The 286,253-nt window shown below is 51.1% G+C and overlaps 2 protein-coding genes across 2 annotated transcripts; both read right to left on the reverse strand.

The window, feature by feature from the left end:
* Positions 1-8,726: 8,726 nt before the first annotated feature.
* LOC148219313 (olfactory receptor 14C36-like) lies at positions 8,727-26,000 on the reverse strand. The gene is made up of 3 exons (XM_088157721.1): positions 25,942-26,000; positions 15,319-15,407; positions 8,727-9,695 (listed from the first exon to the last, which is right to left on the reverse strand). Exons 1-3 carry the CDS (start codon positions 25,998-26,000, stop codon positions 8,740-8,742), a joined length of 1,104 nt encoding a protein of 367 aa, XP_088013847.1. The 3' UTR covers positions 8,727-8,739.
* An 840-nt stretch (positions 26,001-26,840) lies between these two features.
* LOC148219314 (Fc receptor-like protein 4) lies at positions 26,841-120,071 on the reverse strand. Its single transcript, XM_088157722.1, has 9 exons — positions 120,000-120,071; positions 99,320-99,497; positions 98,230-98,397; positions 92,587-92,664; positions 29,609-29,839; positions 29,022-29,276; positions 28,650-28,922; positions 27,938-28,207; positions 26,841-26,878 (listed from the first exon to the last, which is right to left on the reverse strand). The coding sequence occupies exons 1-9, from the start codon at positions 120,069-120,071 to the stop codon at positions 26,841-26,843; spliced, it is 1,563 nt and encodes a 520-aa protein (XP_088013848.1).
* Positions 120,072-286,253: the final 166,182 nt, after the last annotated feature.

A 286,253-nucleotide genomic window follows, 5' to 3' on the forward strand; every position in this document is an offset into this window, starting at 1 on the left:
AGAGATGGCCAAGGGCTGGGCAGGGCTGGCAGGGCCAGAGGCACCCAGGCCTTTGTGCCCTGGGCTCGGGCAGGGCCTCTGCAGCCCCACAGAAGGAACTTTCCTGGCAGGGGCTGCTCTTTGCTTCTGCCTCGGCCCTCCCTCAGGAGGCTGGCAGGGCTTGCAGCTTGATGACATTTGTCCTTGCTGCCCCTGCCATCCCACTGCCCCAGGAACAGCCCCGAGCCACCCGTGAGGGACAGGCCCTGCTGGGCCAGGCCTGGGCTCAGGCCTTGGCCTTTCTGCTTCCTCCACCCAGCCCAGGCCTTGCTCAGCATTGCAGTTCCCTGCTCACAGCCTCGGGCTCCTGCAATCCTGCCCTCAAGGATTTGCTCTCACCGGTCCCTGGGGAGCCTTTGGCACTCCCTGCCCTCAGTGGGGCCAGTGATGCTCCAAGGGACTTGGAGTTTTGCTTCTGATTCCTTGAGCAGCTTCTCCAACCTTGTCTCAGTGCCTCAGTGTCCTGGACTCAGCCCCAAATCCACCATGGGGCTGATCAAATACAGAAAGCCCTTAGGAACTCTTTGTCTTCCTTCAATTGTCTTCAAGTCTCCAGGCCTTGTGCAGCTGATTGCAGTCAGTTTGGAGTTCTGTTAAGGAGGAAGATTTCAAAGTGCACCTCATTACTTTTCTTCTTTAGTCAAGTGAGTATTTTTTTAGTTTTCATTTCAGAGAAGAGGGGATAAAAGCATTCCCCAGGTGATGCTGATGATGAATGTCTCCTTAGGAGGTCTGGGCATGCAGAAGAATGAGCCCCTTGCAGGCTGACCCTGTTTGGACAACCTGCTCCTCACCCCCAACCTCACCATGTCTGACATTGCCCACCTGGGACTGACATCCCTGTGCCCTGCACCAGAACCTTGTCCCCTGAGCTCTGCAGATGGGTGTCCCTGCCCATTGCACCATGTCCCACCTGCTCTCCTCAGGGCTCTGCCTGCACACAGGCCCAGGAAAAGTTTTCCTGTTTGTAAGGAAAGAATGGAAAAGCCTAAGCAGATTTCCCAAACAACAAACGCCTCTCAGGAACGACATGCTCAGTCCAGGCTACCTGCAATGTTGTCACCTTTCTACAAGGGACTGTGTGATCAGAAATGATCTCTTCAAGCAGAATTCTCAGAGTCTTTCACCTGAATTCTCTGTCTGTGTCTTTTCTCTGGATCTCTGTTGCAGATGGAAGCTGCTGCTGCCATTCTTACCTTTCAATCTCTCTTTTGAATGCAGACAGTCCAGGTGTGTTAGGCAGGTGTTGCTCAGTTTATTCAAAGCTTTTGCATCCTCATGGAACTAAGGAGACAATTGTGACAGTTTGGATCCTCACAGAAACAAGGCTCCATTGTGACACTGAGGGGAATCATGGAACCCAGCAGACCATGGTGACACATCAATATCACATGGAACCAATGGTCCATGGTGACAATGCAGATCCAAGGAGACCATGGTGACACTGTGGGACCTCATGGATCCAAGGGGCCACTGTGACACTGAAGAAATTCATGGAACCCAGGGTTCTGTGTCACAGCGGTTTCTCATTGGAACAAAGGAACCACTGTTGACAGCACAGAAACTCCTGGAACCAAGGGGCTGTGGTGACACAGCAGGGCCACATGGAACCAAGGAGACCTGTGACATTTAGGAACCTTGTGGAACCAAGGGTCCATTATGACACTGCAGAAACAAGGAGACCATTGTGACACTATGGAAGCTCATGGAACCAAGCAGCCATTGTGATACTCGAAGGCCTCATTGAGCCAGGGAGACCATTGTGACACTCCAGAATCTCATGGTACTAAAGGTTTATTGTGACACAGCAGGGTGCCATGGAACCAATTGTCCATTGTGGCAGTGCAGATCCCATGGGGCCATGGTGACTCCACACAAGCTCATGGAGCCAAGGCTCCATTGTAACAGTCCAGAACCAAGGAGACCATTGTGACACTACAGAACCTCATGGGACCAAGATTCCATTGTGTGCTGGGTTCAACTGGGAAGAAGAAACTCAGAGAGAAGTTCTCTTTATGGGGGTTTCCTCTGTGGGTTGATTGGGACCATTGAGGGCTGGTTTAGTTATTGACAGCCTCAACAGCCAATTAGACAAAGTTAGTTTGCTCCGTGAACACACATTTTGAAGGAGGTTACCCAGGAGAAAAACTCTCTTTGATTTCCAGTGACTGGTCAGGTAACACCAGCTCTGCCCGGGCTCCCTCCCCTAAGGGTGGGACCCGGGAGGCCACCTGGCCTCCGTTTGTGAACCAAGGGACCCGATGGCTGGGGGGAGGAAAGGCTCATTGATAAGACCTCAGCCCAGCTTCCTCCTTCATGGGACCGCAGTCTGGGGGGGCCCTGGCTCCTGCTGCTGACTTGGAGCAGATTCAGGGGGGCCAGGCCCAGCCAGCCCCCGCACAACCTGGGGGGGAGGCAGCTGGGCCCTGTCTGGGGAGCAGGGGTGACCATGGGCAGTGTGGGTGCTGCAGTTAAACCCCAGAAAAGCTGATTAAAATTTCAGCCGCCCCTCACCCCTCAGGCCTAGGCCTGGCCCAACTCTTGCAGTTTTTGTGTCAAACTTTAACTCTTTGTGCTCAGATAAGATTTGCAAAATCTCCAGCTTTCCTTTGAATATGAGAGGGGAAAAAGGAGATACCCTGAAGTCAGTGAAGGAAGACCTAAGTTTTTTAGATGGAAGGAGAATGAGAAGATACTGTGAAAGTTGGCTGAAAATCCTTTTGTGAAGTTGTAGGGATGGACTGATATCGCACTGACAATTCCTATAAACCATGGAGTAAAAAAGACGTGGTGGTTTGTAGTGTTCAATTTGATACATCATTTGACTAAAGTACTTGTGTTGAGAATCTTTGCCCCAAGGAAAGAAGGGGATCTCGGCTGTCCGAGGATGAAGCATGAACAGAGAGAAAAGAGATGAAGAGAATCTTTGCTTTGGAACATTTCATTCTTAAAAGTAATGCCCCATGAATCCGACATGGCCCACAAGCACAGCTCTGGGAAGGCTGTGGAGTTGGGAGGAGTGTCACGTTGCAGGTTCTCAGGTGGATGCAAATCATGAAAATGAAAGCACGAGAGGATTATTTTCTTCCATCTTGTGGAAAAAAATCCCTATGGCTTGACAAGAGGAAGCTTCTATCTCTGAAGTCAACTGAAAAAAGGACTATTTAAGTTCAGAACTGACTGAAGTAGTTTTTTTGTATTTTGTTTTGTTGTTATGAGGGTTGGGAAAGGGAAGGAAGGAGTGGTGTGAAAATCTTATTCTGAATTTGTTTGTTTTTTTCTCTTCTTTGTGTAGTTAATAAATTTCTTTTTATACCCTTTTAAGTTTTAAGCCTGCCTTGCTTCTGGTCCTGGTTCTGTCTCACAACAGAAAATGAGTATATTTAAATTGCCAAATCAAAACCATGACACCCTCTCAAGGCTTTTGCTGTTTACATCAGACTCTGTCCCTCAGAGTGTGCTCAAAGAAACTTGTCAAAGACTCAAAGTCAGATTCAAACTCCAAATTTCTTGAAGTTTTAATGGGTGCCACTGAAGGACACGACTCAGGAGAAAGTGTATCCAGTTTCCTGGAGGCACTGATGACAGGTGGGGACAAACAAGGGAAAGGTGTCTCTGATGCTGAGCACACCTGGATGTGTTTCAGGAATGCAAAGGGCCAAGGGCTGAGCCCCAGCCCCTGGCAAGGCAGATCCTGTCCCTCCCTCATTGCTCAGGGCTCTTCCCGGGCCACTGGGCTCTGGGCATGTGCAATGCCAAGGGCAGCACCATGGGGCGGCCCCTGCCAGGCTGCTGAGCAGGGACAAGGAGGCAATGAGGCCCCAGCACAGCAAGGCTCACTTGTCCCCTGCTGGCCTCAGGCCCAGGGCCAGCCTGCATGGCCCAAGTGCTGCAGGAGTTGGCTGTGTCAGGGCCTTTCAGCTGCTGCCCATCCCTGTGCCCTCTGCAGCCCAGGCTGTCCTACGGTGTCCATGCCCTGCGCCTCTGTCCCTGCAGGCTGTCGTCATCCCCCGGCTGCCCCACCTCGCTGGCCCCTTCCTTTGCTGACAGCTCTGCCTCCTGCCTGCCTCTGCCTGCACACACAGAGCCTTGGGCTTCATAACAAAGGGATTCATTCAAGTTTTACTGAGCCTGTAAACTTTCATTAGAGGAACAAGGCATTGAGGAGCTGCTTTGCCAGCAGGGACTGCTGGAAGAGAAGAAGACATCTGGCTTGAAGGTGCAGTGATAATAGAAATAAGGACTGAATTGGGAACTCGGAGTGTGTTTTATGGAAATGGGTAAATTGTAATACACATGTATTGACTGAATATAAGCAACACACTTGTAGAATAATGTGTCCACGTAAGGTTAGGTTTCATCCCACATTGGACCTGAGGCCTGAAAAAAATGATTCCCTCTTTAAGACGAAATTAACGTTAAGGAGTCATATTCTTATATTTGGAGATTTGGTGACAGCAGGGCCTCATAGAACCAAGGTGTCAACTGTGACACTATGGAACCTGATGGTACAAAGGGAACTTTTGGTACTGTGGGAGCTCATGGAACCAAAATCAATTGTGACAGAGAGGGGCCCCATGGAAACTATGGTCCCTTGTGACACTGCACATCCAAGGAGACCATTGTGGCACTGAGAAACCTCATTGAACAAAAAGACCATTGTGACAGACAAAGGCCTCATGGAACCAAGGGGCCATTGTGACTCTGTGGGGCCACATAGAACCAATGGTCCATTGTTATACTGCAGATCCAAGGAGGCCATGGTGACAGTGTGGAACCTCTTGCAACCATGGGTGCATTGTGACACTGCAGGGCCTCCCAGAACCAAGGTGACCATGTTATACTACAGAACCTCATGGAACAAAGGGTCCATGGTGACACTGCAGAACTGGTGCTGAGAGTATGAAAGCTCATGGAACCAGAAGTCCATTGTGACCAAGGGTCCATTGTTACACTGTGGGGCCTCATGGAACCAAAGGTCCATTGTGACACTGCAGGGCCTCATGGAACAATGGAGAATATTATGAAATGGAATCACAAAATTAACAATGTTGGAAAAGGTCTTTGAGATCATCAAGTCCAACCTATGACCTAACAGCTCCTCATCAACTAAACCATGGCTGTCAGTGCCATGTCTAGTCTTCTTTTAAATGCCTCCAGGGACAGTGACTCCAGCACCTCCTTGGGCAAAATATTCCAGTGCCCAATCACTCTTTCAGTGAAGAATTTTTCCTGATATCAAACCTAATCTGTCCTTGACTCACCTTAAGACTGTGTCCTCTTGTTCTGTCAGTGGTTGCCTGGGAGAAGAGACCGACCCCCACCTGACTACAGCCTCTGTTCAGGTGGTTGTAGAGAGTCTCCCTGTAGACCACTGTAGCCATTTGGGCCATTGTAGCACAGCAGGGCCTCATGGAATCAAGGGGAGCACAGTGACAGTGTGGGGCTCCATGGGACAAAGGGGCCATTCTGACCCCATGGAACCAAGGAGAACTTTGTTGCACTAAAGGGAATCATGGAACAAAGGAGGCCGTTGTGACACAGCAGGGCCTCATGGAACCATGGCAACCATGATGGTACTTTGAGGCCTCGTGGAACCAAAGGATCATTGTGGCACTGCAGGGACTCATGGAATCGTGGAGACTGTTGTGACACTTTGCCGCCCCATGGAACCAAAGAGTCCATTGTGACACTACCAGGCCTCATGGAACCGAGGATTCATGGAAGAGTGCTGGACTCCATGGAAACAAAGGTTAAATGTGATGTTGTGGGACGTCATGGAATCCTGGAGGCCATGATGACGCTTTGAGGCCTCGTTGGATCAAGGGGCTCTACAGGGCCCCATCGAACCAAGGAGACCCTTCTGACACTGTGAGTCCCCATGGAACCAAGGGTCCATTGTGATACTGCGGCACCAAGGAAACCCCTGTGACACTGCAAGGGATCATGAGAGCAAGGGACCATTGTGACACTGTGGAGCCCCATGGAAACAAGAGGACAGCTTGAATCAGCTGGGCCTCATGGAACCAAGGATCCAAGATGACACAACCACTGTGACACTGCAGGGCCCCCTGGATCCAAGGGAACAGGGAACAGGTCTGATTGGCTTGGCCCTACTCATCCAGCTGCCCTTGGCATGTTGAGGTTCTCTTCTCATGTGCCCCTGAAACACTGGCGCTCATGGCTTTCTCTCAAATGGAAAAGAACCGTCCTTCTCACAGAATCATCCGTAGCCAAAATGGGATTTCCCCTCCATAATTCCCAATATCTAGGGATGGCTCCTAGACAAAAGCTGCCATTTCCAACAAATCTGGCTGCCCTTGTCTTGCTGAGGGCCAGCTCTCAGCTGCCTTCAAACCCTGGGGCTCAGTGATTTCCTGCCAATGGAAAAGACCCATTCCTCATGCACAGGCACCCATGGCCAAAATTGTTATTTTTCCTCCATGTTTCCTATCCCCAAGGGTTTCTCCCAGACAAAAACTGCCAGGACAGACTGCTTTGGCTGCCCTTGGTCTCTGCTGGTTGCTTCTATTCTACCCTGAAAAAATGGGGCTCTGTGCTTTCCTTCCTTTGGAAAAGAACCATCCTTCTTCTCCAAGTGCCCATGGCCAAAACTGGGATTCCACCACCAAAAGTCCTAGATCCAAGGATTATTCCTACACAAAAGCTGCCATTACAGACAGGTCTGACTGGCCTTGGCCTCCTGAGGACTGGCTCTCGCTTGCTTTCCAAACACTGGGGCTGCATGCTTTCCTTTCTATGGAAAAGAACTGGCCTTCTCCTCCAGGCAAAAAGGGCTGAAATTTGGAATCAACATTCAGAATATTGAATATCCAAGGATTCCTCTCAGACAAACCTGGCAGGACGGACAGGTCTATCTGGCTTTGGCCTCTGGTGACTGCAGTCCATCAGCCCCTGAAACACTGGGGCTCTGTGATGTCCTTCCTGTGGAGACCATGGTGACGCTCTGGGGCCCCATGGAACCATGGAGACCATTGTGACACTGCAGGGTACCATCAATCAAAGGGACCATTGTGACACTGTGGGAACCCCATGGAACCAAGAACATCATTGTGGCACTGCTGGGCCACATGGTCCCAAGGAGCTTTGTGGAACCAAGAGGCCATTGTTGCATTACAGGGCCTGGTGCAGCCCAAGGGCCATTGTGATCCTGCAGGGCACCGTGGATCCATGGAGACCATTGTGGCATTGCAAGGCCCCATGGAATCATGGAGAACATTGTGACACTGTGGGGAACCAAAGGGCCATTGTGACCCTGCGGGGCCTCATGGAACCAAGGGAACATGGAACAGATCTGGCTGATTTTGCTTTCCGTGGGCTGCCTGACAGGTCTGGCAGGCTTTGGAATGGTGAGGGCTGCCTCTCATCAGCCCGTGGAGCACTGGGCCCAGTGCTTTCCTGCAGCACTTGGAGGATGATCTTGCTCCCAAAGGGACGTTCCCATGGTGCCAGCTCAGGAACTGAAATGGGGAGTGGGACCAGAGAGGAGAGGGGAAACAGGGATGGGCTGTTTGCAAGTAAGGCCATGCAGATGAGCAAGAAGAAGAAAAAGCCTGGAGCAGGAAAGAGTAAAGAAAGAAAAGGTGAAGCAAAAGAAATGCTTAGGGCAGTTTTGGAGTGGCTGTCAGGCAGCCGTGACTAAGTAGCAACATCTGCAGTGGGATAGGAAACTCACAGCTCATGGGAACAAACTTTCTGGCTGACTTCAGAGGACACAACAAAGCTGAGTGGTTTCCCTGATGTCCCCCAGCCCTTGCTGGCCCCAGGGGCTGATGGCATTTGTGCTCTCTCAGCTCCATGTCCCCACAGCAGCACCATGGGGGTGCTGAGCCTGCTGTGTGCAATGCAAACAGGGGCTCCTGAGCCAGTGCTGCCGTGTGTGTGCCTGCAAGGATGCGGCTCCTGTGTGAGCTGGGGGAGAGGCCAGGGCTGCAGAGAGGGGATGTTGTTGGCAGGTGCATGAGGACGCTCTGGGACGCTGCCCTGGGGTGTCCAGTGCAGTGGGGATGGAGCAGCCCCTGCTCTGCTGCTCCTTGCCAGGGTGTCCCCCTTGCAGGGAGCTTGCAGAGCACCAGCCTGGGGCTGCTCCCGGGGCTTTTCTCTGCTCAGCATTGGCCCGGCCAAGTGTTGTGGAGAGAGCCTGGCCAAGGAGCCTGGAGCCCCCAGGCCCTGCCCTGAGGCGTCAGTGCTGCCCCAGCAGTGCCCATGGTCTGTCCCTGCTGCAGCCCCGGCACTGCCACCCCCAGGGCTGTGCCCGGCCCCCAGAGCACTCAGGCCCTGCAGCAACACGAGGGCCAGGAGGGCAGCGGGGCAGTGGCACGGGAGCAGCACTGGCAACACCAAGTGCTGCTGCTGCTGCTGGGCACAGCTGCTGTGCCAGCACTGATCTGCCCCAGCTCTGCACACAGAGAAGGGAACAAATGGGGCATCTCTGAGGAAATCTTTGCTGGAAGATCCTTTATTTCATTTAAAGCCACCACAGCACATCTCCTCTATGGCGCACTCTGTAGCCACTGCAAAGATGGGGAGAATTAAAATGAGAAATGGAACAAACAATGGGTTTTCTTGTGGACAATATGATAAAATTGAATCAAAAGAAAAATAACCCCACAACTACACCATCAAGAAGTATCAAAGATTACTTTTATTACAAGTGATTTGCAGAAATTGGTCAGCAGTTTAATGTTTCCGAAACCATCTAGTTATTATTGTCCACACTGCAGCCTTGAGCTCCTGGTTTCTCAGGCTGTAGATGAGAGGATTCAGGGCTGCAGGCACGACTGAGTATAGAACTGATAGAGACAGATCCAGGGATGGAGAAGACATGGAAAGTGGCTTAAGGTAGGTTAAAAATGAGGTGCTGATAAGCAGAGAGACCACAGCCAGGTGAGGGAGGCAGGTGGAAAAGGCTTTGTGCCGTCCCTGCTCTGAGGGGATCCTCAGCACGGCCCTGAAGATCTGCACATAGGAGAAAACAATGAACACAAAACAGCCAAAGAACAGAAAAGCACTACCCATAAGAAGCCCAAGTTCCCTGAGATAGGAATTTAAGCAGGAGAGCTTGAGGATGTGTGGGATTTCACAAAAGAACTGGCCCAGGGCATTGCCCCGGCACAGGGGCAGGGAAAATGTATTGGCTGTGTGCAGCAGTGAATAGAGAAGGGCACTGGCCCAGGCAGCTGCTGCCATGTGGGCACAAGCTCTGCTGCCCAGGAGGGTCCCGTAGTGCAGGGGTTTGCAGATGGACACGTAGCGGTCGTAGCACATGATGGTCAGGAGGGAATACTCTGCTGACATGAAGAACACAAAGAAAAACACCTGAGCAGCACATCCTGCATAGGAGATGTGTCTGGTGTCCCAGAGGGAATTGTGCATGGCTTTGGGGACAGTGGTGCAGATGGAGCCCAGGTCAATGAGGGCCAGGTTGAGCAGGAAGAAGAACATGGGGGTGTGCAGGTGGTGGCCGCAGGCTACGGCGCTGATGATGAGGCCGTTGGCCAGGAGGGCAGCCAGGGAGATGGCCAGGAAGAGGCAGAAGTGCAGGAGCTGCAGCTGCCGCGTGTCTGCCAATGGCAGCAGGAGGAAGTGGCTGATGGAGCTGCTGTTGGACAATTGCTGTCTCTGGCAATGGGGATCTGTTCATGGATAAAGGACAGTGACAAGTCAGCAGAGGCTGCTTTGAGCCAAACCTGGGCCATTCCCTGTAGACTGTCCCACTGTGACTCACCCACCCTTGTTCCTGCTCTGGGAAAACCTCCACCCAGGTCCCTGACTGAGCTCCAGTTGTGCTGTCTGAGTGTGCCAGGAGCAGCCTGGTCTGTGCCTAGGGACTCTCAAGGAGCCATCCCTGCCCTGCTCTCCTGGGTTTGTGGCTGTGTGGCACAGAGAGAAGGCTGGATATTCAGGATTTGTCTGTGGAATCCCTCTTTATGGAGAAAGACTTGGTAGCTTCTGCACTCACAAGTCTAAAGGATGGCAAGTGTTGGTTTTAGGAATTATTTTCCTTCCCACACATCATTCCTGGTTCTCTGAGATCAGAAATCCCAGCATTTCTGCTGCACTCACAGTTTGCCACTAAGGGATGTGAGAGGCAAAGGATTCCCTGGGCAAGGTAATCCTGGTCAGGGCAAGGTGGGGGACTGGATGGGCTTGTTCCCAACGGCCCTGGCTTTGCACCTTTGGCTGCAATCAGAGCACAATCACACTCCCGTGTCACTCTGGGATAAACCAGACCCTGCCCAGAGCAGAGGGATCCCTGAATGTCTCACCCTCTCTAAAGGTCTCTGAGCAAGGTCTCAGCACCCCCTTCTGCCAAGGACACTCACGGCTCCCTTGGCAAACCCAACAGCATTTCCTCAGCTGTGGCATCTCTGCACTTCCCCGAGGGACATTCAGGGAACTCCGAGAGGCTCTGGCACAGATTTGCACCCAGGAGGGCAGCTCAGAGCTTGAAAGGACACAGCAAGGAGACCCCCGGGTGTGTCCATGATGGGAGGGGGTTCAGCTCATTCCCCTTTGCCATGGATTGCTTTGCCCTCAGCCCCACAGGTCCCAGGGAAGCTTGGACACCCCATTCCCATGGACACTCCATTCCCATGGACACCCCAGCCTGGCAGGATTCCCAAGGGCAGTGCCTGGCTCAGCTGCTGCAAACCCCAGAGGCTCCCTGAGAGCAGCAGATAACAATGACAATATCAGAGGAGTGCAGAAACAAGAGAAGATGTTGTGGTGCTGTGCCTGGGAGGGCAGGGCAGAGACAGCCGGGCACTCAGGACAGTGTTCCTGTGCCCAGCTGTGCACGGCACCTCCCACACACCAACAGTGCCCTCCTGCCCCCAGCATCGCTCTGTTCAGCCCCCTCTCCTTCCCTGAGCATCCCCCTGGGCCTGGACATTTCCCTCCTGAGAGCTGCCTTGTCCCTGCCAGGCTCACAGAGCCTATCCCACCCTCTGTGCACTCACCTGGCCCTACAGAAACCTGCCTGTCTGCAGGGCCCTGCCTGGGCAGGCTCTGTCTGCAGGTGGGCAAGGGCAACTCAGGAGAGCCCTGCTGGGCCCTGCAAAGGTGATGCTGGTGCTGTCCAGAGCTGAGGTGTGGCTGAAGGCCCTTTGGGAGGCTCCCAGCAGAGACATTGACCCCCCAAAGTTACAGATCTGGAGTCTCTGTAAATGTTCAGATATTACTTTGATGATCCTGGGTGTCCCTTTCAACTCAGAATGTTCTGTGATGCTGTGATTACAATTCCTGTTCCACTTCTCTCATCCCACTGTTGTCTATAATCAAAGGTGAAAAAAACCCTTGAAACTGTGTTAGAACAGTAAAGTAAAAAACAGACTTTTATCAGAACCTTCCAGGTGTTCCAGTGTGGATGGGGCACACCTAGCCCCGATTTTAACACCTTATTAAGGTTGATTAATTAGGATATTTAACAGGAATATCCAATAGGGCATTCAGTTTCCCATGTTACACACCCTTGGGTGAACCCATTGGAAAAGATCCAAGGCTTCGTTGCCCCAATTTTGTTATGACTGCTCACATTCTGATTAGAAAAAAAATTGTTCTTGTTGGTCGTCCTCCTGATAATAAGACTATACAGTATTTCTGGAATGTATTTAGAAGGTCAGCTTATTATTCTAAAATCTAAGAGAAAGGTTAGGAAATGTACTAGAATTAATTAAGGATTATAGTATATAAGTATATAATAGTAGTTTAATAGCGTTAATTAAGAGTTTAATAGTGTCCATTAAGGATTATAATTTTAGAACTACATAACAGTAGTTTTCAGAGCTATGAATATACGAAAAATGTACAAAAAGCAAAAATATTTTTGTCATCACCCCAACTTTTTCATCCTTCTCCAAAGAAGAAATTGAAAATACTCTCAAGAAAACCTCTGATCTTTGCACCAGTCCCAGGCTTACCCTCTTTTGGGAAGTGTCCTCCGGAGCTGTGCCCAGGCTGGTCTGGAGCTGGGAGCAGCCCTGCCCCACACAGCCCCTCTCAGCAGCAGCACCTGCCCTGCTCAGGGTCTCTCCTTGCCCCCTCAGCTTCTCCCCAGTGCTGGGAGCAGCTCCCAGGGCTGGCTGAGAGCTGTCCCTGGCAGGCAGCAGAGTCCCTGCCCCAGCACAGCGCCCTGGGCTGCAGGACCCTGCTCTGCACCACAGCCCTGGGCACCCCTGGCTGCAGCCCCGGCTGCTCAGCCCTGCAGCAGAGCCTGGACACAGGAGCTGCCTGGGACTGTGCCTCGGGTGCTGCAGCAGGGAAACCCAGCCCTGCCTTAGGGCCACATCCCCTGCACTGCAGCAGCCCTGAGAGTCCTCCTGGAAGGTTCTAAAAGCTGTGGGCTGTGCACAGGAGCTGCTCCTGGGCAGAGCTGTCTCTCTGCAGCACTGCCTTTGCCAGGAGCTGCCTCTGTGCCAGGAGCCCAGCCCAGCTCAGCAGCACAGACACAGCACAAGGACTTTAATGAGCCTCTCGGGGTTTGTGCTGAGGCCCTGAACAGTCCCTGAGAGACAGCTGAAGAAACCTCTCTAGAACTCCAAGTCACAATCAAACTGCAAAGTTCTTAAAGTTTTAATGGGTCCCACTAAGGGACACAACTGAGAAAGTGTCCCCAGATACCAGTTAGAGCAGGAAATTGGAGGCAGAGATGACAGGTGAGAACAAAGAGAAGCCAAGTCTTGGTGCCCTGGGGCACAGCAGGGTCTGTGCCACCAAGGGCTCTGAGGACACACCTTGTCCTGAGCCACTGAGGCCTCCTGGCACAGCCCCAGCAAGGCTGGCCACTGTCACCCCTTGTCCTGCCCTCAGCATCCCCCCACATCCCAGTGGCCTCAGGGATCTGCTGGGACGAGTCCCTGGGGAGCCTTGGTCAGGAATGGCCCTGGGGGCTCCTTCATGCTCCCAGGGACTGCAGGTTTTTCACAGGACTTTGGGTTTTGCTTTTGCCTTGGAGTCTCTGAGACCTTTGTGCAATCATGGCCTCTAATTATTTGCTTTAATTAGTCCCTTGAGAACCTTTGTCAGTAATGATACTCAGTGGGGCTCATTAATGCTTTAAGGTACTCAGTTTTTTTATGGTACTTGGAGGTTCCCTTTTGACACCAACTCTTTTAGTAGTTTATGCAATGATGCCCCCAATTATCTACTTTAATTAGTCCCTTGAGAGCTTTGTATTCACACTCACTGGGGCTCATTAATACTTTGAGATACTCAAGGTTTTAAAGGTACTTTGGATTTTCCTTTCCTCTCTGAGTGTCTGAGAGGTTTTTGGGCAATCCTGGTGTCCAGTTCTCTCCTCCAAGGAGTCCATGAGGAGCCTGTGTTGGGGATGAACCTCAGTGGGACCCATTAATGCCTCAAGACACTTTGAGTTTTTCTTCTGACTTTGACTCCTGGAAAGGTTTGTGCAATCTCCTCTCAGGCCCTGATGTTCAAGGGCTCAGCACCAAATGCAACACGGGGCTGACTGAGATCAAGCTCATCCTGACAAACCATGGCTCTGCCTTGATTTCCCTCTGGTCTGGTGCCATTTATTAGGAATATTTTCAACTCCAGTTGTGGAGAAATATTTCCAAGAGATTCTAAGAAATACCCATTCCTATTTTGAAGGGTGTATTTCATTGCTATTCTCTTTAGAGCAGATGCGATTGCAGCATTCTGTGGTTGATGTTGATACAAGGTCTCTCCTCAGGAGGTCTGGCCTGCTCACAGAAGCTGTGCCTTGAGGTCTGACCCAGTGTGGACAACCTTGCTTCATGTTCCCCAACTCCATCTTGTCTGTCCTCACTCACCTGGAATCTGCTTAATTTGGAGAATTGGCAACATTCAGGAAAAGAGATGGTTTTCCTTTTTTTTTTTTTTATCTAAAAGTCCTGAATTTCCTCATTGAAAGCAGACACCTTTGATTAGTGTGTGCCAGCCCAAGCTTCCACCATTGAAGTTCCCCTTTCCCAAGGCAGAACCGAGCAAGAACTGTTTTAGACCTTTGGACTCTTTGGTTCTACGAGGCCTTGCTGTGCCACCATGCAGTCTTGGTTCTGTGAGGTTCTGTACTGTCACATGGACTGTTGGTTCCTCGAGGTTCCATACTCTCAGCAATGGTCTCTGTAGTTCCAGAGTGTCACAAAGGACTCTTGGTTCCATGGGCCCCACAGTGTCACCGTGGTCTCCTTGGTTCCACAAGGCCGTGCAGTATCACAATGGCTCACAGGTTCCATGAGGCCCCACAATGTCACAGTGGCCCCTTGGTGCCATGAGTTTCCCCAGTGTCACAATGGTTCCTTGGCTCCACGTGGCCCAGGTGTCTCACAATGGACTCTTGGTTCCGTGGGGCCCCGCAGTGTCACAGGGGTTTCCTTGGTTCTGTAGGGTCACAATGGACACTGCAGCGCCCCCTGCTGGCCGGGAGGACCTGGCACTGTGTGAGCACCTCCTGCTGGCCGACCCCTGAAACTGTGAGTGGGCTGGATGGTTTGTACTGGTTTGTACTGATTTGTACTGGGATGGGGTCCAGCGGGTGCTGGGACGGGGCTGGGTTTACTGGGTTGTATTGGGTTATACTGGGTTATACTGGGAGAGGGTGTCTGAGTGTCCGGGAGGACCTAGCACTGTGTGTATTGGCTGTACTGGGTTATAGTGATTTGTACTGGGATGGGGTGCTCGGATGTTACTGGTTTATACTGGGTTATACTGCCATAGTGTGCTGGGGGTTACTTGGTTATACTGGTTTGCATTGGGATGAGGTGCTGAGGTGTTAATAATTTGTACTGGGTTCTACTGGGAAAGGGAGCAGGGGTGTGTGAGTGCCCCCTGCTGGCTGGGAGGACCTGGTGGCTGACTGTGAGTTATACTGGGTTATACTGGTTTATACTGGGATGAGGTGCTGGGGGCCACTGGGTTATACTGGGATGTGTTCCTGGGGGTGACTGGGTTGTAGTGGTTTATACTGGGTTATGGTGAGATATTCTGGATTTTACTGGGTTATACTGGGGTGTACTGGGTTATACTGGGATGGAGCTTGGGGATGCTTGGCACTCCACATGGAGCAACTTCTGGGGATGCTGGCCTTACTGATTTATACTGGGATGGGACCTGGGACCTACTGGGAGTGACTTCAGGTTGTGGTGGGCTTACTTTTATACTGGGAGCTGCTGCCATGGGCTCAGGGGCTCAGGAGTGGCTCCAAGTGCTTACTGGTTTATACTGGTACCTTCCAAGTCCCCACCTGGGAACACTGGTGGGCACTTGCAGCCAGGCAGGACCTCAAGGCTGAGCTGGCCTTCACCAGGGCCTTGCTGAGCTGCAACTTCTCCAAGTTCTCGGCCTGGCAACACTGCCTGGGGCTCCTGAAGCCCACCAGGAACTATGGCAAGGGCACTGCCCCCTGGAAGGCTGAAGGAAGGTGAGGGATTCCTCAAAAAAACTCCTCCAATTTTGCAGGATCCCCAAAATTTTCCAGCCCCTCCATCACCTAAAGTGGGAGCTGGTGGGTTCTGTCGGGTTGAATGTGTAGACCTGGTGCTCCTAAATCCCCTTTGACTTCAGTGGGTAGACCTGAACTCCTGGATACCTGGGTGCCCCCACTGAGATATTGAGGTTTCCCCTGCTGTCCCCCTGAGATTTTGGGGTGCCTCCTTTGCCCACCCCAGAGCTGGAGCTGCTGCAGAATACCATCTTCACCAACCCCATGGACCAAAGCACCTGGCTGTACCCACCCTGCATCCTCTTCCGAGGTAACTCAGGGCTCCCTCCTACCCCTGATGTCCTCACCTGGAGGTTTGGGGTACCCTCTGAATGTTGGGGTGCCCCCCGACAGCCCCACAACTGCCAAGGGTCATCTGTGTCCACGTCGACTGGGAGGATGTTGGCCATCATCTTCACCTGACCTGTCAGGGTGAGTCAGGGCACTTGGGTGCCCCGAAAATGACCTGGATATCTCCAAAGATTATCTGGGTACACCTGGATACTGCCCAAAAATCACCTGGATACCCCCAGAAACCACCTGGATACACCTGGGTACTCCTTGGACACCTGGATCACCAAAAACCCCAAAACGAGTGTCTCAAACATCCTCATTGCTTTGATTGGGTAGACCTGCTGCCCCTAAACCCCATTGCCTTTAAAGGGTAGACCTGCTGTTTCTAAATTCCTATTGACTTCAATGGGTTAGACCTGGAGTCCTGTTTATCTCCATTTATCTCTACAAATCCCTCCCAGTGGCCCCACTTTTGCTTGTGCTCCCAGTCACCCCAGTGTTCCCCCTTAGCCCTTTCCAGTGCTCCCAGTTTAAACAGTAACTCTTCCCAATCAAACCCTATCAGTGGGTAGACCTGGTGTCCCTAAATCCCCTTTGACTTCAGTGGGCAGAGCTGATGTCCCAAAATTTTTGGCGCAAAAAATCCCAATTTTGGGCTTGGAATCTCCAGATTTCGGGTTGAAAATGGACATTTTTGGGCTTAACTGGAGGCACAGATCCAGCATGGACAGCAGGTGAAAGATCAGGGATTCGGGATTGGCCTCCAGGAATTCATCCAGGATATCCACAGCATGGGCACTGCGATCCTGGAGCTGAAATTCCCAGAATTCAGCCCAAGATTTCCTCCAAATTTACTCACATTTCCCTATTTTAGGGCCAAATTTCCTCAAAATCCCATTGATTTTAATGGATAAACCAGGTGTCCCTAAATCCATATTGACTTTAATGGGATACACCTGGTGTCCATAAGTCCCTAGTGATTTCATTAGTCATGTCTGATGTCAAAAAATTGTGTTTTGGGAGATTGACATTACAAGAGATGGGGCAACTGAGAGACGTTGTAAAAGATGGTTTATGGCCTCATGGTGTCAGTCTCATAGAAGGGTGAGACATTAAAGGTGTTACATCCAACACCATAATATCAGAAGCCACCTCATTCTTAGTTACAATGCTTTATGTTCATTTTTAGCCAATCAAATACTTGTGTGAAGTTTGCCAGCATCCTTTTACACCAATCATTAATTGCTTTCCTTCTCATAGCTTTGCAGTAAGGTGTAATTTTTCAACCAATCCTATAACACTTCACCAACCTACACTAATATACCTTAAACTTCTAATTAACTTTATAACAGATTCTATTGCTAAACTTGAAAATCTTTTACTATCTTACTTAACAAACTGCTTTGCTTTCATAATGCATATTTCTGTTTGCTTAAAATATATTTCTACTTAAAATAAAAACTTATATTCTTGTTTTATATCTATTTTACTTTTCATGCTCAGATTGCCCAAGATTTCTCCAAGGTCTTAGGTCAAAGCTTGTATCCATCTCAGTCTCTGAGCCTGTATGCACAAGGCCCTGAGAGCTCTCTGTGCCTGCATTTCCCACACCACCTGTCATCTCTGCCTCCAATTTCCTGCTCACACTGGAACCTGGGGGCACGTTCTCAGTCACAGCCCTCAGCGAGACACATGATTGTGTCAGAAACTTTGGGATTCGATTCTGACTGAATTCTTCAGAGGTTTCCTATAAAACAACGTTTCTGTCTTGATTTCCCTCTCATCTGATCGAGTTCATTTGGAAGTTTTTTAACTCCAGTTTGGGAGAAATATGACAAAGACCTTCTAATAAATATCCATTCCAATTTTCAAGACAGTATTTTATTAATGTTCTCTTCAGGGCAGAGATCATTGCAGCACTCTGTGATTGATACTTGTGAGAAATGGATTTGTAAAGGATTCTCAAAGCCTGACTGAAAGCTCACACAGTCTTGTAGATCTGGATGCAAACTCTGAGATAAGGTGTGCTGACTCAGAATGGCCCTGGAATAGAGAAGACATTGCTGAGAGAGAGATTGAACCAGAAACAAGTTTCAAACAATGGCCTTGCAAAAGGATCAGATATTTTTGAGAATTAGAAGTGTGAAAGATGCATTGTGGCAAGGCTACGTGGAGTAAAGCACTAGGTGATTGGTGTTAGGATTATTAGCACCACTGTGCGGCAAAAGCTGATAGGCTGAAAAACATAAAATATTGTAAACAGCAAATAAATTGGCTAAGAATAGAATGGCATAGAGATTTACATCTTTTATGTTTCACCCTTCAATGAGACTGATAATGGAATAAAATCTTTTTAAAACCCGTCTCAGTTGCCCCATCTCTGTAGAGATGGGATTTTCCAACAAAGCTGTGTCCCTGGACATGAGTCTCTGAGAGGGAGCTGAAAGAAAACTTCTCAAGAACTCAAGGTCAGACTCAAACTCCGAAGTTTCTTTAACTTTAATGGGTCCCAATGAGGGATAGGAGTGAGAAAGTGTCCCCAGGTTCCAGTTAGAGCAGAACACTGGAGGCAGTGATGACAGGTGGGGACAAACAAAGGAAAGTTGTCTCTGGTGCTGAGCAAACCTGGATGTGTTTCAGGAATGCAAAGGGCCAAGGGCTGAGCCCCAGCCCCTGGCAAGGCAGATCCTGTCCCTCCCTCATTGCTCAGGGCTCTTCCCGGCCCACTGGGCTCTGGCCATGTGCAATGCCAAGGGCAGCACCATGGGGCGGCCCCTGCCAGGCTGCTGAGCAGGGACAAGGAGGCAATGAGGCCCCAGCACAGCAAGGCTCACTTGTCCCCTGCTGGCCTCAGGCCCAGGGCCAGCCTGCATGGCCCAAGTGCTGCAGGAGTTGGCTGTGTCAGGGCCTTTCAGCTGCTGCCCATCCCTGTGCCCTCTGCAGCCCAGGCTGTCCTACGGTGTCCATGCCCTGCGCCTCTGTCCCTGCAGGCTGTCGTCATCCCCCGGCTGCCCCACCTCGCTGGCCCCTTCCTTTGCTGACAGCTCTGCCTCCTGCTTGCCTCTGCCTGCACACACAGAGTTTGAGCTTCATACCAAAAGGGTTCAATCAAGTTTTACCGTGCCTGTGAACTTTTGGCATAGGAACAAGGCATGCAGAGGCTGATTTGTCAGCAAGGATGATTGGAAGAGAAGAAGAAGACATCTGGCTCAAGGGTGCAGTGATAGAAAAAACAAAGACTGAACCTTGGAACTTGGGGTGGTGTGGGACACATACTGAGAAAGTAAGAAAATTACAGCCTGAAAAATATTCCAGGCTGCAGCTTCTCAGCTCTGTTCCCAGCCAATAAGCTCAAGGCTAGGGAGAATTACTCCCAGGGTGATAATTTAGTCAAAATAAAAAGGAATTAATAACAAGATAGAACACCTGTTGTGGTGCCTGACCAGGCCCTGGCAATGGGGTGTCTTCTCTCTGAACCAATCACCTTTTCTCTACTCTTGGAATTGCGAGTCATGCTATAAAACCAAGTGTGTTTCTGAATAAACTTGTCTCTTTCTTCCTGTCATGAAAGATGACCATGTAGCTGTGCATCTTATTTCTGCTGCACTTAAAGGGTTAAAACCCCTTTCCACAGCTACAGGGTGGGTTTTATCTAAATAGGTAAATTGTAATACACATGTAGTGACTGACTATAAGCAACACACTTGTAGAATCACATGTCCATCTAAGGTTAGGAGTTCTCTAACATTGGACCTGAGGCCTGAATGAAATGATGCCCTCTTCTACACCAAATTAGTTTTAAGGAGTCTTATTTTGATATTTTGGAGATTTGGTGACAGAGGGTCCTCACAGAACCAAGGTGTCAACTGTGACACTATGGAACCTCAAGGAACAAAGGGGCCTTTTGACACTGTGGGAGCTCATGGAACCAAAATCCATTTTGAAAGAGTGGGGCCACATGGAACCTATGGTCCCTTGTGACACTGCAGGTCCAAGGAGACCATTGTGGCACTGAGAAACCTCATGGAACCAAAAGTCCATTGTGACAGAGAAAAGCCTTAACGAGCCAAAGAGCAATTGTGACACTGTGGGGCCACATGGAACCAATGGTCCATTGTTCTACTGCAGATCCAAGGAGGCCATGGTGACACTGTGGAACCTCCTGCAACCATGGGTGCATTGTGACACTGCAGGGCCCCCCAGAACCAAGGAGTTCATTGTGACACTGCAGAACCTCACAGAACCCAGGTGACCATGTTGTACTACAGAACCTCGTGGAACAAGGGGGTCCCTGGTGACATTGCAGAACTGTTGCTGAGAGTATGAAAGCTCATGGAACCTGAAGTTCATTGTGACCAAGGGGCCATTGTGACACTGAGGATCCAAGGAGACCATTGTGACACTGAGGACCCTCATGGAACCAAGGGTCCATTGTTACACTGTGGGGACTCATGGAACCAAAGGCCTATTATGACATTGCAGGCCCTCATGGAACAATGGAGACAGCTATGAAACAGAACCCCAGAATGAGCGAGGTTGGAAAGGACCTGTGAGATAATCAAGTCCAACCTATGACCTAACATCACCTCACCAACTAAACCATGGCTCTGAGTGCCACGTCCAGTCTTTTTTTAAATGCCTCCATGGGTAGTGACTCCACCACTTCCCTGGGCAGGAGATTCCAGTGTCCAATCACTCTTTTAGTGAAGAATTTTTTTCCTGATGTCAAACATATCCTATCCATGGCTCATCTTCAGACTTCAGACTCTCTTTGTGTCAGTGGTTGCCTGGGAGAGGAAACAGACCCTCATCTCACTACACCCTCTGTTCAGGTGGTTGTAGAGAGTCTCCCTGTAGACCATTGTAGCCATTGGGGCCATTGTAGCATGGCAGGGCCTCATGGAATCAAGGGGACCACAGTGACAGTGTGAGGCTCTGTGGGACAAAGGGGCCATTCTGACACCATGGAAACAAGGAGAATTTTGTTACAGTACTTGACATCATGAAACCAAGGATGTCATTGTGACACAGCAGGGCCTAATGGAACCAAGGAGGCCATGATGACACTTTGAGGCCACGTGGAACCAAAGGACCATTGTGGTACTGCAGGGACTCATGGAATCAAGGGCACAAGAGTGACACTGAGCTCCAGGGAACCAAGAGGGCATCCTTACATTGAAGAACCAAGGATACCATAGTGACACTGTGGGGCTCCATGGAATGGAGGGGCCATTGTGACACTGTGGAGTCTCATGGAATCATGTAGGGACACATATTGAGAAATCAAGAAAATTACAGCCTGAAAAATATTCCAGGCTGCAGCTTCTCAGCTCTGTTCCCAGCCAATAAGCTGGTCCAGCTCAACGCAAGGGAGAATTATTCCCAGGGTGATAATTTGGTCAAAATAAAAAGGAATTAAAAACAAGATAGAACACCTGTTGTGGTACATGACCTGGGAATGGGGCGTCTTCTCTCTAAACCAATCACCTTTTCTCTACTCTTGGAATTGCGAGTCATGCTATAAAACCAAGTGTGTTTCTGAAGAAACTTGTCTCTTTCTTTCTATCATGAAAGACGACCATGTAGCTGTGCATCTTATTTCTGCTGCACTTAAAGAGTTAAAACCCCTTTCCACAGCTACAGGGAGGTGCTGAAGGGTCGTGCAGGGACCTAACAGGGGATCCTATCAGGACTTTTTGGGGAATTCAGAGGGTGCCCCTCCCTGCCAAGCCTGGCGACCTAGGGGCTCAGTGTGTTGGGGAATTGGGGTCGTTCAGGGTTTCTAGGGGGCATCAGGGATACTGGGGGGACCTGGAGGGAATTGAGGGTCTGGTGGAGGTTCAGGATTCCCAGAGGTGGATGGGGAATCAAAGTCACCCCTCCATTTTTCCTTTGCAGATGCCAGGAAACACCAGGAAAGGTGACTGCAGGCTTTGACCATGATTTGTGTTTTCCCCAAATCTCCAGGACCTCCCATCCTCTTCCACACATCCCCTTATTCCCACGGAGCCCCCATGGTGGAGGATCCTCAGGTGACCTACGTGGAGCTGCTTGGGCTACATGGGCAACCGTGGGAACCCAGTGACATCTGTGACATTCTACAACAAAAGTTGTGACCCTCGGGGAAGTGGGAGGCACTGGAGTGATGGGAAGGCCCCATAGTGGGGGCAGAGATTGGGCAGCACCCAGGGCCCCTGGGCTGGGGGAGACTGAGCCCACAGTGACCTCGGCTGGGGGTACTGAGAGCTGTGGGGAGAATTTGGAGGGTCTTGGTTGGACTCCAGTGGCATCCATGGATGGGATTTCAGGAATATTGATGTGGCACTGGGAGATCCTGGAGGGTTCAGGGAACTCTTGGAGGGTCATGCAGGGATGTTGGGGGATCTTTCTGGGGTCCTGGGGGAGTTTGAGAGGTGCCCCTACCTGCCAGGCTTGGAGTTTTGTTGCTCAGAGGGTCGGGGGCACGGGGGGCAATGGGGGCACTGTGGTGGTGCAGAAGTTCTGAGGGATTCAGGGGTGATTGGAGTGTCCAGGGGCAATCAGGGGTGCAGTGGGAATCGGGGGTGCAGTGGGAATTTTTGTATCCCATGGGTTGTTGGAGCTGCCAAGGTCCCAGGAAGGGTCAGGGGTCCCGGGGTCCCCATGGTCACTCCCTCCCCTTGTCCTTGCAGCTGCCAGGAAGCCCCAGGACAGGTGAGTGGGAGGCTCTGGCCAGGACTCCCCTTTTCCCCCCTGCCCCAGACGCCACCCAGAACCCCAGTTATCCCCATAGGACCCCCTGGAGGAGGGGGCAGTGATGGACCCCCATGCTGTGGGCACTGAGTGGGTAGGGGGAGAGTATGGGGGGGTACATGGGCACGTCACCCACGGGTGTCACCCCCACCCAGGTCTCCAACCCTGGAGTCTCTCTCAGGTCCCTGCCCAGCACATCCCCCAGGTGACCCACACAGAGCTGCTGGGACCCCAAGGACGACAGCAGGACCCCGGTGACATCTACGAGAACGTGCTGTGACACTGGGGGCACTGGGGGTTCCTTTCCTAGGGCACCCCCCCTTTGGCACCCCCCAGGCTCCCATGGGTGCCCACCCTGACCAGGAGGTGGCCACGAGTGGTGGGTCCCATCTGGGGCTGCACAGAGCTCCAGGTTCCAGTGCTCCCAGTGCTCCCAGTATCTCCAGGGGCTCCCCATTCCCTCCCCCAGTGCCAGGGGGCACAGGACCCTTGTCCCTCTCCTTGGGCACAAAATGCAGCTTTAGGATTAAACTGGGAGAAATGGTTTTGGTTTGTTCAGCTCTGCCTGCTCAGCTCAGACCGAGGAGGGTCCCGGTCAGGTTGAGCAGATCCTTGTGGGATTTGCAGCAGTTTTGGGGCTCTCTCAGTCCCTTGGGCACAGGGACCAAATGATCAATTGCTGCATTTCCGGACTGGTTCCCTCGCAGCTGCCCCCGCAGGGGGGGTTTCCAGCCAGCCCTGCTCTGAAAACCATCAAAGGCCCTGGCAGAGCCACTGCTGGGGCTCACACCGGGTTTTGTGCTTCTTGCAGGGCTGAGCAAACCACAGCCACGCCTTTTTCCCCCACAGAATTCTCACCTTTGCAGCAGCTCGAGAGCTGCGAGAATCAAAGCCAAGGGGGCAGGGGGAGCCTCAGGTCCTGGCTGCCACCTGGGGCTGGCCAGAGCAGGGCTGGCCAATGCCCATCCCTGTGCAGGGGCGAAGGTGAGAAGCTCCAGGAAACCTTCCGGGCAGCCACAAAATCTCCTTGTGGGCAGAGCTGGGGGCATCTGACCCCCAAAATATGTCCAATGCCGCCATAGTATCCCAAAATCCCAGGGAGAGGCAGCAGCGCTGTGTGTTTGTGCACAGGGATGGTTTAGCAGCACAGCTGAATTTTGGGAACCCTGGTGGTAATTTCAGCATCTCCTTAAGGGTCTGGAGCACCCAGAGCAGATCAGGGGCATTGGCCCAAGCAGCTCCAGTTTTACCACATTTATCCCTCTGAAGCCACTGCTCCTATCCCTGGCTGTCCCTGGAGCTGCAACTGAAGCTGCAGAGCCCTCGGGTGTGCGGTTCTGCTCTCAGACTCCTCCTCCTTCTCCTCCTCCTCCCCCCCGTGGCTGGAGCCCCCTGAGGAGGCCTGGCACTGTCAGCAAGGAGCACCTGCTTTCCTCAACATCGCAGGGGAATTCAACATTTCCAAAGATGCTGTGCCTGGGCTGCAGGAGAAAAAGGGAGTGAAAGGCTGAGGGTTTTCAGGAAGTGTGGTGTAAAGCCAGGAGAGGTGCTGTTGAGCACCTGAGACCTGCCTGGGGTTGGTGCTGCCTTCTTTCTGTTCGGCATCAGGGAGAGCAATCGCAGGAGTTTAGCAGGGTGTGTGCCTGGCCCCGGGACACTGCTACGCTACCACTGGGCACTAGGAGCCAAGCTGCTGCCTTCGTCTGTCCTGCCCGGGCACTGCCGGGGATGGTGCCGGGACCGATTGGTGCCCCTGAGTTTGCAAAAGGAGCGATTTCCTCTCGTCCCTCCCGACGAGGCCGCCATGGCCCCTGAGGGGTTCGAGCGGCACCGGGGCGCCCCCTGCTGGCTGTGAGTGCTCCCTGCAGCGCCCCCTGCTGGCTGTGATCGCTCCCTGCAGCGCTCCCTGCTGGCTGTGATCGCTCCCTGCAGCGCCCCCTGCTGGCCGTGAGTGCTCCCTGCAGCGCCCCCTGCTGGCTGTGATCGCTCCCTGCAGCGCCCCCTGCTGGCTGTGAGTGCTCCCTGCAGCGCCCCCTGCTGGCTGTGATCGCTCCCTGCAATGCCCCCTGCTGGCCGTGAGCGCTCCCTGCAGCGCCCCCTGCTGGCTGTGAGCGCTCCCTGCAGCGCCTCCTGCTGGCCGGGAGTGCTCCCTGCAGCGCCTCCTGCTGGCCGGGAGTGCTCCCTGCAGCGCCCCCTGCTGGCCGTGGTCATAACTGCACAAAGATGAACAAACTGCCCTGAGCGGGTTGGAAATTTCTTTTCTTGTGTTGCTGTTTGTTCTGTTCTGTTCTAGAACTTTCCTAGCAATGAACTGTTATTCATTTTCCTACATTTTTGCCTGGAAGCCCCATAAACTTCACACTTAAAAAAATTTGGAGGCATAGGTCCTCTTTCCAATCCAGGAGAGTTCCTGCTTTCTATGGCAGGTGTTTCTCTTTTAAATCATGACAGTTTCCAACTCCTGGGTTCCAGCGTGAATGGGGCAGGCACTTCAAGAGCAGACAAACTCAGACTCTTGGCCACCTCTTGCTCTGCTTTTTAAGCCCTTGGGCCACCAAGGGCCCTCTGCCAAGGTAGGACTCCTGGTCCCTCAGGTAATCAGGAGCTGGGTTTGGCAGAGCGTCACACTGTCCCCAGTGTGCTATGGCTGACAGACTGAATGACACACGGGGCCCTGTGCCACCAAAAGCAAGGCCTGACCCAGCCTTGCCACACACAGGTGTTCCAAAATATTTTGAGACATCAAACTTTTCCTATCCCTGACACCCCACCCTGTGCCATGGCCTGATCCTGACTGCTCTGGAAAAGGGGGAGGGTCCAGAATCCCCCCAGGCCCTTTGGGACATCATCATGTGGGGAACACAGCACAGGAGGGGTTTGAGACAGGGCAGAAGGGAATCCATAGCACTGGTTTTGAGTGGCAGCCCAAAATGGGAGAATCCCATTCCTAAAGCCCAACAGAGCTGAACAAAGAAACACCATCTCTGGCAGTTGAACCAAAAAGCTGCATTTTGGTGCCAGTAAGAGGGAAATGAGTCCTGTGTTCGCGTGGCACTGGGAGGAGAGATGTCGAGCCGTGGGTGTCCTGGGAGTGCTGAGAGGGGCATTGCAGAGGCACTGGGAGTACAGGGGTACTGGGAGAGAGAATGGGAACCACCTGGATCCACTGGGAGCAATGGAGAGGCACTGGGAGGGGAAAGAGGGAGCCCTTGGGGGTACTGGCAGCACAGTTTGGAGGGAATGGAGAAGTCTCTGAGGGTACTGGGGGCACTTGGATGTGGAATGGGGAGCCACTGGTGATAGTGGGAGGGGGGGTGGGGAAATCCTTGTGGGTTCTGGGGTCATGTGGAGCTCTGGATGCCCTGTGCTGCCTCACACTTGTGCCCACCTACCCGTGAATGTTGGGCACCCACGGGAACAGTGCAGGGGACACACATGTGTGGCTGCCCATGGGTGAGGTCCCCCAGTGCCCCCAGTGCCCCCAGAGCCCCCCAGTGCCCAGCCATGCCCCGAGTGTCACAGCGCACTCCTGTAGATGTCCCCTCATTCCCGCAGTCGCCCATGGGTTGCTGGCAGCTCCACATAGGTCACCTGGGGATCCTGGAGTGTGGTGGGACGGGGGGACGCTGCAAGAGACACGGGCTGTGGCATCTGGGCGGGGGGACACTCATGGGTGACGTGTCCCTCTGCATGTGCCCCAGCCCGGACTCACCCCCCGTCTGCTTGGTGATCATGACGTGGGTGTACAGCACCTCCCCCTCCTCTGGGAGGGCCAGGGGCTCCGGGGGCGCCCTGAGGGAATCAAGGGGATGTGTGGGAGGGAATGGGACGTCTTGGGGGTTGGGGTCAAAGACGAGAGTGTGGTTTGAGCCCCCTACTCACCTTTCCTGCTGCTTCCTGGCAGCTGCAAAGGAAAGAGGGGAGGGATAACTGTGGGGTCCCCAGGGTCCTGACCCTTCTCAGCAATCCTGAAATCCGACTACACCCTCAATATCCTCCAGGACCCCTGAGCATCCCTGATGCCCTCCAGAACCCCTGCTCTGTTCTCTGGACCCCCAGAGCCCCCTGAAGCTCAAGCCTGCCAGGTATGGGGTAGCCTCCACATTCCCCCAGGATCACTGAAAGAACCCCCAAAATCCCTGCAAGTCCCTCCAACACCACCCCAAATCCTTCAGGACCCTGACCAAAGGTCCTGAGCCATCATTGCCAAGTCAGAGGCTCTGGGTGCCACCCCATCACCCCAACAGGCAGGTGGTCCCCCAGCTCCCCAGGGTCCCCATGGTCCCCATTGTCACCCACCCATGTTGTTCCACCGATGCCAGCGCACAGCTACACCCAGGAGGAGGACCAGGAAGAGGAGGGACCCGCCAATGCCTGCGGCCACTGCTGGGGACAGAAGGGACAAATCGGGGTCACCTGTCACTCCAGGGGTCCTGCAATCCCAGTGACCCCGTGTGATCCCACCTCTGTTCCAGTGTCCAGTGGTTCCCTGTGGTGTCACCTCCAGGGCCAGCTCTGGGCTGAGTGCCTGGAACACGCGGTGCCCGTCCTGTCCCAGCTGGTTGGTGGCCATGCACTGGTAGGTGCCTGAATGTCCCACATCGATGTCCCCAAGATCCAGGAGGGGACCCCGGGCCACCTCCTGCCCATCGTGCAGCCAGGTGAAGGTGACAGGGCCTGAGCCCACCTGCACCGAGCAGTTCAGGGTCACAGAGTCACCTGCATGCACCTGGAGTGCTGGGGGACCAGGGGCGATGGTGGCATTGGCCACGGGCACTGCGGGGACACAAACAGGGCTGAGGCCGGGGACAGGTTCTGGCACCTGGTGAGGGGGGATGAGGGAGTCTGCATGGTGACTCCTGGATACAGAGGGTCTCCTTCACCCAGGACGGTGACCCCATGGTGCTGGGGGTCATCATGAGGTGTGGGAGGAGAGCATGTGATGGATGAGGAGTGGGGGATGAAGATGAGATGAGGGTGAGGGGAAGGTGGGATGAGGGATGCCGTGTCCAAGGGTGGGGATGGCTGTCACCTGGTGGGGGGCACAGAATGGCGTGGGTGGGATGTGATGGGTGCCATGAGGAACATCAACGGGGGCATCACCCCAATGCCAAGGGTCTCAGTGCCCTGGGAGGGTCACGCTCAGTAGGGTGAATGTGACATGATGTGCAGTGGGGAATGTGACAGCTGGGCTTAGGGATGCAGGGCTTGGATGTCCTGGGTGGGGATCCCTGGAGCCAGAGGGTCCCTGTTCGCTGGTCTGTGACACCAGGGCTGGCACTGTGAGCTGGGCTGGGGCTGGTGTGGGGGGGATGAGGTGGAATTTGGGATGTGTGGAATTGGGGATGCTGTGGGTGGGGCCACCCCCGGCCCAAGGGTTCCACTCACCCACGACAGTGACGTTCAGAGTGGGGCTCTCAGCCACGCTGTCCCTGTTGCTGGCCCGGCACTTGTAGTGGCCGCTGTCATTGTCCCCAACGTGCCGCAGCTCCAGGCGGGGACCGGTGCCCAGTGGTGCCTGCGAACCCTCCCGGAACCAGGAGAAGGACAGGGGACCTGTCCCCATGGCCACTGCGCAGCTCAGCACCAGGTGGTCCCCCAGTGCCACCTGTCCCCCGGGGGGCTGCACCGACAGGGACACACCAGAGAGCGGGACCCCTGTGGGGAGGACACAGGAGCGACTGGGGACATGGGACGAGTGGGGGACAGCAGGGAGCAGTGAGGGACTCATGGAGAGGGAGGATCAGAGAGGGCTGGGGGGATCCCAGTGAGGAAGAAGGGGGCACAGAGACGGAGTGAGGCTTGGAAAGGGGTGGAAGGATGGGAGATTCAGCGAGGGGACACATGGAGAGGGTTGAAGGGAGCCACAGGGAACGGTTTAGGGACCCAGACAGGGATGGAGGGACCTGTGGACAATTGAAGGGCCTCAGAGAGGGAGAGAGGAACCCAGGGATGGGTAAGGGGATCTGGGAGGGATGCAATGGGCAATGGGGGGACCCAGGGAGAGAGCTGGGAAGGAGGGGGGGCTCGCAGAGGATTGAGCAGGGATGGGAGATCTGGGAGGGCGGTGGGGGCTCCCCGTGCCCATCCCCGCACTCACTGCGCACCGTGACGCCGAGCCGGGCGCTGCTCTTCCGCACGGCCCCCCCCTCGGAGAGCACCTCGCACCTGTAATTCCCCGAGTGGGAGACCCCCACGGCGGGCACCAGGAGCTGCGGGGAGCCCTGCGGGCCCTGCAGCATCTGCCCGTCCCGGTAAAAGCTGTACAGGAGGGGGGCTCGGGGCCGCAGGGGGCTGGGGGTGCTGAGGCAGCTGAGATTGAGGGGGGACCCCTCGGTGAGCTCGGGGGGACCCTTCAGCACCGGCACGAGCTCTGGGAAGGAGATGGGGGTGGCGACTGTGACTCTGATTGCACTGAGAAGTGGCTTTGGGGGTGTCAGGATATCGGAGTTCCAGCCGTGGGAGTGCTCACCGTGCACTGTCACTGTCACCGGTGGTGACAGTGTCATTCCTGAGGCCACCAAGCCCTCGCAGCGGTAGCGGCCGCTGTTGTGCAGCTTCAGGGGGGGCAGGGACAGCTTGGCGCCCCTGGGGGACCCCCCTAGATCCTTCCCGTCCTTGTAAAATCGCACCCTGGTGGCAGGGTTGTCCTGCCAGCTCCGGCAGCGCAGTGTCACCGTGTCCCCCTCCAGCAGCGCCCGTGCTGGCACCTGCAGCACCAGCGGGTCTGTGGGACAGGAGGGTCCCGTGTCACTGAGGAGCCCGAGACAGGTCCAAAGTGGGTGCCCACGGCACCGGGGACATCTGGCTGGAGTGTCCACTGCGCAGGAGGGTCCCAGGGACACCAGGAGCAGCCCCGTGGCACAGCTGTCACCACGGGAGTCCCACCACACTGGGGTGCACTGGGGTGCACTGGGATGCACTGGGATGCACTGGGATGTCCCTGTGTGCAGGGGACAGGCTCTCGCCTGTCACACGAGGGTTGTGAGGCCACCCACGGAGTGGAGCCCACCCAGAGTTATCAGGGAGCCACCCTGAGCATTTCAGATCCCCCCTCACCATTTGACACCATGACGGGGGGGCTGAGCCCACTGCCGGGTCTCTGACACTGGTAGGTGCCACTCTCGGTGACAGGGAAGCGGTCACGTCCCTCCTGCCCCCAGCGCCGCCCGTCCTTGTACCAGGTGGTGGCACGGGCGGTCCCCGAGCCCTGGCAGGTCAGTGTCACCCGGTCCCTCAGCACCGCCGGCGTCCAGGGGGGCTCCACCAGGAGCTGGGGGGTCTGGGCACCTGCGGGGGACAGGGGACACCAGCCTGCCAGGGCCACCAAGGGGCTGGGGACAGCGGGGTGGGGGAATGGCATCCCCCGAGGACTCACCAGCGAGGCTGAGGGTCTGGGCTGGAAGGGAGAAGGGACAGGGCAAGGTGGAATTGGCTCCGTGGGGACAGGGTGTGAGGCTGTCCCCGAGCTGTCCCCGTGGGGACACGGCTTCTTGTGGGAAAATGCCCGGGCACGGTCCCCAACAGGTCTGGAGAGGCTCCCAGGGGACAGCTCTGTGTCACACGTCCGGGTGGCACGGACGCCTCGGGGACAGGGACACCACGGCCAGCCCGTGCTGGCACAGCTCACCCCCGCCAGCCCCACGGCCACATCCCCGTGGTGCTTCTCCCCTTGTCCCTGTCCCCACAGCTGCCCCAGCCCCGTGGAGCCAAACCTGACATCCCTGTCCCCAAAACTCTGTCCCCCATCCCTGTCTCCACATCCCTCTCCCACATCCCAGTTCCCCTTTTCCTGTTCCCAGGGCCACCCCAAAACCCCGGTCACACTGAGGAGCCACTGGCTCTGTCCCCCACTGGCTGTGCTGGCCTTGGGGACCTCAGGGGACCCCGCAGCCCCCCTGTGCCCCCTCCCCACCCCTATCTGCCTCACCAGGGCCCGTCCCCAGGGTCATCAGGCCCGTGCCCGGGGCACTCACCCCACAGGAGCAGAGCCACCTTCCCGGCCATCCCGGTGTCCCCGGCCATGGGCACTGGCTGTCACTCACTGCTGTGGCTGTCCCCTGTCCCCTGGCTGGCGGCTCTTCGGATGAAGGGACAGGAAGCGAGGTCAGCTCTCGTCCCCATGTGTAGGTGGCCCTCGGTGGGGGCAGGGTGGGGACAGGATGGGGGCAGGGTGGGGACCTTGTAGGACATGGAGGTGATGGTGGGACATGGTGGGACAGGATGTTGCCGGAATTTGGAGGCTGAGGCGGTGCAGGGAGCCAAGGATGGGTGTCCAGGGGACTGGAGTTCCAGGGATGGGAATGGGGGTCCCAAGGGTTGGGTGGATTCAAACTCAGGGATGAGAATCCCAGAACAACGTGGCCTTCAGGGATTTGTGATCATGGGATGGACCCCAGGGATTGGGGTGTCAGGGGAATGGGAGTCCTGGGGGAATCTTGGTCCCCAAGGGAAGGGAGGGGTCCCAGGGGCTGGAACTACCAGGATGAGGGTCCTTGGGAATGGAGATCCTGGGGAGTGGAGGTCATGGCATGGGGGTCCCAGGGAAGAGGGGACAGAAGGGATGGTGGTCCCATGGTTGGGTTCCCAGGGGAATGGGGGTGCCAGGGGTGGGCAGTGCCTGGGTAGGCCCCATGGGTCACCACTCCTACCCTGGGTGCCTCAGATTTTGGGGTGACCCAGGGCCCAACGTTGCCCCCCTGGAGTGTTTCCTGGGCAGGCATCACATGGGGGTCCTGAGCAGCTCTGCTTCTGTGCCCTCCCCACGCTTGACTTTTTCCTCTCTTTATTTCTCTGGTTTCCTTATTTTCTTCACTTTTGTGCCATTCCCCACCACTCCCAGTTCTTGGCTCAGAAATCCTGGGGAGCAGCTGGGCAGAGAATGGGTTGGGGGGAAATCCAGGCAGGGAGAAAAGGGGGTGAGGGGTCTCCAGGGAGGGGTGGGGAGGCTGTGGGGGATGGGGGTGTCCAGCTGTGCTCCCCAACACTTTCACTTTCTCTCTCCTGCAGCAGAAGGAAGAGGCTGTTTGTGCTGAGAGTCACACAGGGGGGAGTTCTGTCCTGGGGGGGCACATCCAGGGGTTCCTGTCCTGAGGGGATCCTGTTCTGGGGGTGACACGTTCTGGGCAGATTTTGTTCCAGTGGTGACACATCCCAGCAGGGGAGATCCTGTCCTGGGGGATGGTGGTTCTGGGCAGGGTTCCTGGACACATTCCCTGAGGAAGTCCCTGTCCAGGGTAGGGCACGGGGGGCCCTGCCAGCCCCCTCTGTCCTCAGTGGGCCACTGTGACCTCTGTGACCTCTGGGGTGCCCCAATTTGGGGTGTGACCCGGCCACTCTACACCCCCTCATTGGCTGCCCCCACCCATCTGGGAGCCCTCAATCCCCATTTGGGAACCCTCACAGGTGCAGCACCTCGGCCCCATGCCACAGCCCACCAAGATCATTCTGTGGGGGAAAAACCCCAGCAGGGATGAGTGGGAGGGAAGGACATGGCCTGGTGCCAGTCAGGAAGGGCACAGACACCCCAAAAACACCCAAAGCCCACCCTCATACCCAAAACCCCTGCAGGGTCTCAGTGCTGGCAACCAGGAGATGGATGAGACCCTGCACATGGAACACTTGTGATGCTCTTGGGGGGCTTCCCCCTCCCTCTCCTGCTCCCCAAAATCCCCTGCATGACATTTCTGTCCTGAGGGCTTAGGAGCTTTGGGTTTATTGGGTTTTGGGAGAAATTCTGTTCCAGACATCTCCATTTTCACTCGACCCCCGCAGGATCTGAGCCAGCAAGAGCAGCTTGGGAATGGAGCCCCAGGCAGGAAGGAGCTCCCAAACTGCTCCTCCTTGAAGCCAGTGGCCATCCAAGTGTGGGGCCCAGCCATGGCCCAGCCCAGGGCACAGGGATGGGCATTGGCCAGCCCTGCTCTGGCCAGCCCCAGGTGGCAGCCAGGACCTGAGGCTGCCCCTGCCCCCTTGGCTTTGATTCTCGCAGCTCTCGAGCTGCTGCAAAGGTGAGAATTCTGTGGGGGAAAAAGGCGTGGCTGTGGTTTGCTCAGCCCTGCAAGAAGCACAAAATCCGGTGTGAGCCCCAGCAGTGGCTCTGCCAGGGCCTTTGATGGTTTTCAGAGCAGGGCTGGCTGGAAACCCCCCCTGCGGGGGCAGCTGCGAGGGAACCAGTCCGGAAATGCAGCAATTGATCATTTGGTCCCTGTGCACAAGGCACTGAGAGAGCCCCAAAACTGCTGCAAATCCCACAAGGATCTGCTCAACCTGACCGGGACCCTCCTCGGCCCGAGCTGAGCAGGCAGAGCTGAACAAACCAAAACCATTTCTCCCAGTTTAATCCTAAAGCTGCATTTTGTGTCCAATGAGAGGGACAAGGGTCCTGTGCCCCCTGGCACTGGGGGAGGGAATGGGGAGCCCCTGGGGATACTGGGAGCACTGGGAGCACTGGAACGTGGAGCTCTGGCAGCCCCAGATGGAACCCACCACTCGTGGCCACCTCCTGGTCAGGGTGGGCACCCATGGGAGCCTGGGGGGTGCCAAAGGGGGGGTGCCCTAGGAAAGCAACATCCAGTGCCCCCAGTGCCCCCAGTGTCACAGCACGTTCTCGTAGATGTCACCGGGGTCCTGCTGTCGTCCTTGGGGTCCCAGCAGCTCTGTGTGGGTCACCTGGGGGATGTGCTGGGCGGGGACCTGAGAGAGACTCCAGGGTTGGAGACCTGGGTGGGGGTGACACCCGTGGGTGACGTGTCCCCCCCATACTCTCCCTCTGCCCACTCAGTGCCCACAGCATGGGGGTCCATCACTGCCCCCTCCTCCAGGGGGTCCTATGGGGATAACTGGGGCTCTGGGTGGAGTCTAGGGCAGGGTGGAAAAGGGGAGTCCTGGCCAGACCCTCCCAGTCACCTGTCTTGGGGCTTCCTGGCAGCTGCAAGGACAAGGGGAGGGAGTGACCATGGGGACCCCGGGACCCCTGACCCTTCCTGGGACTTCGGCAGCTCCAACAACCCATGGAATACAAAAATTCCCACTGCACCCCCGATTCCCACTGCACCCCTGTAAGGGTCGGTCCGAAGTTCCCCTCGACTTTGCCTCCCGACCGTCGCAAGGAGACCTTGAGGACCCCACCCAGACTGACTCCGAACAATGGTTTACTGGCCGGGCCAAGGTGGATGCTCATGACTGTGTGCTGGTGTATTGTGTTCACTGGACCGTGCTGTCGTGGCACCAACCAGAGACTGTGTTGCATCAACTGAGGACTGATTGTCCGTACCTGTCTCCTGCAGCACCACACAATGGTCCATAAATCTTCCCACCTTTTGGCTAGAGGCCACTCGCTTTGGAGAAGGACTATAAAAGAGCGACCCTCTGGGAAAGACCCTTTGAGATCTCTCCACTGATGAAGACCCCTGAGATCTCCCCACGGACGAGGACTCGTCTATCGGATGACCCGTGAGGACGCCCGTCTCGTCTGTTGGTAGCTATTCTCCCATCCCTTCCTTTCCTTCCCCTTTCCTTACCCTGTACCTCTCCCCTTTACCGTAACTGAATTGTTGGCATTTGATGAAATGCATTGCTGTTGTTGACTAAACTGATTTTCTGTTGTTGAATAAACTGATTTTGTCCCCTGCATTTTGCCTGTTTGCACCTTTGAGATCAAAAGAACCATCACGACCCCCGCTCTGCATTAATAGCGGATCGTGACATTAAATTGGCGTCACGGACAGGATTTTCTGGCAGACAGAAGGGATGCAAGATTGTCTGTAGTCTGTATCAGGGGAAGGAAGTCTTACTCCAGCCGCACCTAGCTGGCCACCTCGGATGGGTGAGCCTGTCTAGAAAGCAAGGGGGGTTTTTCTGATTTCCCGCAGACTGCAGACACCTTGGTGTGGAGCATCCCCAGACTCGCTTGAGGGTTCTGTCGTCAGAATTTCACAAAAGATCTACTGGTGCAAAAGGCGGGACACTGTTGTTGTTGTTGTTGTTGTTGCTGTTGTTGTTGTTTTGTTGTTTTTTATGATGTTTGACTACTTGGTGCAGTGAAGAGACATCCTGGTGTTTTGTAACTAAGGAGTGCCTCCCAAGTAGTTTGGTCTCTTCACCTACACAGGGAAGCGAAGGGGGGCACACAGCGGAAGCTGTTTCGTTGTGTGTGGTAACTTAAGCAATAGACCTCCCTGTTGTGGTTTTTACTTATCCCTTCACAAAATGACTGAGAATTCCACTGTAACAAATAAAGCTGCATTTTATGCTCTATTAGCTAAGTATAGCGCCAGACCGTCCCAAGGTGGGGAGGAATGGGCGAACAATAATTGGTTTAATCTGGAGAATGTGATTGATAGGATATATTCCTTGCAACATGAGTCAAGGTTCAAACTGGGCAAAAATAAAACCATACTCTGCTCAGTTTTGGGAGCTTGTCTTACGGCAGCCACAGAAACTCGCTTTAAGCGAGTGAGTGAAGAAAGCACAATTATAGATTCTTTGCAAAATCTTGTTCAAATTCTGCAAAATGAGAACCACTCATTGCGAGACGAAAATCATATGCTACAGGCTGCCCTAAAAAAGGAATGTGCAAAAAAATTAAAGCAGAATGAAACACACACAGAAACAGAGGAAAAGGAGATTGTTCACATTAATCAAATTTATCCCCAAAAGGAGTTAACTGTAATGAAAAATCTTGGGGAAAACTGCTGTCCAAAATTAAGACCTATGGTTAAAACACAATATACTTATCTTGGTCCTGATGATTTTGAACCAAACATATCTACAAAAGAAATCCCATATTCTGCCACTGAATTAGCAAAACTGAAAAAGGAATATGGGCGACTCCCTCATGAAACAGAAACTGAATATGTATTTCGAGTGTCTCTTACTGGGGGAGATCAGATTAAATTATCAGAAAGCGAAGCTAGTGGGTACTGGGGACATGGAGTTTTCTTAACAACCGGAGATAAAAGCTACCCATGGTCCTTGACCCAACGTGCAGCTTTCTGGGCCGGGGGGCTTAACCCCCTGGAAAGGGGAGACCCTATAGCTTTAGTTGGTACTCTCGACCAACTTTTGGAAAACATTCACAAAGCTGCTTGCTTGCAAATGATACATGAGAGAAAACTGACTACCACCTATGAATCACCTATGCAATTACCTGTAATGCCTGAAATCATGACCCCTTTAATTCGTGGTCTCCCAGAAACTCTCAAATCTACCGCAATTCTCCTTCAAAAAACTATTGCATCCATGACACCTGTAGAAAGATTAGATAGATTTCTTGGAAACTCACGTGAGCGATCTGGTTCCGTGGACTCTTTCCCTCCCTATGAAACCCCTCCTAGACGGACTCCAGAGTCTCCGGACAATAACCGTAAAATCTGGACATGGAGCGAAGTGGCAGAGGAATTGCTGAATTTCAGTAGGAAATATGGACCCGTAAAAATCCCAGAGGATAAAGTGGAGAAAACCAAGGGTGTTAGACACATCATTTCTCCTAGTAGTGATAAGCCAGAAAAGGGGAAGTTGAATACTTCTCGTCAGTACTGGTGGTCGTTGGGGTTAAAGAAACAAATTCCTAAAGATGTTATGGATGGCTTACCACTTGACAAGTTGATAAAAATTGTTGTGAATTGGCATTGCCCTAAGATCCTTACATCAAACTCTCCTACTGTTCAGCCTAGTGCACCTCCTCCTCCACCAGTCATGGTCAGTGAGTCAAACCTAACCCCTCCCCAGATTCTGGGCAGTGAGCCAAATCAATCTCCTCTACAGGTTCTGAGAGCTGAGTCAGAGTTTCCTCCTTCTCAGTCTTTGGGAATGGAACTAAAACGGCTTCAGAAGCAGGGAAACTAGAAACCCCATCTCTCGTGGGTGAGCAGAGGGATGGGGGGGGAAACTGGTTATTTCTTAGAACGCTCACCAGAAACCACAATACTGGGGACCTCCTGATAACAGCAATAGTTGGTCCTAGAAGGTCACCTGTCACTTTTGTGGTTGACACTGGAGCTCAAATTTCTGCACTAACAAGAAAAGCTGCGCAGAAATGTGGAGTTGTTCCAACGAGGAGACAATGCTTTGTCCTTAATGCCTTGGGGACCACAGAAGCTATGGATATAGCTCTGATAAAAATCCTACTACCTGGAGAAGAGAATTTGTTACTTATTAAAATTGTAATTGGGGATATTCCAAATGATTTATTAGGAATGGATGTCCTCGCTGGGAGGCAGTGGGAAGACGAGGAGGGTTGTCTCTGGTCCTTTGGCACACCACGTTTTAATATTAATCTGCTCCAAACTGCACCCTCCTTACCTTTCAGTAAAATTACTAATGTGAAACAATACCCACTTCCCACTGGTGCCAAAGAAGGAATCAAGCCAGTTATTCAGGACCTGAGAGATCAGGGAGTGATAATTGACACTCATTCTCCCTTTAACTCCCCAGTGTGGCCAGTCCGTAAACCTAACGGAAAGTGGAGGCTGACAGTAGATTTTCGCAGACTAAATGCAAACACAGATCCTCTCACAGCAGCTGTCCCAAATTTAGCTGAACTTATAACTTCAATTCAGGAGAAGGCTCATACAATCATGGCAACTATAGATGTCAAAGACATGTTCTTTATGATACCTATACAACCAGAGGACATGGACCGTTTTGCCTTCACCTGGGAAGGACAGCAATACACCTTCACTAGGCTTCCTCAAGGCTATAAACACTCCCCTACTCTAGCCCACCATGCTTTAGCACAGGAATTAGAAAAGATACCCAAACCTGACAATGTAGCTGTCTATCAATACATTGATGATATTCTGGTGGGAGGGGATGAAATAGAAGTAGTGGGGGATACCCAACAGAAAATAATCTCTCATCTGGAAAGCCTTGACTTACAAATTCCCCCAGAGAAAATTCAAAAACCCTCACAGGAAGTGAAGTTTTTAGGGATTTGGTGGAAAGGAGGCATGACATGTATTCCACCGGATACCCTAACTTCCCTGGATCAAATTAAAATGCCCGGATCCAGGAAAGAGCTTCAACAAGCTCTGGGATTATTAGTGTTTTGGAGAAAACACATCCCTGATTTTTCAATTATTGCCAGACCCCTTTATGACTTGCTGAGGAAAAAAGTAAAATGGGATTGGACCCCTTCTCAGGAGGAGGCACTACAACTTCTGATTTTCGAAGCAACTGCACATCAAGCCCTAGGCCCTATTCATCCCACAGATCCTTTCCAGGTAGAATGGGGATTTGCTACCTCGGGGCTATCAGTGCACATATGGCAACGGGGTCCAGAAGGCCCTACAAGGCCGGTTGGTTTTTATTCTCGTGGTTTTAAAGATGCCGAAAAAAGATACACCACCTGGGAAAAGGGGCTTTTTGTTGTTAGTATAGCTCTCATAGAAGTGGAAAAAATTACACGCCAACAACCAATTGTATTAAGAGGCCCCTTCAAAGTTATCAAAGCAGTCACCAGCGGGACCCCTCCCCCTGACGGGGTGGCCCAGAGATCCTCAGTCAGGAAGTGGTATGCCCAGATAGAACATTACTGTAACATCTTCTCTGTAACAGAAGGAGCTGCAAAAAGTCTGGCTATACAAGAAACAGAGAATTTGGCTAACAGCCACGATAAACCTGCCTCAGTAATTAAAGTGGCCCCTCCTTTCTCCCCTGAACAATCAGTGAATTCCTGGTTTACTGATGCCTCTGCCAAACGAGAGGGAAAAGTGTGGAAATACAGAGCAGTAGCCCTTCATACTTCATCTGGTGAACGAATTATTACTGAGGGAGAAGGCAGTGCTCAGGTTGGTGAACTGATTGCCGTTTGGAGTGTTTTCAAGCAGGAGGCACATAATACCTCTCTTGTTTGTATTTACACTGACTCCTATGCTGTGTTTAAAGGATGTACAGAGTGGCTTCCTTTCTGGCAGCAAAATGATTGGGAAGTCAACAGAATCCCAGTATGGCACAAGGAAAAATGGCAAGAAATTCTAGATATAGCAAGTCACGGGAACTTTGCTGTGGGGTGGGTGGCTTCCCATCAGACAGATGGAAATTTAGCTGGTGAATGGAATAATGCTGCTGATGAGTTAGCAAGACTAAGTCCCCTGAAAAAGGAACAAATTACAGAAGATTGGGAACATCTGTTAGAATGGTTGCATATAAAAAGACAACACACAGGTGCCAAAGATTTATACAAAGAAGCCCTTGCTCGTGGCTGGCCTGTCACCAGGGAAATGTGTAAAACATGCATATCAGCTTGTGAGCAATGCCGCAGACGACTAGAAAGGCATCCTTTGGAAGATGACCCTTTGCACTTAAGGAAAGGTAAAGGCCTATGGGATGCATGGCAGGTAGATTATATCGGCCCCTTTAAGAAGTCTGGTGGTAAACACTTCGTGCTGGTGGGAGTGGAAATAATTTCAGGGCTAGTCCAAGCTGAAGCCTTTAATAGAGCTACAGGAGAAAATACTGTTAAGGCATTGCGAGAATGGTTTGGAACATTTCCAAAGCCGCAGGAGATTCAATCTGACAATGGGTCCCACTTTACTGCTAAAGTAGTACAGGAATGGGCAAGGGAAGAAGGAATAAAGTGGACTTTTCACACCCCCTATTATCCTCAAGCCAACGGGATTGTAGAAAGGACCAACGGTCTTCTAAAGCGACTCCTAAAGCCACATGAGGGAGGTTGGGATCTTCGATTATGGCAAGCTGTAAAAGGTATAAATGACAGATGGGGGGTAAACGGGTGTCCCAAAATAACTGCTTTTTGTCTAAAAGCCCCAAGCATCATTCCTGCACTACAGGGACCTAATGATTCCAAAAATCCAGTCCATTATCCTGGGCAACCTGTTTTGGTAAACCTCCCTACTGTAGGAGAAGTACCACTAGTACTAAAAACTCCTCTAAATAAATATGCATGGGTAGCCACCAATGCTCTGGGAAAAGAGCATCGGATAAGTACCCGTTGGATTGTTCCATCATTTTGACCTCCTGCCTTTTGGTGGCAGACTCTGTTATGTTTGCTTTCACAGAAGACCACCGAGGGACATGGGGACTGGACGAACCATGATCATCTTTTTGATATTTTTCTGTATCCTACCACCACACCATGGCCAAAACTCGGCCCAGTGGCCGTGGTCTGAAGCTTCCATCAGGCATACCAGTGCTCTAGGACCCTACCCCAGAGATCGTCACCCAAGCCTTGCGACCGTAGTACTGCACGATTCTGAGGTATACCGTTCAAGTGACTGGGGTTGGGACAAAAAGGACTGGGCTAGGATACTAACAGGAATAATTGGTGAAGAGATCAAGGTAGGATGCAGAAAAGTGGAAAAATCCTTTCAGGAGAAAGCCACCACCATTACAATCACCGGGAATTACTTAAAAACAGATATAACCAGTAGTTTGCACCCTAACATCACGGCGAGTCTCTGCCCCACAACAGCATGGACATGTAAAAAACAAGCTCCCCTAATACTGTGCTGCCGCCAAAGAAAGGTTGGTAACTATACCCTGGACCCTGACACCAACAACGTTGAAGTTACAAAGCTTTGTGCAGATGAACTTACAGACTGTTGGCATAACTTTACTTTAACCAGACCAACCTATGTAACTTGCTCCTGGCAGAATAACACAACAGATGAGTCCAGCTTGAAAGGCCTGACCTATAAATTCAGAATAAATGCTATAGAAAAACCCACGCTAACCGCCGTAGTTATATACCGTGGTGTAAGTACCCCCCTAGTGTTAGATGACAAAAACAAGGTTTTCCCTCCTTTCTTGGTGACACAAGGTGATAATGTCGCAATAACTTGTAAATTAGCAACTGGATCCCTCACCGAACCTGCATACAGTCATGGCATAGGATCTCATGGCCGGACTTTATATTGCAAGCCCCAAAATCAAGACTGTTGGCTAAACCTAACTGCTGTACAATTTTCCTATAAAATCATGTGTGGGAAAAATAATACAAAATACTGGGGAGAGCTTGATGTTAATGTTGTAACACCTACTACCCAACCACCGGTTGTGCTAAGCCCTACGATTTTTCAATTTGGACCTTATGTAATTAGAAAAACTGGCCAACAACAAATATTGTTTAATCCGGCATGGTCTCTCAAACAAATCAAATTATTGATGCAAAATAATGTCTCAGAAGTCCAACCAGCTTGTTCACCCTTTCTGCAAACTTCTTTTGAGGGATGGACAACCTGGCTGCGGAAACGAAATCCTGCTAAAAAACGAATGGCAAGAGACATAACCGGTGTTGTGGGAACAGGATTGGGAATTTTGAATAGCATCGATTCGGAAGTACTAATGAATAAATTGGCTACCACAGCTGGAGATGTAACCAAATTACAACGGCCCCTACAAACAGCCTTAACAGCTTTGGGAGCCCAACAATGGTTGTTATCAAACATATTACCAAGTTGGGAAAAGGTAAACGTAAATGACCACAAATTGATAATCGATGCACTTGGTGCTACTCAAAATAACATCTCTTTGGCTCTCAGTTGTATCCAGGCCCAGTTGTGGATGCAGTCAGTTGCTGCTTTAATTATAAGAGAAGGTGAGGAAGGCACTTTTCCCACTGAAATCCGAAAAATAGTCTGGGACAGTGCCACTGATTTTGAAAAAGAATTCCAGTCCTGGTGGAACTTAGTAAATTTTACCTATGATCCCAGCACAAGCATTGCCACAGCCTTTGTACTGACGATTCGTAATGCTTCAGTGCATTCAATATTCCCCATCATTGCATTAGGGTTGAACCATGATGGAGCCATTCTCTATCCTTTTGAGCATAGGGAATGGGCCCGTCAAATCGGTGGGAGGTGGCAAACTGTCAATTTGGAAACTTGCATTGTCCGGGAACAACAAGGGTTTATCTGTGAAAGTAATGCAATCAGAGCTCAAGATATCTGCTTGGACACAGAACAGAACGTTTGTAACTTTGAAATCCATCCAAATGAGATTCCTGAAACTGTATTAGTATATATAGGCAATGGATGTGCATGCTTTAGAACCGCTTGTGATAGTGTTTTTATAGAAAATTTGGTACTGAATACTAAAAATCATTCAAACTTTTGTGTCTGCAACTTTACTAGGATTTCAGGATGTGATTTTTCCTATGTAGCCCCAGTTACTTCTCACCATCTTTTGCAGTCAAATTACACACTGATCCACCATCTATTGCCCACTCCAATTGGAATGAACCTCTCTCTGGTGAAGCAATTGTTGCTCCACCAAGATCTGATCGAAATTTTGGAGAGGATCAAGAAAAACGGACAGAAAACTCTAATAGCTGTTCATCACAATGTGGAAAAAATACATCGTGTTTTAGAAAGAGTAAAGGCAGATGCTGAACACAGGTGGTGGGATACTCTATTTGGGTGGTCACCTACTGCTACAGGTATCCTGAACAAATTGTGTCATCCCACCATTGTTCTCTTGATTTTAGTTTTAATTGGTTTTGTTTTGTCAGCAATTCTATACATCATGACTTGGAGGATAACGAAACGATTAACACAATTGGCATCTGTGACAGATATACCCAGATCGGCTACTGTTGACATCCCCAGGGTTATTGACACAAGGTTTCAGATAAAATGAAAAATGAATATTTTCCTTTTTTTTAATAAGAATTGTTTAATCAAAAACTTGCTTTAAAAATTGATTTATTTCTAATCAAAAATTGAACAAAGAATTGTTTAATCATAAACTTGCTTTATTTCTAATCAATACTGAAAAAATTTAAAGAATTGAGATCAAAAACTTGCTTTTTATTTCTAATCAAAAATTGAACAAATTGTTTGAAGACGTTAGCAATCAACAAAATTGAACATAATTGATCTGTTTTGTTTTCCCTTTTCTCCTTTTCCTTATCCTGTCCCTTATCTTTTTCCTACTCTCCTGTCTCTGTTTTTTCTGGGGTATGCTACCAACGGGGACGAGTCCTGAAGACACCACAACTGAAGACTTCACTACAACTCTACAAAAGGGCGCTCTTGACGACGATCGTGAGTCACGGGGTGGTGTAAGGGTCGGTCCGAAGTTCCCCTTGACTTTGCCTCCCGACCGTCGCAAGGAGACCTTGAGGACCCCACCCAGACTGACTCCGAACAATGGTTTACTGGCCGGGCCAAGGTGGATGCTCATGACTGTGTGCTGGTGTATTGTGTTCACTGGACCGTGCTGTCGTGGCACCAACCAGAGACTGTGTTGCATCAACTGAGGACTGATTGTCCGTACCTGTCTCCTGCAGCACCACACAATGGTCCATAAATCTTCCCACCTTTTGGCTAGAGGCCACTCGCTTTGGAGAAGGACTATAAAAGAGCGACCCTCTGGAAAAGACCTTTTGAGATCTCTCCACTGATGAAGACCCCTGAGATCTCCCCACGGACGAGGACTCGTCTATCGGATGACCCGTGAGGACGCCCGTCTCGTCTGTTGGTAGCTATTCTCCCATCCCTTCCTTTCCTTCCCCTTTCCTTACCCTGTACCTCTCCCCTTTACCGTAACTGAATTGTTGGCATTTGATGAAATGCATTGCTGTTGTTGACTAAACTGATTTTCTGTTGTTGAATAAACTGATTTTGTCCCCTGCATTTTGCCTGTTTGCACCTTTGAGATCAAAAGAACCATCACGACCCCCGCTCTGCATTAATAGCGGATCGTGACAACCCCTGATTGCCCCTGGACACTCCAATCACCCCTGAATCCCTCAGAACTTCTGCACCACCACAGTGCCCCCATTGCCCCCCGTGCCCCCGACCCTCTGAGCAACAAAACTCGAAGCCTGGCAGGTAGGGGCACCCCTCAAACTCCCCCAGGACCCCAGAAAGATCCCCCAACATCCCTGCATGACCCTCCAAGAGTTCCCAAAACCCTCCAGGAGCTCCCAGTGCCACACCAATATTCCTGAAATCCCATCCATGGATCCCCCTGGAGCCCAAACAAGACCCTCCAAATTCCCCCCACAGCTCTCAGTACCCCCAGCCGAGGTCACTGCGGGCTCAGTTTCCCCCAGCCCAGGGGCCCTGGGTGCTGCCCAATCTCTGCCCCCACTATGGGGCCTTCCCATCACTCCAGTGCCTCCCACTTCCCCGAGGGTCACAACTTTTGTTGTAGAATGTCACAGATATCACTGGGTTCCCACGGTTGCCCATGTGGCCCAAGCAGCTCCACGTTGGTTGCCTGAGGATCCTCCACCATGGGGGCTCCGTGGGAATAAGGGGATGTGTGGAAGAGGATGGGAGGTGCTGGAGATTTGGGGAAAACACAAATCATGGTCAAAGCCTGCACTCACCTTTCCTGGTGTTTCCTGGAATCTGCAAAGGAAAAATGTAGGAGTGACTTTGATTCCCCATCCACCTCCGGGAATCCTGAACCTCCACCAGACCCTCAATTCCCTCCATTCCACCCATGTGGATCCACCAGTGAAAGGCCACAATGATACCCATGAGCAGCACCAGGAACAAGAGGGACCCAACCACCCATGCAGCCTCTGCAGGAAATAGAGAGGGACACACTGGGGTCCCCGGGGTCACCCCAGAGGTTCTGCAATCCCAGTGACCTCATGAGCTCCCCTCCTGTTTCCTGTTCCATTTGTGTCACTGCCAAGGACAGAGCAGGGGGTGAACCTGGGTCATCTATGATCAAGGGATTGCAGACCCACATAGGAACCCCGAGTGACCCCACCTGTGCCTCCATGTCCCCAGGGTGTCACCTCCAGGGCCAGCTCTGGGCTGAGTGCCCGGAACACGCCGTGCCCGTCCTGTCCCAGCTGGTTGGGGGCCACGCACTGGTAGGTGCCTGAATGTCCCACATCGACGTCCCCAAGATCCAGGAGGGGACCCCGGGCCACGTCCTGCCCATCGTGCAGCCAGGTGAAGGTGACAGGGGCTGAGCCCACCTGCACTGAGCAGCGCAGGGTCACGGGGTCACCTGCATGCACCTGGAGTGCCGGGGGACCAGGGGTGATGGTGGCATTGGCCACGGGCACTGCAGGGACACAGACGGGGCTGGCACCTGGCGTGGGGGAACGGGGGGACGGGAGGTATGGGTTTGATGGGGAAATGTCGTGGATGGGGTGACCCCATGGAGAGTCTACAGAGAGCGATGAGGAGACACAGGCCAGAGGCTGGGGAACTCAAGAAAGATGTCTGGGGGTGTTTGTGGTTGAATTGTTCCCTTTTCTTTCTGTGGAATTTTTCCCATTGTTATGCTAAGTATTTGTGGCTACACCTTAGTAGCAATAGTTTTCTCTCGCAGGGGGTGGGGGATAGGGGGACACTGGAAAAGGAAAGGTGGGACAGGGGTCTGGGGGGGCTCTCGCTCTCTCGCCTGGCTCGTGGAGTGGGAGGACGGCCCGGGCTCTGATCTGGCATCTCCCCTGCCATCCCAGCGCTGAGATCCACGCTCCCTGCTATCAAACACCGCTCTGCTCCTCTCCCACCTCATCCTCCTACCTCCGGACCCTCTGCCGAGCACCACGACCGACACCGTGAGGGGGAGTCGCCTCCCCATCCCTCTCACCCCTGGGCCCCGGCCATCACCCAGCCCTCTTCAACTGTGCGGGACCTGCCCTGCCCCCAGCACCGGGAACTGAGCGCAGGGAGACGGCCTGTGGCCAAAAGGGACTGGAGCTGAGCTAGACTGTTCTGTTCTGTTGTCAGTTTTTATAGCTGTTGTTGTTTTCTGCCTTGTTAGATATCAGTAAAGAACTGTTACTCCTATCCCCACATCTCCTGCCTGAAGGCCTCTGATTTAAAACTAAAATAATTAAAAGGGAGGGGGTTGCATTCTGCATCTCAGGAAAGGGGTTCTCGCCTTTGCTTAGCAAATACCTGTCTTTCAAACCGAGACATCAATAAATACCTCTGCACAAAAAGCTGAAATAATTGCTTTAACTCGCGCCCTAAACATCACAAGAAATATATATATATTTATACAGACTCAAGATACACATTTAGAGTTATACATGCACATGGAGCCATCTGGAAAAAGAAAAGACTGTTAAACTCACAGAAGAAAAGTATCAAACACGTGCAAGAAATATTGTGGCTACTAAAAGCAGTTCAGCTCCCTGAGCAAATAGCAATTATGCACATTAAAGCACACCAAAAAATGAGCTCAAAATTGGAAAAAAGAAACGAGCTAGCAAACAAAGAGGCAAAAGATGCAGCAAAAAGTGAAATAATTAAGGATTAATGATTAAGGAAGCTTTATTTCCAAATAAACAAATCTCCCTTGAAAGTAAGCCAGTATATACCAAAAAAAATAGAAAACTAATTAAAAATCAAGAAAGAACATATAACCAAAAGAGATGAGCTGTTACTGCAGAAGGAACAATGGCCATCCCTTCTCACCTGTTATAGTCATTAGTAAAGAAAGAGCACCAAAAAACACACTGGGGAATAGATGCCCTGGTTCAGGTTCAGGTAACCCGACAGTGTGACATTTGCCTCCAAGCCAAACCCAGAAATATTCCCAAACCAATTTTTCCTGAAAAGTTTTTTGTTCCAAGAAAATAGAAGAGGTATTCGATCAAAAAAAGAAGAAAAGAAAAGGAAAATAAAACAAAACAAAATAATATAAAATAAAATCGAAATAAAATTTTAAAAACTTGTCAAAAATATTTATTGGTCTTGAAATCGGGTTCACCGGGTGGGACAGGGCTGCTAGAGGCATGCAACTCCTGGGCGTTTTGGGGCTGGGGGGTTCCCCTGGCTCCAGGGTGTTACGAGTGTGATAATTGATAAAAGATTCGTGTTAATCATAGAAGTTCTGGAGTTTATATAAACCAGAATACTTAGATAAAAACATGGGCCTAGATAAAGGGAAATACATGATTAAAACCATTCTGTTTAAATCCACCTGTTATGAATATTGTGTTTTCTAAATAAATTGTATTTGATACCAGTCTGTAAAACAAGGTTTCCACGGCTTGAAAGATTTTGCAAAATCAGATTTCCTGCCTTTGTGCAATCAATTGCAACCTATCTGCTAAGACCAGACTTCCCACTTCTGCTGTTCTTTATCGACCAAGGCCAGATGGTTACTTGACAAACCATCTGGACAGCGGTGCCATGGATGTTTCTTTGAGCACTACTGCTTACTTAGCAGAATTATGACAGCAAAAAAACCAAAATTGATTACTACAAGGAAAACCATACTATAAAAAGGAGCTGCAAACCAAGGTTCGGTGGAGCGTAGTGTGGGCGGTGACCCCTCACATTCCCCAGCGCGCTGCTTGCTCTGTCTATATCAAATAAAGCAATCTAAATTTTGCTGAATATCGAGACTTTTGTTTCTCATTTCTAACACGAGGATACTTCGTCTACCCGGCCCTGGAGCGGCTGCGGGAGGCCAGGTCTACCCGGCTCCGGGGCCGGAGGCGTCCTGGATCGGACAGGTCTGCCCCGTTCCGGCGGGACGGGCGAATTTGGGCAGGGCTGGGTAGACCTGTTGTCCCCACCGGGCTCCGATGTTCACCAGGGGCTCGCTGTTTGTGGCTGCCTCCAGCTGTGCCACGCGGGCGGTCACCGGCGCAAGGAAAGTGCAGCCCACGAGGGGAAGAGTGGCGTGGCTTTGTCCGGGTTCCCGTCCCACCCAGCTTCCTGGGACAGGCGAGCCGAGAGGTGATGCCAGAGCCGCTCCCCGGCCGAGGCGAGGCGAGGCGGGGACAGAGAGAAGCCGCGAGCGTGTCCCGCTCGGGCCCGGCTGCCGCCGGCTTCGTGAAGGGGGGCGGGCGCCCGCTCGCTCCTCCGGGGATGGCGGCGGGCGAGGCGGCGGCGCCTCGTCCCTTTTCTGCCTGGCCTTAAGCCGGGGCCCGCCCGCTCGCCGGGGGCGGCGTTTTCGGCTCTCGGCCTGGTGCCGTGGCCGGCAGCCGGGGCTGGACTGTGGCCAGGGTTGTGTTGAGCCCGCCGAGGCTTTCCCCGGCCCCTTCCCCGAGAGCCCCGAGCATGGCTCGCTCGGCCGAGGTGGCTGCGCCTCCTTTCCCTCTCCCGACCTGTTTGCCGGAGTGTCCGTGTCGGAAGGGCCGCGGGGACGTGCAGTGGGGCGTGTGGCCTCGCCTCGGCCTCGCCCGCTTGCCTGAGGGGCTCGGTGACGGGAGTCGCCCGATGAAGTTTGCGGGCCGGGGTGGCGGCACCCTGTCCCCGCCGTGTGTTGTTGAAGTCGTCCCCCTTCCTCGGCCCTAAGCCGGGGACCCGCTTAGCGGGCGGAATTTTTCAGGGTTGGCGGCGGTGGCGGTGGCCGGAACCCGGCAGAGCCCCCGGGAATGTCGTGGGCGAGGCTGGAGAGCGAGAGATGTCGATGGAGGGGTTGGGGGGAGTGAGAGGCGCGGGCCTCGCCCCCAGCCCTGGCCCGTGACCCCGTGGCTAACACGGGTTGTATGATGCACCCTGTGCTTTTTATTTGTTTGGGTCTTTTTGGTCACTGTTTGCCATCCCCCGGCCTTTCCGGAGGGAATCCGATCGCTGCGGGGTGGGCAAAAGCCGCTGGCCCGTGGCATGGTCGGTGGCAGCTTCTCCCACACTTGGTGGATGGGTTCCCTGGGGGCGGTGAAACGTGGCCTGCCACGGCCGCCCCTGCCCGTTGTGCACTTTTCTCACTAGGCAAACATCCTTCCATGTCGACTCTCCCAATCATTGTGAAGCAGAATTCACCAGGCCTTGGATTGTTCACACACTGATAGGGAGTGTGAGCTGGGTTTACACCGTTGTGAGACAGGTTAGTTTTACTCTACTGATGATGTGTTGTTGCAACAGGCTGCTCCTGCTCCTTCTAAATTACTTTCTTGAAGTGTGTCCATACTTCCTGGACCCCTTTGTTTAGAAGGACTGTTCCCCTTGAAATATCAGTACCTGATTTGGTACTCTCCAAAACTGTATCCTGAATAGACCAAAGTGTGCCCTCCGTAATTCCAGTGTAGAAGTTTTATTGATGCCTCTCCTTGTTTCACAGAATATTGAAAACTGGATTATTTCATGGTCACTGTACCCCAGGCAGCCTCTGACCACCACATCTCTCACCAGCCCTTCTCTGTTTGTGAACAGCAGGAGACAGAGCTTTCCTTGGGAGTGAGAGTGTTACCAAAAATTGGTTCAAATTAAAAACTCCTTAACACCAGCGCAGCATTAAAAAGCAGCATTCTTTATTTGGCTGGATACACAGGGGGACAGCTCCTCCCAAAGCCGTGCATGCTGAGTACAGGAAATTTCTGTTTATATTCTGTACTCTGCAAACCTATTCATTGATTGTCCTGGACTAAACAGACATATGATAACCATTTCCCCAAAATCATGAACATATTTTCCCTCCCCTTTACCCATGGGTTCTTCTGTCCTGGGGGTCTCTCTGGTGGTCCCTGGTGGTCATTAACCCCAATGTTCCAGTTCAGCCTGGCAGAGTTGGCAGGACACTGAGGCTGGGGAACTCCCAGTTCCCCTTCTCACACAACGGGCATTGTGCAGGTTCCAGAGGCCAGTGGTTTTGGAGAACAAACATTGTGTTAGCTCACCTGGGGTGGGCAATTTATCATCTGGTAACATGAGGTCACAGAGTGGGCTGTGACATCACAGAGTGGGGTATGTGAGGTCATTGAGCATCACAGGCTGTTGCTGTGACATCACAGAGCTGACTGTGACATCACAGGGCAGGCTGTGACATCACAGGAGGGGCTGTGTGACATCCCAGCAGGGCTGTGTGAGGTCACTGGGTTGGTCACTCTGCCCCAGCCCCCCCTCACAGTTGCCCCAGACAAGTCCAATGCTGTTCATGCCCAGCAGGGTCCCCTGTCCCCCGGGATCCCCCTGGTCCACCTGGAGCCACAGCCTCCCCCAAGGATGTTCCACAAATCAACCCCAGAGCCTGACACGGGGACAAGGGGCCAGGACTGTGTGACCAGGACATCAAGGCCGTGGATTATCCAGGTCACTGGGGCCTGGTTTGGGTTCCCCAGGGCAGGAAAGATGTCTGGCAGCTGGAGCAGGGTGAGGGAAGGGCCTCCAAGGTGGGGCTGGAGCCCTTTGGCTGTGAGGAGAGGCTGAGGGAGCTGGGCTTGTCCAGCCCAGAGCAGGGAAGGCTGAGGGGCTCCTCATCCCAGCAAGAACAGGATGAGTTTAAATGACTCAGGCTGGTTTCAGCATTTCCTCAACACCAAAAGCAGCTTGGCTTCCCTTTGTCCATCCATCACTGAAAGCTTTGCAAATAGAACAATCTTCAAGCTGTTTTAACTGCACTCCAGGCAGAGCAGGCTGGTACAACACCTTGATTGTGTTTATATCTATCATAGCATCATCTTTGCCTAAAATTAATTTTGTACAGAAATCCCTTCTGGATGACGGATGTGTCAGATGCTGCTGGGATGTCTCACATTGTTGAGGGAGGAGGTTCAATGTTCAATAAATTCTGTGATTTTACATTTATATTTTAGCATTGAAGAGAATCCTTCTCTTGCCTCTTAAGTCTTACCAGTTCCTGACCCCAAAGGACACAAACCTGATGAGGCAGTGGGGATCCGGGGCAGGGCACAGGCAGGGATTTGGGGTGGCTGTGAGCCCAGGGCAGGTCCCAGCCCTTGGCCTTGGTGAACCTCATCCAATTGTCCTGGGCCCATGGCTCCAGCCTGTCCAGATCCCTCTGCAGAGCTTCCTGCCCTGCAGCACAGCCACACTCCCACCCAGCTTGGGCTCACCTGGACACTGACTGAGGGTGCCCTCCATGCCCTCGTCCACATCAGCAATAAAGAGATTTCACTGCCCTGGCCCCAATCCTGAGCCCTGGGGACACCCCTGGATGTGGCTCCATTGCCCAGCACTCCTTGGGCCTGGCTTATCCAGCCAGATTTGTACCCAGGGAACAGATGCTGCAGAGGCTGTTGGATCACGTTCCTGTGAGCCCAGATTGGCATTAGTGCAGCTGTAGCTGTGCACAAGAGAGCTCTTCAGCCACTTTCTCTCCTTTCCTCCCTCTGGGCATGGAGGGAGCTCCTGACTTCAGTGTGTGACTCGTGTGTGCAAAGAGCAAATTTGGGCAGAATCAGGGCAGGGAGGGTTTGAGGCATCTTGGGATCTGTGCTGGGCACAGAACGTGTTTTCAATTGGTCTGAGACTGCCTGCTGTGGAAAGTGACTTAATATCCAGCTGAGGAATTACCTTTGTTTTTATGGAGCTGTGCCTTCCTCTGGTTTTGTTTGCTGACAATAAATGAACATCCCTCTGTGTCTCAGGCAGCTCCTTCTCCAAGGAAAGCAGGTGGGAGTTGGTGCCAAGGAGCTGAAAGCTGCAGGCACAGCCTGGGGGGTAGGGAGCTTGGATTTGCACAAGGCTGCTCTGAGTGCCAGGGCTTGGATGGAGAAATGGTGGGGTGGGGGTAGGGACAGAGTGTGACTGATTGTCAGCCATAAAGAGTCTTGATTTTCATTTCTATTCAGATTGCATGATGAGGGGTTGGGGTTCAATATCAATTCGAGATTGCTGATATCAGTGTATAAACAGGAAAATATAAACAAGGCTCAACAAAGAATTCTTTTCTCCTTGTACTGGTAACATAGTTTATTCACTTTGAATATACTTCTGAAATCAATTTAATTAACCATAGAAGAGTAAAAGACATAAATTATTCCCGGAGGCTTGGCTTTTTAAGGTGTTCTGAATGTTAATGAGCCCTGGGGCACTGAATCCCTGAACTCAAGAGCTGAAGGCTGAACAAGCCTCTGGAGAAGTCAAATTCAGCAGCAGCCTCGGAGTTGCTGAGGATGTCAGCAGCCCCCACTGGGGCCATCCCTGCCCAGAGACCGTGGGGGAATGGGCAGACAAGGAGAGTGTCCCTGGGGCTGGGGAAGCAGAACTCAGAGGCACCAGCGGGTCCAGGTGGAAATGGAATGTGGAATGTGGCTGTGAAAGCCCTGCCTGGGCTGTGCCAAGGAGGACAGAGAAGCCCTGACTCCCATCCCCCAAAAACCTCTCACAACAAGACATTTAAAAGGAATTATTATTTGTGTACTCTGAGTTAGAAGCACTGGAGAAATACCAACAAGAGATTCTCAGGAGCTCGAAACAACAGAATAGCCTTTGCTAGCAGCTTTAGAAAATCAGAGAAACTTGGACAAAAGGTTTAATATGATATTCAGTCAACAAAACAAACCACTTCTCAAAGCCTTAACTTTGAGAATTTTACTTCACAAACTCTAGGCCTCTTTAATTTTAAGTTACTCAAACGTTGCAAGAGGCCAAAAATAGAAAGGAAGGAAGGAAGGAAGGAAGGAAGGAAGGAAGGAAGGAAGGAAGGAAGGAAGGAAGGAAGGAAGGAAGGAAGGAAGGAAGGAAGGAAGGAAGGAAGGAAGGAAGGAAGGAAGGAAAGAAAAGAAAGAAAGAAAGAAAGAAAGAAAGAAAGAAAGAAAGAAAGAAAGAAAGAAAGAAAGAAAGAAAGAAAGAAAGAAAGAAAGAAAGAAAGAAAGAAAGAAAGAAAGAAAGAAAGAAAGAAAGAAAGAAAGAAAGAAAGAAAGAAAGAAAGAAAGAAAGACAAAAATGACACAGAGAAGCACATACACAGGTATCAACTCCTGGATTCCAGCAGTGTTCAGATAGAAATTCCAAGAGGAGGTAGGGTCAACCTGTGTCCTTGACCTGTGTTCAGCCTTAAATACATCCTTGGTCTTCCTGGGCCCTTCCCCCAGGTGGGACTTTCAGTCATTTGGTCACTCAGGAGCTGGGCTGGGGCTCCAGGGGTGGGTCTGGAGCATTGCCTTTGGTGTGCCAGGGACTGGCAGACACTGCTGGGCTGGGATAGAGGCTCAGGGGTTACAGGGCAGTGCAGTGCTGGGGTAACAGGGCAGGGCAAGGCTGCCCCTGCCCCTTCCTCCCCCATACATGGAATATTGTGAGCCAACAATCTCCTGCAGTCTTTCACAACAGGCAATGTTGGAGGTGGAATCCCAATTCTGGTCATGGGCCGCTGGCCAAGAAAGACAGCTCTTTTTCATAGGAAGGAAAGCACAGAGCCTCAGTGTTTGGAAGGCAGGTGAGAGCCTCACTAGGCCAAGACCAGCCAGACTTGTCAATAATGGCAGATTTTGTCTGGGAGCACTCTTTGAATGTAGGGAATTTTAGAGGTGAAATCCCAATCTCGGCCATGGGTGCCTGGAGAAGAAGGACAGTTCATTCCCATAGGAAGGGAAGCACAGAGACTTCCCCAGGGTTTTGGAGACAGATGAGAGGTGACCCTTGTGAAACCATGGCCAGCCAGACTTGTCCTGGCAATATTCCTATGGGAGCAATCCCTGGATATAAGGAAATTTGGCAGTGAAATCCCAATTCTGGCCATGGGTGCCTGGAGGAGAAAGGCAGTTCTTTTCCACAGGAAGGAAAGCAGGAAGCCCTGGTATTTCAGTAGCAGATGAGAAGAGACCCTCAACATGCCAAGGTCAGCTGGACCAGTCATGTGACTCCCTGGAGGCCAAACCAGCCAGAGCTGTTCTGTGTTCCCTTGGTTTTATGGGACCTTGATTACAAGAAGACCTTCATTATCACCATGGACCTTTGGACCATGAGGTTTGCATTGTCACAATGGTCTCCTTTGGCTCCACAGTGTCACAATGGACCACTGATGACATGAGGCCCCCAATGTCTCAATGGACCTTTGGTTCCATGTAGCCCTGCAGTGTCACAAAGGCCTCTTGGTTTCACGAGGCCCTACAGTATCACAATGGTCCTCCTGGTTCTGTGGGGACCATCAGGGTCACAATGGTCTCTCCATGGTTCCATGAGGTCTCACAGTGTCACAGTGCTTTGCTTATTCCATGGGGCTTCCTGGTGTCACAATGGACTCCATGATTCCATGGGACCCCTCAGGGTCACAATGGTCTCTCCACGGTTCCAGGAGGCTGTGAAGTGTCTGAATGGTCTCTCCATGGTTCTATGAGGCCTTGCAATGTCACAATGGACATTTGGCTCCATGGGGTCTCACAGTGTCACAATGTCATCCTTTGGTTCCATGACACCCCAAAGTGTCATAATGCTCTCCAGGGTTCCAGGAGGCCCCATGGTGTCACAATGGACCCTTGGTTTGATGGGATCTCAATGTCACAATGATCCAAACATTCCATGGAGCCACACTGCATCATAAAGGTCCCCTTGTCTCCATGAGGCCCAGGAATGTCACAGTGGTCTCCAAGACTCCATGAGACCCCTCAGTGTCACAATGGTCCCTTGGCTCCATGAGGCCCAGGAATGTCACAGTGGTCTCCAAGACTCCATGAGACCCCTCAGTGTCACAATGGTTCCATGGTCCCTGTGCTGGTGCATTCCCCCCTGCCCTTCTCAGCCCACCCTGCCAGCTGAGAAATGCTCCCTGGGGCTCAGCCATGGCAAACAGCCCCTGGGCTCAGCTCCTCTGGAGCTCAGCACAAACACTGTCTGCTCCCAGGCACTGCTGCTGCCCAGCGAGCTCCTGGTTCCTTTAGGAGCAGCCCTGGAACTGTTCTTGTTCCCTCAGGCACAACATCCCTGTTCTCACCCTTCCAAAGAAAGCTGTGGATGCCAAGTGTGGCCAGGATGAAACATTGCTGTGCCCAAAGCCCCTCTCTTGGGGCCCTACAAACAGAGCTCCACAAGGAGCCCCTTGGAGCTCTCCTGGGCCAGCACCTCCCTCTGAGCGGGGCCTCTCTGAGCCGGGAACTCTCCCGTGTGCTGCACTCGGGGCATCCCTGAACAACCACGGAGCCTGGGCTGATCCCCCACTCCTCCAGGCTCAGCCCTTCACTGCTGGGGAGATGCCAAAGCATCCACAGGGAGCATTTCCCTGCCCTCCAGGGGAATTCCTCACAGCTCCCTGGCACTGACTCTCTCTCTCTGTGTGCACACACGAGTGCCTGTGCCCTGGCAAATGTGGCAGAAATGCTGCTCTCTGAGGGGTTGGAGTGCCTTGGGTGTCTGAGTCAGTCAGGCTGTCAGTAAGGTTAAGTCATGAGGTACAAGCTAAATTAAATGCTGCTAGATGTTGTTCTTTTGCTAAGTTGTTACTTTTAACTGCTGTTACTTTTAAGGCCATAAAAGTGTGGGAAGAGGTTTCAGACCAGCTCCCATGTCCTCCTGCACCAGCAGATTCACACAGAGGAGAGGCCCTTCCGCTGCCCTGACTGTGGGAAGGGTTCCAAGCACAACTCCACCCTCATCAGGCACGGGTGCAACCACGCTGGGGAGAGGCCCTATGAGTGTCCTGAGTGTGGGAAGAGATTTACCCTGAGCTCTCACTTGACCAAACACCGGTGGAGGCACAGGTAATGGAAGCCCTGTGAGTGTCCCAACTGTGGGAAGAGCTTCATGTGCATCTCCAACCTCAACACCCATCACCCCATCAGAGGATCCATGTTGGGCAGAGCCCTGGTGACCCAAATTCCCTGTGATCCAGGTTGGGAAGACACCTGGCTGGTGCTCTCCACATCCTCCTGTATCCCCATAGGCACCTGGATGAACCCAGGGGCAGGAACATCCATCGGGCCTCTGATCAACATTGGTAATTAATTGGTAATTAATTAATACAGCCCAAAAATTCTCATCTGCTCTGTCCACTTGTTTTTTCTGGTGGCATCAAGCAAAGCTGGAGGATCTTGCTGATCCTTTCCTACCTGAGTAATGTCCTTGTTTATCCCATCCAAACACCCAGAATTGGGGTAAAAATAGAGAAATTTAGCAAAGACATCTAAAGCTGAACCATTTTACTGGGATTTGAGCATGAATTTGTTCATGCTCAGCGTTCAGGGGAATATTCAGGAGGATTTGGGTGTTTTGGGACCACCTAAGCCAAGGCCATGATCTCGTAGCTCTTCCAGCAGAAGGTGTCCATTTGAGCTCATCTTTTCTCCAGGAATTCCAGTTGTCTATCCCAGTCCCTGGCCTGGGTCTCCCCATCCGGGGTGCCCCCCTCAAAGTGTCCAAATCCCTGCTGAAGTGCCTGAGCTGCTCTGGGCTGTGGATGTTCCTGTCCCCCACCTCTTCTGGTCAGTTCCGGGTGGGGCTGGGAGGGGTTTTAGGGACTCCTGGGGGGCACTGAGAGAGGCTTTTGTGGTTCTTCGGGACATTTGTGGTGCTGGGAGGGGCTTTGGGGGCCTTCTGGAAGGGTTGTGAGCTGGGTGGGTGTTGGGGAAGATGGGAAGGGTTTTTTTTTGTTTTTTGGGGGATATTTATGTTACAGAGAGTGGTCGAGGGTTTGCTGTGGCCAGGAACTGTGTAGTGGTTTGGGGGATCCAGGAGTGGCTGTGGGGCTGGGAGGGGATTTTGGGGCAGTTGTGATTCCCCCAGCACCCTGAAAGCTGCCACCAGACACCACACCCCAAGATGCTTCTGGGATTTAGGGTTGCCATGTTGGGGTTCATCCTCCTGGTGCTGTAGGAGAAGGTGAGGGGAGGTCCTCAGGGGCCATGTGTGTCTCCCCCAGACCGTGTGTGACCCCCCCCATCCTGGTGTCACCCCCTTTTTCCTCCCCACAGGGCTCCTGCCCCAGCTCCTGCAGCCCCCTGGAGGGAATTTGGGGAGGGGGCAGAGGGGGCTGACCCCGGCCCAGCCCCTTTGTTCAGCACCAAGCTGGGCTTGGGGCTGCAGGAGGAAGAGGCTGAGGGGAAGCAGATCCTGCAGGTGGGACAGTGCTTGGGCTCAGGGCAAGGTCCTGCCCTGCACACCTGGCTCAGGTGTGACCCTGCCCCGGGAAGGGAGCGGGACATTCCCATCCCCATGGATCAGGGCTGGGAGCAGCACCTGGAGCACGGACATGGAAATACTGGGAGTGACTGGGACCACACTACTACTGGGCTACTGGGAATAACTGGGAATGATGGTTGCATGCTGGAGGTAACTGGGATATACTGGGAATGAGTGAGATCATCCTGGGAGCAACTGGAACCATACTGGGGATTCTGGGGTGACTGGGAATGAGCATGCTGTGGGCAGCTGGGATATACTGAGAGTGTCTGCAATGATACTGGAGGGGATAACACTGGGTACAACTGGAATCATGCTGGGGCCAACGGGGAGCAACTGGGAGTGACTTTGTCTATACTGAGGCCACTGAGATCATACTGGCAGTGACTGGGTGTAATTGGGATCACACTGGGTAGAACTGGGATGACACTGAGGGGGACTGGGATCATACTTGGAGTTACCAGAAACATGCTGAGGGCAGTTTGAACAATGTTGAGGGCAACTGGGATATACTGGGAACAACTTGCATTGAACTGAGGGTGACTTGGAGTGGCTGTGGGCAACTAGAATCACGCTGGAAGCAGCTATGAGGAAGTGGGAGAGACTGGGAGCATGCTGGGATCAGCTGGGATGTACTGAGAGAGACTGGGAGTCACTGGGATCATACAGGGAGTGGCTGGAACCATGGCAATGGCCTGGGCTGGGTGAAGTGGGGCCTCAGGATGCACAGGGAGCTCTGTGACCCTGATGGGCCTGATGGAACCAAGGGGACTTTGTGACATTTTGTGGCCTCATGGAATCATGGAGACCACTGTGACATTCCTGGGCATCATGGAGACAAGGGGACCTTTATGATGCAGTGTGGCTCCATGGAATGTTTGGATCATTGTGACATTGAGATCCCATCAAACCAAGGGTCCATTGTGACACCACGGGGCCTCCTGGAACCCTGGAGAGCATTATGACACATTGGGGTGTCATGGAACCAAAGGATGACACTGTGAGACCCCATGGAGCCAAATGTCCATTGTGACATTGCAAGGCCTCATAGAACCATGGAGAGACCATTCAGACACTTCACAGCCTCCTGGAACCGTGGAGAGACCATTGTGACCCTGATGGTCCCCACAGAACCAGGAGGACCATTGTGATACTGTGGGGCCTCATGAAACCAAGAGGCCTTTGTGACACTGCAGGGCTGCATGGAACCAAAGCTCCAGGGTCACACAGAGGGGCCTCCTGTAATCAATGGTCCATTGAGACACTGTGGAGCCAAAGGAACATTTGCATTGTGACACCACCACAAAGCCCCTTGGTCCAAAGGTCCCTGGTAACACTGAAGGTCTTCTGGTAATCAAGGAGCCATTGTGCCACTACAGGCCCCAATGAAACCAAGGGAACACAGAACAGCTCTGGCTGGTTTGGTCTTCCAGGGAGCCACCTGCCTGGTCAAGCTGACCTTGGCATGTTGAGGGTCTCTTCTCATCTGCTACTGAAATACCAGGGCTTCCTGCTTTCCTTCCTATGGAAAAGAACCGTCCTCCTGGGCCAGGTGCCCATGGCTAGAATTGGACTCCACCTCCAACATTGCCTATTGTGAGAGACTGGAGAACATTGTTGCTTGAAATATTTCATGTGTGAGGGAAGAAGGGGCAGCAGAAAAGAAGTTGCCCTGCCCTGTAACCCCAGCACTGCACTGCCCTGTAACGGCAGTCCCCCCTGAGCCTCTATCCCAGCCCAGCAGTGTCTGCCAGTCCCTGGCACACCAAAGGCAATGCTCCACACCCACTCCTGGAGCCCCAGCCCAGCTCCTGAGTGACCAAATGACTGAAAGTCCCACCTGGGGGAAGACCAAAGGGTATTTAAAGCTGAACACACCCTACCTCCTCTTGGAATTTCTGTCTGAATGCCACTGGAATCCAGGAGTTGGTAGCTCAGTGTGTGCTTCTCTGTATCTTCTGTCTTTCCCATTTTCTGTGCCTTCTTCTAATTTTCCCCTCTTGCAAATTTTGAGTAACTGAAAATTGAACTGGCTTAGAATTTGTGGAGTAAAATGGGACAAGTTAATACTTTGAGAAGTGTTTTTTCTTGATTGAATGTCATATTAAACGTTTTGCTGAAGTTTCTCTGATTTTCTGAAGTTGCTAGTAAAGCCTGTTTGGTTGTTTTGAGCTCCTGAGAATCTCTTGTTGGTTTTTCTACAGTGCATCCAACTCAGAATACACAAATAATTATAATTCCATTTAAATGTCTCATTGAGAGAATTGTTTGGGGGATGGGAGTCAGGGCTTCTCTGTCCTGCTTGGCACAGCCCAGGCAGGGCTTTCACAGCCACATTCCACATTCCATTTCCACCTGGACCCTCTGGTGCCTCTGAGTTCTGCTTCCCCAGCCCCAGGGACACTCTCCTTGTCTGCCCATTCCCCCACGGTCTCTGGGCAGGGATGGCCCCAGTGGGGGCTGCTGACATCCTCAGCAACTCCGAGGCTGCTGCTGAATTTGACTTCTCCAGAGGCTTGTTCAGCCTTCAACTCTTCAGTTCAGTTCAGGAATTCAGTGCCCCAGGGCTCATTAACATTCAGAACACCTTAAAAAGCCAAGCCTCCGGAAATATTTTGATGTAAGTTTTCAAATCTTTTTGGTTAATTAGAAAGATTTCAAAAGTATTCAAACTGAATGTATTCTACTTACAAAGGCAATGAGAAAATACTTTTGGTTCTGTTTAGTTTTCTTTTTACTGTTAATAAATTGATATATGCAATCTCCAATTGTCACCTAATCCTAGTACCTCCTCATGCAGTTTTAATTGATATGAAAATCGAGACTCTTTATGATTGACAATCAATCACACTCTGTCACTACCCCCACCCCACCATTTCCCCCATCCAATGCCTGGCACTCAGAGCAGCCTTGTGCAAATCTGAGCTCCCTCCCCTCCAGGCTGTGCCTGCAGCTTTCAGCTCCTTGGCACCAACTCCCACCTGCTTTCCTTGGAGAAGGAGCTGCCTGAGACACAGAGGGATATTCATTTATTGTCAGCAAACAAAACCAAGGGAAGGCACAGCTCTATAAAATACAAAAGTCATTCTTCTCCCTGTCTCTGTCCTTTACCTGATCCCCACAGCCTTTCCCGATTTTGTCATCCCTGCATTGCCAGGGACTTTGTGGGACAAGGCAGCTCTGCTGTGGGTATGAAGGGAGGTGCAAGTGCCACCACTGCAGTGGGAACCACAGCTCATCAGGTTTGTGTCCTTTGGGCTCAGAGACTGGGGAGACTCAGAGGCACAGAAAGGTTTCTCGCCAACAGACAAAAGTTGAACATGATGCAGTTTAATAACCATCACAACTCCTCCCTCACTCTCTGGGATGTCCCAGCACCATCTGACACCATCCCCAGGGGACTTCTGTACAGGAACAGTCTTAGACAAAGGCATAAGAAAAGGGAATTCTGTGATAGATATAATCACAATTAAGATGTTGACTAATATGATATTTAAACTTCTGAAAGACTGAGCAACTGCCTGCAGCTCAAAGCATGAAAGCAGTCAGTTGAGAGGCACTTGAATGACCAGAGAGAATCTGGAGGAGGAAATCTGGGAGCAATGGAAAGGACATAGATCCAGCTGGTCTAGTGAAGAGATGTCCTTAGACATGGCCATTTAAACAGGAGAGATGGAAACACCTGAAGGAAGAGGAAGAGGAGATAATAGACTGAATATTGGTGACACAAGTAGACAGGAAGATCAGGATTTCTTTTCCTGCTATCAGTAGAAGAAATCAGTAGATCCAGGAAACTCCTGTTAGTGGTGGGAAAAATTTGCCATTTGTTAAAAGTACTCAAATGACCCAGATAATCAGAATGTGCTTGTATATTATGAAATGGACAAGTATTAAAACCAGTGCCCCTTTCCAGGCAGCCATCACTTATGTGCCCATAGATAGGCAGTGCCCCTTGTAGGGCCCCAGTGCCCTGAGGGGCTGAGCTGGGATTGGATGTCTCAGAGAGCAGCTGAGGAACAGCAGAGCACCTTGCAAGCTGATGTGTCTGCTGGAATTCAATCCCCTCCCCACCCCACAGCAGCCCTGCATTTCCCTCCTCCAGTCTTGCTCTCCAGCACAGCCATGGAGGCTCTTTGGGCTCTTGGCTTTTCCTGCAGCCACCAAGGCCAGCTGAGCTCTGCTCTTGCCACAGCCAGCCCTGCCCAGCACAGGCCATGCTCAGCAATTCCTTGTGTGTGCCTGGCCTTGCTGTCAGCCCCGGCAGTGGCTCCGTGGCCCCTTTGTGCCTCGCTGCCCCAGCCATGGTGGCCCAGCCCCTGTGCAGGCCCAGCCTAGGACAGGAGTGTGATAAATGTGATTCGTGCTAATTAAATTGTAACTATATTAACAAAATTGTATTTAGATCAATAGAAGACAATTGTTACCGAGTGAGGGGGGAGATGGGTGAGACAGGGCAAAGGACATCTTCCAGATGTTGGGAGTCGAAGAAGGAGGTTGGAAGAAAGTCAAACAAGAATAGTAGAAGGACGTAGGTCTGACAAGCAGCATCTAGAAATAGAAAGTTTCAACCTTGAAATGGGACAAAATGGGATGATTCCAAGCATGGGACTCAATTAAAGTCTTGTTATGGAAAACATCTGCTCAGTCACACAGTGCACCTGTGCTACCTGCAGGTCACACCTCGGTCACTGAGGAAGATGATGAGCCTTCATCGGAAATAAGACCCTCAAAAGGATGAGAGACCCCCTAACCCATTAGTAGAGCATGCACTGTACACATAGTGATGTAGATTTTAGGAATAGAAACTAGGAGGAGTTTTCTAGAAACTTCTGTAGCCTACAGTATATAAGTGGGGTTGTTAGCCTGGATGCTTTGGTACGTGAGGAATGGGAGCCACTCCCCGTACCCCCGGTCGGAGGGGGGCCCCTCCCCGGTTGGTTTTGCTTATGCTTTATATGAACCTCAATTATACTAAATTACTTACTGCCAAATTTTGTATATTCTGAAATATATGCACTTTGATTGCATTCATCTCCAATACTTTAATTGTCATCACCTATACTTTGATTGTATTAATTTTGTTACTATTAAATATCTACTATTAAATTTAATCTTGTTACTTCATAAATTGGAAAAATAGAACATCATTCATAACAATTTGGTGCCGAAACCCGGGAACTCCAGTCCCAGTGAAGAGCGGCTGGTTTTGGGAAGGAGCTCCCCACCAGTTGTTAAGGTGGTCCCGAGGCTAGACCAGGCTCTCTTGGAGAAGGAGTTCCAAATTAAAATAAAGCATAAGCCAAAGAAGCTCGCTACAAGGAGCTGTGCCAGAAGAAGGCTCCTGTGGGAATGCCGGCAGAAAGGGAAAGGTGCCCGTAAAACGTCTTGTGCACAAGAACCCTGTGTGAAAACGGGGCTGTGTGAGCACCACGGGGTTGGGTAAAGGGGGCGGCTGTGTGCTTGTGTGTGAGTGAGGAAGGTCTGAAAGGGGAGAGCGAGTGAATACCCCGGGAGGGAGCGGGAGGGAAAGTCCCAGCCCGAGAACTGACAGGAAATGTCTTTGAGAAAGGAGCTGATGCTCAGAAAAGTGATTTAAGAAGGGAGTGAATGAGTCAGGTTCAACTATCTGTTGGGAGGATAATAGATGGAAGTTTTGGTACGTGATTAAGAAGGATTGCGGAGAGTGGCCAGAAAGAGAAGTTGGGGAGAGAATAAAAGGAAAAGAAGGAATTAGGTGTGAAACAAGTGGTTGGCAAAAGAAGTGAGATAGTGTATATTAAACGAAGGAGTTGAACTGCAGAACGAGTGAGAGAGAGCAAGGGAGATGTTGCTGCCAGAGATGGGTCAGAGGAAAAGTAAAATCTCCCACCCAGGGGTTGTGAAGTGTGAGAAAAATTCGCGAGAACCCGGTGTGCCTGGGAACCGAGAGGGGATTTCCCAGAAGGGGAGCGAGATTCCTCAGGACAGCCCCCTGGGGATATTGTTACAATACTGGGGTACAAGGGAATCCCAAAGAGAAAAAAGTAAGCAGAAAATGATACAGTACTGTATGAGTGGACAAAAGAAAAGATCCGTGCAGATAATTTATACTGGCCAGAGTTTGGATCATTTGAAGATTGGATTTGTCAGGTTTTAAATCTATATGTGAATTCAAAAGAACCTTTTAACCAGGAAGAAAGTGAATATGCTGCTTTGTGCTTCCAAAAGGGGAAGGGGGTGAATTTATATTCAAAGGCAGGAAAAAGAAGGTTATTCATTATACCCTTTGCAAACTAAAGGACAGGCAGCAAGAAGGGACCAGATAAAGCCATGGGACCCGTTAAATCACCTCCCACCCCCATACAGACAGCCTGGCCAGCCTGTCCAGCCCCTGGTCCCTGATGCACCCCCTATTCAGGACGAGCCAGTAGCACACAGAACTAGAGGCAGAAGGGCACAGGAGGAAGAAAGTGGCAAAGAGGATGAGGGAGCAGGAAGGGAGGATAGATTATACCCTCTTAGAGAGGTTCCAATGGCAAATCTGGCCCCAGGACAGGGACCTATTGGTTATGAGTGTTCCCCAGAATACTAGGGACTTTAGGGAATTTAAGAAAGAAATGGGCAGGATTCTAGAAAATCCTATTGGAGCAGCAGAGAGACTAGATCAGTTTTTAGGGCTGAATATTTACATCTGAGTGATTTTAGGAATCTTGTTTACAGTGGAAGAGAGAGAAATGATTAGACAGTCAGGAATACAGGCTTGGAATAGAGATCATCAGGGGCCAGATCAGGGAGATCAGAAATGGCCTATGGCAGATCCAAACTGGAATAATCAGGAGGCAGAACACAGGCAAAATATGAGGGATTTCAGGTGGATGATTATCCAAGGAATTCGGGGAGCAGTGCCCAGGGGACAAAATATAGGAAAAGCTCTGAGTGAGCACCAAGGGAAAGATGAGTCCCCAGCAGAATGGTTTGAGAGAATAAGAAAGGATTTGCAAATGTACTCAGGCATAGACCCCGATACACCAGCAGGGCAGGTTCTGTTAAAAACACAATTTGTAGCCAAGTCCTGGGGGACATCAGGAAGAAGCTGGAGAAATTGGAAGATTAGCAGGATAGGGGGCTTCAGGAGTTGCTAAGGGAAGCACAAAAAGTGTATGTTAGAGGAGATGAAGAAAAACAAAAAACAAAAGCCAGGACCCTAATGGCAGTAGTTAAAGAAACACAAGCAACCACAAACACAAAGAACCTAGTAGGAAGGGATAAAAAGAAAAGATCAGGACCTCCTCCAGAGGACACTAGACCTATGTGCTTTTCTTGTCACAAAAGAGGACATGTATAGAATTCTTGTCCTGTTTTCAAGAGTACAGGTCCTATCTGTTTCTATTGTCACCAAAAAGGACATGTGCTGAAAGTCTGCAAAAAGAGGCAGCAGGATGAAAAGATGTTTAGAGAGAGGATTAGGGGGGTCAGGGGCTCATTTATTTAATGAGGACCAAAACATCAAAAGAGTCCTTGATAAAATTAAAAGTAGGTCCTCAAAGTGAAGAAATCACATTTTTAGGAGATACAGGGGCTTCTAGGTGCACAGTGAGAAAACTGCCTCCAGGCTGTAGTGTTAGCTGCGAGCGTGTCCTGGTAATAGGGGTTAAAGGGGGAGTTTTTCAGGTTCCCATAATTAAAGATGTACAAATAGAATCTGATGCAAGATTTGGGTTGAATGATTTATTACTAATACCTGAGGCAGATAACAATTTATTAGGAAGGGATTTAATAATAACCCTGGGAATTCAAATAAAGCCCTGTGAAGGACAACTTAAAATTTATTCTTTAACTGAAAAAGATAATCAGGAGATTAGTGACACAGTGTGGTATTCCAGAGAAGTGGGAAAGTTAAACATTCAGCCCATAAGCATTGAAATTCAGAATCCAGAAATCCCCATTTGAGTAAAACAATATCCAATATCACTAGAGAGTCGGAGGGGATTGAAAGCAATAATTGAGAATTTGGGGCACCAGGGGATATCAGAACCTTGCATGTCAGCACATAACAGCCCCATTGTGCCGGTAAAGAAGCCTGATGGCAGTTACCGACCAGTTCAGGATCTCAGGGCAGTCAATCAAAGCACCATTACTCGTTTTCCAGTGGTGGCCAATCCATGTACTTTACTAAGCCAATTGGCCCCTCATTATACTTGGTATAATGTAGTGGATTTAACAGATGCTTTTTGGACTTGCCCTCTGGATGAGAGCAGCCAGGACTATTTTGCCTTTGAGTGGGAGGACCCAGACACAGGCAGAAGAGAACAGCTTAGGTGGATGGTAATACCCCAAGGTTTCACTGAGTCACCAAATCTTTTTGGGGAGCATTAGAAGATCTCTTGAAGTCCTTTGAGTTACCTAGAGGGATTAAGTTGTTACAGTATGGAGATGATTTGTTACTAGCTGGAGAAACTGAAGAAGACACTAGGAAGGGACTATACAGCTTTTAAATTTTTAAGGAGAAAATGGGCTAAAAATATCCAGGTCAAAGTTACAATTCGTGGAGTCAGAAGTACGTTATTTAGGTCACTGGATTAGTAGAGGAAGAAAAAAACTAGAGCCTGAAAGGGTTTCAGGAATATTGAATATGGGACCCCCAAAGTCTAAAGGAGAAATTAGACAGTTCTTGGCTCTTCTGGCTTATTGTAGGCAGTGAATAGAGGGATTTAGTGGGAAAGTAAAATTCTTATATGAAAAATTGACTACAAATCACTTAAAATGGACTGAAAAGGATCAGGAAAATTTTGAGCAAGTTAAAGAGGTCCTGCTGCAAGCTCCTGTCTTAAGACTTCCTGATTTAGATAGGCCATTTCAATTATTTGTTAATACAACCTATCAAAGAACTTATGGAGTAGTGACTCAGGATTGGGCAGGAAGCAGAAAGCCAGTGGGATATTATTCTAAGTTGCTCAATCCGTTCCAAGGGCTGGCTAACATGTTTACAAGCTCTTGTGGCAATGGCATTGTTAGTAGAAGAGGCTCGAAAAATAACTTTTGGGGCACCACTGGAAGTATACACTCCCCATAACATGAGAGGAATTCTTCCTCAAAAGGCTGAAAAATGGTCAACAGATAGTCGAATATTAAAATATGGGGGTATCTTGATAACCTCTCCAGAATTAGAGTTGAGAGTGGCAAACATACAAAGCCCAGCCTAGTTTCTGTATGGGGACCCAGGGGAAAAATTAATACATGATTGCATAGAGGTCATAGAATTACAAACAAAAATACCTCCAGATTTAAGGGAACAGGAACTGTGAACAGGGGAAAAATTATTTATTGATGGATCATCTCGTGTGGTAAATGGGAAAAGAAAATCTGGGTATGCTATAATTAGTGGGAAAAATTAGAAGTAAAAGAATCTGGTCCTCTTAGCTCATCCTGGTCAGCACAAACCTGTGGACTTTATGCATTACTCCATGCATTGTTGTTATTAAAGGATCAAGAGGCAACCATATACACGGATTTGAAGTATGCTTTTGGGATTGTGCATACCTTTGGACAGATCTGGAAAGAAACACCCAAGGAAAAGTATTAATACACTAAGGTTTAGTAAGTAAAACATTTGAAGCTTTAAAAGGTCCAAAAGAGATAGCAGTTATACATGTAAAAAGACACCAGAGGGGGAAAGACATTAAAATAAGAGGAAATAATTTGGCTGATGATGAAGCAAAAAGGGCTGCCTTAAGGGAAAACAACAGTGTAATTATGACTTTTAAAGAGACAGGAGCACAAACTGAAACACCATACTTTTCTTTAACAGAGGTAGAAGCTATAAAGAAGCCAGGGCCATCCCTGAAGGCAGGAGAATGGATTCTACCTGATGGTGGAAAAGTAGTCCCAAAACCCATAGCCCAAGAGATCCTGGACAACTTACATCTAAGAACTCACTGGGGCACAAGGGCACTTTATGACTACTTTTTAAAATTTTATGGGTGTATAGGAATATTTGAAATTGGGAAACAAATCACTCAAGGATGTCTCACATGTCAGAAAATGAACAAAAAGGTGTTGAGGAGTCCTCCCTCTGGAGGCCATGGGACAGCCTATCGGCCATTCAAAAAGATCCAAGTTGATTTCACTGAATTACCTAAAATAGGCAGGTGGAAATATCTGCTGGTTATAGTAGATCAGTTGACTCAGTGGGTAGAAGCATTTCCTGCGGCTCAAGCCACAGCTCAAACAGTAGCCAAAAGTCTGATGGAGCACATTATTCCAAGATTTGGATTAGTACAAGTTATTGATTCAGATCTGGGCACTCATTTTACCTCAAGAATAATTAACAATTTAAGCCAAGCACTAGTAATTACCTGGGAATACCATACCCCATGGCATCCTGAAAGCTCTGGACGAGTTGAAAGGATGAATCAAACTATTAAACAACAGCTAACTAAATTAGTGATAGAAACTAAATTACCAGGGACCAGATGCCTTCCCTTAGCCCTGTTAAATATAAGAACCAAGCCCTGCTCTGAAACTGGGATGTCACCATATGAGATGTTACATGGACTGCCTTACCCCCAAGGCATGACAATGGATCCCTCACTAGTCGGGGACAAAACCATTCAGGGGTATCTTACATCCATCACAAACAATTTGAGGGAATTAAGAGAGAAAGGCATTTTAGCTCAAACAACTCCTCTCGATTTTCCAGTACATTCTATCTGACCAGGACAGTAGGTGTTGATAAAATGCTGGAGAGGAGAAAGTTTAGAGCCTCAATGGGAGGGACCATTTTTCGTTCTTTTAGCCACAGAAGCAGCAGTCTGAACAGCAGAAAAAGGCTGGACTCATGCTTCACGATTAAAAGGACTGATACAAAATAAAGATTGGAAAATTATTTCAGCACTAGGAGATCTAAAAATCAAATTAAAAAGGGAATTTAAAAGTTGATTAAATTTCCATCCAGATTCAAAAACATAGAGAAATTGAAATAAATTCGTGATTAGGTGGAAAGGAGTACTTGGTGCCAAAAAGCTACAGTCTATAAGAAATTGACATAAAATCATTGTGTCTTGGGACAAAAGGGGGAGATATAATATATAACGGGAAAGATATTATTGTATGGTGTTACTGCTTGAAATATCAATTGAAGTTGTTTTGGGAAGTACATGTTTGTCATTTAGACATCCTGCATTGGCTGCCAACTGCAACCTCATTGAGTTTGGAGGCTGAACAACTCCAATGGGAAAGAATCAGACGCCTCCTTGATCAGTGGGAAAAGCCCGGGAGGATTGAAAAGCTTCTCAGGAGCTTCTGACTGCCAACATTAACTGATTTATTTGAGGAGCTGCAACTCCAGAAAAAGAGACTGGTGACACCTATTATTGAGGAGGCCCAACAACAATTAACACATTGGGAATGTAATAATCATGGCTTAGAATGCTGCCCTTGCATTTGTATTGCTTGTACCTGTTGTTTTAATTCATGCTGGAGGGTAAATAGGGCAAAAGAAAAAGAGACACAATTGAGTTGTTGAAGTTGTTTAGATTGTGTACGTGGACAGCTAACAATAGAAAGATTTTAAATGACTTTTATGCTTAACCATTGAGACAACAAAATGGGACCTTTTTTGCAGCAATTCAACTAATAGAGAACCAAGACCAACTACTCCTCGCCATATTAGCTTTTGTACAGGCTAAAGAACAAACAATCCATAATATTATAGACCAGTGTATTATAAATGACAATTGCTGTGGAGAAGAAATCTATGTGCCAAGTCATAGATTTGTTTCAGCAGCTGATTGGCATGGGAGTGTATCTATTGGTGGCAACGAATATTTAACTACCAACCCCGATTTCATAGCAGAAATAGACCAGTAAAAAGAACTGTTTAATTGAAGCAGTGTGAAAACAAATTTTGTTGCAGTTGGCATATCTCCAGAGCTTTAGTGGATTAGGAAAATAGCTGATCAATCTAGGGAAAGAGATAGGGCAGTGCTGCAGAACTACAAAGAATTGATGCCATCTTTGGAAAAGAAAAAGCTAAAATGGCTTATATGAGCTTTATGAGGCCAAGGATGCCAAAAAGAGACAAATCCCAGGATAAAAGCTTTGCTACCAAGAAGACTGACATCTCGGCCCTTGGTTGCAATCCAAGGGGCCTTGAGACAGGTAGAAAGTTAAAATTCCTGAGCATTCTTTTCATTGTGCTTACTATAATACCCCTGGCAACTGGCCAAAGCCATAAGACTGCATGGAGCAGAAAAGAACAAGCCATGAAGGAACAAATTACAGGACAACAAGCAGCACAAAAGCCAGCAGTAAAGAAACAAACCATTCCTGATCCCTGTGACAAATGCAATCATTCCATGTGGGTCAAGGATAAGATGGAATCAGTTTTTGTGGCACAGCTACATGTTAGTGCTGCCTGTTACGATCGTAGCAGCTTCTTAGAAATTTGTGTGAAAAGGCCAAAATTGTATTGGGTAAGAGGAAATTTGGGATTCAATGGGTGAACTCCTTATCCTAACAATGATCAACTTTGTTCTAGATATGAAAATTTCTTGTGTTTTGAAAAAAGATTAGAATAGAAAAGAGACAAAGAAAAAAAATTAGTTGGAAAACAAAAAGAAACAATAAAGGATAGGAAAAAGATCAGAGGGAAAGAGTTAGAGGAGCTGGATGAGCTGTATAAGCAATTAAAACAGCTCTATGGCAACTGGGATTTGCCAACTTCAAACAAAAATCTGTTTGTAGATCTGATGCAAGAAATTGCCACAGAATTGGGATTATCTAAATGTTTTGTTTCTGGAGGACTTAGAATGGCTGAAAGATGGCCATGGAGAGATGAGAGTTTAGCTCCAGAACAATTTTTAAAATGGAATCATACTCAAATTTCTAAGACATTAAAGCAGCCTGAGGGTTGGGTTCTGAGTCATCAAGTAATTGGGACAGTTTGTATAACTCGGGAAGGGAGAAAATACACTGAAGTGGTGGGATATACTCCTTGCCTATCTACTTTAGTAGTAAATTCAGACAATAACACAAAGACCTGGCGACCCAAGAGTCCTACTGGATATTGGGGAATAATGAAAGAAATGGATTGTGAGTGGAATAATCAAATTTATTTGTGCTGGCATAGCAGTCCTGGAGCTAATCCCTACCAATCTATAAAAGACTTAAAATCTTATTGGGAACAACCAGAAAACACAGAAAAGAGATGAAAGGGAGGCCTCTGATGGAATATATTGGATTTGTGGGCATACAGTGAACTACCCCGACAGTGGGAAGGAACTTGTACCTTAGGAGTTCTATGACCCTCCTTCTTTGTCATACCAAGGTCTAAGGGCAATATACTAGGAACACCACTTTATGAAACCTTAGAAAGAAAGGAGAGTTAAACCTCGACTTTCCAATGGCAGGAGGAAACCAAAAATGGAAAGATCAAGAATGGCCTGCAGAAAGAACTATAGCACATTATGAACCTGCTACTTGAGCTCAGGATGGGTCTTGGGGATATAGAACTCCAATTTACCTATTAAATTGACTGATAAGGCTCCAGGCAGTAGTGGAAGTCATCTCAAACCATAGGGTAGATGCTTTGAAGTTGTTGGCCAAACAGCATTCACAAATGTGAGTATTTGTATATCAAAAGAGAATTGCCCTAGACTATCTGCTGGCAGAAGAAGGAGGAGTTTGTGGGAGGTTTAATGAATCTGAGTGCTGTGTGGAAATAGATGATCACGGGGAGACCATCACAAAACTTGCTGATGAAATTAAAAGAGTGGCACATGTACCAGTTCAAAAATGGAATTCTATCCTGAAAGCTGATTGGTGGGATAATCTTTTTGGGGGTGTGTGGTGGAAAAAATTGGGATTCATGCTATTATGTTCTGGTTTAGGACTACTGTTTCTGCCTTGCATGATACCTTGTCTAATTAGAGTAATCCACTCAGTAATTCAAGGAATGCAACTTACAGCCATGCCCATGGATCTGAAATCAACAGCAAAAAGGAAACTGAATTTCTTGATGGTACTAAAAGCACAATCCACTCACACTCGAGGGAGAGAGATCGAAAAAATGGTGACAAATGCAAAGAGAATACCCTGGCATGAGAAATGTTAATAAAATTTGAGAAGGAGTGTGAAAAGCTGAATGCAGCATGAGAAATGTTAGAAAAATTGGAGGCTAGTATGACAGAACATAGAGAATACCAAGCAACAACTTTTTAGAGCACGAATCAATATGATCAAAAAGAGAAATGGGGAAATTGTGATAAATGTGATTTGTGCTAACTAAATTGTAACTATATTATCAAAATTGTACTTAGATCAATAGAAGACAATTGTTACAGAGTGAGGAGGGAGATGGGTGAGACAGGGCAAAGGACATCTTCCAGATGTTGGGAGTTGAAGAAGGATGTTGGAAGGGAATAGTAGAAGGACGTAGGTCTGATAAGCAGCATCTAGAAATAAAAGTCTCGACCTTGAAATTGGCCAAATTGTGATGATTCCAGGCATGGAACTTAATTTTATAGTGGGAACTTATGCTTAGTTATATAACCCAAGCTTAGTGCACCTGTGCTACCTGCAAGGTTACACAGCAGACACTGATGAAGATGATGAGCCTTCATTGGAAATAAGACCCTCAAAAGGATGAGAGACCCCGAACCATTAGCAGAGCATGCGCCAAACAACATAGTGAGGTAGATTTTTAGGAATAGAAACTAGGAGGAGTTTTCTAGAAAATTCTGTAGCCTACAGTATATAAGTGGGATTGTTAGCCTGGATGCTTTGGTACGAGAGGAACGGGAGCCACTCCCCGTATCCCCAGTTGGTTTTGCTTATGCTTTATATGAACCTCAATTATACTAAAATACTTTCTCTTAAATATGACATATCCTGAAATATATGTATTCTATACTTTGATTGTATTCATCTCAAATACTTTGATTGTATAAATTTATAAAAATTAATATAAAAAATTTGCTGCTAAATTTAATCTTGTTGTTTGATAAATTGGATAAATAGAATAACATTCATAACCCTTCCTTCCTTCCTTCCTTCCTTCCTTCCTTCCTTCCTTCCTTCCTTCCTTCCTTCCTTCCTTCCTTCCTTCCTTCCTTCCTTCCTTCCTTCCTTCCTTCCTTCCTTCCTTCCTTCCTTCCTTCTGTCAGGAAAATTAATCCACAAACACCAGAGGTTTATGTCCAAAAAGGAGACAGAGGAGTCCTTTTTGCTTTATTCGAATAAAGGGAGAGGCCATGGGACATTCCCCTGGGATCTCTCAAATTTTCGGAGGACGCAGCCTCCTTTTTATCCTATTTTCCCGGCCGCATTTCCCTCTCTCTTTCCCCATTGGCTGAGGTACTTGAGAGGCACAGACTTCCCGGAACGCCTGATACCTGAAATTCCCCTCTAATGTATAACCCTCCCTTTTAATTTTTAATTCTTATAGAATTCATAGTTTTCCTCCCGTTGCTTCTTTCATCTTTCGATATCCAATTTCATTTATCAGCAGCCCTACAGTTTGTTTGTAAAGGCAAATATCTCTTTCCATTCATCAATCAGTGGAATCCATCCCATTGTTTCTTTTATCTCTCAGTGCTAGCCTTATCTACAGGCTAATCCACAACTCATTTGTAAAGACAAATTCAACATTCCTCTCAATCCCTCCTCTTTTATTTTTAATAATTGTCTTTACAAACTTTAGCTATCATTTACTTAATTTTTTGTTCCTGAGTCTTTTTTTTTTTTTTTTTTTTTTTTTTTTTTTTTTTTTTTTGGTTTTGTAATTATTTGGAGTGACATCAATTTCTACCCTTTTGTAACCATTTCTGGATTAGTAGGCGTGGCTATTACCTGCATCCCTTTGATCACATGTTGAATAAGTTGTACTAAGCAAGGGATCGTGCATGGTAAAAAGATTAGAGTTGCTACAGCACATAAGAGGGAAAAAGTAATTGTTTAACCTATAGTCCACCAGGTAGCCAAGAAAACATGTCCCATTCCCATAAAGGTTTTTGCTACTTTTTCTCCTAAGGTCAAAACAATTATTTTCCCATTTTTGGCTCCAACCTAACTGATAATATAAAGGTAACATTATTAAGAGAAACATTCTGATTGTGTAATCTAATTTCCTAATTTAATTTTTACTTTCACGTTGTCTTTCACACCACTTGTGGCGAGTGAAGGCACAGAAACAGCTTAACATAAAGAAAACAATGACAGCAAGGGTTGGCCCCCAGTGACTGGAGATCTGAGAGGAGGGATGCCCACACAAACTATTTCAGCAGGCACTCTGTGGGTGGGCACACGAGGCTTCCCCCGATGTCGACGCACTGGCTGCTGCTCCAGTCCACTCCTGCCGAGTGTCAGTCGCGGCTTCCCGTCCTTCTCCTCCAGCTGAGATGTCCAAATCTCTGGGGCTGCAGAGACCTTGGCCCGAGTGTGATGGGTCCACCCGTGTTCAGCTGTCTTGACGGCTGTTTCTGTGGTCAGCAACACCTGGAAAGGTCCACGCCACTTCGCCACCAGTGGTGCTTCTTCCCACTCCTTAACTAGGACCCAGTCTCCCGGTTGGATGTTGTGAACAGCAAAGTTCAAAGGTAGGGTCTGTGCCAGCTGAGCTTCCTGTCGAAGAGATTTCACAGGAGACAGTATCCGAGTCACATATTGTTTCAAATACACATCACTTATCTCTATCCCCCCACTCGGCTGAGAATTACAAGGGTAAGGAATTCCAAACATCAATTCAAAGGGAGATAATTGAATATCTCCCCTGGGTCTGGCTCTTATCCTTGCTAAAGCCAGGGGCAGGAGCCGTACCCATGGCATTTTAGTTTCTATCACCAGCTTCAGGAGATGTTTCTTTATTTCTCCATTCATCCTCTCAACCTGGCCCGAACTCTGTGGGTGCCAGGGGGTATGGAGGTTCCACCGTATTCCTAAAGCAGTCATAACTCCTTGAAGAATTTTTCCTGTAAAATGAGTTTCCCTATCTGAATCTATCGTTTCCACCATCCCATATCTTGGAATTTTTTGTTCCAAAAATATTTTAACAACTGATCCTGTAGTTGCTGACACAGTTGGAAATGCTTCTGGCCACCCGGTTAATTGACATACTATTACCAGAAGATATTTAAATCTTGCCACTCGAGGCATTTCAGTAAAATCCACCTGGCATCTCTGGAAGGGACGTACTGCCCAACGCCTCCCTCCCCTGGCCAGTTTGTTTGTAACTTTGTTGTTGGTTTTAGCACAAGTCAAACAGCCTTCAGTGGCTCGCTTTGCCAGACTAAAGAGACTAACAGCAGCGTTCATTTTGAGGAAGGCTTCTGCCAGTCCTCGGGAGCCCCAATGACTCCCTTCATGAAGCTGTTTTAACAATTGTAAGGCTAGAGCTTTTGGTATCCACTGCTTACCATCCCTTGTAAACCAATTATTTTCTCTTTCTTCTGCCCCACTCTTTTTAATTATTTCAAGTTCTTCTGGTGGAAAAGAGAGTTTTTCTGGCAGCGGTGCAGTTACTGGGAGCATAGGCAGGATCTTAGAGACTTCTGGCAACAATGCAGCTTTGAGAGCTTCTTCATCAGCTAGTCGGTTTCCTATTGCCTCCTCCGACCATCCTGCCTGATGCCCCTTAATGTGGATTATCGCCACCTTTTTTTTTGGTAAATTTACTGCCTCCAATAGGCAAGAGATTAAGTTCTCGTGAGCTAATGTCGTTCCTTTGCAGCTTAATAAACCTCTTTCTTCTCATAGTTTTCCAAATGCATGTATTACCCATATGCATATTTAGAATCAGTAAAGATATTTACTGTCTTGTCCTGGTATAATTCACAGGCTCTCACAAGCGCGTACAGCTCTGCTGTCTGAGCTGATCAGGTGTGTGGTAACCTCCCCCCTTCCTTTAATTGCTTCCCATTCACGATAGAGTATCCTGTAAATCGTTTCCCTTCTACCACCTTGGAGGACCCATCAATGAACACATTCTCTCCCTCAGGCCAGGGAATATCCCGAAGATCTTCCCTAACCCGTGTCTGGAGGTCTATAACCTGGATACAATCATGGATTTCTTCTGCCCCCCCTTTTCTCCAGGGCCATTTAAATAAGAGGCTGGATTAAAAATTTCCCCACCTTTAAATTTTAAATCCTCCTGTTCCATTAAACAAGATTCATACTGTAATAATCGAGCACTCGTCATCCACTTAGAGGCTCTCTCAGTTAGCAAAGCTTTAATCTGATGTGGGACTTTAACAATGAGATACCCTCCCCTTGTCAGCTTTCGGGCCTCAGCCACCATCAGAGCTGTGGCTGCACAGCTCTGCAGACAATGGGGCCAGCCTCTGGCCACCGGGTCCAACAATTCAGAAAAATAGGCAACAGGCCCCCGCGTTCCTCCATGCTCCCGCACCAAAACTCCTCCAGCATGACCCTGCTCGACATCCACACATAGCCGAAATTCCCCCTCTGCATCTGGAAGAGCCAAGACCGGGGCCCCAACCAATTTGTCTTCCAATTTCCCAAAGCTCTTCTCTCCCTCTGGTGTCCACACCACGACACCAGGACTGCCCCGAGCCAAAAAGCCACATAAAGGTCTGGCCACCACAGAAAAACCCTCGATCCACGCTTCACAGCACCCCACCAACCCCAAAAACCGCTGCAACTCCTTTTCAGTCTGGGGCAACGGCACCTGCAAAATCCCTTTTTTGCAAGAAAACCAAGCAGCTTTACAGTAGCCTCTTCAACCACCCCTTCCTGCTCCCCCGACAAGAGCAAATCATCTACACACTGCAACAACCCGACTCCCAAGGGTGGAGTAAACTCTCTTAATATTTTCTGCAAAGCTTGCCCAAACAGAACCGGCGACTCTGTATATCCCTGAGGGAACACCGTCCATGGCAATTGCTGTTCCATCATTTTCGCTCCTTTCTCTTGTTCCCACTCAAAAGCAAAACACCGCCCACCATCTTCTGTGATTGGACACCCCCAGAAAGCATCCTTCAAATCCAGTACAGAATAATACTGATGTGAAGAAGGGATTTGATTTAGGATTGTGTATGGATCTGGAACTGTGGGATGCCTTGGTTTGACAATCTCATTTATTATTCTTAAATCCTGCACCATTCTGTAGGTTTCATCTGGTTTCTTAACCGGCAGGATAGGAGTGTTATAGGGAGACATACACGGCTCTAAAAGACCTGCTTTTAGCAGGGACTCAATAACAGGCTGTAACCCCTTCTTTCCCTCCCTTGAAAGAGGGTATTGCTTTTTAGACACCACTTGTCCTGGTTGCTTCAAAGTAATTTGGAGAGGCTCTATGTCCAGTTTCCCATATTTCCCTGGAGCTGCCCATACTTCTGGATTTATTTTAGCATAAGCCTTTTCAGACATTTTACACAAAGATATTACAGTTTCGGACTCCGTGTCACTTCTTACAATGCTAATTTGCATTCCCATTCTAGCCATTAAATCTCTTCCCAGTAAATTACAATCACAATTAGGAACAAACAAGAATTCATGCAGTTCAAATCTGTCCCCCACATCTATTAACAGCGGTTGAATAAAATGCACTCGCTCATCCTTCCCGCTTACTCCTTGAATAACCAAGGATCTTTTTGACAATTTCCCCCCCTTAGGTATAAAATTTAAGTTGGACCGAGAGGCCCCCGTGTCTACCAGAAAACACACCTCCTCTCGATCCGGACCCACCTTAAAAGTTATCAAGGGCTCTTGAGTGGTGGGTCTTTGGTATAATAGGAGCCCCTGACACCCCTAACAATCCATTTCTATTATTCTCTGGACTTCCTCCTCCTGAGGGTCCAGTTGTTTCTGCAGACACTCGTTTTTCCAATGCCCTTCTGCCCTGCAGACAGCACACTGGTTCTTCCCCAGCCGCTGTTTGGGTCGTCTGTCCCCTGCCGAGGAGGGAATCCCTCTGCCACTTCCTTGTGACCGACCCCGTCCCCTCTGTCCCTGGGGACCCCTTGGACCCTGCGGTTTATTCCTCTGGGGCTGCAAAAACTCTGCCATCATCTTTGCTTTAGCTTCTGCCTTTTCCTCATCCCTTTTTACACATATCTGCTGCGGTTTTCTAACCAATTCCTTTAGAGGCTTATTTTGCCACTTTTTATCTTTTTGTACCCCTTTCCTTATATCAGGCCAGGCCTTAGTAACAAATTGTACTTTAAGCAATGTGTTGAAGGCTGGCCCTTCAGGATCCATCCCCCCGTGCTTCCTCAAGGCATCCCTAATCCTCTCCAACCAATGAGGGCTTTCCTGTTTCTCCTGTTCTAACGACATAGCCTTAGCTATGTTGTTAGTTCTGGGAGCCGCTGACTTGATTGCCCTAATCAAATAAGCACGGCAATCACGGTGAGCCAGACTGGCCTGGTTATTTGGGTCCTACTGGGGGTCTGCCTGGGGGATGGCATCATCCACCGTAGGTGCATTGGGTCCAGCCCCCCCTGCTGCTGTTGGGTGTTCATCCTCCCACAGCTGCCGAGCTTTCTGCAAAATCATTCGTTTCTCTGATGACCCAAACAAAATTCCCAAAAGAAAATCCCAATCCTTCCATGTATAATCCGCATTTCCCAAATATTCCTCTATCTTTTCCCCCACCCCTATGGGATCATTCAAATATGGGGGTAATTCTTTTTTCAACCCTCTTATATCCTGGGTAGTGAGTGGTACAATTACAAACCCAAATCCTCCCCCTTGACCCCCCAAAGGAACTTGACGGAGTGGCATCTGGTGTACCCCTGTCTCTTGGGGGGCTTCTGATGCCCTAAACTGAGTTCCTCTTCTAGTTCTGGGGGGTGATACAACATGCTGCTCCCCTCCCCCTACACCATTATCCTTCTCAGGTGGGGCTGTAGGAATAACATTTTCCTGATCCCCTTGCTCTGAAAGTTGAGGATACAGACGACCTGCAGCTGGCAACTGGAGGACAAGACGGGGGAAGGTGCTGAAAAACATTCTAATCCTCACCACTTTCCTTTAAATACCTTCACAAAATTCGACACAAATGAATTTTATCTGTTCCATAAGTAGCCATATAAGTCCCCTTGCCAACTTATACTCTGGCCACACAAAATAACAATATTTTACCATAATTTCCATAGTTACTTCTGGGTGAATATACAATCTTTCCCAAGACCTCAGCATTCACCCCAAGGGACTCTCCGGGGGTATTATGGGATCGTCATCCCATTTGCCGGGGCCCCTTCGCTCTGGATGCCCCGTTTTACCTGTGCTACCCTCCATGGGTGCCCTCTCAGGTTTACCTGTGCTACCCTCCATGGGTGCCCTCCCAGGTTTGCTCCCCGAAGATCCCATTTTACTCACCGGTGAGATTTTCAGTGGTCCTTCCCTGCGGACTCTTCACGGACCCCCCTGGTCCGCCACTCGTCTGTCTCCTGGACAGTCTCGGGAACCCAATCAATCGCCCGGTGCCGGCCGGCACCAAGGGGAGCTGATCACCCAAACTGGGTGAGGCGCGCCTTCAGCTCCGCTCGCCGCCCGCCGCCCCGGACGGTGGAAAGATCCCGGACGAGCCCCCAAATTGTCAGGAAAATTAATCCACAAACACCAGAGGTTTATGTCCAAAAAGGAGACAGAGGAGTCCTTTTTGCTTTATTCGAATAAAGGGAGAGGCCATGGGACATTCCCCTGGGATCTCTCAAATTTTCGGAGGATGCAGCCTCCTTTTTATCCTATTTTCCCGGCCGCATTTCCCTCTCTCTTTCCCCATTGGCTGAGGTACTTGAGAGGCACAGACTTCCCGGAACGCCTGATACCTGAAATTCCCCTCTAATGTATAACCCTCCCTTTTAATTTTTAATTCTTATAGAATTCATAGTTTTCCTCCCGTTGCTTCTTTCATCTTTCGATATCCAATTTCATTTATCAGCAGCCCTACAGTTTGTTTGTAAAGGCAAATATCTCTTTCCATTCATCAATCAGTGGAATCCATCCCATTGTTTCTTTTATCTCTCAGTGCTAGCCTTATCTACAGGCTAATCCACAACTCATTTGTAAAGACAAATTCAACATTCCTCTCACTTCCTTCCTTCCTTCCTTCCTTCCTTCCTTCCTTCCTTCCTTCCTTCCTTCCTTCCTTCCTTCCTTCCTTCCTTCCTTCCTTCCTTCCTTCCTTCCTTCCTTCCTTCCTTCCTTCCTTCCTTCCTTCCTTCCTTCCTTCCTTCCTTCCTTCCTTCCTTCCTTCCTTCCTTCCTTCCTTCCTTCCTTCCTTCCTTCCTTCCTTCCTTCCTTCCTTCCTTCCCTTCTTCCCTTCTTCCCTCCTTACCCTTTCCAACCTTCCACCCTTCCACCCTTCCTTCCACCCTTCCACCCTTCCTTCTTTCATCCTCCATCACTGACCAGGATCCCCAAAAAATGCTCCCAGCTGCAAGGCTGGCACAGCTCCAGGAGCCTTTGGACACCTCTCCCCGGGATGCACAGCCTCCCCTTGTTGGGCTGTCTGTGCAGGGCAGGGCCCTGGACTCCATGATCCCACCGGGTCCCTCCCAGCTCAGCCCCTCCCGCAATTCTCACCCTTTGGCTCAGCCTTTGTGTCCTTGAGAGGAGCTGGCAGAGCTGTTGGGGCCGGGCCAGGAGCAGGGCACCCCAACATTCCCCTCTCTGGGACACAGCAGCTGTGGCAGCCCCAGCGTTCCCCTGTCTGTGACACCACAGCCCTGGCAGCCCCAACCTTCCATCCCTGGAGACGCTCCATGGCAGCTTCCAGTCAACGCAAGGCACCGGCCACGGAGCACCCCCAGCCTGGCCTGATGGGGATTCCTCTGCACACAGCTCGGGCAAGGCCCCCCTGGACACCTTCACTGTGCCACACACAAGTGTCACACACAGCTACAGAGCTCTGCCCACAGCTGCCACGAGGAGCTGAGTAAAAAATAAAACAAAAATCCAACAAATAATTCCCCAAAACTAAATGAAGCCAATAAAACAAACAAATCCAATAAGAAGATCAACAACAACAAAATCAAAAACCAATAGAAAAGGAGAACACTCCTCTAATAGACCCATTCCATCCTTCATTCGGTACCCTTCCATGCACACAGAGGCTGAGACTGCAAAAAAAAGAAGATTCCTTGAGGACATTTGCAGGAAAAGCAGGTTTAGGACAGGCTCTCAGTTCCGACTGTTCTCAGCAGATTGAAAACGGCCCCTTTGGCACCTGCAGGGCCCTTGCCAATGGCAAGTGCCACACCCTCAGCCCGTGGGGGAGAAAAGGGCTCTGAATTGCCCACCCTGGCATGTAAACCCTGTTCCCAGGCTGCTTCACACACAGGATTGTTCTGTATGAATCCAGAAAGCTGAGGGTCTGCTCTGGATCCTCCATGTCCTAAAGCTGCCAGAGAGAAGAAATTGAGGGTCGGCTCCAGTGGCACAATCCCTGCTGGCCCAGGGCACAGTGCCAGGAAGGTCTCTGCGTGCCCAGCCTTTGCTCCAGCCAAGAAAAGCTCCCGGCACAGGCTCACCTTTCGTGCTCAGCCAGAACCCCCGAGTGCCCCAGCAGCAGGAAACTGACGGCTCTGGGCGGCACCGATGCTGGCAAACGCCAGACCTGGGCACTGCCAGCGTCAACAATCTGCTGGATCTGCAGTGCTGGCACCCACAAATCACCAGATCTGAGCAGTGCTGGTGCTGGAACCGGGGAATTGCCGAGTTTTGGCTTTCTGTGCATGCAAATTGCTGGACTTGGGATGTGCTGGTGTTCGGATGGATAATGATTTGGCAGGAAAATCTCACAGGTGTGTATATGTGATAAATGCGATTCGTGCTAACTAAATTGTACTCCTATCAATAGAAAATAATTGTTACAAAGCCAAAAACAAGTAAATGAGTGAGACAAAGCAGATGGAATCTCCAGATGTTGGAAGGGAATCGTAGAATAGTGTAGGTCTGACAAGCAGGATCTAGAAATAAAAATTTCAAACTTGGAATGGGCCAAAATGGGATGAGTCCAGGCATGGGATTCAATTAGAGTCTTATTATGGAAAACATCTGCTCAGTTACACAGGGTACATGAGCTACCTGCAGGTCACACCTCAGTCATTGATGAAGACAATGAGCCTTCATCAGAAATAAGACCCTCAAAAGGATGAGAGACCCCCTAACCCATTAGTAGAGCATGCACCGTACACATAGTGATGTAGATTTTAGGAATAGAAACTAGGAGGAGTTTTCTAGAAACTTCTGTATTAATATGTATGAGCATAGAGTATATAAGTGGGATTTTGGCCTTGATTATTCGGTACGTGAGGAAGGGCGAGCCCCTCCCCGTAGCCATGGCTGGTTTTGCTTATGCTTTATACAAACCTCAATTATACTAAATTACTAACTGCCAAATTTTGTATATATTCAAATATACCTATCCAATATATTTTGATTGTATTCATTTATATACGATTGTTGCTATTAAAAAAATTGTTGCAAAATTTAACCTTGTTGTCTGATATTGTACAAACAGAGCATCATTCATGATAGATAGAAGCATTTCCAGAGTGATCTTGATGCTGAATGTCTCCTTAGGAGCTCTGGGCACAGAGAAGAATGAGCCCCTTGCTGGCTGGCCCTGTTTGGACAACCTGCTCCTCACCCCCATCATAATTGTGTCATGATATCGCCCACCTTTGACTGACAACCCAAAATAGAAAAAAAAAAAATTCTCTTTAAATTAAAAATGTTCTTAAATATTAAAATGTAATTATATTTTTCTTATTTATAATAGTACTATTCTATATTTTTATAAATTATATTTATAATAAAACTCTATACATTATTACCAACCAAAAAAATTACTGGCCAATGGTTCTAAGTAACACAATTTCCTTCATTAATTAAATAAATTCTCCTGGTTATTTATTTCTCCCTCTTTATGATAATTTGTAATATTTGATAATTTGTATTATTTCTAGTCAGTTGGTCACCTTTATTACCATCATTTTCTCAGACAGGGTCCAGGGGGGCACTTCGGGTCCAGGGAGACATTTCTGGGGCACATTCGCAGCAATTTTTGGTCTGGGGAAAGAATTTAGATGGAAGTTGAGGACGGGAGGACACTTGGAAGCGTCAAGTGAGCATTAACAGAGAACTTAGAGATCCTGAGGGAAAGTCTGGGCTTCGGCTGTTACCTGGCTGTTTCAGGGAGGCCCTTGGCGCTCAGGGAGGGGAATGTGGGGCCATTCGGGGTCCGGACGGGCACTCGGGGGCTCTAACGGGGCTCTCCGGGGCGCGGGGGGTGATGGGAGTTGTAGGCGCGGGTATAATAAGGTTTAATGGAGCCGTGGAGCATCACGGGAGTTGTAGGCGCAGCTGCAGTGTCTCTCAGTGGGGCGCAGGGCATGATGGGAGATGAAGTCATGGTTAGAATGGCGTTTTACCGGAACCACAGAGCATTGTGGGAGCTGTGGTCCCGGAAGTGGTTCTTACTGGGAGTTTGGGGTTCTGGGAAGGCACGTGGGGAACACATTTGCCTTGAGTGGCGGCTTCAGATCCTCAGGGGGGAACATATACGGGTTGGGAGAACTTGGGGGAGCCTGGGGAGCTCTAACCAGGCTCTTTAGGGCGCGGGTCAGGACAGGAGTTTTCGACTCGGGATTGGGTTACGAGGTGCTCTGAGCTCGCGGGGCATGGCAGGAGATGAATTCCCAGAAATAGCTGTAAGGGGCATCTATGGGGTTGGGAGCATTCAGGGGATCTGGGGACATTTTTGGGGAGTCTCGAATGGGCCCTGAGGGGGCAATTAGGGATCCTCCAGGGTCCGAGGGCACGTATGGGACAGATGGGGAGTGGATACCGGGGGTTCTGTGGAGCGTGGGGCATGATGGGCGTTGTAGTCCTGGTTCCAATGGGGCTCTATGGGGCCGCGGGGCATGATGGGAGTTAGAGGCAGAAAGGAAAGATGGCGCCGACTGCAGGTACCGCCCCCAAAGCACCGATCCCCGGAGCTGAACCTCCTTGGTGGGGCCTTGGGCTGGCACACACCTGAGGAGTGTGTCTGTTTGCAGTGGGGAAAAATGTGAGTTTTAGATTGCTTCAAAACCAAAAAAAAAAAAAGAAAAAAACCCTCTTTGCTTGAGTGCAGCCAGTTCTCCAAACAAAGCAGGTCCCAGGTGAGTGAGGACAGACAGGATGGGGTTGGGGAATGTGCAGCAACGTTGTCCACACTGGGTCAGACCTCAAGGCACAGCTTCTGTGAGCAGGCCAGACCTCCTGAGGAGAGACACTGCATCAATATCAACCACAAAATGCTGCAATCACATCTGCTCTAAAGAGAAGAGTAATAAAATGTGCTCTTTAAAATAGCAATGGATATTTCTAAGAAGCTCTTTAAAATATTTCTCCATAACTGGAGTAGGAAACCTTCCTAATGAGCTGATTTAGACCAGAGGGAAATCAAGGCAGAGCCATGGTTTGTTAGGAAACCTCTCAAGAGTTCAGTCAGAATTGAACTCCAAAGTTTCCTAAACTTTTAATGGTTCCCACTGAGGGACACAACAGAGAAAGTGTTCCCAGGTTCCAGTTAGACCAGACAACTGGAGAGAGTGATGAAAAGTGTGGACAAAGAGAAGCCAAGTCTTGGTGTTCTGGGGTACAGCAGGGTCTGGGCCACCAAGAGCTGTGAGGAGACACCTTGTCCTGAGCCACTGGGGCCTCCTGGCACAGCCCCAGCAAGGCTGGCCACTGTCACCCCTTGTCCTGCCCTCAGTATCCCCCCACATCCCAGTGGCCTCAGGGATCTGCTGGGACGAGTCCCTGGGGAGCCTTGGTCAGGAATGGCCCTGGGGGCTCCTTCATGCTCCCAGGGACTGCAGGTTTTTCAGAGGACTTTGGGTTTTGCTTTGCTTTGGAGTCTCTGAGAGCTTTGTGCAATCATGACCTCCAATTATCTGCTTTAATTGGTTCCTTGAGAGCCTTTGTCAGCAAGAACACTCAGTGGGGCTCATTAATGCTTCAAGTCACTCAGTTTTTTTAAGGTACTCTGAGTTTCCCTTTTGACACCAACTCTTTTAGTAGTTTATGCAATCATGGCCCCAATTACCTATTTTTATGAGTCCCTTGAGAGCTTTGTATTGACACTCAGTGAGGCTCATCAATCTTTTGAGATACTCAAGGTTGCAAAGGTTCTTTGGATTTTCCTTTCTTCTCTGACTCTCTGAGTAGTTTTTGGACAATCACAGCCTCCCATTCTCTCCTCCAAGGAGTCCATGAGGAGCCTGTGTTGGGGATGGACCTCAGTGGGACCCATTAATGCTTTGAGACACTTTGGGTTTTTCTTCTGACTTGGACTCCTGGAAAGGTTTGTGTAATCTCCTCTCCAGCCCTGAGGTTCAAGAGCTCAGCACCAAATGCACCACAGGGCTGACTGGGATCAAGCAAGTCCTGACAAACCATGGCTGTGCCTTGATTTCCCTCTGCCCTGGTCAAGTTCATTCTATTGCATTTATAGAGAAATAATTCAAAGAGATTCTTAGAAATACACATTCCTATTTTAAAGAGTGTGTTTTATTTCTATTCTCTTTATGGAAGCATTTTGTGGTTGATATTCATCCAGGGTCTCTCCTCAGGAGGGCTGGCCTGCTCACAGAAGCTGTGCCTTGAGGACTGACCCAGTGTGGACAACGTTGCTGCACATTCCCCAACCCCATCCTGTCTGTCCTCACTCACCTGGGACCTGCTTTGCTTGGAGAACTGGCTGCAATCAGGCCAACAAGAGCTTTTCCTTTTGCTATTTTTGAAGCAATCTAAAACGCCAAACTTTCCCCATTGAAAACAGTCACACTCCTCAGGTGTGTGCCAAGCTTAAGGTGCCACCCAGGATGTTCCCCTTCATCCAAGGCAGAACCCTGCAAGGAATGTTTGAGTCCTTTGGCCTCCTTGGTTCCCTGAGGCCTTGCAGTGTCACAAAGGTCCCTTGGTTCCATCAGGTTCTGTACTGTCACAATGGAGATTTGGGTCCATGGGGCCCCACAGTGTCACAATGCTCTTTTTGGTTCCATGAGGCCTTGGTTTGTCACAATGGACTTTTGGTTCCATGAGGTTCTGTACTCAACAATGGTCTCTGGAGTTCCAAAGTGTCACAGCAGACCCTTGGTTCCATGAGGTTCCTGCAGCAGGACTTCCCCTATGGCCCAGTAGAGCTCATCTCTTCTGTCCATCAGCTGGGCCATCACTCAGGGCATCTTCCCCCTCTCAGGAATTGCTGAGATAACCCAGGCCCGACATCTGTCCTGTCCTGAGTTCTCTCTGGTGCCAGGGAGGTGGAATTCCCAGCTGACCATGAACATCTGGCCTTGAGAGCAGACTGAAGGGAGATGAGCCTTGAATTTCTGAGTGACACACACTTCACTTTACAAACTAGAAAAGCTACACAGAACTTTCACCAAGCAGAAATCTTCTGCATAGTCCCTGCAAACAGGTAGGGCTTCTCCCCCACGTCTGGATGCAACTTTGTGGTTCCTTTTCTGGAAGCTGAGTGAAAGGGCTCCATGTGTACTCCCTCATCAGTTTGGTGGTAAGTTACATTGACTCCTGATCTCTGCTATTTCTTCACAAGCTGTAATATAGGAAACTTCATTGTGCACTGTGTTTGTATCTACCTGGACTTCTTTTGTTTATCCTGTGCAGTAAGTAATCCGTTTAAAGTCTCTTGATGAATTTTGAGTCGTTCCAGTAAATAATTTATTTTATACTATATCTAAGCAGGCATTCTAAGGAACTTGAGAGCAAGAGCAATTTGGAATTCAGGTCTCCTGAAAAAGAGCTACTGCCAGAAACGTGAGCATAAGGCAGGACTTGTCTAAGCTTCCACTCCATTCAAAACATATTTCAATTAAAAATAAAAAGAGAGAAGCACTTCTTTCCTATTTATTTTTTTTTCTGTTTATAGATTGGTATCAGCAATCTCCAGTTGATATTGATCCCAAGCACCTCCTAAAGCAGTATGAATAGAAATGAAAATCAAGACTCTTTATGGCTGACAATCAATCACACTCTGTCCCTACCCCCCCCCCACCATTTCCCCCATCCAAGCCCTGGCACTCAGAGCAGCCTTGTGCAAATCTGAGCACCCTCCCCTCCAGGCTGCGCCTGCAGCTTTCAGCTCCTTGGCACCAACTCCCACCTGCTTTCCTTGGAGAAGGAGCTGCCTGAGACACAGAGGGATGTTAATTTATTGTCAGCAAACAAAACCAAAGGCAGGCACAGCTCCATAAAAAACCACAAGTCCAGCCCAAGGAGTGCTGGGCAATGGAGCCACATCCAGGGGTGTCCCCAGGGCTCAGGATTCGGGCCAGGGCAGTGAAATCTCTTTATTGCTGATGTGGACGAGGGCATGGAGGGCACCCTCAGTCAGTGTCCAGGTGAGGCCAAGCTGGGTGGGAGTGTGGCTGTGCTGCAGGGCAGGAAGCTCTGCAGAGGGATCTGGACAGGCTGGAGCCATGGGCCCAGGACAATTGGATGAGGTTCACCAAGGCCAAGGGCTGGGACCTGCCCTGGGCTCACAGCCACCCCAAATCCCTGCCTGTGCCCTGCCCCTGATCCCCACAGCCTGTCCTGTTTCCTTCATCCCTGATTGCCAGGGACTTTCTGGGAAAAGGCAGCTCTGCTGTGGCTATGGAGGGAGGTGCAAGTGCCAGCACTGCAGTGGGAACCACAACTCATCAGGTTTGTGTCCTTTGGGGATCAGGAACTGGTGAGACTCAGAGGAGAGAAAGGTTTCTCTTCTCTGCCAAAAACCAAAAGTTGAACAGGATACAATTTAATAACCATCACAGCTCTTCCCTCAGCTCTGTGCAATGTCCCAGCAGTATCTTATGAGTCTACCACCTACAAGGGGTTTGTGTACAAAGCCAATTTTAGACAAAGGTGATTCTACGACAGATATTAATGCTGTTCAAGAGTTGTATCAGATGCTCTGCCTGGAGTGCGGGTTAATCACCTCAAACAGTGCCCTCTTTTCAAAGCTGTCAGTGGTAAATGGAGGAGTCAGGCTCATTTTGATGTTGAGGAAATGCTGAACCCAGCCTGACTCATTTTATTTCCTTCTGTCCTGTCTGATCTCCCCTCATTCCCCTTCCACCTTTTTTGTCTTTTGTCCCCTCCAGCCCCCCCCAGTGCAGAGCCTGGCTCTGTGTTCTCCATCAGCTCCTGGGTGGCTCTGCCAGGCTGGCATGAGGAGCCCCTCAGCCTTCCCTGCTCCGGGCTGGACAAGCCCAGCTCCCTCAGCCTCTCCTCACAGCCAAAGGGCTCCAGCCCCACCTTGGAGGCCCTTCCCTCACCCTGCTCCAGCCCCAGACATCTTTCCTGCCTGGGGAACCCAAACCAGGCACCAGTGACCTGGATAATCCACGTCCTTGATGTCCTGGTCACACAGCCCTGGCCCCTTGTCCCCGTGTCAGGCTCTGGGGTTGATTTGTGGAACATCCTTGGGGGAGGCTGTGGCTCCAGGTGGACCAGGGGGATCCCGGGGGACAGGGGACCCTGCTGGGCATGAACAGCATTGGACTTGTCTGGGGCAACTGTGAGGGGGGGCTGGGGCAGAGTGACCAACCCAGTGACCTCACACAGCCCTGCTGGGATGTCACACAGCCCCTCCTGTGATGTCACAGCCTGCCCTGTGATGTCAGACCTCTGCCCTGTGATGTCACAGTCAGCTCTGTGATGTCACAGAGACAGCCTATGATGTCATAGCTGCTCGATGACCTCACATACCCCACTCTGTGATGTCATAGCCCACTCTGTGACCTCATGTTACCAGATGATAAATTGCCCACCCCAGGTGAGCTAACACAATTCTTCTCTCCAAAACCACTGGCCTCTGGAACCTGCACAATGCCCGTTGTGTGAGAAGGGGAACTGGGAGTTCCCCAGCCTCAGTGTCCTGCCAACTCAGCCAGGCTGAACTGGAACATTGGGGTTAATGACCACCAGGGACCACCAGAGAGACCCCCAGGACAGAAGAACCCATGGGTAAAGGGGAGGGAAAATATGTTCATGATTTTGGGGAAATGATTATCATACGTGTGTTTAGTCCACGACAATCAATGAATATGTTTGCAGAGTACAGAATATAAACAGAAATTTCCTGTGCTCAGCATGCACGGCTTTGGGAGGAGCTGTCCCCCTGTGTATTCAGCCAAATAAAGAATGCTGCTTTTTAATGCTGCGCTGGTGTTAAGGAGTTTTTAATTTGAACCAATTTTTGGTAACACTCTCACTCCCAAGGAAAGCTCTGTCTCCTGCTGTTCACAAACAGAGAAGGGCTGGTGAGAGATGTGGTGGTCAGAGGCTGCCTGGGGTACAGTGACCATGAAATAATCCAGTTTTCAATATTCTGTGAAACAAGGAGAGGCATCAGTAAAACTTCTACACTGGAATTATGGAGGGCATACTTTGGTCTATTCAGGATACAGTTTTGGAGAGTACCAAATCAGGTACTGATATTTCAAGGGGAACAGTCCTTCTGAACAAAGGGGTCCAGGAAGGATGGACACACTTCAAGAAAGTAATTTAGAAGGAGCAGGAGCAGCCTGTTGCAACAACACATCATCAGTAGAGTAAAACTAACCTGTCTCACAACGGTGTAAACCCAGCTCACACTCCCTATCAGTGGGTGAACAATCCAAGGCCTGGTGAATTCTGCTTCACAATGATTGGGAGAGTCGACATGGAAGGATGTTTGCCTAGTGAGAAAAGTGCACAACGGGCAGGGGCGGCCGTGGCAGGCCACGTTTCACCGCCCCCAGGGAACCCATCCATCAAGTGTGGGAGAAGCTGCCACCGACCATGCCACGGGCCAGCGGCTTTTGCCCACCCCGCAGCGATCGGATTCCCTCCGGAAAGGCCGGGGGATGGCAAACAGTGACCAAAAATAAAAAACAAATAAAAAGCACAGGGTGCATCATACAACCCGTGTTAGCCACGGGGGTCACGGGCCAGGGCTGGGGGCGAGGCCCGCGCCTCTCACTCCCCCCAACCCCTCCATCGACATCTCTCGCTCTCCAGCCTCGCCCACGACATTCCCGAGGGCTCTGCCGGGTTCCGGCCACCGCCACCGCCGCCCACCCTGAAAAATTCCGCCCGCTAAGCGGGTCCCCGGCTTAGGGCCGAGGAAGGGGGACGACTTCAACAACACACGGCGGGGACAGGGTGCCGCCACCCCGGCCCGCAAACTTCATCGGGCGACTCCCGTCACCGAGCCCCTCAGGCAAGCGGGCGAGGCCGAGGCGAGGCCACACGCCCCCACTGCACGTCCCCGCGGCCCTTCCGACACGGACACTCCGGCAAACAGGTCGGGAGAGGGAAAGGAGGCGCAGCCACCTCGGCCGAGCGAGCCATGCTCGGGGCTCTCGGGGAAGGGGCCGGGGAAAGCCTCGGCGGCCTCAACACAACCCTGGCCACAGTCCAGCCCCGGCTGCCGGCCACGGCACCTGGCCGAGAGCCGAAAACGCCGCCCCCGGCGAGCGGGCGGGCCCCGGCTTAAGGCCCGGCAGAAAAGGGACGAGGCGCCGCCGCCTCGCCCGCCGCCATCCCCGGAGGAGCGAGCGGGCGCCCGCCCCCCTTCACGAAGCCAGCGGCAGCCGGGCCCGAGCGGGACACGCTCGCGGCTTCTCTCTGTCCCCGCCTCGCCTCGCCTCGGCCGGGGAGCGGCTCTGGCATCACCTCTCGGCTCGCCTGTCCCTGGAAGCTGGGTGGGACGGGAACCCGGACAAAGCCACGCCACTCTTCCCCTCGGGGGCTGCACTTTCCTTGCGCCGGTGACCGCCCGCGTGGCACAGCTGGAGGCAGCCACAAACAGCGAGCCCCTGGTGAACATCGGAGCCCGGTGGGGACAACAGGTCTACCCAGCCCTGCCCAAATTCGCCCGTCCCGCCGGAACGGGGCAGACCTGTCCGATCCAGGACGCCTCCGGCCCCGGAGCCGGGTAGACCTGGCCTCCCGCAGCCACTCCAGGGCCGGGCAGACGAAGTATCCTCGTGTTAGAAATGAGAAACAAAAGTCTTGATATTCAGCAAAATTTAGATTGCTTTATTTGATATAGACAGAGCAAGCAGCGCGCTGGGGAATGTGAGGGGTCACCGCCCACACTACGCTCCACCGAACCTTGGTTTGCAGCTCCTTTTTATAGTATGGTTTTCCTTGTAGTAATCAATAGTTGTTATTTTTTTTGCTGTCATAATTCTGCTAAGTAAGCAGTAGTGGTCAAAGAAACATCCATGGCACCGCTGTCCAGATGGTTTGTCAAGTAACCATCTGGCCTTGGTCGATAAAGAACAGCAGAAGTGGGAAGTCTGGTCTTAGCAGATAGGTTGCAATTGATTGCACAAAGGCAGGAAATCTGATTTTGCAAAATCTTTCAAGCCGTGGAAATCTTGTTTTACAGACTGGTATCAAATACAATTTATTTAGAAAACACAATATTCATAACAGGTGGATTTAAACAGAATGGTTTTAATGATAGATTTCCCTTTATCTAGGTCCATGTTTTTATCTAAGTATTCTGGTTTATATAAACTCCAAAACGTCTGTGATTATTTTATTTTATTTTATTTTATTTTATTTTGTTTTGTTTTGTTTTGTTTTGTTTTATTTTCCTTTTCTTTTCTTCTTTTTTTGAATGAATGCCTCTTCTATTTTCTTGGAACAAAAAACTTTTCAGGAAAAATTGGTTTGGGAATATTTCTGGGTTTGGCTTGGAGGCAAATGTCACACTGTCGGGTTACCTGAACCTGAACCAGGGCATCTATTCCCCAGTGTGTTTTTTGGTGCTCTTTCTTTACTAATGACTATAACAGGTGAGAAGGGATGGCCATTGTCCCTTCTGCAGTAACAGCTCATCTCTTTTGGTTATATGTTCTTTCTTGATTTTTAATTAGTTTTCTATTCTTTTTGGTATATACTGGCTTACTTTCAAGGGAGATTTGTTTATTTGGAATTAAAGCTTCTTTAATCATTATTTCACCTTTTGCTGCATCTTTTGCCTCTTTGTTTGCTAGCTCATTTCTTTTTTCCAATTTTGAGCTCACTTTTTGGTGTGCTTTAATGTGCATAATTGCTATTTGCTCAGGTAGCTAAACTGCTTTTAGTAGCCACAATATTTCTTGCACGTGTTTGTTACTTTTCTTCTGTGAGTTTAACAGTCTTTTCTTTTTCCAGATGGCTCCATGTGCATGTATAACTCTAAATGTGTATCTTGAGTCTCTATAAATATATATGTATTTCTTGTGATCTTTAGGGGGCGAGTTAAAGCAATTATTTCAGCTTTTTGTGCAGAGGTATTTATTGATGTCTCGGTTTGAAAGACAGGTATTTGCTAAGCAAAGGCGAGAACCCCTTTCCTGAGATGCAGAATGCAACCCCCTCCCTTTTAATTATTTCAGTTTTAAATCAGAGGCCTTCAGGCAGGACATGTGGGGATAGGAATAACAGTTCTTTACTGATATCTAACAAGGCAGAAAACAACAACAGCTATAAAAACTGACAACAGAACAGAACAGTCTAGCTCAGCTCCAGTCCCTTTTGGCCACAGGCCGTCTCCCTGCGCTCAGTTCCCGGTGCTGGGGGCAGGGCAGGTCCCGCACAGTTGAAGAGGGCTGGGTGATGGCGGGGGCCCAGGGGTGAGAGGGATGGGGAGGCGACTCCCCCTCACGGTGTCGGTCGTGGTGCTCGGCAGAGGGTCCGGAGGTAGGAGGATGAGGTGGGAGAGGAGCAGAGCGGTGTTTGATAGCAGGGAGCGTGGATCTCAGCGCTGGGATGGCAGGGGAGATGCCAGATCAGAGCCCGGGCCGTCCTCCCACTCCACGAGCCAAGCGAGAGAGCGAGAGCCCCCCCAGACCCCTGTCCCACCTTTCCTTTTCCGGTGTCCCCCTATCCCCCACCCCCTGCGAGAGAAAACTATTGCTACTAAGGTGTAGCCACAAATACTTAGCATAACAATGGGAAAAATTCCACAGAAAGAAAAGGGAACAATTCAACCACAAACACCCCCAGACATCTTTCTTGAGTTCCCCAGCCTCTGGCCTGTGTCTCCTCATCGCTCTCTGTAGACTCTCCATGAGGTCACCCCATCCACGACATTTCCCCATCAAACCCATACCTCCCGTCCCCCCGTTCCCCCACGCCAGGTGCCAGCCCTGTCTGTGTCCCCGCAGTGCCCGTGGCCAATGCCACCATCGCCCCTGGTCCCCCGGCACTCCAGGTGCATGCAGGTGACCCCGTGACCCTGCGCTGCTCAGTGCAGGTGGGCTCAGCCCCTGTCACCTTCACCTGGCTGCACGATGGGCAGGACGTGGCCCGGGGTCCCCTCCTGGATCTTGGGGACGTCGATGTGGGACATTCAGGCACCTACCAGTGCGTGGCCACCAACCAGCTGGGACAGGACGGGCACGGTGTGTTCCGGGCACTCAGCCCAGAGCTGGCCCTGGAGGTGACACCCTGGGGACATGGAGGCACAGGTGGGGTCACTCGGAGTTCCTATGTGGGTCTGCAATCCCTTGATCATAGATGACCCAGGTTCACCCCCTGCTGTGTCCTTGGCAGTGACACAAATGGAACAGGGCACAGGAGGGGAGCTCATGAGGTCACTGGGATTGCAGAACCTCTGGGGTGACCCCGGGGACCCCAGTGTGTCCCTGTCTATTTCCTGCAGAGGCTGCATGGGTGGTTGGGTCCCTCTTGTTCCTGGTGCTGCTCATGGGTATCATTGTGGCCTTTCACTGGTGGATCCACATGGGTGGAATGGAGGGAATTGAGGGTCTGGTGGAGGTTCAGGATTCCCGGAGGTGGATGGGGAATCAAAGTCACCCCTCCATTTTTCCTTTGCAGATGCCAGGAAACACCAGGAAAGGTGAGTGCAGGCTTTGACCATGATTTGTGTTTTCCACAAACCTCCAGGACCTCCCATCCTCTTCCACACATCCCCTTATTCCCACGGAGCCCCCATGGTGGAGGATCCTCAGGTGACCAATGTGGAGCTGCAGGGGCCACATGGGCAACCGTGGGAACCCCGTGACATCTGTGACATTCTACAACAAAAGTTGTGACCCTCGGGGAAGTGGGAGGCACTGGAGTGATGGGAAGGCCCCATAGTGGGGGCAGAGATTGGGCAGCACCCAGGGCCCCTGGGCTGGGGGAAACTGAGCCTGCAGTGACCTCGGCTGGGGCTACTGAGAGCTGTGGGGGGAATTTGGAGGGTCTTGGTTGGACTCCAGTGGAATCCATGGATGGGATTTCAGGAATATTGATGTGGCACTGGGAGATCCTGGAGGGTTTGGGGAACTCCTGGTGGGTCATGCAGGGATGTTGGGGGATCTTTCTGGGGTCCTGGGGGACTTTGAGGGGTGCCCCTACCTGCCAGGCTTCGAGTTTTGTTGCTTAGAGGGTCGGGGGCACGGGGGGCAATGGGGGCACTGTGGTGGTGCAGAAGTTCTGGGGGATTCAGGGGTGATTGGAATGTCCAGGGGCAATCAGGGGTGCAGTGGGAATCGGGGTTTGCAGTGGGAATTTTTGTATCCCATGGGTTGTTGGAGCTGCCAAGGTCCCAGGAAGGGTCAGGGGTCCCGGGGTCCCCATGGTCACTCCCTCCCCTTTTCCTTGCAGCTGCCAGGAAGCCCCAGGACAGGTGAGTGGGAGGGTCTGGCCAGGACTCCCCTTTTCCCCCCTGCCCCAGACTCCACCCAGAACCCCAGTTATCCCCATAGGACCCCCTGGAATAGGGGGCAGTGATAAACTCCCATGTCGTGGGCATTGAGTGGGCAGAGGGAGAGTATGGGGGGGACACGTCACCCACGGGTGTCACCCCCACCCAGGTCTCCAACCCTGGAGTCTCTCTCAGGTCCCCGCCCAGCACATCCCCCAGGTGACCCACACAGAGCTGCTGGGACCCCAAGGACGACAGCAGGACCCCGGTGACATCTACGAGAACGTGCTGTGACACTGGGGGCACTGGGGGTTCCTTTCCTAGGGCACCCCCCCTTTGGCACCCCCCAGGCTCCCATGGGTGCCCACCCTGACTGGGAGATGGCCACGAGTGGTGGGCCCCATCTGGGGCTACCAGAGCTCCACGTTCCAGTGCTCCCAGTGCTCCCAGTATCCCCAGGGGCTCCCCATTCCCTCCCCCAGTGCCAGGGGGCACAAGACCCTTGTCCCTCTCATTGGACACAAAAAGCATCTTTAGGATTAAACTGGGAGAAATGGTTTTGGTTTGTTCAGCTCTGCCTGCTCAGCTCAGGCCGAGGAGGCTCCCGGTCAGGCTGAGCAGATCCTTGTGGGATTTGCAGCAGTTTTGGGGCTCTCTCAGTGCCTTGGGCACAGGGACCAAATGATCAATTGCTGCATTTCCGGACTGGTTCCCTCGCAGCTGCCCCCGCAGGGGGGGTTTCCAGCCAGCCCTGCTCTGAAAACCATCAAAGGCCCTGGCAGAGCCACTGCTGGGGCTCACACCGGATTTTGTGCTTCTTGCAGGATTGAGCAAACCACAGCCACGCCTTTTTCCCCCACAGAATTCTCACCTTTGCAGCAGCTCGAGAGCTGCGAGAATCAAAGCAAAGGGGGCAGGGGGAGCCTCAGGTCCTGGCTGCCACCTGGGGCTGGCTAGAGCAGGGCTGGCCAATGCCCATCCCTGTGCAGTGGCGAAGGTGAGAAGCTCCAGGAAACCTTCCTGGCAGCCACAAAATCTTCTTGTGGGCAGAGCTGGGGGGCATCTGACCCCTAAAATGTGTCCATTGCTGCCATAGTAGCCCAAAATCCCAGGGAGAGGCAGCAGAGTCGTGTGTTTGTGCACAGGGATGGTTTAGCAGCACAGCTGAATTTTGGGAACCCTGGTGGTAATTACAACAGCTCCTTAAGGGTCTGGAGCACCCAGAGCAGATCAGGGGCATTGGCCCAAGCAGCTCCACTTTTACCCCATTCATCCCTCCGAAGCCACTGCTCCTATCCCTGGCTGTCCCTGGAGCTGCAACTGAAGCTGCAGAGCCCTCGGATCTGTGGTTCTGCTCTCAGACTCCTCCTCCTTCTCCTCCTCCTCCGCCCGTGGCTGCTGTGTCAGGACCAGCAGTGGCCCAGGAAGACAAGGAGCTCCAAATGTGGTGTGGAGCCCCCTGAGGAGGCCTGGCACTGTCAGCAAGGAGCACCTGCTTTCCTCAACATCGCAGGGGAATTTAACATTCCCAAAGATGCTGTGCCTGGGCTGAAGGAAAAAAAGGGAGTGAAAGGCTGAGGGTTTTCAGGAAGTGTGGTGTAAAGCCAGGAGAGGTGCTGTTGAGCACCTGAGACCTGCCTGGGGTTGGTGCTGCCTTCTTTCTGTTCGGCATCAGGGAGAGCAATCGCAGGAGTTTAGCAGGGTGTGTGCCTGGCCCCGGGACACTGCTACGCTGCCACTGGGCACTAGGAGCCAAGCTGCTGCCTTCGTCTGTCCTGCCCGGGCACTGCCGGGGATGGTGCCGGGACCGATTGGTGCCCCTGAGTTTGCAAAAGGAGCGATTTCCTCTCGTCCCTCCCGACGAGGCCGCCATGGCCCCTGAGGGGTTCGAGCGGCACCGGGGCGCCCCCTGCTGGCTGTGAGTGCTCCCTGCAGCGCCCCCTGCTGGCTATGAGTGCTCCCTGCAGCGCCCCCTGCTGGCTGTGAGTGCTCCCTGCAGCGCCCCCTGCTGGCTGTGATCGCTCCCTGCAGTGCCCCCTGCTGGCCGGGAGTGCTCCCTGCAGCGCCCCCTGCTGGCCGGGAGTGCTCCCTGCAGCGCCCCCTGCTGGCTGTGAGTGCTCCCTGCAGCGCCCCCTGCTGGCCGGGAGTGCTCCCTGCAGCGCCCCCTGCTGGCCGTGGTCATAACTGCACAAAGATGAACTGCCCTGAGCGGGTTGGAAATTTCTTTTCTTGTGTTGCTGTTTGTTCTGTTCTGTTCTAGAAATTTCCTAGCAATGAACTGTTATTCATTTTCCTACATTTTTGCCTGGAAGCCCCATAAACTTCACACTTAAAAAAATTTGGAGGCATAGGTCCTCTTTCCAATCCAGGAGAGTTCCTGCTTTCTATGGCAGGTGTTTCTCTTTTAAATCATGACAGTTTCCAACTCCTGGGTTCCAGCATGAATGGGGCAGGCACTTCAAGAGCAGACAAAGTCAGACACTTGGCCACCTCTTGCTCTGCTTTTTAAGCCCTTGGGCCACCAAGGGCCCTCTGCCAAGGTGGGACTCCTGGTCCCTCAGGTAATCAGGAGCTGGGTTTGGCAGAGCGTCACACTGTCCCCAGTGTGCTATGGCTGACAGACTGAATGACACACGGGGCCCTGTGCCACCAAAAGCAAGGCCTGACCCAGCCCTGCCACACACAGGTGTTCCAAAATATTTTGAGACATCAAACTTTTCCTATCCCTGACACCCCACCCTGTGCCATGGCCTGATCCTGGCTTCTCAGGAAAAGGGGGAGGGTCCAGAATCCCCCCAGGCCTTTTGGGACATCATCATGTGGGGAACACAGCACAGGAGGGGTTTGAGACAGGGCAGAAGGGAATCCAAAGCACTGGTTTTGAGTGGCAGCCCAAAATTGGAGAATCCCATTCCTAAAGCCCAACAGAGCTGAACAAAGAAACACCATCTCTGGCAGTTGAACCAAAAAGCTGCATTTTGGTGCCAGTAAGAGGGAAACGAGTCCTGTGTTCGCGTGGCACTGGGAGGAGAGATGTCGAGCCGTGGGTGTCCTGGGAGTGCTGAGAGGGGCATTGCAGAGGCACTGGGAGTACAGGGGTACTGGGAGAGAGAATGGGAACCACCTGGATCCACTGGGAGCAATGGAGAGGCACTGGGAGGGGAAAGAGGGAGCCCTTGGGGGTACTGGCAGCACAGTTTGGAGGGAATGGAGAAGTCTCTGAGGGTACTGGGGGCACTTGGATGTGGAATGGGGAGCCACTGGTGATAGTGGAAGGGGGGGGTGGGGAAATCCTTGTGGGTTCTGGGGTCATGTGGAGCTCTGGATGCCCTGTGCTGCCTCACACTTGTGCCCACCTACCCGTGAATGTTGGGCACCCACGGGAACAGTGCAGGGGACACACATGTGTGGCTGCCCATGGGTGAGGTCCCCCAGTGCCCCCAGTGCCCCCAGAGCCCCCCAGTGCCCAGCCATGCCCCGAGTGTCACAGCGCACTCCTGTAGATGTCCCCTCATTCCCGCAGTCGCCCATGGGTTGCTGGCAGCTCCACATAGGTCACCTGGGGATCCTGGAGTGTGGTGGGACGGGGGGACGCTGCAAGAGACACGGGCTGTGGCATCTGGGCGGGGGGACACTCATGGGTGACGTGTCCCTCTGCATGTGCCCCAGCCCGGACTCACCCCCCGTCTGCTTGGTGATCATGACGTGGGTGTACAGCACCTCCCCCTCCTCTGGGAGGGCCGGGGGCTCCGGGGGCGCCCTGAGGGAATCAAGGGGATGTGTGGGAGGGAATGGGAGGTCTTGGGGGTTGGGGTCAAAGACGAGAGTGTGGTTTGAGCCCCCTACTCACCTTTCCTGCTGCTTCCTGGCATCTGCAAAGGAAAGAGGGGAGGGATAACTGTGGGGTCCCCAGGGTCCTGACCCTTCTCAGCAATCCTGAAATCCGACTACACCCTCAATATCCTCCAGGACCCCTGAGCATCCCTGATGCCCTCCAGAACCCCTGCTCTGTTCTCTGGACCCCCAGAGCCCCCTGAAGCTCAAGCCTGCCAGGTATGGGGTAGCCTCCACATTCCCCCAGGATCACTGAAAGAACCCCCAAAATCCCTGCAAGTCCCTCCAACACCACCCCAAATCCTTCAGGACCCTGACCAAAGGTCCTGAGCCATCATTGCCAAGTCAGAGGCTCTGGGTGCCACCCCATCACCCCAACAGGCAGGTGGTCCCCAGCTCCCCAGGGTCCCCATGGTCCCCATTGTCACCCACCCATGTTGTTCCACCGATGCCAGCGCACAGCTACACCCAGGAGGAGGACCAGGAAGAGGAGGGACCCGCCAATGCCTGCGGCCACTGCTGGGGACAGAAGGGACAAATCGGGGTCACCTGTCACTACAGGGGTCCTGCAATCCCAATGACCCCGTGTGATCCCACCTCTGTTCCAGTGTCCAGTGGTTCCCTGTGGTGTCACCTCCAGGGCCAGCTCTGGGCTGAGTGCCCGGAACACGCGGTGCCCGTCCTGTCCCAGCTGGTTGGTGGCCACGCACTGGTAGGTGCCTGAATGTCCCACATCGATGTCCCCAAGATCCAGGAGGGGACCCCGGCCCACTTCCTGCCCATCGTGCAGCCAGGTGAAGGTGACAGGGGCTGAGCCCACCTGCACCGAGCAGTTCAGGGTCACAGAGTCACCTGCATGCACCTGGAGTGCCGGGGGACCAGGGGTGATGGTGGCATTGGCCACGGGCACTGCGGGGACACAGACAGGGCTGAGGCCGGGGACAGGTTCTGGCACCTGGTGAGGGGGATGAGGGAGTCTGCATGGTGACTCCTGGATACAGAGGGTCTCCTTCACCCAGGACGGTGACCCCATGGTGCTGGGGGTCATCATGAGGTGTGGGAGGAGAGCATGTGATGGATGAGGAGTGGGGGATGAAGATGAGATGAGGGTGAGGGGAAGGTGGGATGAGGGATGCCGTGTCCAAGGGTGGGGATGGCTGTCACCTGGTGGGGGGCACAGAATGGCGTGGGTGGGATGTGATGGGTGCCATGAGGAACATCAACGGGGGCATCACCCCAATGCCAAGGGTCTCAGTGCTCTGGGAGGGTCACGCTCAGTAGGGTGAATGTGACATGATGTGCAGTGGGGAATGTGACAGCTGGGCTTAGGGATGCATGGCTTGGATGTCCTGGGTGGGGATCCCTGGAGCCAGAGGGTCCCTGTTCGCTGGTCTGTGACACCAGGGCTGGCACTGTGAGCTGGGCTGGGGCTGGTGTGGGGGGGATGAGGTGGAATTTGGGATGTGTGGAATTGGGGATGCTGTGGGTGGGGTCACCCCCAGCCCAAGGGTTCCACTCACCCACGACAGTGACGTTCAGAGTGGGGCTCTCAGCCACGCTGTCCCTGTTGCTGGCCCGGCACTTGTAGTGGCCGCTGTCATTGTCCCCAACGTGCCGCAGCTCCAGGCGGGGACCGGTGCCCAGTGGTGTCTGCGAACCCTCCCGGAGCCAGGAGAAGGACAGGGGACCTGTCCCCATGGCCACTGCGCAGCTCAGCACCAGGTGGTCCCCCAGTGCCACCTGTCCCCCGGGGGGCTGCACCGACAGGGACACACCAGAGAGCGGGACCCCTGTGGGGAGGACACAGGAGGGACTGGGGACATGGGACGAGTGGGGGACAGCAGGGAGCAGTGAGGGACTCATGGAGAGGGAGGATCAGAGAGGGCTGGGGGGATCCCAGTGAGGAAAAAGGGGGCACAGAGACGGAGTGAGGCTTGGAAAGGGGTGGAAGGATGGGAGATTCAGCGAGGGGACACATGGAGAGGGTTGAAGGGAACCACAGGGAACGGTTTAGGGACCCAGACAGGGATGGAGGGACCTGTGGACAATTGAAGGGCCTCAGAGAGGGAGAGAGGAACCCAGGGATGGGTAAGGGGATCTGGGAGGGATGCAATGGGCAATGGGGGGACCCAGGGAGAGAGCTGGGAAGGAGGGGGGGCATGCAGAGGATTGAGCAGGGATGGGAGATCTGGGAGGGCGGTGGGGGCTCCCCGTGCCCATCCCCGCACTCACTGCGCACCGTGACGCCGAGCCGGGAGCTGCTCTTCCGCACGGCCCCCCCCTCGGAGAGCACCTCGCACCTGTAATTCCCCGAGTGGGAGACCCCCACGGCGGGCACCAGGAGCTGCGGGGAGCCCTGCGGGCCCTGCAGCATCTGCCCGTCCCGGTAAAAGCTGTACAGGAGGGGGGCTCGGGGCCGCAGGGGGCTGGGGGTGCTGAGGCAGCTGAGATTGAGGGGGGACCCCTCGGTGAGCTCGGGGGGACCCTTCAGCACCGGCACCGGGAAGAGCTCTGGGAAGGAGATGGGGGTGGCGACTGTGACTCTGATTGCACTGAGAAGTGGCTTTGGGGGTGTCAGGATATCGGAGTTCCAGCCGTGGGGGTGCTCACCGTGCACTGTCACTGTCACCGGTGCTGACAGTGTCAATCCTGAGGCCCCCAAGCCCCCGCAGCCGTAGCGGCCGCTGTTGTGCAGCTTCAGGGGGGACAGGGACAGCTTGGCGCCCCTGAGGGACCCCACTAGATCCTTGCTGTCCTTGTAAAATCGCACCCTGGTGACACGGTTGTCCTGCCAGCCCCGGCAGCGCAGTGTCACCGTGTCCCCCTCCAGCAGCGCCCGTGCTGGCACCTGCAGCACCAGCGGGTCTGTGGGACAGGAGGGTCCCGTGTCACTGAGGAGCCCGAGACAGGTCCAAAGTGGGTGCCCACGGCACCGGGGACATCTGGCTGGAGTGTCCACTGCGCAGGAGGGTCCCAGGGACACCAGGAGCAGCCCCGTGGCACAGCTGTCACCACGGGAGTCCCACCACACTGGGGTGCACTGGGATGCACTGGGATGCACTGGGATGTCCCTGTGTGCAGGGGACAGGCTCTCGCCTGTCACACGAGGGTTGTGAGGCCACCCACGGAGTGGAGCCCACCCAGAGTTATCAGGGAGCCACCCTGAGCATTTCAGATCCCCCCTCACCATTTGACACCATGACGGGGGGGCTGAGCCCACTGCCGGGTCTCTGACACTGGTAGGTGCCACTCTCGGTGACAGGGAAGCGGTCACGTCCCTCCTGCCCCCAGCGCCGCCCGTCCTTGTACCAGGTGGTGGCACGGGCGGTCCCCGAGCCCTGGCAGGTCAGTGTCACCCGGTCCCTCAGCACCGCCGGCGTCCAGGGGGGCTCCACCAGGAGCTGGGGGGTCTGGGCACCTGCGGGGGACAGGGGACACCAGCCTGCCAGGGCCACCAAGGGGCTGGGGACAGCGGGGTGGGGGCATGGCATCCCCCGAGGACTCACCAGCGAGGCTGAGGGTCTGGGCTGGAAGGGAGAAGGGACAGGGCAAGGTGGAATTGGCTCCGTGGGGACAGGGTGTGAGGCTGTCCCCGAGCTGTCCCCGTGGGGACACGGCTTCTTGTGGGAAAATGCCCGGGCACGGTCCCCAACAGGTCTGGAGAGGCTCCCAGGGGACAGCTCTGTGTCACACGTCCGGGTGGCACGGACGCCTCGGGGACAGGGACACCACGGCCAGCCCGTGCTGGCACAGCTCACCCCCGCCAGCCCCACGGCCACATCCCCGTGGTGCTTCTCCCCTTGTCCCTGTCCCCACAGCTGCCCCAGCCCCGTGGAGCCAAACCTGACATCCCTGTCCCCAAAACTCTGTCCCCCATCCCTGTCTCCACATCCCTCTCCCACATCCCAGTTCCCCTTTTCCTGTTCCCAGGGCCACCCCAAAACCCCGGTCACACTGAGGAGCCACTGGCTCTGTCCCCCACTGGCTGTGCTGGCCTTGGGGACCTCAGGGGACCCCGCAGCCCCCCTGTGCCCCCTCCCCACCCCTCTCTGCCTCACCAGGGCCCGTCCCCAGGGTCATCAGGCCCGTGCCCGGGGCACTCACCCCACAGGAGCAGAGCCACCTTCCCGGCCATCCCGGTGTCCCCAGCCATGGGCACTGGCTGTCACTCACTGCTGTGGCTGTCCCCTGTCCCCTGGCTGGCGGCTCTTCGGATGAAGGGACAGGAAGCGAGGTCAGCTCTCGTCCCCATGTGTAGGTGGCCCTCGGTGGGGGCAGGGTGGGACAGGATGGGGGCAGGGTGGGGACCTTGTAGGACATGGGGGTGATGGTGGGACATGGTGGGACAGGATGTTGCCGGAATTTGGAGGCTGAGGAGGTGCAGGGGGCCAAGGATGGGTGTCCAGGGGACTGGAGTTCCAGGGATGGGAATGGGGGTCCCAAGGGTTGGGTGGATTCAAACTCAGGGATGAGAATCCCAGAACAATGTGGCCTTCAGGGATTTGTGATCATGGGATGGACCCCAGGGATTGGGGTGTCAGGGGAATGGGAGTCCTGGGGGAATCTTGGTCCCCAAGGGAAGGGAGGGGTCCCAGGGGCTGGAACTACCAGGATGAGGGTCCTTGGGAATGGAGATCCTGGGGAGTGGCAGTCATGGCATGGGGGTCCCAGGGAAGAGGGGACAGAAGGAATGGTTGTCCCATGGTTGGGTTCCCAGGGGAATGGGAGTGCCAGGGATGGGCAGTGCCTGGGTAGGCCCCATGGGTCACCACTCCTACCCTGGGTGCCTCAGATTTTGGGGTGACCCAGGGCCCAACGTTGCCCCCCTGGAGTGTTTCCTGGGCAGGCATCACATGGGGATCCTGAGCAGCTCTGCTTCTGTGCCCTCCCCACGCTTGACTTTTTCCTCTCTTTATTTCTCTGGTTTCCTTATTTTCTTCACTTTTGTGCCATTCCCCACCACTCCCAGTTCTTGGCTCAGAAATCCTGGGGAGCAGCTGGGCAGAGAATGGGCTGGGGGGGAATCCAGGGAGGGAGAAAAGGGGGTGAGGGGTCTCCAGGGAGGGGTGGGGAGGCTGTGGGGGATGGGGGTGTCCAGCTGTGCCCCCCAACACTTTCACTTTCTCTCTCCTGCAGCAGAAGGATGAGGCTGTTTGTGCTGAGAGTCACACAGGGGGGAGTTCTGTCCTGGGAGGGCACATCCAGGGGTTCCTGTCCTGAGGGGATCCTGTTCTGGGGGTGACACGTTCTGGGCAGATTTTGTTCCAGTGGTGACACATCCCAGCAGGGAGATCCTGTCCTGGGGGATGGTGGTTCTGGGCAGGGTTCCTGGACACATTCCCTGAGGAAGTCCCTGTCCAGGGTAGGGCACGGGGGGCCCTGCCAGCCCCCTCTGTCCTCAGTGGGCCACTGTGACCTCTGTGACCTCTGGGGTGCCCCAATTTGGGGTGTGACCCGGCCACTCTACACCCCCTCATTGGCTGCCCCCACCCATCTGGGAGCCCTCAATCCCCATTTGGGAACCCTCACAGGTGCAGCACCTCGGCCCCATCCCACAGCCCACCAAGATCATTCTGTGGGGGAAAAACCCCAGCAGGGATGAGTGGGGAGGGAAGGACACGGCCTGGTGCCAGTCAGGAAGGGCACAGACACCCCAAAAACACCCAAAGCCCACCCTCATACCCAAAACCCCTGCAGGGTCTCAGTGCTGGCAACCAGGAGATGGATGAGACCCTGCACATGGAACACTTGTGAAGCTCTTGGGAGGCTTCCCCCTCCCTCTCCTGCTCCCCAAAATCCCCTGCATGACATTTCTGTCCTGAGGGCTTAGCAACATTGGGTTTATTGGGTTTTGGGAGAAATTCTGTTCCAGACATCTCCATTTTCACTTGACCCCCGCAGGATCTGAGCCAGCAAGAGCAGCTTGGGAATGGAGCCCCAGGCAGGAAGGAGCTCCCAAACTGCTCCTCCTTGAAGCCAGTGGCCATCCAAGTGTGGGGCCCAGCCATGGCCCAGCCCAGGGCACAGGGATGGGCATTGGCCAGCCCTGCTCTGGCCAGCCCCAGGTGGCAGCCAGGACCTGAGGCTCCCCCTGCCCCCTTGGCTTTGATTCTCGCAGCTCTCGAGCTGCTGCAAAGGTGAGAATTCTGTGGGGGAAAAAGGCGTGGCTGTGGTTTGCTCAGCCCTGCAAGAAGCACAAAACCCGGTGTAAGCCCCAGCAGTGGCTCTGCCAGGGCCTTTGATGGTTTTCAGAGCAGGGCTGGCTGGAAACCCCCCCCTGCGGGGGCAGCTGCGAGGGAACCAGTCCGGAAATGCAGCAATTGATCATTTGGTCCCTGTGCCCAAGGCACTGAGAGAGCCCCAAAACTGCTGCAAATCCCACAAGGATCTGCTCAACCTGACGGGGACCCTCCTCGGTCTGAGCTGAGCAGGCAGAGCTGAACAAACAAAAACCATTTCTCCCAGTTTAATCCCAAAGCTGCATTTTGTGTCCAATGAGAGGGACAAGGGTCCTGTGCCCCCTGGCACTGGGGGAGGGAATGGGAAGCCCCTGGGGATACTGGGAGCACTGGGAGCACGGGAACGTGGAGCTCTGGCAGCCCCAGATGGGACCCACCACTCATGGCCACCTCCTGGTCAGGGTGGGCACCCATGGGAGCCTGGGGGGTGCCAAAGGGGGGGTGCCCTAGGAAAGGAACCTCCAGTGCCCCCAGTGTCACAGCACGTTCTCGTAGATGTCACCGAGGTCCTGCTGTCGTCCTTGGGGTCCCAGCAGCTCTGTGTGGGTCACCTGGGGGATGTGCTGGGCGGGGACCTGAGAGAGCCTCCAGGGTTGGAGACCTGGGTGGGGGTGACACCCGTGGGTGACGTGCCCATGTCCCCCCCATACTCACCCCCTACCCACTCAGTGCCCACAACATGGGGGTCCATCACTGCCCCCTCCTCCAGGGGGTCCTATGGGGATAACTGGGGTTCTGGGTGGAGTCTGGGGCAGGGGGGAAAGGGGAGTCCTGGCCAGACCCTCCCACTCACCTGTGCTGGGGCTTCCTGGCAGCTGCAAGGAAAATGGGAGGGAGTGACCATGGGGACCCCGGGACCCCTGACCCTTCCTGGGACCTTGGCAGCTCCAACAACCCATGGGATACAAAAATTCCCACTGCACCCCGATTCCCACTGTACCCCTGATTGCCCCCAGACATTTCAAGCACCCCTGAATCCCCCAGAACTTCTGCACCACCACAGTGCCCCCATTGCCCCCCGTGCTCCCGACCCTCTGAGCAACAAAACTCGAAGCCTGGCAGGTAGGGGCACCCCTCAAACTCCCCCAGGACCCCAGAAAGATCCCCCAACATCCTTGCATGACCCTCCAAGAGTTCCCTGAACCCTCCAGGATCTCCCAGTGCCACACCAATATTCCTGAAAACCCACCCAGTGATCCCCCTGGAGCCCAAACAAGACCCTCCAAATTCTCCCCACAGCTCTCAGTACCCCCAGCCGAGGTCACTGCAGGCTCAGTTTCCCCCAGCCCAGGGGCCCTGGGTGCTGCCCAATCTCTGCTCCCACTATGGGGCCTTCCCATCACTCCAGTGCCTCCCACTTCCCCGAGGGTCACAACTTTTGTTGTAGAATGTCACAGATGTCACGGGGTTCCCATGGTTGCCCATGTGGCCCCTGCAGCTCCACATTGGTCACCTGAGGATCCTCCACCATGGGGGCTCCGTGGGAATAAGGGGATGTGTGGAAGAGGATGGGAGGTCCTGGAGATTTGGGGAAAACACAAATCATGGTCAGAGCCTGCAGTCACGTTTCCTGGTGTTTCCTGGCATCTGCAAAGGAAAAACGGAGGAGTGACTTTGATTCCCCATCCACCTCTGGGAATCCTGAACCTGCACCAGACCCTCAATTCCCTCCAGGTCACCCCAGTATCCCTGATGCCCCCTAGAAACTCTGGATGACCCCAATTCCCCAACACACTGAGCCCCTAGATCACCAGGCTTGGCAGGGAGGGGCACCCTATCAATTCCCCAAAAAGTTCTGATAGGATCCCCAACGTCCCTGCACGACCCTTCAGCACCTCCCTGCAGGTGTGGAAAGGGGTTTTAACTCTTTAAGTGCAGCAGAAATAAGATGCACAGCTACATGGTCATCTTTCATGACAGGAAGAAAGAGACAAGTTTCTTCAGAAACACACTTGGTTTTATAGCATGACTCGCAATTCCAAGAGTAGAGAAAAGGTGATTGGTTCAGAGACAAGACACCCCATTCCCAGGGCCTGGTCAGGCACCACAACAGGTGTTCTATCTTGTTATTAATTCTTTTTTATTTTGACCAAATTATCACCCTGGGAGAAATTCTCCCTAGCCTTGAGCTGGACCAGGTTATTAGCTGGGAACAGAGCTGAGAAGCTGCAGCCTGGAATATTTTTCAGGCTGTAATTTTCTTGCTTTCTCAATATGTGTCCCTACATGATTCCATGAGACTCCACAGTGTCACAATGGCCCCTCCATTCCATGGAGCCCCACAGTGTCACTATGGTAGCCTTGGTTCTTCAACGTAAGGATGCCCTCTTGGTTCCCTGGAGCTCAGTGTCACTCTTGTGCCCTTGATTCCATGAGTCCCTGCAGTGCCACAATGGTCCTTTGGTTCCACGTGGCCTCATCATGGTCTCCTTGGTTCCATTAGGCCCTGCTGTGCCACAATGACATCCTTGGCTCCATGATGCCCGGTACTGTAACAAAATTCTCCTTGTTTCCATGGTGTCAGAATGGCCCCTTTATCCCACCAAGCCCCAAACTGTCACTGTGGTCCCCTTGATTCCATGAGGCCCTGCCGTGCTACAATGGCCCCAATGGCTCCAATGGTCTCCAGGGAGACTCTCTACAACCACCTGAACAGAGGGTGTAGTCAGGTGGGGGTCTTTTTCCTCTCCAAGACAACCACTGACAGAACGAGAGGACACAGTCTGAAGGTGAGCCAGCGGTAGGACACGTCTGACATCAGGAAAAAAGTTCTTCACTGAAAGAGTGATTGGGCACTGGAATCTTCTGCCCAGGGAGGTGGTGGAGTCACTACCCATGGAGGCATTTAAAAAAAGACTGGACGTGGCACTCAGAGCCATGGTTTAGTTGGTGAGGTGATGTTAGGTCATAGGTTGGCCTAGATGATCTCACAGGTCCTTTCCAACCTCGCTCATTCTGTGGTTCTGTTTCATAGCTGTCTCCATTGTTCCATGAGATCCTGCAATGTCATAATAGGCCTTTGGTTCCATGAGTCCCCACAATGTAACAATGGACCCTTGGTTCCATGAGGGTCCTCAGTGTCACAATGGTCTCCTTGGATCCTCAGTGTCACAATGGCCCCTTGGTCACAATGAACTTCAGGTTCCATGAGCTTTCATACTCTCAGCAACAGTTCTGCAATGTCACCATGGACCATTTGTTCTACGAGGTTCTGTAGTATAACATGGTCACCTTGGTTCTGGGAGGCCCTGCAGTGTCACAATGCACCCATGGTTGCAGGAGGTTCCACAGTGTCACCATGGCCTCCTTGGATCTGCAGTAGAACAATGGACCATTGGCTCCATGTGGCCCCACAGTGTCACAATGACCCCTTGGTTCCATGAGGCCTTTATCTGTCACAATGGACTTTTGGTTCCATGAGGTTTCTCAGTGCCACAATGGTCTCCTTGGACCTGCAGTGTCACAAGGGACCATAGGTTCCATGTGGCTCCACTCTTTCAAAATGGATTTTGGTTCCATGAGCTCCCACAGTGTCAAAAGGCCCCTTTGTTCCTTGAGGTTCCATAGTGTCACAGTTGACACCTTGGTTCTGTGAGGCCCTGCTGTCACCAAATCTCCAAAATATCAAAATAAGACTCCTTAAAACTAATTTGGTGTTGAAGAGGGCATCATTTTATTCAGGCCTCAGGTCCAATGTTAGATAACTCCTAACCTTAGATGGACATGTGATTCTACAAGTGTGTTGCTTATAGTCAGTCACTACATGTGTATTACAATTTACCTATTTAGATAAAACCCACCCTGTAGCCGTAGAAAGGGGTTTTAACCCTTTAAGTGCAGCAGAAATAAGATGCACAGCTACATGGTCATCTTTCATGACAGGAAGAAAGAGACAAGTTTATTCAGAAGCACACTTGGTTTTATAGCATGACTCGCAACTCCAAGAGTAGAGAAAAGGTGATTGGTTCAGAGACAAGACACCCCATTCCCAGGGCCTGGTCAGGCACCACAACAGGTGTTCTATCTTGTTATTAATTCCTTTTTATTTTGACCAAATTATCACCCTGGGAGTAATTCTCCCTAGCCTTGAGCTTATTGGCTGGGAACAGAGCTGAGAAGCTGCAGCCTGGAATATTTTTCAGGCTGTAATTTTCTTGCTTTCTCAATATGTGTCCCACACCACCCCAAGTTCCAAGGTTCAGTCTTTGTTTTTTCTATCACTGCAGCCTTGAGCCAGATGTCTTCTTCTTCTCTTCCAATCATCCTTGCTGACAAATCAGCCTCTGCATGCCTTGTTCCCATGCCAAAAGTTCACAGGCACAGGAAAACTTGATTGAACCCTTTTGGTATGAAGCCCAAACTCTGTGTGTGCAGGCAGAGGCAGGCAGGAGGCAGAGCTGTCAGCAAAGGAAGGGGCCAGCGAGGTGGGGCAGCCGGGGGATGACGACAGCCTGCAGGGACAGAGGCGCAGGGCATGGACACCGTAGGACAGCCTGGGCTGCAGAGGGCACAGGGATGGGCAGCAGCTGAAAGGCCCTGACACAGCCAACTCCTGCAGCACTTGGGCCATGCAGGCTGGCCCTGGGCCTGAGGCCAGCAGGGGACAAGTGAGCCTTGCTGTGCTGGGGCCTCATTGCCTCCTTGTCCCTGCTCAGCAGCCTGGCAGGGGCCGCCCCATGGTGCTGCCCTTGGCATTGCACATGCCCAGAGCCCAGTGGCCCGGGAAGAGCCCTGAGCAATGAGGGAGGGACAGGATCTGCCTTGCCAGGGGCTGGGGCTCAGCCCTTGGCCCTTTGCATTCCTGAAACACATCCAGGATTGCTCAGCATCACAGACACCTTTCCTTTGTTTGTCCCCACCTGTCATCAGTGCCTCCATTGTTCTGCTCTAACAGCAACCTGGGGACATTTTCTGAGTCATATCCCTCAGTAGAATCCATTAAAACTTCAATAAGCTTTGGAGTTTGAATATGTCTTTGAGTTTTTGAGAAGTTTTCCTTCAGCTCCCTTTCAGGGACTGATGTTCAGCGACTCAGCACTTTTGGAAAATCCCAACTCTACAGAGACAGGAAAACTGAGAAAGTTTTTAAAAGATTTTATTCCATTATCAGTCTCCTTGAAGGGTGAAACATAAGACATGTAAAACTCAATGCCATTCCATCAGAAGCCAAGTTATTTCCTGGTTACAATACCTTAGAAATTCTTTCAGCCTATTAGCTTTTGCCACACAATGGTGCTAATAATCCTAACACCAATCACCTAGTATTCTACCCCATGTGCTCTTGCCACAATGCATCTTTCACAGTTCTAATTCTCAAAAATATCTGACCTTTTTGTAAGGCCATTGTTTGAAACTTGTTTCTAGTTCAATCTCTCTCTCAGCAATGTCTTCTCTATTCCAGGGCCATTCTGAGTCAGCACACCTTATCTCAGAGTTTGCATCCAGATGTACAAGATTGTGTGAGCTTTCAGTCAGGCTTTGAGAATCCTTTACAAATCCATTTCTCACAAATATCAATCACAGAATGCTGCAATCACCTCTGCTCTAAAGACAACAATAATAAAATACAGCCTTGAAAATGGGAATGGATATTTCTAAGAAGGTCTTTGTCATATTTCTCTATAATTGGAGTTGAAAAACTACTGAATGAACTGGACCAGACCAGAGGGAAATCAAGGCAGGACCATTGTTTGCTAAGAAACATCTCAAAAATTCAATCATAATTAATATCCAAAGTTTCTGATTCCATTCATGGGTCTTGCTGAGGGACACGACTGAGAAAGTTATATAGTTATAATTAGTTCAAGTAGAAATATGTTTTAAGCAAGCAGAAATATGCATTATGTAAACAAAGCTGTATGGTAAGTAAGATAGTAAAAGTTTGTAAAGCTTAGCAATAGAACCTGTTATAAAGTTAGTTAGAAGTTTAAGATATATCAGTGTAGGTTTGTGAAGTGTTCTAGGATTGGTTGAAAAATGAAGCATCGCAGCAAAGCCATGAGAAGGAAAGCAATTAATGATTGGTGTAAAAGGATGCTGGCAAACTTCACAGAAGTATTTGATTGGATAAAAAACGAACATAAAGCATTGTAACTAAGAATGAGGTGGCTTCTGATATTATGGTGTTGGATGTAACACCTTTAATGTCTCACCCTCCTATGAGACTGACACCATGAGGCCATAAACCATCTTTGACAACGTCTCTCAGTTGCCCCATCTCTTGTAATATCAATCTCCCAATACACAATTTTTTTTACATCAGACACGACTAATGAAATCAATAGGGACTTATGGACACCAGGTGTATCCCATTAAAGTCAGCAGGGATTTAGGGACACCTGGTTTAATCCATTCTATTTCATGGGGATTTTGGTGAAATTTGGTCCTAAAAGGGGGAAATTTGGGAGAAATCTTGGGCTGAATTCTAGGAATTTCTGCTCCAGGATTGCAGTGCCGATGCTCTGGATGTCCTGGATGAATTCCTGGAGGCCAATCCCAAATCCCTAATCCCACACCTGCGGTCCATGCTAGAGCTGTGCCTCCAGGTAAGCCCAAAAATGTCCATTTTCAGCTGAAATCTGGGAATTTTGCACCCAAAATTGGTGTTTTTAGCACCAAAAATTTTGGGACATCAGGTCTGCCCATTGATAGGACTTGAATGGGAAGAGTTGCTGTTTAAACTGGAACCACTGGGAAGGGCTAATGCGGGACACTGGGGTGACTGGGAGCACTGAAGCAAAAGTGGGACCTCTGGATGGGATTTGTAGAGATAAATGGAGATAAACAGGACTCCAGGTCTAACCCATTGAAATCAATAGGAATTTAGGGACAGCAGGTCTACCCTTTAAAGGCAATGGGGTTAAGGGGCACCAGGTCTACCCAATCAAAGCAATGAGGATGTTTGAGACACTAGTTTTCGGGGGGAGCCCAGGGGTTTTTCGTGATCCAGGTGTCCAAGGGGTACCCAGGTGTATCCAGGTGATTTCTGGGGGTACCCAGGTGATTTTTGGGGATACCCAGGTGTACCCAGGTGATTGTTGAGGGGTATCCAGGTGATTTTGGGCAGTATCCAGGTGTACCCAGATAATTTTTGGAGATATCCAGGTTATTTTTGGGGCACCCAAGTGACCTGACTCACCCTGACAGGCCAGGAGAAGATGATGGCCACCATCCTCACAGTCGATGTGGACACAGATGACCCTTGGCAGCAGCAGGGCTGTCACAGGGCACTACAACATTCAGGGGGTACCCCAAAACTCCAGGTGAGGACATCAGGGGTGGGACAGAGCCCTGAGTTACCTCAGGAGAGGATACAGATCAGGTACAGCCAGGTGCTTTGGTGCATGGGGTTGGTGAAGATGGTATTCTGCAGCAGCTCCAGCTCTGGGGTGTGCAAAGGAGGCACCCCAAAATCTCACGGGGGCAGCAGGGGAAATCCCAATATCTCAGTGGGGGCACCCAAGTATCCAGGAGTTCAGGTCTACCCATTAAAGTCAATGGGGATTTAGGAACACCAGATCTACTCATTGAAGTCAATAGGGACTTAAGAACACCAGATCTACCCATTCAATGCAACTGAACCAACCAGCTCCCAATTTAGGCAAGGGACGGGCTGGAAAATTTTGGGGATCCCACAAAATTGTGGGAGTTTTTTTGGGCAATGCCTCAGCTTCCTCCAGCCTTCCAGGGGGCAGAGCCCTTGCTGTAGTTCCTGGTGGGCTTCAGGAGCCCCAGGCAGTGTTGCCAGGCTGAGAAGTTGGAGAAGCTGCGGCTCAGCAGGGCCCTGGTGAAGGGCAGCTCGGCCTTGAGCTCCTGCCCGGCCACAAGGGCCTACCAGTGTTCCCAGGTGTGGACTGGGAAGGCACCAGTATAAACCAGTAAGCACTTGGAGCCACTCCTGAGCTCCTGAGGCCTGTGGCAGCAGCTCCCAGTATAAACCAGTAAGGCCTCATGCACCCAAACCCATTCCCAGTGTGGTCCTGGGGCTCCCAGGTTTATACTGGGAGGGCACCAGTATAAACCAGTAAGCACTGGGAGCCACCCCTGAGCCCCTGAGCCCATTGCAGCAGCTCCCAGTAGAAACCAGTAAGCACAACCTGAAGTCACTCCTAGTAAGTCCCAAGTTCCATCCCCGTATAAATCAGTAAGGCCAGCATTCCCAGAAGTTGCTCCCAGGGAAGTGCCAAGCATCCCAAAGCCCCCTCCCGGTATAACCCAGTACACCCCAGTATAACCCAGTGTCCTGGTTTTGGGCAAATTTGGGGGAAAACCTCCAGAAGGAGCCCCCAGACAGCAAACCCCACGACTCCTCCCCCCCACCCCACCGGGTTCGGGAAGAATTTCCTCGGAGAAGAGTGGGAGAAAAAACCTGTTTATTTAACAAGCAAGACACTCCCCAGCACAGGGAAAAAAGACAACACCAGCTGACAAAAAAAACTCTTTCACCGTTCTGAAGGGATGACAAACTCAGTCTCTCCGGCGAGTGGTCGCTCAGTTATCAGTCTCTGGCGCTGGGGAATGGCTGCTGCAGGTGACAGAATGCAGACTCCCGGTGTTTCTTGGGGTTTCCCAGGTCCCCGTCCGGAACAGGTTCAGATGGTATCCAGGAGAGGGAGGGGACGGGGTGGAAGAGAAAACAGTCCAGGGAAAAGGTTGGACTGCCTAGCTGAACTAACTAATAAGAAAAAAGCAAGGGCAAAGCGAAGGAAAGAAAAAGAGGCAGAAGCGAGCAAGCAGGCAAGCAAGCAGGCAAGCAAGCAAGCCGAGCTAAAACCTCTCCTAAACATAGACCATGGGGGAGGTGAGCCGGCTGATAACAAGACAAAACAAAGCTTCACTCTCAGACTCAGTCCTGGAAGCACAGGACATAATACCAAACATAATCAGGACACACGATTGGAGATACAAACACCATAACATCACCCTAGGACATTCCACCCCTTATCTCCATATCGTGAACATACTAAACAGCATGTAAAAACTTCAGCAAGTAGAAATTTCCATCTTTCACTTATTCGGACACATTTTCTTCCATCTCACTTGCTCAAACCTTCGACACTTACACATTTCCTTCTATCTCACTTGCTCAGACCTTTGACACTTACATATTTCCTTCTGTCTCATGCTGCCTCACCCCACAATCAGATCTCCCTGAGGCACACATCGTGTTGTTCCATCTCTCTGCATTACCCACCATGTACAACCTGGTCCTTGAGCAAAGACAATCCCACGAATGGGTTTGTCTGTACTCGGGGCAGAATTGATCCAAACTGCCTTCCCTAACAAACCTCTGATATGTGCCACTGGGACTTTGTCTCCATCTACTATATTCAGGGACTCAGACTGGGCAGGGCCCGCTCGGTTGGTGGAACCCCGGGTGTTAACTAACCAAGTGGCCTTTGCTAAATGCTGCTCCCAGTTTTTGAATGATCCCCCACCCAATGCTCTCAAGGTGGTTTTTAACAGTCCATTGTACCTTTCCACCTTCCCTGCAGCTGGTGCATGGTAGGGGATATGGTACACCCACTCAATGCCATGTTCCCTAGCCCAAGTGTTGATAAGGCTATTCTTGAAATGAGTCCCATTGTCTGACTCAATCCTCTCAGGGGTGCCATGCCTCCAAAGGACCTGCTTTTCCAGGCCCAGGATGGTGTTACGGGCTGTAGCGTGAGACACAGGGTAGGTCTCCAACCATCCAGTGGTGGCTTCCACCATGGTCAGTACATAGCGCTTGCCCTGGCGGGTTTGAGGCAGTGTGATGTAATCAATCTGCCAGGCCTCTCCATACTTGTACTTGGACCACCGCCCCCCATACCAGAGGGGCTTCACCCGCTTGGCTTGCTTGATGGCAGCGCACGTCTCACAGTCATGGATAACTTGAGAAATACTGTCCATGGTTAGATCCACCCCTCGGTCTCGTGCCCACTTATATGTGGCATCTCTGCCCTGATGACCTGAGGCATCATGGGCCCATCGAGCCAGGAACAACTCTCCCTTGTGTTCCCAATCAAGGTCTATCTTCGACACCCCTATCTTTGCAGCCTGATCTACCTGCTGATTGTTTTTCTGCTCTTCATTAGCCCTACTTCTGGGAACATGGGCATCTACATGGCGAACCTTCACAGGTAATTTCTCTAACCGGGTAGCGATATCTTTCCACTCTTCGGCAGCCCAAATTGGTTTTCCTCTACGCTGCCAGTTAGCCTCTTTCCATCTCTCCAACCATCCCCACAGAGCATTGGCTACCATCCATGAATCGGTATAAAGGTAAAGCTTTGGCCACTTCTCTCTTTCAGCAATGTCTAAGGCCAGTTGAACCGCTTTGAGTTCAGCAAGTTGACTGGATCCACCCTCTCCTTCAGTGGCCTCTGCTACCCGTCGCGTGGGGCTCCATACGGCTGCTTTCCACCTCCGATTCATCCCCACAATGCGACAGGAACCGTCGGTGAATAGAGCATAGCGTGTTTCCTCTGCTGGCAGTTGGTTATATGGTGGAGCTTCTTCAGCCCGTGTCACTGGTTCTTGTTCCTCATCTGTGACACCAAAACTTTCACCTTCAGGCCAATTTGTAATTACTTCCAAAATCCCAGGGCGATTCAGTTTTCCAATCCGGGTGCGCTGTGTAATGAGGGCAATCCACTTGCTCCATGTAGCACTGGTGGCATGGTGGGTTGAGGGAACCTTTCCTCTGAACATCCACCCCAGCACTGGTAGTCGGGGTGCTAGAAGGAGTTGTGCTTCTGTGCCAACCACCTCTGAGGCTGCTTGGACCCCTTCGTAGGCAGCCAAGATCTCCTTCTCTGTTGGGGTGTAGTTAGCTTCAGACCCTCTGTAGCTCCGACTCCAAAATCCTAATGGTCGGCCTTGAGTCTCACCAGGCACCTTCTGCCACAGGCTCCAGGACAGACCATGGTTCCCGGCTGCAGAGTAGAGCACGTTCTTCACATCTGGTCCCGTCCTGACTGGGCCAAGGGCTACTGCATGAGCAATTTCCTGCTTTATCTGGGCAAAAGCTTGTTGCTGCTCAGGGCCCCAATGGAAATCGTTCTTCTTGCGGGTGACCAGGTAAAGAGGGCTCACAATCTGACTGTACTCAGGAATGTGCATCCTCCAAAAACCTATGGCGCCTAAGAAAGCTTGTGTCTCCTTCTTGTTGGTTGGTGGGGACATAGCTGTGATTTTGTTGATGACATCAGTAGGAATCTGACGCCGTCCATCTTGCCACTTCACTCCCAGGAACTGGATCTCTCGAGCAGGTCCCTTAACTTTACTCTTCTTGATGGCGAAGCCGGCTTCCAGGAGGATTTGGATGATTCTCTCTCCTTTCTTGAACACTTCTGCTGCTGTGTTCCCCCACACAATGATATCATCAATATATTGTAAATGTTCTGGAGCCTCACCTTTTTCTAGTGTAGTCTGGATCAGTCCATGGCAGATAGTAGGACTGTGCTTCCACCCCTGGGGCAGTCGATTCCAGGTGTACTGCACTCCCCTCCATGTGAAAGCGAACTGAGGCCTGCACTCTGCTGCCAGAGGAATGAAGAAAAATGCATTGGCAATATCGATAGTGGCGTACCACTTTGCTGCCTTGGACTCCAGCTCGTACTGCAGTTCCAGCATGTCCGGCACGGCAGCGCTCAGTGGTGGAGTCACCTCATTCAATGCACGATAGTCTACGGTCAGTCTCCATTCTCCTTCCGATTTACGCACAGGCCAGATGGGGCTGTTGAAGGGTGAGTGGGTTTTGCTGACCACCCCTTGGCTCTCCAGCTCACGGATCATTTTATGGATGGGAACCACAGCATCTCGAGTTGTTCTGTATTGTCGGCGATGCACTATGGAAGTGGCAATTGGTACCTTTTGCTCTTCTCCTTTCAGAAGTCCTACAGTACTTGGATTCTCAGACAGTCCAGACAAGGTGTTCAATTGCTGGATGCCCTCTGTCACCACAGTTGCTATCCCAAATGCCCACCTGAATCCTTTTGGATCTTTAAAATACCCCCTTCGGAGGTAATCTATGCCCAAAATGCATGGGGCCTCTGGGCCAGTCACAATAGGATGTTTTTTCCATTCATGTCCAGTCAAGCTCACATCAGCTTCCACCAAGGTAAAGTCCTGTGATCCACCTGTCACACCAGCAATAGAAACAGATTCTGCCCCCACATATCTTGATGGGACTAATGTGCATTGGGCACCAGTATCAACCAAAGCTTTATACTTTTGTGGTTCCGATGTGCCAGGCCAACGGATCCACACAGTCCAGAAGACACGATTTTCCCTCGCCTCTCCCTGGCTAGAGGCAGGGCCCCTCTAAGCCTGTTTATCCTTCTTTCCTTGGGCATATGTCTTAGAGGTTCCTTCAAGGGGATCAGATATATCATCATCATCATACTTGGCAGCTTGGCTACGGGCAACTGGAGCTGCTCTCCTTTTGGTGGAACTTCCTCTTTGGGTCTTGCCTTCCTTCAATTCACGCACCCGTTGTGCCAGAGCAGCAGTAGATTTTCCATCCCATCTCCTCATGTTTTCTCCGCAATCACGTAGGAAGAACCACAGCTCAGCTCGTGGGGTGTACCTCCTCTCCCCATCAGGGGAACGTCTGCGTTGGATACCAGGGCCTCTAATTTGTACTGCTGAGATTTGGAGAAGGTCCTCTTTAATCTCCTCCCTGAGTCTTTTATGATTCTCCTCTATCTTGTCTTCTAATTTCTGCAGACGTGTTTCCACAGCTGCAATTCTGGCATGTGTTGGGCCATGCACAGCATCTGCATATGCTCGGAGCTTCTTTGCCATATCAAGCACGGTCTCATCCCTCTCGTCCCGCTTCATTATTGCTAAAGCAGAAGCATATTCATGGGGCCCAAGTCGTACAAGTTTTCGCCACATCACAGATGTACACGGTACCAAGTCCGGATTCCTAGTTGTTATGTCATCTGAGAAGATAATCTCTGCCACTGCCATTTCTCTCAGGCGTTGGATCCCTTGTTCTATCGTCTTCCAGTGGGTCTGCTGCATATAAAGATCATCTGCACACAGGTATCTTTGTGCTACACTATCCAGGACCCGTGCCCAGAGGCTGTGAGGGTTAGGCCCTCTCATCATTCCTTGGTCGATGACAGGATCATGTGACAGGGATCCCAAATGCCTGGCTTCAGTGCCATCCAGAATTGTAGCCTCGCCTGCAGCATCCCAAAGACGGACCAACCAACTAATTATAGACTCATCAGGTCGTCGGGTGTAATCCTTTCTTAGGCCACGGAGGTCCTTTAGGGAAAAAGACTCAATATTGGCCTCTGATCTTTTACCAGTTGCTTTGACTCCTGGTTTTATGTCAGGAGGCGTCGAGGGTCCTTCTCCTGCATCATCATCATCATCATCCACTGGTCGATCAGTCTTGTCTGTGCACTTTCCACTTCTCGTGCTGGTAGCAACAGCCATTGGTTGAGGCTTACTGACAGGTTTAGCTGCTGGCTTAGGCTCACTGTCTGGTGTAGTTGTTGGCCTCGAGCCTGGGGTGTTGGCTGCAGCCTGAGTGACTGGGATAGTGGCTGATTTATCTGCCTGTCCCCCTTCCTCTGTCTGCTGCCCTACAGTATCTAGCAGGGTACGGTAAGCATATGCCAGGGCCCAGCTCACTGCAATGATCTTCTTCTCCTTAGAATTACCATGGCACTTCTCTTTCAGGTACTTTGCCACCTCAGCTGGGTTCTGAATTTGTTCACATGGAAAATCCCAGGATGTAGGGTCAGAAAATTCCTTTAAGATTTGGCCCATATCCTCCCATTTCCCACACCATTCAGGATTCCTCACGCCTGGCTCTACTCTGGGGTCAGGGGTCTCAGCCCCTCTAGAAATCTCAGCTCTCATTCTAGAGAAACTGCAGACTGTATAGAGAAAGCTTACTATATTAAACACCAGAAAGATGGTCTCTTTAACACTCAGGGGGAACTGAACATTCTCTAATAAGGATGTAACAAATTCAGAGGAGAAGAAGGAGAACAAAGGCTGAAAAGCCTCATCCCCTGCTTCTCCTCTAACAAACTGAGTGCACAACCACAACCAAGAACCATACATTCCTGGAACAGATTCCAGCACCTTTATAAATCTCCTGCAGGCCATTAAAACCAAGCCCAGCCCGATGGATATTTTGGTCAATGCCCCTCTGCTACAGAAACTACGCATTAGGGACAATACCGGAGCTATTTCTGGATAAGCAAATAAACCCAGGGACCACAAAGGTATTAAGACTTCAAAAAACCCTAGGGACCAAAATCCCATGCAGGCCTCCACCCCAAAAGACATGAATTCCAACAACATAGCCAATAACTGCTCTATACCAACACAAAAGAATTTGAACCAAATTATTATTATTAGAACAGGGTTTTTTCCCACTTTCTCGAGCCTCGAGTTGGGCGCCAATTTATTTGTCCTGGTTTTGGGCAAATTTGGGGGAAAACCTCCAGAAGGAGCCCCCAGACAGCAAACCCCACGACTCCTCCCCCCCCCACCCCACCGGGTTCGGGAAGAATTTCCTCGGAGAAGAGTGGGAGAAAAAACCTGTTTATTTAACAAGCAAGACACTCCCCAGCACAGGGAAAAAAGACAACACCAGCTGACAAAAAACTCTTTCACCGTTCTGAAGGGATGACAAACTCAGTCTCTCTGGCGAGTGGTCGCTCAGTTATCAGTCTCTGGCGCTGGGGATGACTGCTGCAGGTGACAAAGTGTAGCCTCCCGGTGTTTCTTGGGGTTCCCAGGTCCCCGTCCGTTCAGATGGTATCCAGGAGAGGGAGGGGACGGGGTGGAAGAGAAAACAGTCCAGGGAAAAAGTTGGACTGCCTAGCTGAACTAACTAATAAGCAGAAAGCAAGGGCAAAGCGAAGGAAAGAAAAAGGCAGAAGCGAGCAAGCAGGCAAGCAAGCAGGCAAGCAAGCAAGCAAGCAAGCAAGCCGAGCTAAAACCTCTCCTAAACATAGACCATGGGGGAGGTGAGCCGGCTGATAACAAGACAAAACAAAGCTTCACTCTCAGACTCAGTCCTGGAAGCACAGGACATAATACCAAACATAATCAGGACACACGATTGGAGATAGAAACACCATAACATCACCCTAGGACAGAAGGGAAGCACCGAGTCCCAGTGGTTCAGAGACAGATGAGACACAAGCACCAGAGAGCAAGGCCAGCCACATCTGTCTGTCCTGGCAGGTTTGTCTGGGAGTAGCACTTGGATATAGAGAATTTTGAATGTGGAATGCCAATTTTGGCCATTTGTGCCTGGACAAGCAGGACGAGTCTTTTCCATAAAAAGGAAAGCATGGAGCCCCAGTGTTTGGAAGGCAGGTGAGAGCTGGCCCTCAGGAGGTAGAGCCAGCCAGTCTTGACAGGAATGGCAGCTTTTGTCTGGGAGCAATCCTTGGATATATGGAATTTGGGAGTTGGAATCCAAATTTTGGCCATGGACACCATGTCAGGATAGATGGGCTTTTCCATATGAAAGAAAAGCAGAAAGTCCAAGTGTTTTGGAAGAAGATGAGAGGCAGCCACTGTAAGCGAGGGCAGCCAGACGTCTCTCATGGCAGCTTGGGTATTTTATATCAGAACACTTTCCCATGGATCCAGTGTACTGAATGAAAGCTTGGGACCAAGGCCATTCAGCATTATTCTGGCTAGAGGTGCTTTCCAATTCTTGGATTACACTTATGACTACAAGCAAAACAAACAAAACTGTTCTATTGACTAGATTTCTGCAAGCTATATTACTGAATATTCCCAACCACAATGTACTCATTTTGCTCAAGTAAGTTTTAATTTCATTTTCATTGTTACCCAGTGTTACTTTCCAAGGAGCTTCTGGAGCCTTTTTCACTCAAGAATGGTGAATCCAGACACTCTGTTCCTTGATCATAACTTCAGTGAAGGTGGTGAGAAGCACCTGAATGGTCCTTCCCATAGTGGCTACAAAGTGTTTTGTGTAAGAGACTTAACATACACATAATCTCCAGGCTGTGTGTCATGCACAGGTCCATCCAGCCCTCTGCCCCAAGTTCCAGCCACATGTTTCTCAATTTCTCTGAGTTGCTTACTTAATGCTATCGTATAGGCAGGCAGCCTCTCTTCCCCCCTTGGGTAGACAATCCCTTTTGCACTCCATATGGTCTCCCATAAAGCATTTCAAAGGAACTTAGTTTTTTTCTGGCTCTAGGCTTGGTTTGGATCTGCAGCAATGCCAGTGGGAGAGACTGAGGCCAGGGTAAATTAGCTTCTTGTCCTAGCCTCACAATTTGCTGCTTAATTAAATGATTCATTTTTTCAACTTGGCCACTTGACTGGGGATGATATGGAGTATGGAGCTCCCAGTCTATGCCCAAATGACGACTGATTTGTTGTACTATTTTTTAAATAAAATGTGGCCCTCTATCTGAAGATATTGTGGCTGGAACTCTGAAGAGTGATATTATCTCTTGTAACAATACCCTGCTTACCTCTCAGGCTTTGGCAGTTCTGGTGGGAAAAGCCTCTGGCCACCCTTAAGAAGTGTCTGTTAACACCAGCAAATATCAATACCCCCCTTTTCTTGGGAGTTCTGAAAAGTCAATTTGCCACTGTTGCCCAAGACCATTGCATTTTCCAATTTGACCAAGCTTTGGTTTGGGGATATTCTTGGGTTTGGTCTGGAGCCAAATGTCAGACTGCTGGGTTACCTGAACGATAATAGAGTATAAATTTCTGGCAGTAATCTTTTCAATTAGATAGTTATACAGGGCATCTGTTCCCCGGTGTGTTTTCTGGTGCTCTTCCCTTACTAATGACCATAAGAGATGAGAAGGGATAACCATTCTCCCTTCTGCAGTAACAGCCCATCCCTCTTGGTTATACGTTCCTCCTTGATCCTTAATTAGTTTTCTATCCCTTCTGGTATATACTGGCTTACCTTCAAGGGAGGCCTGTCCATCTGGAATTAAAGCTCCCTCAATCATCATTTCATCTCTTGCTGCTTCTCTTGCCTCTCTGTCTGCCAGCTCGTTTCCTTCCTCCAGTTCTGAGCTCACCTTCTGGTGTGTCTTAATGTGCATAATCAGCTTGCTGAACTGCTTCCAGTAGCCGCAATATTTCCTGCACATGTTTGGTGTTTTTCCCTTGTGACTTCAACAGTCCCCTTTCTTTCCAGATGGCTCCATGAGTGTGTGTACAACCCCAAATGCATATCTTGAGTCTCTATAAATATTTATTTTCTTTCCTTTCATGATCTCTAAGGTGTGGGTAAGAGCAATTATCTCAGCTTTTTGTGTAGAGGTATCTATTGGCAAGGGTCCAGATTCTGTTCCCTCTTTGCAGGTGGTAACTGCATACCCAGCACGTCGCTTTCCACTGATGACATAGCTGCTTCCATCAGTGAACCAGGTTTCTGTGCCATCCAAAGGGGTGTCCTTCAGATCTGGGCAGCTGGAGTAGGAGGCTTCGATAGTCTCCAGGCAGTCATGGTGTAAAAAAAATCACTTTTCTTGATTTCCACTAAGAAAAGAAGCTGGGTTGATAATGTTAGTCACAATTATCTCTACATTGTCTTGTTCTACCATGATGGCTTGGTATTTCAGGAACCTTTGTGAGGAGAGCCAGTGCCTGCCTTTTACTTCCAGTACTGCAGACACTGTGTAAGACACCAATACAGTCATTGTCTGGCCCAGGGTGAATTTGTGTGCCTCTTGAATATTCAGCACCACTGCTGCAATGGCTCTGAGGCATCCCGGCCATCCCTTGGCTGTTGTGTCTAGTTGTTTGGAGAAGCAAGCAACTGCTCTCTGGTACGGACCCAGGTCCTGGGCCAGTATTCCCAGGGCAATTCCCTGCTTCTCATGGGAAAACAGAAAGAATGGTTTACTCACATCTGGCAGTCTGAGAGCCAGAGCTGACATTCGAGCATTCTTCAGCTGGTGAAAGGCCCGAGTGGCCTCTTCTGTCCCCTGGAGTCCTCTGTTCCCATTTGCAATGAGTGCATACAGAGGTTTTACAAGCAGCCCATAGCTGTGTATCCACAGCCTACACCACCCTGTCATTCCTAAGGATGTTTGCAGTTCCTTCACTGTTTGAGGTTTTGGGGTTTTGCAGATCTCTTCCTTGCAATCTTGCCCTACAGTCTGTTGTCCCACACTAATTTCATAACCCAGATAAATTACCTTTTGCTTCATTACCTGGGCCTTTTTCTTTGACACCCTGTATCCCTCAAGTCCTAGGAAGTTTAGGAGGCTTACTGTCCAGGCTGCACATGCCTCATTCATCCGGGTGGCTATGAGGAGATCATTCCATGTACTGCAGTAGCTTTCCTTCTTCTGGGGGAGCCTCCCAGCATTCCAGATCTTTGCATGTTGTTCTCCAAACAGGGTAGGAGAGTTTTTAAACACCGTCCATGTGAGCTGGGATCTGAGCCCTCTTTTAGGGTTTTCCCATTCAAATGCAAAAATTTTCTGTCTACGTTCATGGAGAGGGAAGCAAAAGAAGGCATCTTTCAAGTCTAAAATGGTAAACCAAGTTAGCTCTGGTGTTAGGCACGTTAGCAAAGTGTATGGATTTGCTACCATGGGATACAGATCTTCAGTTATTTTGTTAACAGCTCCTAGACCCTGTACTATCTGATATGACCCATCAGGTGTTCGGACCAGTAAGATGGGAGTATTGAACTCAGATTGACATTCTTTTAACAAACCTAATTACAAAGAGTTTTCAAATATTGGGCTAATTCTTTCCCTGTTCTCTCTTTTCAAGGGGTAGTGTTTAATTCTAACTGGTTGCTTTCCTTCCTTCAGTTTAATTACTATAGGAGATGCATTTTTCGCCCTCCCTGCTACATTAGAAGTCCACACTCCAAGAAATACTTGATTTATTATTTCTTCACTAACTTCTCCCTCAATTTGAACTGCTGTTAACATTAAACTTAATGCCTCTATGTACTGTTCATCATTTACCTCCAGAATAACTTCCCCAGTTTTAAGTTCAATGGTTATTTGTAATTGTTCTAACAAGTTTCTCCCCAAAAGGTGCCTTGGGGATCTGGGCAGATATAGAAATTTATGAACACCCCATTATTTTCTAAGCCTATACTTCAATGGTTTGTAAAAATTTGCTTTTCCAGGTTGGCCAGTTGCTCCTATTAATGTAACATAATCCTTCCCCACATGTGCCAAAGTTTTATTCAGAGCTGAATATGTTGCTCCCGTGTCCACTAGAAATTCCACTTTTCCCCCCCTTTTTCCCATAGCTTTAATTTTATAACCAGTGATTTTCCTGGGGTAAGATTTACTGGTCCTCCTTAGTGTTTTTTTCATATGTGCAATCACATTTCCTTTTTCTTGTTCCCCCTTTTTTTGATGGTTACCTTGTTGTTTTTTTGGACATTGATTTTTCCAGTGACCCTATTTCTTACAGATCACACACTGGTCTCTGCCCAGCCAGGATGGGCCTTGTCTGGGTGGTCTTTGTTCGCTTCTTCCTCTCTCCCTCTCACTTCGGACAGCCACAAACTTCCTCATTCCTTGTTTATATCCTTCTTCCCTATTCCTGAAGACTCCCCACACCTCGTCCAACAGAGTCTCTAAGTCCCTCCCATCCAGCTCCCAAAGCTTTTGAAGTTTTCGTGTTATGCCATCCATAGACTGCCCAGGAATAAACTGACTGGCTGCTGTGTCCCCATGTCAGACCCAGGCTCCAGGGGTGTGTGGCAGCACATTGCATCCCTTCATCAATCGAGGAATTCAGATGGTGGCCCAGAGGGCCCCTGCTTAATTTCATACAATGCTGATCAATTTATAGTTTTGGGAATGGCTTTTTCCATTCCCTTTTTGATCCACTCCCAATAGCTTTCTCAATTCTGCTGATCTGTTTGGGTCCCACTGTGGATTTTGGAGTGGGAAATAATCTTTCACATCCAGTTGTTGGATTTCATAATAATCTTCTGCCAAATCCCCTGCCATTTTTATAATTAATTGTTTCTCTGTCTCAGTCAGTACATCCAATAATAATTGCATATCGTTCCAATCTGGATTATGCTATTTTATTATAAATTGCAGACATTTAGCTGCGTTAACTGGATCACTGTGGTAATTTTTAGCAACCTTTTCCCATGCCTCCAAGTCGGTTCTGGAGAAGGGAACTTTAACCAATACCATTCCTCCCTCTGGTCCCCCTGCCTCTCGCAGAGGTGCCTGGAATATGTGTGTCTGTTAGTTGAGTTGTGATTGTTTTCTTAAAAAAGCTGAGCAGCTAATAGTTGCTATAAAGTTGTTTATAACAAAGGCACATCAGTCTCAAAAGGCAAAGGGTCACAAGCGTTCCAGTCCATGCTAAAGTTTTGGTATAAAGTCCTAAATAGGCAAAGTCCCAATCAGAAGCAGAAGCTGCTCCTGGAGGTCCTGAAGGGCTGATGTTGCTGGGGCAGCTCCTGTCTTCTTTGGGTGATGATGGTGGTGGTGAGAAGTGAGAGAGCAGGAACAAAATCAAAAGTCAAGAAGCAAAAGGTGAGTCTCTCCCCAGTGCATAGATTCTTATATACAAACTTCCCAGCAAGCTAAAGACACGAACTCGAACCTAGTTCTAGTTTCTTAGCACACCAGCTATGTATAAACTACATATATGGTCTATCTTGTTCTATCTAAAAAATGTAAACAATATTCTTACTATAGCTTTATTATGTCTAAAACTGTGTTCCTGGAGCCTCCACAGAAACACTAGTATCTAAGACTATATTTTTCAACCCTCACTAGAGCTCATGCTTCTACACTGGTCTCTGAGATCTTTACTATCTAAAAGCACTTGAAACTTATTCTTACTTACTTCCTTATTCTAAAACTTAAACTTACACCTCTACTTTATGTGTGAGTGGCTTAATATACTTGAATCCATCCAAAGGTTTTAATTCAATCCCTGCACTCTGATTTCTCTCTGAAGAATTCAGAGAGAGACTCTTGACTTACAGACTCCAACATCTGTTATCTAGTCTGGTGTGTGATCAGAGGGGGGTCAGCATCCTCTGAGTCTGCATCCTCATCCCTTTCCTGTTTTACATGGGGAGACCTGAGCAAATCGTCTGCCAGATCTTGTTCCTGGGCCACAGTCTGGTAAACCTTATCAAATTTTGTGCATCTTTGCCCTATGCTACACACTGAACAACACCACTTGAGCTTTCCTCTCTCAGTCTTATTCTCCTTCTATAAGGCCAATGCCAGGGGGTCAGATGGGGCCCTGAGCCCACAGTCCCTCTGCCATCCGGGGTGATTTTGAAGGGAGAAAAACATATCCACATATGATACCTCTGTCCACTTCCCTTCCCTCCCAGAAATAGCATGAGCTGTAATAGATGTTATAATCCAAAGTTCCACTGGGTGGCCACTTCGCTCCATTGTCCAATTTATAAAAGGCCACCAGTTCTTGCAAAATCTAACAAGATCTCTCTTGGTTTCCATGCCCCCATGTCCAGCAGCATCTTTCAATGTGCAATAATACAGACTAGTGGCCTGGCCTTAGGGATCTCTTTACTTTGTCCAGTTCCCATTATCTTCTCCTTCTTGTCCTGTGCTGTTTCCATCCAAACTTTTCCTCACACAATTTCACTGTTCTTTCTCAGTTTTCTTCCCACACACAATCCCAATTTGCAGGTATCGAATGTGACTTTCCACGCACTAATTTCAGAATTTTAGGTTCAACATCGATTTGATTAGGAAAATTTTTCAATTCACACTTGGGGCATACGCCCTGCTGGTTATTAGAGCAACAATACCAATGTCTTTCACAATCTCTACACTGTAATAAACTCCATGCCAGATGCCTTGATCCTCTGACAGCTCTAAATCTCCCACAAAGACAAATTATCCTGTTCACTCCCTCTGGAATACTCAGAGTCCTTACTGCAGGTTGTTCCCAGTCCAAGGTTACCAATCACCCTCCAGAGGTTTCATATATCCCTCCTGTTCATTCCCTCTTTCTATCCAATGACTTATTGGATCAATAAATTCCCAGGGATCAAGTGCAAACCACTGCTGAGGAGAAACTCCTTCAATTTGTCTATCCACAGATAAAACAAACACTAACCACTCTGTGTTCAAGCACAACACTCCTCCCTTCTCACTTGCACTTGCCCCACACTGACCCCGCTCCTTTGCTTTTCTCCGGCCGCCTCAGTCGCCCAGGCTGGAAATGCAGATAGAGCTCCACACTCGCTCATTCACTCACTGACACACTCAACGACTCAACGTGTCCAGACCTGGCAGTCACACAAAACAGCAGCAAAAACAAGGGTTCACTCGACCCACCTGTCTTGGTTTAATTTTGACTTTCCCGGCCAATGCACCAAATTAATGTCTTGAGTTTGAGTTGCCAATTTGAATAAACTTATTTTTCTTGTTGTGAGACAGAACCAGGAGCAAAAGAGCAAGGCAGGCCTAAAACTTGAGAGAGTATAAAAGAAAATTTATTAACTACAGAAACAAAAAGAGAGGGAAAAAAAAAATTCAGAATAAGATTTTTTTAGATCACTCCTTCCCTCCTTTTCCCAATCTTCATAACAACAAAACAAACATATAACAAATACTTTGGTGAGTGTCTAATTAGTCTTTTTCAGTTCACTCTCTGGAGAGAGAAGCCTCTTTTTGTTGAAGTTGTAGGGATTTTTCCCACAAGAAGGAAAAAAACAGTTCTCTTGTGGTTTTATCTTTCACGATTTGCATCCGCCCGGGAACCTGCAACCGTGACGCTCCTCCCACCTCTACAGCCGTCCCAAAGTTGTAGATGTGGGCCATGTCTGTCTCATGGGGTATTACTTTTAAGAATGAAATGTTCAGCCGCAAAGATTCTCTCTGTCTCCTTTTTCTCTGCTCAGGCTTCATCTTCAGAAAACCAAAATCCCCTTCTTTTCTCAGGACAGAAATTCTTAACACAGGTGCTCTTTAGTCAAATCATCTATTAAATGGAACATTTCCATCCCCCCATGTCTCTTTCCATGGTTTATAGGAATATTCAGTACATCAGTTCATTCCTACAATTTCACAAAAAGATTTTCAGCCATTTCAGCATCTTCTCATTCTCCTTCCATCTTAAAAACTTAGCTCTTACATCACTGACTTCAGAAATCTTCTTATTCCCTTTCATATTCAGAGGAAAGGCTGGAGGCTTTGCAAATCTTATCTGAGCACTAAAGAGTTAAAGTTTAACACAACTACAAGAGTTGGGCCAGGCTCAGGCCGTGCTGGGGGTGTAGCTGAGGTGTCAATCAGCCTTTCTGGGGCTGGGCTGCAGCCCCACACTGCTCATGGCCACCCGGGCAGGCCCGGCCGGCAGCGGCAAGAGTTGGCCTCCCCCCATGCCAGAGCCGCAGGCCTGTGGAGGAGGAAGCTGTGAAGGTCTCATCACACAACTTTTTCTCCCCCCGGCCATCGGGTCCCCCTCGTTGGCAAACGGGGCCCAAGCGGCCTCCCGAGCCTCCCCCCCCCCACGGGGGAGGGGGAAGCTCGGGTTGGTGTTACCTGCTCAGCCGCCGGAAGACAAAGAGGGTCAGTTCTGGATTACCTTCCTCAAAATGTGTGTGCACGGAGCAAACCAACCCCCTCTAATTGGCTGTTGCAGGTATCCCAACCCCCACAGAGGAAATTCCCTTAGGAAGAATCTCTTCTGAGTTTCTTCTTCCTAAGTCAACCTATCACAAAGACTTCCAAGGTCATCAAGTCCAACAAATGCCCTAACACCTAAACAAAACTAAGGCATTGAGTGCGATATCCAGTCTTTTTTTAACACATTCAGGGATGGTGTCTCCACCAACCCTTGGCAGATCATTCCAGTACTTTATCACCCTTTCTATAAAAAACTTTTTCCTAATAGCCAACCTATATTTCCCCTGGCACAGCTTAAGACTATGTCCTCTGGTTCTGTCAGTTGCTGCCCAGTGAAAGAAACCAACCCACACCTGAATACAATCACCTGTCAGGGAGTTGCAGAGAGTCATAAGGTCACCCCTGAGTCTACTTTTCTCCAGGATAAACATCCCCAGCTCCCTCAGCCACTCCTCACAAGACTTCTGTTCCACACCCCTCACCAGCCTTGATGCCCTTCTCTGGACACTCTCCAGCCCTTCCATGTCCTTCCTAAATTGGGGGACCCAGAACTGGACACAGCACTCGAGGTGTGGCCTCACCAGTGCTGAGCACAGGGGAAGAATCACTGCCCTGCTCCTGCTGGCCACACCATTCCTGATCCAGGCCAGGTGCCATTGGCCTTCTTGGCCACCTGGGCACTCTGCTGCCTCATGTCCAGCCTGCTGTCCATCTGTGCCCCCAGGTCCCTTTCTGCCTGGCTGCTGTCCAGCCACTCTGTCCCCAGCCTGGAGCACTGCAGGGGTTGTTGTGGCCAAAGTGCAGGACCTGGCCCTTGGTCTTGTTAAACCTCACCTTGTTGGATTTGGGCCCTGGATCCAGCCTGTCCAGGTCCCTCTGCAGAGCCCTCCTGCCCTCCAGCACATCCACACTCACACCCAGCTTGGTGCCATCTGCACATTTGCTGATGGTGCACTCAATGCCCTCATCCAGATCATCAATGCAGATATTGAAATCCACGCTGGCTGGCTCTGATCCCTCAGCCATCCTGTAGGTGCCCTGTGATGGCACTCAAGGTGATCTGTTCCATCACCTCACCAGGCACCCAGCTCAGGCTGACAGGCCTGCAGTTCCCCACATCCTCCTTCCAGCCCTTCTTGGGGATGGGCTCACATTGGCACCTCCAGTCCTCTGGCACCTCCCTGCTGAGCCAGCACTGATGAGAAATGATGGAGAGCAGCTTGGGGAGCTCATCCAGCAGCTCCCTCATCCCCCTAGGATGGATCCCATCTGTTCCCAGAGACACCTGTGAGCATCTGAGTGTCTCAGCAGGTCCCCAGCTGCTTCCTCCTGGATTACAGGGGGTCTGTTCTGCTCCCTGTCCCCATCTCCCAGGTCAGGAGAACACTTGTCCTGAGGATGACTTGTCTTATTGTTGAAAAGTGAGGTGATTAAGGGGTTGAATACTTCAGCCTTTTCCTCATCTTTGGTAACCATATCCCCCCCCCCCCCCCCCCCCAATAAGGAATGGAGATTTTCCTTATCCCTCCTTTTGCTATTAATGCATTTATAAATTCATTTTTGGTATCTTTCACAGAAGCAGCTAGGTTAACTCCTAATTTGAGCTTTCACCTCTGATTTTCTTTCTGCATGACCTAACAACTTCTTTAAACATTTCCTGAGTTGCCTGCCCCTCTGTCCAAAGATAATGCACATTATTTTCTCCCTGAGTTCCTGGTAAAAGCTCCCTGCCTAGCCAGGCCAGTTATTTTCCTCGCTAGCTCACTTCCTTCTGTGAGGAAAGTGAGAGACAGGCTGCTTCTGCTCCTTCAAGATTCCTTTCTTGAAGTGTCTCCTTTCTTCCTGGAATCCTTTAAGAGCTGTTTCCCATTAAAAAAAAAATGAGTTCAATTATCCCCAAATCTGCATTCTGAATAGGCCGAAGTCTGCTCTCTGTAGGTCCAGTGTAGAAGTTTTGTTGATGCCCCACCTGTTTTCACAGAATATCAAAAAACTGCATTATTTCATGGTCACTGTACCCCAAACAGCCTCTGAGCACCACATCTCCCACCAGCCCTTCTCTGTTTGTGAACAGCAGAACACAGAGCTTTCCTTGTGAGTGAGACGAGAAGGAATCTTGGTTTTAATCAAGGGCATATTATTTTTATTTTTCAGTTCAGAGAAGGGCCGACTGAAGCATTCCTTAAGTGATCTTGATGCTGAATGTCTCCTTAGGAGGTCTGGGCATGCAGAACAATGAGCCCCTTGCAGGCCAACCCTGTTTGGACAACCTGCTCCTCACCCCCAGCCTCACCATGTCTGACATTGCCTATCTGGGACTGACATCCTAAAACATAAAAAACCCCTATAAATTTATTATTAATATTGTAATTCAATTAAATAATAAAAATATAATTATGCTTTTATTTTTATAATACTATTATTCTTTTTTCTATTTAATTTTGTGTATTTACATGTAAAAATCTCTACATATTTAGCAACCAGAAAAATTAATGGTAATTGGTTTTAGGTAGCACAATTCACTTCATTAATTAATTAACCATTGTTGGCCATTGATTTCTTCCTGTTTATGATAATTAGTCCTATTTTAATCCCTTTCTCATCTTTTTCATAGTTTTCACAGACAGGATAAAACGGGGCCACTTTGCTGTCCATGAAGACATTTCTGGGGTACATTTTAGGATGTTTTGGGTCTGGGGAGGGAATTTAGAGAGAACTTGAGGGACTGGAGGACACTTCAGGGAGCCGGGTGGTCACTTAAGGATTCTGAAGGACACTTCGGGGTCCAGAGGAGCTCTTGGGGGTCCAGGGTGGCACTTGGGGGTCAGGGACGGGAATCTGGGGCCATTCAGGGTCCGGGCAGGCACCTGGGGGGCTCTGACAGGCTTCTCCGGGGCGCAGGGGGTGATGGGAGTTGTAGGCACAGGTATAACATTGTTCAAAGGGGCCGCAGAGCATCATGGGAGTTGTAGGTGCAGCTACAATGCCTCGTGGTGGGGCGTAGTGCATGATGGGAGATGAAGTCATGGCTGCAATAGCACTCTATGGGAACCACGGAGCATGATGGGAGCTGTAGTCCCGGAAGTGGCTCAGCCGGGGCGTTTGGGGGTCCGGGAAGGCACCTGGGGGACACTTTTGTGTCCAAGCCGAGACTTGAGGTGCTCAGGACGGAACGTGAACGGTTCGGGAGCACTTGGGGGGAGCTTGAGGAGCTCTAACCGGGCTCTTTAGGGCTCAGGGCACGGCAGGAGTTTTAGGTACAGAACTGTGTTATGAGGGACTCTGAGGCTGTGGGGGATTACAGGAGATGAATTCCCAGAAGTGACTGTAACGGGAATCTGTGGGGTTGGGAGCATTCAGGGGATCTGGGGACACTTTTAGGGGGTCCCGAATGGGTGCTGAGGAGGCACTTCTGAATCCTGGAGGGTCTGGGGGACACTGAAGGGACATGTGGGGGACGGACACCGGGGTTCTGTGGGGCGCGGGGCATGAGAGGTGTTGTAGTCCCGGCTCCAGTCGGGCTCTGTCAATCCCAGGATGTCCCAGGATGTCCCTGTATTTTTAAGTGCAGCCCACAGTCCATCCCAGTCCACCCAGATTCCCCTCAGCACTTCCCATCTTCCCAGGTTGTCCCAGTGCTCCCCAGTGTTCCCAAGGAAACTTGAACTTCTCCCGGTTGCTGTGGCAGCCAAAGCCAGCAGTGGGGTCAGTGCAGTGTCCATGGCCACAGCCCCTGGCAGTGGCCCAGGGCAGGTTGGGATGATGATCCACCCTCAGAGCTGGCCCAGGGCAGCTCTGCAGTGGTTTTGGTGGAACCTTGGGCTGGCACACACCTGAGGAGTGTGTCTGCTTGCAGTGGGGAACATTAGGAGTTTTGGATTGCTTCAAAAATTAAAAAAATTAGAAAACCCCTCTTTGCCAGAGTTCCTGAGGAGAGACCCTGGATCAACATCTATCACAGAATGCTGTAATCACCTTTGCTCTAAACAGAACAGTAATAAAATACACCCTTTATAATAGGAATGGATATTTCTAAGATGCTCTTTGAAATATTTCTCCATAACTCGAGTTGAAAACCTTCCTAATGAACTGCACCAGACCAGATGGAAATCAAGGAAGAGCCATGGTTTGTCAGGACTTGCTTGATCCCAATGAGCCCCGTGGTGCATTTGGTGCTGCCAAGGAGCTCCAAATAAGATTTTGGAAATATTGGCTCTTTCTCTGAAGCTCTGCCAGGAGCCCAGCCCAGCTCAGCAGCACAGACACAGCACAAGGACTTTAATGACCCTCTCGGGGTTGGGGCTGAGTCCCTGAACATCAGTCCCTGAGAGGGAGTTGAAGAAACCTCTCAAGAATTCAAAGTCAGATTCAAACTGCAAAGTTTCTTTTACTTTTAGTGAGTCCCACTGATAAATATGAAGGAGGTTTCCCATGGATTGAATTAGAGCAGGAAAAGAAAACTCTCAAGAATTCAAAGTCCAAAGTTTCCTGATGTTCTAATGGGATCCACTGAGAGATATGAGTGAGAAAGTGTTCCCTGGTGCAGGTTTGTTGTTTTTACATTATATTTTCAAAATGTGTGTTTATTGTTTATATTATATATTTTTCAAGTGTGGCCTTATTGATTTCATGTTGTAATTTTTGGTGGGGACTTTTTGTTTTTCCAAATGAAGCAGAGAGACAGGACTTCTGAGTTCCTTTAGAAAGTGTGATTTATTTCTTGTAATTTTCTATCCAGGTAGAAAGGGTAAGTTTTTCTTACAGATGGTCACAGCATGGCTTAGGAGTCACGAGACTTATGGTTACAAGGTCTTTTAAGGATTTATTAACCAATAAAACACTGTCAACAGAGATATTTATGTTTCTAATTCAATACTAAGATATTTTGTTTCACAGACTCATTCCACAGAGTGAACTTTCTTAGCCAATTATATCCTCACACACAAACTTACATTGCTGCACTCTACAACTTCTTGTTCCCTTTGTAAGTACCTTTATTTCTTCTAGATCTTAAATTCAAAAGCTAAACCTATCTCTACTTGTGTTTAGTTTTAAACTTTGGCTTACAGACATTGCATTTTGAATTCTAACACAGCAATGAATTGACTTTGCTCTGGGTGTTGCCTGCAGCTTCCATCAGCTCCAGCTGAGCTTTGGCTTTCCTAAACACATGAACACACGCTCAGGGCAGATTTCTGAATTCCTCCTCTGTATCTTCTCCTCACTTCCACCTCCTGGTCGTTGTGCTGTGGCTCATGCCTGTCATTTGTCCCTGAGGCAGCACAGCCCCCCTGGCCAGCACAGGCCCCACATCCCCTCATCAGACACGGCACAGCACAGGGAGTGTTTTGGGTGGGCAAATGTTCCCCACCAGAGTGTCCACTCCACACCTCAGTGTCCAGTCCCAGCACCCACATCCCGTGCCAGGGGTCACAGAGAGCCCTGCTCTGGGGTCTGCCAAGGGCTGGGTGAGGAGGGAGCCCAGGCAGGGCTGATGCTGCCCCTAGAGCAGTGCTGAAATCAGCAGGAGGAAGGAGATAAGCACAGAACAAATAGACCAAGAAACTGGGGTGAGTGTCCAGGCCTGGAAATGACTGATGGAAGAGACTGGAGAGATGCTCCAAACCCTGGGGCACCTTCTCAGACTGGCCATGCCACCAAAGCCACAGACCAAGCTCCTCAGTGCTGCACCTGCCTGTCTGAGATCCCTGCCAGGGGACTGGCACAGCAGCACACACCTGCTGGAACGTGTCCTGGCCCTGCAGAGTCACACAGCTCAGCTGACAGGAGTGGGTTTTATCTCCTGGGCACTCGCCTTAATTCTTTGGGGCTTCAGAGTGTCACAATGTTCTCCTTGTTTCTGCAGTGTCACAATGGCCCCTTGCTGCCATGAGGCCCTGCAGGGTCACAATGGCCCTTTGGTTCCCCACAGTGTCACAATGGTCTCCATGATTCCATGGGGCCTTGCAATGCCACAATGGTCTCCATGGATCCACTGTGCCCTGCAGGATCACAACGGCCCTTGGGCTGCACCAGGCCCTGGAATGCAACAATGGCCTCTTGGCTCCACACAGCCCTGCTGCTTCACACCAGCCCCTTGGCACCATGCAGCCCAGCAGTGCCACAGTGATGTCCTTGGTTCCATGAGATCCCACAATGTTAAAATGGTTCCTTGCTTCCATACAGCCCAGCAGTGCCACAACAATGTCTGTGGTTCCACAGGGTCGCCACAACGTCACAATGGCTCTTTCATTTCAGAAGGCCCCAAAGTGTCACAATGGTCTCCAGGGTTCCATGGGGCCCGACACTTTCACCATGGTCTCCACAGGAAGGAATCCATGAATCCCCTATGTTTCATGGGCTCATGAACTGCAGCCACCAGAGGCCAAGGCCAGCCAGACCTGTCTGTCCTGGCAGCTTTTGTCTGGCAGAAACTCTTGTGGATAGGAATTCTGGAGGAAAAGCACCAGTTTTGGCCATGGGTGCCTGTGCAGGGGGGACGATTCTTGTCCATAGGAAGGAAAGCACGGAGCCCCAGTGTTTGAAGACAGGGGAGACCCAGCCCTAAGGAAGCCAAGGGCAGCCAGAATGTTGGAAATGGCAGCTTTTGTTTGGGAGCAATCACGGATATTGAGAATTTTGGAGAGGGAAATCTCATTTTGGCAATGGGTTCCAGGATGAGAAGGACAGTTCTTTTCCATTGGAAAGAAAAGCTCAGGGTTTCAGGGGCACATTACAAGAGACCCTCAACCTGCCAAGGGCAGTTGGATCAGTCAAGCCAAGCCAATCAGACTTGTTCCTTGTTCCCTTGTTTCCATGAGCCCTTGCAGTGTCACAGGGGTCTCCTTGGTGCCACAGTATCCCAATGGACCCTTGGTTCCATGGGGACTCACAATGGCAGAAGGGTCTCCTTGGTTCCATGAGGCCCTGCAGAGCCCCTTGATTCAACGAGGCCTCAAAGTGTCATCATGGCCTCCACGATTCCATAAAGTCCCATAATGTCACAATGGACCTTTGTTTCCATGGGGTCCTGCACTGTTCCATGAATCCTCAGTTCCATGGGGCCCTGTAGTGTCACAATGCACTCCTTGGTTCAATGGTGCCACACAGTGACACAATCACCCCTTGGCCCCACAAGACCCCATAGTGTCACAATGGTTCCTTGCTTCCATGAGGCCTTGTAGTGTCACAATGGACTCCTTGGTTCAACGGGGCTGCAAAGTGTCACAGTGGCCCCTTGGTTCAGTGAGTCCTGTGATGTCTTAAGATTTTAGCCTTTATAGTTTTCAAATTCAGTACTGCAATAGTGCATAACTCTAAACTTCATACAAAATGTTAGTTAACTGTATTCATATATTGGTCAAACAAAACAATTCATCTAGGCCTGAAACTCAAGGACACCCTACAGCCTCAGGCTCTGAAAAGTATAAACAAAAGTGAATTCAAGGGTGAGAAAACTGAGGTAATATGGCTTCATTACCTGAAGCTGTTATTGGAGGATTAACCTCTGATATGCAAATGGACCAAAATTAAATCTTTCTGAAAAACTCATCATCAGAGTCCATCTTGAGTGTAGCCCCTGGGAGGCTTTTGACTGCCCAAGGTGAATCTATTGAAGGCCTTTAATAAATACACAGTTTATTCTCTTAACCTTGTCTAGCCTCTGTTCTAGGTAGCCACTCCAAGGCATCACCTGTAGTGTCACAATAGTCTCCACGATTCCATAAGGCCCTGCAGTGTCAAAACAGACCATTGATTCCATGAGATCCCACAGTGTCACAACAGACCATTGGTTTTACTGAGCCCCACAGTGTCACTATGGTCCCCTTGGCTCCACAAGGCTCTCAAGTGCCACAATGGCCCTTTGGTTTCACAAGGCCTCAAAGTGTCAAAATGGCCTCCATGGTTTCATGAGGCCATGCTGAGTGACAATGGACCTTTGTTTCCATGGTGCCCCATAGTGTCACAATGGTATCCTTGGTTCCATGGTGTCAGAATGGACCCTTCATCCCATGCAGACCCACAGTGTTCACTGTAGTGCCCTTGATTCCATGAGGCCCTGCCATGCTGAAATGGCCCCTTGGTTCCAGTGGGTCCCAAGTGTCAGAATAGTCTCCATTGTTCCATGAGGCCCTGCAATGTCACTGTGGTCCCCTTGGTTCCACAGGGCCCCACAGTGTAACAATGGACTCATGCTTCCATGAGGTTCCTCAGTCACAATGGTCTCCTTGAATCCACAGTGTCACAATGGCCCCTTGGCTCCATGTGGCCATGCTGTGTCACAATGGCTCATGGCTCCATGACACCACACAGTTTAATGACAGACCTTGGTTCCACAAGGCCTTGGAGTGTCACAATGGACCCACGGTTCCATGAGCTTCCGTAGTCTCACCACGGTCTCCTGGGATCCAAATTGTCACAATGGACCCACGGTTCCATGGGACCCTGCTGTGTCACAGTAAACCTTTAGTGCCATGGGGTTCTGGAGTGTCACAATGGTTTCCTGTGTTCAACAAGGCCCTGGAGTGTCACAATGGCTGCTTGGTTCCATGAGCTTCCAAGGTGTCACCATGGTCTCCTTGTTTGTGCAGTGTCATAGTGGACCCTTGGTTTTATAAGGTTCTTAAATGTCACAGGTCTCCTTGCTTCCATGAGCCCCTGCTGTGTCACAAGGGTCTCCTTGGTTCCCTGAGCACACCAAAGCTTTACATAAACATTGAGCAGCACCTGCTTAACACACCTGGGAATATCTGTCTGCATTCAAACATGGGGTTAAAGGTGAGAATGGCACCAGCAGCTTCCATCTGCAACAGAGATCCAGGGAAAGAACAGAGACATAAAATTCAGCTGAAAGACTCAGAGAATTCTGCTTACAAAGATCATTGTTGCTCACACTGGCCCTTCTGGAAATGTGACATCATTCCAGGCAGCCTGGACTGAGCATGTGGTTCCTCAGTGGGGTTTGTTGTTCAGGAAACCTGCTCAGGCTTTTCCATTCTGTCCTCACAAACAGGAAAACTTCTCCTGGGCCTGTGTGCAGGCAGAGCCCTGAGGAGAGCAGGTGGGACATGGTGCAATGGGCAGGGACACCCATCTGCAGAGCTCAGGGGACAAGGTTCTGGTGCAGGGCACAGGGACGTCAGTCCCAGGTGGGCAATGTCAGACATGGTGAGGTTGGGGGTGAGGAGCAGGTTGTCCAAAAAGGGTCAGCCTGCAAGGGGTTCATTCTTCTGCATGCCCAGACCTCTTAAGGAGACATTCAGCATCTAGATCACATGGGAAATCCTTCAAACCCGTCTCCTTCTCTAAACTGAAAAATAAAAACATGCTCGATAACAAAAAGAAAAAGTCATGAGTTGCACATCGAAATCTTCCTCCAAACTGGCTCCAAGCAGATGCACAAGGCCTGGAGATATGAAGACAATTGAAGTAAGACAAAGAGCTCCTGAGGGCTTTCTATATTTTAATGAGCCCCTCTATGGATTTGGGGCTGACTCCAGGAGCCTCAGGCACTGAGAGAAGGTTGAAGAAGCTGCTCAAGGAGTCAGAAGCAAAACTCCAAGTCCCTTGGAGCATCACTGGCCCCACTGAGGGCAGGGAGTGCCAAAGGCTCCCCAGGGAGTGGTGAGAGCAGATCCTTGAGGCCAGGATTGCAGGAGCCCGAGGCTGTGAGCAGGGAACTGCAATGCTGAGCAAGGCCTGGGCTGGTTGGAGGAAGCAGAAAGGCCAAGGCCTGAGCCCAGGCCTGGCCCAGCAGGGCCTGTCCCTCACAGGTGGCTCGGGGCTGTTCCTGGGGCAGTGGGATGGCAGGGGCAGCAAGGACAAATGTCATCAAGCTGTGTGACACTCCAGATGCTCATGGAACCAAGGGCCAGTGTGACACAGCAGGGCCTGATGGAAACAAGAGGCCATGGTGAGCCTGGGGGGCTGTAACACCCCAGGACACTGAAATGCTGGGGGTGACCAAAGGTTCTTTTACTTGAGTTTGGTACAAAGGAGGAACCCCAGCCAGATATTCTCAAGAGGTCAAATGACATAAAATTTTGCTGGCAAAGTACAGAAAATCAAGGAACTTTGGAAAAGGATTTAATAAAACATCCTAGTCAACATAAAACACTTATCATAGCAGTAACTTCATTAACTTTTCCCATTTTACCTTAGAAACATTTAAACACTTAAGATGTTGAGGTACCCCAAACTGTTCCATATAAAGAGCATTAGAAAGAGAGGAAAGAGAGAGACAAAAGGACAGAAGCTCTATAGACAGACACACACATATGGCTCCCATCTCCTAGGGTTCCAGTGTGGGTGAGACACAGACCCCAGGAGAAGGCAGGGTATGGATCATGGGCTGAGCTCCTGCTCTGTGTTTTAAGCCCCTGGGCCTTCGTGGGCCTCCCTCAGGTGGGACTTGTGATTGCTGGGGCAATCAGAGCCTGGGTCAGCACCACCCCACTGTGTGACTGACTGACAGCTCATCCCCAGGTGTCTGGGACATTGATCTCATCCAGCCTCTGACAGTGACCATGGGGACACTGCAGAACCTCATGGAATCATGGGTCAGTTGTGACAAGGACAGCAGCAGATCCAAAGACACCATGGAGACACTCTGGAACCTCGTGGAACCAAAGAGACCATTGTGACACTCTGGTATCTCATGGAATCAGGGGGACCATTGTGAAAATCAAGATCCCTATGGAACCAAGGGTCAAGGATGAAGCTGTGGGGCTCATAGAACCAAGGAGCCATTGTGACACTGAAACAGAGGGAATTAAAATTAAAATTAAAGAGTTAAGTTTAAAACTACAGGTGGATGCTTTAACTAGAAGGGCGCTGAAAAGATGCTATGAATGCTTAACATTCACTTTTGCAAGAACAGGAGGACAGAGCAAGGCTACAAGATAAGATAGAGGGCAAGAATGCACAATCAAGATGGAAGAGTGAGGCCCCTTCCAGATAAGGGGGATGTCTTAGACCACTGATCCAGAAAAATCTGGTGTATGATCTGGAAAGTGACCAAAGATTAATATGCATGCTCAAAGAAGGTGAGGTGAAAAATTCAACTGAGAGGAAGACTCTTTACTTCATCCCAAGGACCCCCAGATGACCACCAGAGTGACCAACAAGGAGCAAAGAGGCGTGGAGCTAATTTTAGTCTGAACTAGGGGGGGTTATGAAATTAACATATATTTGGTGTGTTGTGCAATCCTAGTTTGTAGAGAATAAAAAGAGAGGTGCAGGTTGCTGAAGGTGTGCACGTTTTTGGAGGAGCTATCCCCCATGCACCTCAGTGCTGAGTAAAATACATATCTGTAACTTACTTTGTGGATTATAAAGATTTTCTGTGCATCATTGGGTGACCTCACTGCCCCCCTGAGAGTTTGGATGCCCCCTTTGCTCTCCCCAGAGCTGGAGCTTGTGCAGAACGCCGTCTTCACTGACCCCACAGACCAAAGTGCTCGGGTGTACCTGTGCTGCATCCTCTCCCAAGGTAACTCAGGCCTCCCCTCCACCCCTGGGGCCCTCACCTGGAGTTTTGGGGTGTGCCCCGAATGTTGGGGTGCCCCACGACAGCCCATCCCCACAGAGGGTCATCTGTGTCCACGCTGACCAAGAGGATCAAGAGTGGCCATCATTTTCTCCCAGCCTGCCAAGTACTCACCTGAGTAACCCCAAAATCATGTGGGTGCCTCAAAAATCAGCTGGGTACACCTGGGTACCCCTGAAAATCACCTGGTTACCACCAAAAATCACCTGGATGCACCTGGATCCTCCCAAAAATCACCTGACTACCCTCACATATCACCTGGATACATATGGATCTCCCTAAAAATCAGCTGGGTACACCTGGGTATCCCTGAAAATCACCTGGTTACCCTCCAGAATCACCTGACTACATCTGGGTACACCCAGAATCACCTGGGTACCAACAAAAATCACCTGAATACACCTGGATCACCCCAAAAATCACTTGGATACACCTGGGTACCTCTTGGACACCTTGGTCACCCAGAACCCCTGGGCCCCCCCTCAGACTGGTGTCCCTAAGTCATCATTGCCCTGACAAGGTAGACTTTGTGCCCTTAAATCCACATTGACTCTACAGGGTAGATTTTGTCCCTAAATACCCATTGACTTCAATAGGGTAGGCCTGGTATCCTGTTTATCCATTATTCATCTTCACTAATCACTGCTCGTGGTCCCACTTATGCCTCAGTGTTCCCAGTAACCCCATTGCTCCCCCTTAGCCACTCTCAGTGCTCCCAGTTTAACCAGCAACCCCTGCCAATCAAGCCCTGTTAATGGCTAGACCTGGTATCCCTTAATCCCCTTGGACTTCAAAGTGCAGACCTGATGTCCCCAAATTTTTGGTGCTAAAAATCCCAGTTTTGGCCTTGGAATTCCCAGATTTTGGGCTGAACAAGGAGATTTTTGGGTTTACCTGGAGGCACAGGTCCAGCATGAGCCTCAGATGTGGGATCAGGGATTTGGGATTGGCTTCCATGAATTCATCCAGGACTTCCAGGGCATCAGCACTGCAATCCTGGAACAGAAATTCCCAGAATTCAGCCCAAGATTTCCCCCAACCTACCCAAATTTTCCCCATTTTAACCCCAAATTTCTGCAAAATCTCTACTGACTATAATGGGTTTCCCTAAATCCTTATTGAATTCAATGTGGTAGATTTGATGTCCCTAAATTCCTATTAATTTTTTATAGAGTATACCTGGTTTTGCTACATCCCCATTGATTTCGAGATGTAGACCAGATGTCCAAAAAATCCTCCTTGGGAGATTAATGTTACAAAAGATGGGGCAACCAAGAGACAATAAAAAAGATGGCTCATTGCTTTATTACATCAGTCTCATAAAAGGGTGAGACATTAAAGGTGTTACATCCAACACCATCATATCAGAAGCCACCTCATTCTTAGTTACAATGACTTATGTTAGTTTTTTAGCCAATTAAATACTTCAATGAACTTTGCTAGAGTCTTTCTACACCAATCATGAATTGCTTTGCTTCCCATGGCTTTGCCACGATGTGTCATTTTTCAACCAATTATATAACACTTCACAAACCTACAGTGATATATCTTAAGATTCTAGCGTTATAGAAGGTTCTATTGCTAAGCTTTTCACTGCTCTAATTCTCCAAGCCACCTCCAAGGTCTGAGGTCAAACCTTGGATCCATCTCAATCTCTGAGCCTGTATGCACAAGGCCCTGAGAGCTCTCTGTGCCTGCATTTCCCACACCACCTGTCATCTCTGCCTCCAATTTCCTGCTCACACTGGAACCTGGGGACACTTTCTCTGTCATGTCCCTCAGTGGGACACATGAATGGCATCAGAAACTGGAGTTCGATTATGACTGAATTCTTGAGAAGTTTCCTAAAAGCCACAGTTCTGCCTTGATTTCCCTCTGGTTCAGTGCAGTTCATTAGGAAGGTTTTCAACTCGAGTTATGGAGAAATATGCCAAAGAGCTTCTTAGAAATATCCATTCCTATTTTGAAGTGTTTATTTTGTTACTATTCTGTTTAGAACAGAGGTGATTGCAGCATTCTGTGGTTGATATTGATCCAGGGTCTCTCCTCAGGAGGTCTGGCCTGCTCACAGAAGCTGTGCCTTGAGGTCTGACCCAGTGTGCACAACCTTGCTCCACATTGCCCATCCCCATCCTGTCTGTCCTCACTCACCTGGGACCTGCTTTGCTTTGAGAACTGGCTGCACTCAGGCAAGCATGGATTTTCTTCCTTTTCTTTTTCTGTAGCAAGATAAAACTCCTGAGTTTCCCATTACAAACAGACACTGTCCTGAAGTGTGTGCCAAGCCTAAGCTGCCACCCAGGAGGCTTCTCTTCCCAAGGCAGACATATGCAAGGAATGTTTTAGTCCTTTGGACTCCCTTGGTTCCCTGAGGCCTTGTTGTGTCACCATGGACTCTTGGTTCTGTGAGGTTCTGTAGTGTCACAATGGATGTTTGGTTCCATGTGCCCCACAGTGTCACAGGGGTTTCCTTTTCCCTGTGGCACCCAGCAGCAAAACCCAATGCCAGGGCCAAATGCCTGGGAAGAAGGAGGAGAAGGGGACAGTTGGAGTAATGGTTTTTGTCTTCCCAGGGCACAGTGACATGGGCTGGGGCCCTGCTGTCCTGGAGATGGCTGAACACCAGCCTGCCCATGGAAGGGCTGAGAGACAACAACCTCTGTGCATGGAACTGCAACAGCAGAGAGCTCAGGCTGAAGGCTGGGTTTAACAGACTGTCACCAGCACAGGAACCATCAATGTGAGAGGAAAGATGTGTGCTCATGTCTTTACAAATCACTTGGTGGGTGAAGGGATGGGTGTTGAGGTCTTTGAAATGGGTCGTAACATTTCTACTGACTTTGGGCAGCAGGTTTGTTAGCGGGCCCAGCCAGCTTGGCTCCTGACACAGACAAGGGTTTTCACTGGTTTGTACTGGTTTTTACATATTTTCTGGTTTGTAGTGGTACATACGGTTTTTTGCTGGTCTATACTGGTTTGTACTGGTTTACAACTGGTTTGCACTACACTGTTGTTTACTGGTTTTACCACTTACACTGGTCCATACTGGTCCGTATTGGTTTATACAGGTTTGATGGTGCCATCAGAGCTGTCGTTTATGGGGCAGTGCCTGGGGGTGAACCCCAAATCCTACGGGGTGTGGCACCACCAGGGCTGGGTGCTGGGCCGCGCTGCAGCGCCCCCTGCTGGCCGTGAGGACCTGGTGGCCAACTGCGAGTTATACTGGGTTATACTGGTTTATATTGGGATGGGGTGCTGGGGGTCACTGGGTTATACTGGGTTATACTGGGTTATACTGGGTTATAGTGGAATGTGGTCCTGGGGGTTATACTGGGTTGTAGTGGTTTATACTGGAATATTCTGGATTTTACTGGGTTAAACTGGGGTTTATTGGGTTATACTGGGAGGGGGCTTGGGGATGCTTGGTACTCCACTGGGAGCAACTTCTGGGGATGCTGGCCTCATTGATTTATACTGGGATGGGGCCTGGGACCTACTGGGAGTGACTTCAGGTTGTGCTGGCCTTACAGGATTATACTGGGAGTTGCTGCCATGGGCTCAGTGGTGACTCCCAGTCCTTACTGGTTTATACTGGTGCCCTCCCAGTATAAACCTTGGAGCCTCAGGACCACACTAGGAGCCTCCCCAGACTACACCGGGAATGGGTTTGGGTGCATGAGGCCTTACTGGTTTATACTGGGAGCTGCTGCCACAGGCCTCAGGAGCTTGGGAGTGGTTCCAAGTGCTTACTGGTTTACACTGGTGCCTTCCCAGTCCACACCTGGGAACTCTATTAGGCCCTTGTGGCCAGGCAGGACCTCAGGGCCAAGCTGGCCTTCACCAGGGCCTTGCTGAGCCACAGCTTCTCCAACTTCTCAGCCTGGCAACACTGCCTGGGGCTGCTGATGCCCACCAGGAACTACAGCAAGGGCACTGCCCCCTGGAAGGCTGAAGGAAGCTGAGGGATTCCCCAGAAAAACCCACACAATTTTGTGGGATCCCCAAAATTTTCCAGGCCCTCCCTCACCTAAAGTGGGAGCTCGTGGTTCTGTTGGGTTGAATGGATAGATCTGGTGTTCCTAAAACTCCATTGACTTCAATGGGTAGAACTGGTTTCCCTAAATCCCCATTGACTTTAATGGGTAGACCTGAACTCCTGGATACCTGGGTGCCCCCACTGAGATATTAGGGTTTCCCCCACTTCCCCCCTGAGATTTTGGGGTGCCTCCTTTGCCCACCCCAGAGCTGGAGCTGCTGCAGAATACCATCTTCACCAACCCCATGCACCAAAGCACCTGGCTGTACCTGCACTGCATCTTCTCCTGAGGTAACTCAGGGCTCCCTCTCATCCCTGATGTCCTCACCTGGAGTTTTGGGGTAGCCCCTGAATGTTGGGGTGCCCTGTGACAGCCCCGCAGCTGCCAAGGGTCATCTGTGTCCATGTTGACTGGGAGGACAGTGGCCATCATCTTCTCCTGGCCTGTCAGGGTGACTAAGGGCACTTGGATGCACCAAAAACAACCTGGATATCCCTGAAAATTATCTGGGTACACGTGGATATTTCCCAAAATCAGCTGGATCCCCCCCAGCAATCACCTGGGTACCACCAAAAATCACCTGGATACACCTGGGTACCCCTTGGATACCTGGATCACCAAAAATCCCTGGGCCCCACGAAAACTAGTGTCTCAAACATCCTCATTGCTTTGATTGGGTAGACCTGGTGCCTGTTAACCCCATTGCCTTTAAAGGGTAGACCTGTTGTCCCTAAATTCCTATTGATTTCAATGGGTTAGACCTGGAGTCCTGTTTATCTCCATTTATCTCTACAAATCCCTCCCAGTGGTCCCACTTTTGCTTCAGTGCTCTCAGTCACCCCAGTGTGCCCCATTAGCCCTTCCCAGTGCTCCCAGTTTAAACAGTAACTCTTCCTAATCAAGCCCTATGAATGGGTAGACCTGGTGACTCTAAAAATCCGTATTGATTTCACTGGGGTAGATCTGGTGTTCTTTAATCCCCTTTTACTTCAGTGGGCAGAGCTGATGTCCCAATATTTTTGGTGCTAAAGATCCCGGGTTTGGGCTCAAAATCACAGATTTAGGGCTGAAAATGGACATTTGTAGGCTTGTCTGAAGGCACAGCTCAAGCATAGACCGCAGGTGAGGGATTAGGGATTCGGGATTGGCCTCCAGGAATTCATCCAGGACATCCAGAGCATCAGCACTACTATCCTGGAACAGAAATTCCCAGAATTCAGCCCATGATTTCCCCCAAATTGACCCAAATTTCCCCCTTTTAGGACCAAATTTCATCAAAATCCCCACTGACTTCAATGGATAAACCAGGTGTCCCTAAATCCCTATTGACTTTAATGGGATACACCTGGTGTCCATAAGCCCCTATTGATTCCATTAGTCATGTCTGATGTCAAAAAATGTGCATTGGAACATTGATATAGTAAGGGAGTGGGAACTGAGAGACTTTGTAAAAGATGGTTTATGGCCTCATGGTGTCAGTCTCATAGAAGGGTGAGACATTAAAGGTGTTACATCCAACACCATAATATCAGAAGCCACCTCATTCTTAGTTACAATGCCTTATGTTAGATTTTTATCCAATCAAATACTTGTGTGAAGTTTGCCAGCATCCTTTTACACCAATCATTAATTGCTTTCCTTCTCATGCCTTTGCAGTAATGTGTAATTTTTCAACCAATCCTATAACACTTCACCAACCTACATTGATATATCTTAAACTTCTAATTAACTTTATAACAGGTTCTATTGCTAAACTTTACAATCTTTTACTATCTTACTTAACATACTGCTTTGCTTACGTAAGGCATATTTCTGTTTGCTTAAAACGTATTTATATTTAAATTAAAAGCTCATATGCTTGTTTTATATCTATTCTACTTTTAATGCTCAGATTGCCCAAGATTTCTCCAAGGTCTTAGGTCAAAGCTTGGATCCATCTCAGTCTCTGAGCCTGTATGCACAAGGCCCTGAGAGCTCTCTGTGCCTGCATTTCCCACACCACCTGTCATCTCTGCCTCCAATTTCCTGCTCACACTGGAACCTGGGGACACTTTCTCAGTCGCAGCCCTCAGCGAGACATATGAATGGTATCAGAAACTTTGGAGTTCGATTATGACTGAATTCTTGAGAAGTTTCCTAGAAAACAACGGTTCTGCCATGATTTCCCTCTGGTCTAGTCCAGATTATTGGGACCTTTTTCAACTCCAGTTATGGAGAAATATGCCAAAGAACTGCTTAGAAATATCTATTCCTATTTTCAAGACTGTATTTTATTAAAGTTCTCTTTAGAGCAGAGGTGATTGCAGCATTCTGTGATAGATATTTGTGAGAAATGGATTTGTAAAGGATTCTCAAAGCCTGACTGAAAGCTCACTCAGTCTTGTACATCTGGATGCAAACTCTGAGATAAGGTGTGCTGACTCAGAATGGCCCTGGAATAGAGAAGACATTGCTGAGAGAGAGACTGAACTAGAAACAAGTTTCAAACAATGGACTTGCAAAAAGATCAGATATTTTTGAGAATTAGAACTGTGAAAAATGCATTGTGGCAAGACTACGTGGAGCAAATATTTGGTGGTGTTAGAATTATTAGCACCATTGTGTGGCAAAAGCTAATAGGCTGAAAAACATTTATAAAATATTGTAACCAGGAAACAAGTTGGCTTCTGATAGAATGGCATTGAGATTTATATCTTGTATATTTCACCCTTCAAGGAGTCTGATAATGGAATAAAATCTTTTTAAAACCGCTCTCAGTTGCCCCATCTCTGTAGAGCTGGGATTTTCCAACAATGCGGAATCCCTGAACATCAGTCACTGAGAGGGAGCTGAAAGAAAACTTCTCAAGAACTCAAAGACATATTCAAACTCCAAAGCTTATTGAAGTTTTAATGGATTCTACTGAGGGATATGACTCGGAAAATGTCCCCAGGTTGCTGTTAGAGCAGAACAATGGACGCACTGATGACAGGTGGGGACAAAGAAGGGAAAGGTGTCTCTGATGCTGAGCAAACCTGGATGTGTTTCAGGAATGCAAAGGGCCAAGGGCTGAGCCCCAGCCCCTGGCAAGGCAGATCCTGTCCCTCCCTCATTGCTCAGGGCTCTTCCCGGGCCACTGGGCTCTGGGCATGTGCAATGCCAAGGGCAGCACCATGGGGCGGCCCCTGCCAGGCTGCTGAGCAGGGACAAGGAGGCAATGAGGCCCCAGCACAGCAAGGCTCACTTGTCCCCTGCTGGCCTCAGGCCCAGGGCCAGCCTGCATGGCCCAAGTGCTGCAGGAGTTGGCTGTGTCAGGGCCTTTCAGCTGCTGCCATCCCTGTGCCCTCTGCAGCCCAGGCTGTCCTACGGTGTCCATGCCCTGCGCCTCTGTCCCTGCAGGCTGTCGTCATCCCCCGGCTGCCCCACCTCGCTGGCCCCTTCCTTTGCTGACAGCTCTGCCTCCTGCCTGCCTCTGCCTGCACACACAGAGCCTTGGCCTTGATACCAAAAAAGTTTAATTCAAGTTTTACTGTGCCTATGTTCCTGTGAACTTCATGCGCCTATGAACTTTCAGCAGAAAAACAAGGCATTGTGGGGCTGCTTTGCCAGCTGGGACAGTTGGAAGAAATGAAGAAGACATCTGTCTCAAGGGTGCAGTGATAGAAAAATCACGGACTATAACTGGGAAATAGGCATGACTTCTATGGAAATGGGTAAATTGTAATGCACATGTAATGACTGAAATTAAGCCACACGCTGTTAGAATCACATGTCCGCATGAGGTTAGGTGTTATCCTCTGCTGGACCTCAGGCCTGAATAAATTATGCCCTTTTTAACACCAGATTAGTTTCAAAGAGTCTTATTCTTATATATCAGAGATTTGGTAGCATTGTGGCCTCAGGGACCCAAGGAGTCCACTGTGACACTGTGGAACCTCATGGCACAAAGGCTCCATTGTGACACAATAGAATCCCATGGAACCAAGGGCCCTTTTTAACCCTGTGGGGCTGCATGAAACCAAAATCCATTTGGACACAGCGAGGCCCAATGGCACTGATGGTCCATTGTGATAGTGCAGATCCATGGAGACTATTGTGACACCACAGAAACGCCTGGAACCAAAATTCCATTGTGACAGAGAAAGGTCTCATGGAACCAAGGGGCCATTGTGACACAGCAGGGCCTGACAGAACCAAGGAGTCCATGGTGACACTGTGGAGCCTCATGGAACAAAGGGTCTGTTGTTACACTGGTGGCCCTGTGGAAGCATGGAGACCATTCTGATACTGTGGTGCTCCATGAAACAAAGGGGCCATTCTGACAGTGCCACCCCTCACGGAACCAAGGGCCCAATTGTGTCACAGTGGGGCTTTATGGAACCAAAGGTCCATTGTGACACTGCAGGGCCTTGTTTAACCAAGGGGCCATTTTAGCACAGCAGGGCCTCATGGAATCAAGGGGACCACAGTGACAGTGTGGGGCTCCATGGGATGAAGGGTCCATTCTGACACCATGGAACCAAGGAGGCCATTTTGAAGCAGTGGGGCCTCATGGAACCATGGAGACCATGATGACACTTTGAGGCCTCATCTAACCTAAAGACCATTGTGGCACTGCAGGAACTCATGGAACCAAGGGCACAAGAGTGACACTGTGAGGCTCCAAAGGACCAAGGGGGCATTCTGACACTGCAGAACCAAGGGTCCGTTGTGACACAGCAGGACCTCATGAAAGCATGGAGGCCATTTTAAAAGTTTGAGGCATTTTTAAACTAAAGGGCCATCGTGACACTTCAGAGCCCTGTGAAACCAAGGGGACCCTAGTGACACTGTGGGGCTCAATGGGACCAAGCGGCCACTGTGACACTCTGGGGTGTCACAGAACCAATCATCTGTTGTGACATTGCAGAGCCTTATGGAATCATGGAGACTACTGTGACACAACAGATCTCATTGAACAAAGGAGCCATTGTGACACTTTGCAGCCCCACGGAACTGAGGAGTCCATTGTGACACTACAGGGGCTTGCCAGGCCAAGGGGCAATTGTGGCACTGTGTGGCACGGTTACGGGGGGCAATTGTGGGGGTTTAGATAAGTCCCTGCCCTTTGCCCAGGCCTCTGGCAGCAGGCAGTGTCTTTATTGAGGTGGTCAGCACCCAAAAACTCACTCTCATTTGCAATATCTTTAATAATGGCTAATTCGGTCTATTATAGCATGAATTCTTTATTTAATAGACAGAAAACTAACAGACATAAGACTTAAACCAATACTACACAGGAATAAGGACAAAAAGAGACTTCAACCAGGTATATACAGCACGAGGTTAAAGGTACCTCTTAATATTACAGCTAGCAAAGATATAACTTAGGATTCATTGTATCTTACCATCCAATTGTTGGTGGAGTCTCACATCGAGATCCTTTCCCTCAATCCCCAGGGAACTACTGGTGGAATCTGTGTGCAAACTACAAGAAGAAGCCCTTTACACCTTCAGGGTGTGTATGTGGTGGCTTCTGCCTCTGTGATAACTCATATGTCTTTTAGTTTGTAAAACAGTGTCTCTCAGTCAAGAATATTTCTTTTATCTCTTCCCACATCTGCTCTCCAGACTAAGATGTTGATTCTGAGCTGAGGCCTTAGCCCTTTTGGCCCCAGAGATGATCCCTTGCTGGGTCTCTCAGCCCAGGTTATCTCTTTATGCACCGACTGTCTGTGGTAGGGGTGGGTGGACGTCCTGCCACAGGCACACCTGAACCAAGGAGACCCTTGTGACCCTGCAGGGCCCATGGAGCTAAGGGTTCATGTGACAGTGTGGGACCCCATGGAACCACTTTCTATATGCCTTTACTGTAATCATTATATGTACAGCTTCTATCTCTCAGCTAAGCTCTTAACCATTTGATTTTTGCTTCAAAGCGTGGAGCAGAGAAAGCTCAGATTTGCACAAGGCTGCTCTGAGTCCTGGGAATTGGATGGGGGAAATGGTGGCGTATGGGCAAGGACAAAGTGTCATTGATTGTCAGCCAGAAAGGGTCTTGATTTTCATATCTGTTCAGACTGCATTAGGAGGTGCTAGGGATCAATATAACTGGAGATTGCTGATATAAATCCATAAACTGGAAAAGAATAAATGGTAAAAAAGATATTCACTCTTTTTGCTTTTAAATAAAATATGTTTTGAATGGAGTGGAAGTCCTGCTTTATGCTCAGATTTCTAGTAGTAACTCTGTTTCAGGTGACTTGTACCCCAAATTGCTCTTGCTCTCATGTTCTTTAGAATGGCTGATTAGGTCTATTATAAATTTAATAATTCACTGAATGGACACAAGATTAACAGACAAGAGACTTTAAATAGACTAATTACTGCACAGGAGAAAGAAAAGAAGCCCAGGTAGATACAAACACAGTGCACAATAAAGTTTCCTATATTACAGCTAGTGAAGAAATAGCAGTGATCAGGAGTCAATGTAATTTACCACCAAACTGATGAGGGAGTACACAGGGAGCCCTTTCACTCAGCTTCCAGAAAAGGAACCATAAAGATGCATCCAGACTTGAGAGAGAAGCCCTACCTGTTTGCAGGGACTATGCAGAAGATTTCTGCTTGGTGAAAGTTCTGTGTGACTTTTATAGTTTGTAAAGTGAAGTGTGTGTCACTCAGAAATTCAAGGCTCATCTCCCTTCAGCTGCTCTCAAGGCCAGATGTTCATGGTCAGCTGGGAATTCCACCCCCCTGGCACCAGAGAGAACTCAGGACAGGACAGATGTCGGGCCTGGGTTATCTCAGCAATTCCTGAGAGGGGGAAGATGCCCTGAGTGATGGCCCCAGCTGATGGACAGAACAGATGAGCTCTGCTGGGCCATAGGGGAAGTCCTGCTGCAGGAGCCTCATGGAACCAAGGGTCTGCTGTGACATTGTGATGGCTCCTGGAACCAAGGAGACCATGGGGACACCAATGAACCTCATGGAACCAAGGGTCTGCTGTGACAGATCAAGTCACAAAAAATGGGGCTTCTTGGAACCCAGGAGAACATTGTGGGGCAATGGAATCTGATGGAGCCAAGTGTCAATTGTCAGAACAGAGAGGCCTCATGGAACCCAAGTGACCCTTGGGACTCCATGGAATCTCATGGAACAAACTGTCAGGTGTAACACAGCAGGGTGTCATGGAACACAGGTGCCACTGGGACATTGCCATTGCTCATGGAACCAAGTGTCCATTGTGACACAACTGGACATAATGGAACATAGGAGACCACTGTGACACAAGGGAATCTCAAGAAACCAAGGCTGCATTGTGAGACAGCAGGGTGTCAGGGAACCAAGGAAACCATTGTGAGGCAATGGAATGTCCTGGAACAACAGGTAGATTTTCAAGAGAGCAGGACCTGATGGAACCCAGGTGCCAATGGGACATTTCCAAGGCTCATGCAAGCAAGCATCCATTGTGACAGAGCCAGGCCTAATGGAGCAAAGAAGAACATGGTTACCCAATGGAATCTGATGGAACCAAGTGTACACAGTTTCACAGTGCTGCCTTATAGAGTGGTGGAGACCATTGTGTTGCAATTGAATATGCTGGAACTGTTGTGACAAATGTGGGCTTTATGAAACCAAGGAGACCACTGTGATGCAATCAAATCTCAAGGAAACAAGGGTCAATTGTGAACACATCAGATGTTCAGGAAAATAAGGAGAACGGTGTAACATAGTGGAATCTCATGGAACCAAGTCTTTATTTTGACAAAGTAGGACTGAATAGGAGACAGGTGCCATTGGGACATTGCCAGCTCTTGTGGAATCCAGTGTCCATTGGGACACAGGGCAGGTCATGGAAACATAGGGAGAGTTGTGACGCAACAGAACCAAGGGTAAATTGTGACAGAGAGGGGCCACATGGAGTGGCCTGATGGAAACCCAGTGCCACTGGGACATCTCCAGCCTTGAAGGAAGCAAGTGTCCATTTTGACACAGCACAGCCTCGTGAATCACAGGAGAGCACAGTGACACCGTGGAGTCTTGGGGAACCAAGTGTCAATTGTAAACCCATGGAAGCCAGGAGACCATTGTGACACTGTGGAATCGCAAGGAAGCAAATGTCCTCTGTGTCATGTTTCATGTTGTGGCCTCACAGAGCACTGGAGACCATTGTGACAGACTAGAAAAATGTGGAGCAAAGGCTCTTGTAAGAGTCAGTCTGGAGTTTCCCTCATTTGCCTCACGACCATCGCGAGGATAGAGGCTGTCCCAAGGACCCCCACCCACTTCTGGACAGGAGTACTGGCCTGGCCGAGGTGGATGCTGGCCAAGGGACTGTTTGCTGGTGCTCTGTGCTTGCTGTGCTGTCCACGGTACAGAGCCTTTGAACAGGTACTGCACCTACAGCTGCTTCTCGGAGCACCACTGCATGTTCTGTCTCGAGCACCTCACAATGGCCCATAAATCTCCCACCTCTTGGCCAGACTCCACTCACTTTGGAAAAGGACTATAAGAAAGCGACCCTCTGGAGAAGCCTTTGAGATCTCCCCACAGAAGACGTGTCTATTGGCTGGGACCACCAGGACACCGGAGTCTCTTGGGCCAGACCACGAGGACATCTGTCTCATCTGTCAGTAGCTATTCCCCATTCTCCCCTTTCTCTAACTAACTCAGAAAACACTTCCTAAATGCAGCAACATGTTGCATATTCATAGACCTTCATGCATTATTCAGAATCATTCTCCCCAACCTGTAAATCATTATTTTTTCCTGCCCTGGGGTTCTGGTGTTCCATAATCCAAGAATGTGAACAATTTCTTGATTATCTTTTTTCCATTCCCTGAGTTAGGTACATGAACAAAAGATTTTACATCAAAATGTTGTAGTCCAAAAAAATATATTTATCACTACTATTTATAAGTTCTGTTAATCGCAGAGCTATAAGAAACTATGTTCATACAGCAAAGTTTTCCAACAGACAGCATTTATTTTAATATTTGCAAAAAGACAATAATATAATATGTACTTATAACACACCTAGGATACAAATTTCTTTTCTGAGTCTGGAAGAATCATAGCTGGGGCACTAATCATTTTGTTCTTTTTCATTTTCTCAGCTTTTGTTCCTTTTCTCCTGTCCATACCACAACATTGAGGCTACTGAGGTTTAGAAAGTGATACAATGTTATGGGTAGAACAGAACCATCAATCCAGGTCCTGCAAAATATCCTATTACTGCTCAGAATTCTTGTACCTCCTTTTCAGTCCTGGATTACTTCTGAGATTCTCCAGACCTTCTCTGGGTCAATACACCACAAACCTACAGTCAGAATACCTCCCAAATATTTAACTATTTTTTAGAGCAATTACTCTTTTTTTTTTTTCAAATAATCAAAGATGCTTTTTTTAGCCTGAACATTCAGCCAATTTGCAGAGGCTTCTTCTACCACCTCTTGTCCTCCTGATTGCAGCAAGTCATCCACATCCTGCATTAACCCAATCCCTGGGGGTGGGGTAAATTCTTGTGATGTTTTCTGCAAGGCTTGCCCGAATAAGGCTGGTGCTTCCGTGCATCCCTGCAGAAGGACCGTCCATGTCTTTTCCATTTTCCCTTCTGAAACCTCTTGTTCCCAGTCAAGGGCAAAATACAGTTTACCATCCTGTGTGAGTGGGCATCCCCAGAAAGCATCTTTGACATCAAGGACTGAATGGTGGCAGTGTGAGGAGGGAACCTGGTTCAGGATGGTGTAAGGATGTGAGAGCCCCTGGGTGCTGGGGCCCCCTTGGGCCCTGGGGTTCATCCCTCAGGGGCTGTAGAAACTCTGCCATGGCCTTGGCCTTCCCCTTGGCCTTTTCCTCCTCCCTTCTTGCATTCCCCTGCTGTGCCCTTGTGACCAACTGCTCCAGGGGCTTCTTCTGCCCCTCCTGCAGCCCCCTCAGTGCCTGGGGGTGCTCATCCTCTGACAGCTGCTGAGCTTTCTGCAAAATCATTCCTTTCTGCAGTGACTCAAACAAAATGCTTAAAAGCTAATCTCGATCCTTGCACGTCCAATGCCCATTTCCCAGCTGTTCCTTCCTGCTGCTCCTTGTGCTGTGGCTGCCGTGGCCAGCCCGTATCCCAGAGCCGGTGCCTGTCCTGCCGCAGTGTCCAAACGCGGCCCCCCCGGCGGGCAGGGCCGGCAGCTCCACGGGGCCGGGCAGCGGCCGGGGCGTCCCGCAGCCTCCTGGGGGCCGGGGGCCACTGCCGGGCCTGCAATTGCCGGCGGCTGCTGGGCTCAGGCAGCGCCCGGCGCTGAGCCCCGGCTGCCCCACAGCCCCGGCCCGGCCCCGCAGCTCCCCACAGGCCCCCAGCCCGTGCTCCCGGTGCCGCCCCTCTGCGCCCGCTCCTGCCGCTGCCCAGCACAGAGAAACCCCCTGCAATCCTCACCTCCTTGTGTGCCTGTCCTGGCAACCGCGGATACAAACGATCTGGATCAGCTGGCAACTTCTGAGGATAAGAGCCTACTGAAAAAAATGCCCATCCTCAGTATTTTTCTCTTCCTCGTCTTTTACATCATCCTTTTTCTTGCCACATACATTCCTCCTGCTGCTTCTTGCCTGAGCCATATTCCTGCACACTGCCCTTCACCCAATCCCTTCCCAGCACACCAACAGCATCCATCCCCTGTTGTCTAAATCCCTTCTGGACTTCCCTTATTGCCCCCCTGGGGGGCCATGTCCTTGATTCTCTCTGGGACAATGTGCAAACTCCCGCAACATGCTCCCAAGGGACCCTTCAGAGATATTTTGGGATCATCATCCCTTTTGCCGGGAGCCCTTCCTGGCTTTCCCTTTCTACCCTCCATGGGTGCCCTGACATGTTTAGTCCCCGAAGATCCCACTGTAGTCACTGCTGAGATTTTCAGTGCTCTCTGGCTGCCGACTCTTCCCAGCCCCCCCGATCTGTCACTCGTCTGTCTCCCGGCCCCAGCGCCCCCCGCCAGGGGAATTTGGGGAGGTGGGAGCGGGGAGCGCCAAGGCCGGGCCCCCCCCGCGCTGTGGTGGCGGCAGCGGCTGCAGTGGGGAGCGAGTGCGGGCGGGAGCGGCCGAGAGCCCAGCGCTGCCCCAGCCCGAGCTGCCCCAGCTCCATCGCTGCCCCTGCGCTGGGATGCTGTGGGTTTGGGGGGAAGAGGGAGCCGGCAGTGGGTGCTGGGCCTGGGGGCAGCAGGAGAAGGGAAGGAGAAGCAGGGTTGGAGAACAAAATGGTAAAAGAATGCACGTGGGAGGAGAAGGTGGGATTGTGCAGGAGAAGGAAAAATAGTAGGACGAAGAGGAGTGTGAGGAAGAGTAGGGACACAGGAGGAGGAGGAGGCGGAACAGGAAGCAGCACAAGGTTCCACCCCTTTCTGTATCTGCAGCCTCTCCCCCAGCCCCAAGAGCGTTGCACTCCCCACATGCACCAGGTGACCGGGAAAAAAAATCCACTATTTCCAGTGGGGTGAATCTTGGCGTTTCTTGGGCTAAATGTCGGTGATTTGTTACTTTGGGGGGCCTGAATGTTTATATTTTGGAGGGAGTTTTGGCTGAATCTGGATATTTCGGGTAATTTTGACCTGTGTCGTGATGTTTGGAGGGGTTTTGGTTTGAATCTTGGTGTTTTGATGGTTCTTACAGACACAAGATGTCCAATGTCTTCCTGAGCTGCACTTGGGCAGGGAAGGGCTCCCCAACCCAAGGCCCTCTCCTCTTGTTTTCTCCCAAACCAGGATTTTTTGTTCCCAAGGTGTGGGCAGATGGAGGAGGAGGAAAAGCCCCAGAATTTCCTCAGGAGGAGGGGCTGCAAACCCAGCCCCGAAGGCTGCGAGGAGCAAAGACCCTCCCTGAGCCAGGAAGGCGGCCGGAGATTCAGTCAGAGCTCAGAGGTGGTGAGAAGGCTCATGGAGGGGAGAAGCCCCACAGGTGCTTGGAATGTGGGAAGGATTTCAGCTACAGCTCCAGCCTGATCCGGCACCAGAGAATGCACACTGGGGAGAGGCCCTACGAGTGTGGGGAATGTGAGAAGAGCTTTAGGACAATATCTTACCTGTTGCAGCACCAGGTGATCCACACAGGAGAACGGCCCTACACCTGCTTGGAATGTGGGAAGAGCTTTGGGTGGAGCTCCAGCCTGAGAAAACACCAGTGCATCCACACTGGGGAGAGGCCCTACGAGTGTCCCCAGTGTGGGAAGAGGTTTCAGAGCAGCTCCAATCTCCTCAGACATGAGCAGATTCACACAGAGGAGAGGCCCTTCCGCTGCCCCGCCTGCGGGAAGGGCTTCAAGCACAACTCCACCCTCACTGCCCACCGGCGCATCCACACCGGGGAGAGGCCCTACGAGTGTCCTGAGTGTGGGAAGGGCTTCTCCACGAGCTCTCACTTAACCCAGCACCAACGAAGCCACCAATAAAGGAAGGCCTGTGATTGTCCCCAGTGTGGGAAGAGCTTCGTGCTCTGCTCCAGCTCCATCCCTCATGGGAGGATCGGTGTTGGATGATCCCCAGTGACCCCCATTGGGCAGAGCCCTGGTGATCCGTGGTCCTGGTGATCCGTGTTGGGTGGGGCGAAGGGGTTGGAGAGATTTCTCTCCCTTCTCCTTGTGCTGCTGTGATGTGGTTGGTAATAAATTCCCTCGCTGTGCCCAGGCTGGGTCTGTTGTTCCCGTGCCGGTGCTCGGGGCGGGATCTCTCCTGTTCCTTCTCTCAACTCCCGGGCCTCTCCTCAGCCAATCAGAGAATGCGATGGAGAAGATTCAGCCAATCAGCGAGAGCAGCTGTGATGACTCACCGGTTGCCGGGCAGACCCGCAGCACCCAGTGTTCCCCACCTGGGCCCCACCCTCCCCGCCCAATCACGATCCCCCCGCGGGGTCCCCCCAAGTCCCTCCCCAGTCCCGCCCCACAATAAACGGGACTGCGGCAAACTGGGAAGATTTATTTGGAGCACTGGGAGCAGCTGAGCTGGGGCAGAGTGACTGCGGGGCTGGGGGGGACACACAACACTCCCAAAATCAGCGTGGGGGTGGAGCAGGGGGTTCTGGCTGGGCTCGAGGCCACGGGGAGGGGCTGAAGCCGCTGCTGGGTCAGGAGCTCTGTGGGCAGAGAAAAGGGGGTGAAACTGAGCCAGGGGTCCTCAGGGAGAGCACACACACTCCGGGACCCCCCGTCACCTTCTTGCACAGGTAGAAGCCGAGCCCCAACGCCAGGAAGACAAAGCTCAACAAGGAGATCCTGATCCCCATCAGCACCTTGCTTTGGGCGCTGTCTGGCGGCGTCTCTGGGGGTCCGCAGGGGTCAGGATCCCCCAAAACCTCTCACAGATACCCAAAGCCCCTCTAATCACATTCTCAATTGCCACCAGTCAAAGTCAGGTTTCCCTGAAACCTCCTCCAATCTCTTCCCAGCCTACCCAGGATCCACCAGATCCCCTCCTGTCCTTCTCAGGATCCCATAACCCCGTCCCATTTGCCCCCAGCACCCCCAGTCTTTTTCCCAGTCCCTTCCCAGCCCCACCAGGACTCACCAAGACCCTCCCAGTCTCTTTCCAGCACAACCAGCCTCATTCCAACTCCTGCTTTCCAATCCCTGATCTTTTCCCAGCCCCACCCAGTTCACTCAAATCCCTTCCAATTACACCCAGCACCCCCACACTCCCTCCCAGTGCCCACCAGGACCCCTGGAACCCCATCCCCCCCTCCACAGCATCCTTTAAACTCCTCAGCCCTTCCAGACCCCTGAACCCTACTCCCAGTTTTAACCAGGCTCTCTCAAACTCCCTCCCAGTTACTCCCAGCACACCCCACTCCCTCTCCCAGCCCCCTCAGTGCCTCCCCCACTCCCCCCGCACTGTGGGGTCCGGGCCGTGCCCCAGTGCCGGCTCAGGGGGTGCTCCAGGCTGACGTGCTCCACCTGGCAGCTGGAGCTGACCCCGTGCCAGGGGAGGTTTCCAGCTCCTAGTGCTGCTGGAAACCAGGTCGGTGGCCACCACATGCCCTGAGAGCTCCTGCTGGCCCTGGAACCAGCTCAGCTGGATGTCGGCAGGGTAGAAATCCATCCCAGAGCAGAGCAGGCAGCTGGGGCCGGGCTGGGAGTTGGAGGGAACCAGTGAGATGGACTCACTGAGGGGTACTGGGAGAGAGTGGGGACACACTGGGATCAGCTGGGGGAAACTGGGAGGGATGAAAGAGGGCTGGTATGGCACTGAGAGTGACTGGGAATGAAACTGGAGAGAGTGGGGGAACACTGGGAGAGAGTGGAGTGGATTAGGGCAAAAGGAGAGGGTGGTGGTCTGGGATTGGACTGGAAAAGGACTTGGAAAGATTGGGAAGGACTGGGAAGGCATTGGGAGACAGGTTGTAGGTCTGAGAGTGGGGTTAGAAGGACTGGGAGTGGACTGGGAATGGAATGGCTGTGGACTAAGGAATTGGGAGGGATTCTGGTGACACTGGGAGGGATTATGAGGCCACTGGGAGAGACTGGGATGGACTGGGAGAGCCTCACTTGGGGTGAGGGGTCAGGAGGCCCCGGGGATGGGCACAAGAAGGGCTGACATGTCTCGGGTGATTCCCAGGGAGGTTTTCAGGAGTTCCAGGGTCATTCCCAGGGCAGAGCCCGAGGGGACACGCTCTGCCCCACGCTCACCTCTGCGCTCCACGTGGAACGGGCTGGACAACTCGTAGTTGTGCTGGCAGTGCCTGTCCACCACAGCCCGTCTGTACTCCATCCATTGCAGGTCGCTGTTCCAGTACCTGGCAGCCTTCTGTCTCAATGAAGAGATGGAGCTGTCACCCCAGTGTCTGGTTGGTACCACCAGCACAGCCCACACGGCACCAGCACTGGCTGAGCTCCATGTCCAGGAGCAGCCATGGATGCCCACGGTGCGGGCAGGCAGGAGCCAGGCAGGGGCTGCTGTGACCAGCGGCGGGGCCCCGAGGGGCTGGGGGAGCCTGCGCTGAGCATCCCTGGGCGGAGGGCACATCTCCTTCAGTGGCATCATCTGGGCCTGGACCTCCTCCAATGGCATGCCCAGGAAAAGAGGGGAGCCATGGAGAGCATCTCCAGAGACACAGCCTGACCAGCAGTGTCAGCAGGCAAAACAAAGGTTTTGCTAAGCAATGGCCCTTTGATGGAGCAAAACATTTACAATCAGGGCAGTCCATTCGTGCAGATGGGGGTACACTCTGGGGGTACAGCTAAGGCCATGAGGTCACAGCAGTCTCTGGGGACACAGCAGGCTGAGGTCTCAGCAGGCTCTGGGGTCCCAGAGGTCCCAGAGCCCCGTGGTTGCACAGCACCACAGCCACCGAGCAGTCAGTCCTTGAGCACAACTGCTGCGGCAGCAGCGGCGGCGGCGGCAGTGGTGCTGACATTGGGACAGCGGTGTCAGGACAGCGGGGGCAGCAAGAGCTGCGGGACTGGCACAGGACAAGGCACCGTGGCCCTTGCTCTGCGCCTCTTCCTCCTGCTCCTCCTGGCACTGGCCCTGCCTGCCAGGGCTGCCCAGGCAGCTCCGTGGCGAGCACAGGGAGCAGGTGAGCCGGCGGCCTGGCTCCCCTTTCCCGGGACAGCGCTCCCTTCTCCCCAGGGAGCGTTGGGGATGGTTTTGCAAAGGGCTTTAGGGAGGCTTTCCTCTGTGGAGGGAGAGAGCCCAGAGGGGCCCTGGGCTGTTCCGGTTTCCCCTCCAGGGATGTTGAACAGGGCATAGAAAGAGTGTGCAGAGTGACCAGAACCACCATAGAGTTCCCAAGGCCCCTCAGCAGCTTTGGCCAAGTCCATTCACATCTGGCTCCCACAGCCTTACTTGACCCCCTTGCAGTGCCCATTCCCTAAGGCACAAGGAGATCTCAGCACACCATGGAAATGCTTCTGATTTGTGCTCCCTTCTAGATTTGGATCCTGATATGGCTTATTTAGAAAAGCTGGTGAATGACAGTATGAAGATTCTAGAGCATGGTGGAGGCAAGTTCTCATTGCACCCTTCCTGACAGAATAATCTGTGCAAGAGCTCTCTCCTGTGATGTTTCCTTTACATAATCTCAGGGTTGAGGGATTCTGGAAACCATGCCCTGCTCCCTTCTGGAGCCCTGAGTGATCCCTCAGGATCACTGTCAGTGGGAGGAAGGAGCATTCCTTCAATCCTCTTCCCATGTTCAATGCTGGTGTCTCCTTCTGTGTGCTCTGTACAGCCACGGAGAAGAGCAGAGAGGGAAGGGAAGGGAAGGGAAGGGAAGGGAAGGGAAGGGAAGGGAAGGGAAGGGAAGGGAAGGGAAGGGAAGGGAAGGGAAGGGAAGGGAAGGGAAGGGAAGGGAAGGGAAGGGCAGGGCCCATGGTTGTGCCTTGCACGGCTCCTTTGCCAGCCCCAGGCAGCCTGAGCTGCTCCTGCTGCCGCTGCCAAGCCCTGGCCCTTTCCGGGGCTGGGTTCAGAGCTGCTGGCAGCTCCAGGGAGTCCTTTCTCCCCTGACTGCCCTACAAGGGGCTCCTTCCATGCCAGTATGGGGCCACTGCAGGCAACTGCTCCCTCTGCCCCTGCTCCTGAGCACTCATTGCACTCACTGCCACTGCAGCCTGAAGGAGAAATGGAGCTACTTTCCATTAAGGTCCTCCCAGATGGAAGAACCAATACGTAGGAGAAAAGAAATCTCTGGAGCAATTGAAAAGTCTGGACCAGAAGCTGAGTGACCTGGAGAGAGGCCTTGGTGGGTGCATTTCCCTCAGCCTTCTCCTGACACTCAGCAGCCGGGGGCTTTCTCTGCACATCTGGACACGCCGTGCCTGGCACAGTGGGAAGGGATCCATGGCAGCCTCGCTGCCCCACTGCTGCTGTCACAGCCTGCAGGGCTGTTTCCCAGCCTGGCCTGGCTGCAGCTTCTCCCCAGCCTCTGCAGGAAGGCCTTTGGCATCAGCTGACATGGAGCCCAAAGTGCCCCACGGGCCATGCACACCCTGAGATCCCCTGAAATTTCCTGAAATCAGAAAGGGCAGCTTTTTGTTTGGAGAAGGGCGGGCCCTGGCCAATCCCAAAAGTTTATATGATTCCCTGATCCTTGTCCATGACTTTGACCAGTATTGGCTCTTGAAGATGGCACCTTTCCAATGGGGAATGGTTCCATCTGATCTGGTTTTCCCTTTCTCCAGAGATGAAAGGAAAGACTGTGCTGAAGGCTGAGTTTCCCGGAGGAAGCAGTGGTTCTGTGCCAGCCTCTGCTGCAGGAAGGGAGGCGATGCCAGGCACAGTCACAGGAGGTAATTGCTGTGCCTCGGGGCCTGAGCCCTGCTGAGCCTTGAGCTGCCATCTCTGCTGCTTGGCAGTGCGGGCACAGCCCGGACAAGACGGGCACAGCCCAGAGGAATTCTCCCGAGCAGGCTCAGGGCACTCGGGTACTGAGCAATCCTGCTGGGGTCCCTCCGTGGGAGACAGCACCCTAAACCTGGGAGGGGCTGCAAGGGGTGACCATGGTGGGGAAAGGGCAGAGGGGGAGAGCAGGGCTCCAGTGTGTCCTGACAGGGCCTGCCTCTGTCCCCTTGGGCTGGGGGAGCTGTTCCAGGGGAAAGAGGAATGGAGAGAGAGAGCTAAAAGGTATCCCACAGTAGTAGGGAGAGAGGGAGAGAGGACAGGAGGAAGGTTGGGAGGTGTGGCTGTGGCACTGCATGCTGCAGTTCTCCCCAGTGTTTTAGCAAGACTTTCCACTGTGGGAGTGAGAGACCCCAATGGGCCCTGGCCTGGTCCAGCAACCACCCAAGGCTGTTGTAGAGCACCTGCAAAGAGTGAGCACCGTGACCAGGAGCCAGCCCAGAGCTCCCCAGGCCCCTCTGCAGCTTTGGCCATGTCCATTCACATCTGGCTCACACAGCCTTACCCAACTCCCTTGCAGTGCCCAGGTCCATAAGGCAGAAGGGGATCTCAGCAAACCATGGAAATGATTCTCATCTGTGCTCCCTTCTAGACTGGGATCAGGACATGGATTATTTGGAATTGATGGTGAATGGTGGTTTGAAGACATTCCCAGATGCTCGAGGCAAGTTCTCAATGTCCCTTTGCTGACAGAATAAGCAGTGTCAAGGTGGCAACAGCTCCCTCATGTGCCACTTTCCTTAAGTATCTGAGGGTTGTTGAATTCTGGAATCCTTGCTCTGCTTCTTTCTGGAGCCCTGACTGGTCCCACAGGATTGCTGTCAGTGGGAGGAAGGAGCATTAAGCTGTCAATGCTCTTCCCGTGTGCAATGCCAGTGTCTCCTTCTGTGTGCTCTGTGCAGCCTCAGAGAAGATCAGAGAGGGAAAGGAAGGGAAGGGCCCAGGACTGTGCCCCAGGGCTGATCCTTGCATGGCTCCTTTGCCGGCCCCAGGCAGCCTGAGGATCTCCTGCAGTGCTGGGAGCTGTTGTGCTCTGCCTTTCTTTGCAGATGACCCTGTTGGGGAAGGTGATCTGGCTTCCCAACCCACGTTCAGGGATGAGTCTCAGGGAGATGGTGAGGGTAGGTCAAGGCCTTTCACCCTGACGGAGCTGCCAGCTCAGAGCCCAAAGCTCGGCCAGGGGGCATCGCTGCAGGTGCCAGGACAGAGCCGTGCACGTGTGTGCCCTCGCCCTGTGCAATACCCTCACTGCTCCTGAGGCTCAGGCCTGGCAGCTGTTTGAGAGTGAGGGCCCTGGCTCTGGCTCAGAAGCCCAAATGTTTCTTGAACCTAATCCATGACTTTGCCAAGGATTGCCTTCTGAAGGTGCAGCCTATCCAATGGGGAATAGTTCCATCTGATCCAGCTGTCCCTTTTTCTTTCTCAAGTGATGGACCAAAAGTCTGTGCAGAAGGAGCCACATTTCAGAGGCAGCAGTGGGCCGGTGCCAGCCTCTAGTGCAGGTGGGGAAGTGATGCCAGACACGGGCACAGGCACAGGAGGTCATTGCTGTGCCAGGCTCAGCCCTGGGCAGGGCTGTGTGGCAGCAGCTCTTCCCCCAGGGCCTGCCCTTGCACGGCCCTGCAGCAGCCAAAGCTGGAGGCGCCTCAGCTTCGAGGCCTCTGGAGCTCGTTCCCAGCTCCTGGGAAACAGGACTCATGCACCAAGGTCCCTCCCGCTGCAGCTGCTCCTGGAGCTGCCCTGAGTGCCCAGAGGCCCAAGGCACAGGAGCAGCCCCGAGCGGGAGCCCTGCTGCGAGCCCAGGGCCACAGCCAGCCCTGGCTCCCGACTGGGCAGGGGCTGCACTGGGTCCTGACAGGGCCTGACTCTGTCCCCTTGGGCTGGGGGAGCTGTCCCGGGGCAGGGAGCCTCGGGGCTGGCAGTGGCTGCTCAGGGATGGGTCGGGCCCAGGTCCCTGGAAGGAGCAACTGCCCAAGCAGCTGCGCTGGCCCTGGGCTCTCCTCCCGGCCTTCTGGGCTTTGTTGGGTGGCACAGCCTGTGCCAAGGGGTGCCAAGGTGCCTGCAGGTACCAGCTCTGCGGGAAACAAAGAATGTTCTGGCCATATCCAGCTATTTGTCTGCTCAGCAGTGGAGCACAGCACGGGCTCACGCTCCCCATTGCTCCCACAGAGGCAGCCAGCACCTCAACACGTGTTCCCGATTCCCAGAAGGGCACTGGAAAGCGTTTCTCTCTGGGAAAATGCATCTTGCTAGGGGTATTGGTGGGGCTGCTTGTTTGGTCGACTGTCCTCTTCTTTTGCTTTATCACACACTGATATTGCTGGAAGAGAAACTGCTGAGTGTTTTGTTGCTCTCCCACTCAAACAGCTTCATTTGATGGCTGCTTGTAGAAAGGAAACATTCCCAGTGAGGCTGCTGTGGAGTTGTGGATTATCAGTGGTTGTCCACATAATGGTGCTGAGGGTTCTGCTGCTGCCCAGTCTTTAATTGGCCTTTTAATTGCTGGGCCTTGTCCTGGGGAGCCCGCTGGGGCTGCAGCCAGAGCTGGCTCCCACTGAGGCTGCAGGGCCAAGAGCAGCCCCAGGAGCATCGGGCAGAGGCAAAGCAAGGTGGGGAGGAGAAAGAGCAGGGACCAGATTGCCCTTGGAAGGCAGACTCACTCTGGGGCCCGCTCCTGGCCAGGGACCCTGCCCAGAGCCATCCCCTGCTGGCCGGGGCCTTGAGGGGCAGCTGTGCAGCTGGGCCAAGGTGTGCCAGCAGCTCCAGCCGTGCTGGGGAGCCTTGCCAGCTCTGGGCCCTGCAGTGCAGGAGGGTCCCTGTGTGCCAGCGGCAGCTGGGGCCTCAGCCACTCTTCTCTCCACAGGAACGCCCCTGCAGTCTAAGAAGAGCGGTCAAAGCCCTCAGCTGGAGACACCTGGTACCTGTCACCGGCCATCCCCAAGCCAGTGTCCTTTGTCCCTGCCACGGCTGCCTTAGCAGCTTATTGCTCTGCCACCACCACCCAGAACAGGACCCTCTGACCCCAAAGGTGCTGGCCCTGGTTCCCAGTCAGGACTGAAGGTGGGCTCCTCCTGCCAGGGATGGGCTTAATTCCAGCATCACCTTTGGGCTTCAGCTCTGGTATCTGGGTGGTACCACCAGCACTGGTTGAGCTCCTTGTCTGGGAACAAGCAGCACTGAGCAGGCAGCAGTCAGGCTTGGGGCACCTTGTTTTCTTTGCTTTTCATTTTTAGAAATAGTTACTCTTCCTTTTCTTTTTTTTGTAGAAAGAAATCCCCAAATGTTTCTTCCCCTCTTCCAGAATTGTTGTGTATTTTTCCAAGTAGTTTATGAATTCTGAAAAGCTTTGAACATTTTTACATCTAGAATAAAAAATAAAATTGCATTCAATTGGTACTCTTTGCTCTAGGAAGAACAAAGACACCCCAAGACACCCAGCCTACTGCAGTGGCTCTTTTCCCACTGGAGATTTGTACCTAGTCACAACCAAATTAGGCAAAACCTTTTCCCAGCTATTTTCTCAGATTTCTGACAAGCTCATCTCTGAGTCTTCAGAGGCAAACTTTGAGCACAGTAGGAATCTCCTCAAGTCACTGTCTTTGCTTCTGAAGGAACTCCCTCAGTTCTAGAGCAGGGGGTTCTCTCAGCTTCCTGCCGCCCTCGGGTTCTCCTCGTGGCCTCCTGGGCTTTGTTGGGTGGCACAGCCTGTGCCAAGGGGTGCCAAGGTGCCTGCAGGCCCCAGCTCTGGGGCAAACAGAGAACGTCCTGGCTGTGACCAGCGAGCTGCCAGCTCAGCAGTGGAGCACAGCAGGGACTCAGGCTCCCCATTGCTCCCACAGATGCAACCAGCACCTCAACAGGTGTTCCCGATTCCCAGAAGGGCACTGGAAAGGGTTTCTGTCAGGGAACACGCTGCTGGCTAGAGTTAATGGCAGGCCTGGCTATTCCATGGCACACAGGTGATGGGGACCCCTGTAAGGCTGGCAGATGACTGGGGTCTGTCATGAGGCACACGAGTAGGGTGTGAAGTTTTCCAATAAGATATGTGGGGTTTGGGTTCTTTGTCAGTGGTGCATGTGGCTGGGGTTCCTCCTGAGGTTCTTAGGGGATTTGGGTCCCTTCTATGGTGTACAGGTGACTGGAGAGCTCTGTAAGGTTGGCAGGGGGGTTGAGTTCCTCGTGATTTACGTGGCAGTTTAGTGGTTGTTGTCAAAGCCTGCAGAGGAGCTGAGTCCATCCTAAGGTGGACAGGGGCTGGATTCTATTATGAGGCACAAAGGGATATTTTGGGTTCTCTGCTAGGTTTTGCAGGGATCCCACATGAGGCACAAAGGATATTTATGGTCTCTGCTAAGGTGTGCAGGGATCCCTCATGAGGTGTGCAGAGGGGTTAAACTAGCCGTGTTTTTTAAGGCTTCTCAGCACAGCAAAGGGACACTGTGGCTCCAGGCTGTGCAAAGTCGGCGGGAAGCTTCCTGCAAAGCCGGGGCCCGGCCCGGGCCCAGCGGGCGGGCGGAGCCCATCCCTTGGGGGCCGGGCGGGGCCTCTGGAGCGGCCGCGCCCTGGTCGGGCCGGGTCCCGCGGCCGGGCCGGGCCGGGTCAGGGCCCCGGCGGGGAAGGGCCGCGGCCCCGGGCTGCGATGGGGCTGCCGAGCTGCGCCGGAGGCACAACAAGGGCCTGGCTACACCCTGGGCCTGTGCTGCAGCCACACACACATTGACAGCCACGGCCATTGGCCCTGGGCCTGTGCTGCAGCCACACACACATTGACAGCCACGGCCATTGGCCTGGGCCTGTGCTGCAGCCACACACACATTGACAGCCACGGCCATTGGCCATTGGCAACGTGGCTGACACTTTCTGTGTTCGTTCCATACCCATGGGTACAAAGACATTATGGAAACCCTGGCACAGATAAAACCTTCTGTCCATGGATACAGAGAGATCCAAGAGCCCCTGGCACAGACAGACCCTCGTGTCCATGGATACAGAGAAATCCAAGAGCCCCTGGCACAGACAGACCCTTCTGCCCACGGGTGAGGGAGGGCAGTGGGGGTGAGTGGGCAGCGAGTCCCAAACGGGAACCAGACCCAGGTCCAGCCGTGCCAGACCCTATCAAGGCAGTGCTGAGCTGCAGCACAGGTTGTTTTCCCCACAGGCTGCAGGACATGAGAACACAACACTTGCAAACACTGACTGCAAACCACAGCTCTGGGTGCTCCCCATGAACCTCAGCCCTGGGGCCACCGTGTGCCCCAAGCTTCAGGGGATGCAGTGGGAGCCTGGCTGGGCTCTGCCCTGGGGCCATCCTGCAGTGACAGCTGCAAACAGGGAGCATTCAGCTGCCACAAACAGCCAAGCCAGGGCTGCAGGGGAGCTGGCCCAGTCCAGACCACACTGTTGTGTGCTGTGCTCTGGGGCTGGGGCTCGCTGCAGAAGGGACTGGACTGAAGTGCCAGAGGAAACAAAGAAGCTTCAGCTGAAGCCTAACTGAGCTGGGGGGATGGGCTGGGAGGAGTGGGGAGGCTCAAGGGGAGTTACAGAGCTCATCCTGCTGGAAGGATGAGGAAAAGGGAGTGGGAACTCAGCAGTGAGGAGAGCTGAGGGCTGGAGAGCAGCTCTGAATGACACTAAAATCTCATCAGGCCTCTGAGACATTGCTGCTCTTCAGCCAGTGACAGGATGAGTCCCTAAGCCTGGGGCTTGGTCTTCCTCGTGGTGAGGGGCATCGAGGAAGGCACCAGTGTGATGGAGACTGCGATGGGCTGGGAACTCACTGGGGGAAAGGAGGGAGCAGTTGTGAAGTAAAGGGCAGGTGGGGGGGAGAACTGTTCAGAGAAGGGCTGAAAAATGTCACTTGGGGTCATCCCAGATTGATTTCATTTCAGAAGGTATTGAACAAGTTTAATTTTGGGGAGGTGTCATGTTTTCCCCTGCAGGTGTACGCTCTGCAAACTTGAGCTGCGTTGCCGAAATGCTCAAGCAAGTCTCTGCTGCAGGTCACACCATTTCTCCTTTGGCTGATTCCGGCCCGGTGCTGAGCTGCAGCTGAGCCCTGGCAGAGCCCAGAGCAGCCTCAGCATCCACAGAGCCCGGCTGCAAGGAGAGAAACCAGAAACCGCCCGTCAGCTGAAGGCTCCTGTCCCCCTTGTCCCAGCTCCCGCCGTGCCCAGGCCATGCTGGCCGTGCCCAGAGCGGTGCCCAAAGCTGCCCATCATTGCTGCCTTGGGCACAGAGCAGGAGGGCAGGACTGTGCCCAGCCTGCAGCCAGCCATGGCACATCCAGCCCCTCAGCAGCTGCCCCAGCAGGATGCTCCTGTGCTCGCTGCCATCGCCCAAAAGCTCTTATCTCACCCTGCCAAGGAGACGGGGACCCGCCTCACGCCATCGCTGCTGGAAGAAAAGCTGGTCCCAAACGATGTCCTCAGCCTTCTCCAAGGACACGGCCCATCCACGCTGCAGCTGGGCCCAAGCACTTCCTGATCCACACTGGACACCACCTAGAACACTTCCTTTAGAGAAACAAATGACAAATGAATGAAAATAGATTACAGACAAAAAGGGGAGACACGAGAAAAGGTAAAAAATCTTATCTCTGTCAGGGGCTGGAGGAAGGCCCAACCTCTACATGCCAGGGAAAAATTCACCCAGGGGTGAGGGAAGCCCATGGTTTTTCCCTTTCCCCCTGCATTGCCCCCAAAAGTAATGGTGATCTCAAAGCAAGCAAGAGCAGTGGAGCAGCCCAAGCCCTTCCTTGCCTGCAAAGCAAAGCAGCCATGCACAGTTCTGCAGTCCCACCTCTGCTGCTGCCACGGGCTTTGTTTGTGTCAGGCTGGCTGCCCCAGCTCCAGCCCCAGCCCAGGGCACGGTGGGTGCTGGGGGCTGTTGCCAGGGCCAGGAGCCAACTCCCATTTTGTACCCAGCCCATCCCATCCCCCCAGCCCTGCCAAAAAGCAGCTTGGCAGCCGACGGAAGAATCCGTTTTATCCTCCCCAGCAAAGGGGGAACCTGTGCAATGCCCAAATCTGGGAGCATCCCCCTGGGTCTGGACTCATCTGCAAATTCGCTGTGGAGCCTGGCTTTGAAGAAGGTGCCAGAATCCAAGTCCATCATCTTCAGCTTTTCTGTGGCCAGGTGGAGGAAGAGGTTGTCATCCTTGATGTCTTCCTTGCTGTTCCCAGCAGCAGCAGCCCCACCTGGTACAGCTACTCCAGGGGCTCCTTCTCCTTCCCTGGGGGTGAGACCAGGCTGTCAGTGTTCTGCCCAGGGCCCCAGCTGCCAGTGAACCAGGACAAGCCAAACCAGCTCAGATGGGGGCCACCAGTGCTGGGTAGAGCAGCTCAGCTCCAGCACAAGGGCTGTGTGTTCCCATCTGATGACCCCCATGTAGTGACACATGCAGGACAGAAAAGTCTGGGGTTCTTTGCTCCTGATTGCCAGGGCATGGGTGGAGCTGTAACTTACCAGGGCCCTGCATCAAAGCGTGCCTGTGGCTCTCTCCCTTCTTCTATGGCTGATGAATATTCTGCATCCAAGGATCACTGATCAGATCTTCTAATGAGGGCCTTTCCGTGTCGAGCATGGATAAACACCTCCTGATCAGACCTTGGCATTCTGGGGAGAGAAACCAGAAACCACTGGTCAGCTGGAGAAGTCTCCAGTCTGCTTTGCCCCACACTTCCCATGCCCAGGCCATGCTGCATGTGCTCAGAGCAGCGCCTAAACCTTCCCATCAGTTCTTTGTTTTGGAGGAGAGCAGGACATGTGCCACCCCCTCAGCAGCTGCCAGAGCAGGATGCTCACGAGCCTGCTGCTGTCTCCCAGCACTGGTATTCCCCCCGTGCCCAGAGATGAGGATCCACCTTGAGAGAGCCGTTGTGGCAGTGAGAGCTGATGGTCCCAGCTGATGTTCTGGCCCCTCCTGAAAGGGTGCTCCCCACAGACCATCTGGTGCAGCAGGATGCCCAGGGACCAGATGGTAGCTGGCTTGCCATAGTACCAGCCAAACTTGGTCCATTCCGGGGGGCTGTAGGACAGGGTTCCTATGGAATACAGATACAAGGCCTGACCATGACAAGGTAAAACCCACTCAGTGCTGGGCAAAATCCATGCTTTCATCCTCCCTGCCTGCATGGCCCAAAACATGTTATGAGGCCAAGGCAAACAAGGCAAGCACAGCAGTGCAAGCCCTCTCTCATCTGCACACCAAACCGGCTGGTGCACAGGTTCTGGCCCCCCCTCTCTGCTACCCCCACCCACAAGTGTTTCTGTCGGGCTGGGTGGCCTAGCCCCAGTCCTGGGCAGAGTTGCTGGCAAAGGCTGCCAGCAAGGCTGGAAGCTGGCCCCACTTCCCCTAACTCAAAAGCAACTCAGCTGAAGGCTCAGTGCCATGACTGGCAGCAAAAGGGAGAATCCCCACTACCACACCCAGGCTGGGCCAGGAGATGTTGGGCCAGGAGATGCCGGGACCGGAACACACCGCTGTGTGGGCTTACCTGCAAAGTGAGTGTAGGCTGTGTCCTGCAGGTAGGTGCCACAGCCGAAGTCAATCAGTTTTGCCTGCCTGGTGGCCAGGTCAACCAGGACATTCTGTGGCTTGATGTCCCTGTGCAGGACCCCGCAGCTGGTGCAGTGCCGCACGGCCTCCAGCACCTGGCGGAACAGCTCCCGCGCCACCTCCTCGGACAGGAACCCCCGTGCCCGGATGAAATGATGAAGGTCCTGACACTGCTCTGGGCGCTCCAGCACCATCACGATGTTGTTGGGGAGCTCAAGCCACTCCAGCAGCTGGATGACACCAGGGAAGCCGGTGGACACCTTGTCCAGCAGCACGATCTCCAGGGGTGCGCTGGTGCCGTCGGGCTGCGGGAAGACCACGATGTCGTCAGCGGGGCTGATGCCGTGCCAGGGCTCGGGAAGCCCTCATGCAGCCCGGGATGCTCTGCTGGCCCCACGCCCCCTCTCCCTCCAGGGTCCTGGCGGCTTCCACTCTGCCGGCCCTCGGCTCATCCCCGCCCGGCACGTCCCGGCTTCTCCCGCTGGTCCCGCTCACTCACCAGTTCGCCCCAGTGCCGGACGCGGTTCCGAGGCACCCTTTTGATGGCCACCTGCAAGCGAAGGCCAACAGCGGGCTGAGCTCGCCGCCCGCTCTGCCGAGCCCCATCCTCCTCCTCCTGCGCCCCCTCCTCCTGTGCCCGCCGCCGGCCCCGCCACTCACCGGGGCGCCGTCCGAGAGCCGCGTCGCCGCCCAGACGCTGCCGAAGCCGCCGCGCCCCAGCAGCGAACCCACCCGGTACCGCTGCTTCAGGCCCTGCTGCTCCTTCCCTGCCGGCGAGACGCGGCTGTCAGCGCTCGGCCCGGGGCCAGGAACGGCCCCCGAGCGCCCCTCAGCCGCCCCGGGCCGGGCAGCCCCAGGCGTTCGCTCTTTGGAACGGGACAGCGGCGGCTCGGGGCCGGCGGCCGCGCTGCCGAGCGGCGGAGCTCGGGCCGGGGGAGCCGCAGCGCAGGCGGCGGGAGCGGCCGCGCCGCGTGTGTCCTCCACGGGCCCCGGGAGGAGCCGGGGCCGGGGCCGGGGCCGGGGCTGGATCCCACGTTGGGGCCGGGGCCGGGGCCGGGCTCGGGTCAGGGCCAGGTGGAGCCAAAGGGAGGCGATGCCGCCCCAGCCCCAGGCACTGATGCCCGCCCAGCAGCGCCACCGGCAGCACGCCCAGAGCCAGGCGAAGGCGAGAGCACGGCGTGACGCCCGGGGCCGGCGACGGGGACGGGGACGGGGCCGGGGACGGGGACGGGGCCGGGGACGGGGTAGCCCCGCCCGGGGGCGGGCCAGGGGCATGGCCCGGCCTGGAACGGGGAGAGTGAGACTGAGGGAGGAGGGGGACACAGGGAAAGGGAGAGAGAGAGAGAGGGTGCGGGACTGCGGCAGAGGGTGTGGGACAGCGGGAGAGGTACAGGGGAAACAGAGAGTTGATAAAATTTGTTTCTTTTGCTGCTGCCGCTGCTGCCGCTGCTGCCGCTGCTGCTGCTGCCGCTGCAACTGAAGCCCTGGGGCCGTTTGTCCCCGTGTCCGTTTTTCTGTTCCCTGCTCACGCCCGTGCCAAGCCCCGTGTGCCCCAGGGGCACCCCCTGAACCTTCTCTTCCCATGGAAAAATCGTCTTTCAAGTGCAGGCATCCACGGCCAAAATTGGGAGTCTGCCTCCAAAATTCCCTCTCTGTGCAAGGATAGCTCCCAGACAAAAGCTCCCAGGACTGTGTAGGCTCCCTTGGCTTCCCGAGGGCCAGCTCTCATTGCCTTTGAAACACTGGGGCTCCCTGCTTTCCTTCCTATGGAAAAGAACTGTCCTTCTTGTCCTGATGCCCATGGATAGAACTGGGATTTGGCTTCGCAAATTCCATCTATGCAAGTGTTATAAATGAGAAATAAACGTCCCGATGTTCAGCAAAATTTAGATTGCTTTTTTTTGATATAGACAGAGCAAGCAGCGCGCTGGGGAACGTGAGGGGTCACCGCCCACTCCACGCTCCACTGAAGCTTGGTTTGCAGCCTCTTCTTATACTGTGGTTTCTCATTGTAATCAATAATTTTTGGATTTTTGTTGTCATAAGCAGTGGTGGTTGAATAAACATCCTTACACAAATTCACAAAGCCTTTAGTGATAATCAGTCACAGATTGCCATCTGGTCCTTGCAGATAACCACCAGAGAAGTTCTGGAAGTCTGGTCCTTGACATAGGCAGTATTGATCAGATAAAGGCAGGAAGGCCTATTGTGAAGGGTGATTTTGTAAGCTGGTAGCTGATACAACTTATTTGGAAAACAGAACATATTATAATGTAACATAATACAACATAATATAACATAACAAGGTGATTTTAAACAGAATGATTTTATCATACCATTTCCTTTATCTAGTGTCCATGCTTCACTTCAGAGCTTAGTATTCTGGTTTATACAAACCCCAATGCTTTTGTGATTAACACGAATCTTTTATCAATTATCACAATTTCCCCACTTCTCTTTTTTTATCCCATTGATTCGTGTTTTGGCTTCAAATTTTGTCAGTACCTCTTGTACTAGATTTAATTCATCTACTGCCATTAATTTGGTTGCCTTCTCAGGGTCTATTGGTATTGTAGCAACTTGTATTCCTTGAACGACCGACTGGATTAGTCGAATGAAGCATGGAACAAGACAAGGGATGATCAGTAGTCCTAATAATGCACATGTTGACATAAACCCTAATTTCTTCCACCAAGCTCCCCCCAACAGGTTATTCCACCAATTATCATTAAGCATAGAGTTCCAGGTTTGTACAGGTACATGGGCTATTCGTTTTATTTCTTCTGCAATTTTAGTAATTACTTCACCACTATCATCAATTTCTAAGCAGCATTCAGAATTATTAAACTTCCCACACACTCCCCCTTCTTCAGCGAACAGATAGTCCAGAGCTAGTCGGTTTTGATATACTGCTGCTCTATTTTGGGTAAGTTGTTTAGCTATTAATTCCATTGCTCAGGCTGTCCGGTTTGAAGTAATTTCTACTACAGCTTGTAGCCTGATAATTCTATTTAGCATATAAATTGGAGTGCGATAGCCCCAGCTCCCATCTTGAGCCCAGGTAGCTGGTCCATAATATTCAATAATTCGTTCTGAGGGCCATTCATCATCCTTCCAGATTTGTGCTCCCCCTATGACTGTGCTCCTTTTATTTCGATACAAAGTTTCATACAAGGAAACTCTTAACACTCTACTACCCTTTTCCTTTGGTAATGTAAAAAAAACCAGGCTGGATAATCCCTAGAGTACATGTCCCTCTCCATCTTTTTGGTAAGGTATTATAAGCTTTTTTCCCACAGATCCAAAATATTCCGTCTGGGGCTTTCCAGCTTAGTTTAACCGATTCAGGTTGTTGCCAATAGGTCCTTACACGTTTTACTTCTTCATATGGGTTGGCTTTATTTTTATTATACCAGCATAGTCCTGTAAATTGTTCTTTATACAATTACCCTTACTTAACTTTCCCCAATATCCTTCTGGAGCTTTGGGCCACCAAGACTGATTGCTTGCATTTGTAATCAGGATAGTCTTACAGGGGGTGTGCCCCACATATTGGGTAAAGTTAGTTCCCTGGCGTGTTATACATACCTCTCCTATTACCTCATGACTTAGAACCCACCCTTCAGGTCTATTGACTCCCCTTGATATTTCTGTTTGATTCCACTGGAACAACTGCTCTGGACCCAATCCCTCCTCCCTCCATGGCCATTGTTCAGTCATCTGCATTCCTCCACAGATCCAACAGTGAGTTAAGTTCAGTTCAGTAGTGATTTCTTTCATTAATTCTACAAATGATTTTTTCCCCATGTGTGTAAGTCCCGTTCACTGAGTTGTTTTATTTTCTCATACAAGTTAAAATTTTCCCCATGGTTTGTCCTTGTTCCTTTGAACACTTCAGTTATATTTTTCATCAATTCTTCCTTGTAGTGATCTTGCACTCCTCCCTGATCTGAATATCCCCACATACCTTCTTTTGTGAAGCACAGGTGTGTCTCTCCTACTGGACAACTTTGGTATGCTGATGGAGCCCACCCTCCTTTTCTCAAATTGGTGGCTACCCAGTAACTTCTTCCCATAATAGTGCAAGTTTCTAAGTTGTGTTTATTATAGCAGGCTGAATTGATGTGTGTATGGAAGGCAAGGGTGGATACCGTGCGTCTGCCGTACCCAATTGTCTGGTGACACTTGGAACAAGCATCAGCACTATTTCCTTTTATCATCATTAGCAATAGGATGACTCCCATGACCATTTTCATCCCTCTGCCTCCCTCAAGGCCTGTGGGGTTGCTGCCAGTAGCTGAGGTTTGTTTAATCTTCTTGGCAGCAGGGAATATGTCCTGGGGTCTCCCACTTTGTCTTTCTCTTTTGGTAGTGTTTTTTAATTTTGTCCCAGCTTTTAGCTTTAACATTCCAGTACGAGGTACAGCAGTAACAGCTTGGTATACGTCACCTTTTTTGGTACTTCTTTGTCAATACCTCGGCTGTGGCTTTTTTTTTTGTTCCATTTTCAAATAACTCCTACTAGTTATGATCATCAATTTCATTTTCTCTTTGTGCTGATAGGGTATTAAGTACCTTAATAGTTTCCTTGCATTTATTTCTTCCACATTGAACACATAATGCAAATGAGGGATACCCACCATAGGAATGACACCACCACAACTCAGTACAATATGGACACCCTTTTTTTTTTTTTTTATGAACGGGCTACAATCACACCCCTTCTGGTGACTCAAAAGACTGCATTAATTCTTCTAGGGCTTGTCCAAAGAGATTGGGAGATTCTCTAAAGCCCTGAGGCAATACTGTCCAAAGCAGTTGTTGTTTCCTGCCCTTTTCAGGATCTTCCCATTCAAAGGCAAAGTAATCTCTACTACTTTCCTCTAATGGGCATGCCCAGAAGGCATCTTTTAGATCTATTACACTATACCAAGTGTAGTCAGGGGACAACTCTTTTAAGAGAGTGTAGGGGTTTGCTACTACAGGAAATTGGGTAAGAGTTTGCTGATTTATAGCCCTCAAATCCTGTACCAATCTGTAATTCCCGTCTGTCTTTTTGACAGGCAGAATAGGAGTATTATGTGGGGACATACATGGTTCTAAAGCCCCCTGTTGCAAAAGCCTTTCTATGAGAGGCTTAAGGCCCCGTCTCCCTTCCAGTGATATTGGATATTGATGAACTCAGATAGGTAAATCGGGATCAGTGATTTTCACCTTGATAGGTTTCATTTTTAACTTCCTTACTTCCCTAGGGGTGTACCACACCTCAGGACATATTTGCTCCTCGTCCTTTTGGGTTAAAGCAAAAATTTTAAGCTGCCCTTGGGATACTTCAATTTTCAAATCCAATGCTATTATTAAATCCCTCCCCAATAAATTATTTTCTGCCTCTAGTGATGCCTTTAGTTTTAAGTGTTCCTATTCTCCTTGGATGTGCTTTTCTGATGTGCTAGGGTGATGAAGACAAAACAGTCCTATTCTAGTTAAGAACTCAAGGACAGTTTCTCCAAACTTCAGGCCCTAAGCACAAACAACATGGAAACGTGGAAAGTGGGTTCATGCAAATGAACCAAAACCTATAAAAGTGTAAGATTTTGTGACCAACCCCTCCTTTGCTTCCATCTTGGAGCCATCCAGGCAGGGGTCACAACTGTAGCACTCATACTGCTAGGGTGTGGCTTTTGGAGGCCTTTCGTGGCCTCTCAATAAATACCCATTTTATTCCCCTGAACTCTGTGTGTAGCCTCTGTTCCAGCTCCTCAAGGCATCAGAGCAGAGCAGCATTTAGAAGCAGTTTCAGGATTTCTAGGCAGGAAGTGGAGCTGACAACCACCTGCATCTGTGCTGCTGTGCTGGGAGTCTCTTCCCTCCACTCTGCTCACAGGCACTGCCCTGCAGAGACAGACAAGGGCTCAGGAAGCACCGGGGTCACACAGGGCACAGCAGGACACTTTATTTTACTTCAATGCACAGTGATCATGGCTCCTTACTGTCTCTCCTTAACACAGGCCCAGTAGATACTGATGTAGCAATACTGTGACTAATGGCATCCCTTTATGGAAAATATTATCAAAAGTTAAAAAAAAAAAAAAAAGAGGAAAAGTAGAACACACTAATTGGAATAGCAAAAAAGACACGTGGCACAAAGCAGTCTGGGCAGCCTGTAATGAGTTCCATTCTTAATGTTATGCAGACAGGCACTTTATTGTTTCTGGAAAGCAGTAATAAAATACACCCTTAAAAACTGGAATGGGTATTTCTTACATGGTCTTTGAAGTATTTCTCTGTAACTGGAGAAAGAAACCTTCCTCATGAACTGCAGAAGACCAGAGGGAAGCCAATGCAGAGCCATGGTTTGTCAGGACTGGCTTGACCCCAATGAGCCCCGTGGTGCATTTGGTGCTGAGCCCTTGAAGCTCAGGGCCTAAGAGGAGATTGCACAAACCCTTGCAGGAGTCCAATTCAGAAGAACCTTTCAGCTGCTGCACATCCCTGTGCCTTGGGCTGGCCCAGACTTCTTCTGGGGGATGTGTTGTACCACAGCCCTGCCCTGGGAGAGAGATTCCTTTCTCCTTGTTTCCAGTCTGGGCCTCCCCAGCTGCCCTTGGCATTAATTGTTTCTTTCTCTGGATTTTCTCTACGATGTCAAAAGGATCCATCATCTCTGAAACTGCCTGTCAATCCCTCTCAGGGCTCTCCTCTGCTCTCCACAGTCTCCAGTGCTCTGAGCACAGAGCTCCTTTGACCACTATAAAGTGGTCATGTGCTTGAGGCCATGGGCACCTGGACACGAATGACAGTTCTTGTCTGTAGGAAGGAAAGCACAGAAGCCCAGGGTTTTGAAGGCAGATGGGAGGCAGTCACCAGAGGCCAAGGCAAGCCAGACCTGTTGGTCTTAGTCTGGGAGAAATCCTTGCATAGATGGAATTTGGGAGGCCAAATCCCAGTTCTGTCCATGGGCATCAGGACAAGAAGGACTTTTTTTTTTTCCATAGGAAGGAAAGCAGGGAGCCCCAGTGTTTCAAAGGCACTGAGAGCTGGCCCTCAGGAAGCCAAGGGAGCCTACACAGTCCTGGCAGCTTTTGTCTGGGAGCTATCCTTGCATAGATACGGAATTCTGGAGGCAGACTCCCAATTTTGGCCGTGGATGCCTGCACTTGAAAGACGATTTTTCCATGGGAAGAGAAGGTTCAGGGGGTGCCCCTGGGGCACGCGGGGCTTGGAACGGGCGTGAGCAGGGAACGGAAAAACGGACACGGGGACAAACGGCCCCAGGGCTTCAGTTGCAGCGGCAGCAGCAGCAGCGGCAGCGGCAGCAGCGGCAGCAGCGGCAGCAGCAAAAGAAACAAATTTTATCAACTCTCTGTTTCCCCTGTCCCTCTCCCGCTGTCCCACACCCTCTGCCGCAGTCCCGCACCCTCTCTCTCCGTTTCCCGGTGTCCCCCTCCTCTCCCAGTCTCCCACTCCCCGTTCCAGGCCGGGCCATGCCCCTGGCCCGCCCCCGGGCGGGGCTGACCCGTCCCCGGCCCCGTCCCCGTCCCCGTCGCCGGCCCCGGGCGTCCCGCCGTGCTCTCGCCTTCGCCTGGCTCTGGGCGTGCTGCCGGTGGCGCTGCTGGGCGGGCATCAGTGCCTGGGGCTGGGGCGGCATCGCCTCCCTTTGGCTCCACCTGGCCCTGGCCCGAGCCCGGCCCCGGCCACGGCCCCGGCCCCAACGTGGGATCCAGCCCCGGCCCCGGCCCCGGCCCCGGCTCCTCCCGGCGCCCGTGGAGGACACACGCGGCCCGGCCGCTCCCGCCGCCTGCGCTGCGGCTCCCCCGGCCCGAGCTCCGCCGCTCGGCAGCGCGGCCGCCGGCCCCGAGCCGCCGCTGGCCCGTTCCAAAGAGCGAACGCCTGGGGCTGCCCGGCCCGGGGCGGCTGAGGGGCTTTCGGGGGCCGTTCCTGGCCCCGGGCCGAGCGCTGACAGCCGCGTCTCGCCGGCAGGGAAGGCGCAGCAGGGCCTGAAGCAGCGGTACCGGGTGGGTTCGCTGCTGGGGCGCGGCGGCTTCGGCAGCGTCTGGGCGGCGACGCGGCTCTCGGACGGCGCCCCGGTGAGTGGCGGGGCCGGCGGCGGGCACAGGAGGAGGGGGCGCAGGAGGAGGAGGATGGGTCTCGGCAGAGCGGGCGGCGAGCTGAGCACGCTGTTGGCCTTCACTTGCAGGTGGCCATCAAAAGGGTGCCGCGGAACCGCGTCCGGCACTGGGGCGAACTGGTGAGTGAGCGAGACCAGCGGGAGAAGCCGAGGCCCGGCAGAGTGGAAGCCGCCAGGACCCTGGAGGGAGAGGGGGCGTGGGGCCAGCAGAGCATCCCGGGCTGCATGAGGGCTTCCCGAGCCCTGGCACGGTATCAGCCCCGCTGACGACATCGTGGTCTTCCCGCAGCCCGACGGCACCAGCGCACCCCTGGAGATCGTGCTGCTGGACAAGGTGTCCACCGGCTTCCCTGGTGTCATCCAGCTGCTGGAGTGGCTTGAGCTCCCCAACAACATCGTGATGGTGCTGGAGCGCCCAGAGCAGTGTCAGGACCTTCATCATTTCATCCGGGCACGGGGGTTCCTGTCCGAGGAGGTGGCGCGGGAGCTGTTCCGCCAGGTGCTGGAGGCCGTGCGGCACTGCACCAGCTGCGGGGTCCTGCACAGGGACATCAAGCCACAGAATGTCCTGGTTGACCTGGCCACCAGGCAGGCAAAACTGATTGACTTCGGCTGTGGCACCTACCTGCAGGACACAGCCTACACTCACTTTGCAGGTAAGCCCACACAGCGGTGTCCTCCCGGTCTCGGCATCTCCTGGCCCAACATCTCCTGGCCCAGCCTGGGTGTGGTAGTGGGGATTCTCCCTTTTGCTGCCAGTCATGGCACTGAGCCTTCAGCCGAGTTGCTTTTGAGTTAGGGGAAGTGGGGCCAGCTTCCAGCCTTGCTGGCAGCCTTTGCCAGCAACTCTGCCCAGGACTGGGGCTGGGCCACCCAGCCCGACAGAAACACTTGTGGGTGGGGGTGGCAGAGAGGGGTGGCCAGAACCTGTGCACCAGCCGGTTTGGTGTGCAGATGAGAAAGGCCTTGCACTGCTGTGCTCACCTTGTTTACCGTGGCCTCATAACATGTTTTGGGCCATGCAGTCAGGGAGGATGAAAGCATGGATTTTGCCCAGCACTGAGTGGGTTTTACCTTGTCATGGTCAGGCCTTGTATCTGTATTCCATAGGAACCCTGTCCTACAGCCCCCCGGAATGGACCAAGTTTGGCTGGTACTATGGCAAGCCAGCTACCATCTGGTCCCTGGGCATCCTGCTGCACCAGATGGTCTGTGGGGAGCACCCTTTCAGGAGGGGCCAGAACATCAGCTGGGACCATCAGCTCTCACTGCCACAACGGCTCTCTCAAGGTGGATCCTCATCTCTGGGCACGGGGGGAATACCAGTGCTGGGAGACAGCAGCAGGCTCGTGAGCATCTTGCTCTGGCAGCTGCTGAGGGGGTGGCACATGTCCTGCTCTCCTCCAAAACAAAGAACTGATGGGAAGGTTTAGGCGCTGCTCTGAGCACATGCAGCATGGCCTGGGCATGGGAAGTGTGGGGAAAAGCAGAATGGAGACTTCTCCAGCTGACCAGTGGTTTATGGTTTCTCTCTCCAGAATGCCAAGGTCTGATCAGGTGGTGTTTATCCACGCTGGACACGGAAAGGCCCTCATTAGAAGATCTGATCAGTGATCCTTGGATGCAGAATATTCATCAGCCATAGAAGAAGGGAGAGAGCCACAGGCACGCTATGATGCAGGGCCCTGGTAAGTTACAGCTCCACCCATGCCCTGGCAATCAGGAGCAAAGAACCCCAGACTTTTTTGTCCTGCCTGTGTCACTGCACGGGGGTCATCAGATGGGAACACACAGCCCTTGTGCTGGAGCTGAGCTGCTCTGCCCAGCACTGGTGGCCCCCATCTGAGCTGGTTTGGCTTGTCCTGGTTCACTGGCAGCTGGGGCCCTGGGCAGAACACTGACAGCCTGGTCTCACCCCCAGGGAAGGAGAAGGAGCCCCTGGAGTAGCTGTACCAGGTGGGGCTGCTGCTGCTGGGGACAGCAAGGAAGACATCAAGGATGACAACCTCTTCCTCCACCTGGCCACAGAAAAGCTGAAGATGATGGACTTGGATTCTGGCACCTTCTTCAAAGCCAGGCTCCACAGCGAATTTGCAGATGAGTCCAGACCCAGGGGGATGCTCCCAGATTTGGGCATTGCACAGGTTCCCCCTTTGCTGGGGAGGATAAAACGGATTCTTCCATCGGCTGCCAAGCTGCTTTTTGGCAGGTCTGGGGGGATGGGATGGGCTGGGTACAAAATGGGAGTTGGCTCCTGGCCCTGGCAACAGCCCCCAGCACCCACCGTGCCCTGGGCTGGGGCTGGAGCTGGGGCAGCCAGCCTGACACAAACAAATCCCGTGGCAGCAGCAGAGGTGGGACTGCAGAACTGTGCATGGCTGCTTTGCTTTGCAGGCAAGGAAGGGCTTGGGCTGCTCCACTGCCCTTGCTTGCTTTGAGATCACCATTACTTTTGGGGGCAGTGCAGGGGAAAGGGAAAAACCATGGGCTTCCCTCACCCCTGGGTGAATTTTTTCCCTGGCATGTAGAGGTTGGGCCTTCCCCCAGCCCCTGACAGAGATAAGATTTTTTACCTTTTCTCGTGTCTCCCCTTTTTGTCTGTAATCTATTTTCATTCATTTGTCATTTGTTTCTCTAAAGGAAGTGTTCTAGGTGGGGTCCAGTGTGGATCAGGAAGTGCTTGGGCCCAGCTGCAGCGTGGATGGGCCGTGTCCTTGGAGAAGGCTGAGGACATCGTTTGGGACCAGCTTTTCTTCCAGCAGCGATGGCGTGAGGCGGGTCCCCGTCTCCTTGGCAGGGTGAGATAAGAGCTTTTGGGCGATGGCAGCGAGCACAGGAGCATCCTGCTGGGGCAGCTGCTGAGGGGCTGGATGTGCCATGGCTGGCTGCAGGCTGGGCACAGTCCTGCCCTCCTGCTCTGTGCCCAAGGCAGCAATGATGGGCAGCTTTGGGCACCGCTCTGGGCACGGCCAGCATGGCCTGGGCACGGCGGGAGCTGGGACAAGGGGGACAGGAGCCTTCAGCTGACGGGCGGTTTCTGGTTTCTCTCCTTGCAGCCGGGCTCTGTGGATGCTGAGGCTGCTCTGGGCTCTGCCAGGGCTCAGCTGCAGCTCAGCACCGGGCCGGAATCAGCCAAAGGAGAAATGGTGTGACCTGCAGCAGAGACTTGCTTGAGCATTTGGCAACACAGCTCAAGTTTGCAGAGCGTACACCTTCAGGGGAAAACATGACACCTCCCCAAAATTAAACTTGTTCAATACCTTCTGAAATGAAATCAATCTGTCATTACCCCAAATCACATTTTTCATCTTGCTCAAGCTGTAGCTCAGCCCTTCTCTGAACAGTTCTCCCCCCCACCTGCCTTTTACTTCACAAATGCTCCCTCCTTTCCCCCAGTGAGTTCCCAGCCCATCGCAGTCTCCATCACACTGCTGCCTTCCTCGATGCCCCTCACCACGAGGAAGACCAAGCCCCAGGCTTAGGGACTCATCCTGTCACTGGCTGAAGAGCAGCAATGTCTCAGAGGCCTGATGAGATTTTAGTGTCATTCAGAGCTGCACTCCAGCCCTCAGCTCTCCTCACTGCTGAGTTCCCACTCCCTTTTCCTCATTCTTCCAGCAGGATGAGCTCTGTAACTCCCCTTGAGCCTCCCCACTCCTCCCAGCCCACCCACCCAGCTCAGTTAGGCTTCAGCTGAAGCATCTTTGTTTCTTCTGTCACTTCAGTCCAGTCCCTTCTGCAGCGAGCCCCAGCCCCAGAGCACAGCACATAACAGTGTGGTCTGGACTGGGCCAGCTCCCCTGCAGCCCTGGCTTGGCTGTTTGTGGCAGCTGAATGCTCCCTGTTTGCAGCTGTCACTGCAGGATGGCCCCAGGGCAGAGCCCAGCCAGGCTCCCACTGCATCCCCTGAAGCTTGGGGCACACGGTGGCCCCAGGGCTGAGGTTCATGGGGAGCACCCAGAGCTGTGGCTTGCAGTCAGTGTTTGCAAGTGTTGTGTTCTCATCTGCTGCAGCCTGTGGGGAAAACAAGCTGTGCTGCAGCTCAGCACTGCCCCTCTGGGCAGGGACAAGGCTGAAGGGCTTTCCCATTCCAGAGGAGCCAGCATTGAGCCTTGGTAGGGTCTGGCATGGCTGGAGCTGGGTCTGGTTCCCGTTTGGGACTCGCTGCCCACTCACCCCCACTGCCCTCCCTCACCCGTGGGCAGAAGGGTCTGTCTGTGCCAGGGGCTCTTGGATGTCTCTGTATCCATGGACAGGAGGGTCTGTCTGTGCCAGGGGCTCTTGGATTTCTCTGTATCCATGGACAGAAGGGTTTATCTGTGCCAGGATTTCCATAATGTCTTTGTACCCATGGGTATGGAACGAACACAGAAAGTGTCAGCCACGTTGCCAATGGCCAATGGCCGTGGCTGTCAATGTGTGTGTGGCTGCAGCACAGGCCCAGGGCCAATGGCCGTGGCTGTCAATGTGTGTGTGGCTGCAGCACAGGCCCAGGGTGTAGCCAGGCCCTTGTTGTGCCTCCGGCGCAGCTCGGCAGCCCCATCGCAGCCCGGGGCCGCGGCCCTTCCCCGCCGGGGCCCTGACCCGGCCCGGCCCGGCCGCGGGACCCGGCCCGACCAGGGCGCGGCCGCTCCAGAGGCCCCGCCCGGCCCCCAAGGGATGGGCTCCGCCCGCCCGCTGGGCCCGGGCCGGGCCCCGGCTTTGCAGGAAGCTTCCCGCCGACTTTGCACAGCCTGGAGCCACAGTGTCCCTTTGCTGTGCTGAGAAGCCTTAAAAAACACGGCTAGTTTAACCCCTCTGCACACCTCATGAAGGATCCCTGCACACCTTAGCAGAGACCATAAATATCCTTTGTGCCACATGAGGGATCCCTGCAAAACCTAGCAGAGAGCCCAAAATATCCCTTTGTGCCTCATAATAGAATCCAGCCCCTGTCAACCTTAGGATGGACTCAGCTCCTCTGCAGGCTTTGACAACAACCACTAAACTGCCACGTAAATCATGAGGAACTCAACCCCCCTGCCAACCTTACAGAGCTCTCCAGTCACCTGTACGCCATAGAAGGGACCCCAAATCCCCTAAGAACCTCAGGAGGAACCCCAGCCACATGCACCACTGACAAAGAACCCAAACCCCACATATCTTATTGGAAAACTTCACACCCTACTCGTGTGCCTCATGACAGACCCCAGTCATCTGCCAGCCTTACAGGGGTCCCCATCACCTGCGTGCCATGGAATAGCCAGGCCTGCCATTAACTCTAGCCAGCAGCGTGTTCCCTGACAGAAACCCTTTCCAGTGCCCTTCTGGGAATCGGGAACACCTGTTGAGGTGCTGGCTGCATCTGTGGGAGCAATGGGGAGCCTGAGTCCCTGCTGTGCTCCACTGCTGAGCTGGCAGCTCGCTGGTCACAGCCAGGACGTTCTCTGTTTGCCCCAGAGCTGGGGCCTGCAGGCACCTTGGCACCCCTTGGCACAGGCTGTGCCACCTAACAAAGCCCAGGAGGCCACGAGGAGAACCCGAGGGCGGCAGGAAGCTGAGAGAACCCCCTGCTCTAGAACTGAGGGAGTTCCTTCAGAAGCAAAGACAGTGACTTGAGGAGATTCCTACTGTGCTCAAAGTTTGCCTCTGAAGACTCAGAGATGAGCTTGTCAGAAATCTGAGAAAATAGCTGGGAAAAGGTTTTGCCTAATTTGGTTGTGACTAGGTACAAATCTCCAGTGGGAAAAGAGCCTCTGCAGTAGGCTGGGTGTCTTGGGGTGTCTTTGTTCTTCCTAGAGCAAAGAGTACCAATCAAATGCAATTTCATTTTTTATTCTAGATGTAAAAATGTTCAAAGCTTTTCAGAATTCATAAACTACTTGGAAAAATACACAACAATTCTGGAAGAGGGGAAGAAACATTTGGGGATTTCTTTCTACAAAAAAAAGAAAAGGAAGAGTAACTATTTCTAAAAATGAAAAGCAAAGAAAATAAGGTGCCCGAAGCCTGACTGCTGCCTGCTCAGTGCTGCTTGTTCCCAGACAAGGAGCTCAATCAGTGCTGGTGGTACCACCCAGATACCAGAGCTGAAGCCCAAAGGTGATGCTGGAATTAAGCCCATCCCTGGCAGGAGGAGCCCACCTTCAGTCCTGACTGGGAACCAGGGCCAGCACCTTTGGGGTCAGAGGGTCCTGTTCTGGGTGGTGGTGGCAGAGCAATAAGCTGCTAAGGCAGCCGTGGCAGGGACAAAGGACACTGGCTTGGGGATGGCCGGTGACAGGTACCAGGTGTCTCCAGCTGAGGGCTTTGACCGCTCTTCTTAGACTGCAGGGGCGTTCCTGTGGAGAGAAGAGTGGCTGAGGCCCCAGCTGCCGCTGGCACACAGGGACCCTCCTGCACTGCAGGGCCCAGGGCTGGCAAGGCTCCCCAGCACGGCTGGAGCTGCTGGCACACCTTGGCCCAGCTGCACAGCTGCCCCTCAAGGCCCCGGCCAGCAGGGGATGGCTCTGGGCAGGGTCCCTGGCCAGGAGCGGGCCCCAGAGTGAGTCTGCCTTCCAAGGGCAATCTGGTCCCTGCTCTTTCTCCTCCCCACCTTGCTTTGCCTCTGCCCGATGCTCCTGGGGCTGCTCTTGGCCCTGCAGCCTCAGTGGGAGCCAGCACTGGCTGCAGCCCCAGCGGGCTCCCCAGGACAAGGCCCAGCAATTAAGAGGCCAATTAAAGACTGGGCAGCAGCAGAACCCTCAGCACCATTATGTGGACAACCACTGATAATCCACAGTTCCACAGCAGCCTCACTGGGAATGTTTCCTTTCTACAAGCAGCCATCAAATGAAGCTGTTTAAGTGGGAGAGCAACAAAACACTCAGCAGTTTCTCTTCCAGCAATATCAGTGTGTGATAAAGCAAAAGAAGTCGACCAAACGCAGGCCTACCAATACCCCTAGCAAGAAGCATCTTCCCAGAGAGAAACGCTTTCCTGTGCCCTTCTGGGAATCGGGAACACGTGTTGAGGTGCTGGCTGCCTCTGTGGGAGCAATGGGGAGCGTGAGCCCGTGCTGTGCTCCACTGCTGAGCAGACAAATAGCTGGATGTGGCCAGGACGTTCTCTGTTTCCCCCAGAGCTGGTACCTGCAGGCACCTTGGCACCCCTTGGCACAGGCTGTGCCACCCAACAAAGCCCAGAAGGCCGGGAGGAGAGCCCGGGGCCAGCGCAGCTGCTTGGGCAGTCGCTCCTTCCAGGGAGCTGGGCCCGACCCATCCCTGAGCAGCCACTGCCAGCCCCGAGGCTCCCTGCCCCGGGACAGCTCCCCCAGCCCAAGGGGACAGAGTCAGGCCCTGTCAGGACCCAGTGCAGCCCCTGCCCAGTCGGGAGCCAGGGCTGGCTGTGGCCCTGGGCTCGCAGCAGGGCTCCCGCTCGGGGCTGCTCCTGTGCCTTGGGCCTCTGGGCACTCAGGGCAGCTCCAGGAGCAGCTGCAGCGGGAGGGACCTTGGTGCATGAGTCCTGTTTCCCAGGAGCTGGGAACGAGCTCCAGAGGCCTCGAAGCTGAGGCGCCTCCAGCTTTGGCTGCTGCAGGGCCGTGCAAGGGCAGGCCCTGGGGGAAGAGCTGCTGCCACACAGCCCTGCCCAGGGCTGAGCCTGGCACAGCAATGACCTCCTGTGCCTGTGCCCGTGTCTGGCATCACTTCCCCACCTGCACTAGAGGCTGGCACCGGCCCACTGCTGCCTCTGAAATGGGGCTCCTTCTGCACAGACTTTTGGTCCATCACTTGAGAAAGAAAAAGGGACAGCTGGATCAGATGGAACTATTCCCCATTGGATAGGCTGCACCTTCAGAAGGCAATCCTTGGCAAAGTCATTGTCCTAGGGTGATGTTATGGTGTTTGTATCTCCAATCGTGTGTCCTGATTATGTTTGGTATTATGTCCTGTGCTTCCAGGACTGAGTCTGAGAGTGAAGCTTTGTTTTGTCTTGTTATCAGCCGGCTCACCTCCCCCATGGTCTGTGTTTAGGAGAGGTTTTAGCTCGGCTTGCTTGCTTGCCTGCTTGCTTGCCTGCTTGCTTGCCTGCTTGCTTGCCTGCTTGCTCGCTTCTGCCTCTTTTTCTTTCCTTCGCTTTGCCCTTGCTTTTTTCTTATTAGTTAGTTCAGCTAGGCAGTCCAACCTTTTCCCTGGACTGTTTTCTCTTCCACCCCGTCCCCTCCCTCTCCTGGATACCATCTGAACCTGTTCCGGACGGGGACCTGGGAAACCCCAAGAAACACCGGGAGTCTGCATTCTGTCACCTGCAGCAGTCATCCCCAGCGCCAGAGACTGATAACTGAGCGACCACTCGCCAGAGAGACTGAGTTTGTCATCCCTTCAGAACGGTGAAAGAGTTTTTTTTGTCAGCTGGTGTTGTCTTTTTTCCCTGTGCTGGGGAGTGTCTTGCTTGTTAAATAAACAGGTTTTTTTCTCCCACTCTTCTCCGAGGAAATTCTTCCCGAACCCGGTGGGGTGGGGGGGGAGGAGTCGTGGGGTTTGCTGTCTGGGGGCTCCTTCTGGAGGTTTTCCCCCAAATTTGCCCAAAACCAGGACAAGGTTCAAGAAACATTTGGGCTTCTGAGCCAGAGCCAGGGCCCTCACTCTCAAACAGCTGCCAGGCCTGAGCCTCAGGAGCAGTGAGGGGATTGCACAGGGCGAGGGCACACACGTGCACGGCTCTGTCCTGGCACCTGCAGCGATGCCCCCTGGCCGAGCTTTGGGCTCTGAGCTGGCAGCTCCCTCAGGGTGAAAGGCCTTGACCTACCCTCACCATCTCCCAGAGGCTCATCCCTGAACGTGGGTTGGGAAGCCAGATCACCTTCCCCAACAGGTTCATCTGCAAAGAAAGGCAGAGCACAACAGCTCCCAGCACTGCAGGAGATCCTCAGGCTGCCTGGGGCCGGCAAAGGAGCCATGCAAGGATCAGCCCTGGGGCACAGTCCTGGGCCCTTCCCTTCCTTTCCCTCTCTGATCTTCTCTGAGGCTGCACAGAGCACACAGAAGGAGACACTGGCATTGCACATGGGAAGAGCATTGACATCTAAATGCTCCTTCCTCCCACTGACAGCAATCCTGTGGGACCAGTCAGGGCTCCAGAAAGAAGCAGAGCAAGGATTCCAGAATTCAACAACCCTCAGACACTTAAGGGAAGTGGCACATGAGGGAGCTGTTGCCACCTTGACACTGCTTATTCTGTCAGCAAAGGGACATTGAGAACTTGCCTCGAGCATCTGGGAATGTCTTCAAACCACCATTCCCCAGTAATTCCAAATAATCCATGTCCTGATCCCAATCTAGAAGGGAGCACAGATCAGAATAATTTCCATGTTTTGCTGAGATCCCCTTCTGCCTTAGGGACCTGGGCACTGCAAGGGAGTTGGGTAAGGCTGTGTGAGCCAGATGTGAATGGACATGGCCAAAGCTGCAAAGGGGCCTGGGGAGCTCTGGGCTGGCTCCTGGTCACGGTGCACACTCTTTGCAGGTGCTCTACAACAGCCTTGGGTGGTTGCTGGACCAGGCCAGAGCCCATTGGGGTCTCTCACTCCCACAGTGGAAAGTCTTGCTAAAACACTGGGGAGAACTGCGGCATGCAGTGCCACAGCCACACCTCTCAACCTCCCTCCTGTCCTCTCTCCCTACTACTGTGGGATACCTCTTAGCTCTCTCTCTCCATCCCTCTTTCCCCTGGAACAGCTTCCCCAGCCCAAGGGGACAGAGGCAGGCCCTGTCAGGACACACTGGAGCCCTGCTCTCCCCCTCTGCCCTTTCCCCACCATGGTCACCCCTTGCAGCCCCTCCCAGGTTTAGGGTGCTGTCTCCCACGGAGGGACCCCAGCAGGATTGCTCAGTACCCGAGTGCCCTGAGCCTGCTCGGGAGAATTCCTCTGGGCTGTGCCCGTCTTGTCCGGGCTGTGCCCGCACTGCCAAGCAGCAGAGATGGCAGCTCAAGGCTCAGCAGGGCTCAGGCCCCGAGGCACAGCAATTACCTCCTGTGACTGTGCCTGGCATCGCCTCCCTTCCTGCAGCAGAGGCTGGCACAGAACCACTGCTTCCTCCGGGAAACTCAGCCTTCAGCACAGTCTTTCCTTTCATCTCTGGAGAAAGGGAAAACCAGATCAGATGGAACCATTCCCCATTGGAAAGGTGCCATCTTCAAGAGCCAATACTGGTCAAAGTCATGGACAAGGATCAGGGAATCATATAAACTTTTGGGATTGGCCAGGGCCCTTCCTTCTCCAAACAAAAAGCTGCCCTTTCTGATCTACTCCGAGACCAGGAAATTTGAGGGGATCTCAGGGTGTGCATGGCCCGTGGAGCACTTTGGGCTCCGTGTCAGCTGATGCCAAAGGCCTTCCTGCAGAGGCTGGGGAGAAGCTGCAGCCAGGCCAGGCTGGGAAACAGCCCTGCAGGCTGTGACAGCAGCAGTGGGGCAGCGAGGCTGCCATGGATCCCTTCCCACTGTGCCAGGCACGGCGTGTCCAGATGTGCAGAGAAAGCCCCCGGCTGCTGAGTGTCAGGAGAAGGCTGAGGGAAATGCACCCACCAAGGCGTCTCTCCAGGTCACTCAGCTTCTGGTCCAGACGTTTAGATTCCTCCAGGGATTTCTTGTCTCCTACGTCTTGGTTCTTCCATCTGGAAGGACCTTAATGGAAAGTAGTTCCATTTCTCCTTCAGGCTGCCGGGGCAGTGAGTGCAGTGAGTGCTCCAAGGCACTCCCCCAGCTCTGCCTTCTGCTCAGGAGCAGCGGTAGAGGGAGCAGGTGCCTGCAGTGGCCCCACACTTGGATGGAAGGAGCCCCTTGTAGGGCAGTCAGGGGAGAAAGGACTCCCTGGAGCTGCCAGCAGCTCTGAACCCAGCCCTGGCCAGGGCCAGGGCTTGGCAGCGGCAGCGGGAGCAGCTCAGGCTGCCTGGGGCTGGCAAAGGAGCCGTGCAAGGCACAGCCATGGGCCCTTGCCTTGCCTTCTCTGTGACTGTACAGAGCACACAGAGGGAGACATTGGCATTGCACATGGAAAGAGGATTGAAGGAATGCTCCTTCCTCCCACTGACAGTGATCCTGAGGGATCACTCAGGGCTCCAGAAGGGAGCAGGGCAAGGTTTCCAGAATCCCTCACCCCTGAGATTATGTAAAGGAAACATCACAGGAGAGAGCTCTTGTCACAGTGACACAGATTATTCTGTAAGGAAGGGTGCAATGAGAACTTGCCTCCACCATGCTCTAGAACCTTCATCCTGTCATTCAGCAGTTTTTCAAGATAATCCATGTCACGATCCCAGTCTAGAAGGAAGCACAGATGAGAACCATTTCCATGGTGTTCTGAGATGCTCGTCTGCCTTAGGGAATGGGCACTGCAAGGGGCTCGGGTAAGGCTGTGTGAGCCAGATGTGAATGGATTTGGCCAAAGCTGCTGAGGGGCCTTGGGAACTCTGGGCTGGCTCTGGTCACTCTGCACACACTTTCCATGTCCTGTGCAACATCCCTGGATGGGTGGTGGGAGCAGCCCAGGGTCCCTGTGCGCTCTCTCCCACCCTCTGAGGAAAGCCTCCCTAAAGCCCTATGCAAAACCATCCCCAACGCTCCCTGGGGAGAAGGGAGCACTGTCCCGGGAAAGGGGAGCCAGGCCGCCGGCTCACCTGCTCCCTTTGCTCGCCACGGAGCTGCCTGGGCAGCCCTGGCAGGCAGGGCCAGTGCCAGGAGGAGCAGGAGGAAGAGGCGCAGAGCAAGGGCCACGGTGCCTTGTCCTGTGCCAGTCCCGCAGCTCTTGCTGCCCCCGCTGTCCTGACACCGCTGTCCCAATGTCAGCACCACTGCCGCCGCCGCCGCTGCTGCCGCAGCAGTTGTGCTCAAGGACTGACTGCTCGGTGGCTGTGGTGCTGTGCAACCACGGGGCTCTGGGACCTCTGGGACCCCAGAGCCTGCTGTGACCTCAGCCTGCTGTGACCCCAGAGCCTGCTGTGACCTCATGGCCTTAGCCCCAGAGTGTACCCCCATCTGCACGAATGGACTGCCCTGATTGTAAATGTTTTGCTCCTTCAAAGGGCCATTGCTTAGCAAAACCTTTGTTTTGCCTGCTGACACTGCTGGTCAGGCTGTGTCTCTGGAGATGCTCTCCATGGCTCCCCTCTTTTCCTGGGCATGCCATTGGAGGAGGCCCAGGCCCAGATGATGCCACTGAAGGAGATGTGCCCTCCGCCCAGGGATGCTCAGCACGGGCTCCCCCAGCCCCTCGGGGCCCCGCCGCTGGTCACAGCAGCCCCTGCCTGGCTCCTGCCTGCCCGCACCGTGGGCATCCATGGCTGCTCCTGGACATGGAGCTCAGCCAGTGCTGGTGCCGTGTGGGCTGTGCTGGTGGTACCAACCAGACACGGGGGTGACAGCTCCATCTCTTCATTGAGACAGAAGGCTGCCAGGTACTGGAACAGCGACCTGCAATGGATGGAGTACAGACGGGCTGTGGAGGACAGGCACTGCTGGCACAACTACGAGTTGTCCAGCCCGTTCCTCGTGGAGTGCAGAGGTGAGCGTGGGGCAGAGCGTGTCCCCTCGGGCTCTGCCCTGGGAATGACCCTGGAACTCCTGAAAACCTCCCTGGGAATCACCCGAGACATGTCAGCCCTTCTTGTGCCCATCCCCGGGGCCTCCTGACACCTCACCCCAAGTGAGGCTCTCCCAGTCCATCCCAGTCTCTCCCAGTGGCCTCATAGTCCCTCCCAGTGTCAGCAGAATCCCTCCCAATTCCTCAGTCCACAGCCATTCCATTCCCAGTCCACTCCCAGTCCTTCTAACCCCACTCTCAGACCTCCACCCCGTCTCCCAATGCCTTCCCAGTCCTTCCCAATCTTTCCAAGTCCTTTTCCAGTCCAATCCCAGACCACCACCCTCTCCTTTTGCCCTAATCCACTCCACTCTCTCCCAGTGTTCCCCCACTCTCTCCAGTTTCATTCCCAGTCACTCTCAGTGCCATACCAGCCCTCTTTCATCCCTCCCAGTTTCCCCCAGCTGATCCCAGTGTGTCCCCACTCTCTCCCAGTGCCCCTCAGTGAGTCCATCTCACTGGTTCCCTCCAACTCCCAGCCCGGCCCCAGCTGCCTGCTCTGCTCTGGGATGGATTTCTACCCTGCCGACATCCAGCTGAGCTGGTTCCAGGGCAAGCAGGAGCTCTCAGGGTATGTGGTGGCCACCGACCTGGTTTCCAGCAGCACTAGGAGCTGGAAACCTCCCCTGGCACGGGGTCAGCTCCAGCTGCCAGGTGGAGCACGTCAGCCTGGAGCACCCCCTGAGCCGGCACTGGGGCACGGCCCGGACCCCACAGTGTGGGGGAGTGGGGGAGGCACTGAGGGGGCTGGGAGAGGGAGTGGGGTGTGCTGGGAGTAACTGGGAGGGAGTTTGAGATAGCCTGGTTAAAACTGGGAGTAGGGTTCAGAGGTCTGGAAGGGCTGAGGAGTTTAAAGGATGCTGTGGAGGGTGGGATGGGGTTCCAGGGGTCCTGGTGGGCACTGGGAGGGAGTCTGGGGGTGCTGGGTGTAATTGGGAGGGATTTGAGTGAACTGGGTGGGGCTGGGAAAAGATCAGGGATTGGAAAGCGGGAGTTGGAATGAGGCTGGTTGTGCTGGAAAGAGACTGGGAGGGCCTTGGTGAGTCCTGGTGGGGCTGGTGTAAGGGTCAGTCCGAAGTTCCCCTCGATTTTGCCTCCCGATCGCCGCAAGGAGACCTCGAGGACCCCCACCCAGGCTGACTCGGAACAATGGTTTACTGGCCGGGCCAGGTGGATGCTCATGACTGTGTGCTGGTGTATTGTGTTCACTGGACCGTGCTGTTGTGGCACCAACCAGAGGTTGTGTTGTACCAACTGAGGACTGCTTGTCCGTACCTGTCTCCCGCAGCACCACACAATGGTCCATAAATCTTCCCACCTTTTGGCTAGAGGCCACTCGCTTTGGAGAAGGACTATAAAAGAGCGACCCTCTGGGAAAGACCCTTTGAGATCTCTCCACTGATGAAGACCCCTGAGATCTCCCCACGGACGAGGACTCGTCTATCGGATGACCCGCGAGGACGCCCGTCTCGTCTGTTGGTAGCTATTTCCCCATCCCTTCCTTTCCTTCCCCTTTCCCTATCCTATACCTCTCCCCTTTACCGTAACTGAATTGTTGGCATTTGATGAAATGCATTGCTGTTGTTGATTAAACTGATTTTCTGGTGTTGAATAAACTGATTTTGTCCCCTGCATTTTGCCTGTTTGCACCTTTGAGATCAAAAGAACCATCACGACCCCCGCTCTGCATTAATAGCAGATCGTGACACCCGGGGGCCAGCAAGGGCTGGGGGACAGCAGGGAAACCACTCAGCTTTGTTGTGGCCTCTGAAGTCAGCCAGAAAGTTTGTTCCCATGAGCTGTGAGTTTCCTGTCCTGATGTTCTTGCTCAGAGCCAGGGCTGCCTGGCAGCCACCCCCCAAACTGCCCTGAGCATTTCCTTTACTTCACCTTTGCTTTCTTTCCTCTTTCCTGATCCAGATTTCTTCCTATTGCCCATCCCTGTTCCCTCTCCTGCAAACAGCCCATCCCCGTTTGCCCTTTCTTCTCTGACCCTACTCCCCATTTCAGTTCCTGAGTTGTCACCATGGGATCATCCCTTGGGGAGCAGGATCGTCCTCCAAATGCTTCAGGAATTGTCTGCAGGATCCTGCAGTGCCTTGTGCTGTTCCCTTGCCAGAGGCACCACAGGCCAGGGGGCACATCTGGGCTGCTGTGTCTGGGTGTGGGGCTCCCTGTTCTGGGCAATGAGGAGGGGCTGGAGAAGCTCTGCAGGACTGACAGGATGGGCTTTGGGGTCTGTGTGGAGAAGCTGAGGGACCTGGGCTGCTGGACCTTGTGAAGAAGAGGCCCAGGACTCATCCTGCACCTGCTCCAACGGTGGTTTCAGATAATCACGCAATCCGCCAGGCTGGAAAAGGTCTTGGAGATCATCAAGTCCAACCTGTGCCCTGACACCACCTTGTCTCCCTGAGCCTCCTCTTCTCCAGCATAAACATCCCCAGCTCCCCCAGCCACTCCTCAAAGGACTTGTGTTCCAGACCCCTCACCTTCCTTGTTGCCCTTCTCTGCACACACTCCAGCCCCTCCATGTCCTTCCTAAATTGGGAGCCCAGAACTGGATACAGCACTTCAGGTGCTGCCCAACTAGTGCTGAGCACAGGGGAAGAATCACTGCCCTGCTGCTGCTGGCCACACCATTCCAGATTCAGGCCAGGTGCCATTGGCCTTCTTGGCTCATGTCTAGCCTGCTGTCCATCAGTGCCCTCAAGTCCCTTTCTTCCTGTCTGCTGTCCAGCCACTCTGTCCCCAGCCTGTAGCTCTGCAGGGGTTGTTGTGGCCAAAGTGCAGGAACTGGCACTTGGATTCATTAAACCTCACCTTGTTGGATTTGGGCCCTGGATCCAGCCTGTCCAGGTCCCTGTGCAGTGCCCTCCTACCCTCCAGAAGATCCACAGCCCTAGCCACCCTTGTGTCTCTATGGTTCCATGAGGCCCTAGAGTGTCACAAAGTCCCTTTGTTTCCATGGGACCCCGTGGTGTCACAAAGTCCCTTGGATCCTTGGGCCCTGCAGTGTCACAGTGGATCCTTGGTTCCATGAGGTCTCACAGTGCAGCAATGCTCTCCTTGGTTCCACAGTGTCACAATGGCCTCTTGCTCCCAAGGGGCACCACGGTGTCAAACATGTTTCCTTCATTCCATGAGTCCCCAAGGAGCAACACTGGCCCCTTAGTGCCACACGGCCCTGCAGTGTCACAGTGGCATTTGTGGTTCCAGGACCCAGACTGTCACAATGGACTCCTTGCTTCCATGTAGCCCCACAGTGTCACAATGGCCCCTTGGCTCTGTGGTGCCATGTTGTACACAGTGTCACTCTGGTCCTCTTAGTTCCACGAGGCCCTGCAGTGGCACAATGGCCCCTTGCTGCCCCAGGGCCCTGCAGTGTCACAATCATCACTGAATCACCCAGGCTGGAAAAGACCTTGGAGAGCCTCGAGTGCAACCTGTGATCGAGCATCACCTTGTCACCCAGACTATGGCACTCAGTGCCACATCCATTCTTTCTCAGAACACTTCCAGGGATGGTGACTCACCCCCCTCCCTGGGCAGCCCATTCTAATCCCCAATCATCCTTTTTGTGAAGAATATTTCCTAATGTCCAGCCTAAGCACCCCGTATTGCAGCTTAAGGCTGTGTCCTCTTGTCCTGTCACTGTTCCTTAGGAGAAGAGCCTGATCCCCACCTGGTTGCACCCTCCTGTCAGGGGATTGTAGAATGATGAGGTCTCCCATGAGTCTCTTCTTTTCCAGGACAAACATCCCCAGCTCCCTCAGCCACTCCTCACAGGACTCGTGTTCCAGACCCCTCACCAGCCTTGTTGTCCTTCTCTGGACATGCTCCAGACCCTCCATGTCCTTCCTAAATTGGGGGACCCAGAATTGGACACAGCACTTCAGGTGCTGCCCAACCAGTGCTGACCGCAGAGGAAGAATCACTGCCCTGCTCCTGCTGGCCACACCATTCCTGATCCAGGCCAGGAGCCATTGGCCTTCTTGGCCACCTGGGCACACTGCTGCCTCATGTCCAGCCTGCTGTCCATCAGTGCCCCCACGTCCCTTTCTGCCTGGCCCCTGTCCAGCCACTCTGTCCCCAGCCTGGAGCACTGCAGGGGTTGTTGTAGCAAAAGTGCAGGACATAGCACTTGGTCTTGTTAAACCTCACCTTGTTGGATTTGGGCCCTAGATCCAGCCTGTCCAGGTCCCTCTGCAGAGCTCTCCTACCCTCCAGCACATCCACACTCACACCCAGCTTGGTGCCATCTGCACATTTGCTGATGGTGCACTCAATGCCCTCATCCAGATCATCAATGCAGATATTGAAATCCACGCTGGCTGCCTCTGATCCCTCAGCCATCCTGTAGGTGCCCTGTGATGGCACTCAAGGTGATCTGTTCCATCACCTCACCAGGCACCCAGGTCAGGCTGACAGGCCTGCAGTTCCCCACATCCTCCTTCCAGCCCTTCTTGGGGATGGGCTCACATTGGCACCTCCAGTCCTCTGGCACCTCCCTGCTGAGCCAGCACTGATGAGAAATGATGGAGAGCAGCTTGGGGAGCTCATCCAGCAGCTCCCTCATCCCCCTAGGATGGATCCCATCTGGTGCCAGAGACACCTGTGAGCATCTGAGTGGCTCAGCACGTTCCCAGCTGCTTCCTCCTGGATTACAGGGGGTCTGTTCTGCTCCCTGTCCTCATCTCCCAGCTCAGGAGAACACTTGTCCTGAGGACAACCTGTCTTGTTGTTGAAAGACATGCAAAGTTGTGATGTACAACAAACCCTTCCGCATTTTTAGTTATTATATTCTGCACTGCAGCCAATAAAAAGCTGATATTCTCCTTGTCTCTGCTTTTTTTATTAATTAATTTATAAAATTATTTTTCATTATTTTTCTGAGAATCGTCCAGGTAAAGTCCTAATTGAGCTTTCACTTCTCTCATTTTCTTTTTGCATGACCTAACAACATACTAAAACACTTCCTGAATGTCCTGGCCCCTCTGTCCAAAGGTGATGACTTTGTTTTTCCCCCCAAGTTCCTGGGAAAAGCTCAATGCCCAGCCAGGCCAGTCATTTTCCTCACTGGCTCAGCTTTTGGCATACCGGGATAGGCTGATTCTGCTCCTCCAAAATTTCTTGTTCAAAGTGTCTCCATCCTTCCTGGAATCCTTTGTTTTTGAGGGCTGTTTCCCTTAAAAAAATTAGTACCCAATTCAGTTATCCCCAAATACGCATTTTGAATAGGCTGAAGGCCGCTCTCTGTAAATCCAGCGTACAAGTTTTGTTGATGCTCCTCCTGCTTTCACAGAATATTTAAAAACTCAATAATTTCACTGTCACTGTACCCCAAAGAGCTTCTGACCAGAACATCTCCCACCAGCCCTCCTCTATTTGTGAACAGCAGGAGTCAGAGCTTTCCTGTGGAATGGGAAGAGAAGGAAACCTCCCCAAAATGCAGCCTGGAAGGTTCACCTGGAGGTGAGGATACACAAAAGTCCCTCCCAGGGCAGAATGTTGGTGCCCGAGGTGTCCCAGCGTGAGGCTGGGCCAGGCCATGGCTCTGTGTGCCAGGAGCCGGCAGCGCTGGGTGCAGGGAGCCCAGGGAGGGCACAGCAATGCTGGGCTGAGAAATGCTGGGGGGGACAGCGAGATGGGCGTGTGCAGCCGGCCAGGGCACAGGAGCAGCACGCACAGGGGGCACAGCCTGCAGGAGAGATGGCCAAGGGCTGGGCAGGGCTGGCAGGGCCAGGGGCACCCAGGCCTTTGTGCCCTGGGCTCGGGCAGGGCCTCTGCAGCCCCACAGAAGGAACTTTCCTGGCAGGGGCTGCTCTTTGCTTCTGCCTCGGCCCCCCCTCAGGAGGCTGGCAGGGCTTGCAGCTTGATGACATTTGTCCTTGCTGCCCCTGCCATCCCACTGCCCCAGGAACAGCCCCGAGCCACCTGTGAGGGACAGGCCCTGCTGGGCCAGGCCTGGGCTCAGGCCTTGGCCTTTCTGCTTCCTCCACCCAGCCCAGGCCTTGCTCAGCATTGCAGTTCCCTGCTCACAGCCTCGGGCTCCTGCAATCCTGGCCTCAAGGATCTGCTCTCACCAGTCCCTGGGGAGCCTTTGGCACTCCCTGCCCTCAGTGGGGCCAGTGATGCTCCAAGGGACTTGGAGTTTTGCTTCTGATTCCTTGAGCAGCTTCTTCAACCTTTTCTCAGTGCCTCAGGGTCCTGGACTCAGCCCCAAATCCACCATGGGGCTGATCAAATACAGAAAGCCCTTAGGAACTCTTTGTCTTCCTTCAATTGTCTTCAAGTCTCCAGGCCTTGTGCAGCTGATTGCAGTCAGTTTAGAGTTCTGTTAAGGAGGAAGATTTCAAAGTGCACCTCATTACTTTTCTTCTTTAGTCAAGTGAGTATTTTTTTAGTTTTCATTTCAGAGAAGAGAGGATAAAAGCATTCCCCAGGTGATGCTGATGATGAATGTCTCCTTAGGAGGTCTGGGCATGCAGAAGAATGAGCCCCTTGCAGGCTGACCCTGTTTGGACAACCTGCTCCTCACCCCCAACCTCACCATGTCTGACATTGCCCACCTGGGACTGACATCCCTGTGCCCTGCACCAGAACCTTGTCCCCTGAGCTCTGCAGACGGGTGTCCCAGCCCATTGCTCCATGTCCCACCTGCTCTCCTCAGGGCTCTGCCTGCACACAGGCCCAAGAGCAGTTTTCCTGTTTGTAAGGAAAGAATGGAAAAGCCTAAGCAGATTTCCCAAACAACAAACGCCTCTCAGGAACGACATGCTCAGTCCAGGCTACCTGCAATGTTGTCACCTTTCTACAAGGGACTCTGTGATCAGAAATGATCTCTTCAAGCAGAATTCTCAGAGTCTTTCACCTGAATTCCCTGTCTCTGTCTTTTCTCTGGATCTCTGTTGCAGATGGAAGCTGCTGCTGCCATTCTTACCTTTCAATCCCTCTTTTGAATGCAGACAATCCAGGTGTGTTAGGCAGGTGTTGCTCAGTTTATTCAAAGCTTTTGCATCCTCATGGAACTAAGGAGACAATTGTGACAGTTTGGATCCTCACAGAAACAAGGCTCCATTGTGACACTGAGGGGAATCATGGAACCCAGCAGACCATGGTGACACATCAATATCACATGGAACCAATGGTCCATGGTAACAATGCAGATCCAAGGAGGCCATGGTGACACTGTGGGACCTCATGGATCCAAGGGGCCACTGTGACACTGAAGAACTTCATGGAACCCAGGGTTCTGTGACACAGCGGTGTCTCATTGGAACAAAGGAACCACTGTTGACAGCACAGAAACTCCTGGAACCAAGGGGCTGTGGTGACACAGCAGGGCCACATGGAACCAAGGAGACCTGTGACATTTAGGAACCTTGTGGAACCAAGGGTCCATTATGACACTGCAGAAACAAGGAGACCATTGTGACACTATGGAAGCTCATGGAACCAAGCAGCCATTGTGATACTCCAAGGCCTCATTGAGCCAGGGAGACCATTGTGACACTCCAGAATCTCATGGTACTAAAGGTTTATTGTGACACAGCAGGGTGCCATGGAACCAATTGTCCATTGTGGCAGTGCAGATCCCAGGGGGCCATGGTGACTCCACACAAGCTCATGGAGCCAAGGCTCCATTGTAACAGTCCAGAACCAAGGAGACCATTGTGACACTACAGAACCTCATGGGACCAAGATTCCATTGTGTGCTGGGTTCAACTGGGAAGAAGAAACTCAGAGAGAAGTTCTCTTTATGGGGGTTTCCTCTGTGGGTTGATTGGGACCATTGAGGGCTGGTTTAGTTATTGACAGCCTCAACAGCCAATTAGACAAAGTTAGTTTGCTCCGTGAACACACATTTTGAAGGAGGTTACCCAGGAGAAAAACTCTCTTTGATTTCCAGTGACTGGTCAGGTAACACCAGCTCTGCCCGGGCTCCCTCCCCTAAGGGTGGGACCCGGGAGGCCACCTGGCCTCCGTTTGTGAACCAAGGGACCCGATGGCTGGGGGGAGGAATGGCTCATTGATAAGACCTCAGCCCAGCTTCCTCCTTCATGGGACCGCAGTCTGGGGGGGCCCTGGCTCCTGCTGCTGACTTGGAGCAGATTCAGGGGGGCCAGACCCAGCCAGCCCCCGCACAACCTGGGGGGGAGGCAGCTGGGCCCTGTCTGGGGAGCAGGGGTGACCATGGGCAGTGTGGGTGCTGCAGTTAAACCCCAGAAAAGCTGATTAAAATTTCAGCCGCCCCTCACCCCTCAGGCCTAGGCCTGGCCCAACTCTTGCAGTTTTTGTGTCAAACTTTAACTCTTTGTGCTCAGATAAGATTTGCAAAATCTCCAGCTTTCCTTTGAATATGAGAGGGGAAAAAGGAGATACCCTGAAGTCAGTGAAGGAAGACCTAAGTTTTTTAGATGGATGGAGAATGAGAAGATACTGTGAAAGTTGGCTGAAAATCCTTTTGTGAAGTTGTAGGGATGGACTGATATCGCACTGACAATTCCTATAAACCATGGAGTAAAAAAGACGTGGGGGTTTGTAGTGTTCAATTTGATACATCATTTGACTAAAGTACTTGTGTTGAGAATCTTTGCCCCAAGGAAAGAAGGGGATCTCGGCTGTCCGAGGATGAAGCATGAACAGAGAGAAAAGAGATGAAGAGAATCTTTGCTTTGGAACATTTCATTCTTAAAAGTAATGCCCCATGAATCCGACATGGCCCACAAGCACAGCTCTGGGAAGGCTGTGGAGTTGGGAGGAGTGTCACGTTGCAGGTTCTCAGGTGGATGCAAATCATGAAAATGAAAGCACGAGAGGATTATTTTCTTCTGTCTTGTGGAAAAAAATCCCTATGGCTTGACAAGAGGAAGCTTCTATCTCTGAAGTCAACTGAAAAAAGGACTATTTAAGTTCAGAACTGACTGAAGTAGTTTTTTTGTATTTTGTTTTGTTGTTATGAGGGTTGGGAAAGGGAAGGAAGGAGTGGTGTGAAAATCTTATTCTGAATTTGTTTGTTTTTTTCTCTTCTTTGTGTAGTTAATAAATTTCTTTTTATACCCTTTTAAGTTTTAAGCCTGCCTTGCTTCTGGTCCTGGTTCTGTCTCACAACAGAAAATGAGTATATTTAAATTGCCAAATCAAAACCATGACACCCTCTCAAGGCTTTTGCTGTTTACATCAGACTCTGTCCTTCAGAGTGTGCACAAAGAAACTTGTCAAAGACTCAAAGTCAGATTCAAACTCCAAATTTCTTGAAGTTTTAATGGGTGCCACTGAAGGACACGACTCAGGAGAAAGTGTATCCAGTTTCCTGGAGGCACTGATGACAGGTGGGGACAAACAAGGGAAAGATGTCTCTGATGCTGAGCAAACCTGGATGTGTTTCAGGAATGCAAAGGGCCAAGGGCTGAGCCCCAGCCCCTGGCAAGGCAGATCCTGTCCCTCCCTCATTGCTCAGGGCTCTTCCCGGCCCACTGGGCTCTGGGCATGTGCAATGCCAAGGGCAGCACCATGGGGCGGCCCCTGCCAGGCTGCTGAGCAGGGACAAGGAGGCAATGAGGCCCCAGCACAGCAAGGCTCACTTGTCCCCTGCTGGCCTCAGGCCCAGGGCCAGCCTGCATGGCCCAAGTGCTGCAGGAGTTGGCTGTGTCAGGGCCTTTCAGCTGCTGCCCATCCCTGTGCCCTCTGCAGCCCAGGCTGTCCTACGGTGTCCATGCCCTGCGCCTCTGTCCCTGCAGGCTGTCGTCATCCCCCGGCTGCCCCACCTCGCTGGCCCCTTCCTTTGCTGACAGCTCTGCCTCCTGCCTGCTTCTGCCTGGACACACAAAGCCTTGGCCTTTACACCAAAAAGAGTTCATTCCATTTTTACTCTGCCTGTGAATTTTTAGCACAGGAACAAGGCATGCAGGGGCTGATTTCCCAGCCAGGATGGTTTGAAGAGAATAAGAAAATATCTGGCTCAAACGTGGAGTGATAGAAAAAACAAGGACACAACCTGGTAACTTAGGGTGGGTTTTATGGAAATGGGTAAATTGTAATACACATGTAGTCAATGAATATATGCAACACACTTGTAGAATCATGTGTCTACATAAGTTTAGCAGTTATTCCACATTGGACCTGACGTCTGAAAGAAATTATGCCCTTTCTAGAACCAAATTACTGTTAAAACTGTCTTATTCTGATGTTTTGGTGATTTGGTGACAGTGGGGCCTCACAGAACCAAGGAGTCAACTGTGACACTATGGAACCTCAAGGAACAAAGGGGCCTTTTGACAATATGAGAGGTTTCAGAGTAAAAATCCATTTTAAAAGAGTGGAGCCACATGGAACCAATGGTCCCTTGTTCTACTGCAGATCCAAGAAGGCCATGGTGGCACTGTGGAAGCTCCTACAACCATGGGTACATTCTGACACTGCAGAGCCTCCCAGATCCAAGGAGTTCATTGTGACACTGCAGAGCCTCACAGAACCAAGGTGACCATGTTATACTACAGAACCTCATGGAACAAATGGTCCATGGTGACATTGTAGAAATGTTGCTGAGAGTATGAAAGCTCAGGGAACCAGAAGTCCATTGTGACCAAGGGGCCATTGTGACACTGAGAAACCTCTTGGCACCAAGGGTTTGTTATTACACTGTGGGGACTCATGGAACAAAAGGTCCATTGTGACATTGCAGGGCCTCATGGAACAATGGAGACAATTATGAAGCAGAATCACAGAATGAATGAGGTTGGAAAAAACATGTGAAACCTTCAAATCCAACCTGTGACCTAACATCACCTCAAAAACTAAACCATGGCTCTGAGTGCCACTTACAGACTTTTTTTTTGCTGCCAGGGACCGCCACTTCCCTGGGCAGAAGATGCCACTGCCCAATCACTCTTTCAGTGAAGAATTTTTCTCCTGATGTCAAACCTAAACTACCCCTGGCTCATCTTCAGACTGTGTCTTCTCATTCTGTCAGGTCTTGCCTGGGAGAGGAGACCGACCCCCACCTGACTGCAGCCTCTGTTCAGGTGGTTGTAGAGAGTCTCACTGGAGACCATTGTAGCCATTGGGGCCATTGTAGCACAGCAGGGCCTCATGGAATCAAGGGGACCACAGTGACAGTGTGGGGCTCCATGGGACAAAGGGGCCATTCTAACACCATGGAACCAAGGAGAACTTTGTTGCACTACAGGGCATCATGGAACCAAGGAGGCCATGATGACACTTTGAGGCCACATAGAACCAAAGGACCATTGTGGCACTGCAGGGCCTCATGGAAACAAGGGCACAAGAGTGACACTGTGAGCTCCAAGGGACTGAGGGGGCATTCTGACACTGCAAAACCAAGGAGACCATTGTGACACTATGGGACACCATGGAACCAAGGCTCCATTGTGTCACAGCATGGCCTCGTGAAACCATGGAGGCCATTTTTACAATTTGAGGCTTTGTGAAACAAAGGGACCATTGTGGCATTTCAGGGCCTTATGAAACCAAAGAATTCATAGTGATACTGTGGGGCTCCATGGTACCATGGGGCCATAGTGACACTTTGGGATCTCATGGAATCATGGAGACTATTGTGACACTTTGTGGCCCCATGGAACCAAAGGTCTATTGTGACACTGTGGGGCCTCATAGAATCCTGGAGGCCATGATGACACTTTGAGGCCTCGTTGAATCAAGGAGCTCTGCAGAACCTTGTGGAACCAAGGAGACCCTTCTGACACTGTGAGTCCCCAGGGAACCAAGGGTCCATTGGGATACTGTGGCACCAAGGAGACCCCTGTGACACTGCAAGGGCTCAGGGAAACAAGGGACCATTGTGATGATGTGGAACCCCATGAAAACAAGTAGCCAGTGTGACACAGCTGGGCCTTGTGGAGCCAAGGATCCAATATAACACAGCCACTGTGACACTGCAGGGCCCCATGGATCCAAGGGAACAGGTCTGGTAGGCTTGGTCTTACTGGTCCAACTGCCCTTGGCATATTGAGGGTCTCTTGTAATGTGCCCCTAAAACCCTGATGCTCTGGGCTTCCCTTAAAATGGAAAAGAACTATGCTTTTCATCCAGGCACCCATTGCCAAAATGAGATTTCCCTCTCCAAAATTCTCAACATCCATGATTGCTGCCAAACAAAAGTTGCCATTTCCAACATTCTGGCTGCCCTTGGCTTCCTTAGGGCTGGGTCTCATCTGTATTCAAACACTGGGGCTCCATGCTCTCCTTCCTCTGAAAAAAAAAACCATCCCTCTTCCACAGGCACTCATGGCAAAAATTGGTGCTTTTCCTCCAGAATTCCTATCCACAAGGGTTTCTCCCAGACAAAAGCTGCCAGGACAGACAGGTCTGGCTGGCCTTGGCCTCTGGTGGCTGCAGTTCATGAGGCCATGAAACACGGAGGATTCATGGATTCCTTTCTGTGGAGATCATGGTGAAACTGTGGGGCCCCATGGAACCATGGAGACCATTGTGACACTTTGGGGCCTTCTGAAATGAAAGAGCCATTGTGACGTTGTGGGGACACCATGGATCCAAGGGATTATTGTGACACTGTGGATACCCTGTGGAACCAAGGACATCACTGTGGGCTGCATGGTGCCAAGGGGCCAGTGTGAAGCAGCAGGGCTCTGTGGAACCAAGAGTCCATTGTTGCATTCCAGGGCCTGGTGCAGCCCAAGGGCCGTTGTGATCCTGCAGGGCACCGTGGATCCATGGAGACCATTGTGGCATTGCAAGGCCCCATGGAATCATGGAGACCATTGTGACACTGTGGGGAACCAAAGGGCCATTGTGACCCTGCAGGACCTCATGGCAGCAAGGGGCCATTGTGACACTGCAGAAACAAGGAGAGCATTGTGAAACTCTGAAGCCCCATGGAACCAAGGTGAGATCTCAGGAGATAAAACCCACTCCTGTCAGCTGAACTGTGTGACTCTGCAGAGCCAGGACATGTTCTAGCAGGTGTGTGCTGCTGTGCCAGTCCCCTGGCAGGGATCTCAGACAGGCAGATGCAGCACTGAGGAGTTTGGTCTGTGGCCTTGGTGGCATGGCCAGTGTGAGAAGGTGCCCCAGGGTTTGGAGCATCCCTCCAGTCTCTTCCATCAGCCACTTCCAGACCTGGGCACTCTCCCCAGTTTCTTGGTCTATTTGTTCTGTGCTCACCTCCTTCCTCCTGCTGATTTCAGCACTGCTCTAGGGGCAGCATCAGCCCTGCCCGGGCTCCCTCCTCACCCAGCCCTTGGCAGACCCCAGAGCAGGGCTCTCTGTGATCCCTGGCACGGGATGTGGGTGCTGGGACTGGACACTGAGGTGTGGAGTGGACACTCTGGTGGGGAACATTTGCCCACCCAAAACACTCCCTGTGCTGTGCCGTGTCTGATGAGGGGATGTGGGGCCTGTGCTGGCCAGGGGGGCTGTGCTGCCTCAGGGACAAATGACAGGCATGAGCCACAGCACAACGACCAGGAGGTGGAAGTGAGGAGAAGCTACAGAGGAGGAATTCAGAAATCTGCCCTGAGTGTGTGTTCATGTGTTTAGGAAAGCCAAAGCTCAGCTTGAGCTGATGGAGGCTGCAGGCAACACCCAGAGCAAAGTCAATTCATTGCTGTGTTAGAATTCAAAGTACAAGGAATTTTCAGAATATTGGGTCTGTAAGCCAAAGCTTAGAACTGAACACAGTTAAGTAGAGATAGGTTTAGCTTTAGAATTTAAGATCTAGAAGAAATAAAGGTACTTAGAAAGGGAAAAAAAGTTGTGAGTGCAGCAATGTTAAGTTTGTGTGTCCGCATATAATTGGCTAAGAAATTTCACTCTGTATCATCAATCAGTAGGAGGAAATATCTTAGTATTGAATTAGAAACAGAGATATCTCTGTTGACAGTGTTTTATTGGTTAATAAATCCTTAAAAGACATTGTAAACTTAACTCTGGTGACTTTTAAGCCATGCTGTGACCATCTGTAAGACAAACCTACCCTTTCTGCCTGGATAGAAAATAAAAAAAATAAACTACACTGTCTAAAGCAACTCAGAACTCCTGTCTCTTTGCTTCCTTTGGGAAAGAAAAATCTCCACCAAAAATTGTAACATAAAAACAATATGCCCACACTTTAAAAATATATCATAAAAACAATAAACAAACACTTTAAAAATGTAACATAAGAAGAATAAACCCACACCCCGGGACACTTTCTCAGCCGTGTCCCTCAGTGGCACCTATGAGAACTTCAAGAAGTTTGGACTTTGAATCTGACTTTGAATTCTTGAGAGGTTTCTTTTCCTCCTTTACCCTATTTTTGCCTACCTGACATCATTGTCAGCAATTTTCTGCTCTAATTCAACCCTTGGGAAACCCCCTCCTTCATGTTTATCAGTGAGACTCACTAAAAGTAAGAGAACCTTTGGCCACAGATTCTCCTCCCTGACCCCCAAGTGCTCTCCTGGACCTCCAAGAGCTCCCCCGGGCCCTGAAGTGTCCATCACAATCCCTCAGTGCCCCTCCTAGTGCCCACTCAGGTCCCCCAAGTTTCTTCTAGACACTAAAGTTCTGTCTAAATTCCCTCTCCAGACCCAAAGCTGCCTCAAATGTACCCCAGAAATGTCTCCATGAATCCCAAATGGATCCTTTTTATATGGTCTGAGAAAATGATTAAAAAGATGACAATGGTACTAAAAATAGGACTAATAATCATAAAGATGGAAAATTCCATAGCCAATAGTGGTCACTTATTAATGAAGGGAATTGTGTTACTTAGAACCAATGACAAAAAAACTTTTTGGAAACTAAAAATTTATGGATTTTTTTACATAAATAGAAAATTAAGGTAATAAAAATATAGAATTGTATTATTATGAAAAAATATTATTTTAATTTTATAAATTAATAATCTTTTTTTTGGCACGTCAGTCCCAGGTGGGTGATTTGAAACATGTTGATGTTGGGGGTGAGGAGCAGGTTGTCCAAACAGGAACAGCCCTCAAGGTGCTCGTACTTCTGTGTGCCCAGACCTCCTAAGGAGACATTCAGCATCAAGATCACTTGGGGAATGTTTCTATCAGCTCTCCTCTAAAATGAAAAATAAAAAAATACTCATGTGATTAAAAACAGAAAAGTCATGAGGTGCACATTGAAATCCTTCCTCATTAACAAAACTCCAAATTGACTCCAAGCAGCTGCAAATCCCTCGTAACTTGAAGACAACAGGAAGAAGACAAGGTGCTCCTGAGAACCTTCTGTATTTTAATGATCCCCACAGTGGATTTGGGGCTGAGTCCAGGAACCTCAGGCACTGAGAGAGGTTTGGAGAAGCTGCTCAAGGAGTCAGAAGCAAAACTCCAAGTCCCTTGGAGCATCACTGGCCCCACTGAGGGCAGGGAGTGCCAAAGGCTCCCCAGGGACTGGTGAGAGCAGATCCTTGAGGCCAGGATTGCAGGAGCCCGAGGCTGTGAGCAGGGAACTGCAATGCTGAGCAAGGCCTGGGCTGGGTGGAGGAAGCACAAAGGCCAAGGCCTGAGCCCAGGCCTGGCCCAGCAGGGCCTGTCCCTCACAGGTGGCTCGGGGCTGTTCCTGGGGCAGTGGGATGGCAGGGGCAGCAAGGACAAATGTCATCAAGCTGCAAGCCCTGCCAGCCTCCTGAGGGGGGGCCGAGGCAGAAGCAAAGAGCAGCCCCTGCCAGGAAAGTTCCTTCTGTGGGGCTGCAGAGGCCCTGCCCGAGCCCAGGGCACAAAGGCCTGGGTGCCTCTGGCCCTGCCAGCCCTGCCCAGCCCTTGGCCATCTCTCCTGCAGGCTGTGCCCCCTGTGCGTGCTGCTCCTGTGCCCTGGCCGGCTGCACACGCCCATCTCGCTGTCCCCCCCAGCATTTCTCAGCCCAGCATTGCTGTGCCCTCCCTGGTCTCCCTGCACCCAGCGCTGCCGGCTCCTGGCACACAGAGCCATGGCATGGCCCAGCCTCACGCTGGGACACCTCGGACACCAACATTCTGCCCTGGGAGGGACTTTTGTGTATCCTCACCTCCAGGCTCAACCTTCCAGGCTGCATTTTGGGGAGGTTTCCTTCTCTTCCCATTCCACTGGAAAGCTCTGACTCCTGCTGTTCACAAATAGAGGAGGACTGGTGGGAGATGTTCTGGTCAGAAGCTCTTTGGGGTACAGTGACAGTGAAATTATTGAGTTTTTAAATATTCTGTGAGAGAAGGAGGGGCAACAAAACTTCTACACTGGCCTTACAGAGAGTAGAATTCAGACTATCTAGGATGCAGATTTGGAGATAACTGAATCACGTGCTGACTTTTTTAAGGGAAACAGTCTTTAAAAAGAAAGCATTCCAGGAAGGGTGGAGAAACTTAAAGAAAGTTGTCTTGAATGAGCAGGAACGGCTTCTCTCTGTGTGCCAAAAGTGAGCCAGTGAGGAAAAGTCTGCCCTGGCTGGGCATGGATGTTTTTCCAGAAACTCAGGAAAAAAAGAGGGTGCATCACATTTGGACAGAGGGGCAGGCAGCTCAGGAAATGTTTAAGGATATTATTAGGTCATGCAGAAAGAAAATGAGACAGGCAAAAGCTCAATTAGGACTTAACCTGGCCACTTCAGTGAAAAATAATAGAAAATATATCTATAAATTATTAACAAACATGGAACAAGGAGAACCTCAGCTCTTTATTGGATGCTGTGGGCAATATAGTAACTAAAGATGAGGAAAAGGCTGAAATACTTAACCCATTCGTGTCCTCAGTTTTCAAAAATAAGACAGGTTGAGCTCAGGACAAGTGTTCTTCTGAGCTGGTAGATGGGGACAGGGAGCAGAACAGATCCCCTGTAATCCAGGAGGAAGCAGCTGGGAACCTGCTGAGACACTCAGATGCTCACAGGTGTCTCTGGAACAGATGGGATCCATCCTAGGGGGATGAGGAAGCTGCTGGATGAGCTCCCCAAGCTGCTCTCCATCATTTCTCATCAGTGCTGGCTCAGCAGGGAGGTGCCAGAGGACTGGAGGTGCCAATGTGAGCCCATCCCCAAGAAGGGCTGGAAGGAGGATGTGGGGAACTGCAGGCCTGTCAGCCTGACCTGGGTGCCTGGTGAGGTGATGGAACAGATCACCTTGAGTGCCATCCCAGGGCACCTACAGGATGGCTGAGGGATCAGAGGCAGCCAGCGTGGATTTCAATATCTGCATTGATGATCTGGATGAGGGCATTGAGTGCACCATCAGCAAATGTGCAGATGGCACCAAGCTGGGTGTGAGAGTGGATGTGCTGGAGGGCAGGAGGGCTCTGCAGAGGGACCTGGACAGGCTGGATCCAGGACCCAAATCCAACAAGGTGAGGTTTAAAAGGACCAAGTGCTATGTCCTGCACTTTGGCCACAACAACCCCTGCAGTGCTCCAGGCTGGGGACAGAGTGGCTGGACAGGGGCCAGGCAAAAAGGGACCTGGGGGCACAGATGGACAGCAGGCTGGACATGAGGCAGCAGTGTGCCCAGGTGGCCAAGAAGGCCAATGGCTCCTGGCCTGGATCAGGAATGGTGTGGCCAGCAGGAGCAGAGCTGCTGTGCTCAGCACTGATCTGTCCAGCTCTTCACATAGACATTGCTGCTGCAGCTCCAGAAAAAAGGAAAAAAAAAGGGGCATCACCAGGGAAAATTTTGCTGGGAGATCTTTTGTTCATTAATTCCCCCGAGAGCAAAAATCCCCATAAAAAGAGTCTAGGGCCACAGCAGAGGTGGAGAGAACCAAAAGGAGAAATAGCACATTGTGGACAATAACACATTATTGTGGACAATATTAAAAACCTAAAACACAGGAAAAAAAAGAAAAAGCCAAAACCAAACCAAGAAGAAAAATCAAACATTATTTTTATTACAAGTGATTTCAGTATTTTGCCTGTAATTTAATGTTTCTGAAATCTTCCAGTCATCAGTGTCCACACTGCCGCCTTGAGCTCCTGGTTCCTCAGGCTGTAGATGAGAGGGTTCAGGGCTGGAGGCACCACTGAGTACAGAACTGACAGGGAGAGATCCAGGGATGGGGAGGAGATGGAGGGAGGCTTCAGATTGGCAAATGTGGCAGTGCTGAGAAACAGAGAGACCACAGCCAGGTGAGGGAGGCAGGTGGAAAAGGCTTTGTGCTGTCCCTGCTCAGAAGGGATTCTCAGCACAGCCCTGAAGATCTGCACATAGGAGAAAACCATGAACACAAAACATCCAGAAGCTAAACAGCCACTAACAGCAAGAAGCCCAAGTTCCCTTAAGTTTGAGTGTGAGCAGGAGAGCTTGAGGATCTGTGGGATTTCACAGAAGAACTGGCCCAGGGCATTGCCCTGGCACAGGGGCAAGGAAAATGTATTGGCTGTGTGCAGCAGAGCATGGAGAAAGCCACTGGCCCAGGCAGCTGCTGCCATGTGGGCACAAGCTCTGCTGCCCAGGAGGGTCCCGTAGTGCAGGGGTTTGCAGATGGACACGTAGCGGTCGTAGCACATGATGGTCAGCAGGGAAAACTCTACTGAAAAGAAAAAGACGAATAGAAAGAGCTGAGCAGCACATCCAGCATAGGAGATGTGTCTGGTGTCCCAGAGGGAATTGTGCATGGCTTTGGGGACAGTGGTGCAGGTGGAGCCCAGGTCGCTGAGGGCCAGGTTGAGCAGGAAGAAGAACATGGGGGTGTGCAGGTGGTGGCCGCAGGCTACGGCGCTGATGATGAGGCCGTTGGCCAGGAGGGCAGCCAGGGAGATGGCCAGGAAGAGGCAGAAGTGCAGGAGCTGCAGCTGCCGCGTGTCTGCCAATGGCAGCAGGAGGAAGTGGCTGATGGAGCTGCTGTTGGACATTTGCTGTCTCTGGGCATGGGGATCTGTAAAATAAATAATCATAGAATAGTTCAGTTTGGAGAGGACTGGAAATATCCCAGCCCAACTTGGTGGCTCTTTCCCCCCACTGCCTCCCCAGGGCTCTGTTGCCTGGAGCTGTCCCTGCCAGCAGCTGCTTCCCTGTGCCCAGGGCTGGGCCCTGCCAGTGCTGCCAGAGCCCAGCCCAGCCCTGGGGGCTCAGCTCTGCCCTGCAGACCCACACAGGGCAGTGCCAGGGCCAGCTCTACCTCTGCAAGCTCTGATGGCAATGTCACTGCAATCCTGAGGAGGCTGAAAAAGTAACATTGATGCCGCCTTTAAGGACCCCTATGCTGCTTTTTATTCTTTGCTTGGTTTTTTGAGATCTAAGAGAATTTTTAAAAATTTTTCCCAATCTGAACTGAGAGATGAATATCAGCGTTCAATTTCCCATTCCGGCAACCCAGAGCAGTAGATTAAAAAGCAGGATTTTCCCTTTTATGCAGCCCCTGCCTCACCGTGCTCCATGTATAATCTGTTTGGAACTGTTGTAGATTTAAATGTCATGCTGCTAGCAGCCCTGAACAATGGAGCATCTTCACCACACAAGGAGAACATTTCCAAGCCTTACCAGCTGTTTCCTTCCACCCAGACCTTGTCCCCCAGTGCTGGGAGCAGCTCCCAGGGCTGGCTGAGAGCTGTCCCTGGCAGGCAGCAGAGTCCCTGCCCCAGCACAGCGCCCTGGGCTGCAGGACCCTGCTCTGCACCACAGCCCTGGGCACCCCTGGCTGCTCTGCACAAGAGATCATCAGAGAATGTACTCACACAGTCTGCAGGCATTGGGATGTTCCAGCTTTAGGAGATCACTGCAGGACCTGCAGCTGCATTGTCCTGCAGCCAGAGGCTTCCTGTGTCAAGGGCTGGGAGCCTGAGGCCTGCTGAGCTGGGAGAAGAGCTGCTCATGAAGAGAAATGTGTTTTTGAAGTTCTTCTTGGTTGCCAGGATCACGTTCTGTGCCAGGAGCCCAGCCCAGCTCATCAGCACAGACACAGCACAAGGACTTTAATGACCCTCTTGGGGTTTGTGCTGAGGCCCTGAACATCAATCCCTGAGAGGGAGCTGAAGAAACCTCTCAAGAACTCCAAGTCATAAGCCAACTCCAACGTTTCTTCAAGTTTTAATGGGTCCCACTGAGGGACAGGACTGAGAAAATGTCCCCATGTTCCAGTTAGAGCAGGAAATTGGAGGCAGAGATGACAGCTGGGAACAAAGAGAAGCCAAGTCTTGGTGCCCTGGGGCACAGCAGGGTCTGGGCCACCAAGGGCTGTGAGGACACACCTTGTCCTGAGCCACTGGGGCCTCCTGGAACAGCCCCAGCAAGGCTGGCCACTGTCTCCCCTTGTCCTGCCCTCAGCATCCCCCCACATCCCAGTGGCCTCAGGGATCTGTTGGGAAGAGTCCCTGGGGAGCCTTGGTCAGGAATGGCCCTGGGGGCTCCTTCATGCTCCCAGGGACTGCAGGTTTTTCAGAGGACTTTGGGTTTTGCTTTTGCCTTGGAGTCTCTGAGAGCTTTGTGTAATCATGGCCTCCAATTATCTTCTTTAATTAGTCCCTTGAGAGCCTTTTTCAGTAACAACACTCAGTGGGGCTCATTAATGCCTCAAGGTACTCAGAGTTATTTTAAATTCTACTTTTTGACACTGGGTCTCTGAGAGGTTTGTGTAATCCTGGCCTCCAATTATCTGCTTTAATTAGTCCCTTGAGAGGCTTTGTCAGTAACGATATTCAGTGGGGCTCATTAATGCTTCAAGGTACTTTATTTTTTTAAGGTACTTGGAGGTTCCCTTTTGACACCAACTCTTTTAGTAGTTCCTGGAATCATGTGCCCAATTATCTACTTTAATTAGTCCCTTGAGAGCTTTGTATTGACACTCAGTGGGGCTCATTAATACTTTGAGATACTCAAGGTTTTAAAGGTACTTTGGATTTTCCTTTCCTCTCTGACTCTATGAGAGGTTTTTGGGCAATCCTGGCATCCAGTTCTCTCCTCCAAGAAGTCCAGGAGGAGCCTGTGTTGGGGATGGACCTCAGTGGGACCCATTAATGCTTTGAGACACTTTGGGTTTTTCTTCTGACTTGGACTCCTGGAAAGGTTTGTGCAATCTCCTCTCAGGCCCTGAGGTTCAAGAGCTCAGCACCAAATGCACCACGGGGCTGATTGGGATCAAGCAAGTCCTGACAAACCATGGCTCTGCCTTGATTTCCCTCGGGTCTGGGGCAGTTCTTTAGGAAGTTTTCCTGCCACACTTACAGAGAAATAATTCAAAGGGCTTCTTAGAGATATTTATTATTATTTTTAAGGGTTTATTTTATTACTTTTCTCTTTAGAGCACACCTGACTGCAGCATTCTGTGGTTGATATTGATGCAGGGTGTCCCCTCAGGAGGCCAGGCCTGCTCACAGAAGCTGTACCTTGAGGGCTGACCCAGTGTGGACAACCTTGCTCCACATTCCCCAACCCCATCCTGTCTGTCCGCACTCCTGGGACCTGCTTTGCTTGGAGAACTGGCTGCACTCAGGCAAACAGTGGTTTTCCTGGTTTTTTTGCAGCAATCTAAAACTCCTAAGTTTCCCCACTGCAAAAAGACAGACTCCTCAGGTGTGTACCAAGCCCAAGGTGCCAGCAAGGAGGTTCCCCTTTCCCAAGATATAACCCTGCAAGGATTATTTCAGACCTTTGGACTCCCCGGTTCCCTGAGGCTTTGCAGTGTCACAAAGGCTCCTTGCCTCCCTGACACAATGGAGATTTGGGTCCATTGGGTCCCACGGAGACACAGTGTTCTTTATGAGTTTATGAGGCCTTGATCTGCGGCAATGGACTTTTGGTTCCATGAGGTTCTGTACTCAACAATGAGCTCCTTAGATCCAAAGTGTCACAACTGACCCTTGGTTCCATGTGCCCCACAGTGTCACAGTGGTCTCCTTTTCCCTGTGGCACCCAACAGGGCCAAATGCCTGGGAAGAAGGAGAAGGGGACATTTGGAGTGATGGTTTTTGTCTTTCCAGGGCACAGTGACGTGGGCTGGGGCCCTGCTGTCCTGGAGATGGCTGAACACCAGCCTGCCCATGGAAGGGCTGAGAGACAACAACCTCTGTGCATGGAACTGCAACAGCAGAGAGCTCAGGCTGAAGGCTGGGTTTAAAGACTGTCACCAGCACAGGAACCATCAATGTGAGAGGAAAGATGTGTGCTCATGTCTTTACAAATCATTTGGTGGGTGAAGGGATGGGTGTTGAGGTGTTTGAAATGGGTCGTAACATTTCTACTGACTTTGGGCAGCAGGTTTGTTACCGGGCCCATCCAGCTTGGCTCCTGACACAGACAAGGGTTTTCACTGGTTTGTACTGGTTTTTACCTATTTTCCTGGTTTGTTGCTATCCATACTGGTGTTTTCTGGTCCCTACTGGTTTGTACTGCTTACTACCGGTTTGCATTACACAGTTGGATACTGCTTTTTACTGTTTTTTACCACTTATACTGGTCTATACTGGTCCATACTGGTCCATACTGGTTTATACAGGTTTCAGGGTGCTGTTGGAGCTGTTGTTCATAGGGCAGATCCTGGGCTGAATCCCAAATCCTACGGGGTGTGGCACCACCAGGGCTGGGTGCTCAGCCACACTGCAGCGCCCTCTGCTGGCTGGGAGGAGCAGGCACTGTGCGAGCACCTCCTGGTGGCCGACCCCTGCAACTGTGAGTGCCTTGTACTGGTTTGTACTGGTTTGTACTGGAATGGGGTCCAGGAGGTTCTGGGATGGGGCTGGGGTTCCTGGGTTGCACTGGGTTATACTGGGAGAGAATGTGTGAGCGTCCGGGAGGACCTAGCACTGTGTGTACTGGTTGTACTGGTTTATACTGGTTTGTACTGGTATAGGGTGCTGGGGGATTACTGATTTGTACTGGGTTATAATGGATTATACCAGGAAGGCGTGCTGGGGGTTACTGGGTTGTACGGTTTGCAATGGGATGGGGTGCTGGGGGGTAATTGACTTGTACTGGGTTCTCCTGGGAAAGCGAGAGGGGTGTGTGAGTGCCCTCTGCTGGCTGGGAGGACCTGGTGGCCCACTCTGAGTTATACTGGGTTATACTGGTTTATATTGGGATGGGGTTCTGGGGGTGACTGGGTTATACTGGGTTATACTGGTTTACACTGGGATGTGTGGTCCTGGGGGACACTGGGTTGTAGTGGTTTATACTGGATTATACAAGGATATTCTGGACTTTACTGGGCTAAACTGGGGTGCACTGGGTTATACTGGGAAGGGGCTTAGGGATGCATGGCACTCCACTGGGAGCAACTTCTGGGGATGCTGGCCTTACTGATTTATACTGGGATGGGGCCTGAGACCTACTGGGAGTGACTTCAGGTTGTGCTGGCCTTACTGGTTTATACTGGGAGCTGCCGCCATGGGCTCAGGGGTGGCTCCCAGTGCTTACCGGTTTATACTGGTGCCCTCCCAGTATAAACCTGAGAGCCCCAGGACCACACTAGGAGCCCCTAGACTACACAGTGAATGGGTTTGGGCGCATGAGGCCTTACTGGTTTATACTGGGAGCTGCTGCCACAGGCCTCAGGAGCTCAGGAGTGGCTCCAAGTGCTTACTGGTTTATACTGGTGCCTTCCCAGTCCACACCTGGGAACACTGGTAGGCACTTGCAGTCCGGCAGGACCTCAAGGCCGAGCTGGCCTTCACCAGGGCCCTGCTGAGCCACAGCTTCTCCAACTTCTCAGCCTGGCAACACTGCCTGGGGCTGCTGATGCCCACCAGGAACTACGGCAAGGGCACTGCCCCCTGGAAGGCTGGAGGAAGGTGAGGGATTCCCCAGAAAAACTCCAACAATTTTGAAGGATCTTCAAAATTCTCCAGCCCCTCCCTTGCCTAAAGTTGGAGCTGGTGGGTTTTGTTGGGTTGAATGGGTAGACCTGGTTTCCCTAAATCCCTAATGACTTTAATGGGTAGACCTGAACTCCTGGATACCTGGGTTTCCCCTCTGAGACACTGGGGCTTCCCCCGCTGCCCCCCTGAGATTTCGGGGTGCCCCCTTGCCCATGCCAGAGCTGGAGCTGCTGCAGAATACCATCTTCACCAAGCACATGCACCAAAGCACCTGGCTGTACCTGATCTGCATCCTCTCCTGAGGTAACTCAGGCTTCTCTCCCACGCCTGATATGCTCACCTGGAGTTTTGGGGTACCCCCTGAATGTTGGGGTGCCCCCGACAGCCCTGCAGCTGCCAAGGGTCATCTGTGTCCACATCGACTGGGAGGACAGTGGCCATCATCTTCTCCTGGCCTGTCAGGGTGAGTCAGGGCACTTGGGTGTCCCAAAATTTACCTGGATAGCCCCAGAAGTTATCTGGATACATCTGGATACTGCCCAAAATCACCTGGATCCCTTCCAACAATCACCTGGGTATTCTGGGTATCTCCAAAAATCACCTAGGTACCCCCAGAAATCACCTGGATACACCTGGGTACCCCTTGGACACTTGGATCACAAAAAACCCTTGGGGCCTCCCAAAACGAGTGTCCCAAACATCCTCATTGCTTTGATTGGGTAGACCTGGTGCCCCTAAACTCCTTTGCCTTTAAAAGATAAACCTGCTGTCCCTAAATTCCTATTGATTTCAATGGCTTACACCTGGAGTCCTGTTTATCTCCATTTATCTCTACAAATCCCTCCCAGTGTTCCCAAATTTTCTCCAGTGCTCCCAGTCACCACAGTGTCCCCCCCTTAGCCCTTCCCAGTGCTCCCAGTTTAAACAGTCACTCTTCCCAATCAAGCCCTATCAATTGGGTAGACCTGGAGTCCCGAAATCCCTATTGACTTTACAGGGGTAGACCTGGTGTCCTTCAATCGACTTTGACTTCTGTGGGCAGAGCTGATGTCCCAACATTTTTGGTGCTAAAATTACCAATTTTGGGCTCAGAATTCCCAGATTTCAGTCTGAAAATGGAAATTCTTGGGCTTACCTGGAGGCACAGGTCCAGCATGGACCACAGGTGAGGGATCAGGGATTTGGGATTGGCCTCCAGGAATTCATCCAGGATATCCAGAACATTGGCACTGCGATCCTGGAGCAGAAATTCCCAGAATTCAGCCCATGATTTCCCCCAAATTAACTCAAATTTCCCCATTTTAGGACCAAATTTCATCAGAAGCCCATTGACTTCAATGGATAAACCAGGTGTCCCTAAATCCCTATTGACTTTAATGGGATACACCTGGTGTCCATAAGTCCCTATTGATTTCATTAGTCATGTCTGATATAAAAAAAAATGTGCATTGGGAGATTGACATTACAAGAGATGGGGCAACTGAGAGATGTTGTAAAAGATGGTTTATGGCCTCATGGTGTCAGTCTCATAGAAGGGTGAGACATTAAAGGTGTTACATCCAACACCATAATATCAGAAGCTGCCTCATTCTTAGTTACAATGCTTTATGGTCATTTTTTAGCCAATCAAATACTTCTGTGAAGTTTGCCAGCATCCTTTTACACCAATCATTAATTGCTTTCCTTCTCATGGCTTTTCAGAAATGCGTCATTTTTCAACCAATCCTATAACACTTCACCAACCTACACTGATAAACCATAAATTTCTAACTAACTTTATAACAGGTTCCATTGCTAAGCTTTAAAATCTTTTACTATCTTACTTAACATACTGCTTTGCTTACATAATACTCATTTCTGTTTCCTAAAAATATATTTCTAATTAAACTAGAAACTTATATTCTTGTTTTATATCAATTTTACTTTTAATGCTCTGATTGTCCAAGATTTCTCCAAGGACTTAGGTCAAAACTTGCATCCATCTCAGTCTCTGAGCCTGTATGCACAAGGCCCTGAGAGCTCTCTGTGCCTGCATTTCCCACACCACCTGTCATCTCTGCCTCCAATTTCCTGCTCACACTGGAACCTGGGGACACTTTCTCAGTCGTGGCCCTCAGCGAGACCCATGAACAGTATCAGAAACATTGGAGCTTGATTCTGACTGAATTCTTGAGAGGTTTCCTAGAAAACAACGGTTCTGCCTTGATTTCCCTCTGCTCTGGTCCAGTTCATTAGGAAGTTTTTCAACTCCAGTTATGGAGAAATATGACAAAGACCTTCTTAGAAATATCCATTCCTATTTTCAAGACGGTATTTTATTAATGTTCTCTTCAGGGCAGAGTTCATTGCAGCACTCTGTGATTGATATTTGTGAGAAATGGATTTGTAAAGGATTCTCAATGCCTGACTGAAAGCTCACACAGTCTTGTACATCTGGATGCAAACTCTGAGATAAGGTGTGCTGACTCAGAATGGCCCTGGAATAGAGAGAATTGCTGAGAGAGAGATTGAGCTAGAAACAAGTTTCAAATGATGGCCTTACAAAAAGGTCAGATATTTTGGAGAATTAGAACTGTGAAAAATGTATTGTGGCAAGACTACATGGAGTAGAACACTAGGTGATTAGTGTTAGAATTATTAACATCATTGTGTGGCAAAAGCTAAGAGGCTGAAAAACATTTATAAAATACTGTAACCAGGAAATAACTTGGCTTTTGATAGAATGGCATGGAGTTTTACATCTCTTATGCTTCATCCTTCAAGGAGTCTGACAAGAGAATAAAATTTTTTAAAACTCCTCTCAGTTTCCCCTTCTCTGCAGAGCTGGGATTTTCCAGCAGTGATGAGTACCTGGACATCAGTCCCTGAGAAGGAGCTGAAGGAAAACTTCTCAAGAACTCCAAGTCAGACTCAAACTCCAAAGTTTGTTTAACTTTAATGGGTCTCAATGAGGGATATGACTGAGAAAGTGTCCCCAGGTTCCAGTTAGAGCAGAACACTGGAGGCACTGATGACAGATGGGGACAAACAAGGGAAAGGTGTCTCTGATGCTGAGCAAACCTGGATGTGTTTCAGGAATGCAAAGGGCCAAGGGCTGAGCCCCAGCCCCTGGCAAGGCAGATCCTGTCCCTCCCTCATTGCTCAGGGCTCTTCCCGGGCCACTGGGCTCTGGGCATGTGCAATGCCAAGGGCAGCACCATGGGGCGGCCCCTGCCAGGCTGCTGAGCAGGGACAAGGAGGCAATGAGGCCCCAGCACAGCAAGGCTCACTTGTCCCCTGCTGGCCTCAGGCCCAGGGCCAGCCTGCATGGCCCAAGTGCTGCAGGAGTTGGCTGTGTCAGGGCCTTTCAGCTGCTGCCCATCCCTGTGCCCTCTGCAGCCCAGGCTGTCCTACGGTGTCCATGCCCTGCGCCTCTGTCCCTGCAGGCTGTCGTCATCCCCCGGCTGCCCCACCTCGCTGGCCCCTTCCTTTGCTGACAGCTCTGCCTCCTGCCTGCCTCTGCCTGCACACACAGAGCCTTGGCCTTGATACCAAAAAAGTTTAATTCAAGTTTTACTGTGCCTATGTTCCTGTGAACTTCATGCGCCTATGAACATTCAGCAGAAAAACAAGGCATTGTGGGGCTGCTTTCCCAGCTGGGACAGTTGGAAGAAATGAAGAAGACATCTGGCTCAAGGCTGCAGCGATAGAAAAATCACAGACTATAACTGGGAAATAGGCATGACTTCTATGGAAATGGGTAAATTTTAATGCACATGTAGTGACTGAAATTAAGCCACACGCTGTTAGAATCACATGTCCGCATGAGGTTAGGTGTTATCCTCTGCTGGACCTCAGGCCTGAATAAATTATGCCCTTTTTAACACCAGATTCGTTTCAAAGAGTCTTATTCTTATATATCGGAGATTTGGTAGCATTGTGGCCTCAGGGACCCAAGGAGTCCACTGTGACACTGTGGAACCTCATGGCACAAAGGCTCCATTGTGACACAATAGAATCCCATGGAACCAAGGGCCCTTTTTAACCCTGTGGGGCTGCATGAAACCAAAATCCATTTGGACACAGCGGGGCCCAATGGCACTGATGGTCCATTGTGATAGTGCAGATCCATGGAGACCATTGTGACACCACAGAAACTCCTGGAACCAAAATTCCATTGTAACAGAGAAAGGTCTCATGGAACCAAGGGGCCATTGTGACACAGCAGAGCCAGACAGAACCAAGGAGTCCATGTTGACACTGTGGAGCCTCATGGAACAAAGGGTCTGTTGTTACACTGGGGGCCCTGTGGAAGCATGGAGACCATTCTGATACTGTGGTGCTCCATGAAACAAAGGGGCCATTCTGACAGTGCCACCCCTCACGGAACCAAGGGCCCAATTGTGTCACAGTGGGGCTTTATGGAACCAAAGGTCCATTGTGACACTGCAGGGCCTTGTTTAACCAAGGGGCCATTTTAGCACAGCAGGGCCTCATGGAATCAAGGGGACCACAGTGACAGTGTGGGGCTCCATGGGATGAAGGGTCCATTCTGACACCATGGAACCAAGGAGGCCATTTTGAAGCAGTGGGGCCTCATGGAACCATGGAGACCATGATGACACTTTGAGGTCTCATCTAACCTAAAGACCATTGTGGCACTGCAGGAACTCATGGAACCAAGGGCACAATAGTGACACTGTGAGGCTCCAAAGGACCAAGGGGGCATTCTGACACTGCAGAACCAAGGGTCCGTTGTGACACAGCAGGACCTCATGAAAGCATGGAGGCCATTTTAAAAGTTTGAGGCTTTTTTAAAGTAAAGAGCCATTGTGACACTTCAGAGCCCTGTGAAACCAAGGGGACCCTAGTGACACTGTGGGGCTCAATGGGACCAAGCGGCCACTGTGACACTCTGGGGTGTCACAGAACCAATCGTCTGTTGTGACATTGCAGAGCCTTATGGAATCATGGAGACTACTGTGACACAACAGATCTCATTGAACAAAGGGGCCATTGTGACACTTTGCAGCCCCATGGAACTGAGGAGTCCATTGTGACATTACTGGGGCTTGCCAGGCCTAGGGGCAATTGTGGCACTGTGTGGCACGGTTACAGGGGGCAATTGTGGGGGTTTAGATAAGTCCCTGCCCTTTGCCCAGGCCTCTGGCAGCAGGCAGTGCCTTTATTGAGGTGGTCAGCACCCAAAAACTCACTCTCATTTGCAATATCTTTAATAATGGCTGTTTCGGTCTATTATAGCATGAATTCTTTATTTAATAGACAGAAAACTAACAGACATAAGACTTAAACCAATACTACACAGGAATAAGGACAAAAAGAGACTTCAACCAGGTATATACAGCACGAGGTTAAAGGTACCTCTTAATATTACAGCTAGCAAAGATATAACTTAGGATTCAATGTATCTTACCATCCAATTGTTGGTGGAGTCTCACATCGAGATCCTTTCCCTCAATCCCCAGGGAACTACTGGTGGAATCTGTGTGCAAACTACAAGAAGAAGCCCTTTACACCTTCAGGGTGTGTATGTGGTGGCTTCTGCCTCTGTGATAACTCATATGTCTTTTAGTTTGTAAAACAGTGTCTCTCAGTCAAGAATATTTCTTTTATCTCTTCCCACATCTGCTCTCCAGACTAAGATGTTGATTCTTAGCTGAGGCCTGAGCCCTTTTGGCCCCAGAGATGATCCCTTGCTGGGTCTCTCAGCCCGGATTATCTCTTTATGCACCGACTGTCTGTGGTAGGGGTGGGTGGATGTCCTGCCACAGGCACCCCTGAACCAAGGAGACCCTTGTGACCCTGCAGGGCCCATGGAGCTAAGGGTTCATGTGACAGTGCAGGACCCCATGGAACCACTTTCTATATGCCTTTACTGTAATCATTATATGTACAGCTTCTATCTCTCAGCTAAGCTCTTAACCATTTGATTTTTGCTTCAAAGCGTGGAGCAGAGAAAGCTCAGATTTGCACAAGGCTGCTCTGAGTCCTGGGAATTGGATGGGGGAAATGGTGGCGTATGGGCAAGGACAAAGTGTCATTGATTGTCAGCCAAAAAGGGTCTTGATTTTCATATCTGTTCAGACTGCATTAGGAGGAGCTGGGGATCAATATAACTGGAGATTGCTGATATAAATCCATACACTGGAAAAGAATAAATGGTAAAAAAAGATCTTCACTCTTTTTGTTTTTAAATAAAATATGTTTTGAATGGAGTGGAAGTCCTACTTTATGCTCAGGTTTCTGGCAGTAGCTCTGTTTCAGGTGACTTGTACCCCAAATTGCTCCTGCTCTCATGTTCTTTAGAATGGCTGATTAGGTCTATTATAAAAAGAATTATTTACTGAATGGACTCAAGATTAACAGACAGGAGACTTTAAATAGACTACTTACTGCACAAGATAAACAAAACAAGTACAGGTAGATACAAACACAGTGCACAATAAAGTTTCCTATATTACAGCTAGTGAAGAAATAGCAGAGATGAGAAGTCAATGTAACTTACCACCAAACTGATGAGGGAGTACACAGGGAGCCCTTTCACTCAGCTTCCAGAAAAGGAACCACAAAGTTGCATCCAGACTTGAGAGAGAAGCCCTACCTGTTTGCAAGGACTATGCAGAAGATTTCTGCTTGGTGAAAGTTCTGTGTGGCTTCTACAGTTTGTAAAGTGAAGTGTGTGTCACTCAGAAATTCAAGGCTCATCTCCCTTCAGTCTGCTCTCAAGGCAAGATGTTCATGGTCAGCTGGGAATTCCACCCCCCTGGCACCAGAGAGAACTCAGGACAGGACAGATGTCAGGCCTGGGTTATCTCAGCAATTCCTGAGAGGGGGAAGATGCCCTGAGTGATGGCCCCAGCTGATGGACAGAACAGATGAGCTCTGCTGGGCCATAGGGGAAGTCCTGCTGCAGGATCCTCATGGAACCAAGGGTCTGTTGTGACATTGTGATGGCTCCTGGAACCAAGGAGACCATGGTGACACCAATGAACCTCATGGAACCAAGGGTCTGTTGTGACATTGTGATGGCTCCTGGAACCAAGGAGACCATGGGGACACCAATGAACCTCATGGAACCAAGGGTCTGCTGTGACAGATCAAGTCACAAAAAATGGGGCTTCTTGGAACGCAGGAGAACATTGTGGGGCAATGGAATCTGATGGAGCCAAGTGTCAATTGTCAAAACAGAGAGGCCTCATGGAACCCAAGTGACCCTTGGGACTCCATGGAATCTCATGGAACAAACTGTCAGGTGTAACACAGCAGGGTGTCATGGAACACAGGTGCCACTGGGACACTGCCACTGCTCATGGAACCAAGTGTCCATTGTGACACAACTGGGCATAATGGAACACAGGAGACCACTGTGACACAAGGGAGTCTCAAGAAACCAAGGCTGCATTGTGAGACAGCAGGGTGTCAGGGAACCAAGGGAACCATTGTGAGGCAATAGAATGTCCTGGAACAACAGGTAGATTTTCAAGAGAGCAGGACCTGATGGAACCCAGGAGCCAATGGGACATTTCCAAGGCTCATGCAAGCAAGCATCCATTGTGACAGAGCCAGGCCTAATGGAGCAAAGAAGAACATGGTTACCCAATGGAATCTGATGGAACCAAGTGTCCACAGTTTCACAGTGCTGCCTTATAGAGTGGTGGAGACCATTGTGTTGCAATTGAATATGCTGGAACTGTTGTGACAAATGTGGGCTTTATGAAACCAAGGAGACCACTGTGATGCAATCAAATCTCAAGGAAACAAGGGTCAATTGTGAACACATCAGATGCTCAGGAAAATAAGGAGAACGGTGTAACATAGTGGAATCTCATGGAACCAAGGCTTTATTTTGACAAAGTAGGACTGAATAGGAGACAGGTGCCATTGGGACATTGCCAGCTCTTGTGGAATCCAGTGTCCATTGGGACACAGGGCAGGCCATGGAAACTTAGGGAGCATTGTGATGTGATGGAACCAAGGGTCAATTGTGACAGAGAGGGGCCACAAGGAACACAAGGGCCATGGAAATATTGCCAGGCCTAATAGAAACAAAACTCCACGGTGGCAGAACAAGGCCTTGTGAGATCTGGGAGAGCACTGTGAAACAATGGAATCTCATGGAAGCAAGTGTCCATTGTGACATGGCAGGGCCTGATGGCACCTATGTGCCACTGGGACTGTGCCAAGGCTCCTGCAAGCAAGGCTCCACTGTGACAACGAACAGCCTCATGGCACCCTGGAGAACATTGCAGCACAGTGGAATCTCATGGAACCAAAGCTCCATTGTGACAAAGAGTGGCCTGATGGAAACCCAGTGCCACTGGGACATCTCCAGCCTTGAAGGAAGCAAGTGTCCATTTTGACACAGCACAGCCTCGTGAATCACAGGAGAGCACAGTGACGCCGTGGAATCTTGGGGAACCAAGTGTCAATTGTAAACCCATGGAAGCCAGGAGACCATTGTGACACCGTGGAATCGCATGGAAGCAAATGTCCTCTGTGTCATGTTTCATGTTGTGGCCTCACAGAGCACTGGAGACCATTGTGACAGAATAGAAAAATGTGGAGCAAAGGCTCTTGTAAGAGTCAGTCTGGAGTTTCCCTCATTTGCCTCACGACCATCGCGAGGATAGAGGCTGTCCCAAGGACCCCCACCCGCTTCTGGACAGGAGTTCTGGCCTGGCCGAGGTGGATGCTGGCCAAGGGACTGTTTGCTGGTGCTCTGTGCTTGCTGTGCTGTCCACGGTACAGAGCCTTTGAACAGGTACTGCACCTACAGCTGCTTCTCGGAGCACCACTGCATGTTCTGTCTCGAGCACCTCACAATGGCCCATAAATCTCCCACCTCTTGGCCAGACTCTACTCACTTTAGAAAAGGACTATAAGAAAGCGACCCTCTGGAGAAGCCTTTGAGATCTCCCCACAGAAGACGTGTCTATTGGCTGGGACCACCAGGACACCGGAGTCTCTTGGGCCAGACCACGAGGACATCTGTCTCATCTGTCAGTAGCTATTCCCCATTCTCCCCTTTCTCTAACTAACTCAGAAAACACTTCCTAAATGCAGCAACATGTTGCATATTCATAGACCTTCATGCATTATTCAGAATCATTCTCCCCAACCTGTAAATCATTATTTTTTCCTGCCCTGGGGTTCTGGTGTTCCATAATCCAAGAATGTGAACAATTTCTTGATTATCTTTTTTCCATTCCCTGAGTTAGGTACATGAACAAAAGATTTTACATCAAAATGTTGTAGTCCAAAAAAATATATTTATCACTACTATTTATAAGTTCTGTTAATCACAGAGCTATAAGAAACTATGTTCATACAGCAAAGTTTTCCAACAGACAGCATTTATTTTAATATTTGCAAAAAGACAATAATATAATATGTACTTACAACACACCTAGGATTCAAATTTCTTTGCTGAGTCTGGAAGAGTCATAGCTGGGGCACTAATCATTTTGTTCTTTTTCATTTTCTCAGCTTTTGTTCCTTTTCTCCTGTCCATACCACAACCTTGAGGCTACTGAGGTTTAGAAAGTGATACAATGTTATGGGTAGAACAGAATCATCAATCCAGGTCCTGCAAAATATCCTATTAATGCTCAGAATTCTTGTACCTCCTTTTCAGTCCTGGATTACTTCTGAGATTCTCCAGACCTTCTCTGGGTCAATACACCACAAACCTACAGTCAGAATACGTCCCAAATATTTAACTATTTTTTAGAGCATTTGCTCTTTTTTTTTTCAAATAATCAAAGATGCTTTTTTTAGCCTGAACATTCAGCCAATTCGCAGAGGCTTCTTCTACCACCTCTTGTCCTCCTGATTGCAGCAAGTCATCCACATCCTGCATTAACCCAATCCCTGGGGGTGGGGTAAATTCTTGTGATGTTTTCTGCAAGGCTTGCCCGAATAAGGCTGGTGCTTCCGTGCATCCCTGCAGAAGGACCGTCCATGTCTTTTCCATTTTCCCTTCTACCTCTTGTTCCCAGTCAAGGGCAAAATACAGTTTACCATCCTGTGTGAGTGGGCATCCCCAGAAAGCATCTTTGACATCAAGGACTGAATGGTGGCAGTGTGAGAAGGGAACCTGGTTCAGGATGGTGTAAGGATGTGAGAGCCCCTGGGTGCTGGGGCCCCCTTGGGCCCTGGGGTTCATCCCTCAGGGGCTGTAGAAACTCTGCCTTGGCCTTGGCCTTGCCCTTGGCCTTTTCCTCATCCCTTCTTGCATTCCCCTGCTGTGCCTTTGTGACCAACTGCTCCAGGGGCTTCTTCTGCCCCTCCTGCAGCCCCCTCAGTGCCTGGGGGTGCTCATCCTCTGACAGCTGCTGAGCTTTCTGCAAAATCATTCCTTTCTACAGTGAGCCAAGGAAAACGCTTAAAAGCTAATCTCGATCCTTGCACGTCCAATGCCCATTTCCCAGCTGTTCCTTCCTGCTGCTCCTTGTGCTGTCGCTGCCGTGGCCAGCCCGTATCCCAGAGCCGGTGCCTGTCCTGCCGCAGTGTCCAAACGCGGCCCCCCCGGCGGGCAGGGCCGGCAGCTCCACGGGGCCGGGCAGCGGCCGGGGCGTCCCGCAGCCTCCTGGGGGCCGGGGGCCACTGCCGGGCCTGCAATTGCCGGCGGCTGCTGGGCTCAGGCAGCGCCCGGCGCTGAGCCCCGGCTGCCCCACAGCCCCGGCCCGGCCCCGCAGCTCCCCACAGGCCCCCAGCCCGTGCTCCCGGTGCCGCCCCTCTGCGCCCGCTCCTGCCGCTGCCCAGCACAGAGAAACCCCCTGCAATCCTCACCTCCTTGTGTGCCTGTCCTGGCAACCGCGGATACAAACGATCTGGATCAGCTGGCACCTTCTGAGGATAAGAGCCTGCTGAAAAAAATGCCCATCCTCAGTATTTTTCTCTTCCTCGTCTTTTACATCATCCTTTTTCTTACCACATACATTCCTCCTGCTGCTTCTTGCCTGAGCCATATTCCTGCACACTGCCCTTCACCCAATCCCTTCCCAGCACAGCAACAGCATCCATCCCCTGTTCTCTAAATCCCTTCTGGACTTCCCTTATTGCCCCCCTGGGGGTCCATGGCCTTGATTCTCTCTGGGACAATGTGCAAACTCCCGCAACATGCTCCCAAGGGACCCTTCAGAGATATTTTGGGATCATCATCCCTTTTGCCGGGAGCCCTTCCTGGCTTTCCCTTTCTACCCTCCATGGGTGCCCTGACATGTTTAGTCCCCGAAGATCCCACTGTAGTCACTGCTGAGATTTTCAGTGCTCTCTGGCTGCCGACTCTTCCCAGCCCCCCTGATCTGTCACTCGTCTGTCTCCCGGCCCCAGCGCCCCCCGCCAGGGGAATTTGGGGAGGTGGGAGCGGGGAGCGCCAAGGCCGGGCCCCCCCGCGCTGTGGTGGCGGCAGCGGCTGCAGTGGGGAGCGAGTGCGGGCGGGAGCGGCCGAGAGCCCAGCGCTGCCCCAGCCCGAGCTGCCCCAGCTCCATCGCTGCCCCTGCGCTGGGATGCTGTGGGTTTGGGGGGAAGAGGGAGCCGGCAGTGGGTGCTGAGCCTGGGGGCAGCAGGAGAAGGGAAGGAGAAGCAGGCTTGGAGAACAAAATGGGAAAAGAATGCACGTGGGAGGAGAAGGTGGGATTGTGCAGGAGAAGGAAGAATAGTAGGACGAAGAGGAGTGTGAGGAAGAGTAGGGACACAGGAGGAGGAGGAGGCGGAACAGGAAGCAGCTCAAGGTTCCACCCCTTTCTGTATCTGCAGCCTCTCCCCCAGCCCCAAGTGCAAGCGTTGCACTCCCCACAGGCACCAGGTGACCGGGAAGAAAAATCCACTATTTCCAGTGGGGTGAATCTTGGTGTTTCTTAGCTTTATTGGGCTAAATGTCGGTGCTTTTCTTACTTTGGGGGGGCCTGAATATTTATATTTTGGAGGGAGTTTTGGCTGAATCTTGATATTTTCGGTATTTTTGATCTGTGTCGTGATGTTTGGAGGATTTTTGGTTTGAATCTTGGTGTTTTGGTGGTTCTTACAGACACAAGATGCCCAATGTCTTCCTGAGCTGCACCTGGGCAAGGAAGAGTCCCCCACCCAAGGCCCTCTCCACTTGTTTTCTCCCAAACCAGGATTTTTTGTTCCCAAGGTATGGGCAGATGGAGGAGGAGGAAAAGCCCCAGAGTTCCCTCAGGAGGAGGGGCTGCAAACCCATCTTGGGGAGCTGTGAGGAGGAAAGACCCTCCCTGTGCCGGGAAGGCGACCGGAGATTCAGTCAGAGCTCAGAGGTGGTGGAGAAGGCTCATGGAGGGGAGAAGGGAATGTAGGAAGGGGAAGATGTGGGAAGGATTTCAGCTACAGCTCTGACCTGATCCAGCACCAGAGGATGCACAGTGGGGAGAAGCCCTACGAGTGTGGGGAATGTGAGAACAGCTTTAGGACAATATCTTACCTGTTGCAGCACCAGGTGATCCACACAGGAGAACGGCCCTACACCTGCTTGGAATGTGGGAGGAGATTTGGGTGGAGCTCCAGCCTGAGAAAACACCAGCGCATCCACACTGGGGAAAGGCCCTACGAGTGTCCCAGATGTGGGAAGAGGATTCAGAGCAGCTCCAATCTCCTCAGACATGAGCAGATTCACACAGAGGAGAGGCCCTTCCGCTGCCCCGCCTGCGGGAAGGGCTTCAAGCACAACTCCACCCTCACTGCCCACCGGCGCATCCACACCGGGGAGAGGCCCTACGAGTGTCCTGAGTGTGGGAAGGGCTTCTCCACGAGCTCTCACTTGACCCAACACCAACGAAGCCACCAATAAAGGAAGCCCTGTGATTGTCCCCAGTGTGGGAAGAGCTTCGTGCTCTGCTCCAGCTCCATCCCTCATGGGAGGATCAGTGTTGGATCATCCCCAGTGAGCCCCGTTGGGCAGAGCCCTGGTGATCCGTGGTCCTGGTGATCCGTGTTGGGTGGGGCGAAGGGGTTGGAGAGATTTCTCTCCCTTCTCCTTGTGCTGCTGTGATGTGGTTGGTAATAAATTCCCTCGCTGTGCCCAGGCTGGGTCTGTTGTTCCCGTGCCGGTGCTCGGGGCGGGATCTCTCCTGTTCCTTCTCTCAACTCCCGGGCCTCTCCTCAGCCAATCAGAGAATGCGATGGAGAAGATTCAGCCAATCAGCGAGAGCAGCTGTGATGACTCACCGGTTGCCGGGCAGACCCGCAGCACCCAGTGTTCCCCACCTGGGCCCCACCCTCCCCGCCCAATCACGATCCCCCCGCGGGGTCCCCCCAAGTCCCTCCCCAGTCCCGCCCCACAATAAACGGGACTGCGGCAAACTGGGAAGATTTATTTGGAGCACTGGGAGCAGCTGAGCTGGGGCAGAGTGACTGCGGGGCTGGGGGGGACACACAACACTCCCAAAATCAGCGTGGGGGTGGAGCAGGGGGTTCTGGCTGGGCTCGAGGCCACGGGGAGGGGCTGAAGCCGCTGCTGGGTCAGGAGCTCTGTGGGCAGAGAAAAGGGGGTGAAACTGAGCCAGGGGTCCTCAGGGAGAGCACACACACTCCGGGACCCCCCGTCACCTTCTTGCACAGGTAGAAGCCGAGCCCCAGCGCCAGGAAGACAAAGCCCAACAAGGAGACCCTGATCCCCATCAGCACCTTGCTTTGGGCGGTGTCTGGTGGCGTCTCTGGGGGTCCGCAGGGGTCAGGACCCCCCAAAACCTCTCACAGATACCCAAATCCCTTCTAATCACATTCTCAATTGCTGCCAGCCAAAGTGAGGAGTCCCTGAAACCTCCTCCCAATCTCTTACCAGCCTACCCAGGATCCACCAGATCCCCTCCTGTCCTTCTCAGGATCCCGTAACCCCGACCCATTTGCCCCACACCACCCCAGGACCCCCAATCTTTCTCCCAGTCCCTTCCCAGCCCCACCAGGACTCACCAAGACCCTCCCAGTCTCTTTCCAGCACAACCAGCCTCATTCCAACTCCTGCTTTCCAATCCCTGATCTTTTCCCAGCCCACCCAGTTTACTCAAATCCCTCCCAATTACACCCAGCACCCCCAGACTCCCTCCCAGTGCTCACCAGGACCCCTGGAACCCCATCCCACCCTCCACAGCATCCTTTAAACTCCTCAGCCATTCCAGACCTCTGAACCCTACTCCCAGTTTTAACCAGGCTATCTCAAACTCCCTCCCAGTTACTCCCAGCACACCCCACTCCCTCTCCCAGCCCCCTCAGTGCCTCCCCCACTCCCCCCGCACTGTGGGGTCCGGGCCGTGCCCCAGTGCCGGCTCAGGGGGTGCTCCAGGCTGACGTGCTCCACCTGGCAGCTGGAGCTGACCCCGTGCCAGGGGAGGTTTCCAGCTCCTAGTGCTGCTGGAAACCAGGTCGGTGGCCACCACATGCCCTGAGAGCTCCTGCTTGCCCTGGAACCAGCTCAGCTGGATCTTGGCAGGGGAGAAATCCATCACAGAGCAGAGCAGGCAGCTGGGGCCGGGCTGGGAGTTCGAGGGAACCAGTGAGATGGACTCACTGAGGAGAACAGGGAGAGAGTGGGGACACACTGGGATCAGCTGGGGGGAACTGGGAGAGATGAAAGAGGGCTGGTATGGCACTGAGAGTGACTGGGAATGAAACTGGAGAGAGTGGGGGAACACTGGGAGAGAGTGGAGTGGATTAGGGCAAAGGGAGTGGGTGGAGGTCTGGGATTGGACTGGAAAAGGACTTGGAAAGATTGGGAAGGACTGGGAAAGCATTGGGAGATGGGGTGGAGGTCTGAGAGTGGGGTTAGAAGGACTGGGAGTGGACTGGGAATGGAATGGCTGTGGACTGAGGAATTGGGAGGGATTCTGGTGACACTGGGAGGGACTATGAGGCCACTGGGAGAGACTGGGATGGACTGGGAGAGCCTCACTTGGGGTGAGGTGTCAGGAGGCCCCGGGGATGGGCACAAGAAGGGCTGACATGTCTCGGGTGATTCCCAGGGAGGTTTTCAGGAGTTCCAGGGTCATTCCCAGGGCAGAGCCCGAGGGGACACGCTCTGCCCCACGCTCACCTCTGCACTCCACGAGGAACGGGCTGGACAACTCGTAGTTGTGCCAGCAGTGCCTGTCCACCACAGCCCGTCTGTACTCCATCCATTGCAGGTCGCTGTTGCAGTACCTGGCAGCCTTCTGTCTCAATGAAGAGATGGAGCTGTCACCCCCGTGTCTGGTTGGTACCACCAGCACAGCCCACACGGCACCAGCACTGGCTGAGCTCCATGTCCAGGAGCAGCCATGGATGCCCACGGTGCGGGCAGGCAGGAGCCAGGCAGGGGCTGCTGTGACCAGCGGCGGGGCCCCGAGGGGCTGGGGGAGCCCGTGCTGAGCATCCCTGGGCGGAGGGCACATCTCCTTCAGTGGCATCATCTGGGCCTGGGCCTCCTCCAATGGCATGCCCAGGAAAAGAGGGGAGCCATGGAGAGCATCTCCAGAGACACAGCCTGACCAGCAGTGTCAGCAGGCAAAACAAAGGTTTTGCTAAGCAATGGCCCTTTGAAGGAGCAAAACATTTACAATCAGGGCAGTCCATTCGTGCAGATGGGGGTACACTCTGGGGGTGCAGCTAAGGCCATGAGGTCACAGCAGGCTCTGGGGTCACAGCAGGCTGAGGTCACAGCAGGCTCTGGGGTCCCAGAGGTCCCAGAGCCCCGTGGTTGCACAGCACCACAGCCACCGAGCAGTCAGTCCTTGAGCACAACTGCTGCGGCAGCAGCGGCGGCGGCGGCAGTGGTGCTGACATTGGGACAGCGGTGTCAGGACAGCGGGGGCAGCAAGAGCTGCGGGACTGGCACAGGACAAGGCACCGTGGCCCTTGCTCTGCGCCTCTTCCTCCTGCTCCTCCTGGCACTGGCCCTGCCTGCCAGGGCTGCCCAGGCAGCTCCGTGGCGAGCACAGGGAGCAGGTGAGCCGGCGGCCTGGCTCCCCTTTCCTGGGACAGCGCTCCCTTCTCCCCATGGGGCGTTGGGGATGGTTTTGCAAAGGGCTTTAGGGAGGCTTTCCTCTGGGGGTGGGAGAGAGACCACAGGGAACCTGGGCTGCTCCAGCCACCCATCCAGGGATGTTGCACAGGGCATGGAAAGAGTGTGCAGAGTGACCAGAGCCAGCCCAGAATTCCCAAGGCCCCTCAGCAGCTTTGGCCAAATCCATTCACATCTGGCTCCCACAGCCTTACCCGAGCCCCTTGCAGTGCCCATTCCCTAAGGCACAAGGAGATCTCAGCACACCATGGAAATGCTTCTGATTTGTGCTCCCTTCTAGATTTGAATCCTGACATGGCTTATTTAGAAAAGCTGGTGAATGACCGTATGAAGATTCTAGAGCATGGTGGGGCCAAGTTCTCATTGCACCCTTCCTGACAGAATAATCTGTGTCACTGTGACAAGAGCTCTATCCTGTGATGTTTCCTTTACATAATCTCAGGGTTGTGGCATTCTGTAAACCATGCCCTGCTCCCTTCTGGAGCCCTGACTAATCCCACAGGATCGCTGTCAGTGGGAGGAAGGAGCATTTAGCTGTCAATGCTCTTCCCGTGTGCAATGCCAATGTCTCCTTCTGTGTGCTCTGTGCAGCCTCAGCGAAGATCAGAGAGGGAAAGGAAGGGAAGGGCCCAGGACTGTGCCCCAGGGCTGATCCTTGCATGGCTCCTTTGCCGGCCCCAGGCAGCCTGAGGATCTCCTGCAGTGCTGGGAGCTGTTGTGCTCTGCCTTTCTTTGCAGATGAACCTGTTGGGGAAGGTGATCTGGCTTCCCAATCCACGTTCAGGAATGAGCCTCTGGGAGATGGTGAGGGTAGGTCAAGGCCTTTCACCCTGAGGGAGCTGCCAGCTCAGAGCCCAAAGCTCGGCCAGGGGGCATCGCTGCAGGTGCCAGGACAGAGCCGTGCACGTGTGTGCCCTCGCCCTGTGCAATCCCCTCATTGCTCCTGAGGCTCAGGCCTGGCAGCTGTTTGAGAGTGAGGGCCCTGGCTCTGGCTCAGAAGCCCAAATGTTTCTTGAACCTTATCCATGACTTTGCCAAGGATTGCCTTCTGAAGGTGCAGCCTATCCAATGGGGAATAGTTCCATCTGATCCAGCTGTCCCTTTTTCTTTCTCAAGTGATGGACCAAAAGTCTGTGCAGAAGGAGCCCCATTTCAGAGGCAGCAGTGGGCCGGTGCCAGCCTCTAGTGCAGGTGGGGAAGTGATGCCAGACACGGGCACAGGCACAGGAGGTCATTGCTGTGCCAGGCTCAGCCCTGGGCAGATATGTGGGGTTTGGGTTCTTTGTCAGTGGTGCATGTGGCTGGGGTTCCTCCTGAGGTTCTTAGGGGATTTGGGTCCCTTCTATGGCGTACAGGTGACTGGAGAGCTCTGTAAGGTTGGCAGGGGGGTTGAGCTCCTCATGATTTACGTGGCAGTTTAGTGGTTGCTGTCAAAGCCTGCAGAGGAGCTGAGTCCATCCTAAGGTGGACAGGGGCTGGATTCTTTTGTTAGGCACAAAGGGATATTTTGGGCTCTCTGCTTGGTTTTGCAGGGATCCCTCATGAGGCACAAAGGATATTTATGGTCTCTGCAAAGGAGTGCAGGGATCCCCCATGAGGTGTGCAGAGGGGTTAAACTAGCCGTGTTTTTTAAGGCTTCTCAGCACAGCAAAGGGACACTGTGGCTCCAGGCTGTGCAAAGTCGGCGGGAAGCTTCCTGCAAAGCCGGGGCCCGGCCCGGGCCCAGCGGGCGGGCGGAGCCCATCCCTTGGGGGCCGGGCGGGGCCTCTGGAGCGGCCGCGCCCTGGTCGGGCCGGGTCCCGCGGCCGGGCCGGGCCGGGTCAGGGCCCCGGCGGGGAAGGGCCGCGGCCCCGGGCTGCGATGGGGCTGCCGAGCTGCGCCGGAGACACAACAAGGGCCTGGCTACACCCTGGGCCTGTGCTGCAGCCACACACACATTGACAGCCACGGCCATTGGCCATTGGCAACGTGGCTGACACTTTCACTCTCTGTGTTTGTTCCATACTCATGGGTACAAAGACATTACGGAAACTTTGGCACAGATAAAACCTTCTGTCCATGGATACAGAGAGATCCAAGAGCCCCTGGCACAGACAGACCCTTCTGTCCATGGATACAGAGAGATCCAAGAGCCCCTGGCACAGACGGACCCTCCTGTCCATGGATACAGAGACATCCAAGAGCCCCTGGCACAGACAGACCCTCCTGTCCATGGATACAGAGACATCCAAGAGCCCCTGGCACAGACAGACCCTTCTGCCCACGGGTGAGGGAGGGCAGTGGGGGTGAGTGGGCAGCGAGTCCCAAACGGGAACCAGACCCAGCTCCAGCCATGCCAGACCCTACCAAGGCTCAATGCTGGCTCCTCTGGAATGGGAAAGCCCTTCAGCCTTGTCCCTGCCCAGAGGGGCAGTGCTGAGCTGCAGCACAGCTTGTTTTCCCCACAGGCTGCAGGACATGAGAACACAACACTTGCAAACACTGACTGCAAGCCACAGCTCTGGGTGCTCCCCATGAACCTCAGCCCTGGGGCCACCGTGTGCCCCGAGCTTCAGGGGATGCAGTGGGAGCCTGGCTGGGCTCTGCCCTGGGGCCATCCTGCAGTGACAGCTGCAAACAGGGAGCATTTAGCTGCCACAAACAGCCAAGCCAGGGCTGCAGGGGAGCTGGTCCAGCCCAGACTGCACTGTTGTGTGCTGTGCTCTGAGGCTGGGGCTCCCTGCAGAGGGGACTGGACTGAAGTGACAGAAGAAACAAAGAAGCTTCAGCTGAAGCCTAACTGAGCTGGGTGGGTGGGCTGGGAGGAGTGGGGAGGCTCAAGGGGAGTCACAGAGTTCATCCTGCTGGAAGGATGAGGAACAGGGAGTGGGAACTCAGCAGTGAGGAGAGCTGAGGGCTGGAGAGCAGCTCTGAATGACACTAAAATCTCATCAGGCCTCTGAGACATTGCTGCTCTTCAGCCAGTGACAGGATGAGTCCCTAAGCCTGGGGCTTGGTCTTCCTCGTGGTGAGGGGCAGCAGTGTGATGGAGACTGCGATGGGCTGGGAACTCACTGAGGGAAAGGAGGGAGCAGTTGTGAAGTAAAGGGCAGGTGGGGGGGAGAACTGTTCAGAGAAGGGCTGAGCTACAGCTCGAGCAAGCTGAAAAATGTCACTTGGGGTCATCCCAGATTGATTTCATTTCAGAAGGTATTGAACAAGTTTAATTTTGGGGGGGGGTCATGTTTTCCCCTGCAGGTGTACGCTCTGCAAACTTGAGCTGTGTTGACGAAATGCTCAAGCAAGTCTCTGCTGCAGGTCACACCATTTCTCCTTTGGCTGATTCCGGCCCGGTGCTGAGCTGCAGCTGAGCCCTGGCAGAGCCCAGAGCAGCCTCAGCATCCACAGAGCCCGGCTGCAAGGAGAGAAACCAGAAACCGCCCGTCAGCTGAAGGCTCCTGTCCCCCTTGTCCCAGCTCCCACCGTGCCCAGGCCATGCTGGCCGTGCCCAGAGCGGTGCCCAAAGCTGCCCATCATTGCTGCCTTGGGCACAGAGCAGGAGGGCAGGACTGTGCCCAGCCTGCAGCCAGCCATGGCACATCCAGCCCCTCAGCAGCTGCCACAGCAGGATGCTCCTGTGCTCGCTGCCATCGCCCAAAAGCTCTTATCTCACCCTGCCAAGGAGACGGGGACCCGCCTCACGCCATCGCTGCTGGAAGAAAAGCTGGTCCCAAACGATGTCCTCAGCCTTCTCCAAGGACACGGCCCATCCACGCTGCAGCTGGGCCCAAGCACTTCCTGATCCACACTGGACAACACCTAGAACACTTCCTTTAGAGAAACAAATGACAAATGAATGAAAATAGATTACAGACAAAAAGGGGAGACACGAGAAAAGGTAAAAAATCTTATCTCTGTCAGGGGCTGGAGGAAGGCCCAACCTCTACATGCCAGGGAAAAATTCACCCAGGGGTGAGGGAAGCCCATGGTTTTTCCCTTTCCCCCTGCACTGCCCCCAAAAGTAATGGTGATCTCAAAGCAAGCAAGGGCAGTGGAGCAGCCCAAGCCCTTCCTTGCCTGCAAAGCAAAGCAGCCATGCACAGTTCTGCAGTCCCACCTCTGCTGCTGCCATGGGCTTTGTTTGTGTCAGGCTGGCTGCCCCAGCTCCAGCCCCAGCCCAGGGCACGGTGGGTGCTGGGGGCTGTTGGCAGGGCCAGGAGCCAACTCCCATTTTGTACCCAGCCCAGCCCATCCCCCAGCCCATCCCCCAGCCCTGCCAAAAAGCAGCTCGGCAGCCGACGGAAGAATCCGTTTTATCCTCCCCAGCAAAGGGGGAACCTGTGCAATGCCCAAATCTGGGAGCATCCCCCTGGGTCTGGACTCATCTGCAAATTCGCTGTGGAGACTGGCTTTGAAGAAGGTGCCAGAATCCAAGTCCATCATCTTCAGCTTTTCTGTGGCCAGGTGGAGGAAGAGGTTGTCATCCTTGATGTCTTCCTTGCTGTCCCCAGCAGCAGCAGCCCCACCTGGTACAGCTACTCCAGGGGCTCCTTCTCCTTCCCTGGGGGTGAGACCAGGCTGTCAGTGTTCTGCCCAGGGCCCCAGCTGCCAGTGAACCAGGACAAGCCAAACCAGCTCAGATGGGGGCCACCAGTGCTGGGCAGAGCAGCTCAGCTCCAGCACAAGGGATGTGTGTTCCCATCTGATGACCCCCATGTAGTGACACAGGCAGGACAAAAAAGTCTGGGGTTCTTTGCTCCTGATTGCCAGGGCATGGGTGGAGCTGTAACTTACCAGGGCCCTGCATCAAAGCGTGCCTGTGGCTCTCTCCCTTCTTCTATGGCTGATGAATATTCTGCATCCAAGGATCACTGATCAGATCTTCTAATGAGGGCCTTTCCGTGTCCAGCATGGATAAACACCTCCTGATCAGACCTTGGCACTCTGGGGAGAGAAACCATAAACCACTGGTCAGCTGAAGAAGTCTCCAGTCTGCTTTGCCCCACTCTTCCCATGCCCAGGCCATGCTGCATGTGCTCAGAGCTGGGCCTAAACCTTCCCATCAGTTCTTTGTTTTGGAGGAGAGCAGGACATGTGCCACCCCCTCAGCAGCTGCCAGAGCAGGATGCTCACGAGCCTGCTGCTGTCTCCCAGCACTGGTATTCCCCCCGTGCCCAGAGATGAGGATCCACCTTGAGAGAGCCGTTGTGGCACTGAGAGCTGATGGTCCCAGCTGATGTTCTGGCCCCTCCTGAAAGGGTGCTCCCCACAGACCATCTGGTGCAGCAGGATGCCCAGGGACCAGATGGTAGCTGGCTTGCCATAGTACCAGCCAAACTTGGTCCATTCCGGGGGGCTGTAGGACAGGGTTCCTATGGAATACAGATACAAGGCCTGACCATGACAAGGTAAAACCCACTCAGTGCTGGGCAAAATCCCTGCTTTCATCCTCCCTGCCTGCATGGCCCAAAACATGTTATGAGGCCAAGGCAAACAAGGCAAGCACAGCAGTGCAAGCCCTCTCTCATCTGCACACCAAACCGGCTGGTGCACAGGTTCTGGCCCCCCTCTCTGCCACCGCCACCCACAAGTGTTTCTGTCGGGCTGGGTGGCCCAGCCCCAGTCCTGGGCAGAGTGGCTGGCAAAGGCTGCCAGCAAGGCTGGAAGCTGGCCCCACTTGCCCTAACTCAAAAGCAACTCGGCTGAAGGCTCAGTGCCATGACTGGCAGCAAAAGGGAGAATCTCCACTACCACACCCAGGCTGGGCCAGGAGATGTTGGGCCAGGAGATGCCGGGACCGGGAGCACACCGCTGTGTGGGCTTACCTGCAAAGTGAGTGTAGGCTGTGTCCTGCAGGTAGGTGCCACAGCCGAAGTCAATCAGTTTTGCCTGCCCGGTGGCCAGGTCAACCAGGACATTCTGTGGCTTGATGTCCCTGTGCAGGACCCCGCAGCTGGTGCAGTGCCGCACGGCCTCCAGCACCTGGCGGAACAGCTCCCGCGCCACCTCCTCGGACAGGAACCCCCGTGCCCGGATGAAATGATGAAGGTCCTGACACCGCTCCGGGCGCTCCAGCACGATCACGATGTTGTTGGGGAGCTCAAGCCACTCCAGCAGCTGGATGACACCAGGGAAGCCGGTGGACACCTTGTCCAGCAGCACGATCTCCAGGGGTGCGCTGGTGCCGTCGGGCTGCGGGAAGACCACGATGCCGTCAGCGCGGCTGATGCCGTGACAGGGCTTGGGAAGCCCTCATGCAGCCCGGGATGCTCTGCTGGCCCCACGCCCCCTCTCCCTCGAGGGTCCTGGCGGCTTCCACTCTGCCGGGCCTCGGCTTCTCCCGCTGGTCTCGCTCACTCACCAGTTCGCCCCAGTGCCGGACGCGGTTCCGCGGCACCCTTTTGATGGCCACCTGCAAGCGAAGGCCAACAGCGGGCTGAGCTCGCCGCCCGCTCTGCCGAGCCCCATCCTCCTCCTCCTCCTGCGCCCCCTCCTCCTGTGCCCGCCGCCGGCCCCGCCACTCACCGGGGCGCCGTCCGAGAGTCGCGTCGCCGCCCAGACGCTGCCGAAGCCGCCGCGCCCCAGCAGCGAACCCACCCGGTACCGCTGCTTCAGGCCCTGCTGCGCCTTCCCTGCCGGCGAGACGCGGCTGTCAGCGCTCGGCCCGGGGCCAGGAACGGCCCCCGAGCGCCCCTCAGCCGCCCCGGGCCGGGCAGCCCCAGGCGTTGGCTCTTTGGAACGGGACAGCGGCGGCTCGGGGCCGGCGGCCGCGCTGCCGAGCGGCGGAGCTCGGGCCGGGGGAGCCGCAGCGCAGGCGGCGGGAGCGGCCGCGCCGCGTGTGTCCTCCACGGGCCCCGGGAGGAGCCGGGGCCGGGGCCGGGGCCGGGGCCGGGGCTGGATCCCACGTTGGGGCCGGGGCCGGGGCCGGGGCCGGGCTCGGGTCCGGGCCAGGTGGAGCCAAAGGGAGGCGATGCCGCCCCAGCCCCAGGCACTGATGCCCGCCCAGCAGCGCCACCGGCAGCACGCCCAGAGCCAGGCGAAGGCGAGAGCACGGCGGGACGCCCGGGGCCGGGGACGGGGCCGGGGCCGGGGACGGGGCAGCCCCGCCCGGGTGCGGGCCCGGGGCATGGCCCGGCCTGGAACGGGGAGTGGGAGACTGGGAGAGGAGGGGGACACCGGGAAAGGAAGAGTGAGAGAGGGTGTGGGACAGCGGGAGAGGGACAGGGGAAACAGAGAGTTGATAAAATTGTTTGTTTTGCTGCTGCTGCTGCCGCTGCTGCTGCTGCCGCTGCAACTGAAGCCCTGGGGCCGTTTGTCCCCGTGTCCGTTTTTCCGTTCCCTGCTCACGCCCGTGCCAAGCCCCGCGTGCCCCAGGGGCACCCCCTGAACCTTCTCTTCCCATGGAAAAATCGTCTTTCAAGTGCAGGCATCCACGGCCAAAATTGGGAGTCTGCCTCCAAATTTCCCCGTCTGTGCAAGGATAGCTCCCAGACAAAAGCTCCCAGGACTGTGTAGGCTCCCTTGGCTTCCTGAGGGCCAGCTCTCATTGCCTTTGAAACACTGGGGCTCCCTGCTTTCCTTCCTATGGAAAAGAACTGTCCTTCTTGTCCTGATGCCCATGGACAGAACTGGGATTTGGCTTCGCAAATTCCATCTATGCAAGTGTTATAAATGAGAAATAAACGTCCCGATGTTCAGCAAAATTTAGATTGTTTTTTTTGATATAGACAGAGCAAGGAGTGCGCTGGGGAACGTGAGGGGTCACCGCCCACTCCACGCTGCACTGAACCTTGGTTTGCAGCCTCTTCTTATACTGTGGTTCCTCGTTGTAATCAATAATTTTTGGATTTTTTTTTCATAAGCAGTGGTGGTTGAATAAACATCCTTACACAAATTCACAAAGCCTTTTGTGATAATCAGTCACAGATTGCCATCTGGTCCTTGCAGATAACCACCAGAGAAGTTCTGGAAGTCTGGTCCTTGACATAGGCAGTATTGATCAGATAAAGGCAGGAAGGCCTATTGGGAAGTCTGATTTTGCAAGCTGGTAGCTGATACAACTTATTTGGAAAACAGAACATATTATAATGTAACATAATACAACATAATATAACATAACAAGGTGATTTTAAACAGAATGATTTTATCATACCGTTTCCTTTATCTAGTGTCCATGCTTCACTTCAGAGCTTAGTATTCTGGTTTATACAAACCCCAATGCTTTTGTGATTAACACGAATCTTTTATCAATTATCACAATTTCCCCACTTCTCTTTTTTTATCCCATTGATTCGTGTTCTGGCTTCAAATTTTGTCAGTACCTCTTGTACTAGATTTAATTCATCTACTGCCATTAATTTGGTTGCCTTCTCAGGGTCTATTGGTATTGTAGCAACTTGCATTCCTTGAACCACCGACTGGATTAGTTGAATGAAGCATGGAACAAGACAAGGGATGATCAGTAGTCCTAATAATGCACATGTTGACATAAACCCTAATTTCTTCCACCAAGCTCCCCCCAACAGGTTATTCCACCAATTATCATTAAGCATAGAGTTCCAGGTTTGTACAGGTACATGGGCTATTCGTTTTATTTCTTCTGCAATTTTAGTAATTACTTCACCACTATCATCAATTTCTAAGCAGCATTCAGAATTATTAAACTTCCCACACACTTCCCCTTCTTCAGCTAACAGATAGTCCAGAGCTAGTCGGTTTTGATATACTGCTGCTCTAGGTTGGGTAAGTTGTTTAGCTATTAATTCCATTGCTCAGGCTGTCCGGTTTGAAGTAATTTCTACTACAGCTTGTAGCCTGATAATTCTATTTAGCATATAAATTGGAGTGCGATAGCCCCAGCTCCCATCTTGAGCCCAGGTAGCTGGTCCATAATATTCAATAATTCGTTCTGAGGGCCATTCATCATCCTTCCAGATTTGTGTTCCCCCTATGACTGTGCTCCTTTTATTTCGATACAAAGTTTCATACAAGGAAACTCTTAACACTCTACTACCCTTTTCCTTTGGTAATGTAAAAAAACCAGGCTGGATAATCCCTAGAGTGCATGTCCCTCTCCATCTTTTTGGTAAGGTATTATAAGCTTTTTTCCCACAGATCCAAAATATTCCGTCTGGGGCTTTCCAGCTTAGTTTAACTGATTCAGGTTGTTGCCAATAGGTCCTTACACGTTTTACTTCTTCATATGGGTTGGCTTTATTTTTATTATACCAGCATAGTCCTGTAAATTGTTCTTTATACAATTACCCTTACTTAACTTTCCCCAATATCCTTCTGGAGCTTTGGGCCACCAAGACTGATTGCATTTGTAATCAGGATAGTTTTACAGGGGGTGTGCCCCACATATTGGGTAAAGTTAGTTCCCTGGCGTGTTATACATACCTCTCCTATTACCTCATGACTTAGAACCCACCCTTCAGGTCTATTGACTCCCCTCGATATTTCTGTTTGATTCCACTGTAACAACTGCTCTGGGCCCAATCCCTCCCCCCTCCATGGCCATTGTTCAGTCATCTGCATTCCTCCACAGATCCAACAGTGAGTTAAGTTCAGTTCAGTAGTGATTTCTTTCATTAATTCTACAAATGATTTTTTTCCCCATGTGTGTAAGTCCCGTTCACTGAGCTGTTTTATTTTCTCATACAAGTTAAAATTTTCCCCATGGTTTGTCCTTGTTCCTTTGAACACTTTAGTTATATTTTTCATCAATTCTTCCTTGTAGTGATCTTGTACTCCTCCCTGATCTGAATATCCCCACATACCTTCTTTTGTGAAGCACAGGTGTGTCTCTCCTACTGGACAACTTTGGTATGCTGATGGAGCCCACCCTCCTTTTCCCAAATTGGTGGCTACCCAGTAACTTCTTCCCATAATAGTGCAAGTTTCTAAGTTGTGTTTATTATAGCAGGCTGAATTGATGTGTGTATGGAAGGCAAGGGTGGATACCGTGCATCCCTGTACCCAATTGTCTGGTGACACTTGGAACAAGCATCAGCACTATTTCCTTTTATCATCATTAGCAATAGGATGACTCCCATGACCATTTTCATCCCTCTGCCTCCCTCAAGGCCTGTGGGGTTGCTGCCAGTAGCTGAGGTTTGTTTAATCTTCTCGGCAGCAGGGAATATGTCCTGGGGTCTCCCACTTTGTCTTTCTCTTTTGGTAGTGTTTTTTAATTTTGTCCCAGCTTTTAGCTTTAACATTCCAGTACGAGGTACAGCAGTAACAGCTTGGTATACGTCACCTTTTTTGGTACTTCTTTGTCAATACCTCGGCTGTGGCTTTTTTTTTTTGTTCCATTTTCAAATAACTCCTACTAGTTATGATCATCAATTTCAATTTCTCTTTGTGCTGATAGGGTATTAAGTACCTTAATAGTTTCCTTGCATTTATTTCTTCCACACTGAACACATAATGCAAATGAGGGATACCCACCATAGGAATGACACCACCACAACTCAGTACAATATGGACACCCTTTTTTTTTTTTTTATGAACGGGCTACAATCACACCCCTTCTGGTGACTCAAAAGACTGCATTAATTCTTCTAGGGCTTGTCCAAAGAGATTGGGAGATTCTCTAAAGCCCTGAGGCAATACTGTCCAAAGCAGTTGTTGTTTCCTGCCCTTTTCAGGATCTTCCCATTGAAAGGCAAAGTAATCTCTACTACTTTCCTCTAATGGGCATGCCCAGAAGGCATCTTTTAGATCTATTACACTATACCAAGTGTAGTCAGGGGACAACTCTTTTAAGAGAGTGTAGGGGTTTGCTACTACAGGAAATTGGGTAAGAGTTTGCTGATTTATAGCCCTCAAATCCTGTACCAATCTGTAATTCCCGTCTGTCTTTTTGACAGGCAGAATAGGAGTATTATGTGGGGACATACATGGTTCTAAAGCCCCCTGTTGCAAAAGCCTTTCTATGAGAGGCTTAAGGCCCCGTCTCCCTTCCAGTGATATTGGATATTGACAACCTCAGATAGGTAAATCGGGATCAGTGATTTTCACCTTGATAGGTTTCATTTTTAACTTCCCTACTTCCCTAGGGGTGCACCACACCTCAGGACATATTTGCTCCTCGTCCTTTTGGGTTAAAGCAAAAAATTTAAGCTGCCCTTGGGATACTTCAATTTTCAAATCCAATGCTATTATTAAATCCCTCCCCAATAAATTATTTTCTGCCTCTAGTGATGCCTTTAGTATTTAGTTTTCCTATTCTCCTTGGATGTGCTTTTCTGATGTGCTAGGGTGATGAAGACAAAACAGTCCTATTCTAGTTAAGAACTCAAGGACAGTTTCTCCAAACTTCAGGCCCTAAGCACAAACAACATGGAAACGTGGAAAGTGGGTTCATGCAAATGAACCAAAACCTATAAAAGTGTAAGATTTTGTGACCAACCCCTCCTTTGCTTCCATCTTGGAGCCATCCAAGCAGGGGTCACAACTGTAGCACTCATACTGCTAGGGTGTGGCTTTTGGAGGCCTTTCGTGGCCTCTCAATAAATACCCATTTTATTCCCCTGAACTCTGTGTGTAGCCTCTGTTCCAGCTCCTCAAGGCATCAGAGCTGGTGACCCAGATGGGACAGTGAAGGCATCTGGAAAACCCCCTGGACTGAAGTTCTGCCAGCAGCCCCGGAAAGGCCCAGCAGAGCTCCAGAGGTATCAGAGCCAAGAACCCTGGGGACAGAGGCACGTGAGTGACCAAATAAAAGGGTATTCTGTTTAGCATCTGGGTTAGGTGCTGGGAGGGTTTGTGGATTATAATTTTGTAAATTGCAAATTTGTTTGGGGAACCTTAGAGTTCCAAGTAGAATTGTTTTGCTCTTTATCCCTCTTCTTAAAGAGCAGGTTTAAATTGCAGCATCTAGAGCCAGAAGGCGGCGTAGCATTTGCTGTGACTCTGAGAGTTGTGAGTTCCACCCCGAGTCTCTGTTTGTGTCTCTTACTCTTTATTTTGGGCATCAGAATGGGTTGTGTATTTTCTGGTGAACATGATAATGGTAGTATTCCAAGGGATAGCCCTTTGGGGTTAATATTGAAAAATTGGGTGAATCTAATCGGGGAAGAGTCTATACTTTCAAAACCTAAACTTATCAGACTCTCGGAGAAAATCTGGCCAACATATGAACTAGATAATGGAGAAACGTGGCCTAAAGTTGGGAGTTTAGATCGAAAATTAATATCAAGTTTAATATCCCGAATACGCGGAGATAGGTTCTTTGAAGAATTAGAGTATGCCCGACTTTTTATGGTAATAGCATATGAGCAGGACCTATATAAGAAGAAAGAACATATGTTAGTCTTAAAAGATAAAAAGACAGAGCTACCTTTCAGCAGTATATATAAAAACCCAGAGGAGGCGGAGACAGATCTGGTGGCTCCTGCCATGAGGACAGGATCGGTCCCGGCCGCGCTGGGCGGGGGCCCGGGCCGGGGCGTGGGCTCAGGCCAGGGCACGGCCCCTCCTCCGGCACTGCCGCAAAGGGGGGCCAGGGGAGCCACAGCTCAGGGGGGCCCTGGGCAGTGAAGGAGGACGAAGGCGGGCCGGGGCAGCAATGGACACTGCCCCCACCACCACCTCCGGCAGCAGCCCGAGGGCTGGGGAAGGGGGGAGGAGAGAGCCAGTGTGTGCAGCCCTCGGCACGGCCCCGAGAGGAGGGGCCGGGGGACAGGGCCTTTTACAGGGAAGGAGGAGAGGGAACCTCCCAAAGGGCGAGCGACACCTCCTCCATTCTCAGGCCTGTGAGGTGCCATGGCAAACCAAAGGCCAGGGAGCTGCCTCGGAAGGTGACATCAGCAAAGATCACGGACACACAGCCCGGCAGCGGAGTCGCCACAGGTCTTGTATGATGCTTTCCAGGATTGGGACTAGCCGAGATCGACTCTTGGCTACAACAGAGTCAGACAGCTCTTACTCAAACGACTCTGAGGAGGAAGAGGAGGATGAGGAAATGGACGAGATTATTGCTGCCTTAAACAGACGGAGGAGGGGAAGGATAGCAAGAAAAGCCCTCAGAGAGCGTAGCCCAATTGCCCACCACACTAGATCAAAAAGGGAAAGAGACAGAGAACCAGTTTTGCAAGCCCCTTTACGACAGGCAGTCGGTAATCAGGGCCCAGTATATGTGAAAGTACCATACTCCCTTATAGAGTTAGAGCAGTGGAAAACTACCATGGGAAAATATAAAGAGAACCTAAATAAAGTGGCAAAACTGGTGGAACAGGCTATTAACTCACAAAACCCTGACTGGGCAGACTTAAACTCCATGTTGGATACATTACTCGACCCCACTGAGAGACAAATGGTCAATAAAGCCATCATAACCTCAGTGGAGGGGAGTATAGCCAGTGGATTGCTTCAGGGTACTGTCACTCAGGTATTTCCCCTTGAGAATCCTGGGTGGGATCCAAATATACCAGAACATATCGTGAGGCTAAAACGATATCAAAGTCTTGTGGTATATGGGTCAAAACATGGAGTACCTAAAGCTATAAATTGGTCCAAGCTTTATGAAGTAAGACAACATGATGTTGAATCACCATCTGATTTTTTGAACAGGTTAAGAGAAACTGCCATCAAATATACTGCTCTAGACCCTGAATCAGCTGATGGTAAAGCACACTTGGTTTTGTTGTTTATGGGTCAGGCCTCAAATGATATAAGAAGGAAGCCGCCAAAGATAGAGGGGGTCCGAGATATGGAGAGACTGCTAGAGGTTGCCTGGAAAGTGTTTTGAGATAGAGGTTCAACTGAAAGAGCTAAATCCCAACTGTTGGGGGTTGAATGCTTCGCTTTTCTTTCTGTGGAATTTCTCCCATTGTTATGCTAAGTAATTGTGGCTACACCTTAAAACGACAGATAATGTTCTCTCGTAGGGGGGTGGCTGGAGGGGGAGGGGGGGGGAACCGGAAAAGGAAAGGTGGGATAGGGGGGTCTGGAGCGGGGGACGCTCTCTCGCTTGGCTCCTGGAGTGGGAAGACAACCTGGGCTCTGCTCTGGCATCTTCCCCTGTCATCCCAGCGCTGAGATCCACGCTCCCTGCCTTTGGACATCGCTCCGCGGCTCTCCCAGCTCACCCTACTACCTCCGGACACTCTGCTGAGCACCACGACCGACACCGTGAGGGGGGAGTCACTTTCCCCATCCCTCTCTCCCCTGGGCCGTGGCCGCCATCACCCAGCCCTCTTCAACTGCGCGGGACCTGCCCTGCCCCCACAGCACCGGTAACAGCACAGGGAGATGGCCTGCGGCCAGAAGGGACTGGAGCGGAGCTAGACTGTTTCTGTTGCCAATTTTTATAGCTGTTGTTGTTTTTTTTCTGCTTTGTCAAATACCAGTAAAGAACTGTTATTCTCATCCCCATATCTCCTGCCTGAAGGTGTCTGAATTGGACCTAAAATAATTAAAAGGGAGGGGGATTGCACTCTGCATCGCAGAAAAGGGGCTCCTGCCTTTCCTTAGACCATACCTGTCTTTCAAACCGAGACACCAACCTAGTAAGAAGGCAACTCAGGAAAAGTCACCCAACAAAGCTTCCCCTACACAGAAGGACCAGTGTGCATACTGTACAAAGTGGGGGCATTGGAAAAAGGATTGTCCATTGTTAAAAGAAAAATCCTCCGTTCCCCAACTCTCAGTAGCACAAACCTCAAGTGGCTCAGGCTCTGAGGGATGGCGACCAAGGGCTATTCCCCCAGGACAGCCCTTGATTATAACTAAGCTGGGCAAAGTTGACATCAAGTAAGTTTTGTAGATTCTGGAGCAGCACATTCTATGTTAAATACCTTAGAAGGGAAACTGAGTCACGACACTGTACATGTTATTGGGGCGACTGGGGTAAGGGAAACTCAGTTTTTCTTCTACCTTTGGAATTCAAATTGGAGAAGCATCAATTCCTTTACATGCCTAACTCACCAAAACGATTGCTGGGGGGAAGAATTGGAAGCTCGGAAGCTTGTAACCAGACTGTGTTTAGTAACTTAAATAAGTGTATTTGTAATGTAACTACAATTAGAGACTGTGGTTTTCTGTATAAACACAAACACTTGTAAAAGAAATGTTAGAGCATGTAAATCTGCAGCAGCTGCCAGAAAATGCCAAGGCCAAAGCTAAAAAGATCCCAATAACAGTTCACCATGATGGTAAAGTTCTAAAATAGGAAATGGAACAAATTAGGAGGGCAGGAGAACACCACTGGTGGGAAGTTCCTTTTGGCTGGTTCCACATGGCCACTGGCATTTTCAACGAGCTGCTGCACCCCATTGTAGTTCCACTGTGAATGCAAATTTGTGTGCTTTGGTAGCCACTTGTTGCCAGATGAGGCAGGTGAAACTCTGCTTTGATAACCAGGTGAAAGGAGCAGGGCTGGCCAAGACCCTCATGAAATAATCAGGGGCAAGCCTGGGTTGGCCTCTGTGTTTGCCACCAAGAAGATCTCATGGCTCCACTGTTGGCTGCAACCCAGCAGGTGTTGGGTGGTGGGGACACACGCCATGCCAGACCTTGATGAAAGGGAGGGGAGGACAGGCCAGAGAGCCTGCAGTTAGTCTGAACCAACCTGCTCAAGTCAGGGCACCTAGAACTGAGTGCCCAGAACTGCATTCAGCTGGGCTTTGACCATCTCCACAGATGGAGACTCCACAACCTCTCCGGGCAAATATGTTTCATTGTTTGATTGAAGCAAAAGTTAACATATGGTAGACCATGTAAAACCCCACATATTCCAGGTGAAATTAATTCACATGAAGAGGAAACGTGATTTACAGTGTTATTTAATGGCTCTCAGTTTCACTTTGCAGAAGTTCCAAAAGCTACAGAGTTACATCGTGCTATCCAGACCCATAGGACTGGACACCCCTGCACATCTGTTCCAGCCTGGAGACTGGGTCTATGTGAAGTGGTGGGACAGTGATCCTCTGCAAGCCAAGTGGAAAGAACAATTTAAAGTCCTGCTGACTACCTTCACTCTAATCAAAGCTGCTGGCAGAGGACCCTGGATTCACTACTCCAGAATTAAGAAAGCTTCTGCTTCTGAACAATTGTAAGAACAAAGACTGGTGGAAATCATAGTTTTTCTTCTGGGTCTAATTACTTTTCTTTTATATAACATTTGATTGTGTAAGATATTATTCTTCTTAGAGGTTCATTATTCTTAGGTGTCCTGGTTTTGGGCAAATTTGGGGGAAAACCTCCAGAAGGAGCCCCCAGACAGCAAACCCCATGACTCCTCCCCCCCACCACCGGGTTCGGGAAGAATTGCCTCAGAGAAGAGTGGGAAAAAAACCCTGTTTATTTAACAAGCAAGACACTCCCCAGCACAGGGAAAAAAACAACACCAGCTGACAAAAAAACTCTTTCACCGTTCTGAAGGGATGACAAGTTCAGTCTCTCTGGCGAGTGGTCGCTCAGTTATCAGTCTCTGGCGCTGGGGAATGACTGCTGCAGGTGACAGAATGCAGACTCCCAGTGTTTCTTGGGGTTTCCCAGGTCCCCGTCCGTTCAGAACAGGTTCAGATGGTATCCAGGAGAGGGAGGGGACGGGGTGGAAAAGAAAACAGTCCAGGGAAAAGGTTGGACTGCCTAGCTGAACTAACTAATAAGCAAAAGCAAGGGCAAAGCAAAGGAAAGAAAAAGAGGCAGAAGCGAGCAAGCAGGCAAGCAGGCAAGCAAGCAGGCAAGCAAGCAGGCAAGCCGAGCTAAAACCTCTCCTAAACATAGTCCATGGGGGAGGTGAGCCGGCTGATAACAAGAGAAAACAAAGCTTCACTTTCAGAGTCAGTCCTGGAAGCACAGGACATAATACCAAACATAATCAGAACACACGATTGGAGATACAAACACCATAACATCACCCTAGGACATTAGGTTTATGTTTACATTTATTTTTAAGTATGTATTTAGTACTAGGTATTTATTTAATGTTAGGTATTTATTATTATTGGTCACTTATCTGTAATTAAATACTTGTTGTTAGTAATATTTAGAATAGAGACTCAACAAGATAGAGGCCTTGTCAGGCCTCTAAAGGGGGGAAATGATGCCTTTAGTTTTAAGTTTTCCTGTTCTCCTTGGATGTGCTTTTCTGATGTGCTAGAGTGATGAAGACAAAACAGTCCTATTCTAGTTAAGAACTCAAGGACAGTTTCTCCAAACTTCAGGCCCTAAGCACAAACTGCGTGGAAAGGTGGAGAGTGGGTTCATGCAGATTAACCAAAACCTATAAAAGTGTAAGATTTTGTGACCAACCCCTCCTTTGCTTCCATCTTGGAGCCATCCAAGCAGGGGTCACAACTGTAGCACTCATACTGCTAGGGTGTGGCTTTTGGAGGCCTTTCGTGGCCTCTCAATAAATACCCATTTTATTCCATTTTATTCCCCTGAACTCTGTGTGTAGCCTCTGTTCCAGCTCCTCAAGGCATCAGAGCAGAGCAGCATTTAGAAGCAGTTTCAGGATTTCTAGGCAGGAAGTGGAGCTGACAACCACCTGCATCTGTGCTGCTGTGCTGGGAGTCTCTTCCCTCCACTCTGCTCACAGGCACTGCCCTGCAGAGACAGACAAGGGCTCAGGAAGCACCGGGGTCACACAGGGCACAGCAGGACACTTTATTTTACTCCAATGCACAGTGATCATGGCTCCTTACTGTCTCTGCTTAACACAAGCCCAGTAGATACTGATGTAGCAATACTGTGACTAATGGCATTCCTTTATGGAAAATATTATCAAAAGTTAAAAAAAAAAAAAAAAAAAAGAGGAAAAGTAGAACACACTAATTAGAATAGCAAAAAAGACACATGGCACAAAGCAGTCTGGGCAGCCTGTAATGAGTTCCATTCTTAATGTTATACAGAAAGGCACTTTATTGTTTCTGGAAAGCAGTAATAAAATACACCCTTAAAAACTGGAATGGGTATTTCTTACATGGTCTTTGAAGTATTTCTCTGTAACTGGAGAAAGAAACCTTCCTCATGAACTGCAGAAGACCAGAGGGAAGCCAATGCAGAGCCATGGTTTGTCAGGACTGGCTTGACCCCAATGAGCCCCGTGGTGCATTTGGTGCTGAGCCCTTGAAGCTCAGGGCCTAAGAGGAGATTGCACAAACCCTTGCAGGAGTCCAATTCAGAAGAACCTTTCAGCTGCTGCACATCCCTGTGCCTTGGGCTGGCCCAGACTTCTTCTGGGGGATGTGTTGTACCACAGCCCTGCCCTGGGAGAGAGATTCCTTTCTCCTTGTTTCCAGTCTGGGTCTCCCCAGCTGCCCTTGGCATTAATTGTTTCTTTCTCTGGATATTCTCTACTATGTCAAAAGGATCCATCATCTCTGAAACTGCCTGTCAATCCCTCTCAGGGCTCTCCTCTGCTCTCCTCGGTCTCCAGTGCCCTGAGCACAGAGCTCCATTGACCACTATAAAGTGGTCATGTGCTTGAGGCCATGGGCACCTGGACATGAATGACAGTTCTTGTCTGTAGGAAGGAAAGCACAGAAGCCCAGGGTTTTGAAGGCAGATGGGAGGCAGTCACCAGAGGCCAAGGCAAGCCAGACCTGTTGCTCTTAGTCTGGGAGAAATCCTTGCACAGATGGAATCTGGGAGGCCAAATCCCAGTTCTGTCCATGGGCTTCAGGACAAGATGGACAGTTCTTTGCCATAGGAAGGAAAGTAGGGAGTCCCAGTGTTTCAAAGGCACTGAGAGCTGGCCCTCAGGAAGCCAAGGGAGCCTACACAGTCCTGGGAGCTTTTGTCTGGGAGCTATCCTTGCATAGATACAGAATTCTGGAGGCAGACTCCCAATTTTGGCCGTGGATGCCCGCACTTGAAAGACGATTTTTCCATGGGAAGAGAAGGTTCAGGGGGTGCCCCTGGGGCACGCGGGGCTTGGCACGGGTGCGAGCAGGGAACGGAAAAACGGACACGGGGACAAACGGCCCCAGGGCTTCAGTTGCAGCGGCAGCAGCGGCGGCAGCAGCGGCAAGAGCGGCAGCAGCAGCAGCAAAACAAACAAATTTTATCAACTCTCAGTTTCCCCTGTCCCTCTCCCGCTGTCCCACACCCTCTCCCGCAGTCCCGCACCCACTCTCACTCCCTATCCCTGTGTCCCCCTCCTCTCCCAGTCTCCCACTCCCCGTTCCAGGCCGGGCCATGCCCCTGGCCCGCACCCGGGCGGGGCTGCCCCGTTCCCGTCCCCGTCGCCGGACCCGGGCGTCCCGCCGTGCTCTCGCCTTCGCCTGGCTCTGGGCGTGCTGGCAGTGGCACTGCTGGGCGGGCATCAGTGCCTGGGGCTGGGGCGGCATCGCCTCCCTTTGGCTCCACCTGGCCCTGGCCCGAGCCCGGCCCCGGCCCCGGCCCCAACGTGGGATCCAGCCCCGGCCCCGGCCCCGGCCCCGGCTCCTCCCGGGGCCCGTGGAGGACACACGCGGCGCGGCCGCTCCCGCCGCCTGCGCTGCGGCTCCCCCGGCCCGAGCTCCGCCGCTCGGCAGCGCGGCCGCCGGCCCCGAGCCGCCGCTGTCCCGTTCCAAAGAGCGAACGCCTGGGGCTGCCCGGCCCGGGGCGGCTGAGGGGCGCTCGGGGGCCGTTCCTGGTCCCGGGCCGAGCGCTGACAGCCGCGTCTCGCCGGCAGGGAAGGCGCAGCAGGGCCTGAAGCAGCGGTACCGGGTGGGTTCGCTGCTGGGGCGCGGCGGCTTCGGCAGCGTCTGGGCGGCGACGCGGCTCTCGGACGGCGCCCCGGTGAGTGGCGGGGCCGGCGGCGGGCACAGGAGGAGGGGGCGAAGGAGGAGGAGGATGGGTCTCGGCAGAGCGGGCGGCGAGCTCAGCCCGCTGTTGGCCTTGGCTTGCAGGTGGCCATCAAAAGGGTGCCGCGGAACCGCGTCCGGCACTGGGGCGAACTGGTGAGTGAGCGAGACCAGCGGGAGAAGCCGAGGCCCGGCAGAGTGGAAGCCGCCAGGACCCTGGAGGGAGAGGGGGCGTGGGGCCAGCAGAGCATCCCGGGCTGCATGAGGGCTTCCCGAGCCCTGGCACGGCATCAGCCCCGCTGACGGCATCGTGGTCTTCCCGCAGCCCGACGGCACCAGCGCACCCCTGGAGATCGTGCTGCTGGACAAGGTGTCCACCGGCTTCCCTGGTGTCATCCAGCTGCTGGAGTGGCTTGAGCTCCCCAACAACATCGTGATGGTGCTGGAGCGCCCGGAGCGGTGCCAGGACCTTCATCATTTCATCCGGGCACGGGGGTTCCTGTCCGAGGAGGTGGCGCGGGAGCTGTTCCGCCAGGTGCTGGAGGCCGTGCGGCACTGCACCAGCTGCGGGGTCCTGCACAGGGACATCAAGCCACAGAATGTCCTGGTTGACCTGGCCACCGGGCAGGCAAAACTGATTGACTTCGGCTGTGGCACCTACCTGCAGGACACAGCCTACACTCACTTTGCAGGTAAGCCCACACAGCGGTGTGCTCCCGGTCCCGGCATCTCCTGGCCCAACATCTCCTGGCCCAGCCTGGGTGTGGTAGTGGGGATTCTCCCTTTTGCTGCCAGTCATGGCACTGAGCCTTCAGCCGAGTTGCTTTTGAGTTGGGGCAAATGGGGGGCTAGCTTCCAGCCTTGCTGGCAGCCTTTGCCAGCAACTCTGCCCAGGACTGGGGCTGGGCCACCCAGCCCGACAGCAACACTAGTGGGTGGGGGCGGCAGAGAGGGGGGGCCAGAACCTGTGCACCAGCCGGTTTGGTGTGCAGATGAGAAAGGGCTTGCACTGCTGTGCTCACCTTGTTTGCCTTGGCCTCATAACATGTTTTGGTCCATGCAGGCAGGGAGGATGAAAGCAGGGATTTTGCCCAGCACTGAGTGGGTTTTAACTTGTCATGGTCAGGCCTTGTATCTGTATTCCATAGGAACCCTGTCCTACAGCCCCCCGGAATGGACCAAGTTTGGCTGGTACTATGGCAAGCCAGCTACCATCTGGTCCCTGGGCATCCTGCTGCACCAGATGGTCTGTGGGGAGCACCCTTTCAGGAGGGGCCAGAACATCAGCTGGGACCATCAGCTCTCACTGCCACAACGGCTCTCTCAAGGTGGATCCTCATCTCTGGGCACGGGGGGAATACCAGTGCTGGGAGACAGCAGCAGGCTCGTGAGCATCCTGCTCTGGCAGCTGCTGAGGGGGTGGCACATGTCCTGCTCTTCTCCAAAACAAAGAACTGATGGGAAGGTTTAGGCCCAGCTCTGAGCACATGCAGCATGGCCTGGGCATGGGAAGAGTGGGGCAAAGCAGACTGGAGACTTCTCCAGCTGACCAGTGGTTTCTGGTTTCTCTCCCCAGAGTGCCAAGGTCTGATCAGGAGGTGTTTATCCATGCTCGACACGGAAAGGCCCTCATTAGAAGATCTGATCAGTGATCCTTGGATGCAGAATATTCATCAGCCATAGAAGAAGGGAGAGAGCCACAGGCACGCTTTGATGCAGGGCCCTGGTAAGTTACAGCTCCTCCCATGCCCTGGCAATCAGGAGCAAAGAACCCCAGACTTTTCTGTCCTGCATGTGTCACTACATGGGGGTCATCAGATGGGAACACACATCCCTTGTGCTGGAGCTGAGCTGCTCTGCCCAGCACTGGTGGCCCCCATCTGAGCTGGTTTGGCTTGTCCTGGTTCACTGGCAGCTGGGGCCCTGGGCAGAACACTGACAGCCTGGTCTCACCCCCAGGGAAGGAGAAGGAGCCCCTGGAGTAGCTGTACCAGGTGGGGCTGCTGCTGCTGCTGGGGACAGCAAGGAAGACATCAAGGATGACAACCTCTTCCTCCACCTGGCCACAGAAAAGCTGAAGATGATGGACTTGGATTCTGGCACCTTCTTCAAAGCCAGGCTCCACAGCGAATTTGCAGATGAGTCCAGACCCAGGGGGATGCTCCCAGATTTGGGCATTGCACAGGTTCCCACTTTGCTGGGGAGGATAAAACGGATTCTTCCGTCAGATGCCCAGCTGCTTTTTGGCAGGGCTGGGGGGATGGGCTGGGCTGGGTACAAAATGGGAGTTGGTTCCTGGCCCTGCCAACAGCCCCCAGCACCCACCGTGCCCTGGGCTGGGGCTGGAGCTGGGGCAGCCAGCCTGACACAAACAAAGCCCATGGCAGCAGCAGAGGTGGGACTGCAGAACTGTGCATGGCTGCTTTGCTTTGCAGGCAAGGAAGGGTTTGGGCTTCTCCACTGCCTTGCTTGCTTTGAGATCACCATTACTTTTGGGGGCAGTGCAGGGGGAAAGGGAAAAACCATGGGCTTCCCTTACCCCTGGGTGAATTTTTCCCTGGCATGTAGAGGTTGGGCCTTCCTCCAGTCCCTGACAGAGATAAGATTTTTTACCTTTTCTCGTGTCTCCCCTTTTTGTCTGTAATCTATTTTCATTCATTTGTCATTTGTTTCTCTAAAGGAAGTGTTCTAGGTGGAGTCCAGTGCGGATGAGGAAGTGCTTGGGCCCAGCTGCAGCGTGGATGGGCCGTGTCCTTGGAGAAGGCTGAGGACATCGTTTGGGACCAGCTTTTCTTCCAGCAGCGATGGCGTGAGGCGGGTCCCCGTCTCCTTGGCAGGGTGAGATAAGAGCTTTTGGGAGATGGCAGCGAGCACAGGAGCATCCTGCTGTGGCAGCTACTGAGGGGATGGATGTGCCATGGCTGGCTGCAGGCTGGGCACAGTCCTGCCCTCCTGCTCTGTGCCCAAGGCAGCAATGATGGGCAGCTTTGGGCACCGCTCTGGGCACGGCCAGCATGGCCTGGGCACGGTGGGAGCTGGGACAAGGGGGACAGGAGCCTTCAGCTGACGGGCGGTTTCTGGTTTCTCTCCTTGCAGCCGGGCTCTGTGGATGCTGAGGCTGCTCTGGGCTCTGCCAGGGCTCAGCTGCAGCTCAGCACCGGGCCGGAATCAGCCAAAGGAGAAATGGTGTGACCTGCAGCAGAGACTTGCTTGAGCATTTCGGCAACGCAGCTCAAGTTTGCAGAGCGTACACCTGCAGGGGAAAACATGACACCCCCCAAAAATTAAACTTGTTCAATACCTTCTGAAATGAAATCAATCTGTCATTACCCCAAGTGACATTTTTCAGCTTGCTCAAGCTGTAGCTCAGCCCTTCTCTGAACAGTTCTCCCCCCCACCTGCCTTTTACTTCACAAATGCTCCCTCCTTTCCCCCAGTGAGTTCCCAGCCCATCACAGTCTCCATCACACTGCTGCCTTCCTCGATGCCCCTCACCACGAGGAAGACCAAGCCCCAGGCTTAGGGACTCATCCTGTCACTGGCTGAAGAGCAGCAATGTCTCAGAGGCCTGATGAGATTTTAGTGTCATTCAGAGCTGCTCTCCAGCCCTCAGCTCTCCTCACTGCTGAGTTCCCACTCCCTTTTCCTCATCCTTCCAGCAGGATGAACTCTGTGACTCCCCTTGAGCCTCCCCACTCCTCCCAGCCCACCCACCAGCTCAGTTAGGCTTCAGCTGAAGCTTCTTTGTTTCCTCTGGCACTTCAGTCCAGTCCCCTCTGCAGGGAGCCCCAGCCCCAGAGCACAGCACACAACAGTGCAGTCTGGGCTGGACCAGCTCCCCTGCAGCCCTGGCTTGGCTGTTTGTGGCAGCTGAATGCTCCCTGTTTGCAGCTGTCACTGCAGGATGGCCCCAGGGCAGAGCCCAGCCAGGCTCCCACTGCATCCCCTGAAGCTTGGGGCACACGGTGGCCCCAGGGCTGAGGTTCATGGGGAGCACCCAGAGCTGTGGCTTGCAGTCAGTGTTTGCAAGTGTTGTGTTCTCATCTCCTACAGCCTGTAGGAAAACAAGCTGTGCTGCAGCTCAGCACTGCCCCTCTGGGCAGGGACAAGGCTGAAGGGCTTTCCCATTCCAGAGGAGCCAGCATTGAGCCTTGGTAGGGTCTGGCATGGCTGGAGCTGAGTCTGGTTCCCGTTTGGGACTCGCTGCCCACTCACCCCCACTGCCCTCCCTCACCCGTGGGCAGAAGGGTCTGTCTGTGCCAGGGGCTCTTGGATGTCTCTGTATCCATGGACAGAAGGTTTTATCTGTGCCAGGGTTTCCATAATGTCTTTGTACCCATGGGTATGGATTGAACACAGAGAGTGAAAGTGTCAGCCACGTTGCTTGCACACTCCTTCCTTTGTACACAAGACACATCCATGCTCACACCCACACACAGATATATTAAAAGGATAGGGCTGGATAGAGATTTCCCACAGAGCTCTAACTCTGGAACAACTCACCTTATAAGCCAGCAGCCAGGAGATTTTTTTCCTGCTCTGTGTGAGTAGGTGTACAATTCCAGCTCTCTGTGGAATTGTGCCAAGAGGGGGGCAGCAGAAACACTTTGTGTCTGCTTTGATGACACAAGGTCCAAGGAGCTGTGGTGGCAGAGGGTGACCTGAGCTGGTGGCAGGTGAAGTCCCACTTCCTGGCATCCCAGAGTGGCACAGGACAAAGCTCCAAGCACCCACAACCCCACTGATGAAGGCCTTGGGGTGCTGCACATTCTATAGGAAAAGATGCTGTCACAATATCCCTTGGTACTTACAACTTTCCTTTTCAATATTTTATGTCCAAGTTTCAGATTGCAAAATTTTTACACTCAAGAAACTGTCATGTATTGCAATGAGGGTGGCCGCGAAACTTACGGGTTTGGAATATTGAGGGTTTAAGTAGCAAAATAAAGGAGCAGGAACAACAGAGTTGGCCGAAAACTAAATAACTTTAATGGAAAATAAAACAGGGACAACGCCTAGAAACTGAATGCTGTATGGGGACAAACTCCAAGGACACGAAAAAGGGGACCACGACAATAGATACCCTGGGGGGAGAACTTTCTGGAACTATGAGCATATAAGGGGAATGAATAACCAATAGGGGAAAAGAATTTGAACCAATTAACAGAACAACACTAAGGACTTTGGGAAGAACAGTTAGGTTTTCCCCAAGTTAACAAATGTTTCCCAGGGCTTGAACTCAATGCCTGGTTCTTTCTTGGTGAAACCTGGCTGACTCTGTGTCCCAGCCAGGCTGACTCCCACACTTATCTGCAAGAAGCCCTGGAGAAATGCATGGGGAAAGAGTTCTGCAAGAGCCAGGTTCTTGTGCAGCAGAAAAGTTGTAAAATATGAAAGATTATAGAAACGACAATAAATCAATTATTTATGGCTTGTAAATATTCCAGTGAATCTCAGATACTTCTGGGCAAAAATAAACACAGGGCAAACTTTCCAAAGTAGGGTTTCATAACAAAATTGCAGTTTGTCTGTTCCTGTTGTGGGAGAAGATGAGGTTCCAAGCTGCCCAGCTCAAGAAGAAAAGGAGGATCTACACTTCCCTGTCATATTTTCCTACCGACTCAGGAATTAAGACCAAGAATTTGGGTAAATGGAGGGGTAAAACCGGACTATCGATGAGGGTTTACATCCTAAGACTTCATTTGCTAGAGGACAGTTTTGCTGTGCATGGATCTTGCTAAACCTCTTTGTCTTCAAACTCCCTTCCTCTGAGGCAGAACTGAACAAGCTCCATATGTCAGAGTTTCAGTTAAAAGCTTTGTGATGAGTTCATTTTAATGCATCCATTTCCAGTCTGTGGGGTTGCTGTCATGAGGAGCTGTGGTGGCTTCTTGTTGAGATCAAAATCAATGTGCCATTTGTCCCAGCTCCATCTGTCCTGTGACAGCACTGGCTCCACGGGAGCACACTGAGTGCTCTTGTGCCATTTCTAAGTGAAAATTGAACATCCTAAAGAAGCCAGGCCAAAATCACCAGAAAGCAGTCACAAAAAAAAATGTAGGCAGTTTGCTGGGTATTGATCTAACAGCAACCACCTTTCCAAAGTCCAGGCTACACTAAACAAGGCTCTTTCCTCTGTTAGCAGATTTTCAATTTGTTGTGTTTGATGCATGTGCAGAAGAACAAAAAGTCACTTCCACTGTAGAAACATGAGCTGCTGCTATGCAGAAAGTTGTGCTCAGTAGCTGGCCTGCTGATGTGGTTTTGAGGGGGTTTTAGACAGGAGATACTGCAATAAAATTTCACAAGAAAACTATAAAGTATCTAAAATATGCAATATTACATTACTTTCTACCTCAAATATTGCCAGCATATAGCTTAAGGAAGAAGGCATTTGCCAACCATCATAGAAGAAAAAAATTAAAATTAAAAAAGGACTATTAATGATATTACAACCATGTCCACCAGTCATTTTCCAGCTTTGCAGGATTTCAGTTCAACGACAATCTAAACAAGGCAGCATATGTCTAGCAAGAAAGAAATCACAGTTCATGTCTGCTCCTAAACCCAAGCTTTGCTTTATCAAAAATGGATGGTATTATTTTCCAGCTCTCAACAGATGTGTCCTAATTTCCAAATAAACAAAATACCATGCATAGAAATATTGCACAGATGAGTAAGATTGATAGAAAAATAGAGTAACAAGACAGATAGAGACATATGAATGCACTTGGCTGTATCACTTTGTATAGAAATGGATGGGAAAATGAAAGGTGATTCTTTTCCACACATGGAAAACAATCTTTTTGCCAGAAGAATCAGCTTCCTTCTTCAATGACCACCAGGGTGCCGAAGGCTCCACCAAGAAGGCCCTGTGATCCAATGGCCTGTGCATCCAGCACTTCAACAAAGTCATGCCTGCCTCTTAATACTACAGTGCTGTTCAAGAGGTTTATTCCCAATTGTTGGTGACAAGATGAACAAACTGAAGCCAGTTACTGTAAAATGCCTGCACAAGCACCACCACAAATGACAGCCAAAAGAAGGATGAAGCCAAGGTGTCCCACAACCATGGCCCAAGCAGCCAGAGATCCTCCTTCAACCCTGGCTGCATTGCAGCCCCACTGAGCACCAAGAAGAAAAGGGCCCTACTGAAAGTAAGCAAACTTAACCCTCAGCCAGGACACAAATTTATAGGGCAAATAATAAAAAAACCCACATCATCATTCACGCTTCCCACTGAGAAGGGCTGGAACTCTCTGCCCCTTAACACCTCCCCAGGGGTTTCACAAAGGTAACTGGGATTTAAGCTGTGCCCCCCAAATGAACAGAGCCAACCTCCCTTCAGTGTGAGAAACCACGGCCTCAGTTATAGCCCCGGGTGCCTCCTGTGCCCCAAGGAGCAGCCCTGGCTGTCAATGTGTGTGTGGCTGCAGCACAGGCCCAGGGCCAATGGCCGTGGCTGTCAATGTGTGTGTGGCTGCAGCACAGGCCCAGGGTGTAGCCAGGCCCTTGTTGTGCCTCCGGCGCAGCTCGGCAGCCCCATCGCAGCCCGGGGCCGCGGCCCTTCCCCGCCGGGGCCCTGACCCGGCCCGGCCCGGCCGCGGGACCCGGCCCGACCAGGGCGCGGCCGCTCCAGAGGCCCCGCCCGGCCCCCAAGGGATGGGCTCCGCCCGCCCGCTGGGCCCGGGCCGGGCCCCGGCTTTGCAGGAAGCTTCCCGCCGACTTTGCACAGCCTGGAGCCACAGTGTCCCTTTGCTGTGCTGAGAAGCCTTAAAAAACACGGCTAGTTTAACCCCTCTGCACACCTCATGAGGGATCCCTGCAAAACCTAGCAGAGACCATAAATATCCTTTGTGCCTCATGAGGGATCCCTGCAAAACCTAGCAGAGAGCCCAAAATATCCCTTTGTGCCTCATAATAGAATCCAGCCCCTGTCCACCTTAGGAAGGACTCAGCTCCTCTGCAGGCTTTGACAACAACCACTAAACTGCCACGTAAATCATGAGGAACTCAACCCCCCTGCCAACCTTACAGAGCTCTCCAGTCACCTGTACGCCATAGAAGTGTGATAAATGTGATTCGTGCTAATTAAATTGTAACTATATTAGCAAAATTGTATTTAGATCAATAGAAGACAATAGTTACCGAGTGAAAGGGGGGGAGATGGGTGAGACAGGACAAAAGACATCTTCCAGATGTTGGGAGTCGAAGAAGAAGGTTGGAAGAAAGTCAAATAAGAATAGTAGAAGGACGTAGTTCTGATAAGCAGCATCTAGAAATACAGCTTCAACCTTGAAATGGGCCACAATGGAATGATTCCAAGCATGGGACTTAATTAGAGTCATGTTATGGAAAACATCTGCTCAGTCACACAGTGCACCTGTGCTACCTGCAGGTCACACCTCGGTCACTGAGGAAGACGATGAGCCTTCATCGGAAATAAGACCCTCAAAAGGATAAGAGACCCCCTAACCCATTAGTAGAGCATGCACTGTACACATAGTGATGTAGATTTTAGGAATAGAAACTAGGAGGATTTTTCTAGAAACTTCTGTAGCCTACAGTATATAAGTGGGATTGTTAGCCTGGATGCTTTGGTACGTGAGGAATGGGAGCCACTCCCCGTACCCCCGGTCGGAGGGGGGCCCCTCCCCGGTAGGTTTTGCTTATGCTTTATATGAACCTCAATTATACTAAATTACTTACTGCCAAATTTTGTATATTCTTAAATATATGCACTTTGATTGTATTCATCTCCAATACTATAATTTTCATCACCTATACTTTGATTGTATTCATTTTGTTACTATTAAAAATCTACTATTAAATTTAATCTCGTTGCTTGATAAATTGGAAAAATAGAACATCATTCATAACAATTTGGTGCTGAAACCCGGGAACTCCAGTCCCAGTGAAGAGTGGCTGGGTTTGGGAAGGAGCTCCCCACCAGTTGTTAAGGTGGTCCCGAGGCTAGACCAGGGTCTCTTGGAGAAGGAGTTCCAAATTAAAATAAAGCATAAGCCAAAGAAGCTCGCTACAAGGAGCTGTGCCAGAAGAAGGCTCCTGTGGGAATGCCGGCAGAAAGGGAAAGGTGCCTGTAAAACGTCTTGTGCACAAGAGCCCTGTGTGAAAACGGGGCTGTGTGAGCACCACGGGGTTGGGTAAAGGGGGCGGCTGTGTGCTTGTGTGTGAGTGAGGAAGGTCTGAAAGGGGAGAGCGAGTGAATACCCCGGGAGGGAGCGGGAGGGAAAGTCCCAGCCCGAGAACTCACGAGAAAAGTCTTTGAGAAAGGAGCTGATGCTTGGAGAAATGATTTAAGAAGAAAGTGAATGAGTCAGGTTCAACTATCTGTTGGGAGGATAATAGATGGAAGTTTTGGTACGTGATTAAGAAGGATTGTGGAGAGTGGCCAGAAAGAGAAGTTGGGGAGGGAATAAAAGGAAAAGAAGGAATTAGGTGGGAAACAAGTGGTTGGCAAAAGAAGTGAGATAGTGTATATTAAGCGAAGGAGTTGAACTGCAGAACGAGTGAGAGAGAGCAAGGGAGATGTTGCTGCCAGAGATGGGTCAGAGGAAAAGTAAAATCTCTGACCCAGGGGTTGTGAAGTGTGAGAAAAATTCGCGAGAACCCGGTGTGCCTGGGAACCGAGAGGGGATTTCCCAGAAGGGGAGCGAGATTCCTCAGGACAGCCCCCTGGGGATAGTGTTACAATACTGGGCTACAAGGGAATCCCAAAGAGAAAAAAGTAAGCAGAAAATGATACAGTACTGTATGAGTGGACAAAAGAAAAGATCCGTGCAGACAATTTATACTGGCCAGAGTTTGGATCATTTGAAGATTGGATTTGTCAGGTTTTAAATCTATATGTGAATTCAAAAGAACCTTTTAACCAGGAGGAAAGTGAATATGCTGCTTTGTGGCTTCCAAAAGGGGAAGGGAGTGAATTTATAGTTCAAAGGCAGGAAAAAGAAGGTTATTCGTTATACCCTTTGCAAACTAAAGGACAGGCAGCAAGAAGGGACCAGATAAAGCCATGGGACCCGTTAGATCACCTCCCACCCCCATACAGACAGCCTGGCCAGCCTGTCCAGCCCCTGGTCCCTGATGCACCCCCTATTCAGGACGAGCCAGTAGCACACAGAACTAGAGGCAGAAGGGCACAGGAGGAAGAAAGTGACAAAGAGGATGAGGGAGCAGGAAGGGAAGATAGATTATACCCTCTTAGAGAGGTTCCAATGGCAAATCTGGTCCCAGGACAGGGACCTATTGGTTATGAGTGTTCCCCTGAATACTAGGGACTTTAGGAAATTGAAGAAAGAAATGGGCAGGATTCTAGAAAATCCTATTGGAGCAGCAGAGAGACTAGATCAGTTTTTAGGGCTGAATATTTACATCTGAGTGATTTTAGGAATCTTGTTTAGAGTGGAAGAGAGAGAAATGATTAGACAGTCAGGAATACGGGCTTGGAATAGAGATCATCAGGGGCCAGACCAGGGAGATCAGAAATGGCCTATGGCAGATCCAAACTGGAATAATCAGGAGGCAGAACACAGGCAAAATATGAGGGATTTCAGGTGGATGATTATCCAAGGAATTCGGGGAGCAGTCCCCAGGGGACAAAATATAGGAAAAGCTCTGAGTGAGCACCAAGGGAAAGATGTGTCCCCGGCAGAATGGTTAGAGAGATTAAGAAAGGATTTGCAAATGTACTCAGGCATAGACCCCAATACACCAGCAGGGCAGGTTCTGTTAAAAACACAATTTGTAGCCAAGTCCTGGGGGGACATCAGGAAGAAGCTGGAGAAATTGGAAGATTGGCAGGATAGGGGGCTTCAGGAGTTGTTAAGGGAAGCACAAAAAGTGTATGTTAGAGGAGATGAAGAAAAACAAAAAACAAAAGCCAGGACCCTAATGGCAGTAGTTAAAGAAACACAAGCAACCACAAACACCAAGAACCTAGTAGGAAGGGATAAAAAGAAAAGATCAGGACCTCCTCCAGAGGACACTAGACCTATGTGCTTTTCTTGTCACAAAAGAGGACATGTATAGAATTCTTGTCCTGTTTTCAAGAGTACAGGTCCTATCTGTTTCTATTGTCACCAAAAAGGACATGTGCTGAAAGTCTGCAAAAAGAGGCAGCAGGATGAAAAGATGTTTAGAGAGAGGATTAGGGGGGTCAGGGGCTCATTTATTTAATGGGGACCAAAACATCAAAAGAGCCCTTGATAAAATTAAAAGTAGGTCCTCAAAGTGAAGAAATCACATTTTTAGTAGATACAGGGGCTTCTAGGTGCACAGTGAGAAAACTGCCTCCAGGCTGTAGTGTTAGCTGCGAGCGTGTCCTGGTAATAGGGGTTAAAGGGGGAGTTTTTCAGGTTCCCATAATTAAAGATGTACAAATAGAATCTGATACAAGATTTGGGTTGAATGATTTATTATTAATACCTGAGGCAGATAACAATTTATTAGGAAGGGATTTAATAATAACCCTGGGAACTCAAATAAAGCCCTGTGAAAGACAACTTAAAATTTATTCTTTAACTGAAAAAGATAATCAGGAGATTAGTGACACAGTGTGGTATTCCAGAGAAGTGGGAAAGTTAAACATTCAGCCCATAAGCATTGAAATTCAGAATCCAGAAATCCCCATTCGAGTAAAACAATATCCAATATCACTAGAGAGTCGGAGGGGATTGAAAGCAATAATTGAGAATTTGGGGCACCAGGGGATATCAGAACCTTGCATGTCAGCACATAACAGCCCCATTGTGCCGGTAAAGAAGCCTGATGGCAGTTACCGACCAGTTCAGGATCTCAGGGCAATCAATCAAAGCTCCATTACGTTTTCCAGTGGTGGCCAATCCATGTACTTTACTAAGCCAATTGGCCCCTCATTATACTTGGTATAATGTAGTGGATTTAACAGATGCTTTTTGGACTTGCCCTCTGGATGAGAGTAGCCAGGACTATTTTGCCTTTGAGTGGGAGGACCCAGACACAGGCAGAAGAGAACAGCTTAGGTGGATGGTAATACCCCAAGGTTTCACTGAGTCACCAAATCTTTTGGGGGATCATTAGAAGACCTCTTGAAGTCCTTTGAGTTACCTAGAGGGATTAAGTTGTTACAGTATGTAGATGATTTGTTACTAGCTGGAGAAACTGAAGAAGACACTAGGAAGGGTACTATACAGCTTTTAAATTTTTAAGGAGAAAATGGGCTAAAAATATCCAGGTCAAAGTTACAATTCGTGGAGTCAGAAGTACGTTATTTAGGTCACTGGATCAGTAGAGGAAGAAAAAAACTAGAGCCTGAAAGGGTTTCAGGAATATTGAATATGGGACCCCCAAAGTCTAAAAGAGAAATTAGACAGTTCTTGGCTCTTCTGGGTTATTGTAGGCAGTGAATAGAGGGATTTAGTGGGAAAGTAAAATTCCTATATGAAAAATTGACTACAAATCACTTAAAATGGACTGAAATGATCAGGAAAATTTTGAGCAAGTTAAAGAGGTCCTGCTGCAAGCTCCTGTCTTAAGACTTCCTGATTTAGATAGGCCATTTCAATTATTTGTTAATACAACCTCTCAAAGACCTTATGGAGTAGTGACTCAGGATTGGGCAGGAAGCAGAAAGCCAGTGGGATATTATTCTAAGTTGCTCAATCCGTTCCAAGGGCTGGCTAACATGTTTACAAGCTCTTGTGGCAGTGGCATTGTTAGTAGAAGAGGCTCGAAAAATAACTTTTGGGGCACCACTGGAAGTATACACTCCCCATAACATGAGAGGAATTCTTGCTCAAAAGGCTGAAAAATGGTTAACAGATAGTCTAATATTAAAATATGGGGGTATCTTGATAACCTCTCCAGAATCAGAGTTGAGAGTGGCAAACATACAAAGCCCAGCCTAGTTTCTGTATGGGGACCCAGGGGAAAAATTAATACATGATTGCATAGAGGTCATAGAATTACAAACAAAAATACGTCCAGATTTAAGGGAGCAGGAACTGTGAACAGGGGAAAAATTATTTATTGATGGATCATCTCGTGTGGTAAATGGGAAAAGAAAATCTGGGTATGCTATAATTAGTGGAAAAAAATTAGAAGTAAAAGAATCTGGTCCCCTTAGCTCGTCCTGGTCAGCACAAGCCTGTGGACTTTATGCATTACTCCGTGCATTGTTGTTATTAAAGGATCAAGAGGGACCCATATACACGGATTTGAAGTATGCTTTTGGGATTGTGCATACCTTTGGACAGATCTGGAAAGAAACACCCAAGGAAAAGTATTAATACATTAAGGTTTAGTAAGTAAAACACTTGAAGCTTTAAAAGGTCCAAAAAAGATAGCAGTTATACATGTAAAAAGACAGCAGAGGGGGAAAGACATTAAAATAAGAGGAAATAATTTGGCTGATGATGAAGCAAAAAGGGCTGCCTTAAGGGAAAACAACAGTGTAATTATGACTTTTAAAGAGACAGAAACACAAACTGAAACATCATACTTTTCTTTAACAGAGGTAGAAGCTATAAAGAAGCCAGGGCCATCCCTGAAGGCAGGAGAATGGATTCTACCTGATGGTGGAAAAGTAGTCCCAAAACCCATAGCCCAAGAGATCCTGGACAACTTACATCGAAGAACTCACTGGGGCATAGGGACACTTTATGACTACTTTTTAAAATGTTATGGGTGTATAGGAATATTTGAAATTGGGAAACAAATCACTCAAGGATGTCTCACATGTCAGAAAATGAACAAAAAGGTGTTGAGGAGTCCTCCCTCTGGAGGCCATGGGACAGCCTATCGGCCATTTAAAAAGATCCAAGTTGATTTCACTGAATTACCTAAAATAGGCAGGTGGAAATATCTGCTGGTTACAGGAGATCAGTTGACTCAGTGGGTAGAAGCATTTCCTGCAGCGCAAGCCACAGCTCAAACAGTAGCCAAAATTCTGATGGAGCACATTATTCCAAGATTTGGATTAGTACAAGTTATTGATTCAGATCCGGGCACTCATTTTACCTCGAGAATAATTAACAATTTAAGCCAAGCACTAGGAATTATCTGGGAATACCATACCCCATGGCATCCTGAAAGCTCTGGACGAGTTGAAAGGATGAATCAAACTATTAAACAACAGCTAACTAAATTAGTGATAGAAACTAAATTACCAGGGACCAGATGCCTTCCCTTAGCCCTGTTAAATATAAGAACCAAGCCCTGCTCTGAAACTGGGATGTCACCATATGAGATGTTACATGGACTGCCTTGTAACGGCTTTTTCTCGGCCAAAACAGAGTCTTTCACCCTCCCCCGGTCTAGCTCAGGTTTTAGGGTGAGATTCCCCTGGGCCTTAGCCACAGAGACGTAGATAAGATATCAAAAGAGGCTCTTTCCCCTGATAAAGTTACAGGTTTATTTCTCGTGGGTAGTGAGTGAAAAGGGAAGGGAAAAGAGCGGGGGAAGAGAGAGAAAAGAGGGGGAAGGACAGGGTAAAAGCGTGGGGGGGAAAAGAGAACGGGGGAAGAGAAAAAGGGGGGGAAAAAGGAAGCGCGGGATAAGAGATCTGGGGGGAAAAAAAGAGATGCGGGAAAAGAGAGCGAGGTCAGCGGGTCCTGACCTTTTCTAGGGTCTGGAAAGGGGGGGCGGGGAGAAATTGGATCCCAGCCAGCTCTGTGTGGCCAGGAGGGGAGAGGGACCAAGATACAGGGTACAGCAGGGGTCACGGAATGTACCATTTACAATGTATCTAGGGAACGCAACATCTCCCCGTTTTTTGTTTAACAAAGTTGAAAGAAGGATATTGGTATCATTCAAATTACGATTTTGCCCACCACTTGTAGCTGGCGGGAGGGTTAGATTGTTTCAAGTCTTTCATTTCTATGTGATTGACTACTGAGGTAGAGGGAATGAGGCTATGAATAGCCTTGAAAACCAAGTGACGTAGGATCCCGAATGCCATTATTACAAGGAAAAGTATAACAAAAATTAACATAATTGTTTTGACTATAGATATCCACCACCCTGTGAGTCCCCAGCCTTTGAACAGTCCATTGAACCAATCTTCAGATTCTTGCTTCACTTGTCCGATTAAGTTGTTCATGTTTCGGAGGGCAGCATGGATGTTAGGAGCTTTCGAGGTCAGGTCCATACAGCAAAGTCCTTCAAATTCCTGGCACTCATGTCCGTGTAGTAGCAAGAGAAAATCTATTTTCTTGTTGGAGCGTCTGTGCCAGGGTCACCCAGGTGTTCTGACGTGGCTGAGGGACAATCAATGCAGCTGCTAGACTGTTCAGTGTTAGCAGGAAGACAGCTTGGATGGGGTTCATCACGGGACTGAGAGAAGAGAAGGTTTTCTCTAGAAGGAAAAACAAACATTATAAAACCTATTAAAAAGTCTCTATTTGCCGGAATGCCACCTTCTATGAGGATTTCTTCTCCTTTTTTTTCTGCGGCGTCTTCTTTTTGAAGCCACAGCTACCTGCTCCTCGTTCTCCTCAGTTGGAGCAGGATGTTTGGGAACAAATGGTTTCACCCACTTTTGGGGAATCCATCGAGGGCCTGAGGGAGTGGATACACATGCATAGCCACGCCCCCAGGTAACAAGCTCATAGGGACCTTTGATTTCCCAGGTTTCTGGGTCCCTAATCAAAACTGGAGGATGTTGGGATAACTTGAATTGTTTGCTGTTAAAGTGACGTACCACAGGTGGACTCATGTTCTCAAATGAACAGTTCAGGAAATTGATAGTAAACATGGCCTTGCAGAGCTTCTGCTGTGGAGACATCCACACAGTTGAACTGCTCTGTTTAGCCAAAACCTGCTTGAGCGTCTGATTGGCTCGCTCCACTATACCTTGGCCTGTGGGGGAGTGGGAGGTGCCAGTTTTATGTTCCACTCCCCACTGCTGGATGAATTCCAGGAACTCCTTGGACTCATATGCTGGGCCCTGATCAGTTTTGATTTCCCTAGGGATCCCCAACACTGAAAAGGCTTGCACTAGGTGTTGTTTGGCATGCATAGCCCTTTCTCCCATGTGGGCAGAGGCATAGACTGCGCCTGAATATGTGTCAATGCTAACATGCACACATTTGAGGTGACCAAAACTAGGAATGTGTGTGATGTCTGTTTGCCATACCTCACAACTGCCAAGACCTCGGGGGTTTACCCCCATGCCCATTGAGGGCATGGTGTGCAGCTGACAGTTGGGACAGGTGGCCACAATGGCTCGAGCCTGACTCCGTGTTAGCTGGAACTGACGCATTAGACCTGGTGTATTCTGGTGATACTGCTGGTGGCTCAGCTTTGCCTGTTGGAAGGTGTCAGGAAGGTGTGCTTGTTTTGCTGGGGTTGCTTGTTCTGCTGGGGTTGCTTGTTCTGCTGGGGTTGCAAGGGAGTCTGCCTGACGGTTCCCTTCTGCAATTTCGCCTGGCAAATCTGTGTGTGATCTCACATGCATCACAGAACGGGTGTTCCCTATGAGAAATCAAATAAATTAGTTTGGAAAGCAAGCTGAAAAGCTGCTCATTTTCGATGTTTCTGAGCACTGCCTGCTCTGCCCTGGACACTATCCCCGCTACATAGGCTGAGTCTGTCACCAAGTTTATTGGCTCTGAGAACTTCTCAAAGGCTCTTACCACTGCTGCCAGTTCAGCTACTTGGGGTGATCCCTCCACAAACTCAACATCAGCTTCCCAATGCTGAGTCTGGGGATTTCTCCAAGTCATCACTGACTTGTGGGACACCCCGGATGCATCCGTGAACACTGTGAGAGCTTTGAGTGGTCTCTTCTCAGGAGGAATGAGGTGGAATTCCTCATTAAACAGCTTGTGAGACGGGGCATGGACTGATATTTGTCCTCTGTAGCTGTCCAGGGCTAATTGGAGACTGGCATTGCTCTGGAGCAAGTGTTCAAACATCTCTTTAGTCAATGTTTCAGGAGAGTTCTTTCCCTCCTCAGACAGTTTAACAGGGAGGTGAATACATGTGAAGTCACAACCAGCCAGTTCATACAGTCTGATCCTTGCTTTCCAAATTAGCTGAGCTATTAACTCTTGTGGCTTAGTGATAGTTTTGGATCTTTGGTGGGAGAGGATAGACCCACTCTATGATTAAGAGTGACTCTCTCTGCTCCTTGATCCATTGGAATATTAACCCGTGTAAGTGTGGCAGTTTTCCTAGGATAATGAATTTGAAGGGCAGCTCGGGCTGGTTACGGTGAGCTTGCCTCTCTCCTAAGGTCTTTTGTACCTTTTCGATTGCAGTCTTTGCCTCTGGGGTCAGTTCCCTGGGAGAAAGCAGCTCTCTCTCCCCCTTCAATAAATTGAAGAGAGGTTCTAGGTCCTCATTAGTGAGGCCTAGCCAGGGCCTAACCCAATTCAATGACCCACACAGGGAATGGAGATCTGCTAAGGTTTTTGGATTACAATTAATTTCCAATTTCTGCGGAACAATGGTCCATGCAGTAATTTCCAAGCCCAGGTACTTCCAAGGTGGCATCCTTTGGACTTTGTCCTCCTGCAATTCAAATCCAGCAGATGTTAAAACTTTAACCACTAGGTCAAGTGTGTCCTGGAGTAGAGAGTTATCGGGTGCACACACTAGCACATCATCCATGTAATGAAGGATGATGGCCTCCCCTCTCTGGGCACGCACCTGGGACAGCAATGAGGCCACATACCACTGGCAGATGGAGGGACTACATTTTAATCCCTGGGGCAAAACTCTCCAGTGGTAGCGCTTCATTGGGGCCTCTCGATTGATGGTAGGAACTGAGAAGCCGAACCTTGGGGCATCCTCTGGGTGTGGGGGAATGTGGAAGAAACAGTCCTTGATGTCTAGAACAGGCAATTGCCAATCTCTGGGAAGCATTGTTGGAGAAGGCATTCCAGGTTGGAGAGACCCCATGTCCTCAATTTGTTTATTTCTCAGAGGTCGTGGAGCAGCCTCCACTTGTCTTTCCCTGGTTTCTTTATCACAAAAACCGGGAAATTCCATGCACTTGTGGTCTCTTCTATGTGGCCTTTAGCCAATTGTTCCTCCACAAGCTCCTCAAGCGCCCTGAGCTTCTCCTTACTCATCGGCCACTGTGCTACCCACTTTGGGGTATCATCTAGCCATTTCAACTTTTGGGTAGGGCGCCCCACAGTGGCCGCTTCTAAAAATCCCGAGGAGTTTTAGGAATAATCAATTTCACCCCCCACTGGGACATGGTGTCTCTCCCCCATAGAGGGCATTTATAGTCTGTGACAAATGGATGGATGCTAGCCAATTTTCCATCCGGCCCCTCAATTTGTACGATGCTTTTTGATATTTTTGCCAATTTGACTCCTCCTACACCCTGGATTCTGCCTGCCACAGGCTGAAGTTCCCAATATGACAGCCACATTCTCTCAGGTATGATAGTCACATCAGCACCCGTGTCCAGTACCCCCTCCACATGGAGGTGATCTGATCCACGGGTTAGGTTACATGCCAGAGAAGGTTTGTCCTCACCCACCATTTCTGCCCAGTAGACTTCAGGTGATTTTCCATCTACTGGAACCTCCACTGGAACAGGAATGGCCTGGGCAAAGATTTGTCCCTCAACCAGGTAATATGGTGGTAGAGGACATCGTGCCAGGAGAATGAGGCCAGTTATGCTTCCCTTGATGGTCATGGGAACCACCTCAATCTCTAGGGGTGTGTGTGCTGTGTCACCGACAACAAAGTACTCACTGTCCAGTTTCATGTGGTTTAACGTCACGTCCTGTGTACTGTTAGGTAAGTCCACTGTTATGACTGTCCAATCAGGTGACCTGAAATGAAAACCTCTGGTAGTCACAAGCCTAAAACGGCCTAGTGGCTTCCAAACCTTGTTAACTGAACCTTTGATAGTTTCATTGCCATACATCCCCACACCCTCTATCCCATCCTCCCCCTTTTTGTTTATGAAGAGAGAGTCTTTTGCGAGTGTGGAGCCCGCAGTATTTATAGCCGAGCGCGCTATGGTGTTAATGGCGGGTACGCGCTGTAAAGTTAGTTTTTTTGTTTGTTGGTCTTCTTCTGTTTCTGGTTGTGTGGACAGTCCCTGGCGAAGTGTCCTGGCTGCTTGCACTGGAAGCAGATGATGTGCTGCAATTGCTCTGGTGACATTGGTTGCTTCTTGGCTTCTGGTGTTACAGTTGCCGTGGTCTTTGGGTGTGCCAGTCCTGGATTTCTTTTGTGTCCACTGAACAGTTCTGCTTTCCTGGCGCAGGCTTCTATCATCTGTGCTAAGCTAGGTGCTGGCTCCAGGGGAAGGCCAAGGATAACCCTACGGCAGGTTTCATTAGCATTCCTCTGAGCCATTTCTTTAATTAATTCAGCTTGTAATACTGGATCAGACACCTGTCTTTACACTTGCGCACGAAGGCGGTCCACAAACTGTAAGAAATTCTCAGAAGCAAACTGTTTAATGTTAACATAACTGCCTTTAGCATCTATTGTTGGTAATTGATTAAAAGCCTTTTCTGCAACATTGTATATTTTATCCAGGACAGACTTGGATAGTACTCTGGTTTGGCTTTCGGGGCAATGCCAATCCTTCTCCCCACATAGGTGTTCATATGTTATGTCATTATTATCAGCATCTTTTGCATCATCGGAGCTTTGAAGAAGCTCTTGTAAAAGCACTTTCAAAGATCTTTTCCACAGGCTTTCCTATAGATCATATTCTGAGGGAATTAACAGACATCGGAAAAGCTCTTTGATATCATATGGAACCAATTCGTTTGAGTTAAAGGTGGTTCTCATCATGCCTTTAAAGATTTTACTATTTCTGCCAAATTCTCTCTGTACTTTACAAATTTCCTTTTTATGTTGATAGGACAAAGGTTGATAACTTCTTTTACCGTTTCTTTTATCAAGATAAACTACAGGAGCAACTGATGGTATATACTCTTCTCCCAGGTGTTGACTTCCAGGGCTGGGCATCCCCCCCCCCCCCCACCCGGTTTGTTGGGGGGCTGCCCACCCCGCCCCCAACCATGGGGACACCATCCGTCCCCCAGGGGCTGTGAGCTGATCCCTCCCCATCCCCACCCCCACTGGCACTGAAACGAGCAGGGGCTCCACTGCCCTCCCTCTCCTGCAGTAGCTTGGAGGGAAGGAATGTGAAACCGGAGCAGGGGTGTGGTGGTGGAATTCAGGGTTGCAACACCTGTGGGCGGGGTCGCCAGGTACCGTGCAGGGTGGGGTCTTGGAGGGGGGAGGGGGCGGTGGAGCCGAGGGCAGGGAGGAGTTATGGGAGGGGACAGGGTTAGGGGCAGGGACCGGAGGGTGAAGGGGGTTGCGGGATGAAGGAGGAGACACGTGGCTGTCACCATATGGGGTCCCCCCCTCTCCCTGTACTGCATGGCCAGAGCTATCTGTGACCCCAACCCTGACCTGTCCAGATGTGGCCACGTGTCCGTGGCCCAGAGGGGAAGGGAACAAGGAAGGAGAGCTGATAATTTTCGAAAAATTGTCAGAACTGGGATACTGGGGAGGATTTGGGGGTTCAGCACAGTTACAGCCGTGCTGAGCATGCTGCATTTCCAAGGGAGACCGTAGGGTGCTTTCCAGGTTATGGTTATAGGGATTTTTGGAAAGGGAAGGTGAGCTTGAATCATTTTGCTGCTGCTGTCTGTTGTTTTCTGTCTGAATTAAAAGTTTCCGAATTTGTAAGAATATCAGGAGGAATACAGAAGCTGTTTTATCTCCATTTTCTACTTTTAAAGTTAATAAATCTCCTATTTCATCCCAAAATGAAATCGAATTTATATTTTGCAATTCAAGGTCAGATTTTTCAACAGACAGCCAGCTGGCAAAACGGGCACATTTTTTCTTAGATATTAAAACATTTCCTGAACTTAACATTTCCCTTAGTTGGTTTCTTATACTCTTTTGTAAGGCAGATTGCTGTAAGCCCATGATGTTTAACAATTTGCCACTGTATCTACCCCACTACAGTTAAAACACAGGAAGAGAGTTAGTTGTTAAAACGTGCCAGGTACACCACGGTTTTCAGGCTTTACTGGATGTGGAGCTGATGTTAATTTTGCTGTTTCTGTCAGTAAAACCTATGTGGCGCCCGTGCCGCTGTAGGGACCGACCCTGCCGCAAAAACCGCAAAAACCGGAAAAAAATGGAAAAAAACCCCGTGCCACCGCTTTGAAACTGACCAAAGCTGTCTGCCTCCCGTGCCGTGCCTGGGGTGGCCGCGTCCAGCTCCACGTGGCCGCGGGCTGCCGAGCCGCGCACGCCGCGCACACGCCCGCGCCGCCTTTCGTCCCGAGAACAGCGCCGGGCAGGCAAAATGCCACCGGTGAGACCTCGCTGCAGAGCTCCGGGAACCACCCGCCGCGAAAGGAGGATTCCACTCAGCTTTTTTTCTTGCAGGCAGAGTCGTCTGTGTAACTGTAGTGGGTCTACGTCCAGAACCGGCCTGCCTGGGCTCCTGACAGGCTCACGGTTTGTGCTGAAAAGTCTTCGAACTGCACAAAATGCAGCTAAAAGAAATTTAAGCTAGTTGATCAGCTCCAAGGCTTCTTGAATCCTGAAAATAGGAGTCACAGCCGGTCGTGGGGTGCTCTGTAGAGACCATCCACGTTGGGGCGCCAACTGAGGCTTTTTCTCGGCCCTAAAAATGGGGTCTTCACCTTTCCTCCGGTCTAGCTCAGGTGTTAGGATGAAGCCTCCTGGGCCCTTGCCTCATGGATGTAAATAAGATAACAAAAGAGGCTCTTTCCCCTGATGAAGTTGCAGGGTTTATTTCTCGTGGGTAGCGAGGAAAAGAGGGAGAAAGAGGGAAAAAGAGACAGAGATCAGGGGGCACAGATCTTTTCTAGGGTCTGAAAAGGGTGGCAGGGAGAAATTGGATCCCAGCCAGCCCTGTATGGCCAGGAGGGGAGAGGGACCAAGCTACAGGGCACAGCAGGGGTCACGGAATGCACCATTTACCATGCATCTAGGAAATGGAACAGTTCTGGAGGCAGCAGCCTCCTTTATCCTAAACTCCCAGGTGCACATTGCCCTCTTCCTTTCCTCATTGGCTGAGGTACTATGAAGGTACAGCCATCCCAAATTGCCTACCCCATATCCCCTCTTGAACCTGTCATTTTACCCCAAAGTTCATAACCCCAAGCTCATGCAGACCCTTGTCTGTTTCAGGAGCCAAGCTGACTGGGCTCTGTAATAAACCTGTTGCTTGTAGTTAGTAGAGAAATTAAGACCCATTTCAAAGATATTAACATCCATACTTTCAGTCATTGAATTATCTTTAAAGACAACTTACTTGTCAGTCACAAAGGACTCCTCAGTTCCATGAGGCCCCACAGTGTCACAACTGGCCCTTGGTTCCCTGAGTCACCAGAGTCACTGTCAGAGGCTGGATGAGATCAATGTCCCAGACACCTCAGGATGCTCAGAGTACTCTGTGTGGGGCCAGGGCCGGGTCAGGCCTGGGATTGTGGTGGGACAGAGCCCCGCCCCCAGCCCTGGCCTGGTACAGCTGTCAATCAATCACACAGCAGGGGTGATGTTAAGCCAGCTCTGATTGGCCAAGCTGTCAATCAATCACACATCAGAGGTGATGTTAAGCCAGCTCTGATTGGCTGAGCTGTCAATCACACAGTAGGGGCAGTGTTAACCCAGCTCGGATTGGCTGAGCTGTCAATCAGTCACACACTAGCAGCAGGTACAAACCCTGACTCTGATTGGGCAAACAACTGGAAATCCCACCCAAAGGGCGGGCCCATACAGGCTCAGGGGATTAAAAGCTGGAGCTCGAGGTCAGCTGTGGTTTGGATCCTGCTGTCTGCTGGGCTTCTTCTGTGAGCCATGCTGGAACTTGAGCAGCTGGTACCTGTATGCCTTTCTGTCTATGGATCTTCTGTGCTTCTGTTGTTCTCTATTTCTTTGTCTAATCCTACTTCCCTGGAACATTTTTGGGTAATTTAACATCTTCAGGGTTAAAGGGTTTTAGGTTAAATGGTCTTGTGTTAATTAAGTTAATGCTATGAGAAGGGTTTTATGGTGAGTTGGAGCTTGTATAAATCCTTCTGCCCATGTTCTTTGATTGTCTATATTTTGCCTGTAAAATTTTATGTCATTTGGACCTCTTAGCTCAATTGGTTGGAGCAGGGTGCTTGTATCACTGAGGCTGTGGGTTCAATCCCTGTGTGTGCCATTCACTCAAGAGCTGGACATAATGATCCATGTGGGTCCCTTCCTACCAAGAATATTCTTTGCATCTGGCCATGTTGAGAATACCTGGCTGGGGTTTCTCCTGTGCACCAAACTTGACTAAAGGAACATTTGGTCACCCTCAGCATTTCAGTGTTCTGGGGTGTTACAGCCCCCCAGGCTCACCATGGCCTCTTGTTTCCATCAGGCCCTGCTGTGTCACACTGGCCCTTGGTTCCATGAGCATCTGGAGTGTCACACAGCTTGATGACATTTTTCCTTGCTGCCCCTGCCATCCCACTGCCCCAGGAACAGCCCCGAGCCACCTGTGAGGGACAGGCCCTGCTGGCCCAGGCCTGGGCTCAGGCCTTGGCCTTTCTGCTTCCTCCACCCAGCCCAGGCCTTGCTCAGCATTGCAGTTCCCTGCTCACAGCCTCGGGCTCCTGCAATCCTGGCCCCAAGGATCTGCTCTCACCAGTCCCTGGGGAGCCTTTGGCACTCCCTGCCCTCAGTGGGGCCAGTGATGCTCCAAGGGACTTGGAGTTTTGCTTCTGACTCCTGGAGCAGCTTCTTCAACCTTCTCTCAGTGCCTGGGGCTCCTGGACTCAGCCCCAAATCCACTGTGAGGCTGATTAAAATACAGAAAGCCTTCAGGAGCTCTTTGTCTTACTTCAGGGCTTGTGCAGCTGATTGGAGTCAGTTTGGAGTTCTATTAAGGAGGAAGATTTCAAAGTGAGCCTCATCACTTTTTTTCTTTAATCAAGTCAGTATTTTGCTTTAAATTACAGTTCAGAGAAGAGCTGATAGAAGCATTTCCCAAGTGATCTTGACACTGAATGTCTCCTTAGGAGGTGTGGGCCCACAGAAGAATGAGCCCCTTGCAGGCTGACCCTGTTTGGACAACCTGCTCCTCACCCCCAACCTCACCATGTCTGACATTGCCCACCTAGGATTGACATCCCTGTGCCCTGCACCAGAACCTTGTCCCCTGAGCTCTGCAGATGGGTGTCCCAGCCCATTGCTCCATGTCCCACCTGCTCTCCTCAGGGCTCTGCCTGCACACAGGCTCAGGAGAAGTTTTCCTGTTTGTGAGGAAAGAATGGAAAAGCCTGAGCAGGTTTCCTGAACAACAAACCCCACTGAGGAACCACATGCTCAGTCCAGGCTACCTGGAATGATGTCACCTTTCTACAAGGGACTGTGTGATCAGAAATGATCTCTGCAAGCAGAATTCTGAGTCTTTCAGCTGACTTCTCTGTCCCTGTCCTTTCCCTGGGTCTTTGTTGTAGATGGAATCTGCTGGTGCCACCCTCACCTTTAATCTCACTTTTGAATGCAGACAGATGTTCCCAGGTATGTTAGGTAGAATTTGCTCAATATTTATGCAAAACTTTTGTGTTCTGTTGCAGAGAAGGGGCCATTTTGACACTGAGGGGGTGACATGGAAGCAAGGAGTCAGTTGTGACAATGGGGTCCTGTGGAACCCGGGGCTATTGTTGCTCTGCAGAACCAACACAGCTGCTGGACCTTTCCTGATTTCTGGAATCAGGACTTGACACCAAAATTGTAGAGAGTGTTTCATTGCCAGCTGGGACACCTAGGGGGATATTTCCTCCAAACCACGTGTACCTGGTCAAGACAGGTTCCAGGTATAAATACACATTGATCCCACAAGCCCACACCTCCCTGCCCGCCCATCTCCACCTTCTCTCCCTTTGTATTATTATTAGCTGCCACCCCTCCTGGTGGTTGTGTTTGGTGGTCTTTGGGTGAAGGCTGTATGTCTTCCTCAGTAATCTCTGTTTGAGCTCTGCTTCTGGGCAGGTGCAGTGGAGGTTTGCCTCTCCCTCAGGTCAGCTTGTCCCACTCAAAACCACCTGGCTGGTCCTGGCTGGTTTCCGGAGCCACAGGTTTCTGTTTTGTTGGGATTGTACAATAGCTTGGTCTTGCTTTGCTGAGTTTTTGCCACATATTTTAATGTTTTTTCCTGGTAACTAATTTCCTATGTGGTTTGTTACATATGGTTAAGCTATGTGTTCTATTTCCCCTCTACCTGCTTAAACATATTATGCGCTTCTAAAATTCTGAATTTTCAAAACCATAGATGTTCCCCATCTCATTTCCCCCCCTTTTCTTCTAAATGATGCAAATTCTTTTGCTTTCTAAGATATCTATCATACTCTCTATGACTGTCTTTACCTAGTTAATTCGATAACAGGGTAGGCATTGTAGCCATTCTTTGTGACTGTTTCAAATTCCAGAAAATCATTACCAAGAACAAAACTTAAACTCATCAGAACTAACAAAACTACTATCAGATGACACAATCAGTGTAGAAACCCTGCTGCAGTAGGAGACCACCCAAAAAATACATCCCACCAGTGGTGAGATGTGTCTCCCTCCAACCTTCTATGGTCTCCTTATAGTCTGTCTCATGGTGTCTTGTGATCAAGATCTTCATTCCCATACTTCTCATTCCTTTCAGAATTTCCTGAAGATCTGTGTTTTAGTAGCTCTATAACTAGAGTGAGATCCATTCTTCTGGGCACAGGCAATACATCCTGCACAGTTGTCATGTTTGCCTTTATATACTGATGTGATACAACAGGTGCCCAATAGGAAAAATTGCACCCCTCAATTTTGGCCAAGTTACAAATGCACAAATCAGATTGTGTTTCCTTTATAATGAGCTCGTCCACTCTTATGGTGGGGCATGCTGTTCTGAGGCATACACAACCCTGACCTATATATACCAGCAAGGTTGTCTGGTTGACTGAATGGATTCTGAAGAGACAGATGCTTTGTTGTGGATCCAGGCAGATATCTCGGTCATTGTTGACATTTCCTTCACATACACACCTCAGTTGTTTTCTTGTGGCACATAGCTCTATGTTAATAATCTGCCACTTCCCTTTAACCTCTTGTGCCCATGTTCTATGTTCAGATAGATGTAGCACAGTTCCCTCATGGTTTAATTCTAAAAGCCTTGGTTTCACATCCCTCTATTTTAAGCCTGAATTCAGAACAGTTAGTGAAGCATGTGTCACAACATTCAGTACCAATTTGAATGGGTTTTATAAGTCACTGATGGAATCAGTCCTGAACAAATCCAAGTTTGCATCCCCAGACATCTTTCCCTGGCCAGACAGTTGTGTTTGATATTTGTAACACCTGCCACAGAGACTTAGGAGAGACAAAGTCAGAAGCTTTCCCCTGACACACATAAATGCCAGTCCCATTGTATATAGGAGGTCTTGCACACATGTCTGCCATAGCCATGGCTATGATCATGAGAGCCACGGCTTTCCAGCTGGCACCTGCTTGATTCTCCATGGTGACTGTGAAGCCTTTTTGATTCTAGTGTGATGTATCTGTGCTGCTTGTTCTCTGATCTTGATGGCAGTGAAGGAGGTGAGGAGCACCTGGTATGGTCCTTCCTACTGTGGTTCCAAAGTCTTTTCTGTAAGAGACTTCACATACACACAATCTCCAGGTTGTACATTATGCACTGGTCCATCCAATCCCCTACACCAGCTTCTTTATACGTCTCCTGATATTACTGACTTGTTTCCCTAGGGCCACCATGTATTCTGTTACTGTTTCTTCCCCTATTTGTGCTGATGTTCCCTTCTGTATTGCATAAGGTCGCCCATACGGGATCTGAAAAGGACTCAGCCTTTCCTTTGCCCTTGGTTTAGTTTGTCTGTGTGAAAGGGCTAAAGGAAGGGATTGAGGCCAAGGCAGATTGACCTCCTGTCCTAATTTAACAATTTGCTGTTTGATGAAATGATTCATCTTCTCCACTTGTCCAATTGACTGGGGATGATATGGGGTATGTAATTGCCAAACTATACCTAAAGTATTACTAACCTGATTTACCACCTTTGCAATAAAATGGAGCCCTCCATCTGAAGAAATGGCAGCTGGACCCCCAAATCGTGATATTATCTCTTTTACTAATGCCTTGACCACTTTTCTGGCCTTAGCAGTTCTAGCAGGGAAAGCCTTAGGCCATCCTGAAAAGGTATCAGTTAATACCAGTAAAGAACAAAACCCCCCTTGTCTTGGGAGTTCTGTGAAGTCCGTTTGCCATAATTGGTCAGGTACATTTCCCTTCTCAATTTCACCCATTTCTGGCTTTGTTTTTAGGATTAGTCTGGAGGCAGAGATCACATTGTTGAGTTACCTGCTTCACTGTAGTGTATCAATTTCTAGCCATGATGTTGTGATTTAAGTGTTCATACACAGTCTGTGGTCCCCAGTGTCTTTTCCTATGCTCCTCCCTTATTACAAACCATATTAGATGGCCAGGTATGATTACCCTTCCTTCTGGGGTAGGGCTCACCCCTCTTTACTGTATGTCTCATCCAAATTTGTAATTAGCTTCAGATCCTCTTTGTCATAATTTGGTTTACCCTCAAGGGAGATTTTCCTGTCTGGGATTAGAGCTCCTTCCAACTTTACCTCTGTTTTTGCTGCTTCTTTTGCCTCCCTGTCTGCCAGCTCATTTCCTTTTTCTGATTCCAAGTATGCCTTTTGATGTGCTCTGATGTGCATAATTGCTATTTTCTTTGGGAGCTGTTCTGCCTCCAGCAATTTCAGAATTTCTTCTGCATGTTCAGTGTTTTTCTTTTGAGAGTTCAGTAGCCCCCTTTCCTTTCAGATTGCTCCATAAGCATGCACAGCCCCAAAAGTGTTCTTTGGATCCAAGTCTATGTTCACATTCTTACATTGGGTCAATTCCAAGGCTCGGGTCAAGGCGTTTTTCACATTTTGTGCAGAGGTATTGACAGGCAATGGTTCTGACTCTATTACCTCATGGCTGATGGAGATGGCATATCCTGCATGCCTTTTGCCATTCAGGACATTGCTGCTTCTGTCCCTGAACCAGTCCTCTGCATCTTCCACAGGAACATCCTTCAAATCCAGGCAGCTTGAGGATGTTGCTTCAATGGTTTCCAAGCAGTCATGGTGTACTGGTTCTCCTGTGTTTCCACTGAGGAAAGAAGCTGGATTGACAATGTTAGTGATCACAATCTCCACAGCATCCTGTTCTACCAGTATGGATTGGTATTTCAGGAAGCTCTGTGGAGAAAACCAGTACCTGCCCTTCACTTCTAATACTGCAGACACTGTATGGGACACCAACACAGTCATTTTTTTGTCCCAAAATGAATTTTTAAGCTTCCTGGATATTTAGCACTACTGCTGCTACCACATTCAGGCATCCTGGCTATCGTTTTGTGGTCACATCCAATTGCTTGGAGATGTAGGTGACTGCTCTGTGATATCTAAATCTTGTGCCAATACTCCCAAGGCGATTCCCTGTTTCTCATGAGAAAACAAAAAGAAAGGCTTACCCAGTTCAGGGAGTCCCAGAGCTGGAGCTGACATCAGGGCCTTTTTCAATTGTTCAAAGGCTCATATGGCCTGTTTGTCCCATTGCAGATGCTTCTGTTCAGAGTTGATCAGTGCATACAGGGGTTTTAACAAGCAACTCGTAATTATAGATCCAAAGGTGACACCACTCAGTCATTCTGAGGAAAGTTCTCAATTCTTTCACAGTCTGTGGTTTTGGTATTTGGCATAGAGCCTCTTTTCAGGCTTGCCCCACAATTCTTTGCCCCACATTAATTTCATGCCCCAAGTAAGTGACTTCCTGCTGCATTACCTGGGCTTCCTTCTTAGACACTCGGTGCCCTTGGAGCCCCAAAGAGTTTTAGAGACTCACTGTCCAAGGCATGCAAATATCTTCTGTCTCAGTGGCAATCAGGATGTCATCTCTGTATTGTAGCAGTCTCCCCTTCCCGGGTGGGGTTTCCCAAGACTCGAGATCCTTGGCGAGTTGGTTGCCAAATATGGTGGGGAAATTCTTGAATCCTTGAGGCAGTACAGTCCAAGTGAGCTGGGTCCTTTGTCCACTTTTCCATTCAAAGGCAAATATCTTTTGGCTGGCTTCATAGAGAGGGAGGCAAAAGAAAGCATCTTTCAAATCTAAACAGTAAACCAGGTTAGTTAAGGTGTCAATACTGTTAACAAAGTGTATGGGTTTGCTACTACAGGACATAAATCCTCTGTTATTCTATTGACTGCTCTTAAATCCTGGACTACTCTGTACGTTCCATCAGGTTTGTGAACTGGTAATGTGGGAGTGTTAAAATCAGATTCACATTCCCTTAACAGACCCCATTGCAAGAATTTTTCTATTACCAGCTGGATTCCTTCCCTACCCTCTCTTTTTAAGGAATACTGTTTTATCCTTACTGGTCATTGTCCCTCTTTAAGCTTTACCTCTATTGGTGATGCATTCTTAGCTCTTCCTGGCTTCTCAGTGGCCCACACACCAGGGTACATCTGGTTGATGCTATCTTCACTGATTTTTCCTTCTATGGGAACCTCCTTATTTCAATATATTCTTGAGTATCCACCTCCAGAGTAATCTCCCCTTTTTCAAATCTGATTGTTGCACTCAATTGTTCAAGCAAATGTCTTCCAAGGAGTGCATGTGGTGAATTAGGCATGTATAAGAACTTATGCAAGCCTACTGGTTTTCCCAATTTATATTTTAGTGGTCCACAAAAATAAACCTTGTCAGCTTGGCCAGTGGCTCCCTTAACCATGATATAATCTTCCCCCACCTGAGTTAAAGCTGTGTTTAAAATCGAACACATTGCCCCTGTATCAATTAAAATTTTTCTTTGCTTTTGATCTTTTCCTTCCCCTAGCTTCATTATAACCAAGGGATCAGCCAGGGAAGATCCCCTTGGTTCCTGTCAGTCTTCATTTACATTTGCCACTACCCGTGCCCCTTTGTTTCCCTTTCCTCAGCGTTCTGGGCATTCATTTTTTCAGAGGCCTAATTGCTCACATAGAGCACATTCTTTTCTTCCTAGGCATGGAGGGGGAAGCCCCTTTTTAAAATTTTCATCTTCCTTTTTAACTACTGCCATCACCCTTCCTTATTTTCCCTTATTCCCTTCTTCTCGATTGCTAAACATCCTCCAGCATTCATCCAATAATATTTCTAAGTTTCTTCCTTCAGTGAGTCTGAATTTCTGAAGTTTATATCTTCTATCACCGGTGGATTGACCTAAAAATGATGACACTAACTGCTGTATCCCGATATCTGATCTGGGTCCAAAGGTGTGCTACGACACATTGTGTCTCAGCCTGTCCAAGAACTCAGGTGGTGACTCAAAGGGACCTTGTTTAATAGCATATAAAGCTGAGCAGTTAATAGATTTGGGGATGGATTTCTCTATTCCATTTGCAATCCACTCCTGATATTCTTGTACCTTCTCTCTTCCTGCCATTCTATTCACATCCCACTATGAATCCTGGGGGGAAAGAATTCCTTTACATCCTCCCCCATGTCTTACAGTGCTCCTCAGCCAAATCCCAGGGTACCTTTGGGATCAGCTCTTTCTCTGTTTCTGTCATTGCATGTAACAGTAACTGTATAGCATTCCAATCCGGGTTATGTGATTTCACTATTAACCAAAAGTGTTCAGCTATACTTAGAGGGTCCTTTCTGTAATCCTTTACATTCCTTTTCCAGATTTCCAAATCATTGGTATTGAAGGGAACCTTTAGAAGCATCTGTTCCATCTGGTCCCACTTCTTCTCTAAGAGGTGCCTGCAATGGTGCTGGTTGTTCCCTAGCTTTGCCCTTGTATGGGAGGATGTTGGACTTTCCACGGGTGCTGGAGTTTGATCTGGTGCTCTTCCTGGGCTCCCACCCAACTCTAGTGATGGAGGAGGGGAGATCATCCAGATCAGAGTCTTTTTCCTTATATACCTTGTTATTTTTAGTGCACTTCTGACCAAGACTACAGGCTGAGCAGCATCATGTTAATATATGTGAGACCCTTCTGTTTTCTCTTTCCATTGCTAGGATCAGTGGGTCTTGTGGAGGGTTAATACCACAATCCCTTTGCCATTCTTGGTGGCTCTGTAATGTGGAAAACATCTGCATATGGTGCCTCATCCCATTTTCCTTTCCACCTTAAAAACAACATTAACTTCAACATGGTGTTATATCTGTGGTTCCATTTAATGGCCACTTTGCCCCATCTTCTGGTTTATACAGAGGCCACCATTGATTTGGGTATTTGATGAAAACCCTTTTGCTCTCCGTTTCTCCTGTCCCCACAACTTCCTTCCAGTGGGTTAGTATACATCCTAAAGGGCTCCTCCTAGGCACCTCTTTACTTTGCTGGGTCCTCATGATTTCTCTCCTTATTTCTCTTATCTCCTCTCCCAGACCTCTACTGGCAATATTCTTTCACTTCCTCCCAGTGGTCATCGAAAACGTGCCAATCCTTGGGAACTGAATGACTCTTTCCCCAGATCAAATTCACAATCTCACACTCGACCTGTATTAATTCCTGAATATGATGCCATGGGTCCGGGGTACACCTGGGGCATGTAGGCGTCCACCTCCTAGATCTGCAGTGCCACTTCCTTTTGCACCAATGACACTGTAGGAGGTCCCAGGCTGGATGCCACCTTGGTGTCCAAATTGCTGGTCCACATGCAAAGCAAAGAATTGGTCTAACCCTTCTAGGTTCCCTTTCGACTAGAGGTTGCTCCCAATCAAAACCCAGATAACTATCTATGGAATCTGAGAATATTCCTCCCAAGTATACCTGCTCTACTCCCCCGTCCTCCCGTACCAACCGCACAAGTTTCCCTTGATCCCTCAAGAAATCCGGGGGCTCAATCTGGAGCCACCTAGAAAGGGCTTCCTCCTTGCTTGGTCGAGCCCTCTGCACTCACTCCCAGCATCCGCCACCTTTTTAATTCTGACAGTTTCCAAAAAAAAACACTGACCTGTCATTGACAGTTACAGACACAGGAGGGCAGCGTTACATCAGAAACAATAGAATCTCATGCCTCAGAAAAGAACAGAAATCTTAACTTGTTGCAATGACAGTTAATAACACAACAGGGCAGTGCTACATCAGATATTGCAGAGGTCCACTACAGAAAACAAAGCAGACATTACTCAAAATCCAAAATCTCCAGCACCAACATTAGAATGATGCAAACACAAAACACCAACCACCATATAAAAGACTTCCTTCCACCACCCAACAACAAGCACAATTTACACAGAATATTTATGGCAGTTAGGGTTATAGCAGTGAGTTATGCTGTTAATAATACTGAGAACACCTTGGTTCCTGTTCAAGTTACCCCCAAACTTGCTAGTGGCCACCCTATGTGGTCAACAGAAACCCCTTTGCCAGCTTCCAAATACCTTCCCCAAACCTGTCAGCTCTATGTGTTGGATGTCTCTGACACACTGTTAGCCATGTGCAGGCATCCCTAGTGTCTTACACGCTCACCTTATCTTGGGCCACCCCCAAAAATTTTGGTCAAACGTTCCTCTAGGCCATATAGGAGGTTGGTTGCTCGTCCCTGCAGAGAGTGACCGGGGAGCAGAGGTCAGCTCCAGAAAAAGTCCAGGGTGCAATGGGATGTCGACGTCCCCTGTGCTCCAGCAGACAGACGAAGACCTTCTGGCTGGCTCAACAACTGATTTCGAGAATCAGCACTTGACACTGCAATTGTAGAGAGTGTTTCATTGCCAGCACATGGGGGATATATGGGGGGATATTTCCTCCAAACCACGTGTACCTGGTCCAGACAGGTTCCAGGTATGAATACACATTGATCCCACAAGCCCACACCTCCCTGCCCGCCCATCTCCACCTTCTCTCCCTTTGTATTATTATTAGCTGCCACCCCTCCTGGTGGTTGTGTTTGGTGGTCTTTGGGATGAAGGCTGTATGTCTTCCTCAGTAATCTCTGTTTGAGCTCTGCTTTTGGGCGGGCACAGTGGAGGTTTGCCTCTCCCTCAGGTCAGTTTGTCCCACTCAAAACCACCTGGCTGGTCCTGGCTGGTTTCTGCAGCCACAGGTTTCTGTTTTGTTGGGTTTGTACAATAGCTTGGTCTTGCTTTGCTGAGTTTTTGCAATATATGTTATCTGAAAGTTTTTTCCTGGCAAATAAGTTTCTCTATGGTTTGTTACATACCATTTCTGCTATGTGATCTATTTCCCCTCTACCTGCTTAAGCAATCATAGACTTCTAAAGTTATGAATTTTCAAAACTGTATATGTTCCCCATCTCACTAGACCACAGTGGGAGCCTCTAGACCACACTGGGAGAAGGTTTGGGTGCATCAGCCCTTACTGGTTTATACAGGGAGCTGCTGCCACAGGTCTCAGGGGCTCAGGAGTGGCTCCCAGTGCTTACTGGTTTATACTGGTGCTCTCTCAGTCTATGCCTAGGAACACCAGTGGGTGCTGGTGGGCAGGCAGAACCTTGAGGCCGAGCTATCCTTTGCTGGGGCACTGCTGAGCTGTGACTTCTCCAACTTCTCGGCCTGGCACCACTGCCTGCAGCTGCCAGGGACTCTAGAAAGGGTAAGGCTGAGGCACTGCCCCACAAAAGGCTGAAGAAATGTGAGCAATTCCCCAGTAAAATTCCCACAATTTCACAGGATCCCCAAAATTTTCCAGGCCCTCCCTCACCTAAAGTGGGAGGTGATGCATTCTGTTGGGTTGAATGAGTAGAACTGGTGTCTCTAAATCCCCTTTGACTTCAATGGGTACACCTGAACTCTAGTACACTTGAATATTCAGATATTGGGGTGTCCCCCACTGCCCCCTAGAGATTTTGGGGTGCCCCCTTTGCCCCCCCCAGAGCTAGAGCTGGTGCAGAACACTGTCTTCAGCAACCCCACAGACCAAAGCACCTGGGTGTACCTGCACTGCATCCTCTCCTGAGGTAACTCAGGGCTCCCTCCCAGCCTTGGGGCCCTCACCTGGGCTTTTGTTGGGGCTTTTTGCTGGGGCCTTTTTGTTGAATGTTGGGGTGCCCCCCAATAGCCCCTTGGCTGCCAAGGGTCATCTGTGTCCACATCGAATGGGAGGACAGTGGCCATCATCTTCTCCTGGCCCATCAAGGTGAGTCAGGACACTTGGGTGCCCCAAAATAACCTGGAGATCCCCCAAAATTATCTGGGTACACCTGTGTACTCCCCCAAATCACCTGGATCTCCTAAAAAATCACCTGGGTACACCTGAGTACCCCTTGAACACCTAAATCACATGAGGGTCCCCAAAATTGGTGTCCCAAAAATCTTCATTGCTTTGACTGGGTGGACCTGGTGTCCCTGAATCCCCATTGATTTTAAAGGGTACATGTTGAGTCCTGTTTATACCCATTTATCTCTATAAATCCCTCCCAGTGGTCCCACTTATGCCCCAGTGCTCCCAGTAACCCCAGTGTCCCCCCCTTAGCCCTTCCCAGTGCTCCCAGTTGAACCACTAACCCTTCCCAATCAAGCCCTAATAATGGGTAGACCTGGTATCCCTCAATCCTCTTTGACCTCAATGGGTAGACCCAATGTCTGAAAATTTTTGGTGCCAAAAATCCCAACTTTGGGCTAGGAATTCCCAGATTTAGGGCTGAAAACAAAGATCTGAGGCTTAAGTGGAGGCACAGCTCCAGCAGAGGCTGAAGGTGTGGGATCAAGAATTTGTGATTAGCTCCCAGGAATTATGCCAGGACTTCCAGATGTCAGCACCATGATCCTGAAATGGAAATTCCTGGAATTCAGCCCAGTATTTTCCCCAAATTTCCCCATTTTAGCACCAAATTTCTGCAAAATCCCCATTGACTTTAATGGGTAAACCTGGTTTCCCTAAATTCCTATTGACTTCAAAAGGTAGACCTGATGATCCTAAATCCCCTTTGATTTTTTAAAATAGGTAGACTTGCTATTCCTACGTTGCCATTGATTTCAAAGGGTAGACCTGATGTCCAAAAGGTCTCTACTGAGAGATTAATATTACAAGAGATGGAACAACTGAGAGACATTGTCAAAGATGGTTTATTGCTTTATTTCATCAGTCTTATAGAAGGGTGAGACATTAAAGGTGTTACATCCAGTGCCATAATATCAGAAGCTTCCTCATTCTTAGTTACAAATGCCTTATATTAGATTTTTAGCCAATCAAAAACTTCTATGAACTTTGCTTGTGTCTTTTTACACCAATCATTAATTGCTTTACTTCCCATGGCTTTGGTGCAATGCATCATTTTTCAGTATATCATATAACACTGCACAAACCTACATTGATACATCTTAATATCTAATTAACTTTATAACAAGTTAGTTTTGCTAAACTTTAAAATCTTTTACTATCTTACTTAAAATACTGCTTTGCTTACATAATACATATTTCTGTTTTCTTGAAACATATTTTTACTTAAACTACAAACTTATATTCTTGTTTCATGTCTGTTTCACTTTTATGCTCTAATTCTCTAAGCCTTCTCCAAGGTCTTAGCTCAAACCTTTTATCCATCTCTGTCTCTGAGCCTGTATGCCCAAGGCCCTGAGAGCTCTCTGTGCCTGCATTTCCCACACCACAGTATCCCAATGGACCCTTGGTTCTGTGGGGACTCACAATGGCAGAAGGGTCTCCTTGGTTCCACAAGGTCCTGCAGAGCCCCTTGATTCAACAAGGCCTCAAAGTGTCATCATGGCCTCCAGGATTCCATGAGGCACCACAATGTCACAATGGACTTTTTGTTTCATGAGGCCCCACAGTGTCACAATGGACCCTTGGTTCCATGAGGTTCCTCAGTGTCACCATGGTCTCCTTGGATCTGCAGTGTCTCAGTGGCCCCATGGTCACAATAGACTTCAGGTTCCATGACCTCTCATACTCTCAGCAACAATTCTGCAGTGTCACCATGGACCCTTTGTTCCACAAGGTTCTGCAGTATAACATGGTCACCTTGGTTCTGTGAGGCTCTGCAGTGTCACAATGCACCCATGATTGCAGGAGGTTCCACAGTTTACTTTCAGGTTCCATAGAGTCACAGCTGACTCCTTGGTTCTGTGACAACCTGCTGTCACCAAATCTCCAAAATATCAAAATAAGACTCCTTAACACTGATTTTGTGTTCAACAGGACATCCTTTTTTACAGGCCTCAATTCCAATGTGGGATAACTCCTAAACTTATGTGGACACGTGATTCTACAAGTGTGTTGCTTATATTCAGTCACTACATGTGTATTACAATTTACCATTTCTATAAAACCCAATCCAAGTTCTCAGATCAGTCTTTGCTTTTTCTGTCACTGCACCCTTGAGCCAGATGTCTTCTCGTCCAACCGTATCTGCTGGGAATGTGGGCCTTACATACCATATTCCAGTGCTAAAGGTCCAAAGGCACAGGAAAAATTGAATGTACCATTTTAGCATCCAGCCCAAGGCTCTGTGTGTCCAGGCAGAGGCAGGCAGGAGGCAGAGCTGTCAGCAAAGGAAGGGGCCAGCGAGGTGGGGCAGCCGGGGGATGACGACAGCCTGCAGGGACAGAGGCGCAGGGCATGGACACCGTAGGACAGCCTGGGCTGCAGAGGGCACAGGGATGGGCAGCAGCTGAAAGGCCCTGACACAGCCAACTCCTGCAGCACTTGGGCCATGCAGGCTGGCCCTGGGCCTGAGGCCAGCAGGGGACAAGTGAGCCTTGCTGTGCTGGGGCCTCATTGCCTCCTTGTCCCTGCTCAGCAGCCTGGCAGGGGCCGCCCCATGGTGCTGCCCTTGGCATTGCACATGCCCAGAGCCCAGTGGCCCGGGAAGAGCCCTGAGCAATGTGGGAGGGACAGGATCTGCCTTGCCAGGGGCTGGGGCTCAGCCCTTGGCCCTTGGCATTTCTGAAACACATCCAGGTTTGCTCCGCACCAGAGACACCTTTCCCTTGTTTGTCCCCACCTGTCATCAGTGCCTCCAGTGTTCTGCTCTAACTGGAACCTGGGGACAATTTCTCAGTGCTGTCCCTCAGTGGGACCTATTAAAACTTGAAGAATCTTCAGTGTTTCAATTAAAATTTGAGTTCTTGAGAAGGTTTTCAAGCACACTCTGAGGGACTGAGTCTGATGCAGACAGCACCAACGCCCTGAGAGGGTCATTAAAATCCTTGTGCTGTGTCTGTGCTGATGAGCTGGGCTGGGCTCCTGGCACAGAAGGCAATCCTGGCAACCAAGAAGAGCTTAAAAAATACATTTCTCTTGATGAGAAGCTCTTCTCCCAGCCCAGCAGGGCTGAGGCACTGCCTGCAGCAACCCTGGGCACAGCACAGAGGCACAGAGAGCTTCAATCATTCAGGGCTGGGAAGATGCTGAGAAGTGACTGGGGCAGAATCACTCCCAGCCCTTGACACAGGAAGCCTCTGGCTGCAGGACAATGGAGCTGCAGCTCCTGCAGTGATCTCCTAAAGCTGGAACATCCCAATGCCTGCAGACTGTGTGAGTACATTCTCTGATGATCTCTTGTGTAGAGCAGCCAGGGGTGCCCAGGGCTGTCGTGCAGAGCAGGGTCCTGCAGCCCAGGGCACTGTGCTGGGGCAGGGACTCTGCTGCCTGCCAGGGACAGCTCTCAGCCAGCCCTGGGAGCTGCTCCCAGCACTGGGGCAAGGTCTGGGTGGAAGAAGACAGCTGGGAAGGCTTGGAAATGTTCTCCTTGTGTGGTGAGGATGCTGCATTGTTCAGGGCTGCTCCCAGCATAGCATTTAACTCTGGAATATTTCTAGGTAGATTGCACAGGGAGCACAGAGAGGAGGGGCTGCATAAAAAGGAAAATTCTGATTTTATAATCTACTGCTCTGTGTTGCGTAGATGGAGAAATTGCATATAGATATTAATCTCTCAGTTCAGATTGGGAAAAAGAAACTTTTTTGTCTCGGATCTTAATAAAGCAGTCAGTGACAGAAATCAGCACTTACAGGGAGCATCAGTGTCACTTTTCCAGCCTCTTCAGGATTACTGTGATGTTGCCATCAGAGTCTGCAGAGGCAGAGCT

This window comes from Sturnus vulgaris, unplaced genomic scaffold, assembly GCF_052056855.1.
Source record: "Sturnus vulgaris isolate bStuVul1 unplaced genomic scaffold, bStuVul1.hap1 Scaffold_155, whole genome shotgun sequence".
Lineage (NCBI taxonomy): Eukaryota > Metazoa > Chordata > Aves > Passeriformes > Sturnidae > Sturnus > Sturnus vulgaris.

What these genes read in the sequence shown, in the direction of transcription:
- LOC148219313 (XM_088157721.1), bottom strand. Translation starts at nt 26,000, where the DNA reads ATGGGCAGCCACACATGTGTGTCCCCTGCACTGTTCCCGTGGGTGCCC. An exon ending in TGGGTGCCCAACATTCACGG is followed by an intron (nt 15,408 to 25,941) that starts GTAGGTGGGCAC and finishes GGTGGGCTTCAG; the next exon opens with GAGCCCCAGGCAGTGTTGCC. An exon ending in CAGCTCAGCCTTGAGGTCCT is followed by an intron (nt 9,696 to 15,318) that starts GCCTGGCTGCAA and finishes ATCCATGAACAG; the next exon opens with ATCCCCATTGCCAGAGACAG.
- LOC148219314 (XM_088157722.1), bottom strand. Translation starts at nt 120,071, where the DNA reads ATGTGCAGGAAATATTGCGGCTACTGGAAGCAGTTCAGCAAGCTGATT. An exon ending in CCCCGTCATGGTGTCAAATG is followed by an intron (nt 29,277 to 29,608) that starts GTGAGGGGGGAT and finishes CCTGTCCCACAG; the next exon opens with ACCCGCTGGTGCTGCAGGTG. An exon ending in TCTGAACGTCACTGTCGTGG is followed by an intron (nt 26,879 to 27,937) that starts GTGAGTGGAACC and finishes TCCTGGGTGTAG; the next exon opens with CTGTGCGCTGGCATCGGTGG.